We start from the raw sequence: 278,724 nt of genomic DNA, 5'->3' as shown, positions 1-278,724 counted from the left end.
CTTATCACAGGGTTTTCTCAGCAAGCTTCTTCAGAGAGGGTTTGCCATTGCCTTCCTCTGAGCCTGAGAGTATGTGCCTCACCCACTTTAGAGTTTGGAGGCCACATGCCATATATGTGTTGTTGCTATGTGCCTTCAAGTCATTTCCAACGTATGGCAATGTCAAGGTGACCCTATCATGGGGGTTTCTTGGCACGTTTCTTCTTTCAGAGGGGGTTTGCCATTGCCTTCCTCTGAGGGTGACAGAATATGACTTGTTTGGGTTTACATGACCAAGCTGGGATTTGAACTCTGGGCTCCAGAGTTGTAGTCCAATGCTCAGGCCACTGTGCCATGCTGGCCCCAACCATATATATTTAGAAGTGGTTTATTTTTCTATAAACAAGACAGTGGAAATAGAAATAATAAGTAAAGTCTTTTGAGAGGTGCCATTACAGAAGTGAGGCTGTGCCTTAGACCTATCAGTTCAGTTCAAGGCTGGGAATGAGTAGCTCCAAGCTGAAACCTGGCATGGATTCACCATCCCACTGACCTGGAGGGAACTGGCTTGAGGGGCTTCTCTGAGCCACGATGGCTCAGTCAGGACAAATAGAGGCTGCCTGTGCCAAAAATGCCTCCTCCACCAGCATTGCCTCCTCTTTTCTGAGCTGGCTAAATGGCAGTCCTCTTTGCCCAGGGCTGCAAATGGGCAGATGACTCTCACACCGGCCTTGAAGCAAAGTGCTGGTGCCACCCCTTTCCCCTCCGCCCTGTTTCCCTGAGGATGATGGGGAACATTTTGCTGCTGTTAGTACTTATCTATTGGAAATCAATGGCACACGCTCCCCGCTTCGCCTCCTCCTCCTCCTTTCCCCGGCGACAGCACATGGCCCCACATGCGCTGGAGCAGAGAAGGAGAGGCATGGGAATTAGAGAGCTGTCTCTGGCCTTCCTGGGTGGTCTGGGGAATGCAGCACATTTCTCAACACAGCTTGGGAAAGAATGGCCTTTCTGGACTACAAGATGGCTGGGGGTTTGGGGAGTTGCAACCTAAAAAGCAACGTCCTTCAAGGTCCAATTTTATATGCCCAAAAAGCACTCCTCACGCTTGAATTTACAGTTCCAAGCTCAAGATTTCAACGCTAATTTTTCCGAGCTCCAATTTTCAATGCAAGTGAGCAGTGTTTCTCCAAGAGCAGGTTTTCAATTCCAGACTCACGATTTCCAGGCTCAAGATTTTCAATTCCAAACTCAAAATTTCCAAGCTCAGATCTTCAGTTCCAGACTCAGCATTTCCAAAAATGAGATTTTCAATCCCAAACTCAGGATTTCCAAACGCAGATTTTGAATTTCCAATTTTGGATTTCCAAACTCAGATTTTAAATTCGAAACTTAGATTCCCTCTTACTCCTACCTACTAATCTCATAGACATTAAACTTGCATTAAGTCAGATATGAATGCATTTTCTATAGACGAGATCAGGTGTGTTCTGTATGGGTTCAGAAGTGACCCAAAGGATGGGGAAAGGGAACAAAAAGCAAAGCAAAGACAACCAGTGGGGTCTGCTAAGCAGATCCTCTATCTGCTGGGGAGCAAAGGATGTGTGTGGGTTGAGCCATTGAAAAAGAATCGCCGCAAAGGTGCCCCCTTATTTTTTGGGTCTGAGGGGTCCTGGGGAAATGGCATCATGGAGGAGGATCATGTTTGCCAGGAGAAGCTCTTGCCAATTGGTTTCAGCATCCATTGGGCTTGGATTTCCTTGTGGAGTGCCCTCGCCTGAGAGTTGGCACCGGGCACCATGCCTGTGTGTGGCCTTGGCACAAAAGATGAGCGAGAACTGATGATTTCCCAAGGTTTTGCGTCTGGGCATCTCTTCGACTGGGCACAGAATTGCCAGTCCGAGCGGCCGCAGTGCCATGAAGAGGGACTTCAGGGGCAAAAATGTGGGAGATGCAAGATTAGCATGAGGGTTGCTAGGAAAATTCCTTTTCCTAAAGTGATTCATCTCCTGGACTCTTGGGAGTGCTTAAGAATAAGAAGTGCTTAAGAACGGCAGCTGGCATTCGAGATCAAAGCTTGGCGTGTGGCATTATAAGTGCTGGGGATTCATGTTTACAGTTGTGGATGACCAAATGTGACCCCCCTCTCCAAAAAAAAAAAAAAAAGCAGATTTACACAGTGCTGTACATACAAACTAACAATGCAGGAAGGCAATGATAAACCTCCTCTGGCTAAATCTTGCCAAGAGAACACCATGATGCGTTCACCTTAGGGTTGTCATAGCTCAGAAACAACTTGAAGGCACACAACACACACATGCAAAGCTGTTTGCAGGGCCCACAGTTCAATTTGTACCACCGATCTCCACACATCCACATTGCCAGATACACAGATGTGTCTGTCTGGCAAACAGAAACCCTGTAGCTGTTGGGAAGTTGGAAGAATTTAGGTTACAGCGCTCCCGCTTTGCTGGTTTCCCACACTGGGGCTTGTTAAGATTTTAGCCGTGAATAATTCAGGGCTTTTTTGAGTGCCTTCCTCGCCTCTGTCTCCCAGCCGCCTCCGCATTTAGAGAGCTGGGAAGTGGGCTGGAAGTGTAGAGAGTGTGATGTTGGAGGGAGTGTGTCTGCAATGGGGGAAAAAGAGCAACAATTGTAGTTGTGGAAACATTTGGTGAGATTGAGCTTCGAATCCTGTGGGTGTCTCACGCATACGTCAGTTCCCCTTTGGAAACAGCTGGATATTCAAGTCCCATGCAAAAGGGTGGCATTCCAGGTTGCAGAAGCTGAGGTGCGCATGGGCATGCATTCCACAGGGATGCACATCGTGCATGTGTTTATGCATTCATTTGCACATCTAGTGTGTTCATTCATGTTGTGCAATTGTGCAATCAATTTTCACTACTGCTGCTCCATGCTTTGGTTCCAGGTGCCTTCTATGCCATCCCAGACAACCTTTAGGTTTAGTGATTTATTTGATTCTGGAAGAGGAGGATGAGAATCACTGTGGCATAGTGGTTTGGGTATTGGATGATGACTTTGGAGATCAGAGTTCAAATCTCTGCTTGGCCAGGGAAACTCACTGGGTGACACATGCTCTCAGCATCAAGGGAAGGCAATGGCAATGACAACCTCCTCTGAACAAATCTTGCCAAGAAAACCACACAATAGATTTACCTTAGAGTCACCATAAATCAGAAAGGACTTAGCAGCCATCAGGCTTGCATGGTGCCAATGCCAGTCTGGTACCTGGAGTGTGTGCCATCCAGTGGGTACCAGACTGCTGGCCATTAGGAGCAGGGGAATATCAGGGCCACTTATGGCCATCAACCAGAGCTATAGGCCAGGCTTCATCTTCCTTCCTCCAGACAAACAGGCCTTTGTTATTGACTCTGGCTGCTTCTTGCAAGGCCTTTTGTTTGCAGATACACAAAAGGGCTTTTTTTCTGATGCTGAAAATCTCAGGTTCTTGGTACCCATCCTTAGATGCCCAGGAAAAGAAGGAAGACCTGTTCCTTAAAAGACTCCTTTCTCCTGTTCTTTAAAAGACCCTCTCCTATCCAAGCTTCCATATCAGGAATGTTGCAGATGTGTGCATTCCTTGGTTCATGCATTGTTTTGCAAACACAAGAGTTGTGTAGCATGATTAATTTGGCACAATGAATTTTTTGCCAGTGTGGTATAGTGGTCTGAGCTTTGGACTATGACTTTTAAGAGTTTGAATCCCTGTTCAGCCATGAAACCTATTGAGTGATCCTGGGCAAGTCACACTCTCTCAGCCTCAGAGGAAATGCATGGCAAACCCCCTCTGAAGAAACTTGCCAAGAAAAACCAGTTGGAATTGACTTGAAAGCATAGAACAACAAAACCCAATGGAGATCTTGTCCCACCTTTGCAAACACAACCTCTGGCCTCGCTCCATCATCCCTGCAAACACCTTCTTCTGTTTTAACCCTATAAGGCTGGGAAGCCTTCAGAGCTGCAAATCCCAGATGCCCCAGCTGGCAGGTCCAATGGTCAAAGACTCTGGAAACTGTCATCCAAAGGATCACGCAGCTCTCAAGTTTCCCCAGCCCTGAAAAATATAAGCTGGACTGTGGGGATTGCTTTCAATCCTCAGAGGGAGTCATCAGGCAGACCCAGCAACATCAAGGTCTGCCTGAAGGAAGAGGCCCCTCCCTCCTCAACTGTCATCTCGGCCTCAGAGGGAGCCATCAGGCAGACCCAGCAACATCTTGGACTGCCTCAAGGAAGAGGCCCCTCCCTCCTCAACTGTCATCTCGGCCTCAGAGGGAGCCATCAGGCAGACCCAGCAACATCGGGGACTGCCTGAAGGAAGAGGCCCCTCCCTCCTCAACTGTCATCTCGGCCTCAGAGGGAGCCATCAGGCAGACCCAGCAACATCTTGGACTGCCTGAAGGAAGAGGCCCCTCCCTCCTCAACTGTCATCTCGGCCTCAGAGGGAGCCATCAGGCAGACCCAGCAACATCTTGGACTGCCTGAAGGAAGAGGCCCCTCCCTCCTCAACTGTCATCTCGGCCTCAGAGGGAGCCATCAGGCAGACCCAGCAACATCTTGGACTGCCTCAAGGAAGAGGCCCCTCCCTCCTCAACTGTCATCTCGGCCTCAGAGGGAGCCATCAGGCAGACCCAGCAACATCTTGGACTGCCTCAAGGAAGAGGCCCCTCCCTCCTCAACTGTCATCTCGGCCTCAGAGGGAGCCATCAGGCAGACCCAGCAACATCAAGGTCTGCCTGAAGGAAGAGGCCCCTCCCTCCTCAACTGTCATCTCGGCCTCAGAGGGAGCCATCAGGCAGACCCAGCAACATCTTGGACTGCCTCAAGGAAGAGGCCCCTCCCTCCTCAACTGTCATCTCGGCCTCAGAGGGAGCCATCAGGCAGACCCAGCAACATCGGGGACTGCCTGAAGGAAGAGGCCCCTCCCTCCTCAACTGTCATCTCGGCCTCAGAGGGAGCCATCAGGCAGACCCAGCAACATCTTGGACTGCCTGAAGGAAGAGGCCCCTCCCTCCTCAACTGTCATCTCGGCCTCAGAGGGAGCCATCAGGCAGACCCAGCAACATCTTGGACTGCCTGAAGGAAGAGGCCCCTCCCTCCTCAACTGTCATCTCGGCCTCAGAGGGAGCCATCAGGCAGACCCAGCAACATCGGGGACTGCCTGAAGGAAGAGGCCCCTCCCTCCTCAACTGTCATCTCGGCCTCAGAGGGAGCCATCAGGCAGACCCAGCAACATCTTGGACTGCCTGAAGGAAGAGGCCCCTCCCTCCTCAACTGTCATCTCGGCCTCAGAGGGAGCCATCAGGCAGACCCAGCAACATCTTGGACTGCCTGAAGGAAGAGGCCCCTCCCTCCTCAACTGTCATCTCGGCCTCAGAGGGAGCCATCAGGCAGACCCAGCAACATCGGGGACTGCCTGAAGGAAGAGGCCCCTCCCTCCTCAACTGTCATCTCGGCCTCAGAGGGAGCCATCAGGCAGACCCAGCAACATCTTGGACTGCCTGAAGGAAGAGGCCCCTCCCTCCTCAACTGTCATCTCGGCCTCAGAGGGAGCCATCAGGCAGACCCAGCAACATCGGGGACTGCCTGAAGGAAGAGGCCCCTCCCTCCTCAACTGTCATCTCGGCCTCAGAGGGAGCCATCAGGCAGACCCAGCAACATCTTGGACTGCCTGAAGGAAGAGGCCCCTCCCTCCTCAACTGTCATCTCGGCCTCAGAGGGAGCCATCAGGCAGACCCAGCAACATCTTGGACTGCCTGAAGGAAGAGGCCCCTCCCTCCTCAACTGTCATCTCGGCCTCAGAGGGAGCCATCAGGCAGACCCAGCAACATCTTGGACTGCCTGAAGGATGAGACTTCTCCCTCCTTTAACTGTATTTTTATTGTATTAACGATTTTACTGTACACCGCTATGATCATCGCGGAATAGCGGTCTATAAATAAAACATATTATTATTATTATTATTATTCATGCTGCAGAACGAATCCGGCCTCGTGGGAATTTTGCGCCGGTCACTCAGCAGAATTTGAAAAGATGAGTGGGGAAGAAAGAGCACATTTCTGGACAAGGTCAGCAAGAGAGAGGATAAAACCCAAACAGAACTCTTGTCACCCCCTTCTTCTATTGCAATGGACCTCTGCTCTTGTCATTGCATACATCGCAAGACTGGAAAGGGACCCTGATGGCCATCTAATCCAACCCTCTGCCAGGGCAGGAACAGGGTTTAAATAACACATTTTTAATTTTTTAGTTTAGTGCTGAAGCACCCTGAGCATCTAATTTCTGTTTACAAAACTCCAAAGACTGCATCGACACTGTAGATATAATGCAGTTTGACATCACTTTAATTGCCACGGCTCCATCCTACAGAACCTCTAGTTTTGTGAAGCACCAGAACTCTTTGGCAGAGAAGGCTCAAGACTTTGTAAAAACAACAAATCCCAGGATGCCACAGGATGGAGCGACAGCAGTTAAAGTGGTGTCAAGATGCATTATTTTTACAGTGTAGATGCACCCAAGCAAAGGAGTGTCCACCACTTTCTAAGGCTGTCTGTTCCAACCTCTACATCAAACCGCTTTTATCATCAGGAAGTTCTTACTGTCTCATCTGTTTTGTCTCTGACCTTTTCCACCGGATCTGGATGTCCCTCTGCTGCCTCCCACTCCTGTACCATCATCATCCCACCGCATCCTGGGGCTGCAAAGGCAGAACGGAGAATGAGGCAGGGAGCAGAAGGAAAATATATATATATATATATATATATATATGTGTGTGTGTGTGTGTGTGTGTGTGTGTGTGTGTGGAAGATGAGAGGAAGGCTCTAGAAATGGCTGCAAAGATAGCTGCACAAGGAGGGAAGCCAAAGAGTTGGAACCAAGGTGCAAACTGAACATGGTTGGTCCGGTGGTCCGGGACAGAAGTGGGCATTTTCCTGGTTTCTTATCTAAGACACAAGCAAAACCACCTTGAACATCCCATTTCCCCACGAATTTGGTGCAGCAATAAAAACACAGCTTCTTCACCCCATTACTTTCAAGGGAGACCCAGGCCCATCTTGGTTATAATATATATATTTAAAATCAATGCTGTTTTAATAAGGTTGCTTAGTTGTGGTTTAACGTCCTGATCATTGGGGTTTTGTTTTGGGTTTTGTTCTGTTTTTGCTTGATCTTGTTTAACTGTGTTGCAAACCACCTAGGGCTCCATGTCAGGAGAAAAGTGGGATAGAATATATCTAGATAGATAGATAGATAGATAGATAGATAGATAATAATTTGTTTTATTTATATACCGCTATTCCAAAGATCATAGCGGTGAACAGCAAGTAAGCTAATTAGCAAGTAAGCTAATTTGCCCCCAACAGTCTGGGTACTCATTTTAGCTCCCTCCTTGGAAGGATGCAAGCCTGAGTTGAGCTTGGGCCCTTTTGCTGGTCTTGAACTCCCAACCTTGTGGTTTTGAGTGAATGGCTGCAGTACAGGCATTTAACCACTGCGCCACCAGGGCTCCTAGACAGACAGACAGACAGACAGACAGCATTGTATAGTGGTTTGATCCGTTGGACTAGGACTTTGGAGACCAGGGTTTGAATCTCAACCTGGCCATGTAAACCCATTGGGTGATCTTGGGCAAGTCACATACTCTCAGCCCCAAAGGATGACAATGGCAAACCCCCTTTGCAGAAACTTGCCAATATAACCCCATAATAGGTTTGCCTTGGGGTCACTGTAAGTTGGAAATCACTTGAAAACATACAACTCTCTCAATAGCAATAGCATTTACATTTATATATTGCTTATCAGTGAACTCAGCACTCTCTAAGCAGTTTATTATCTGTAAGCCAATTTTCCCCAACAAACTGGGTATTCATTTTACCAACCTGCAAAAGGATGGAAGGCTAAGTCAACCTTGGAGCCCTGCAAGGACTGAACTCACAACCTTGTGGCTGCAGGACTACCATCTAACTACTGTGCCACCAGGGCTCCTTCATTCAACTATATCTATATCTATATGAAATATATTCCTATTTATATTCACATTCATATTATATATTTATATTCATGCAAAATAGATTCATATACAGTGGGCCCTTGGTATCAGTTGGGGTTTGGTTCCAGGGCCCCCCGTGGATACCAAAACCCGTGGATGCTCAAGTGCCATTAAATAAAACGGATAGTAAAATGATGTCCCTTATATAAAATGGCAAAATCAAGGTTTGCTTATTGGAATTTGTATATTTTAAAAATATATTTTCAGACCTTGGATGCTTGAATCTGTGGATAAAAAAATTGTGGATATGGAGGGCTCACTGTATTTATATTCGTTATATTCATATATATTCATTCTTATATGTGTGTGTGGGGGGGATACGTAAATCCATACCTGCTGGCTACCTGTTGGGCGTATTCTTGCATGAAGTGGCCCATCCCTTCTGTGCCCTCCTGCCCAGGCTCACCTCAATGCATGCCAACCTCTTGTGTGTTTCCAGAGCTGGCGAAAGAGGCCCCGAAGACGGAGCGTCCAGCCCCCCGGATTGTCCCCCTCCAGGGCTTCTTGGAGGAGCCCCCCAGCCCCACGGCGGAGGAGGCCGGAGGGATCCCAATCCCCACTTCAGGGCTGCTGCAGGTCGCAGAACGCCGGCGTGAGTACAACTGGGAGGGAAGGCCGTGAGTCCTGCCATGGGATGGGATAGGCACCCAGCCCAGCAATTGCCCCAGAGGCCAGAGTTTGGAGAGGTGTCTCCAATGTCTCCAAGGCCTGAGCTGGAGTTGCTAAGCCCCATTGAGCAGGACTGCAAAGATTTGGGAGCTCTAGTTCCACATTATGGATCACATGAGTCTGTTGGTGTCTTCCTTCCTCGGTTGGGACCCAACTGGCTTCCTTTGCCTCTTCCATCTTGTTTCCTCAGAGCCCCTGAGCAGCGTCTCTTCTCTGGAGGTCCATTTTGACCTGCTGGACCTGACTGAACTGACCGATATGTCGGACCAGGAGCTAGCCGAGGTCTTTGCGGACTCCGATGAGGAGAACGTTGCCAACGACTCCTCGGCTGGTAAGTGATATCGGGTTGCTTTTGCGTGCCTTCAAGCTATTTCTGATTTTTGATCGCCCTGTCATGGGGTTTTCTTGGCCAGTCTTGCCAAAATGGGTTTGCCCTGCTTTTGCCTTCCTCTGAGGCTGAGAGTGTGTGACTTGCCTAAGGTCAGCCAGTGGATTCCCATGGCCAAATAGGGATTTGAACCCTGGTCTCAAACCACTGCACCACAATGGCTCTCGTTACATCTTAGTGCAAATTAATTAGATCCCCCTTTACTTGCAAAGGGCTCTTGTAGCACCTTTGAGACTGAGAGAAAGAAAGAAATTGGTAGCATTACGTTTTCATAAACTTAAATTGACTTAAATCTATTAGGATGCACCTGAGGAAGTAGATTTGAATACAGTTCTGACGTGTTGTTACTCTTGTTGTTGTCTTTGTGTGTGACTTCAAGTTGTTTCCAACTTAGGCAACCCTGGGGTTTTCTTGGAAAGATTTGTTCAAAGGGTTTTTGCTTTTGTGAACCCAGAGAAGGCATAAAGGACCGAAACCACTTGACGTGAGATGCATCCTCTGTCCAGTGAGTTGAGAATATGAAGTGTTTCTTTAAGTTGCAATTTTAAAAAACTACACATATTGTGCCTTGCAGGACTCTGGAGCCTGTGATCTTTATCCAGGTGCCCTACATTACTTTTATTTTAGAGGAAGAGGCATGCATCTAATTCCCAGAATTAATTTCCTTCTGCAAACTCACCCTGCGTTTCACACTGAGAGAGAATCCCAAGGCAAATTGAGATCCTTGGTCCAGATTTGTTCCAGAAGAGTCTGGGAAGGAGATACAAGAGGAAAGCAAAGGCAAACCCTTATGGACAAATCTTGCCAAGAAGCCCCCCGTGATATCTTTGCCTTTGGGTTGTTGTAAGTCAGAAACAACTGAAAGGCACGTTGCTGAGTCCCCATATCAGGAGAAAAGCTGGATATAAATAAATACAATGAATGAATGGATGATGATGATGATGATGCCAAGCTCTGAGGGATGTGGGGGAAAGGGAAAGAGATTTAATTTCCCAGCTGTGTCATGACTCCCATGGAAAAAACGCAAGCGCTTTTGGCAGCTGCTTCTGAAAGGGAGACACATTGCCTTGGGGACTTTTCTGCCGGACAGTGTGGGAAACAGCACATTCTTCCTGCTGCCTTCCCTGAGGCTTGCTCTGGCTCTGCAATGATGCCCTCATTAGCTGCTTAAGAAGAGGCACAAAGCCAATGCTCCAAGGAAAGATTGTGCAGAGAGCACTGGAAGCGGGGTGAGAGGGGTGCGGAGGACGGGAAAAGAAAAAGAAGGGATGCACTCCTCCTCGGCAGTGGAGTCGGCAGCTGCATCCCGGTGACAGATGGAGTGGAAATGCAGATCAGCCTCTGCGATGAGAAAAAGTGTGAGTGGAATTAATGAGGAGGAAGGAGAAAGAAAGCAGGCAAAAGGGGGAAAGAAACCCCAAAATGAATGAAAGAGAGCCAGTGTGGCCTAGTGGTTTGAGCATCAGACTACGACTTTGGAGGTCAGGGTTCAGTTCCCGCCTCGGCCATGAAACCCATTGGTTGACCCTGGGCAAGTCACGGTCTCTGAGCCTCATGGGAAGGCAATGGCAAACCTCCTCTGAACAAATCTTGCCAAGAAAATAACCCACGACAGATTCACCGTAGGGTCAACCATATGTTGGAAACTACTTCAAGGCACACAATATCATCATAACCACCAACAAGGAAGGAGGGAAGGAAGGAGAGACAGAGAGGAGGAGGAGAAAAAGACGGAAGAAAAGAGAAAGAAAGGAAGACGAGCATTTGGGTAGGCAACAGGGAAGGAAGGAAGGAGAAAAGGGAGGGAAAGATAGAAGAAGGGAGGAGAAAGGAGATCTGGGGCAGGGTGTTGGCTTTACTGGTCATGGTCAGCCCCAGCAGACCCAGAAGGCAGCCGTTTCCCACCATCTTACTGGGAGACCCCCCATCTGAGGTATCCTCCGGTGCGGTCCATACCCCTTGCACCCCTCTATTGATGCCCCTGGAATGGGCAGTTGTACACAACAAAGGAACGTACAGAAAGGACCAAATCTTCTGCTGGTATGCTCTTTTTCTTTCTCTTCTCCCTAGGCCTTCACCCGCACTCGCATCCCAACCCCCGGGCAGGCTACCTGCGTTCGCCTTCCTGGACGAGGACAAAAGGAGATCAGGGCCGGGAGAAGAAGCACCTCAGCGACTCGGAGCTCCAGGGAGGCAAAGCAGATGCCTTCCTGACTCTGGGAAAGCCGGCAGAAGAATAGGGAGGACAAGAACAGGCCGGGAGCGAAACCAAGGTGCCAACACTCACTCTTGCACTAACCCAGGCAACTGGTGACCTTAAGAGACGCCCATTCCTCTTCTGCACACCTCCGCTGCTCCTCACACATAAGGATGTTTGCAAATCTTGCCTGTTGTGTACAGACAGTCTCATCACCATCACCACCTCCACCACATTTGTGTCCATTCCTGCATCCCTGAATTTCTGTTGCCAGTTCTGTTCCCTTGCAGATGCTAACATTTCTGGGATTGGGGGAGCTGGATGCAGCCCCATTTTGTCTTTTGGCACTTTTGAGCCCTTCTGAATGTGGTCAGCTATGGGGAACTTGAGGAAAGAGGAGCCTGCTTCAGCCCCAAACAATAGCGGAGAAACCTTCCTCAGCCGCGTGCCTTGAGCGATAGAGGGGCGACCCCCAGAAATCTCTCAGCCAGGCCAAGGAATCTCATCATACCAAAGGAACCAAGGCGGGGGGGACAACTTAAAAGTATTGTTTCTGTGACACTTCCAGGATCCTACACCACAAAGCAGGACTCCTGCCTACCAGGAAGACCTGCTAGGCCAAGGCAGATCCAGTCCTCATGTCTTTGAAAAGCACACTCTCTTCCCAGTGGCCTTATAACTTCCCACCTGCAGCTGTGGGGCTCTGGTCTAAGTACACCACACTGACACCGTCTCATCTCACCCATCGTCCATTAGAAGTGTCCCAAGGTATTGAGGAATAAATCCCCACTCTGGGACAACGTGGCAAGCAGGGCACAATGGGCAACCACAGTGGTGGCTCACTGGCTCACAGCCGCTTGCCAAACCTGCTGCTGAAGGCTGCGGAAAATGGTGACGCCAAGCCAAGTAATACAATGAGCAGCTAAGCACAACTCCAGTGCTTCCAGAAAGCTGTCCTGTGAAATGGGATGTTTGGCCTCCTTTGACCAAGTAGGGCCACTGCCCTGGGTTGCATGAAGGGGGCATCTTCCATGCTTCCAGAATAGGGCTTGTACATTCCTCAGAAGCAAAACCTTGGTCTCGGTGAGGTCCTTTCTTCTGCGCTCCTCTGATATCGAGATGCTGGAAAGGTGAAAGAAGGCTAGCAAGAGTGCTGGGATCTCCCCAGCCAAAGCCCCTTCTTTTTTCCATGCTTCCCCATCCTTCAGATCTGCTGAGGAAGCCCCTTTCATGTTCATCCAAATATTGGGGGAGCTCAGCTTGCCCTGCTCCTTTCCCTCCCTCCTTCCCTCCCTTGCTTTCTTCCTTCTGCACACACATCCATTCCCTCCATGGACCACTTTCTCTTCAGCTGCAATGGAGATGATCAACATCTGAGTACATTCGGGGATGGCCTCCATCAGCCAAACGGGTCTTCCCAACAGAGCTGGTTTTCTCCCCCATTTCTTCTCAGGATGGTACAGAAACAGCCATCTTTGCCACCTCCACCTGCCACTCTCCTCCTGCCCCATTTATTTTCCATTCCTCACTCTGCAACAATGTTCTACAAGTCTTATTTTGCCTTTAAAACAAAAGGATCCGGTAGCTCACTGTGGTTCTACTGAAGGAGAAAAGGAGATCCAAAGGCTGGCTACAGAAGACCATTCAGGGAAATGGGAAGCAAGGAGTGCAGCTTAGCCCTTTGACCAATGAGCCCCACTGCCTCTACAGTCCCCACAGCCCTCTGGCTGAGAAGGAACTGCTTACTACGCAAGGCCAACACCTCCCAAACCATGGCACAGTCCAACACTTTGGGGAGGCAATTGTTTCTTCTAATAGGGAGGTTGCCCAGAAAGCTATGTATGCCCCATTCGCATCCAGGTGGGAGGTAAAAGTTGGGTGCCTTGTGCCAAACTTTCCCAGAAGCTCCCTTCCTTTGCCATCTCAAACACCCAGAACTCTCCCTCTTTGGTAGCATAACGGCACTGGCATCTTTGGGTTGGGAGAAATTGTTAGGGGCCAAAGAGAGGCAGATTCATCCCCTTTTCCTCTCCTCTGGAAAATGCATGCTCTTTGAAAGCTCTCCAACACCTCCATTTTGAGGTTCCCATGATCCCTGCCAGGCCAGGAGATAATGTTCCAGCATCCACCATGGAGCATTGGTTGAAGCACTTTGTGCCGTTTGCTCATCCCGAGTGTCAGAGGCCGACAGATAAGCATCTGCTGATCAGGGCACAAATCCAGCAAGCCACCAGCTGAAGTGGAAACACTGGGCATCATGACGCCCAGATGACACCCGAGCCACCCACGGAGGGGGCTGGGGGCAAACAACAGCTGCTTCCCAAATTAATCCTTCTTGCTTCCACAGCCAGAAATTCAGCTGTTTCCAAGGATATGTCAAGTGCCACATCCTTCCAGTTTAGTTCTTCACTACCCAAGGTGCCGAAGCCCCCAACCTGCATCCTGAATCCCTGTGGGCCATCCAAGCTGGCTCTAAGAGGGACGAGGAACCATTAATCTAACCTGCCATGGCCACCGTGGGCTCCTCCTCCTCATTCCTCCATTACATTCAATGTACTCCTGACTGTATTTATCCAGAGATTTTGGGGGCTTTTTGCTAATGCACAATGAGAAGGGAGACAACGAAGGCGTGAATCACAGAAACTGTGTTGCTACCTCCTTGGAATCATCTGTCACCTTCTGGGCAGAGTGAACAAACTCACTGTAATGAAGCCCTGGGAAAACAAACTGTGCAACCTCTTGGCTGGAAGGGTCCCATTCTGGCTCAGGAGATGGAATAGGCCTAGTTTCATAAGGGATGGGGTGCAATCGACAGTGTGGGGGCTGTCACCACTGACTGTGGTTCAGCACATGGCCCTCTTGTTCCTGGGGTTGGGTTGTTGTTTTTATTCTTGGGCACGCTAGTCCATCTGGATTAGCACAATGGGCAGAACCCACTTGCCCTTCTTGCCTTGCAGATCTGGGCCTGATCTAGACTGTGCCAATGTTGCTCTGAATCAAATAGTAGCATTCCCCAGGTGGTCTTGGCAGCATTGTGTGTGTGTTTGTGTCTGTGTGCGCGCATGCGTGCTTGTGTGGGGGCTTTACTGTCAAACCCATGCCTGGACTCAGACACGTTGGCCTCTACATCTGTGGAGGAACAAACCTGGACAGAGAGAACAGAGCCCTGAGAGAACAGAGTCTCTTGAACCATTAAAACAAGACAACCATTGCTTCGGGGCTTTGTTGTTGTGAAACAACAGACAAAGAAACAAACACTGGCAGGCACAAAAAAATAGGGGTTTTAAAAGCAACAAATAAATGCTGTGACATTTCCAAGGCTGACAAATTCCTTTCCTTTGTCTTTGCATAGAAGGAACGCCTGCCAAGGCAGGAATCCACAGCACAGTTGGGTCCCAGTAGTTCTACCTAGAAACTGCAGTCCACAAATGTGCCTTTCCCCCCCTTTCCAAACAAGGAGTTTTGCTTCCCACTGGTAATGATGAGGTTGAACATGATGCTCTCCACCCAACTAGGTTTGGTTTAGCAAGATAATCCTCACGTGGAGGTCTCCTTTAATTCTTTTGGTCCTGACATGTCTCTCAGTTTAACCCAGATGTAGGTAAAGTTGGGGTGTCACCTCCACACCACTACCCCAAATACAGGTAAAGTTGATATGTCCCCCTCCATTGCTATTCCAGATATAAAGTTGGCATATCCACCCCAATACCTTCCCTTAATATTAGGAGCATTTAACATTTTGTTGGATATTGTCCTCTACACAGACCTTCAGAGTTTAAGCAATCTATGTACCAAAGAGAGACACTTCCTCTTCCTGCAAACAATGAGGTTCACTTTTGGGTGGGTGGGTGAAGGCTGTTTGAATGCTATGGACATTTTAAGAACAGGCTAGGTTTTCATACTATTGTACGAGACTAAATCTGTAGGTGTACAAATTTTTAAAAAGGAAGGGAGAAAGCCCTGTGTGAGACACAGAGAAAGAGCACTAACATGGCAGTAGATTCTTCTCTTCCTAACATGGGGGGACAAAATAGAAGAGCCATCTACACATGCTTGCAAGTCTGATCTTGGAAGCTAATCTAGGCCAGCCCTGGATGGGAGATTGCCAATACCAGGTGCTATAGGCTCCGTTTCAGAGGAAGGAACTGGCAAAACCACCTCTGAGAATCACTTGCTTAAGAAAACCCTGTGCAATTCATGGGGCCGCTGTAAATCAACTGGCAATTTGAAGGCGCACACACGCCAAGGGGGAGATGAAAGAGTAGGATGCATAGGAGTATCAAAAGAGTTGCAACAGCTTTGTCCAAAAAACCAGCTGCTAAATTCTATTAAGAGGTGCAGCAATAAGACCAAATTCTGCCTTGTAAGATATAACAACCTTAGGCATAGTTGCAGAAGATATTTCCAGCACAGACCAAAAACACAAAGAGCCCTGAATTTGGATTTCTCCAAAGAGGTCCTCTAAGCCAGCATTCTGTTCCCACAATGGTCACTGAGAAGTCGTTTAAGTATAGGAGCCCCTGGCTATGTGAGAACAAACCATATGGAAATGGGTACTACAATTCTTTGTAGGATACCCAAGGTGGAGGAACTGGGGTGAACACCTCCTCCTCAGCAGGTGTTGCCTTCTGGAAAAGAAAACAAAAGGGTCCAGGACTCCATTTGGTCTTTGAATGCAGCAAGGTATGACTTTCAAAAGGCCACCAGAATGCAGCTGAGTCAGTAGATGTTGTTCCTGAAGAGTCACTTTTCAGAAGCAATTTGGAGATTTTGCAGGTCAGATGCCTCAGAAGGGCCACGATCCAAGTAAGTAAGGGGGTGGGGGCAACCAAGATGGCAAAGGATCTAGAAAACAGGTCCTATAAGAAAGGGCACAGAGAGCTGTGTATGTTTAGTTTGAGAAAAGAAGACTGGAAGGTGGCAAAACTTGTTTTCTGCTGCTCCAAATATTAGAACATGAGCCAATGCTTCCAAATGGCAAGAAAAGATATTTCAGCTAAACATTAGCAAGAACTTTCTTGGAGACTCTCCTTTGAGGTCTTTAAACAGAGGCTGGATAGACATCTCTCAGGACAGTTTTAATGGTGGAGTGGATGGCCCTTACCATTACGATTCTATGTAATGTCAGAACAGGAATGGGACAAAGGGAGGGACAGGTCAATGCACGTATTTCATGGGGTGTGGGGATGGGATAGGCTTTACTAAGTTCAGGACAAGCTCTACCCTGTGGGCACTGGAAGGAAAAATACTAGTAGTCGTAATGCCCTTGGGAAGAATCCTGGGCAGAATGGTCACAACATAACAGTTGGATTGATTCCATCAAGGCTCCCTGACTTTGCAAGATCAGACTGGGGCTCTTGGAGGTCTCTCATTCAAAGGGTTGCTGTAAGCCGAAACTGACTTGACAGCACATAACAACAGCAAATGCTACTGGTAAGAATGTCTAAGTTCTTTGGTAGCTGAGTGAGGAGTGTGGACCCGTAAGGAGCGCTGAAAACCAGCATCTGAGGAAATGGGCCATGGTGTCTTCACCTCCTGGTTGAAGATCTCCTTAGGTTTGTCTTAAAATTGAATTATACCATTGACCCAAAGACAGATGATCCTGAGGTCAATGAGGTGGCTGAGGAGTTGATCTAAGGGGGAAAAGTGCTGGACATGCATCAACACCACATCCTGGCTGGCATTTTCAAGGCAAAAATCAGCAGAAAGTCAGGCTCAAAGGCATCCCAAAGAGCTCAGCTAGATTTCAGTACACACTGGATATAGGGTTCAAAAGCATTTGTCGTTCATTTCCTGGCCTGCTCTTGGGACACAAAGCCCCAGTTGCAGGGAAGGTGTTCAGACGCAAGAAATCACTGTGTGGGAATGAGCCAAGAGAAAGTCTGCTGATGCAGTGTGACTGGCTATGCTGCGATCTCCTGCTCCCAGGATCCTCTGGGCCATATCACGTCAAGAAGGGGAAGGGAGTAAAGGATTCTAGTAGCACCATTTCACCTAGCACCATGTTTGAGACAGCCCTTGTCCAATGGGGTCCTCTTCCCATCTGCATCCACCCCTAGCAAAAGAAGATACCCCTCAGAGTCACTACCGCCACCAAAGAGAAAATCCCCACAATTCTTAAAGATCTTGCTCACTCCTTTTCTTTGGTTCGGCTTCAGCAGGGCCTTCTCTTGAACCCTTTGGACTGTAGGCACAGTAGGAAGGCAGTCAGGCAGACCAGTGGGAAGAGAAAGCCAAAGTAGCCACAGTAAAGGCACTGAGCAGCATAAGGCAACCCACAGTCCCAGAAGAGGAGTGGTTGGCAGGAAAGAAGATGGCTTCTTCAGACTGGATCATCTTCCCAGAGTACAGGATCACAATACAAGATCAGAAAACCAGGATTGGGGAGGCCACTGCTTCAGAGGGTGTCTGCCATCTATTACAGGGAACGGCACCTGCTTTTCTCTGCTCTCCACTGCCTGTCCTTCATCCCATCACCAAAAGAGGCTTGCAAACAAAGGCCTTCAGATTGCCGCTTGGTGAAAAAGACACCCGACAGCTCAAGGAAGCAATCTGGTCCCATGGTTCTGTGGCAAAGGCCTGCCTTGACTTCTGATCCCATGGAAACATCATCCTATCAAGGCTCCCAGGGAGAGAGACATTTCACCTGAGGCTGATGTCTACAGAAAATACACCTGGTGCTCCACACCAATAAAGCGTGTGTTGGTATTTTTTCCACTACAAAGCCTTCTCCTGGCTCCTCTGTCCTTGGCCCTCTTCCTCTGCCTCTTCTTCCTCCTTCTGCTCCAGGTTCCAGTCCTGCAGTCCTTCGGGGAGGGAGGTGTCTTCCTCTAAGCTCCCAGTGCCCTCCACAAACTCCTCATAGGTGGATTTCTCTGCAAAGGGCCTTGGGCCAAGCAGCTCCACCATGTCTGCTTTCTCCAGCACTTCCTTCTCCAGGAGACGCTTTCCGACCTGCAGGGAAGGAGAAATCAGTTGCTCAATGAATGGAATATAAATAAAAAGAATAATTGTGATTGACTGCTGACTGCCGGCCTTCCAATGATCCACACAGGAGCATAGACTGGTTTGTTTGCTCCTGGAACCCTGGGAAAGGATAGCACAGGAGATCCTTGGATCATAGGGTCTTGAGGAGAAGCTAGATCTAGGAAGTGGGGGTGAAGATCATGCTTTTTCAAGAAATTCTTCTCATACAGAACTACATGACAGCCTTCAAGAGGACAATGGTTCATGGCCTCTGCCAGTGGTGGCATGTCAAACCCATCAAAGGCCAAACTTAATGCATGGTGGTTTTAGAACCACCTCTCTCAGCATCACTACCTTCATGTTAAAAAGTGGAAAGAGCTCCTTTGAGGCAGGGGTGGCTTTGGAAACTTTTGTGGCCTCCAGGACTGTTTTGGCAGCCCTTGATTCTTCTGGACTCCTCTTTTCCCCAGAAAAGTGTGAACTGCCTCTCTTGGAAGCTTCCCAGAGCAGCAATCCAGCTTCTAAATAGGTTGCAGGACCTCCTCACCTACTCATACTTTTTAAACATTAAAAAAAAATACCAATTTTTCTAAACCATTTAGAAAGGAAATCCTATCTGGGGAGAAAGTAGGAAGGGACAGTTCCCAAAAGACAGTCAAATTAATGAATGTATGTCCTTCATTGCTTCCAAGTGGTTTCTTGTTACAACTCTCCTTTTTGCCTGAGCGTCTGACCCATTTTCTCCTTGTCTGACTACAGAAGGCATGTGACCCGCACTTTGCAAAATGGAGCTACAGTTTAAGAGGCAGGACATGCCAAATGGAAATGTCCTCCTGGCCTGTCTGCTTTGTACCTTCTCCACTTGGTCGTGGCAACGTGTCAGCAGGGCCTGGGTCTTCTGGTGGGCCGTGGTGATCAAGGCCCGGACCTCCTCATCGATTAGCTCAGCCGTGGCTTCGCTGTAGGGCTTTTCAGGAGCAAGGTTGCCTGGCTGCGGGAGGTCAAAGGAGAGCTGGCCCAGCTTGTCACTCATCCCAAACTGCACAACCTAAGAAGGAAAGCAAAACCTCCCTCAGCCAGCAGCAGGATGAGAAACCTTTTAGTAGTGACCCATGGAGCCTGGCAGTGCTGGAGAATGGAAGAGGAGGAAGTTTTGGATGGGGCAAAGGGGCCTGGTGTAGGACTGGACAGTGTAACCCATGTAATGCATACAGCCCTGAAACCCCTTTCTAGACCCTAAAGCCCCTCACCAATGGCCCAAAGCCCCCTCCCAATATTTTTTTAAAAACTTTTTTGGTGTGATTTTCAGGCACTTTTTGCCTGAAAACCAGGAAGAGAATCCCTGAACATGTTTATGAAAACATGCACAAACACTGCCAGACCTGAATGGCAAAACAAAGCATCCCTGGATCCTCTGCCTAGTTGTGCCTTTCTGGTCGCTTATGGACAACCAGCAGGTCCCTCCTCCTGGCCCTTTACCTGGGCGTAGGCGCTCTGGGTCACCTTCTGGAGATCGTCCTGGGCACCGGTGGTGATCCGCCCAAAGAACAGCTGCTCGGCCACACGCCCTCCCAACATCATGCACATCCGGTCAAAGAGCTGCTCCCGGGTGTAGAGGAACTGCTCCCGGGGAAGGTACTGCGCATACCCCAAGCCCTTTCCTCGAGGGATGATGGAGACCTGCCAGACACAGGTAACCAAGGTAAGGAGAACAGCAACAGGTGTGCCATTCCTCTTCAGAGCAAAGGGGATGGAGAGCCTCAAAGGGAGTCTGGAAAGATTTCTCCACCCCCAAAAAGTTATTTTCTGTACTACAGTTCCCAGAATCCCTCCAGCCAGGGAGATTCTGGGAATTTCCCCCAAGTCAACACCACACTTGACAGTAAAAATGGCTAAACATTTACTGCATCATCTAGAGGCCAGCAAGTTTTGCCCAAGGGGGTAAGAGTGTGTCAACACTCTGACAAAAGCCAAATGCAGTTCTAGGATGCATCAACCAAACTCCCAAAATTCCCCAGCCATCGGTGGTCATCCCTGTGAAAGGGTCAGTAGCCAAGGGAAGGAGATACAATAGCAAGTACATTTCTATACTGCTTATCAGTGCATTTGCTAAGGTTTACAATGTGTAACGCTGCACCTTGAGCAAGGGGTCTGCATGCTCCAAGAACCACCCGACCACAGCGTGTCCCGCCTCATGGTAAGCCACAATTGTCTTCTCATTTGGCTGCAGGATTTGAGTCTTCTTTTCAAGCCCTGGAGAGAGCGCAGAGGAGAGTTTGTGCAAAGGCAGGAGAAAAAAGCCCTCTCTGCAACCAGAGAAGCCATACAAAACCTTTCCTTTCCAATGCCATGTACAGAAAGTCCTCTTTTCTAATTGCAGCATCTACTAATTCTGTCAGAGCATGGGGACATTACTTTTCCAGGACTGCAGCTCTCAGAAACCATGCTGGCAGTGGGCATCCTGGGGGCTGTAGTCCAGAACAGGAATCCCAACCTCTGACTAATACCAAATCTTTGCTTCAACAGAACAGCTCTGAGTCTCAGTTCTCAAATTCTTATAAACGCTCTGCAGATTCAGTGCATTTTTTCTCTTGCTTCTGGCATTTGTAGGATGGCCAGTGAATTCACCTTCATAAAGACAGAGGGAAACAACATTTGCACAGATTTAATAAGGGGTGCTAATAGGGTTGCCAAATTGGATCTTGAATGGGGTGCCTCTGTCTTAAATCCCCAACAAATCTTGGAGCAGGAAGAGGTACTACAAAGCTTTATCAAGCTAGATGAAGGTTCCTATCCCTCTTCACTTTTCAGGAACGAGGACAAAGCGGGGCACTTCGTCACTTCCCTTCCCTACTCTCCAACAGCGAGGAGACAGCCATATTGGGAGGGGATTGCTGCATCTGAAAACTGAGGCCGGAAAGTTGGGGTTTGAAAGACCTTGCAACAGGACAAGGTACTGTCAAGCAAGATGAAGTTACTTTGTCTTGCTTGACAGTAACTTGTCCTGCTTGCAAGGTCTGTTAAGGATTAAAGTTACACAAGATTCATCTTGAATGCAAACCTGGCTGCAAAGCCTCAACAACCCTACAGAAAATATCTGTGTCTCCCAACCCCTCCACCATTTCCTTTCACAAGCAACTTTTTCAAGCAAAGTGTCTGCAGCTGCAGAGGCCTGTTTGTGCCTCTTCTTCCCTCTGGGGAGTCTCTCTCTTGGGTGGTGAACTTCTCAAGGAACTGCAAGGGCTCCTCCACCAATACACAGCGTGACAGCTCTCTACTCGCTAGGGGAGGGCAAGTGAGGAGATGGCTGCTCCTTCTCAGGAAGGGAAGGCAGCACACTCCAGTCTCTCACTGCAAAGTCAAGGAGAAGAGGGTTCATCCCAGGCCAGCCCAAACACCCATCTATGTCAGTGTCCTATTTCCCCAATGTGACTGACCAGAGGTTTCTGGGAAAGCTACAAGCTGGGCATTAAGGGTACTGGAGTGAGGGGATAACCACAAAGCCATATTTACAGGAAAATATACCGGTAAACCAGCAGAAAAGTGTAAATGCAAGTACAACTTGACTTGCAGACAGGGCTTTTTTGGACTACAATTCCCAGGAGCTCCAAGCCAACCATTAGGAATTCACTGCCAGAGAGCTCTAGTGCTGTAGTTCACTAGATGGGGGATTCTGGGAGTTGTGCAAAAAAATACACTATTTCTAAGCCCTGCATGTTTCATGAAGCTCAAGGTTGAGGAACCTGACACCAGCCAGATATTGTTGGACTCCCATCAGTCCCTAGCCGTGATAGCCAGTTCTGATGGATGCGGGAGCTGCAGTCCAACCACATCTGGAGGGCGGCACCATCCCTAAAAACCCTTGTTTTGAATAAAGGCACAGGATCCAATATTTCCTTGCTCCCTCTGAGCAGGTCCAGGGAGGCGGGGGTCAGGCCAACTCACCCCCAATGACCCTCTCAATGGCCTGTTCAAAGTGCTTCTCATTCACGGTGGGGCTTGCATGTCGCGCAGCAATGAGGGCAGCCTCGTTGCACACGTTGGCAATATCGGCCCCTGCAGAGAGATAAAAGGGAAGGAACTGGTCAGTAGATGGGCCGGATCCCTGAAGGAATGGGAACTCAGCACCTCAAGAGCCATCTTCTCCCTTGCCGCTCTCGGCATAAATTCTCAAAACTTGAACATTTCTTCCCTTGGAGAAAGGGATCCTGGATTAACCTGACTACAACTCACTCTGAAAACTCTTTCCTAAGGCAAGTTGACTCCTTTTGCAACAGCAACCATTAAATGGAATTGCTGTGTTAAGAGAATCAAACACCACTGAATGTGATCAAAATATCACACCGTGTAGTTATAGCACTTTGGCACTGGCTGAAGTGCTATGGCGCCATCCTATTAAATCCCGGGATAGGTAGCTTTGTGAAGGACTTAAGAATTCTCTGCGGGGGAATTCTGGTGCTATAGTTCGGGAGGCTGCAGTAGAGAATTCCAATTACCTCATGAAACTACCAGTCCCAGGATTCCATGGGATGGAGCCATGCCAGTTGAGGGATATGGTGTGAAAGGTAACTGTGAGTCTTTTGGGGAGTAAGGCTGTTTTGATGGTCCCAAGAGATTGAAAAAATGTCCAGGAGGGCTTTTCAAATGCAGGAAGTGAATAAGGAGTCCCTTTTGGATCACTTCCTATTGTAACCAAAAAGAGAGGCTTCTCCAGAAATGTGGTGAAAATGGCCCATGGTCCCTAGAGGCATATGTGCAAAGTAATTGATTTTGGGGTGGGTGCAATGGTGATATCACAGCCTTCCATAGTCTCCTATTGGGTCAATGTGTTCTCTAAACAGTTGCCCATCCTAGTCTTATGGGTTTCCATCCACATGGCTTCATTCCCCCATCAACTAATAACACCAGCCCACCCTGCAGTGGGCATTTCACCAGTGCTGAGAAAAGTGGCTTTTTCTGGAAGACAACCCCCAGCATCTGCCAAGCTCTGAATTTCCCAATACATCTCACCTGTGAATCCTGGGGTCCAGGCAGCCATCTTCCTTGCCAGAGAGTCTCTGCTGATATCAGCTTCTAGTCTGAGAGGTCGGAGGTGGACTTTGAAGATGGATGCTCTGCCTTTGATGTCCGGTGGGCCTGGTTGGGGGAAAACAGAGCCAGGGAAGACATCCCCCACCAAAAGGTGGGTTAACATGACTACCAACTCTCAGTCTTCTTCTCACATGGTACTTGCCTATGAACACCAGTCAATCTTTCCTCACTTCAAAATCTTCTATAATGAGAAAGAAATACAAGGGGCAAAGGGCATTCCCAAAAGAAGGCAATCTCACTAGAGGTTTTGGGTGGTTGATCTCCAGCTCCTTTCTTGGGATATATGCATGTGTCACAGAATCACCCAGTTAAAAGAGACCACAAAGGGCCATCCATGCAAGAATACACAATTAAATCTCTCTGTGTGTGCAAGGCTGGGCTGGTTCCCTCCTTGTGGGATAAAGGCCTTTTTATTCCAGCAGACTTTGGGGAAGTGATTGTTTCGGTTTTTTAGTGTGCTGTACTACTTTTATTCTTTGCTTTTAAAACCATGTTTTAAATTGTTCTAATTCCACAGGCAGTATAATATTGTAGTTTGAGCTTCTTGAATAGTATTGGAGTTTGACTTTCTTGTATCTTTGTCTTGGGCCTGGTACAGACCTCCCAAAAAGGGAGGCCTGCCGGCGCCTTCCCCCCCCCCCCCACAGTAAAGCCGCAGACGCCAAACTGCACGGCTTCCCTGCGGAGAAAAAAGAACCCACGAAAAGCGGGTTCTTTTTGCGCTGCACTTGTGACACCCGAGTGCACCAATGGTGCACTCGTGTCGTCACAATGGCAGCATGACGTGCAGACGCTATGCGTCCGTCATGTCGCAATATACACAGGGCACCACCACTGTGACGGCGCCCCACCATACTAGGGTTAGGGACTGTGCGGTTGCCACGTGGTCCCTTAACCCTAGTACACAGCGCATTTGGTCCGTCTAGACTGGGCCTTGATGTGTTTTTACTTGTATTTCTTATTTTCTATGCTGCCCTTAATCCTAGTTTTGGCATTTAGGATATAAATAAAGAGATGGATAGATGGATAAACTGATAGATCAACGGACCAGTCAGGAGAGGACAGTGGCAGGAGAAGGGCATACCTCAGCATGGCCGTCTTTACATCATTAATGAAATAAATAAATAAATAGACAGATATCGCGAGACACATGTTGCCCCATAGTTTTGCAGCCCGAGGCCCCTTTTCCCAGTAATTCTTGAAAAGAATTTTGTTTGTTAAAACATGGGGAGTCATGGTTCAGGAAACGTGATTCTTCTTTCAGGGCTGATTTCCTTGTTTTGGCTGAGGGAGGGATTGTTTTCATTTCAATCAGAACTGGACTTCAGGCCACTTCTGGTTTCTGCAGGAGGGATGCTTCAGAGGGCTCCAGGCAGCGAAAATGAGTCCCTCAACCCTCTGGAGCTCCCCACCTCAGCAGACGGGATCCCAGTCGGGAGTGGGCCTTCAGGGAAATCTCAGAAATAAGGCACCAAATGAACAGTTCTATATCTTGTGTGGCTTCTTCCCAGCCTCTGACATTCAAAGGTACACTGCTCCTGAACATGGTGGTGTTATGGATGAGTTATGAGAAACAGGAACCAAAAAGGAAACCATAAGTAAAGACAGTAGCTGTTACCGATATAAATCTGCCGATCAAAGCGCCCCGGTCGCATCAATGCTGGGTCCAAGACATCAGGCCGGTTGGTGCCTGCGAGAACCACCACATTTGTACTGCTGTTGAACCCTGCAGAGGAAGTGGGCAAAAAATCAAAGTGGGAAAATATCAAAGAACGTTCCTTTTTGTGCTAAACCAGAATCTTGTGCTCAAAACGCATGTCCTCTCTGAAATCCTGCAAGTCTTCTCATGTCTGTCGGGAGCAAACTTATTTGGACTGAAATGTACTGTTTTCTAACAAAATGCAGAGTTTGGTTATGCAAACAGGATATCTAGTTAAACCTCTCTTAAGAATAGTTTTAGGAATCAACCTTGTTTGCAAATAGTCAGCATAAACAAGCTATTATTTATTCACAACCACTAACTAAGGATCTAATAGGAAAGTTTATTATATTCTGTTACTGAACAGGCGTTCTGCAGCATTGTCAGCTACAGAGTTGTAAACCATTTCTCCAGGTTGTGGTTACTTGTCTATATAATAATAATAATAATAATAATAATAATAATAATAATTATATCCTGCCTCTTCCTATAGAATCAAAGTGGCTTACAATTGTGATAAAATATAATACATTAATAAAATTCGAATATAAGAGTACAAAATATAACAATATAAAATAAAACCCATTAACCCTCCCACCAGCACAACAATTTAAAATTCCTTATAACAGTAAAATACATCTCATCATTAATATGCAATTTGTTTCACAAACACACACACAAACAGAAGGGAAACACACTCCCCCCAAACAAATCTACTACTTTTTGTTCCAGGTGATCTAACTTCTTGGAACAAAAAAAAGGGCCCATGACACTTTTTGGTGAATTGTGTTGCAATGAAGCAAAAGTGAGGAGCTCTGCTTTTCAGCCTGTTGGCTTCCTTCGGGGGAAATAATTTCTTTTCCCATTGGAAGGGCACAGTAAACTGATAGTCCAAAACCAGTAGCTTTCCCAAGTTCTGTTTCCAACCCACTTGGTGGGAACAGCTGCTATATTGGTTGTGATGGAATGCAAGGAGACAGAACATTGGTTACAAGAGGCTAAGAAGTTTTGGAAAGGGACTTGTGTCAGATGTCTAGGAAGCTGAGGTTGAAACCTCAGGCTCATTCTTGATGAAAAAGCCACCTTTTCACCCCCAAGAATCCTTCCCTCGCCCTGCCATCCCACCGAGAGGAGCTCTCTCACCATCCATCTCCACCAGAAGCTGGTTGAGGGTGTTTTCCTGCTCATTTTGGCCCCCAAACTGTCCATGGTTTCGTTTCCTCCCAACGGCATCGATCTCATCAATGAAAAGGATGCAGGGGGCATTCTTCCGGGCCAAAGCAAACATGTCCCTCACCTAAAAAGAAGAAGAAACACCAATTATCTCCAGTGATTTAGATTTTATCCAAGTATCTGGGAACCAGCGAGTTATTGGCTGGTATAATGTGGCACATTCCAAGCAGTGTCGCTTTTTGTGATCCTATTGATGGAGATTTCAATCAGGTATTTTGCCAGTCTCTTTGGAATTATTCCCAGAATACCTCACACTACTCTATCAACAGTTGTTTTCTTTCCCCAGAGATGCTGAATCTCAACGTGTAAGTCTCTATATTTCATATAGGGTGCTGGTGTGGTGCAGCGGTTCAAGTGCTAGACTACAATCTGGAGACTACGGTTCAAATTGCTGTTTGGCCATGGAAACCCACTGGATTTCCTTGGGCAAGACACACTCTCTCACCTTCGGTCCCCTCTGAACAAATCTTGCCAAGAAAGGTTCCCCTTAGGGTTTCCACACATCAGAAACAACCTGAAAGCACACACATGACAACATATTCCATAATCTTTTCCTCTCTATCTTCCATCTTTTTGTCTCCCGCCACCTTTTTCTCTCTCTTTTCTTCCTCATCATTGTTGTCACTGTTGTGGTGTTGTCATTGCTGTGATTATTACTCCTGCTAATGCTGTTGCGTTACCACTGCTATTAGTAAGTCTGCCAACCCTGAGGAGGTTTTGAAGGGTTCCCCAATCTCACCCTTGCTGGTCCAACTCCAACAAACATCTCCAGGAACTCTGAGCCATTCACGGTAATGAAAGGGACGTTGGCTTCTCCGGCAGTTGCTTTGGCCAAGAGAGTTTTGCCGGTGCCCGGGGGGCCTGTCAGCATTGCACCCTGAAAGACATGACAGAGGTGCCCATGTTCACCAGATGCTAGAATTAGAGATAACCCTGGTGACATGAATGCCTTTTGCTATTTTGAAATGACTGTAGGGGGAAACAGAGGTATTTTGGGCTTGCTGGGAGGAAATATTGTCCACCAGACACCAATAGTTGCTCATCCCTACTGAACACTATGCACAAATTGACACACCTCTACCATATTTCCTTTATCCACCTTTATTGGAGTGTTTTGATTGTGTCTTCCTGCATGGCAGAATGGGACTGGATTCGATGACACTTGGGGTCTCTTCCAAATCTAGGATTCTATTATTCTAATTTTTTTAAGCTTTCTTCATGCAGGGGATCTGCTCTGGCCACAGGATCACTTGGCTTACTCTTTTCTATGTCTTTTTATAGCTGTATAAAATCCTTTAATCTAACAGGGCTTGGGGCGTTCTTGGTTGACCAACCACCGCGCAAGGCATTGTCAGCCTCCATCTTCCTGTTTGATCACAAAGCCCTGCTCCTCCTACCATCTTAGCCCTCTGGACTCTACCTAGTGACCTGGCTCAGGATTATACCGCGGGGCACGTACCTTTGGGATCTTGGCCCCAAGCTCCTGGTACTGCTTGGGGTTCTTCAGGAAGTTGACAAACTCCATGATCTCCAGCTTGGCTTCCTCGCAGCCAGCCACGTCCTTGAACTGCACCTCAATGTTGCCCTTTGTGATCTTTGCTGTGGTCTCTGCCACGCTGAAGATCCCTCCTGGTCCTCGTCCCCTGCGCCCGCTTCTCATGGGCCCCCGTCTCAGAGAGAAGAGCAGGAAGCCAACCAGGAGCAAGGTGGGCACCATGCTCACCAGGAAGGAGCTGCAAGAAGAATCATAGAAGAATTGGAGGAGACCCCAAGGGAGAGAGCTCTTATAACTTTGAATGTTTGTGTAGCAGGGGGAATTTCAGCAGGCATGGCTTCCCATACAACCAGGTAACAAGCAACACTTCTTCTAAAGAACAATTAATGGTGCACGGCCCCTCTCCTGTTTTCACTCTGGCAATCCTAGCCACTTTCGATCCAGCCAGGCCCTTACTCACCCATCGCTCTCGGTGCTGTACACCACTGAGACCTGGTGGGCCATGTCGATCCCCAGCTCCTGTTGGGCAGCCTCCAGGTTTCGCTCAAAGGTATCCACACTGCCAATGTTGAACCAGACGTACTTCTGTGGCAATCAATGGCAGATGCTGAAGGAACAACTCCCATCTCTGTCCCCTGGCCTCCCTCTACATCTGACCCTCCTTACTGGCCTTCTGTAGGCAGGCAAAGCCTAAAGTTATTTATTTACAGTAGAGTCCCGATTATCCAACATAAACGTGCCGACAAATCGTTGGATAACTGAAAATGTTGGATAATCCAGAGGGGCCAAGAAGTTCTTCCCAATGACGGTGTGCCATTTGTGACAAAACCTCCTCCCCTCCCCTCTCTCCTTCCCTGCTTACCTCCTGACTCCTGCTTCCTCTGCGTGGCCCACGCCTCTCCTTGGCATGGCTTGGATTTCTTCAGCCCAAAGGGAGTCTGTGGACTCCCTTCGGGCTGAAGGAATTCAAGCTGTGCCGAGGAGAGGCGTGGGCCATCGGACGAGGCCTCTCCTCAGCGAGGTTTGGGTTTCCTCAGCCCCAAGGGAGTCCACAGACTTCCTTCGGGCTGAAGGAATCCAAGCCGTGTGGAGGAGAGGTCTGGGCACTTGCCCCAGGCATCTTCTCGGAGGCTTGGTTTACCTCAGCCCAAAATGACTCCATGGACTCCCTTCGGGCTGAGAAAAACTAAGCCGCCGCACCATTTTTCAGACTTGCCATGCTTCTTCATGAGCGCGCACGCACACTCACAAAGAACCATGAGACATCAGATAATCCGGAACGTCGGATAACCAAAGGACGGATAATCAAGACTCTACAGTATTTAATTTATATATCTCTCTCTGGCTTTGCTTTGCGAACGAAGATTCAGGAAGGACTCATCCCGCGCTTTGTACAAGCGCGTTGATGACTAAAAGTCCTGAACCGCCTGCATGCAGGGTTGGGTCTGCGGCTTCCAGTGCATCTTTACACCTGCCGTTTCGTCCCTCGCCTATCGTTACAGGGCTTTTTCGGAGATTGGATGTGTCCTTGGAGCCTGTGCAATGGATTTTTCTGGTGGAGGCAGTGTGCACAGACCTGGCCTCACCCTTTAAACAAGAGGTTCGTCTGCTAAGGCCTTGACAAGCATGGACGGTGGCAGCGAGGTCCTCGGGTCGTAGGTTTGGTTAGAGTTTCCTTCTCTTAGATGGTTAACCTTACAGGGTTAGACGAGCACCATCTGCCCGGGTTTGGGATTAGTTTTCCTTCTCCTAGGATGGTTGCCATAAGGCTAGAGAGCCCATCCTGCCCTTTGGCGCTCTTGGTCAGACCCTTCGGTTGTGACCTGTCTGGCATGGGAGGCCCCATAGGTGGCTATTATACCACCGCCAGCATAGCTCACAACTTCATTGGGGTACGCATGCCTCTCCCCCACGACAAGGGGGCATCAATGGAGAGGTTAATTTATATAACTTATATATAAATGTATAATTTATTTATATATATAATCTATAAATTAATTTTCTTCCACTACAGGACCTAAGTTATCCCAACATGCTTTTGAAAATAGAATTTTTAGGGGGTTCTTGTTTTTTAAAGGAAGAGCTTTTAAAAGATTGTTGAAATGTTTCATCTTTTAAAAAATACTTTTTATTATTTTTAATTATATTTAAATTGTCTTTGGGATTTATTTTTTTAAATGTCATTAATAGTTTAATAACAACAACAATAATAACAATAACAATAAATTTTATTTATAGCCTGACTCTACCAAAATGGATCGAGGCGGATTACAACAATAAAATACATCAACACTATATACAATACACACATAAATAAAAATTACACAATCCCCTTACCCCCCTGTTAAAAAAACTAAACAACAGCATTATAAAATACAGATTAAAATTAATTAAAATAGACATGATTAAAATGAGGCATCTTGGGGCAGACAAGGGCAAACCAGATCAATATAACAAGATGGTCAGTCAGGGAAGGTTGATTCCTCCCCTCCCCCCGATGTTTTAACTGCACTACATTTATTTCAATTTGTAAGTCAAGGTTTTGGGGAAAGGTGAGGTATAAACACACACTTTGACTTATAGTGACCCTATGAATGAAAGATCTCCAAGTCCCCCTATCCTCAAAAGCCCTGCTCTTGCAGATTCAGGACAGCCAGGGCTTCCTTAATGGAGTCATTCTATCTGGAACACAGTCTTCCTCTTTTCCTACTGCCTTTAGGGAATTTAGGCCATCTGCTACAGGAGAGGAAAAGACTACTGGAGTTCTGCAACATGCATGCAGTTTTCTTGCAAAGGTCCATCCATGTTTAGGCTTGACCACAAGGCCTGCCCACTGGCGTTTGTTTCCTTTCTCCCTCTCAACTTTCCCTCCTGGGGAATTCCTTACCTCTGAGGTGACACCAGAGACTGGGAACACTCGCACAAACTCCTTGTTCACCACTTCCAGCCGCTCTACCTTAAGAGATGCAGGGAGAGAATAAAACAAACATTTTCTTCTTTGGTGGATATTCTGTTGAATAATGCATTTATTTCTTTATTTGATATTTATCCTAATTTCCTCTCCAAACTGGAATGCCAGTAGAAATCCCAGGCCCCAGCTGCCCAGTAAAAGATAGTGTCTTGTGCTCTGCCTTACCACTCCTCTGGCCAGATAGTATTGCACAAAGTGCTTCCAGTTGATCTCTCTGCCTGGGTCTCGCCAGTAGAAATACAGGAAGCCAGAGGCAACGCCAGCCCCCATGACCAGCAGGTACCGGAAATCCTTATTATCCCATGGGAACTCTCCCTGGAATGGTTACAAACATATACTTTTAAATCAGAGGTGGGAACCATGAGGATCTGCACATAACTGTACATGTGAAAAAGACCTGAGACCTTAGTACATCACAAGCTAAACATGAGTCAACAATGCAATGAAGAAGCAAATTTTTTAAAAAAAATGCAATTCTAGGAATCTATAGGAATATAGTATCTAGATTAAAGGAAGTAATAGTACTCCTCCATTCTGCTTTGGTGAAACCTCACTTGGGGTAATCTTGTGCCCAGTTGTGGATACTGGGTACTGACAAGCTGGGATGTATCCAGAGAAGGGCGACCAAGATGCTACAAGCTCTGCAAACTATCAAGCCCTGTGAGGACCAGCTTAGGAAGCTGGACCTGCTTAGATTGGAGAAGAATGAGAGGTGACACGATGGCCATCTTTAAATACAAGAGTGTTATGCAGAAGATGGAGCATGCTTGTTTCCTGCTTCTCCAGAAACCAGAGCAGTGGATTCAAGTTGCAAAAAGAGAGTCCACCCAAACACTGTCTGCTTGACAGTGGAATGGATTACCTCAGAGGGTGATGGACTCATTGGAGGTCTTTAAACAGAGGTTGGCTGGATCACCTCTCAAAAGTGGGTTTCTGCATTGAAAGGTAAGGCTATGACTAGAAGTCTTAACTGTGTAAGACTAAAGTTTTAGTCTTTGGCTGTGTAATATTGCATGGCAGGGGTTTAGGCTAGATGGCCCTTTCAGCCCCTTCCAACTCTATGATTCTATGACTGCAAGTCCCAGCAGTACTAGCTAACAGCAGTACTAGTTAGTGGTGTGGAATGCTGACAGCTGCAATATCTGGAAACCTACACGATTCTCACCCCCCCCCCCCCCGGTTTTCAATGTTTATCTTAACCTTTCCTGATCTTGACCATCCCACATAGAAAAGAAGACCTTAAGATTACATAAAACAGCAGATGCAAACATTGCACACCTTCTGCATGCGACTCCACCACCCTGAATCGTCATCCTTCTTTCCACGGTTGTCTCCACCACCACTGCTCACCCCTGCATTTTTGGAGTGACCAGGATCTTTGGGCCCAAGAGGCTCTAGGGGAGAGGAAAAGTTAGGAATACCATAAGCCTGGTCTCTGAAAGACGCCACTTAATCACTAGGTGTTTGAACAGAAGACATGTTGCGACAGACAGAGAGAAACAGCAGGTCAGCAGAATGGAATGGGAAGAGATCTGTGGCAACAAACAGAAACCTGGGCTCAGCATACTCAAGAACACAGCCTCACAGCCTGAAAACCCCACAAAAAACTATGGATGCCAGCTGTGAAAGCCTTCAACTTCACAGATCATTAATTAAATAGACCCCCTCAGGCCTCGCCATTCAACAACAGAACAATACAGAGATTAATATGTAAATCACTTCCCCTCAACCAACCATATGTATACCCCACTCTCTTCCATGCCACCATTCTCTGAAGGTGCCAGCTGCAGATGCCAGCAAAACGTAAGGTGCAAAACGGGCCCCTGGACTGGCCCCAGCTGCCTGCCCTGGGTCCAGCCCCAGAGCTAGAGGCCCAGCAGTGGAAATGTCCAGAAACCTCAGTGTCTCACAACGAATTTCCTCTCAGGAAGAAAACAGAAAGCAGCAGAGCCTTTCTGGCGGAGTTACCTACCTTCCGGTGGCTTGGAGCAGAGCCATTGCTGGAGGGAAGTGATGCCTCTTGGGTGGACTCTCTGAAACCACTAGAACCAAGCACAAAGGGTAGCGTTAGGCCCAAAACACACTGCAGAAACAATCCAGTTTGAGTTCGCTTTAACTTCCCTGGCTCAGTATGGGACATACTGAAACAAATGACAGTACTTGATAGGGAATGACTGGGGAGTATTTGCCCATAGGGAATCACTGCAGAGTAGTTGCTCATAGAGAAACCAGACTTGCCCACAGAAAATCACTGAAGAATACTTGCTATGGACAAGTGTTTCCCAATGATTCCCTATGAGCAAATATTCTCCAATGCTCTGCTCCAACTCCCAGAATTCCATAGCCTTGAGCCAGAAAAGAGTGAAAGCGAAACCCAACTGGGTGATTTCTCCAGTGTGGATGCAGCCGTTATTCTGATTGGTTGTCTGCCATATTTTACTGAGTGTTAACATGTACGGATATGTATAATATTTCATTATTCTCGCAGAATGTATGCCATTGGCAGGTTTGTTTTGCCTGCTTTGATCGATGGTACTTACAGCGCTGTGTGTAAATTTACTGCGCTATATAAATAAAGCTTAATAATAATAATAATAATAGCAATTAATATTGGGCATAGGATGAAGTTTCTTCCTCTGCTGCTGCTTCATTGAGCAGCTTTAGAAAAGTCATCCTTTGAACCATCTAAATAATGCAGTTTGACACCCCTCTGAAGTTCTCCATCTCCATCCCATGGAATCCTGGGAAGTGTAGTTTTGCAAGGCCTTTTAGCCTTCTCCAGCGAGCTCCTGGAGCCTCAGAAAACTACAAGTCCCAGGATTCTCTCAGATGGAGCCATGGCGGTTAAAACTGTTGTCAAACTGCATTATTTCTACAGTGTAAACACACTCAAAGCAACTATTTCCAAGCTCTGCGAGTAGAGCCTTTCTCTTCTTGTGAGGAGCTCACAACAATCTTGCAAGGTAGTCCCCTTTCCCTAAAGAGCAGCTTTATCCAATCCCCAACTGCGACGTCACTATATGCAAACACCGCGTTTGCTGATTGGCCTGCCTAGCCATAGCCACTTCCGCGTTCTAGTCGTGGCCCCGCCCACTGAATACGGCCTATCGCTATCATGGGCAGCAGCAGAGGCGCACCCGAAACGTCATCACCGCGCGCCGCTCCTAACCCCCGGGTTTCTGAGGGAGCCCTCCGCTACGTTGTCGCAAAGCAGACAGCCGCCTCCGCCATTGCCGCCTCACCTGCTGGACCGGCGTCAGAGTCCGAACCCCACGGCAGCGGCTTTTCCGTAATAAGGCGGCCAAAGGAGGCGCCAAAGCAGCCGCCAGCCGCTGAGCCATAGTGCGCCTAACCCTTGGGATCAAATGCGCATGCGTCAAAACTTGGCCCCGCGCATGCGTGCTATGCTTTAGCCTATCACTTTCGGGTAGAAAATATTATGAAAGTACACACTGTGTGTAACAAGGAAAGCAACCCGGCTGGGAAGCATGGTCCGAGGATTTATAGTTCCGGGATTAAATTGGTCTCACCAAAGGCTTTTCCCAGCCCAAAATTGAGTGATGGTCTATGGATGGCCAGGATTTTGGGCCAGAGAGGGCTGGGGTCAGGACCCCCGACCTCTAGATAATGATTATATATTTATGTCAGCGGGATTTTTCTCCAAAAAATTGGGGCCCAAAGTGTCTTTTAAAAAGAAGTGATTAAAAAAAGGAAGAAATGGTACTGCAGCATTTGAAAGATAAACTCTATGCTCCTGTTAGGAAGATAGAGTGAGTGTAAATAGATAAGAAAGGAGTTTAAATGTCTCAGAAGCTCCAATCTGGTATGAGAACAGTAGGAATAAGAAAAATAAGCTCATATTTTGTTAAAAGGGTTTTATAAAATGACTGATCAAAAGAATTATGAAAACAAATAATAAGAATGATTTGAATGACGATAATTTTGATGAAAAGAATGATATAGTATTCAGTCAGTAGTACAACTGGAGACAAAATGAATAGTCACAATAAAGGAAAGGAAGTTTTTCGCTATTTGTTTAAGAATATATTAAAAAACACAATTAGCTGAAGATAATATATTGTAGTAATGGGGGATCCTTGGTCCTACAGATGGCTTGGACTATAATCCAGCATGGATCAGCCCAATAATCCAGCATGACCAAAGGACAGGGATTGTGGCAGTGAATGGCTCAGAATATCAAGAGCCCCAAAAGCTAGCTATTCAGCCTTGGAATATAGCTTAGGCAGACCTGATGTTTTTTTACTTGTATAGGTTCCTGTTTTTCTTTGCATCTCTCGGGCCAGTTCTAATTGTCCTTCACAACAAGTGGAAAGATCCTTGCTACTTTCCCTTTCCTTCTCAGACACAGATGCCGTGATTTCACCAAGAAATGCGAGAACGACATCAAAAAGTGGATGAACAAAGTATAATGCGGCACACAGACCTCATAAGTAATGCCTTCTGGTTCCTAAAACAGGTCAGTCCAACAGATAGGCTACTAGACCAGGTAGGTCTTTGTTCTTACCTCTCATGTTCTTACCTGCTTTAACATTGTTGTTAAACTCAAGCATAGCTCCCTATTGTAACTCTCAACAGGTAGCCTATTTAAAATCCAAGTCGGTTTTGAATGGTTGACACCAACAGCCAACTGTCTGTGTGGAGCTGAAACCCACACTTCTTTCATTGGACAATCCAGCATTGATTATAACTGAATTCTTGCATATCTATTCATCACCTAAGGAGTTGAATTTCTGACAGATTTATCACATACCCATAGAAGCGTTAGATTATTGAATAAAATCTGTTGCAAACAAAACTTTATAGGTATATTTGAAAGACTATGAATAAAGGACCTAGCAAAGTTACTGTATTTGTATGTTCCTGTCACCCAAAGCACTAAGTCAAAATGGAGACAAAAGGTCTAAGACCACTTCCACATCATCTTTGTGTGTGTATGTGTGCACGCAACCATGTGCAATAAATACATATTGAGTACACAACAGTACTCAATGCCACAGTACTCCAGTGGCTGCCCCCATCTTCCCAAAGCTTAACAATGGTGTAAAAGTTTAACCATGCTCTGAGAACAGTAAATAAATAAATACTGCACAGCTTGAAATTCTACTGCAAGATCCCCATCACTTAGACACCGGAAATCTTACATAAATTAGCTTCTATAAATTGGTCTTTTGCACCATTAAGTTATCATCCTCCAGATTTCTTTGGCCACTAAATGTCCTTGATAGCCCCAGAAGATGCTGTTCTGGAAGCCTTTCTGAGAAGAGGAAGAAGAAGAAGATGCAAGGCAGGCCCAGCAGAAAAAGCCTAAAATCACACCAAGACTTAACACACAGCTTTATTTAAAGTGATTTTAGTGCTTGTGATAATTTACTGTGGTTTACGTACCCTGCCATCTCTTCTCCATGGATGCCAGGGATGGTTCCAACTTTGCAATGTACACATTCCTTGGATTTGCCTCTAGTGAGCATCATGGAGAAGAGGAAAGGAACCCCTCTCTGCCCATCTCCATCACAGATGTACCTAAGTCAAAAAGGACTAACTTTTAGATGCCAGGTCACCCCAAGGCCAACCCATCTTAAATAATCTTCTTCACCAATGTTGTCTTTGGAAGGAAACCACAGTTGCACTTTCACTGTCACACGCCAGCACAGACTGGCAGTGTTAAAAAGCAGTCGCTGTGTGAAGCTGGCAGCTACATTCGTGCAATCGTGGTTAGGCAGTTCTTTCTCCAGGATTGTTCAGCTCAGCACAGATCTGCCAGGAGTAATTCCAAAGCCTTCTCACACCTCAGTTTTTCACCTGAGTCTTCTAATTCCAGGTATGGAGAGTTTGTTAGAGCCCAACACACACAAAATGGAGAAGTCTCAGCAGCTTTTCCAGTGAGAGAGGGGCTAGGAGCAAGGTTCGACACCTGCCCATCTGCCTCATTTTCCAGCTTTGAGTGGTCCGTTCCCAGCAATGTTCCTGTGAAAGGTTCCTCTCTCTTTGCCAAGTCCTTTGCAGGCAAGGATTGGCGAAGCCCAACCTAATGGGGAACACCAAGTGCTTTGATACCATTGTCTCTCTGTGTGTCTCTCTGCCCAGGAGACAAGGGAAGACAATGCTAGGCTTGCAGCTCTGTGCTGGGGTCCCTGAGCAGCGACTGCTTTCTCATACTGAGCCGAGCGCACTTGGGACACGTTGTTGAATTGTCATAGTAGCAGTCCCTGCGGGAGAAGACATAAGGACTTGTCAATTTTCTTATATCTTAGGGAGGAGAAGGCATTAGCCTGGTGACTAACTCTTTTGTGCCCCTGCATTTAGCAAGAGAGAAAACAAAAAGGAGTATCATTAGCTTCATTCTTTCTCCAAAAATAAACATGGGACTCTAGGCGACTTACAAATGAAAATGAGCAATGCAGTTAAAATGTACAAAAGGTTAACATTAAAATACAAGACAGAATCCCATTGGTGTCTTATGCAAGAGTACATTTGCTTACAAAAATGGCTGGATATTTTTTCCCCAATGAAGAACAGCCGTATTTTGTTCAAGGTTGCAGAAGCAGACTAGCGCAGGTGGTGCCTCTGCACATCTATGTGTATTGCACATAAATGCTCATGCAAACTGCACCTTGAGATGTACTGTGCATGACTGCACACTGTGTAAGCAGAAGTGCATTTGGTTGCAATTGAATAACAAGATGGCATTGCACAACTGCCTCAAAATTCCTTGAGTGTGGAGCTACCTTCCATCCCCTTGAGAATCTCAGCCATAATTACATTATGAATAAGGAGTGGGTAAAGTGCATCATTTGAAGCCTCCCACCCTGTTAAAAAATATCTGAGTGATTTTTTTTTTTTTTTTGCCAAGCCTACTGCAAAAAGAAGCAGGTTTCCTCCTAAGGCCTCTCTCCCAACATGCCTTTAAAACCTCCCAAAAATCTGAATGACTGAAATCGAAACCAAAAGTGACAATAACATTAAAGATGATTTCAAACACATAATGAAAATATATATATACTTATAAGCAGTTTAAAAGCAGTACAGCTAAAAAACTTTACAGCCCCCTATTACAATCCTGCTGCATGGATTTTAAAAACCTTAAAGTCTTTGCTTGTCGATGGAAGGAGAGCCAGGAGGCCACTCCAGCCTCCCTCAGAAGAGGGAACTTGGCAGGCTCCAGCACTTACCTATGGAAGACGGCTGAACAGTCTACGCACATGGAGGTATGGCTGTCGAAGGGGAAGAGCACGTCCCCCTCCTTGCAAAGCTCGCACACGAAACCTTTTGCTTGGCACCGCTGCAGGGAAAGGGGAAAGCCCCATGAATTTTCCATAGCACCAGAGATGTATGGCTTCACACATCCACAATTATCCCACAGAACAGGGGTCAGGACAGTGCATGCTGCATGAAGCCCCCCCCCCAGTCTTTCCTCCCAGTCCCTACAAGCCCAAAACCACTAGTGCAATTTCCCCCCAGGAGAAAAATAGTACAGGTTGAGCCTCCCTTATCTAATATCCCTTGGACTAGAAGCGTTTTAAATTTTGGATTTATTATTATTTTTATTTAGGAATAAAGTAGGTCCTTCATATCCACAGGGTTTCAATCCAGGACCTCCCTGTGGACACCCAAATCCATGGATGTTCAAGTGCCATTATATACAATGGGGTAGTAAAATGGCTTCCCTTACATAAAACGTCAAAATCAAGGGTTGCTTTTTTTTTTTTGGGGGGGGGGGTATTTTCAAGTCATGGATGGCTGAATCCATGGATGCAAAATCTGTGGGTACGGAGGGATTACTGTATTTGCACATTTGTACATCATGAGATATCTTGGGGATATCTCATGATGAGCCTAAACCCAGAACTCATTATGTTCGATATACACTTTACATACATAACTTGATGGTAATTTTATACAACATTTTAAAGAATAATTTGGTGCATGAGACAAAGTTGGTATACATTGAACTATCGGAAAGCAAAGGTGTTGCCATCTCAGCCACCCATAATAAAGGTTTAGTGCTTGGAGTGTTTTGAATTCTGGATAAGAGAGACTCAACCGGAATTTGTTTATCTGATATCCTGTCTTTCTCCCAGCATGGCGCCTCGGGCATCTTGCAACCTAAGATTAAATTGTCCACCTCTCCTCACCTCACAGTCCAGTTTGATATGTTTGGCAAAGAGTGTGTGGATCTCCGTCAGGGAGCAGCCCAGGCGCCCAGCGTTGACGTCAATCAGGTCTTGCAGCGAGTACATTTCATCATTCTCCACAAAGTGTTGCCGGTCCTGCAGCTGAAAGGGAGGACTGAATTGCTAGCTGACCCCGAAGGTTTGTGTGTGTGCACGCACATGCACACACATACATATATGGATGAAACAGGAGCAGCTGTGCAGAGGACAAGAGCGTGGCAATGCAAGGAGTCATGAGATTAGAAGATTCAGCAAGCCTATGTTGCCCTGCACAGGCTGGATTTGTTTGCTTTGCTCCACTTGCAAGGAAGCCTGAGTGCACAAAACAGGTTTTGGCAAAGTGTAGCCTTCCAGGTCTTGCTGGAATGCAACTCCCATCAGCCTCTAGCCATTATGGCCATGGGTGAAGATGCTGCATACTGGAGTCTCACAATATATGAAGTGCTGCGTTTTGCCCAAATTGGATATCAAACCCAGCTGTGGAAATGCACCCCCTATCCCCACCATTATACATGAGCTTCCCATCTGGAATTAAACCCAGCAACTGGCCTTCTCTCCTGACCTGGAGCAGCAGCCGGGCCTCCATGGCCTCTTTGCAAGTGATGAAGTACGGCTTCATGAGGAGGATGTCCTGGCGCAGCTTCTGCAGACGGAGGAGGACAGGAATCAGAAGGGCAGGCTCACTTGGAAAACCAGTGACCCAAAGGAAAGAGATCCCCTCCTCCGACACAGGCACATACCTTTTCCTTTGGGATAGCTGGGATAGCTACATGGATGGTGCCATATGGCAGATAGGGGAAGTGATACCCATGGGGCACATCTGGTCCCAGAAGTCTCCCTCTCCCGATTTCCAGCATGTGTTGTATGCCTTCAAGTCATTTCTGAGTTATGACGACCCTATCACAGGGTGCAGAGGGGCAGTTGTGCCATATTTTTGTCCCTTTCCAGGCTGCTTTAGGTCCAAGAGAAACTTTCTTCCAACAAGATGTAAATTTGCAGGTCAGTTCTTGTTGGAAAAAAGGCCTCTTCTAGTATAACATGGTCTAAATCTCTTGGACTTGCCCTCCTAAGGAACGTGGGGGGCATCTGGAGACAAAACAATTTCATTTCTTTCTGGAATCCACATGTCGCCTTCCAAGGTTCCTTTGGGGACTGAACATGACCCACGAACCACCAACAATAGCATACCCCAGCCATGTGATGACCCCAAAAACCTCGAAGGGCTTCTAGACTCAAGGTGCCCTAAACTACAACCACCCACCATGAGGGCTCACCCGGATCTCCACCAGCTCCTCCACGTAGTTGAAGAGAAGAGGGTTGATCTCACGCAGCTTGAGGACCGGCCGCGAAACCATCAGGGCAAGGTAGCGCATGCTGCACCGAGAGACCTGGAGATCACATTTCCCTCCATTATCAGGGAGAGCAGACAGCTAGAATCCACACATGGCACAAAAGGTCCCTTTTTGGATGGGGCGCAGAGGGCTTTCCCCTTGCCCTTGTGCTCCATCCAAAAACCTCCCACTGCCCCTGGAAGGGGACCTCATTGCTCCTTCTTACCAGAGGCAATGCAGACCATGAAAATCTGGCTGCACTAGGCTCTTGGGGGAAGGAAAAGGCAGGTGGTCTCAAATTGGGAGCACACCTGCATTTCTTCCCCCAAACAATCTGAGACCAGCTGCTTCTCCGTGGTCTGAATTGCTTCTGAATTTTGTCCCCTTCCTGCTGGTAAGTAACAGGGCAGCCTGGCGGTCAGTGGGAGGACACGCAACTGCATACATAGACCTCCATGGAAATGCCCCTGTAATAGGGAGGTCTACGCTGCATCCACACTGCAGAGTTAATGCACTTTGACACCACTCTAACTGCCATGACTCAATACTATGGAACTCTAGGAATTGTAGTTTGTTGCGGCACCAGAGCTCTCTGACAGAGGTGGCTAAATGTCTCACAAAATTACAATCTTCACTTACAAAATTACAATTTTCCCACTGCACTGAGCCTGTGGCAGTTAAAGTGGTGTCAAACTGGATTATCTCTGCAGTGCAGATGCAGCCTCAGAGAGATAGAAATGGGTAAGACCCATCCTGGCTCTCAACCATTGCTCAGCAGAGTTTTGCAAGACCAACACTTTGCGTAGCACTGAATTAGATGATGATGGGGACGGTGACGACAGCAACAACATTTCTACCCTCTGGTAATACCTTACGGGTTTCAAAATCCCAGTTGTGGATGACCCTGGCAGGGATGACGGCTTGGTCGTTCCAGTGACAGTTGGTGCAGTAATAAAGGCCTGTGTAGTCGCACTGGCGAGCCTCGCTTGGGACCCCCCCTGGAAGGCGGAAAAAGCAGGTTACACCAGGTAGACAAATGCAAATATTTAAAAGACAAAACCCAAACAATGGCAGGCTGGGTGCCATTTAAGCAGCTCTGATAATCAAGGGACAGGCCTTGATTTGCCCAAGGCAAGACTGCCTTCTCTGCACGAGAGTTGTAACCAGGTGTCTTTCTTTAGAGATACTTTAATGGGACATTTTGTGGTCCAAAACAGACATCTGTCCTGAGCTGGGCTTTAAGGTACTCCATGCTTCCCCTTCAGAGCCACATCTTTCTGTCTCAGAACTTAGGAAAGTTCCCTCTTTTTTGGACTACTGCACCCAGAATCCCCCAGCCAGCATAGATGTGGGGTGGCATCTGACCCCACCATGATTCATTCACATGGGGCAGCTGGATGGAGTTTTATTGCTCCCCGTGTCCTGGAAGTGGCAATTAACTGGTTTTTAAATTTTTATTTTAAATCAGGACTTCCCAAACTTTACTCTTCCAGCTGTTTTGGATTTCAACTCCCAGAAACTCCAGCCAAGAATTCTGGGAGAGGAATTAACTTAATTCATTTTGTTAATTTTACATATTAAATTTATTGGTATAATAAGGTAACTTTATATAATTATGACGTGCCAGTTTAATTTGTATTTGCATCAGTATAGTAGGAAAATTAGAAAAGATATGTATGAATTTGTTAGCTATGCTTTGAAAATAAATTAATAAAATAATACAAAATAAAAAAGAATTTTGGGAGAGGAAGTCCATGATGCCATGAACACCAAAGTCTGGGAACTGCTGCTTTAAATTGTCATCACAGTTTAAGTTGCTTCTTGTTTTAACCATGCTATAAGTTCCCTGGAGTTGGGAGAATGCAGAGATATTAAATAAAGACATTAATCCATTGAATAATTAATTAATTATTGGTAGGAATGCAAACTAAGTGAACGCAGCGCAGGTAGGTAGGTTCGCTTCGCTTCTCCCCATTCCCTCCAAGCATCTACCTTTGGAAGGACCATCTGAGAACATGGCAGGGACCCATGCAACTTCTGCCCTCTGGTTCCTGGGAGGTTTAGTGCCACGCATCCCCGAAACCCAACTTACGGAGGGAGATCGGCACCCGGCACTCGGCACAGCGGTAGTCTTGGCTGTCCAGCCCTGTCTCTGGGCAGATGCTGAGCTCGTACTCAGCTTGGTGGCTGACTTTGGACCTTACGCATGGCTTGGCAATGAGGTTCAGGCACTTGCTGTGGCAGCGATAAGAGCAACCTGGGAAGGAAGGAAAGGATGTCACATTGAGGATGGAGCAAGCTTGTTGGTGTGCAAGGCTTCCTTCTGTCCAAAGCCGATCCCCACAGCCTTAATGAGAACAGCCAAGCCCATCCAGAACTAAAGGAAGAGTCCCACCTTAAAGCCTTTATTAAGGTAAGCAAGGGGTGGTCTGCTTTGCTCTTCTCCCTGTCCACAATTAACCAGAGAAGGTCTAGATCTGACCAAGAAAGCCAATGGTTGCTGGTTGCACTGGGGAAAGGGAAGCAGGTGCGTCTCTCTTTCCCTTTCTCTGTCTCCTCACCTGTGCAGGTGTACCAGGTCTGAAGGAGCCCCCAGATGATGGTGCTGCACTTGTCACAGGTCTGCCTCACACTCCTGCTGCTCTTCTCCTTGTAGAAGCGATGCTCCAGGATTACTCGGATGTTGGGCTCATCCTCACTAGGGTCCTGCAATGTTCACAGGCAGAAAGAGAGAAGTTTGCAAGGCTCTCAATTGCTGAACCAAGAGATGCTTCTCCATTGCTGTGTAGCACCTGGGGCATCACTGACCATCCATAAAGCTTACTGTATATACTCATGTATTAGTCTAGAAATTTAGGTCAACAAATTGACCAAAACAAACCCCTGGAGTCAACTTATCCATGGGTCAATATAAATACTGTATCTTAACTCTTATTTAAAAGAAAGAACCATCTGGTGAAAAGCAGGAGTATAATCTGTCCTGGAAGTACTGATCCCCTCTACTTTCTCATCCATCCAGCATTAAGACTAAGCACAAAGAATTATGTCCACTGGAATTCTGTAAGTTCTTTGATATTGTTTTGCTTTGCTTTATCCTTTGATCCTTTGCTACATGCCCCTAAGTTTTACCCTTGACTTATGCATGGGTCATGGCGAAATCCATAATTTTGGCCCCAAAACTTGCCCCCGACTTATATATGAGGTTGACTATAGTTGAATATATACGGTATCTTATACCAGTAAGGTGCGTCAGTGTCCAACACCAAAAGAACCCCTGGAGAGGACTGGAACCACTCCAAATTTCTGCAGAAAAAACCCATCTGCCCATCCTTTTGCACCTTCAGCTCCTGGAGTTTGAGCCGCAGGTGAATGAGCCGCACCACCGCGTCCTTCTGCTTCTCCGAATTGTCCGGAAGGTCCAGGATCCGACGCTTGCACTCCTCAATGGCCTGGCGCAGCTGCTCAACGTCCGAAGCCAGGAAGAAGCCCTGGAGGGGAAACAGGGATTTCCTAAATGTCTTTTTTCTCCCATCCAAAGTATTCAAGGATGACTTACTTGGCCATGACTGGGCAAGAGCTATTAGCTTTAAAAATAAAACACAGGCTCATGGCAAAGATGGAAACTGCAAGAGAAATATATAGGTAGGCAGACAGATAAAATGTTGCCTGCATTTTTGAACAGTGGAGTGCAGCAATGGTTAGAGTTGCCCTGGAGGGCCTAGGTGTCCTCTTAGGTAAAAACATGGTGTTTTTGTTATTCACGGTTTCTCCATGTTCACAGGGGTCTTGTGCCCCTAACCCTAGTGAATATGGAGGGAGAAGTATATTATTATTATTATTATTATTATTATTATTATTATTATTATTTAGCCTCGTAGGTTTTTGTTTGCAAAAGATTTCTCCAAGTTTTCTCCCAACTCCCTTCAGCGTAGTTTAGGGTCAGTGAAACATGTCAGTCCCCACGACCGCAAAATGCCTCCCGCGCGCCTCCTTCGTTCTCACCACCGGACGCGAAAAGTGGTCCTCCGCCAGCCCCAGGTCCATGGTGCGCTCCGAACACGGGAAAGCAGGCTCCTCGGAGGACAATCCCAGCCTCAAGTCTACAAGGGGGAGAGAAAGAGGGATGAGGCCAGAGGTCGCAGGACGAGGACGTCCTTTCTGGGTCCCCCAACCTTCCCTTCCCAGGCCCCACAATGAGAGGTCACTCGGGGGTCCGGCATCCAGCCTTTGTATCTGTCCACAAAGGAAAGGGATCTTTTTTTGTTTTTTGCCCAATTATTTTTATTGTTTAAATCTCTATTAATACACTGTACATTAATACACGCTAATATCCATATACTCAAGCAATCGACAAACATCACAGTTACAGACACTCTCGTGTAACATTCTTATAACAAACCGTATTTCTATATTAAAACCGTATTTACTAACCTAAACAATATCATTTCGTCTTTTAAATTCAATGATCGATCAGGCCACTGGATCTTCCCTTTGTCAAATATGATGGAATGTGATTTGTTCCATGTTTTTATGTGAAAATGCAATAAATATTATTAAATACGGGGCCTTCCCTTTCTCTTTCCCCTTCTAACTTTCCTCTCTCTATCTCCTACCCTTTGCTACACCTTTTCGGTTCCTTTCTCTATTGTTGTTGTTGTTGTTATATGATTATTTCCCTCCTTGTCCACCTTGCCCTCCTTTATAATAATAATAATAATTATTATTATTATTATTATTATTAGTAGTAGTATTATGCCGTTTTTCTCCCAGAGCATCTCCCAAGGCATCTTCCAGACAGAGTCAATTGAAAAAACAAAACACAACAACTTCACAATAAAACAATTAAAACCAGTTGCATTAGAGTATAGACAATCATTTAAAAGACATACAAAAGCCACAAAAGATAAATAAAAGACTCTAATAAAAAGTGTCCCTGCTTAGAGATTAAAAGCCTGTCGGTGAAATGTAAGCAGCTAGTGGGGCACCGCCTTGGAGAGGGGATTTGGACTACAACTCCCAGCTGTGTTAGCTGGGGGATTCTGGGATCTGTGGTCCACAAGAGTCACATTCAAGAGAACTAATTTGAGCATGGACTCACCTGCTTTCTGTGGGAACTCGACTTCGCCCCCGGTCATCCTCTGGTCGGTAGGGCTTTGCAACGGGGCCTTGTCGAAGGGGTTGAGGTGGCCCTGTCGGAAGCGGGCCAACTTCTCATCATATTCCATAGCAGTCCCACCTGCAGGAGACACACTTTCAGGCATCCGGAGGAGTCCAGGTGACGCTCACCTGCAACAGGTGCACTCGCCTGGCGCATCCAGAGCCTCAGCCCAGGCACAAGCCACCGGAGATGGTGGAGGTAGACCTTTCCAACCTCCTCCTCACAGCTTTGTTTATGTCCCAGAAGGAAGAAAATCCAGTCCTGCAACCCCAGAGGGTGACCTAACAGCTCCTGACCGAGTCATGTCAGGTGCATCATTCGGCCTCGCTCCTTCCTGCGCAATGAGGTTACTACTCATCATGTGTTTTAATTGCTCTCGTGTCTTCAATGTTTTTGACTTGATGGGTGGTTTAAAGCTTTTTAAAAATGCATCTGAGGAAGTGGACTGAAGCCTACAAAAGCTCATGCTGCCAACTTCTTTCTTTCAGTGAGTCTCAAAGGTGCTGCTACATATTATTATTATTATTATTGCATCTAAATGCATCTGAGGTAATAGTCTAGGAAAGCTTGTGCTGCTAATTTATTTCCTTCAGTTACTCTCAAAGGTGCTACAAGATCTCTACAATTATATTATTGTAAAGCAGTTTACAATAACAAATTTAAAACAGAATCTCTAAGGGTGCATCTATAATATATTTGTATAATCCACAATTATATGATTGCATAGCAGTTTACAATAATACAAATATACAAATATACTATAGATGCACCCTCAGAGGTCCTGTTTTACATTTATATTATTGCAAACTGCTATACAATCATATAATTGTAGATTATTTAGCTGTATTATAGATGCACCCTTAGATGTTCTGCTTTACATTTGTATTATTGTAAACTGCTTTACAATATTATAATTGTCGATTATACAAATATACTATAGAACCTTATTGTAAACTGCTTTGTGTCTCAGATGGGCAGAAAGGCAGAAACAAGTAAATAAATAAAGCAAGGCCATACAATATTTGGAAAGTCCAGCGCATTTGTTTTGCAACCTCCGGCCTTCAGAGGCAGAAATGCCTTTGTTTGCAGGCAGAAGGTCAACAGGGAGAGCGTTTCTCTTTCGGTCACAGTCCTTGAGCAACTTTGTAAACAGCCTTTGCTCTATTTGGGAGAAGCCTTCAAGGCAGATTGATCCCTTCTGCCTCTTTCCACCCCTCAAAAAATGGCACCAAATATCAAACCTCTGGATTAAGGAAAGTTCGCATCAAGATCAATGGGTCCAAGAGGAAATCAAGCCTGAGCTTTTCCTAGAAGCCAAAATGGCTGACCTGAGGCTGTCATACTTTGGACAACGCAATTCATTGGGAAAATACAACTAATACACTCATTACCTACGGACTTATGGTGAGCCCATACATTTCTTAGGGCTTTCTTAGGCAAGGGAGACTCAGAGGAGGCTTTGTCAGTTCCTTCCTCTGAAGTACAAACTAATAGATTCTGGGATTCATAGGTGGTCTCCCATCCAGGTATTAACCAGGGATGACCCTGCTTAGCTTCCAAGATTGAAAGGGAATCTGATGCCGTGAGGTTATGTGCATTTATGTGCCTTCAAGTTGCCTATCCTCTTACGGCGACCCCATTCATTTCAAGGGGTTTTCTTAGGCAAGGAAGTGGTTTTCCCAGTTCCTTCCTCTGAAATAGAGCCTGGTATTCTTTGGCAGTCTCCCCTCCAGGTACTAACCAGGACTGACCCTGCTTAGCATCCAAGACCAAATGGGAATCTGGTACTTTTGAGGCATGTAGGCCTTGCAGAGATGCCCACTCAAGCCCTCCCTTCAAGGTGCTTTTTAATACAAAACCTGGCTTTTTAAAAAAAATGCTTTGCTTATGTCAGTTAATACTTAATAAATAATAATAATAATAATAATAATAATAATAAATGTTATTTAGATCCTGCCTCTCCATCGAAGCGGGTTACAAGTGTGCAAATATATCAACAAAAATACACAATACATACATAACCAAGAAGACAATATCATCCCCGGTGGCCCTAGCTTAAGACAAAAACAGCAGCATTATCCATTACAGATCCACATGAGTTAAAACTGACCTAATTGAAGAGAGGCATCTTGGGGCAGAGAGGGGCTTTCATGGGAGCATCTGTCAGGAGAGAGGCTGAGGATGCTCCAGTTCAGAGGAGAAACATTCCCTTTCAACCAGCTGTTTTGGACTTCAACTCCCAGAAGCCCCCAAATGGTCAGGAATTCTGGGAACTGGAGTCCAAAACATCTGGAAGTACACAGTTTGGGGGGGGGAGAATCACTGCTTTAGGCAACAACAACAACACCATCTGTGCCTCTTGGCAAAACTAACAAACCCATACCCCCCACCCATGGAAATGTGTCAGGAACTACAACTCCCAGGCTCCCTACGCAAGCCATCCCAAGGGTCTGTGGATGCTGGGTGTTGTCGTCTTCCCAACTGAGGTTGTCCAGGAGGAGGTCTGTCTGTCAAGCAAGCCTTCCAAGCTACATGGGATGCCCAAGGAGAGGAAGAGGGGACCCGGGGGGGGGGGTCTGTTCCTAGTGATCCCTAGGGAGGACCCCCACCCAGCCACCCAAAGGGGTCTCCTGGGCCCTCCTCTGAGCCCCCAGGAAGGGTCAGGGAGGGGAGAGGTGGGGAAGGGGCTCTGGGGGTCCTGCCCTGGGGTGCCTTACCTGCTCAGGGCCCATGGGGAGGGGAGGGGAGGGGAGGGAGGGGGACAGGGGCCGGGGGCCTGCCTCTGCCTTCCTGCCCCTCCGCTGGCCAGACTCAGGCAGCAACGCTTCCTCTCGGCTTCCTCCAACTGCTACATTGTCGCCAGGGCGCCCTCTGCTGCCCCCGCGCGGTCAGGAGGAGCACTGCAGGGAGAGAGGCCGAGGGAGGGAGGCCGCCAGAGGGCGCCCGAGGAGGACAGAGAGAGGCAGCCTTCCTTCCAGCAGCAGCAGCAATGCTTAGCTGGGAAGGATCAGACTAATAGCACTATGGCCATGCTATTATTCCATGAAAGCACAAGACTCCTTCAGCAGAAGGTGGCAAGTAGTGGGCCTCATCCCCTTCCTGCTCCTGCTGCCTTTCATTCAGCAGCAGCAGCAGCAGCAGCAACAACAACAACAGTTCTTCTTAATGCTTAGGTGGGAATAATAATACCACTAGCAGCATAGCCATACTATTATTATTCTGTGACACAGCCAGAGTCCTTTGGCAGAAGGGGTCAGAGGGGCGCATCCTCCTTCCTGCTTCTCTGCTCCTTCAGCAACAGTAGTTCTTCCTAAGCCTTAGGTGTTAAAAACACTACAAATAGCAGCATAGCCATACTCTTCTTCTATGAAACAACAAGGGTCCTTCAGCAGAAGGCGGCAAGGAGGCTCATCCTCCTTCCTGATGCTCTGCTTCTGCTGCCTTTCATACAACAACAGCAACAGCAACAACACTTAGGTGGAAATAATAATACTAATAGCAATATAGCCATACTATTATTCTCTGAAAGAACAAGAGTCCTTCATTAAAGGCTTGTTCCCAGATTGAGATAAGACAAGGGGGCGGGGGGGTCTTCCTCCTTCTCACTTACTTAGGTTGGGAACTATTGGGATGAATGACAAGTAATAAATGAATGAATGAACAGATCAAATTGAATGAATGCTGAGAGGTGACTGTTGCCTTCAAACCTGGATTGTGATGTTCTCCAGAACTTCTTAGCTAGACGGCTATTTGGCCTGATTCATCAAGTGTCACAGGAGGGAGATTTCTGGTCTGTCGCAAGGGGTGCTTGGATTGTGTTTTCTTGCATTGCAGAAGTGGGTTGGATGACCTTTGAGTCTCTGTGATTCTATGGAGCAGATTCATTGGTCCAGTAATTGGGAAGCCACCATTTTGATTGGAAAAAGACGCCTTGTTGGACTGACTACAGCTCCCAGAATCCCCCAGCCATACAGGCCAGTGGGGGAGAGGTTCTGGGAGTTGTGATCCAAAAGAGTGCCATTTTGCCCCATTGTGCCAAGGGGGGCTTTTGAGACTGTGAGGGGCAGCTAAGGGACAGAGAACATGGTTGGTGCATGGAGACGTCGAGAGGCACACATGGTCTTCTCATCTCCCAAAACTGTGTGGGTCTTAAAGTGGGAGGGAGGCTTCAGGTCTGGAAGGGGGCACTGCCAGACCCATCACAGCTTCAGGTTGCTCCATGGCTGGTTCTGCATGCACAGCCTTCTCCTGGCATGGTGCTCTGATGCATGATGTAGCCATTCCAGGTGCATGGAGCACCACAATTCACAAACACAAGACAACTTTCAGAGGCTGGGGTGTGCTTGAGAGACATCTTCCCTTGGAACTCCATCACTTTGCTGCTACCCTGATATCCCCATTTGTAAAGTCTAATAGCCAGCACAGAGTAGTGGTTTGAGCGTTGGACTGCAACTCTGGAGAACAAGGCTTGATCCCATCTCAGCCATGAAACCCTTCCTCCAAAAGATATCCTCCCCAGGCAGCATACCCTCTTTACTGAGGACCAAAACAACAAAATGCAGGCACCTGACTAACCTCTCCAATGGTTTTCTTTTTCTCCTGTTTGGTTTGTAACATCTTACCTGATGAAGCTGCCGCCCATGGAGCTTCAAAAGCTTGCCGCAAGTCTATTGTGCATTTCGGTTGGTCAATAAAAGGAATCACCAATGGATTTTTGTTTGGGTTTGTTAAATGGCCAACACAGCTACCTCTGAATGTTTTCTGTATTGTGAGATACCGCATTGTAGCTGCAGCAGCGGAACCATGAAGAGTGGCCTCTGGACTGGGACCTGCAATTTTTCTTCTTCTTCAATTTGGATTCAATGTGCACATTTTACCTCTTCATCACCAAAACGTTCCTGATGCACAAATATATAGACTTCTCAAGGAATCCCTTGTTCCTTTCCTACAAAGAAAGAGGCCTGCAACCACACTGGAATGGGGACAGATTGGGTTGCCAAAGAGGGGTCCCTCTTGAGATGCTAAGGAACTAAACGTTGATACCAAAATCCGTGGCTATTCAAGCCCTGTTAAATACAGTGGAGAATAAAATGGTGACCCTTATATAAAAATGGCAAAATCAAGGTTTACTTTTTGCAATTGGTATTTTATTTATATATATATGAATATTTTCATGCTATGGATAAAGAACCCATGGATATGAAGGGCTGGCTGTAGCTGCATGATAATTCACAATATATTGGCCCTTGGTAAACCTGCTGAGAGCCAGCATGGCAATGGTTTGAGTGCTGGACTATGACTATGGAGACCAGGGTTCGATTCCCCGCTCGGCCATGCAACCCTCTGAGTCACCTTAGGTGAGACACACTTTCTCAGCCTCAGGTGAAGGCAATGGCAAACCTCTCTCGGCCCTCGCTACAAGGGATGATGGGCGCTGCGGTCCAAAACTGCCTGGACAATCAGCCTTGCCAGCACTCCAGGACAAAGTCACTGGGGTTGAGTATCACAAGCCATTTTTGCAGGTCTCCATGTGTTGTTGCCAAGTGAATAAATAAGGAGGACAGGTTGCATACCTGCAACAGTATTTCTTTGAGTGGTCATCTGTGAATACACACAAATGGGTTATTTTCTGCGCCTGTGTAGCGCCGTTACGAAGTTTTCTGCGCAGACGCAGAATAACCCATTTTTGTGAATTCACAGATGACCACTCAAAGAAATATGGTTACAGGCAAGACGCCTGTCCTCCTTCTTTGTGGTCTCTGCAAATGCACACAAATGGCTTATACTGACCAGCTTCGGTCAGCGGAGGCGGGAGGGCCATGCCACACAAGAAAGGCACACTGACCCCAAACACAATGGCCATTTATGAAACCAGGCCTAAGGGCACACAAACATGGGGACAAAGAGTCCCGCTAATATGACAACTCTATGGAGTCAAATAGGAAATCCAATGCTGAGACGTAGTGGGAAAAGTCACCAATGGAGAGGAAACGTGGCCATTGGCAGAAAAACAGGCGTAACATTTTCTCCTCAGGAGTACAAAGGGACCTTGCCAAGTGCGCCAGCGAGGCGGACACCATTTTACAAACTCTCCTCACTAGTAAAAGGTGACTTTACCAAACGCGGCAGCAAAGGGGCAGCCGTTCAAAAACATTTTCCCTCAGGGAAAGAACAAAGGGACTTTGCCAAGGACTCCAATGGAAGCGATCAGGAAAAAACTCCTCAGAAAAAGAAAGGGCCTTGCTAAGCACAAAGGCCAGGCCAGCCGCCATTAAGGCAACTTCACCTCAGGATTTAAATTCACATTTAGGTAGGCGATTCCCTAAGAAATCACAGCGCTTCTTTTTTAAAATACAAACAACGATGTTAAAAAATGGCCACCAAAACGCAGTTTGGTCCTGTCAAATAGAAACGTAAGAGTCTGACAGGAAAATGAATCTCTGAAGAGTCCTTTGCTGCTTCTGCTGCTCCTGCTGCTGCTGCCATGTAAAAAAGGGAGGGAGGGTTTAGGCAGGAAGCCAGCCCAACGTCAAAGCAGTTTTTGCAGGTCTCTATGCGCTGCTGCCATGTGAATAAATAGACAGACAGACAGACAGAGGGTTCACAATAAAACCTAGTAGGGTTTGTCCATGGAGGGGATGGTGAGGGTTTCTGGTGTCTCAGAGGGGAAATGCAGAAAAACTGAATACTACACCATTTTGGGATAAACAATTTAATGGTTCCAGGGCTCTTCTGGAAACCAAGATCCATGGATGCTCAGGTCCCATTATATATAATAAAATGGTGTCCCTTACAGAAAATAGCAAAACCAAGGCTTGCTTTATGGAATATATGTCTGCCCTAAATTACTGAATGTTAACATGAATTAATATGTATTGTTTAATTATTAGTGTAGAAACCATAGGCAGATTTATCTTATCTATTTTAATTGTATGTACAGTGCTGTATAAATAAACTTAATAATAATAAGCAGGTTTTCTTGTCTGGCGTCCTGGGATCTTTGGATATAGGACGGGGAATGTTTAAACCAACATTTAAATAAATCAGTAAATAAACTATCCATGCTGAGCCCAATAATAACTCAATAGCAGCTGGTTAAGTCCCTTCTCAATACTCTGGAGAATCCCTTCTGGGTTTCAATCAGGATTTAAAATAATTATTCAAAGTGTTGAACCTATTTGGGGGGATAAAGTTGGAGAGCTCCACCAAAGTTTGGACTAAAAGCTGGAATTTTAGTCTAAAACTTTGGTGGAGCTGCCCAGCTTTATTTTCATGGAAGCTACAAGACATTGTGGTGGACAGTGCTCGAAAAATACTTGTATTAATTAATTAATACTTGTATTAATCCTCCGCATTTTGGCCCTTTGCCCATCATCCAGCCCGCCATTCCTTCCCAGCGTGAGAAACAGAGCAGCCCAAATGCTGGACAGCAATAGATTTATTAAGTATTCCAAAACATAAAAAGAGACACAGACCAGTAAAAAATGAAAACCAGGGCCCTCAAAAGTTATCAAAGTCGTCATCGTATGCGCTGACTCATACAGTGGCAAGAAGAAGAGAAGAACGGTCAACCCTCGTGATAATGAACACAATTCCATTGTTTCGCCAGGGCAGGTGTCGACTGAATCAAAACCAGTCCTTTTCCAAATGTCCGGTTGGGTTTATATGAATTGATTCCATCTCCTGAGAAATCAAAAAATGCAGAAACTAGGCCCACAATGAATGTGTAAGAGTCGAGGTCGGGTGCCAAAACCTGGCTGCATCAGTTCAGCTAAAGAGAAGAATTAGAATCAGGCGCTTCAGGAATCAGACAGGTCTGGAGGGGCGAGTTTGGATGGCTTCAGCCTCAAAGAAGAGTAGAAACTTTGTGAGTTGGGTTTTCTTTATACTGCTATGTGGAAACGAGGTAAACTACACCTCTGAGAAGCTCAAAAAAGCAGTTGTTGCTGCGCATCAGTCTAGGAATGGCTGGTCTTTCTTGCATGGCGGAAGGGGGTTGGATTGGATGGCGCTTGTGGTCGCTTCCAACTCTATGATCCTATGATGTCTTTCTGGAAGCAGCCCAGGGACTTATTATGTGTAAGGGTTGAACTGCAGACAGAACCATCTCTCAAGATTTGGGGCTATACCAATCTAGTATTAGACAGATAGCCCACTGATGGAGAAGGTTCAAGACCACAAGACACAACCATGAATGCTAGAGGAGATCAGAAGACTCTGTAGGACAATGTCTGGCCACCCCACCTGAAGCTGACCCCAAAGTATGACATTCAACAGGACAATGGCCTTAAATGGACAAAGCAGACCTACTATTTTCTGTGGAAACAGAAACTCAGTGTTTCAGACTTACTCAAACTTACTTACTCAAACACTGAACTTCAAGCCCATCTAGATGTTGTGGGAGGGTGGCATTGATGTGAGGAAGCCACAGGACGACTCCATTTCCTTGGAGTAAGGGTTGCTTGAAGGGATGCTACCAGGCATTGAATCTAAAGCTTCACATACTTTTTCATACAGAGATATTGACTTACAGATAAATAAATGTTGGGAGTGATGTTTCTTTAAATCTCTTGTTCATTATCTAGGACGATGGAACTAGATTAAAAGCTGGTTAACATCTTCAGCTGGAAATATGTGACGATCCTAATATTTTCTCACCACTGTATGATTTGGGAGGAGGGGGGAAATGGTTTAAATACTGAACTTTGAAGTTTTGGAACCCATGAATCAGAAGCAACTAGAAGCTGGTTGCCTAAGAACTCAGCAAATGAATAGCAAAGATGGAAGATGGCGACGGGCCGCAGGGCTGCGTCGGTGCTCCGGTCTCACCGGGAGAAGCCGGACGGCTCCCACCATTGTGGTCAGCCCTGGTGCATCACTTGCCCCCCTGAGCTTCCGATTCTTCTTCGTCATCTTCATACATCTCTCCTTCCTCCTCGGCCGTGGCGTCTTGGTACTGCTGGTACTCTGAGACCAGGTCGTTCATGTTGCTCTCGGCCTCGGTGAACTCCATCTCATCCATGCCTTCGCCAGTGTACCAGTGGAGGAAGGCCTTGCGGCGGAACATTGCCGTGAACTGTTCAGAGATGCGTTTGAAGAGCTCCTGGATGGCCGTGCTGTTGCCAATGAAGGTGGAGGACATCTTTAGCCCTCGAGGCGGGATATCGCAGACGGCCACCTTGACGTTGTTGGGGATCCACTCCACAAAGTAGCTGCTGTTCTTGCTCTGGATGGCCAGCATCTGCTCGTCCACCTCCTTCATGGACATGCGGCCCCTGAAGACAGTGGCCACGGTGAGGTAGCGGCCGTGGCGGGGGTCGCAGGCCGCCATCATGTTCTTGGCGTCAAACATCTGCTGGGTGAGCTCGGGCACTGTGAGGGCTCGATACTGCTGGCTCCCACGAGCTGTCAATGGGGCAAAACCGGGCATGAAGAAGTGGAGGCGAGGGAAGGGCACCATGTTGACGGCCAGCTTGCGCAGGTCGGCGTTGAGCTGTCCGGGGAACCTCAGGGAAGTAGTGACACCACTCATGGTGGCTGAGACGAGGTGGTTGAGGTCTCCGTAGGTAGGGGTGGCCAGCTTGAGAGTCCGGAAGCAGATGTCGTAGAGGGCTTCGTTGTCGATGCAGTAGGTCTCGTCTGTGTTCTCCACCAGCTGGTGGATGGAGAGGGTGGCGTTGTAGGGCTCCACCACCGTGTCGGACACTTTGGGGGAGGGCACCACGCTGAAAGTGTTCATGATCCGGTCTGGATATTCTTCACGGACTTTGCTAATAAGGAGGGTCCCCATGCCGGAGCCTGTACCTCCGCCCAGGGAGTGGGTCAGCTGGAAGCCCTGCAAGCAGTCGCAATTCTCACATTCTTTCCTCACTACATCCAGGACGGAATCCACCAGTTCGGCACCTTCGGTATAATGCCCCTTGGCCCAGTTGTTCCCAGCTCCGCTTTGCCCTGAGAAGGAAAAGACAGACGGACATGCTTTGGCTCAGCAACCAGTGAGACCCTGCTGTCATTGACCTGCCTTGCTGCCCACCCCAGAAAAGGAGGCAGTGGAGAAGGTGATGATGGGACCACTCATGCTCCTAAGTGACTGGAGACAATATTACGGAGCCATTTCACCAAAGGAGTTTTGGACATGGATGAAGAAATGATACAAAGAGATGGTTTGCGTGTTGGACTAGGACTCTGGGAGACCTGGGTTCAGGTCCTTGCTAGGCAATGGAAAATTCCTGGGTGACTTTGGGTAAGTCATATTCTCTCAGCCTGAAAAGAAAGCAGTGGTAATCCTCTGAATAAATCTGGCAAAAAAAATCTGTAATAGGGTCACCATAAAACACACCAAAAAACCACCTTGGACCCCTTGCTCAGAAAAAGGTGGGATGAGGATGATATAATAATAATAATAGGACCATGCATTAGCCAAGAATGGAAGATTCTTTGCCCTTTAAAGCACTCTCTCTTCTCAAATGTCTTCTACCCACCCACATGTTTTGGTCATTTCCTTGCCATTTGCTCTAAGATCCAAAACCCTCTAGCTGAAATTCTGTGAATTGTGAAGACAGCCATTTGCCATTTGCCATTTGCCTTGGGCAGAACTGGGTGCCTTTTTGGAGGGTCCCATCAGAAGCAAAGAAAGGGAAAGAGTCTGAGGTGGCAAGAGCCAGAGGGACCATACCAAAAATGAAGTTGTCCGGTCTGAAGAGGTGTCCGAAAGCGCCGGAACGGACGCTGTCCATGGTGCCAGGCTCCAGGTCCACCAAGATTGCACGAGGGACATATTTGTGAGCTGGAGGGACAAAGAAAGATTTACTCCTAATAAACTCAAGGGCTCAGCTTCTCAAGTCAACTGAGCTTCTTGGGGGACAGGCATTTTCCTCCCTAATATGCCAAGGACAGGCGTCCCCTTTGTGCCCATTCTTTCTTTCCTGGAAAATCACCAATCATGGATGCACAGACCAGCTGCACTTCTACGGTTATTGTCATTTTTAAAAACTATTTTACTCTATATCCAATGAGATAGAAAAATGGTGTCCCTTATATAAAATGGCAAAATCATGGTTTGCTTTTGGCATTTTTCAAAAACATATTTTCAAGCCATGGATGGTTGAATCTGTAAATGCAGAATCCATGGATGCAGAAGGTCGACTGTACATTGTTTCAAAGCACTAATTTTTTCATATGATAGTTCATTTGTTTTTAATATGTTTATAATTAGTTGTTGTTTTCCCCCCAGCTGTGAACAATTGTTTTAACTTACGATGTGAACCATCTTGGATCCTATGGCCTGTTACAGACAGCCAAAATAAAGCTGCTTCGAGTCACAGTGGAGGTATGGTGTTTCAATGATGCAAGAGTCCAGAAGCCACACCAAAGCCATGCTCCAGTCCTTAGGGCTGGAGCGTGGCTTTGGTGCGATTTCTGGACTCTTAGGACGCATGCATCATTGAAACACCATACCTCCACTGTGACTCGAAGCAGCTTTATTTTGTCTGTCTGTAACAGGCCTATGTTAGAAAAAAAGTGGGATATAAATTAAGTAAGTGAAACACTTAAATGTTGGAATACCACCTACAAATCCTAGGACTCCATAGGATGGAGCCATGACAATTAAAGCACTGTCAAACTGCATTAATTTTGCAGCTTGGCAGCAACCATAGAGAAATGTATAGAGGTCGCTTTGCCTGCCGCTTTTCTTGGGATGACTAAACTCTATTTCTAAATGCTCAGCAGAAGTTTTGAGTTCTAGAAATATAAGGAATGAAGGAAAATTTCATGGAGGGGGGCACAATTCTTAATTGCAGAGCCCTCATTTTTGCTGCCCAGCAGGAACTTCCGTCTACAATGGGGGTATCCCAGCCTTTGAAAAGGCACCCAGAACAACTTACAGGAGGCTTCATTGTAATAAACGCTGATCCTTTCCAGCTGCAAGTCGGAGTCACCCACGTAGTTCCCGCTGGGGTCTATACCGTGCTCATCGCTGATCACCTCCCAGAACTAAAGGAAGAGAAAGCGGAGGTGATCACAAAAAAGCAAATCATGATATATGTTATGTCTACATCTTATAGGCAACTGGAAAGCAGAAAAAGAGGTTTGAGCATGTCATTCCTGTTCTGTTTTGTACTTTCAGAAATGTATCCCAAATGCTTGAGACATCAGTGGAGAAGACATCAGGGGAAGGTGGCAGGAAAAGAGGAAGACCATAATACCATCCGCAACACAGCTGGACTGATGCCATCAAGGAAGCCACAATGGCAAAGGAGAAAATGTTTTGAAGCCACACAACCACCACCACCACCACAACAACAACAAACACTTGGCAGCTGGAGTAACTGAGGGTCATTTAGCAAGGGGCATCCTTCAAAGATCTCCTCCCCTTCCCCAAATGAGCCAGCTGGTCCAAAGAAAAAGGCAAACCCAAAACGCTTTGCTTTGCATGGTCTGTGCAGAGGAGGAGGCCGCCCCTTCTTCTCAGTGTGCTGGTTTTGGGACTTTGATGTGTCGCTCTGGGGAATCTGGCCATGGTCCTGAAACCACAACTTCCAGGTACCTGAACAGATACTTCTCTCCCCTGTTTCGTAAACTGCAAATGTTATACAGCAAGCAGGCAGTTGTTTCCAATGAAATTTGGTTTCAACTACTAAGAACATTGGAAACAAATTTGAAAAATATAAAAACAATAATTTAAAAACCAGAAAACAATACAAGTTAGAGCAGTTTGTTGTGCCCCTCCAAGTCATTTTTGATTTATGGCAAACCTATCACAGGGTTTTCATGGCAAGTTCCTTCAGAGGGGGGTTGTCAATGCCTCCCTCTGAGACTGAGAGCTTATGACTTACCCAAAATCACACAGTGGGTTTTTATGCTGAAGCAAGGATTCGAACCCTGATCTCCAGAGTAGTTGTCCAACACTGAAACCACTGCACCACACAAGCAGTATAGCACTCTATCAAAGGCTCTCTCTCTACACACACACACACACACACACACACACCAAGTCTTATGTAGCCTTTGTAGCCTTTAGAATAAGATACAGGGAAGGAGAGAGATTTGTGCAAAGTCATCTCGCAGGTGGACTGAGCATGCAACCTCCCATCACTGGTTTGTGGCGCATGCTTAAGAGGCCATTAGGCATGCACTGCAGCAAAAAGTGGTGCGCAGCTTGGAGATCCGGGAAGGGCAAGCGCTTGCGACTTCCAGCTTCTAGCCCTTTGTTGTTGTTAGCTCCCTTTGAATCAACCTCGACTCATAGCGACCCTGTGAGTGAGACGTCTCCAAGCCCCCCATTCTCTGCCTCTCTGCTTAGGTGCTGTAAATCCATTCCATCCATCCTCTCCTTCTACTGCCTTCCACCTTTCCTAGCATTACTGTCTTTTCTAATGATTCATGCCTTCTCATGATGTGATCAAAATACAACAGCTTTAATTTGGTCATCTTGGCTTCCAAGGAGATTTCTGGGTTGATCTCCTCAAGGACCCATTTGTTTGTCTTTTTGGCCATTCACAGTATCCTCTTCTCCATCACCACATCTCCAATAATTTTCTTCCTATCTGCTTTCTTCACCGTCTAACTCTCACATCCGTACATCGTTTGACAGGGAATATAATGGCTTGGACTATTCTACCTTGCATATCTTTAGCATCTTTTCCAGTCCCTTCATAACTGCACTTCCCATTTTTAGTCTTATTCTAATTTCTTGACTGCAGTCTCTGTTCTGATGAATGTTTGATCCAAGGAATAGCGACTCTTTTACTATTTCTATGTTCTCATTGTCTAGGTTGAATTTACATACATCCTCCATGGCCATTATTGCCTTGGAGCAAGCATTTCCCATAAGCAAGGATGAAACAGCATCCTGGCAAAGGACACAGGAGGACTTATGTGTGTGTTTGGTGAAGGTTTTAATGGCCAGAAGGAGCTGCTTTTTCAGCAGTGGTGCAGTATGGAGCAAAAAGTCTAGACTCAGCTCTAGGAAGCACTTCAGAACCTGTTTCTGGGCTGGAGAGAGGCAGATGAGACAAGCCCTTCTGTCCTAACCTCTCTCCAGCCATAGAGCTTTAATTCCCAGCGTTTGCTCCCTGTACTAAGAAGATAAATTGGAACTGATGGCAAGGTCAGGAAGACCAACTGCACATCAGCTGCAGGCTGCTGGGTTCATCCCTTGGAGTGCAAAGGGAGTCTCCTTTTTCAAGGGCATCGTTCAGTTGGAAAAAAGGGAATCGAACTGGAAATGGTGCTCCTGGCTCTCAGATCTGTGGCTGCATGGTTGCAAAATGGCAGGAGCACCTTGGAAATGGTCAGAGGGACTCTCTGTACTGGTTGAAGCTTCTTCTTGTTGTTATGTGCCTTCGTGGAAACTTCCTAGGGCAGTGGTTCCCAAACTGTGGACTTGTTTTGAACTTCATCTCCCAGAATCCCTGACAATTAGCCAAACTGGTAAGGGCTTCTGGGCTTTGAAGTCAAAAGCACCCAGAAGACCAATGTTTGGGGACTACCATCCTAGAGTAATCTTAGGAAAAGGTTTACCATGGCCTTCTTCTTCGTCTGAGAGTTTGACTTGCCTGGGATCGCCCAGTGGGTTTCCATGGCTGGAAAAGGAACACTGGTCTTCAAGAATCCTGGTCCAACATTCAATCTCTATACAACACTGAAGCATCCCAAGGTCCAAAATTTCAACCATATTCTGGGCCCAAGCCCTACAATGGTGCAGCAGAGGGAATGTTTGACTGGGACTGGACCATGAACATTGGTCATCAAATTCACCAGATGATATAATAAATATTAAATAATAATCCAAACACACACTGCCTTGAGCTCCTACAAAGCAACGGGAAAATGCAGATATAGCACAATGGGGCAGAGAAGAGAAATACTCTCTCTGTCTCTCTTTAATTCTAAATTAACCTTGGCCCAGTTCTGAGAAGGATTCAAAGGACTCCCCTCTTTCCACACGATGAAAGAAACTGCAGATCCCAAGGCAGGAATCAATCAAAGATTTTTGTCATGGGGCAAGCAGGCTTGCTTCAAAGGAGCCTTTTCCCCCAAATCAACACTCCTTTTTTTCCACGGATTTGGCACCCTTGGGCATGCGCTGCGGCCAAAGGGATGCGGGAGTTTAGCCAAGGGATTTAAAAAATGACTCTTTAAAACAGCAGCAACATAGATCCTTGTAACATATCCAGCGGTAGCTGCATTGGCCATATAGCATAGTACAACAACATCCCAAATCCACAGAACATGGATACCTTAATTCAAACAACCAAAATGCACAAAAAAACATGATGTAAGCTTTCAAAGCTTCTTCTTTGCTTGATGAAGAAGACAGTGAGTCATATATTTTGTGCATTTTGGTTGGCTCCATAAAGGTATCTGTGTTTTGTGAATTCTGGATGTTATAGTAAAGAACCTTGTGGCACTTAAAGACTAATACGTTTTATTTGGCTTCAGTCCTCATGGATTGTAGCTCCCTTCATCAGAGATGCCACAAGGCTTCTGGTTGTTGTTGCAATAGATTAACACAACTACAACCCTGAAGGAAAAATGTTTAAAGGGCTAAGGCTGCAGAAATAATCTACTTTAACACTACTTTAACAGCCATGGCTCAATGCTTTGGAATCCTGGGAACTGTAGTTTGTTGTGGCACCAGAGCTGAACAGCTCACAAAACTACAGTTCCAGGAAGTCTATTGCACTGAGCCATGGCAGTTAAAGTGTTGTCAAACCAGATCATTTCCACAGTGTGGATGCAGGCTAGGTCTTAAATTTCTCATCCAGGAATGTCTAGCGAGGCTTCTCTACAAAGACTGAGCTGCCCTGTCCTGCACTGAGCAGCTGGGCCAATTCCAGGACCTAGGAGTTTGCAATGAATTATTCACACACACACACTTAACACGCGCACATAGCAAATTAGTAGTGCGTCGTTTTAAAGAGGAACAAGAGAAGGTATTTCAAGAGGGCGGCAACCTCATGATTTCCTCGCCTCCCGTTCCAGTGGAAATGAAACCGAGGGCGATGAAATCTATCCTTCCTCCTTGAGGTTCTTGCAAGGCCCAGTTTGGAATTTGGCCTTTTCTGCTGCAGAGGTTTGGCAATTGTGTCGTTCCCCCTTGGTATACCCATACACACCCATGCGATAGACCTGCAAGACAAGAGGTCCCTGTGTGTGGTGTGCACCTGCAAACATCCTCAGCCCAAACCTAGGGGAGGCAGGAGGGGGTCTGGCTGCCTTCCAAGCCTCATTATTCGGCCCTTTTCCTTGCCCTGGATGAGTGGCAGGTGCTTCCTAGGCCCCCCTCTCCCTCCCCACAACCAACACAATGGCTGGAGCCTCCCTTTGGGGCGCTGGAAGGAGGAGGGGTTGCCCTTAGCCTCAGCTGTGCCCCTGATTTGATTCTGAGCCTGCCTCTGCACTACGCCACTTCGCCCCAGGGGGATAGATGGTGCCTTAAGTGCTACAATCGCACACTTGCACACTCATTGCGGACCTTCCAGCCTGCTTTTTAATTCAGAGCAGGCACAGATGTCCAGGTTAGGGAAGGCCAAATGGGGGGAGAGAAGAGGAAGCAGAGGGGGGAAATTGGGAGGATTAAGATGAGTCTTCTTTGTGGCATGGCAGACGCCTGCTGCGGGAACCCATCTCCCCCCAAACCCTCCATTGCGGGGGTCTCTCCACACAAACACACACACCCTTAGACTAAACAAACCACTAAGCAGACAGCCTTTTGTTGAATTGCCAGAGGAAGGAAACCCCTTGCTTTTTCCAAATGCATTTCAATAGATTCTCCATCTTTGGAGGTCTTTAAACAGAGGTTGGATGGACACCTTTCAGGAGTGCTTTAGTAGGGCATTCCTGCATGGCACAAGGAGGTTGAATTGGATGGACTTTTGTGGATCTTTCTAGCCCTTTCTATGATTCAGCTACATATAGTTGCATTTTTTGCACCAAGAAATGACTCCCAAGGTTGCAGAAATTGAGCCTGGCGCACAGCAGCAAACGGGCCCATTCATTTGGGCCTCAGAAACCACCTGAATTGTTCTTTGTCTGGAGGAATTGCTGGCTCTCCTCCGCTGGCACCAGGGTGATCAGATGTCATAACCACAAAGGAGGACAAGACACTGTAAAATGTAGGACGTTCAAGAAAAATGCAGGGCATTAGCAAATAAAAACTAAAAACACTCATACAAATATAAACTGATGCTACTCATTCAAGCTTAGAAAGAAGGGAATTCTGGAATTCTTCCTAGACAGAAGGTTGAAATGTAGGACATGTTCTGGAAAAGAAAGATGTCTGGTCACCCTGAATGGAGGACGTTTTGGAATTCCTCCTGGACAGAAGACTGAAAGAGAAGATATGTCTTGAGAAAGGAGAACATCTGGCCACCCTGAATGGAGGACATTTTGGAATTCCTCCTGGATAGAAGACTGGAATGCAGGACATGTCCTGGAAAAGGAGGACACCTGGTTGCCCACTGCGTTGGCCAAGCCTACTGGGAATGAGCAGCCTTGGCAGCAATAGAAAAACAGATGCTTTGTCCAAGGCTCTTCTTTTTCTGTTGGGGAGGAAGGATGTCCCAAGTTGCAAAAACCTTCTTGCACTGATGCTTCTCCTGCCCAGATGGAAAGAAAGCACCCAAACACCCGACCTTTGTGCCTATGGGGCTGGTGGGTGGGTGGGGTGGGCAAAGAAGGAAGGAGGACAAAGATGTCAGGCTGCACCCAGCACACACACACACACAGCCCTGGCAGAAGCAATATGGGGGTTTCCGTGCCCCCTGGAAGCCTGCAAAGGGGGAAGAAAGACCCATCGGTATCCTTGGAAGAAATCCAGGGCGATGGGGGCTGTAGTGACGTGAATCTGAAAAAGACAGGCACATCCTCCAAAAAGGAGGTGCATCCAGTGGGTTGGGGGGTGTCCTAGCCAAGGTCACAGCTGTCAGAGGGAAGGTCACAGCCAGGAAGAGGGAGGGTCCCCTTTGTTCTGGCAGGGCTGGGAGGGAGATTCCTCCTCTTGCTGGGTGGGGCACGGGGACCCAGAGAAAGAGAGACCCCTCCTCTTCTTTGTCTCCAGAGGAGACACCCAACCCATCCCAAGACCCAGAGACCCCAAGACTTTCGCTCTCCCCATGCCAAGGTCTTACTTCAGGTGGTCTAGGTGGGCTCATTGCCCAAGCTAAGGCCACCCTTGCCTTGGGATACAGGAGGGCGTGATGGTGCATCCCCCAATGTTGGTGCCAAGGGGAGATGCCGCAGGGAAGAGGGGGAACAGGAGGAAGGCTCTGCTTCGCGTCCTACCCAGGGGAAATGGGAAGAAGAGGAGGAAGAAGAAGAAGAAGAAGGGGCAGAGGAGCCCCACCCGGGGTCCAGCCGGGGGAGCCTATGCCCCACTGAGGCAAGGGAGGTCCTTTGGGGGGGGGGGTTGAGGCGGAGATTGCCCACCTGTCTCCGATCCCTTCAGGAATGCCTCTCCTTTGCAAAGGACCCCCCGCTTGCCCTCTCTTGGAAAAGGGCAATTGCAAAAGACCCTCTAAACCTGCCTTCTATTCCAAAAGAGCCTCCGCCTGCCCTCCTTTGGGGAAGGACCCCCAGCAAAAGACCCTCTTAAACCTACCCCCAATTGCAAAGGAGCCCCAGCCTTCCTTTCTTTGCAAAAGTCCCCCAGGCTTCCCTTTTCTGCAAAAGACCCTCATCCTGCCTGCTTTTGAAAAGGACCCCGTCCAGCCTGCCTGCCTGCCTGCTCTCCTTGGCTACCTTGGCTCCGATCTGGTTGCCGCACTGGCCCGCCTGGATGTGGACGATCTCCCTCATGGCTGCTGCTTCTGCTGCTGCTGCTGCTGCTGCTGGGGCTTTGGCTGAGGGTCTGGGGCGCGTCTGTGGGGCGAGGCGGCGGAGGCGGAGGCGAGTCCGGGCCGGGGCCGGGTTTTATGGCCAGCTGGGGCCGGGCGGTGACGTCACTGGGCCGCCTTAGCCAATCAGGAGCCGCCGCCGCCGCCAAAGACTGCAACATCCCTGCAGCAGCAGCAGCAGCAGCAGCAGCCTCCCTGGAGCATCCTTCGGGAGGACCCCTTTGGAGGACCACAAACGCCACCCTCGTCCTCGCCTCGCCTCCTTAACTTCGCCACTTGGGCATTTCATCCTCAGTGATTTGTATGGCTTTGCCCTCTTTTACCCCATTGTGTAATTGTAGCATCATTTTCTTGTTCATCCCTTTGCTCTCTCTCTCTCTCCTCGGTGTTGCTTCGACTGTTGCCGTAAGCAGGCCTTTAAAGGTTGTTTTAAATTGCTTTGCTTGGTAAAGCACTGCACAAAACCCACAGCGCTCCATGAAACAAATGCAATAATGAGGTAATGTTTTTTGGGGGGGCTTTGGGGGCTCTGTGGCCGCGTTCTAGAAGAGCTTATTCCTGACGTTTCACCGGCATCTTTCAGAGAAGCTGGCGAAACATCAGGAATAAACTCTTCTAGAACCACAGAGGCCTAAAACCCACAAAAAAACTATGGATGCCAGCCATGGAAGCCTTTGACTTGACAATAATATGCATCTGAGGAAGTAGACTGAAGTCTACGAAAGCTCCTGCTACCAATTTCTTTCTTTGAGTCTCAAATGTGCTACAAGATCTCTCTATGCACTGATTCCTCAGACTAACACAGTTACAGCTTTGAATCCTCATCATCCTCATCATCCTTTCCTCTTCCCTTCCGCAAGGGCTGGCTCTCCAAGGGACCCCTCAGCAAGTAATGTTTGGCATCATGGAATCCATCATGTCTCCTGAGCTAAAGTTTTCTCGATGCAAAACACGAAGGCTTCTTGAGAAAGTCAGTGTCCTCCACCTAAAAAGGAGCCTGTGGCTTCACAAAGGAAGGAGACACAATGCATTCCAAAGGAAGCCTCTTCGATCAGTTGCAAATGGACATTCAATGCCCGGGACATGGAGACTCTCCCAGGGACCCCACGGCCAAAGCCTGCAGAAAGCCCTCCCTACATCTGGACTAAGACCAGAAACAGCCAAATACAGGCCTAGGACTAACACCTTCTATTTTCTTTCCTCTTGTTTGCCTGATGAAGAAGCCAATGTGACTCTGAAAGCTTGCAACATGTAATGGTGCATTTCGGTTGGCCCAATAAAGGTATCGTTGTTTGGATGTTGCTGGATTTGCTGTATGGCCAGCATGGCTACCCCTAGATCAGTGGGTCCCAAAATCTAGTCTTCCAGATGTTTTGGACTTCAGCCGCCATAATTCTTGGCTGTTGGTCAAGCTGGCTTGGACTTCTGGGAGCTGAAGTCCAAAACACACAGGAGACCAAAGTTTGGGAAGCACCGCCAAATGATGCTTCCTGGCCTCCAGAGTCACAGTCCCACACTCAAACCATCATGCCATACTGTCCCCAGTTGTGAACAGGGATGGTGGGAAAAATAAAGCTTGGCTGCCTTCCTACCAGGTATCTGCACCACCACTGGATAGGAAAGGGTAGGGGTCTGGTTTACAAGCAAGAGTGCTCCTGAGCATAGATGGAGTCCATGGCACCAGAAGGTACCACCCAGTGCAGTAAGTCACACACTCATCTCTCACATCCACATGCCATTGACCTCCCCTTACCCTCGCAAAGCATGCAGAATCCTTAGTCATGTTCTTTTTAGTACTTGTGTGACTCACAATTTCCATCTCTCACTGAAGGCAATGGCCATTATTGTCATAGAATCATAGAGTTGGAAGAGACCACAAATGCCATCCGCTCCAACCCCCGGACATTAAGCCACTATCAACATTAAAAAGCATACCTTTAAATTACAATGTCAGTGTCGTGTCGCAAACTTTCGAAGCTTCGTTGGCTTCTTCATCCGCCAGAGATGTTAAAAACCATACAGGACAAAAGAAAAAGGGGAAAACAAATTAAGATGCTTTCAGTCCCAAGCCTCCATCTTGTCAAGATGTTTCTGTCCTCAGTTCAGAGGGTTCTGGAGGCTGAGGTCCAAAACACACTGCAGAAATAATCCAGTTTGAGGCCACTACAACTGCCCTGGCTCAGTGCTAGGGAATCCTAGGAACTGTTGTTTATTGTGGCACCAAAGCCCTCTGACAGAGAAGGCAAAATGTCTCACAAAACTACAATTCCCAGGGCAGGGAAAGTGGTCTCAAACTGGATTATTTCTGCAAGGTGTTTTTGGACCTGAGATCGAGTGTCTTGCCCAGTGGCTTTCCATGGCTGAGCAAAGGAGGTTTGAACCCTGGTCCTTATAACCTACGCTGGCTCTCAGGTATTGCGCTGGAGCCGTATTGCGCTGGGATCAAACTGGGACTGAAGGAAGGCCATTGGGAGGGAAAGATATCCCCAAAGATCTCTAGAACTGGGGAGTCTAGAAAGCAATGGGAGAAGATTCAGGCTGTTGTGCATTTGTGTTTTTGTAGTGGGTGTTTGTGTGCAAATCCCATGGAACAAAAGGCTCCTCCTAATCCCAGCTGTGCAGAGCAAGAGGAAGACACACAAACACACAGAGAGGGTCCTTTGCTTGCTTCTGCCTCTCCTTTGTTCCCAGCATCAGGAAGGGGCTCTTGATGGGGGGGAAAACCCTTCCTTTCCCCCTCCTCTTCTTCCCTCCCCTTTTTTTGGGGGGTGAGGAAGGCAGGGAGGGGTCCCACAGATCTGTTTCCTGCCATTTCTGCCCCCCCAAATATTCTTTTGTGTCTGGAGGGTTGCATTGCTGCACCCCAAGGAGGGTCAGGGACAAAGCTTTGTCCCCATGGGGCAGCTCCTGACCCCTGATCCTTGGCAGCAACAGAGGTCTGACTCTGGGTTTTTTTTTGGGGGGGGGGGACCAGGAAAGGACAGGATGAGGCCTTTGATTGACAGGCCAGACTGGAAGCAACACACACACAACCACACAGACTGCTCCATAGGGATAATTTCCCCAAACAATGTGGAGAAGGCCACTGGCAAACCCCCTCTGAACAAACCTTGCCAAGAAAACCCCAGGACAGCTTTGCCTTAGGGTTGCCATACATCTTAAAAGCACACAACAACAACGTTAGATATTAAGCATTCTCTACTATTAATATTTCAATCCTTTTTATTAGGGTTAAATATTTCCATTAAGTATACGCTGCTTGGAGTGTGTCTTCCCGCACGGCAGAACAAGGCTGGGCTTAGTTATTTTCTTTGGATGGCCCTTGGGGTCTCTTCCAGCCCTAGGGTTTTAGGATTCTCTCTCTTGCTCTCTCTCTTGCTCTCTTCCCACCACCTTTTTTTTTACTTTCATAAGATACAAACTGGGCACATGCCTTCAAGTCGGCTCAGACTTATGAAATAAATATCTATTATTATTATTATTATTATTATTATTATTATTATTCTGACTGCTGGACATCTACAAAAATGGGAATTTGGGATTGCAGCCTATAATATGATATGAATTGGGATTATGGGGTTGCTACGTCTAAAATTAAGTTGGCAGCCTCCAGTTTTGTGAAGGATCTCTCCCGACTTGGTTTTGGCTTTCTTTTGCTTTTTCTCTTCTGCCTGTAATTCCTGGCTTCTCTTTCCTCTTGCTTTTTGTTGTGATGCCCTTTGGCTGCAAACAGTGCATCTGGGATAAGCACTGAAGCTGTACTTGGGAACACAGAATGGCAAGATCTCCTACCAGAAAAAAAAGGTAGAAACCGAACTTGGAAGTTGTTGAAATGCAAAAAGCACCTCCCTGCTTCCTTCCCTCCCTGCTTTTTCACCAACAGCTGAATGGCAGAATGGGGCCAAGACACTGTTTCTCCTCTCCCCATAGAACCCCACCCAGGAGGCTCCTGCTTTTATCAAAGCGAGGAAGTGACGATCCTTTGCAAGGTATGCAGAGATCCTGCAACACCTTTGAGACTAACAGTGCAAAAGAAAGTACAGTAACCTCTAAAATCCACACAACAGTGATAGCTTTATGGGGCCAGCCAAAATGCACAAGGTAAATCTTTGTTCCTGCAGCACAAGACGTGGAAGTGCTGCAGGTGACAATAATGTCTGCCATTGCTCTTTGAGCCATTCTAATGGCAATGCCACCCCTTAAGGCCAATGCCAGTCTCTCTGGTCCCTCCCAGTCCCAGACCTCTGGAGTGACAGAATGACCAGCCAAAGGCTCCGAGGAAATGGAAAAACACTCTGAGCTCATCCTGGAAAGCAGCTGAGTTCCCAGAACGGTGGACTGCGCATGGTGCCTCCTGGGAGTCTGTCTGGCCAAAACCAGGCCCTTCTTGGCAGAAGCTAAGCTGGAAGGAGCAGAAATTGCAGAAGCACACAGCTAAAGCATCCCTAAGAGATGCCCATCCACCCTCCGAGGCAGTCTCTCCCACTCTCAAACTGCTCTTACAGTCCAGAAGCCCTTCCTAATGTTTAGGTGGGATATCTTTTCTTGCTATTTGACTCCATTGGTTCATGCTCTGTTCTCTGTATGACTGTTGTTGTTACTGTTGTGTGCCTTCAAGTCAGGTTCAACCTACGGCGACCCTAAAGGGACCCTGTCATGGGGTTTTCTTGGCATGATTTGTTCAGGGTCAGTTTGCCTTTGCTTTCCCAAGCTCACCCAGTGGGTTTCATGACTAAGCCAGGATTTGAACCTTGGTCCTAATCCAGCACTCAGACTACTACACCATTCTGGCCCTCATAACATACAGACCCTCAGATATTTAAAGATAGCTGTACCACTCCACCTCTGTCTTCTCTTCTCCAAGCTAAATATATCCAACTTGAATCCCATTGTGGGAGAAATTGTAACCCACAAAGGTGGGATCACAATCCTTGAAATAAACATAATAAATACATTCCTAAGACATTCTTTGACAGCCAGTGTTTAAGTGTTGGACTACGACTTTGGAGACCAGGGTTCGATTCCCAGCTCAGCCAATGAAACCCACTGAGTGACCTTGGACAAGTTACATCTTCTCAGCCTCAAGGAAGGCAATGGCAAACTTCCTCTGAACAAATCTTGCTAAGAAAACCCCAAGATAGGTTTGCCTGAGGGTCACCATAAGTCGAAAAATGACTCGAAGGCACACAACAGCAACAACAAAGACATTCTTCATAAGGCTTGGTTTCAAGCCTATTCCTGTCTGGAGGTGTCAGGATTCAAACATAGGACCTTCTAGAAGAAGACCTTCTAGAAGACCACCAAGCATGGGCTGGAGCACTGATGGCCAAAGCCATGGCCATTTCCCACCAGCAGAGGGTGCCAGGCTTTCAAACTAAACTGGGATGCGACACTGCAAGAAGAGCTCTCTCTCAAAGCCAAGCTGGTCTTTTTCTCTCTCTTCCAGCTGCAAGGCAGCAAGGAATTCTAAGGGCACCTTTGAAGTAAGCCAATTTATTATAACATTCACTCTTGTGGATTGCAGCCCACCTCCTTAATATTAGGCAATAACCCTAATATTAAGCACAATGCAAAATGTACAGTGCATGCACATGGTGGTATAGGAGTGTGGGATCAGAGCACAAAAGAGGATGCAAAAAAGGATGGCTATCAACATAAACGACGCATCTGCTAGCAGAGATGAGAGAAAGAGAGAAAGAATCCAGCAGCATCTTAAAGAGTGGTCTATTTTAGCCTGAGATTTTCTGGATTTCTGGTCATGGATTAAATTCACAAAAGGTCAGACTATCAGTTAAGTGCTGCTAAGTTCCTTCCCTCCACTGAAACAGACTAACATGGCCATCTATTTAAAAGCTTGCAGTTGATGACCTCTGAAGTCTTCAAATCTCATCAAGAATTATTATTATTATTATTATTATTATTATTATTATTATTATTAGCATTCCCATCTGTGCCTTGGTACATCTTTTAGCAAAGAAGTGTGTGGCTGACCAGAGCACGACTTTGTGTATGCAGTCATTGGGGTATTGGGTGGATTTCCAAAGAACCACAATGGAGAACAGAATGCCTCATACCCTCCAAATGTCCCAATTTGCCAGGGACAGTCCCATTTAATCCTCTACAACCCCACTTTTCCAGCTACTTTTAAAATATCCTGGTTCCTTTCTCATCATCCTACTTTCCTCCCTTTGTCCTCAGCTTGCTTCAACTGCTGCAACTTTGAATTCAAATTGCAAAAGTATTTTGCACTCAGTTAACTCAGTAGGAAGGAGAGGAGAAGAAGGCAGAGCCGTCTTGCCTTTCCCAGGTGGTTCAGGCAAAAACAAATTGCTATGGCATCTCCTAGCTTGTGTGTTCTTCGTCTGTAATAACTTTTGCCATCTTGGCCATACTCTAATGTTACTTTGCCACACATGTCCCAGTTTTCATGTTGGAAAGTATGAAGCCCTGGATTGCAAAAAGTCAGCATAAGGGCAGATTGGTGGCCTGGAATGTCAAGAGGATCAGAGAATGGCCATTGTAAACCCCCTCTGAAGAAACTTGCCAAGAAAAACGTATGAGTTCACCTTAAAGTTGAGCCATAAGTCAAAAGTGACTTGGAGGCACACAGTAACAACATTGTCCATGGAATATGGATGCATTTGCGAAGCACAGGCCATAAGCTGCTGTGCAGGATACATGTGAAGGGGAAGTGTGCATGCACAGGGAACATATCATTTGCTGTGCACTCAGATCACTGTCACCTGCTCTGGGTATCTCTCTTACCTCTAGGGAAGAGATCCTTTTTCCTATTCTGGCTTGCCATTTGGAAGACTGGAAGGACGTCATCCGGGACCAGACCTGGACAGCTGGGTGGGATGGGCGACGCTCAGTAACATTGCCTTCAGCATGACTCACTGCTGCAAAATGCAAGCAAAGCAGCCCTCCCTCAGGAGAGGACGGGTCCCCAACCATTAAAAACAATCCCAGCTACATCTTCATCCCCCAAAGACAATTCAAGTGTTTATGCGTGTCTGTGTTCATTTATGGCAGCCTCTTCTGAAACAGTGCTCTCCAAATGTTTCTGCCATCCTCTGGCCACATGGCCAGTGGTTGCAGGGGTTTAAGGGAGCTGCAGTCCAACATGTCAATTGGGAAGGACTCCATGCTTTCTTCCAAGGAGGCAACAACCATGTTGGGCAGAGATAGCTATGGCTGAAAGTTAGGAGTTGGGAGGTGAAGGACAGCTAGCTTCATCCTACTTGACTGAGATTTAGGGTACCTTCTCCTGTTCCAGGATCTGTTAAGGATTAATGCCCTGCCTGAGGTCCAGTCTGTGGGAACTGTAGTCCAACCCATTGGGAAGAGATACTCTGTGGCATATACCTAGAAGTCATACGCCTAGAACCTGTGTGTGTGCCCGGTTAAAGAGTGTAATGAAAGGTTAAGGACAGCATTCCACACCCAAAATTTTGTTCTTAGGTTGTGTAATGCAAATCTTTGCATGCATTGATTGAATGGCAACACTGTGCTCCTCCGTGAGCAAACAGAAACACAGCTGTCTGCCCAATGAATGCTCATCCGCATGCACAATGTGCAACGGCACTCTGCACACAACTCATAAAATCCCTTCCCTTGTCTCTGGAGCAGCAGGAAACAAGCTGGCTGCAAAATATCCCTTCAAAAATTTAAAGATGGCTCTTGTCTCACCTCTCAGCCTTTTATTCTCCAAGCTACACTCGGCTTCCTTGACCTCATACTCAATGTGGACATTTTACACTGGATAAAAATGCCAAAGTGCTTCTGTACGGAAACGTACGCATGCGTAAGACTCCAAGAGGATTCCAGTTCCTGAGTATAAGCACACATATATCTAGTATATAAAATAATACATATTATTTGACTCCTTAGTGAAAGAAGGCTTAAGTACATTGGAGAAAACAATGAAGAATCATGGAGAAATAAACAGGAAATTGTGATTGAGAAAGAAGAAGGAAAAACGGGGTATGAAGAGATAAAAATTTAATTAATGATATATTCTATATCTCTAAACATATTTTTAATTTAAATGAGATATTAATCCTCTTTGTGACTATTTGTGGGGGGGAGAGGGGAGCAAAAAGTACGTTATGAATTAAGGATCATATATTATGCAAAATTAACATACTAATTAATAAAATACTGTGCCAAATTAAGATGTGCAGATGAAAGAGACCCACTTTCTTCTGTCTCTCTCACCTCCTTCTTCTGCAGAATGGAAAAGACCAAAGAGATAGAATTTCTACACATAGTCCACAAATCGCAGCTTTATTATTATTGTAATACAGAAATGCTGTATGCTGAATGCAAACATACATACACTTTATTATCAGCACTTCTTTTTTTCTTTCTTTCTCCCAGAACGCAAGGCAGGTCAATGGGTCACACTTAATGTCTTCATCAATTTTGGGGAACAGGTTGGTCCATTTGGTGGTTGAGCCCAGACTTCTCCTTGAGCAATTCTTAGGGCCACCCCAAAACAATCACAGTCATTACCATGGCATTCATTGCTTGTCCTTTCACTTAAAATTCCCTTAACAATGAGGGGTTGGAGGCTTGATCTACATGGTCGCAATCCACTTTACACACACTGCTGTGGGCTTGCGCTGGGAAAACTGTTCTTCATGTATTGTTCGTGGGGCGTTCCAGTAGATCTTTATTTAAAACATTCATGTGGGGGAGATCTGTCTCCAAAAAGAGATCTGAAGAAATGGCATGGAGAGTTGTGGACTTGACATAAATTCAGTTTAGTGGTACAACAAAAGCCAAGAGGTAGATGCTGGGGATCGGGTCCAAGAAGGCATAGAGGAGCCCAGGTTTTATTCTGTCTTGGTCAGCTCTCCTTGCTATCTGGCCATTATCTCCTCTGTGCCTCTCTTTCAGGGATTCAGAGACATAGCCAGATAGCAAGGAGAGCTGACCAAGACAGCTCTCCTTGGTCTGGAAAACCAGCATGCAGAGGGGTCTTGTAGCACCTTTGAGGCTGAGTGAAAGAAGCTTTAACAGAAGCTTTCGTACATTTAGGTCTGCTTCCTCAGGTGTTCACTCCATGCATCTGAGGAAATAGAGCAAGTCTACGAAAGCTTATGCTACAACGTCTTTTGCACAGTTAGTCTCAAAGGTGCTACAAAGTTCCTCTTCCAGGGATGGGGCTTTGAAGGGGATGAGGGTATTGCTTCCTCAATAGGAATCCTACCCCGCTACTGAAATTTTCCTTCAGTCTCCCAATTTCTAGCATTGCAGAGAGTGAGAGACGCTGAAAATCATTCACACTCTTAAACTCATCTATATGCCTTATCTGCATTCCCTTGGTCACTGGACTGATGCTAAACTGATGCCTAAATTGTCTTTTGAAATGCATAACTGAAATTTTAAGTTGCCTCAATGTTCATGGACTGAAGGGCTGAAGGAATATTTATTTTAGGGGAGCAGCACTCTTATGAGGGGGCAGTGCCCTCATTCCCTCTGCCCCATAGGAACATCTCTGCTCTCTCCGATACTCCCCAGTGTCTCACATGCTGCAAAACACAGGTAAGGCTACATCTACACTGTAGAAATAACACTGTTTATTATTTGCTATGGCTCTGTCCTACAGAATTCTGGGAATTATAGTTTTGTGAGGCTTCAGCACTCTTTGGCAGAGAAAGTGAAAGACCTTGTAAAACTACAAACCCCAAGAGCTCATAGGATGGAACCACAGCACTTAAAGTGGTGTCAAACTGCATTGTTTCTACAGTGTAGATGCACCCTAAGATGCCTTTTCACATGATGGTGAATTCTAAAGTGCAAGAGCTCACTATGTTATATGGCATATGCACAAGGACACAGACACACTCAAAGGACCAGCAACGTATTTTGCAATACTCAAAGGATGTTGAATCAACATGACTGTAATCCTGTGTGCACATGTACCTGGGCAGAGTCAGCACCATCAGGGCTGGGGAGCCTTTCCTTCTGAATTGCATGGGTTTGGATTTGTAAAAACAACAACTACACCCCCGCTGGCCTGTAACTAAAGACCTTCAGACAGCTGAAATGCAACCTTGAGCTTCCGCATAAATGCCAGCCACCTGGCAAAGAAGTGAATGGAAACATCAGCCAAGGGGTAGGAAGCAACCTTCCTAATTCTGACATCCTCTATGCTAAGCTGTCAAGAAACCACAGTGCAACTCAAAGCCTTGTCCTCACCCCAATCTTTCATCAGCTACTTTGGTTCTCTGGCAGATGATGATGTTCCTGCCCAGGAGGCAAAAACTACCAGTCACTGCCACACAGTCCCCCACAGTATCCTCAGTATGTTACCACTGTTTTAAAAAGAAGATACAAAATCAATTTGTGGAAGAAGGCATGCCCATGTATATTAGCCAAAGTTGGCTATTTGGAGCCTTGCTGTGTGAAGAAGCCATGCCACTTAATACCAGGCTGAGGTGCAACAGCAGCAACAGAGCAAGAAGGAGGTCTACTACCTTTGAGTCCTGCATTGAGTTCCTCCTAGCAACTCGAGTCTGCCATGAGCAACAAGGAGCTGGGCTAAGTCCTGAGATACCAGTCAGTGAAAGAACAGTCTGTGGGTTTCCCATTTCTGGTCATGGGTGGGGTGGCTGTAGCTTCCACTGGCACCTCTCCTCCTCCACCTTTGCCTATATGTTCCTAATAGTACTCACTTAGAGATGCTGAACTCCAGGTCTCAGGTTCCTGAGAGAGGGCAATATGTCCAGGTTTGACTTGTTTGTCCTCAGGTGCTCAGCCTCTTCTCCTTCCTTCCTCTCTTCCCATCCCACCCTCCTTCCTTCCCCTCTTCCTTCTTCTTTTCCTTTACCAAAAGCAGAATACCACCTCTTTCAAAGTCCTCCTGAGCTCCTGACTCCGGAAGGCATAAATGATGGGGTCCACCACGGAGTTGCAAATGACAAGGATGAGGTAGAGGCTGAAGTAGCTGAAGTAACAGGTGCAGGTGGGGTGTGTGGGGCAGGTGAGGATGAGGATCAGATGGAGGAAGAAGGGCCCCCAGCAGACAAAGAAGACACCCAGCAAGATGGTGAGGGTGATGGCTCCCTTCATGCTGGTGAACTGAGGGGAGCTCTGTTTCCTCTGCATGCTGGAGATCCTCCGGGCATGCTGGCGTGCCAAGGCAAACATGTGGATGTAGAGCGCCATGATGAGGATGACCATGGAGAGGAAGAAGACCACCAGGCAGAGGATGACGGCCGTGCTGTCGTAGGCAATGAAGATGGCGCTGGAGATGCTGCTGACCAGCCAGACAGCCACGATGATCATCATTGCCCGCTGGAAGGTCATGATGTTGTGATAGCGCAAGGCGTAGAAAATGGTGATGTAGCGGTCAATGGCAATGATGCTGAGGAAAGAGAGTGAGGACATCAAGGAGCTGCAGATCAGCATGTCCATGACATTGTCCATCTGCTGCATGGTGGAGGACCTGACCACCAGCACCCCGTGGTCGATGAGGAGCATGAAGAAGGTCTCCACCACATTGCTGATGCTCACCAGCATGTCGGACACAGCCAGGCAGCAAATGAAGTAGTACATCGGGGAGTGCAGGTTCCGGTTCTTGACAATGGCAGCCACCACCAGCAAATTTTCCAGAAAACTCAGGGCGCCCAAGGTCAGAAAGAGTTCATTGGGGATCACCACCGGCCAGTCCGTCGAGCAAAAGGTCTTGTTGGTCACGTTGATGGGCAGGTCGCTAGCAAGGGTGGCATTGAGGGAACCTGGAGCTGGCCACAGGGGTGATGGAACCGTCATCTTCTGGATGACTTTGTGGAAGAGTTCCTGGGGAAAAACAAAGTCAAATTAAGTATCCACAAAGTTTGGAACAACGTTTGTTTAACCTCCCCTTCTCCAAATAGCTTTATGGGTGAGGGCAAGTGTACTTTTATCTTCTCCCAGAGACTCACCTGTGGGCTTGCTGAACTTCAAAGATCTATTGAGGAACTCCTCCTCTCCAAGGCTAAAGATTTGTTAGTCTTGAAATGAAACTTAATCTTGTTTGCTGTAGAATTGAGAGTTGAGGCATGCCGATTCAGCCGCACTGCATGCCTTGTTCCCAAGTGGGGCTCCCCTTTTACTCCCAATGACCCCCAAGTTCTGTCTCCTTGGTCTTTGTTCCTCTGGGGATGAGTTTCTTCCCTTCTTCTCCCCCTTTTCCCCCCACTCCTTTGGGTCTTCCTGCAGCCAGAAGGCCACAATGTCTTGGTGCTTCTCTTTGTCGTGAAGCGTTGCTCCTAACTCTTCCTTGGCTTCGCTCCTAATGACAGAGCCGCTTTATTTGTTTCTGCCCCAAAGTAATTGATTAGCAGGAGTTTACAGCAAAGAAAGAAGCCTTTCTCTCCCCTACTTTTAAAGAAATATCCAGTCAGCTCCTCCTTCACCAGAGGGGCGGAGAGGGATCCACATGATAGTGCGCCAGGCGATGGGCACTTTGACTGGCGGCGAGATGTTATGAAACAGCCCTTAAAGCCTGGCTGGGTTTTCTCCTGCATTAATGTCCTGGTGGTGTGATGCCCTCCCGCCCCATGCCAAGCGAGGGGATGGGGTGCCAATTACTCACCATCTTACTTGGGTCTTCGATAAGGAACAGCAGGACATGGACTCCGGGGTCAGAAAGAAATGTTTTATCCATGCTGTATCCAGACAAGGAGGTCCCCAAAATGGCTCCAGTCACACTCAATGGACTTTGTTGCTGACTTGTAGAGGATTTCTCCAGGTGTGGCTCACATCTCTGATTGGTCCATCTTGCAATAACAGATCTGCTAAAAACCTTTTCTGGAATCCTATATCGCCTTTCACTTAATGTAACTTTATGCATAGTTAGCTATGCAACAGAGGCACTAAGGAATTTGCTGTTGTTGTTGTGGTTGTTGTTAACTACCCTTGAGTCGATCTCAACTCATGACGACCCTGCAGATGAGATGCCTCCAAGACTCCCTATTTTCCACTGCTTTTCTTAGTTCTAGCAGATTCATACCCATTCACTAGAAATACTGTCAGTGAACTGTGAAGATGTATAACAGGACACAGATAAAAATGTCCAATGCACATTTGGTTCCATTGGTGACCAGATGTCCTAACCACAAAGGAGGACAAGGCACTGCAAAATGTAAGACATTACAAAATAAAAGCTTAAAAGACTAATATGAATGTAAATTTATGCTTCTTAGTCATGCTCCAAGTGGAGGACATTTTGAAATTCCTCCCGGACAGAAGGTTGAAATATAGGACATGTCCGATTTTGCTACGTAGTAAAGTAATAATGCTGGATATAGCCATTATAGAACTGCCCATTTCTAATTCCTTCAGACCTTAAGTTCACTTACCAAGATATAACTTCCAAACAGGATTCTCTCTTTGCCAAGTACAGATTCCAAAATTAGCAGCAACAAGAAATAGTAGGTCTTCCAAGCCATTTGGAATACCAAGGCGGAAGAGACCATATTTTGTTTAAAGTAGAGGACCATGACTGAGAAGTTTCCACTCGCAGTGTCTGCCAATCTATCCGTTTCAGTGAGCAAGGCCTTTGGCACAGATCTTAGTGCCTATGGATTGCTGTTGTTGTGTGCCTTCAAGTGGTTTCTAACCTATGGCAACCCTAAAGTGGACCTCTCATGGGGTTTTCTTGGCAAGATTTGTTCACTGGGGTTTGCCTTTGCCTTCCTCTTAGTTGCCTGAGGACGTCCAATAGGTTTCCATGTCCAAGTGAGTATTCGAATCCCGGTCTCCAGAATCATAGTCAAACAGTCAGACTGTTACACCATGCTGGCTCTTTTCTGGATCGGTCCATCTGGACACAGGCAGTCCTTCACATAAACAGAATCCAGGGCCATTTATCTTGAAAGGCAGCATATGAATCCCTCTCCAATCTATTATACATATAGATACATATGTTCGGCTGAGAGGTGGCATGATAGCCATCTTTAAATATCTGAAGGGATGTCAAGTAGATGATGGAATGAGCTTGTTTTCTATGCTCCAGAGACTAGGACATGGAGCCATGGATGCAAACTACAAGAAAAGAGATTTAACATAATGTTATGAAGAACCTCTTTACTGTAAGTGTTTGACAGCAGAATAGAGCGTCTTGGAGAGTGGTGGACACTCCACCTTTGGAGATCTTTAAACAGATTGGATAGGCAACTTTCAGAATTGTGTGTAGCTCTTGCAGTCCCTTCCAACTCTAAGATTCTACGATTCTCTATATTATACATGTATGCATTTATATTTATTTTCATTCCTGATATTTTGCCAGATTAGTCCATGATGTCTGCTTGGTCAATTGAAAGGTTTTCAATCAGTTATTCCAATGGATCAACCGACTGATCCTTACAGCCCCTAAAACACACACAAAGAAGCAACATTGATCACACAGCTGACTGTGCGGGGGTGTGAAGGAGGCGCACACAAGACACTCAGCTTTATGAAACTCATCCCTTGGGCTGTTGCTGTTGTTTTGCCTCTAAGCCAGCAAAGCAAAGTTTTCAGTTTTATCAATGAGGCCTTTGAAAGCCCAGCACAAGGAGGGGAACTTCAAAGTGTGAACGGAACAGCAGAAACGCCGGACTTTGGCCTGAATCCCAAGAGAGGCGGACATCGCAGCCGCCTTCTGTCCCAGTTGGCTCAACCCAGGAGATACGGGCCCAGGGAAACAACAAAGCCTCCAGCACTGGTAGCTGGGGACGATGGGCTGGGATGTTGCTCTCCGTCCCCACAAGCATGGAGCTATGGTTTGACTTGATCGGACAGCAGCTCAGGAGAGGGTTGCTTTGGCTTCTCCTGGATGTAGGGAGAGGAAGGGGAGCTCTGGTGACTCACAAAGGAGATCCAGATGGGCTGCTGGCATCTAGCCTTGTGAGGGGGATCCTTGAGGGAAGCCCTTTTCACCATCTTATCCCCCTCATAGGCTCATCTGGCGGTCTCAACCATGCAAAAGCCAAATCACAAAGCAGAAGCTTTCCCAGCCCGATGAAATCTCCCTTAAACAAATCAATTTTTTGGCAATGCATAATCTTCTATGTTAATCAGAGGACAAGACCCACTTTCCCAAATCATCCTCTCCCTCCCACCATCACTGCAGGCATTTTTTTTATTATTACAGTATTAAAATAATCTATATGATATACATGTACATATAAACTTATTTACATAAATACATAATAGAAACTCAATAAGGGAAGAAATACAAAGATTTAAATTCTACATTTCTCAATTCCTATAACCCATTCTTTCCATTTCTCCCTGTTAGCATATGTCTTCCCCCCCTCTTCCCCCCCACTGTATCTGATTTTAGTACTTTGCTTAGCATTTATTCCATTTTATTCCTCTATTCCTGGTCTTTACACAGAAACACACTCATTTCACATTTAAAGAAAGTAATCTTTTCTATCTTATATCACATCCCACGCAATAAATTAAAAGAAAATGAAGTAGATCAATAGTTACCAACTGTATATCTTTTAACTTTTGAGATTATAATAATAATTAGCTTATTACTCTTCACCTACTAGTCTACTTCATTTTTTCTTATCACTTTAACGCATCCCCCAAAATGAGAGAGGTATCGAGCATTGAAATTCCATCAGAGTTGTCAGTTTCCCCATTACAACAGATTACAGTCACCAAAAATATTAACATAGGCAATCTTGTTTTGGTAAGATAAGAACACTTAACCAATCTTATCTAGAGAGAAGGAATAGCTTATTAAAAATTATCTAGACCTCTTACTAGACTCTGCCATTTCCATACTTCCTTATACCTTATTTGACCAGCGGTTTTCACAATATTTTAGCAAAGGTTTCCACATCTTTTCATTTGTCCTTTCATAGTCATCATTATTTCTTAATGCCATTGTTAATTTATCAATTTCAATGACGTCTAAAGCCTTTTCCAACCAGTCATCGACTTTAATCTTCCCCGGTCTTTTCCAATTTTTGGCTACAACAATTCTAGCCGATGTAATTAGATATAGAATTAGTTTTTTTCTCTTTTCTTAATTCTTTCTGTTCCAACATATTCAAAAGAATGGTCTCCGGTTCTAAGTTTACGTTAATTTTATATATCTCCATTATTATCTTATTTATTTTTATCCAGAATGTTTTAATATAAGGGCACATCCACCACATATGAAAGAATGAGCCGTAATGTTCTTTACATCTCCAACATGTTCCAGATTTGTCTTTTTTCATTTTAGATAATCTTGAAGGAGGAAGGTACCATCTATGCAGCATTTTCATATAGTTTTCTTTTATATCCATGCAGCAAGTAAAATCCAAATTCTTGCCCCAGGAACTTTCCCAACTATCCATTCTACCATGCTGGCTTTAATAGTTTCCTCTTCTAACTGCAGGCATTTTTGGTGCCAACACAAGGAGAGCCTTCCCAGTGTTTGCTCCCAAGAGGCTGTGGAACTCCCTGCCACAGGATGTTCAACTGACCTGCATCTCAGCTCCCGATACCAGGAGACCGGGGTTGAAATCCACATTTCACCATGGAAACCCACTGGGTGACCTTGGTCACATCACACTCTCGGCCTCAGTGGAAGGAAATCTTGCCAGGAAAACTCTAGCAGAGGGTGTATTTGATGGTGGAATCTGCTTGACGGCACATAAGAACAAAAATGCTTTAAGAATGCCGTCAAAACTGGAACAGGGATAAGTTGCCCTTTCCATGGAAAGGCTTAAATAAAACCTCTGTGGCCATGCCCTTGTTTGACCTTCCTCATGAAAGCCACAGATCTCCCTTGAAGGAACAGGAACATAAACATATAGGTTTTGTACCACCAAAGTGGAAGGAGGGGGCAAAATCATCACATGCTCCACCCCAGAAAAGCATCAACCGCCTCACTGTGTTTTGGACCTTGAGGGCAAGACAGGCACCGGACTATTGAGGCCAGCCAAGGCTTCCCATCAAGCAGAACCGCCTTTTTTATGCCAAATGGAGTCCAACTCCCAGCAGAACTGCGCTTCACATGAGATGCATTAAGTGGCCATCTTCTCTGCCCTGGTCTTGATGGTCACTTTCAAAGGCAGGGCAAAGACAAAAGGTCCGGACGGTGAGGCACCACATTGGCATCTCCTGTACCACAAAACCCATCCTCACCGGCCGAACAGCAAAAAGATGAAGGAGGTGGATTTCCCAGGAGTAATTTCAAAGCTTAAAAGCAGGGGGAAACCAGATCAAGAGTATAGTAGGAGTTGTGAAAGAGGGTTTTCACCTTTCTCTTATGTGTTTCCCAAATTAAATTCCACCACTACCCAAGCTACAAAATGGATACCCTTCTCTTTTCTTTAGTCAAAGCAAAAACAAGTTGAAGACATGGATTTGAACAGGAAAACGAAGCAAGTAGGGGTTGAAACACTTCCTCCATTGGCACCATGACCCTGATCCAAATGTATCCCAAGCAGTGTCTCTAAAGCTCCCCAAAACATTCTGGGAATGTGTATCACATCTTACTGAGCTCAGGCCTAAAGCACTGATGCCGACGCCTGACACTGTCTCCTTCGCCTTAACCACCAAACTCTCTCTATGGGTGCATCTACACTGTAGAAATATTATGCTGTTTTAAACATTGTAGCTCCATCCTAGGGAATCCTGGGATTTGTAGTTATACCAGGTCTTTAGCCTTTTCTGCCAAAGACTGCTGGTGTATCACATAACTTACACATCCCAGGATTCTGTAGGATGGAGCCATACATTCAAATGTGGTCAAACTGCATTATTACAGTGTAGATGCATCCTAATTTAAAGATGTAGCTATGGAGGGGGGAGGATTTCTAGCATTACAGTTAGTTAAAGTTTCATTTCAGCTTTTAGAAATAGAGTTTAGGCATTCCAAGAAAAAAGAGCAAAAAGAAAGACCCAGTGAATGCAAACACGGCAAATAAAAAAGTTCTTGGTGTGAAGGATCTTCAGTGTCTCCCTCTCTGCAATACTAGACATTTGGGGACTGAAGGAAAGTTTATTGTGGGCATTATTCTTACTGGGGAGGTAATGCACTCTATCCTTTTCTCACCCCCAATAGCTACATCCCCTTTTAAATGCGTAACATTGTAGAGGAGTACAAGAACATGACAGATTCTTCAAAAACATCTTCCAACTAAGCTATGCAGTTTCAGTGGCAGAAGCCCTTCAGAAAAGGAAGGCTGATACTATAAAACCACTCACTCCAGATAAGAGGGCACTCTCCAAAATGCAAAAATAAATGAAAATCTCAGTATGATGGCAGAGGAATTAAAAATAGCACAGGCAGACTTAGATGACGGTTCTAGATCAAAATGACTCTCAAACTTTGTTCCTTCAGGTTTTCTGGCCAATCTTCCACAACCCTAGACAGCTTGGACAACGGTTAAAGATTCCAGATGAAGAACCACTGCTTTAGATGGCAACTTTGTACAAGAACATCTCTGATATTCTACTAGGGATAAGTATCATGTTGCTGGACTGCAGTTCTCAGCATCTTACACCACTGGCTATGTTGGCTGGGGCTGCTGGGAGCTGCAGTCCAGCAACATCTAGAGGACTACAGGATTCCTACTTGTGCAATTTTCAGAGGAAAAAGACTGTTCTAGAGCTCCAGTTTGACTTCTAACAAGAAGAAACATTACTTTTTGGGGACCGCTCATGCCAGAACCTTGGAAGGCAGGTGCAGACTGGACACTTCAGGGTGTTGTGGTCCCAGATGGCAACTCTTTCAAACTCTGCTTCCTCTTTGTCCAAGAATGGAACCTTTGCCCCTCTTTCTGATGCGTCATGTTTAAGTGTGTATAAGGTAGGCACCAAGAGGCCCTGATCGTCTGCTAATGAACCTTTATTTTATGGCAAGGAAGATCACATGGGGAGGGGGCAGAGAAGAGGCGAGCCCTAAGATGAGGGGCTCAGTCCCACTCTCCCGCATCCCCCTCAGGGTTGTCGTCTCGTGGCGGCTCCTGGAACTGGATGTTTGCCAGCATATCCCGCATGGCCGCCATGAGCCGATTCACGCCCTGGTTCAGATTCTGTCCAGCGCCTGGGCCTTCCTCTCCACCGGCTCCATTTTCTCCCTGAAACACAGTGTGGGATTTATTCTTTTAAAATTGGCAAAAAGTAGGGAGGAGAACAAAGACTAAGCCGCAGGACTAAGAACCCTAGTTCCCGCAGGTGGCGGTAGATCTAGAGAATAAATGTGGCCAGGAAACTGGTGCAAATGGTCAACTTGTTCCCCCCCAAAGTGGTTTTATAATAAAAACTGCCACCTCTTCTTCCTTCTGCTTTCTGCATCATAGCCTGAGAAAGCTGGACACTAGCCAGTGGCTTTGGGGATCAAGGGCCAGGAGAACCCAACCAGGCACTATGTCCTGACAAAGAAGAAGGGAAACCCAGAATGCTCAAAAGAGACTTCTCAGAATTTCCTGAGGGGAAAGGAGAAGGGAAACTGGATCTCTGGATGTCTGAAATCCACACCAATTACATGCAGGGCAGCTCTTTCTGACTCGTCCTACCTGCAAGTTGAAGTTTGGCAACAGAGAACGAAAGAAGAGGGATAAAGTGCTTTCGTTGGATGGGTGAGAGGACCTAGAAAGGAGAGCAGAGGGAGAGAAAGTCACAAATGGATTTGAAATTTTACTGTTTGTGATTTATTGCCTTTTGTACCCAGTTCCCCCTCTCCGCTCTCTGTGGCCAAGAAGGGGAGTGGCCTCTGCATTTTAGGAAAGACAAAACAATACCAGGAGTGTGAGTGACTACATTGGCTAAGTTAAAAGTGGGACCATGGCTTAGAGGAACAGTGTACAGCCTGCAGCAAGTCCAGACCTGTCCCCACCATTAAAAGAAGTTGCAGGGGATGAGAAAGACCCTGAAGGAAGGGCTGCTGTTAATCAAAGCAGATGATATTAACAGGTCAGAGGAACCCACATTCTGACTCCCTGGTCTCAGGCAACCTCTTTTATAGCTCTCAATATGAACCATGCTGAAAAGATAAGAGACATCTGGACCACAACCGTATGGGGTCATTTGTGGGATTAAAAGTTAGCAATGTTCAACCTTCTGTCCTTGGCTAGCACAGACAAAACTCAGTAACAGAAGCACACAGAGTGGGTGACAAAAGCAGAGAACATCTACCTTTCTGGCCTTGTGTAAGAAACGATGGAGTCCAGTGGTGGGAGAGGATCAAACCCCATGATAGGCAGGGAGGTCACTTCCTTGGGAAGGAAAAGGGGAGAGTCCATGGTCAAAGGTTAGGGTCTCCTTTTATGTTATAGCCTTTACCCTTCAAGCCAGCCAAAAGTGCTTCCAATGCAGCTTTCAAAAAGAAAATTGATAGTTTAAAGTGTATATCTGCCCAGGAATTGAGATCTGGGGGCAATTCACTGGGAGAGGACATGGGACACTACTTGCTCCAGCTGCAGTCCTCACCGGAGGCAATGCCGCTGTTGCTTCCCGGATCTCCGAAAGGATCACGTGGCGGTAGACGTTCCTGGGAGCATTCTGGTATCTCACTTTTCGCCTAAGGGAGAGAAAGGGAGCTAGACAGTGACCACTCTGGAGAAGGCTAGGACACGCAAGAGTCAGAGCCATGTCCCCTGACCTTCCTTTTAGCAAAGACCTCTGTAGAAGCAACCCAGACTTAGAGAACCAGTGGGATAGACAACTTGGCTAGCTTGGAAAAAGGAATGAGTATCCTCCCACAACAAATTACTTGGCATATATATGAAGTATCTTAAGAAAGTTAATTTTTGGAGTATGATATCCAGAATTCCCCCGCCAGCATGGCCACCGGGCATTGCTGTTCAAGAAAAGCAATGCACCCAAGCTCTGGCATTAATAGTGCAGCTTGCAATCACTCTGGCTGGGGGGGGGGGGGGATTCTGGAAACAGCAGTCCAAAAAGGTAACTTTCCTAAATTGTGAACCAAACCTCAAGCACAATCCCATCAACTGTTTTTTCCCCTGTCCTCAGTGGTAAATGTTTTCTTCCATTCCTTAGTGCATGGGAGTGAATAGCAGAAGTCAACAGGATATTATTATTATTATTATTATTATTATTATTATTATTATTATTATTACAAGCAGATCACAGTTGGGGGGTATTCAGTTATGTTGGTTCCCCCAATGTCAATCAAGCAGAGAAAATCCTACGCCAGGCTCACTTCTGTTCCGCCTCTTCCAGCGCTGGGTCCTTGGAGTCCACTCTCCTCAGCACTTCGTGAACGTTTGTCTCCAGCCAGGCCATGACAGATGGATCCTTCCAGAAGGAATGGGTTCTCCCAAGGTAGAGGGAGACCAGCTGGTTGAGAGCAGGAGGAGAACTGCGGGGAAAAGCCAGCATTTGTGACTGGCCGCTTAAAGGCAGCACTTTACCAGTTCTGGATTCTTCGTAATTGTTATATATAAATATCATATTTATTGGTACTGTGACTCCAACAGCAGCCATATCAGCAACAAATCTTCTGCCCTCAGTGTCAAACACCTTGACATATGACCCCCATCATTGAAATGACCTATCCCATATAGTCACTGCCATATTCACAAGTCTCACTAGGGCCCCAATTTGATACCAAGACAGTGCTGGCCTCTTTTCGAGCCCACTAATGCCTTGTTTCTCTCAAAATCCCTGAGTTCCTGCTATCCAAAAAGGCACTCCCCTGCCCTATGCTCCTGACCTTAACTGGGCCTCCAATCCGAAGTATGAGTGGGCGGCCACCATGGCATCCGGTTGCACACTGCAGCGATCCAGCAACGGCATCAGAACTGAAACAGGAATGACGTGAGAGAGCGAAATTTGTCAGATTTTGGGTTCAAGAGTGGAAGCACAGTGAATTAAAGACAGCAGTATAAGGACACACTTCCAGTCCAGATGTCTGCTTCCCTTTTAAGCAATCAGGCACTGAAGTAAACATAAACCTTAACATTTATAGCTGTCCTAGAAAATTTACTTAGCGTCAGCATACAACAATGCACAGCAAAACAGAGGAAGATATTGAAGGTATATTAGCTGATCATGAGAGAGCAGTTGTTAGGGAAAATTACCAAGCAACCATCAAGTAAAAACTATCCAAGTCGAAACTTTTAATTGGGGGGGGGGGGGGGGGAATTAAAATGTGAGAGGGAATTTTAAAAAGTGGCTGTGTGTTTAGAGGTGATGTGTTCCTCACAAAGCACCTCACTCAGAACCTGTTTGCGATAGGAAGGATCACAAGCAATGAGGCTTGGCCAAAGGGCCACAGTTCTGCTGCAAAGGCTGAAGAGTCCCCTTTCTGTCTTCCAATTTCAGGAAGGGGATTGTCGGTTGTGCCTAAACATCAGCAAATGTTTTCATTCCATTAAAAAAAACATGGAGAAATTAGAACTGTGAAGACTCATAAAAATGAAACACAAAGTCAGGCAAAGAAAGTGTTTTTCTCATTTTTTCCAAAGCCCTTCCTCCCAGGAAAAATGGAGGGGGGGGGGGGGAAGAATTACATATTACTTCTTTTAAAAGTGATGAATAATATGCTTAAGGCAAGATGTATGCCTAGTTATTGCCCAACAATCATTTCTAAAAACTACGTAAGAGAAAGATTTTTATGTAATATTATGGACAGTATCAGATGATTACAATCCCTAGTCTTGAAATCCTGACCTTAGTTTTATTACCAGAATGAGTGCATTATGTGTCCTTGCCACGATGGAGAACTAGTAGAGACAAAATAAAATTGTCTTTACTAATCTTGGTGGAATCTCCTGATTTTTATTGGATAGTTTTTGCCCACTCCTAAAACTGGGAGGGACAATGAAGGTTTCAGCCTGTCCTACCTGCAATGCTGTGGGGGACAAACATGGCCCACGTACCATTCTTAATTCTTCCTGAGCAGAAGCACCTGAAGACCAGTCAAAGACAGTCCAAGCCAGGAACAGGAATCGCATGCCTCTCCAGATGTTCTTGGACTATGATTCCCAGCATTCCTTACTGTTGGCTACTCTAACTGAGGCTACTGGTAGTTTAGTTCAACAACATCAAGTTTTACACCTGTATACCCATCTTTGAAGCTTTCACACCGCTACACTCACCACTAGGAAACATGATCAGCGCCTGCTGGATGAGGCTGGCTGCTCTTTCGTGAGCTTGGCTTAGCTCCACTTCAGGGACATCCTCCTGCTGGCTCAGAAAGAAATATGCCAATGGTACTGAGAAGGCAAAGTTTGGGAGCTGGGAGAGATTCCGATGACCCTAAGAGGAGACACAGGGTGAGGGTGGGGAGAGGGTGAGAAGCCATACAGAATCAAGCTCACAAACTGGCCTGTTTCTTGAGGGTTCTCCTATGGCTTATAGTTCCAGAGAATCTGAGAATGGTCAGGGGATGGGCATTGGAAGGACTTCCCAAATGGACAACAACAGGAACTTCACCAACCTTTGAGGGCTGGACTGGCACTGAGTGGCTGAGCACCGCTTTTGCACCACCTGAAAACTCTGACAGCTGTCGCCAGTCAGAGTTAACTGCATGAGGCTAGATAGATTCATACCTCCAACCCATTAGGAAACAGCTCTGTCTTCTCTATAAATTTCTTCTGTTCTTTGCCCTTACTGGCACCTGGACTTCCTTACTGTCTTTTTCCTCCCCTCTTCATCCTTTTGTTTTGTTCCTATTATGCTGCGAGCCAGGGCTGGGTGAAGAGTAGACCCCCAAGGGCATGGGGTACCTCCATCTATCGTCTATCATCATCTATCATCATACCAGTTTTGTCATGATGATGTGACTCAAGTTACCTTACAAACCAGTTATTAAAGCTAATGCAGATTAAAAACTGACAAAAAACATTGTGTGTGTGTGTGTTTATCTTTTCTGATCTAGCAAGATTCTCCTGATATCTTTGAAAATGGTAGACTGACATCTTCTCAGCCTGCTTCCACCAATATATTTTCTTTATCGCCCTAGGCATCAGGGATGGAAAGGGAAACAGAAAGAATCTTCAGGGAGGCTGAGCAGATATCATGCCTGCCATTTTCAACTGCGTTAAGAACATCTATTTATATGAGATCTAAAGTCTCTCTAGCACAGGTCCAGACCAACAAGATGTCTCCAAAAAGCCCCACGATGGATGGCAGCTCTTTCCCCTTGCTGCTCTCCACCATAAATGGAATTTGGAGACACAGTAACTCAATTGCTGCCTCAATACTTGCAGTCCAACTGCAAAACAGAAACCAAGCCTGGCTTGACTCCAGGATTAAGACTCCAGGAGCACAGAGTTCAGACCCCCTTGGTCAGGCATGGAAATGCACTGGGTGACCTTGGACAAGTCACATTCTTCTCTCCACCTCAGAGCAAGGCCATGCTTGCAAGAATCCTGCCAAGAAAACCCCAAGAGAGGTCACCACAAACTGGAGTGGACGTGAAGGTATGTAACAACAGTTTAAGAGATAAACAGTCCCACCAACCAGGGCAAATAAGAAGTTCTGATCATGCTCACAATAGCTTCTCCAAGTGTGAAGTCGAACGCTTTCATGGCTGGCATCCATAGTTTTTTGTGGGTTTTTCGTGCTATGTGGCCATGTTCTAGAAGAGTTTCTTCCTGATGTTTCGCCAGCCACAGATGCTGGCGAAACATCAGGAAGAAACTCTTCTAGAACATGGCCACACAGCATGAAAAACCCACAAAAAGCTTCCCCAAGGATTCAGGAGTGGGCAACCTCAGGTGGTTGGGGGCCACATTCTACCCAGCTGAAACAGCTACAAGTGAAGCAGGGAGAAGGTCACTCTTGACTTTGCATAAAATAAAGGGGATAAATTGCTAAAAATTGGAGTTGGAGCAGTGTCTTGTTTTAGTAGAAAAGTACACACACACACACTGAAAAGTTTCTGGAGGCATAATTTTCCTATTGTGTGAGCAAAAAATATTTTAGGGTGATGGAAGGGGCTCCAATGAGACACAGAAACAGCCCTGGGGGCACGTAGGATCCCTACCCCAATTTATGGTCTGATACAGGGAGTTTGAAATGCTATTTGTTTCTGGGGAGTCAGCAAGACTGGATTGGACCCTCCAGCACAACCCAGCATACCCAAACTGCCCAGACCTCATGTGGCTTGCCCCCTTGACCCTTTGCCCATCTCCTGCCAGGGCTCCCCACTGGCAGCTCACCTCCCACTCGCAGAACAAGCGGGTCAGGAAGGTGTACTCTCTCGCTCGGAGAGACAGCAAATCGATGATCAGCAGCATGCACAGCGGGTCATTCTCTGGATCAAGACTTCGGTGACCGAGGGGGGGGGGGGAGGTTGGGGAAGAAAAATAAATTTAACAAGAAATAAGTAAGGCTTGTTACAAAACTGATGAACAGAGAAAAGTGCATGAGACTTTTTGCTTGCCTCAGGCCTGGCCAACAACATGCGCACATTTTTTCTGTGCCGAGGGGCTGATTCAGTCAAAAGATCACCGTAAAAGAAATTAACTATCTCTTGGAAAAATATTTTTTAAAAAAATCCTTTAGCTGCACAACGTAGAGCTTGGCAATGTACGAAATACATAACCCTGACCAATAGAGACAAGGGGGACGGGTGTGTTGGCCACTTCTACCCCCATGCTTTCCCCTGGGCCCAAAAGACATACAGAGTCCAGAACTGGTTGCTTTACCTCAGAGTAAGTTTGCAGAACTCCAGGGCAGTGCGAGGACAACCTCTCCTCTCCAGGAAAACCATGTGCTTGAAGAGAGCCAGATAAAAGGCTCTGCAAGGGGCACCAAAGAAAGAAACAACTCACTGTTAATGTTTTAGACATAAAGAAAGGAGGCATAAACTGGGGATCCCCACAAAAACCTAAGATTAAGTAGGTGGCTGTGAAGCATAGTACAAGTGGTCTGAACTTGTATCTTGGCTTCTGGAAAGAAACATATCCTAGGAGCTTGGAAAAGCTTTGCTGGCTGGTTGTTCTAGGAGTTGTAGTCTAAAAAATGAACTTTTCCAGGCTGTGCTCAAAATAGGAGCTCAAGCAACTTTTACCTTCAGGCTAGAAGCTTCCAGGAGCTATGTTCCCCAAAAGTAACTTTTCCAAGCTCTCATGCTGAGGGAGGACTTCTTTCTTGGCCTCCTTGTGGTTTTGGTGACTGAGGAATTCACCTCAGACTGATGTTTTCAGCCCCCCAAAGTAACTTTTCCAAGCTCTGCCCAACATGAAAACTCTGTGTTCCTCTCCTTCATTTGCTGGTACCAGAGAGGCCATTTTGAAAATTATGGTCCAAAACAGTAACTTTCTCAAGTTCTGCTCAACCTGAGAGCTCCAGATATTACCTTCCCCTTTGGAAAATGAAAGATTCTGGGAGTTGTAGTCTGAAATAGTAACTTTTCCATGCTCTGCTCAGCACCAGAACCTCAGCGACTACTCTCCTTTTCACCTTTACTTGCTAATGAATTCTGGGAGTTGTAGTTTGTTTACTATATTTATATCCCATCTTTCTCCCAAATGGGATTCAAAAAAGTAATTTTACCATGCTCTTTTCAGTACACCTTTCCCTATACTCAGGAAGTGGAGTTCTCTCTCTCTTGTAAGAAAGTGTACACTTTTTTGTGCATTCTTTATTTTCAAAGTAGCTACAGCTACTACCCTCCACTCAATTGTTGTTGGCTGGGGGATACTGGGGGTTGAAGTCTGAAACATTAACATTTCCAAGTTCAGCTCTGTTCTGGAGCTCCAGGTGTAGCCAGGCTTGCTTCCCCAAGACAACTGACGGGGGGCTTTTACCTGTTCTCCGGCCTCCGGTAGTCCAGCTGGCAGGTCCCACTGGTGAGGCTGAACATAGGGTGGAAGGCGCATTCCAGGATGTGGAGAGCCCTCTCTGGAAAAGAAGGTGCCAGAAGGAAGCCTCGCTGAGTCCCCACCCAGAGCCTTTGATGCACTTAGCATCTTTATAAAGTAACATTTCTGCCTAAAGGAACCCGAGGTGACGTATTAACTTTAAACACATATCACAAGACAAGGCAAGAAATAGAGATTTAATTTAGGGGGGAAAGGGAACCCTCCAAAAGTTAAGATCAACACCATTAGCTGCTTTCTCTGCAATCACACTGCTTTTCTCAGACAGCCCACCAGTTTGCTAGACCGAGGGAGCCCTGAGGGAAGAATCCTAGGGAGGTTTGGCCTGGCCAGTGAATGCCAGTGCATAAGAGGGCCTTACTTTCTCCCTTGTAGCCCCAGAGGCAGAACACAAACCACACCTCAGCAGATGTATGACTTATTTACTGAAATACTTCTAACCCATCTATCAATGAAAACTATTTTCATCAACATTAAAGCCACATTCTATTACAACAGGGGTGGGAATCATGCGGTCCTCTAGCAATGATGGCTGCACTGCAACTCCCAGCATTCTTCACCACTGGCTAGTAGGGCTGATGGGAGTGGCACTCCAACAACGCTTGAAAAGTTGTTTGATTCTCAACCCTACATTACAGGCTAGACAGAAGGAAGGAAAAAAGGTCTTCCGCTGTCAACTGAGAGTCAGTGGGGAAACTTGCTGAAATTAACAAGGTACAGAACTCCAAAGACAAGATGCCACAACAGAGCAGGCCCTCCCTTGTGCTGTCACTTAAGGCTGGCTGGAGAGAAGGAAGTTTGGATGGGACTTCACAATCCAAACTCAGGTCCCTAGGAAAGAGTCTCTTTTTCTAAAACTATTTTCTTTCTCTTTCAGGTCCAGCAGGTGCTCTCAGTCACCTCCCTGTTACAAGCATGGATCTGTCTGGGCTCCCAACTCCTTTGGAGGAGATCCATAATGCAAGGAGAAGATCACACAAGCAGTGCCTGGTGGCAGTGGGTATCAACCTTAGTGGGACCTTGCCTCTTACCAACCAGGTCTCTGGCCATCTCCTGGTCTTCCTGCATCCGACACACATCGCTGAGCTGCAGGAGCGAGTCCACGTGCGAAGGGTTCATCTGCAGCAAAAGCTGTCAGCAGAGAAAACAAAGCTGGTGAGAGCTTCCTGAGGCCTCCCTACCCTCCTACTCTGGCTTGCAGAAAAACTTTTTTTTTTGAGAGGGATTTTGAGGAGGCAGGAAAGTGCAAGGTAGGGAGAGAAAAGGCACAGAGGACTGGCACATTTCTGGGAGTGCTGCATAGAAGTCACACCTTCCTTGCATTCCTTTCACCTACGCATGTAGCGGAAGAAGTATTCAGAGAAACTCAAATTCACCAGTCAGAAGCAAGTAGCAAAAGGAGGTCTGGTTAGCTGCTGTTGTGCTTTAATCTCCTGAATAACTTTCCAGCCTTTCTTTTCAGAGAGTGACTGAGTGTTAAGAAAAATAAGTGCTGGTGACCTGTAGTTCCCTCTTCCCACCTGGTTTTTAAGGTCTGGCCTTCAGCTGCCATACATCTTTCCTTCCAATACTCCTTTCCGTAATGTAGGAGTATGGCAAGGTATGGCCCACCATTCTCGTTTTGTTCACTGCCTTGGGAGCCCATGTGGGCTGGGAGGCAATAGTGAAATACCGTAAAACAAATGCGGCCCCTTGAACAGATGTGAAAAATTCTTTATAAAGGCTGCCTTCCCAGCATTTCAACCCTAAAATCTACCTTCTTTGGCACCCTGTACAACTAATGCAGCTCACAGGCCTTCCGTCTATCATTTGTGTATCTCTATCTTGTGTTTCCTTTGTTGCCACTAGTTTAAGAGAAGTCTGTCACACGGTTGTTTCCGTGCATTTTTCATTGATCCAGATAAAGAACATCTCATAAAAAGAACAAGCTACATAACACACACGTTATAAAAGAAAGCAATTGTTCGCTAGAGACAAACCATCTGTGAACTTTAAACATTTGCTTTTAAAATGCTCTCAACTAGCCTGAGGCCAACACTTGGTGGAGCTTAATACAGTCATGTCAAATTTGCAGAAATTTCCTCTGATTACATGCAGATTTTATGACCCTGTTCCCTCACCCTTTCAATCACCTACATATCCAAAGATCTCAAAAGCTGACATGCACTTTGGTAAATTTTTGGTGGGCTCAGAAAGGGCACTCCCACAATATAGATTGCAACGTATGTGTTATGGCCAACATAGTATTCCCCCACCCCACTCCTGTGTTTACAGATAGTACCAACTGCAGTCCTTCAAGCAGGAGGGGGATAAGATTGTTCACCAGCTCCACTGTTTTCCTGGCTTGCCACCAAAGGACAACCAAAGGCTGAACTCAATAGACATTTAGTCTGACCATGACCTGTGGTGCTATCCAGCTCTCATTGCTGTGATGGCGTGTCTCATCCCAATTGACCAAGCTGGAAAGTTTCTATAACTGCCCGTCCTGACTTGGCTTGTGGGTTTGTTTGGCAAGCCAAAAATAGCCTTAGTCAGTAGCAGATTCCACGCCCGGGCTTCCAGAGAGTGAGGAGTAGGCCAAGCATGAGGCTGGTTGGGACAAAGGCTGCTCTATCTGACAAACACTTTCAAAGCACCACTTTTGCCCTTATCAGAAAGTAGGAGGGAGAAGGGAGGGTCGGGGTCTCTCCAAAACGTCAATGTCCCGATTATGCTAATATTAGGCAACGAACATCTTCTGTCGTTTGCCTGCTTTTGTGTGTGCCAGCAAAGTTGATGCTTGGCTTAACCCATTTGGACATGCTCAATCAAAGCCTCAAAGCAGTGTCTGTTCTGCTAAGTACCAAGAAAAATTAGGCATTTCTTCCTTCAAAGCAGGAGAAAGTTTATAAATAGCCACAGTAGCCTGTGCGAATGCTGATTTTTAAGATACATGGTGCTTTTCCCCACCCCGCACAGCCTACACTCCCCACTAAGGGTGATGTCAATACAGGAAAGGGGTACTTAGCTAGAGGCTCCCCTCGTAGAACAGAGCCTGGAGAAGTTACTTTTTTGGACTAACTCCCAGCATCTCCCAGCCAATGGCAGCATGACCACTTTCCTAAGTCATTTTTATAGGACATTTTTTGAACCATTTGGTTAGGAATGTTTCATGTTTTGTGCCATTCTTATCCATCCAGTGTCTTTTCTACCAGCTTTCTCCAAACTCTGAGATGGGTCCCTTCAGCCCTGCAACACCAAAAGCCACAAGTGTTTTATGACCTCTGGGTTAACATCAGTGCCATGGGAATTCTGTCTCCCCACTGAGCCAAAAATAAAATAAAATGTAATTGTTGCTCTCTGCTTTTCAGTCTACTCTGACTCATGCTGACCCTATCCTAGAATTTTCTTGGCAAAATTTGTTCAGAGGGGTGGCCACTAGCTTCCTCTGAAGCTGAGAGAGTGTGACTTGTCCAAGGTCACCCAGTGGGTTCCATGGCTGAGCAGGGATTTGAACCCTGGACTGCACAGGCCACCACTCAAACCATACTGGCTCGCCTCTGAGCAACAAAACAAGTTTTTATCCAGGAAGCCCAGAGTACGTTTGTTCTGCATCAACAAACATTCCCCCCCATCCTGAAATGCAAGTTCATTTTAGAAGAAAATATAGTGCCTGTTAAAACTATCTAATTCATTGCCTTGGGATGTTATGATGACTCCAACATAAATAGCTTTTGGAAAAACAGCTACATGAAAACATGGGTGGAGGCATTATTTGTGAGTATTTAAGATCCGCATGATCAAAGAGAACTGCAGCAAATATTGGCATTCACTTTCCTCCTCTGCCACACCCAAAGTCCCAAACTCTGATTTATAGAAAAATGTCTGAAGCTGCCCTGCATGGTCATTAAGTGGTGAGCAGGCAGTATCACAGAAGCATCTGGCTGTGTCCTCATAGCCGGATGTGAAATTATGACATCAGTACAAAGAACTATCAGGTCCTCTGGAAACACAGCCAGATGGGCCTGAGATCTTGCCTGCTCACCACAAAAGCACAGAATGGGTGTGTGGGGTGACCTTAAAGGCTTTTCAGTAAATTCAAGGGCATATGGCTTAGCCAAGCAGAGCCAAACAGGATTGCAGCCAGTATGCCCTGCTAACTAAACCACTGGTCTGGCTCTCCTTGAGGATCATGGAGACCAAGGCTTAACTAGAGAGAAAGCAGCTGTAAGTGTTGTTGGTGGCATATAACCCTTGCACCAGGTCCTCAAGAACCTACCACAAGATTGTTGGGGTCCATGGACTCCACGGCATCCAAGAACTTGAACTGTACTTGCTGGTATTCTCGGTGGTGCTCAAAGGCAAAGTGCTGTATCCCCCGCTTGGTCTCCAGCAGTGCCATAGAAATACCTAGATAACAAGGGGAGAAAAAAAGTGCCATGGAAACTAGAAGATGATGGCCATCATTCCCTGCTTGTCACAGGGATTCCTGCTGCTTTGCAATCCATATCTTGAAAACAAAGGTGATGATCTAGGTGGGTAAGCTCCTGCTTCCAGGAAACCCCCCCTCCCTGCACTGGGCCATCTACCCAAAGGGAAAGCAGAGTATCGGGAAGAAATCCACTTCCTGATTTATTATTCAAATACAGACTAAGCACACTTCTTTTTAAACAGTTTAAAAACTAAATACAGGACATGCCAGAGCAGCCACTCCGGATATTAAGAACCAAAGACTATATAAAACAATGTAGTCTTAGCTACCTCTTACATACCCAAGAGGGGTAAGGTCGGAGCTAAACTTGGGCACCACTACAGAAAATGTCCTGTTCTGTGTACACATCAACCTAGCATCTTGAAGTGGTTGGACAAGCAACATGCAAGGGCCTCTGCTCAGGAGCTCACATTTCAGGCAGGCTTGTAACTCAGACTTTGAAGCCAAATGAGGTAGCATAGCACTTGTGGGACCTGGGCAGACCACTCACCTGTTTTGCTGTGGCGTGGCCAAGTGCTCTTTGGAACTGTGAGCCAGGTGCTGCGGATGTGCTGCCGCTGCCGCTGCCGTGGCCTGGAAAAGAAAAAGAAAGTGGGGTAAAAACATCTCAAAAGCTGCACTCATATACCTCCATCCTATTCTTTATGCTCAGCATGGATGGAGCAGTCCTGGCTGGCCTAAAACCAGCATTGGCAGCAATCAGGCTTCCAAAGAGAATACAATCCATAATTGCGTATCACATCTGAGAAGGCCCTCTCCTGCATTCTCCCACAGTGTACTGACCTCACTGGTGGGACACAGAAGGCCCCCAAAGGAGACCTCAACCCTTGGGAAGGCACTCTCGCAAGTATGGGGGTCCCAAGTCCTTTAAGGCTTAATTTGTCCGTGAGAGGACATCAGAGGTGGAAAAGTTACTTGTCTGGACTACAACCTCCAGAATCCCTTGACCAGCATAGCTATTGGTCCTGCTGGTTGAGACATTTTGGGGGTTGTAGTCCTCAAAAACCTCTTCTTCCAGCTGTGGAGAAAATAACATTCAAAAGCAGAGCTCAAAATGCGTGCAAAAAAGACAGCCCACACACATCCAAGACTCCTACCAATTCAGGATAAGAATTGACATGTGAAAGCTGGAGAAGAGGCAAGAGAGGAATGGTCTTTAATACGGCACTTTCACTGACTTTTCATACCAAATCCTGCTCCCATGAGAATGTGTCGCGTCCCTCTTGCTTTCTTGGACTTGTGTGGCACTATTCTGTCTTTAGCTTTCTTTGAGAAATTCTGACTGGGCATACTGTACTCAAAAGAGCTATGCAATCATGGTTCAAAGCCACCACAGTCTGCTTATTTTAACCACATTCGAATGACCTATAAGGATGAATGCACATCCAGGACTCTCATGTTCACAGCCTGGCAAAAGGGCCACAAGCGTAAATGTAAAAAAAAAACAGAACAAAAAACAGGGCCTATTTCTAAGGAGATACTGATGCTTTTGTATTAAAAAGATTCCCTTTCAGTGCTTAGTGACTTCCTAGCTCTCTGCCATGTCTCTCTCCTAGCTCAAAGATGGCCTAGCTTTCATAGGGCGGAAAAATGAAATGCACAGATATAGGATGGGGGACACCTGGCTGAACAAGACTACATGTGAAAGGGATCTAGGAGTCCAAGTAGACCATAAGTTGAACATAAGTCAACAGTGCGATGCGGCAGCTAACAAGGCCAATGCGATTTTAGGCTGCATCAATAGAAGTATAGTGTCTAGATCAAAGGAAGTAATAGTGCCACTATATTCTGCTTTGGTCAGGCCCCACCTGGAATATTGTGTCCAGTTCTGGGCACCACAATTCAGAAAGGACATTGAGAAAGTGCAGCGTGCCCAAAGGAGGACCACCAAAATGGTGAAGGGTTTGGAAACCATGCCCTATGAGGAACGACTTAGGGAGCTGGGGATGTTTAGCCTGGAGAACAGAAGGTTAAGCGGTGATATGATAGCCCTGTTTAAATATTTGAAGGGATGTCATGTTGAGGAGGGAGCAAGCTTGTTTTCTGCTGCTCCAGAGACTAGGACCCGGAGCAATGGATGCAAGCTACAGGAAAAGAGATTCCACCTCAACATTAGGAGGAACTTCCTGACAGTAAGGGCTGTTCGACAGTGGAACAAATTCCCTCAGAGTGTAGTGGAGTCTCCTTCCTTAGAGGTCTTCAAGCAGAGGCTGAATCATAGAATCGTAGAGCTGGAAGAGACCGCAAGGGCCATCCAGCCATCTGTTGGGGATACTTTGATTGTGATTTCCTGCATGGCAGGGGGTTGGACTGGATGGCCATTGCGGTCTCTTCCAACTCTATGATTCTATGATTCACAATTCTTCAGTCTTAGCAATGTGCTGAAATGTGCGTTTTCACAGCACAATAGCAAGGCAGTTTTGGTTTCCCACCTATCTTGCTTTCCAAGCTTGAACCCACCTGTGATCTCCAAGAACTGCTCGGGCCCCAAAATATCTCTTCAGCTCAGTTTCTGGATTCAAGTTCCTGGAAAAGTTGTAATACAAATCCATCTTATTATTTATTTATTAACAATACATTATTTACAAAAGTGCCACCAGCACACTTGAAGGAAGGAGACTGGCTCTCAAGCCCGAGGCACTTACAGGATAAAGCAGGGGTGGGCAGAGTAGAGCTGCTCAGGTGTTGTTGAACATCATCTCCCAGCAGCCCTACTAGTCAGTATAACCAATACTGAGAATGCTGGGAGTTGCAGTCCAACAACACTTTGTGGCAGCACAAAGTGCTGTTGTGGTCAACAGAAGAAGTGGGGAGGGGAGAGGGCAGTGGGGCAGACAGAGGACAAGCATATTTTTTGAGCTATGTGCCTTAAAAGTATTGGCTGCCTCTTTGAACTGCTTTATTGTATTTTGACTGCCTATTACACTTATCAGAGAACCTTCTCCCAGTGGCTTCTCTCAGTCTGTGGAACTCCCCTAGGGAGGCTGAAATGGCGGCCTCCTTGTTGCCACTTCTGTCAGTTTTGTTGATTTTGTTCAATTTTGTTGATTTTTACCTTTTGTCTTTTAACTGATTTTTAAATAGTGTCAATGCAATATACTGAATCAGCATCCAGCTATCTTCGTGAGCACAGGCGAAGTGGTTTTTGAATGGGATGGCGCAAAAGAACTGACTAGTGCAATAAGAGCCATCTTACCTGTGCTCTACATACAGCAGAGGCCGGCTGTCTGTGAACACTCTGCTTTGGCTCTGGCATGATGGTCCATCAGAATTCTCAATTCTCACTAGGATGCTCTCGATGTCTTCTGCATCCTCTTCCTCTCCAGGGCACTGTGTCAAAACACAGAAACTAGCACAAAAGAACCCTATTTTGTCACATTCAGTCCACACTAAAGGAGCTTAACTAAACTGGGCCAGGACCAGCTGCTGAACCATGTCCTTTCCCAGGTCTCATCATTTCAACCATTCAGCAGCTCTCTTTGTTTCTTCCACTGCAGGAACCTGCAGTGAATGGAGCATAAACTTTCTCCTGTTTCGAGAGTTGGTGTTAGTCGAATGGTTCTCAGGAATGGGACACTGCTCTAGCGCTCCTCTTTACCTATGTATGGCCTTTCCTTCTTTTCTCTTTCCCAAAAGCACAGCCCTTCCTTCTCCATATCTAAACCCCAAACCTGGTGCAAACTTACTGGAGTCTCACCCGATGCATTCTTCTTGTTCTTTTTTTTCTTCTTTTTCTTGCGCGATTTATTATTTGGAATAGGCTTTAAAAAAATCAAAATGAACAGCACCAATGATGCATATGGGTTGCAACATCTAGTCAAAAGGACAGCATTAGCAGTACTATAAACAATATATAATTAGGCCCAAAAAACCTAATTTAAAATACATTACACTACAAGGGGAACAAGTATAGTATGGTTGGAAGTACTCCAGAGCTCTGTCTCCACCCCGTGGCATAACAATGAAACAACAAGAAGTGGATGGCACTTCCATCCCTGAAAAGATGTCTTCTGGATCCTTTCAGGGATGCATCTGCACCTGAATGCAAAAAAATTTCTAGGCAGGGCTCACAACTGAATCCACCTCATACTTTTATAGTTCATTCCCCAGGGACATGACTAAACAGCATCCCTTTTAAACATCTAAAGTAGAGCTTCCCACTCTTTTGAGTGCCTGTATGTTATTGGACTACAACTGCTCGGCTCTCTCAATGTTGGCCATGCAAGTTCAACAACATTCCGGGGTTTATGGCCTAAGGCACCCTTTGCCAAACTAGCATCCGTGTGTGTAATTATAATTCCTATCATTTCCAACCACAATGGCCAGATTCTGCTGCCTGGGGACGGTGGCAGTTGCATTCCAATGCATCTGAAGGATGCTAGGTTGGGGAAAGCCAGTCCATCTATTGTACTGTTGCTCAGAGCTTTTGTCAGTCACAGCTATCGTGAAAATGTGTTAATTTTTCTCTCATTGTCAGCTGCCTTTGGAGCCACTGTCAGACAGAAAAGAGTGATAAATAGATTTTAAATTTGAAAAACAGCAACACAAAAAATAAAGATTTACAAGCTGAGAATTCTTGGTAAGTTCATCCTTGGGAGCAGACCAAAAGCACTATTCAATATCCAATTGTAAAAGACAACAATCTGTACCGTTATCCTAATCTTTAACCCCCTCCACCCCAAAACTGAAGAGAAAAGAAGCAATCTTCATAATTACAGATAATGGTGCAAACATTAAAGTCTGTTCATTCCTTGACTCTCACATTCTTCTACACATATGTACGGTCTTTGTTTGTTTTGGCAACTGGATGCAACATTGCAGCATGTCTAAGAACCTGAGATCAGTTCCAAGGAATCCGAGGCATGTCTGGCTTGCTATCTCCAGAACAGAGTCTGCACAAACACACTCACACTATATCACAGAATCATAGAGCTGAAAGAGACCCCAATGGCCATCCAGCCCAGTCCCCTTCAGCCATGCAGGAAGACATCATCCAAGACAGATAGCCATCCAGCCTCTGCTTAAAAACCTCCTAAGGAGGAGCCTCCATCACACTCTGAGGGAGTGTGTATGAAGGAGAACTAAGAAGAGCTCTCAACCTTTTTAGGGACATTCAGTGCCCTATTCACACTGTTGTGTCTCCTAACAGGGTATTTTTATATGCAACATACTCACTGTTTGGTCCAACTGCTCATTCTCTCCTCCTCCTCCTCTCTGCTTGTCACTCTCCAGATTTCCAGGTTCCTCCTCTTGGTTCTCTCTGTCACCTTCCTCTTGCAATCTGCAGCCATCTTTCTCCTCTTTGGACGCTAGATCATCTTCTAGTTCTGCGTTGGTTATCTGTGCAAGTTTTTAAAAAATCAACAAAGTCCAGCACATAGGGCAGGTTTCTCAACCATTTGCTGGCATAAACGCAAAGACTGCATTAGATAAATAAGGCAAATATATGGATCCATTCATCCAACAGAGGGAAAGGCCATTGCTCACAGACAGGCAAGTCATGTTTGGCACATAGGACAGGGGTAGGAATTGTGGGACTCTCCAGCTACTCTTGCGCTGTGCAGCCTTCATCAGCCTTAAGCCTTCTATACAGTAGAAATAATGCAGTTATAATGCAGTTGGAGCCACAGCTCCAACCTAAAGAATCCTGGGATTTGTAGTTTGGTGGGGACACCAGTCCTCTTTGGCAGAGAAGGCTGAAGATACTGTACAACTACAGATCCCAGGATTCTGTAGGATGGAGCTGCAGCACTCAAAAACTGTGTCAAACTACATTGTTTAGTCTGTTTTTAACACAAGTATATTTCATGTGATTTTATATTATATTTTTATATTGTGTATATTTCACGTGATTTCTGTTTTAGAACTGGGAATGGGGGTGGGGGTGGTAGGTCTAGGGTTTGATTTTTTAACTCTATTGTAATTTGTTGTATTTTATTGTTGTAACCTGCCCAGATTCTTCATGATTGGGCGGGCTAGAAATAAATCTATTATTATTATTATTATTATTCTATATAGACATTTTAATTTTTGAATTTTATAATACTTTTAAAGGGTTTTTTTTAATCTGTGAGCCGCCTTGAGTCCCTCCAGGAAGAAAGGCGGGATAGAAATGCAATGAATACATAAATGAACTCAGTAGACTGACACCCCTCTGACTGCCTTGGCTCCATCCTACAGAACCCTGGGATGTGTACCATACATACTCAGCTATAAGCCGACCTCATGTATAAGTCGAGGGCAGGTTTGGATTTGGATATGACCCATGGATATAAGTTGAGGGTAAAACCTAGGATCTAAAGGATGAAGCAAAGCAAAACAATGTCAAAGACCTTCTGAAGTTCCAGCAGACATAATTCTCTTAAGGCTGGATGGATGAGAGAGTCGAGGGGATTGGTGCTTCACATATTATGCTCTTGCTTTTCACCAGGAGATGGTTCCTTCTTTTAAATAAGAATTAAGATACAGTATTTACATAAGCCGACTCAGCTTTTTAGGGTTGACTTATCAACCCTAAATTTCTAGACTTATACGTGAGTATATACAGTGGTTTTATTGCAGATACTTCAGGGAAGACAATCCAGTGAGACCAGAAGTGAATGGAAGTTCAGCAGTTTTTATTAGCTGCCTTTTGGTTTCAGAGGAATATTTTCCCAAAGTCTGAAGCCCCGAACATAGATGTATTTTTATACATGCATTTGGTGGTCCCTATGCAGAGTACCATGCATCTGTGGACAAGTTTCCATAGGGACCCCCAAATGCAGTGTCTGAAGACGGATCAAGGAACAGGAGAGACACTGCAGCCAGAAAAACCAGCCGTCGCAGAACATGTTAGAAACCATCCTGGGCATAAAATGCTGTTTGAAAAGACTGACATTCTGGACCAGGGCAACAACTGTCAGGTCCGTATGCCCAGGGAAGCCACTGGACTCCACAAACCCCTGGACAACAACTCCGACAGGAAAGAAGAAACCCTGAAAGTGAACAAGGTTTGGCTCCCAGTCCTGAAAAAGACCAAAAGCAAGCCCCAGCAAATGCAAAGGAAAAGCACCCAGGGTTAATGGGGTTTCCATCCCAGCAGACCATGGATCATTACGTCAATAGACACTCTATAGGCCTTGCCATTCAGCTGCAGAACAACACACAGGTTCACATGGCTTCCTCTCAACCAACAGTATATAGACCCCACTCTCTTCCATGCCAGCGTTCTCTGAAGTTGCCAAAGCCACAGCTACTGGCAAAACCTCAAGAATAAACCTTTCCAGAAATTGGCCTCAGAGCCTGAAACCCCCCCAAAGCTATGGCTGCCGGCCATGAAAGCCTCCGGCTTCAGAGGACGGAGGAGGCTCATGGCCAGAAGCTGCGTTTTGTCAGGCTGGAGTTCTGCGGAAAGAGGGTCCTGAATCCTGTAGGAAATGCTTTGGGGCTTTGTTGACAGAGTTTACGTCCCCTGGGCTTGACAAGGCTTCTTCTTCCGGAACCAGAACTGCACCGAAGTCCCGGGGCCTTGGGGCTTGGGGCTCTGGGGCGTGCTCTTGGAGAGCGCCTTCCTGGCGTTTCTCAGCATCTGTGGCTGCCATCTTCAGAAGGGAGAACAAGGCCTTTCTCCGAAGAGGCCAGAGCCACAGCTGCTGAGAAACGCCAGGCATGAACTCTTCCAGAACGGCCTCAGAGCCCGAAAGGCCCGCAACAAAGCCATAGACCTTCGGTTCACAGAAAGAGGCGGCTCCCTCAGGGCAGAGGCGGCCCTCACCAGCTCGAAGAGGTTGGCCACCCGCCGACTCTGAGGCAGAGACGACGCCTCCTCCTCCTCCTCTCCTTCTTCTCCATCGGTCCCCCTCCGAGGCGAAGGCAGCGGCCTCGGTTCCTCCTCCGGCAGCGCCTGGCCCTTCGACGCCCCTCTCAGGCGCCTCAGAGCCCGACGCGACATCGCTCACGTCTTTGTATCCGCCCGAGACGCCAAAGGCAGCGGACCGGAAGCCGGCTGGAGGACCCGAGAGAGAGCAGGAAAAGAGGGAAAAGACCTCTCTATCTCTCTCTCTCTGTGGCGACCACTTCCGGTCTGTTGTCTCGGCGCATGCGCGCTGCGGAACCAAAGCCACGGCCTTCAGCGGCCCTGAAACCGTCCTCATTTGGCGCCTGCGCACTTGCGCGAACTAAGACCCTTCTATTTCTCCCCCGCAGTGCGCATGCGCAGAAGCAACTTGGGCTTGCTTCTATATCTGTATGTACAGATCTTATATTGGATCATTTAAACTTTATCATATATATATATATATATACACACACACACACACAGAGACATCCAGTCTCTCTCTCTCTCTCTCTCCCTATATATATATATATATATATATGTATTTCCAAACTTTTGCGTTTATATATTTTTAAACTGTATGCTTTAAATTTTAAAAAAATATATAAACATAAAAGCTGGGAGATATATATATATATATATATATAGAGAGAGAGAGAGAGAGAGAATTTTTGTTTTTAATTTCATAGAGTGTTAAATCTTTTATTTATACCTTTATTACAGGTTGGATCTCCTTTATCCAAAATGCTCAAGACCTCTCTCTCATATATATATATATATATATATATATATATATATATATATATAGTCTTTGAATGTATTTTTAATATTTGTAATATTTATTGTTTTTAATTTCATAGATTTTGTTTTTTAAATCTTTTCTTTATACTTTTATTACGGGTTGGACCTCCCTTATCCAAAATGCTTAAGACCTATATATATTACACACATATATGCAGTCTTTGAAGGTATTGCTAATATTTGCAATGTTTAATCTTTTAGTGGAGGCAGCATTTCTCAGACAACCTTGCAGCAATCCAGGCCCCAGGGCCTGACTCTGCCCTCCTTGCCCTCCTTTTTTCTTCCCAGCCTTTCAGAAAGAATCAAGTAAGCCTTTTTATGAAGAGAAAGAGAGTCAGCAGCTCAGGTTCACTTTACATCTTTATTTACAATCCTTTACAGTACAGGCTGCATATAAAACACTGGCTGCCTGCAGGAGGAGGATGGCGCAGAGGATGTGTAAGAAAGAGCGGGAGGCAAGGAGACCTCCTTCCTTCCTTCCTTCCTTCCTTCCTTCCTTCCTTCCTTCCTTCCATTTAATCCAGCAATGAATTATTTTGGAAACAGTGAGAGGCCCCATAAGGCATGGTAAAGTTTGGAGGTATTTCAGGCAGTGAAATGTTGGGCAAGCGGATTGGCACAAAGAGCAACGCGGGTAGCGGCAAAAGAGCATTGCCAGTTCATACAACCCGATTCCCTGCCTGTTCCTCAGCCCAAAGGAAGACCTTGCTTTGAAAAATGACCTGCACAACCTTGACCAGAGCTTGGAAAAGATAATACCTTTCAGACCTGATTTTTATTTGGGTTTCTTTGCAGCTTCCAGGATCTGAAGAGATCTCTCTTCCAACCTCTGATCTGATGTTGTAATGTTTTAATATACATTGAGTCTCTCTTATCTAAAATGCTTGGGACAGAAGTGGTTTGGATTTTGGAGTACCTCTATTTGCATAGAGATACCTCTTGAGGATGGGACCCAAGTCTAAACACTAAATTCATTTATGTTTGCTATATTCCTTATACCTTATGAATGCCGTTTTATACAGTATTTTAAAATAATTTTGTGCGTGAAACAAAGTTTGTGTATGCTGAACCAGTCCCCCAATGAATAAAGTTTTGGGTTTGGGAGTATTTTGGATGTTGGGGTTCTGGGTAAGAGAGACACATCTTGTATCACTCCTTCCTCCTACAGGATCCTGGGATTTCAATACTAACTTATGAAGCTCTGAGTGCCAGAATACCATAGGATGGGACCATAGCAGTTAAAGTGGCATGAAAGGACTATAATTGTGCAATATGAAAAAGATTATAGTCCAACCCACCCCCTAAAAGTCCAAAGGTTCTGCACCCCATTCCCTTCCAACCTTTCCCAGAGTCTGAGGTCTCTGCATCATGTGCAGATGTTCCCACATGGACTCAACATTTAATTTCCACATTGCTTATTTGCATGCCCCAGCTGTGGACCTGTAGGTATAGGCTGCACATGTGTTATAAAGCATCTATTGCATTTAACCGTGTGTGTTTAGCAATGTGCAATTTGCAAATATTTTAATATACAAGATATTGGGGTGTTATATATACAAAGCTTAGGGAGGCGGTTTATTCCCACAAAGCAAGGAATGAAGACAGGCCCCAAGGCTGGCGGAAGATTAACAGCCAATGGTGATACTCTGTTGTTCCTTTACTTCTCTGAACCCAGTAAATGGTTCATTGTTAAAGGTTGTGGAAGACTACAAGCCATTAAGGAGTTTGGGACTTATTCTGTGCAAGAAACGTATGCAGGGTAGTTCTTGAACAGAAAACAGCATTTTCTGCACAGAAAACAACACAGAAGTAGTACTGAACTGCAAAAATTCTACATTCTTGACAACTTTCCTGCAGCAAAGAGGAAAACTGTACAATTATTTATTCTTCCCTGCCAGAGGATATATTTGTTTTCTCATGCCTTGGGTATATGAAGACTTTTTTTGTCTCCCTTGCAGAGGGACATTTAGCCTGCTTTCTGCCCTGCTCTCCTCCACGGTTGTCAACTCTGGCAAAAGTAAAGACTGGAAGATGATGGGAGGAAATGTTTCCTGGCAGTAGGGTCCCTCTTCCATCTGCTGGGGAACAGTTGGACCTGCCTCTGTTGGTCTAAATGTGCTAATTTGGAGTTCCTTTGCAAAGTTAAACCTTCAAAGAGTATGCCATTTTTCAAGGAAACTTTCCAGAAGGGAACCGTAGTATTTAAAATCTCAGGGTCTGGCAGAGGAATCTCAGGGTGAGAGCACTGTCCTGGAAAGTGCATGCCTACATATTTCCCCCATTTGTTATAGTCGTGTTTTTTTGAGTGGCACACTCTGCAAAATATGGTTGATGCTTAAGACATCCTGCCTAATGACATCACTGGGGCTGGCCCTTATGACATCACCAGGCCTCTCCCTTTCCCTTATGACATCACAAGGTCTCAGGTGTTGGACCTGAAATCTCAGGGCAGCCATTAATCCTGACTTGTCAATCCTAGCTGCCCAGCTTCCACTTGTTGTGTGCCTTTGAGTCATTTCTGACTTTAACCACCCTGTCATAAGGTTGTCTTGGCAGGATTTGTCCAGAGGGAGTGTGCCTTTGCCTTCCTCTGAGGCTGAGAGAGTGTGACTTTGCCCATGGTCACCCAGTGGGCTTCTATGGCCAAGCTAGGATTTGAACTCTGGTCTCCAGAGTCATAGTCCTACATTCAAACCACTGCGCCACGCTGGCTCTCATCAGCTTCCACTACAAAATCTCCAATCAGTTATGAATTAGGGAAGAAACTGATGAAATTACCTTTGGAGATTATAGGGAACAACAGCAGAGCTTGGAAATGTTAGTTTTGGAAGACTACAACCCACAACTTGGAGATGTCGTTTTTTTAGACTGCAACTGTCTGTATTCCATTGGCCATGCTGGCCAGGGGATACTTGCAGATGCTGTCCAAAAAATAACTTGTCCCCAATTGCAGCCTATTACTCCACCTTTGCGGTTCCCTGCTCCAGGAGACCCAACATACAGGAATGGTTCACTTTTCATTTAAATGCTTACAAAATAAATGAGGTATTTTATTACATGTTGTACCGTACACATAAAAGAGCATCCTTAATTTGCAGAGGGCAAGGCGGGTGGGTGGAACCTCCCTCTCAAATCTTAACCAAACTGTAAATGTCTAACCAGGTTTTAAAAAGCACATCCGTCTGCCAGGAGAAAGGCAGATAAAGAGGGGACACCCAAAAGGGAAAAGAGAGGGGGGGGGGAGAAAAGGCAGACCCTCAAAAAATTAAATAGAATTGGCAAGCAAAGGCATGACTTCTTTGGATATCTCAAGAGGACAAGCCTTGGCAGAGCTTCATTTGCAGGGCACAGAAAAATTGCTTTGGGGGGCACTACAAATCCCAGACTCCCCCAACTAGTTATGAACATAGATGTGGGGAATCTGGCTAGGGGAATTATGGCAGCTATAGTATGCTCTGGCTAGTCCATCTGGGAAGGAAGAGGAAATAAGCTAGGCACGTTTAGGGTAAGGTTTGCTTTCTTGGGTTCTTTTCTACATCGCACAATTCAAGCACTTCGGTCCCAACTTTAACTGCTGAGGCTGCATCCTACCAAATGCTGAGAGTTGTAATCTGGGGGAGGCACTTGCAGAGAATTCCTAGCATCCTTTCCCAAACTATAAATCCCAAGCTTCTATCGGATGAAGCCATGGCCGTTAAAGTAGAGTCAAAGTGCTAGAAATGTGTCGTGTGAAAGATATTTCGTCCCCTTAGTGGCTGGTTCTGTTCCCTTGTCTAAAATGCGGTGGGGTCTTCTCCTTACCTTGTTCCCTTTTTCTTGCTTGCTTGAAATCCAAAGAGAGTGGGCAATGGGGTGGGCACGAGGGAGGGCGAATTTGCTTTTTCTCTGAGTAAATGCAGCCTGTGAGTGGATCCAGCAATGGATCCGTAGGTAATAAATACAGAGTGTCTACAGTATGTATATATGTACACCGACATACACGCAGATGCAGGCAGGAGGCATTCGTAGAAGGCAAAAGGGCGTGGGAAACGGGGATGCTGGATGTCGTAGTAGTAAGCCGAGAGGTTGGTGATCTACTGTGAGGAGTCCAGGCAAGGCTAGCAGGGCTTCCTCTGCCCCCCGAAGATAATGTGGAGACTCCCATCTCTGGTGCCTTGGAGGCAGAAGGAAAACCATCTGCAAAAGGCCAGGTGTGGATAGGGAGATGTGTTGCTCCAGATCTGGCACCGGGGTCTAGCTGGAAGGGATGTAGAGGGATTGCGTCTTGCGGCTCCTCCGGCACGGTGTGGTGTTCAAGATGTCCACGCTCTTCCGGCTGGAGCTGACCACATCCGTGACAAACCCGGAGCAGTCGGAGCAAACGTCCTTGAGCACTGAACCATGGGCGTAAATGTAGGGGAACTCTTCCTCCACGCTCCGCCAGCAGGTGCCCTGCAAGGAGCTGAAAGGCAACCGGTGAAGATATAGGGAGTACATCCTAGGCAAGGAGGGAGGCAAGACTCTCCTTTTCTGGAGTACAATTCTCCCCAAAACCTCCCACCCACCCGCAGCCAGCAGGAGGGAGGGGATGATGGAACAGAGCACCCCTTACTGGAAAGTCTCTTTTTTCCGAAATGGGGGTGCCTTGGGTCCTAAAGAGCCTGGCAGGGTCTCAAAACCCAGGGCGTAGACAGGGATATGGGCAAGTTTCTTCGAAGGCATCTTGATCTGAAAATACAGAAGAAAAGAATATGTACAGAGATTTTGCAGCACCTTTGGGACTAACTGAAAGATTTTGGCAGCATGAGCTTTCATAGACGTAAGGAAAATAGTGGTTTTCTACACAGGAAATCTGTTTTCTGTGCAGAAAACAGGTTTCTTTTTGAACAAACAAATGTGTTTTTCTCTAGAGAGTAATTCCTGTGTAATACTTTGAGACTACTAATATCAGGAGAAAAATGCACAAAATTTTTGCCAGTCTGTTATTCTTCCTGATGGTAGTTTCCCAACTGCTGGGAAATGTACTTTTTGACCTGAAAATGAATCATTATGAATATTCAAACCCCTAGTCTTGTTCAACTGCAAGCCCCAGTGTTCCTCACTCTTGGCTATGTAGGCTGCTGGTGCTTGCAGGTCAACACTATGTATAGGGTTGCATCATTCCCACTCCTGTTGTAGACCTCTGGAAAGGAAAGGTGCCCCATAGGAGAAGGGTGAAGCTGCTGGTTTAATGGTGGGCTGGCATGGCTTCCTTATGCCCTTTTGGGGAGCATATTTGTGGCAGGCAAGAAAGAAGAGGGATGCCTCTTACCTTCAGACTGCAGGAGGCACAGACAGACCTAAAAGGAAAAGAAGCAAAGAGGATTTGGGAGGGAAAGATGGAGTCACCCCACTCCAACCGGCATCTGTCAATCCATACCATGCCATGCACAGCCCCCCAACTCACCTCTTGCAGAAGAGGCAAGTGGGAGGCCAGGAGAACAGAGCAAACTTTGTCCGGCAGCAGCAACAGATCTAAGGAGGAAGGAAAAAAGAAACATCAGAGCATCAAAGACACCTCTTTCTCAACGGAAGACTTAAAAGCCATTGTTGTTTATATATATATATATACAGTATAAATTGGAGTTCCTGGGTTCTGGATACCCAGCTAATTTTCCTTCCTTTTAAATTCAGACATGGTGCAGCGGTTTGAGCGTTGGACATGACTCTAGAGAACAGGATTAGAACTCTGGCTCAGCCACATAAACCCACTGGGTAGCCTTCAGCCAGTCACGCTCTCTCAGGGGAAGGCAATGGGAAGCCTCTTCTGAACAAATCTTGCCCATAAAAACCCATGATAGGGTTGTGAATTCCAATGTCCGGTGTGTCTTACCATATATAAACTAGTAAAATAAGATTCCCAGGGTGGTTGCAATAAGTCAGAAATCACTTGAAGGCACACAACAGCAGCAACCATTTTCTGGTAGAGGCCAGAATAAAAATTGCAAGGATACTGATGTGTGTAAATGTATTTTTAAAGGACTTCCTCCTTTAAAAATTAATAATAATAATGAATATAATAATGTCTGGGTTTTATGTAGTGGAGAAACATCCACTTATGAACCTTTTGCATGGGAAAACAAACCACCAAGAACAATTTTAAAACACTCTGGGAGCTCTTCTCCTACCAAGATCCCATTTCCTCCCCTTTAACCACCTCTGGTCCTGGTGGAAGACTCACCTTCCCTTTCTTCAGGCTGCTGTAGAGCTCCTTGCTGTGCAAAAACTTCTCCATCTCGGCTTTGACCAGCACTCGCCGCACGTTGATCATCTCCTCCACGGTAAGCGCCAGGCTCTCAACCGGGTGGCTGAACTCTTGCTGCAGAGGAAAGAATTTAGATGGGGGCTTTTTTTGGGGGGGAAGCTGCCTTGTGCCAGGTTGGTAGGGTTGGGGGGATCCCCAGAGGTCATCCAATACACCCCACCAATGCAGGGACTTATTTGGATGGTGAAAATAATCCTGGTAGAATCTGGGTTGAATCTTTGGTGTTCAGATGCATTTCGAATGCGAAAAAACCTACTTAACCCAGGATAATCAATCTCTGGTTTTTTTCTGAGTTTTCCTAAATGATTTGCATCATCGGTTGTGTGAATAACTGATGATGCAAACAGACCCAGGATAGACCCTGCATGCCTTGAATGTGTTTTGAGTACACCCACATTTATCCATCTTTATTTGCAGTACTGACATGCGAGCAACTGAACTCGTAGATATGCAGAGATGCAGTTTCAAATAAAAAAAATAGTGCGGACAACAAAATGCATGAGTGAGATTATTCACATAGTTGTGCTAAAAAACCAATAACGTCTGAATGACCCCTGAGACAACCTTCCCACCTGGCAGAAGCGGCATGCCAGGCTCTCAAACAGAGGCTGGGCAGCAGGTATGAAAATGAAAAGGGGAATGGCTTCTTGCCCAACCTCAGGAATTGATGGAGGGAGGAACAATCCTTGACCACCACACGCCACAGCAGGCCAGGTCACTTACCAGCCACAGGTATTTCAAGCTGGCCTCTGATTTTTCATCCACAGTGCCAAGGGAGCCCTGTTTAGCCGGGAAAGGACTGGCACCATAAGGGACCTGGTGGTAGCTGGCTGGGACTGAACCTGGTGGGGAACAGGACATTGGCAGGGAATGGTCAGCACCATCTTGGGCACACCTTGGAAAAGACGCCATGCAAGGAAATGTCATTCACATGTGAGGAATTGTGTTGGAGGCACACAACAACAACAACAAAATGGTGGGGAAGTGCACAACAAACTCACATAACAAGCAGGAACAAAGCTACTTTCATATAAGTTGAGCCTCCCTTATCTGAAATGCTTGGGACCAGAAATGTTGCAAATTTTGGAAATACCTGTATTTGCATATATCTATGCAATGAGATATCTTGCAGATGGGACCCAAGTCTAAATGCAGAATTCATTTATACTTCACATATACCTGATGCAACATAGTCTGAATGTAACTTTATAGACAAATACTTTTAATAATTTTGTATATGGAACAAAGTTTGTGTATCTTGAACCATCAGAAAGCAATGGTGTCACACTCTCAGTGACCCATGAAAAAAGTTTTGGGTTTTGGAGTGTTTCAGATTTCCAAATTCCAGATAAGAGAGGCTTAACTTGTAATGTAACATTTCCCCCAGTGCTTCAAAAAGTTACTTTAAGAGAGAATTTTATAATCATTTTGAGAGAAATGCTTCAATTATTTACAGTGGATCCTTGATAACTGCTGGGATTTGGTTCCAATTGTTAGGGGTTAAAAATCCAGCACACTGAGAAATGCTTAGATGTGTGTGTGGCCATGAGCATCCAGCACCAGAAGGACAAGGCTGATTAGCCACAGCTGATGCTCATAGGCACAAGGTCACTCTGCTTGACTACGTGCAGCAAAGCCTGGATGATGAAACATGTGTCTGCGTGGACAGGAGGACACTGCGGTGCTGGACAGAAAGTGGCTGAGTTTGGGAGACCGCATGGTCTGGAGTGTATATAAATTCAAGGGCTTCCAGTAATTGCTTGTGGGTTTGAGTAGGAGTTGGTATTCATCTGTATAGTAGCATTGGGGATTTGTGGTTAGCACTCTGTAAATAAAGATAGCACTTTCGGGAGCCTGGCTTCTCTGGCTGTTTATTCAGCTGGAGCCGGAGCAGCAGTGATTGCTGCAGAGTTCCCGAGATCCCTGTAATTCCTTCACTTCTGGAAGACATCCAGGGCCTGTCATCTTCACTCAGGATGTGAACCACATTTCTGCAAATTTGTCAACTACTCTGCTATATTCCAGACTTGGTTCATAAGCCCAGCAGTTTTTCTGCCAATAGTTATTGGGCTCAGCGGTTACTGAGACCAGGACCTCCCATGGACACCAAAGTCCTTGCATACTCCAGTCTCATTAAATACAATTTAAGTAAAATAGTGTTATATATAAAAAGCAAACAGATATATATATATTTTCAAGCCACGGACAGTTGAATCTGTGGATAAAGAATCTGTGAATACAGAGGGCCAACTGCATTTATTTATTTTCTTGCCATCAATCCCAAATATTCGTTTCGACCACTAGCCAGGCTGGTCAAAGGGATGGAGGTGGGTAAACAGGGAACTTTTCTCCAAAAAAGTAACTTTTCTGAGCTCTGCCATGATCTTATATATCTGAGGCGGGGAAAGCAGATGCCAGGAATAAAAACCTAGCACAGAGACTTTTCATTACTCAAACGAGAAAAAAGCAGCTTTATTCCACTCTTTAATTCTTTGGCAATTGACGTCTGTCTGTCAAGGGAGGACAAAATATTGAGAGAAGATACAAGCAAGGGAATGGGCCCTGGGGTCATGCCCACCAAAGTCTGGTTATGTTAAGAGGATTTTAAGATTTTAACAGGAAAAAGGGGGCTGTGGAAGGGAGGTAGACTTGCCCAGGTTCTCCATGCTGGTCCATGCAGGGGTCAGGGTACCTGAGCGGGGTCTCGGTTCAGACCCATTGTCTCCCAAGTACTCCAAATCAGGCTGACTGGTCCCACTTTCATTCTGAAACTGGGCCAGGTCCTGCTCTGAGAAGGAGCGGTCACGCTTCAGAGGCATGTTTGGCCTGGGTTCTTGCATGGCCTCTGAGCTGGGAGAGTCTTCCTCCTGCAGACAAAGAGAGAGAAATGGGGATTCAACACATCTTTAGAAATTCCAGGATTTAGCAAGCGTTTCCTTTCAGGGAGTCAGTCGATGCCAACTCCCCGTGTCAGTGGTGTGGGGAATCCATTCTGTGTTTAGACTTGGGTCCCATAGTGGTTTTAGTGCTGGACTACAGTACACAAAACAGCAACAACTATTGATGACTCAAATATGGAAGGAATGTAAAAATACTAACATTAGAAGAATGGTTATTAAAGTTATTAGATATAGCAGAATTAGACAAATTGACATGTCTCATGAGAAGTGAAATACGTAAAGGATAAATAAAATACATAAGTGATCAATGGGGTATATTGATAAAAATGGATATGAAGAATTATCAAATATGATAAGTGGTTATATATATATATATATATATATATATATATAATTTAGCATAATAAGCATTTATCATTAGTTTTTTGTGGGTTTTTCGGTCTCTGTGGCCATGTTCTAGAAGAGTTTCCTCCTGACGTTTGGCCAGCATCTGTGGCTGGCATCTTCAGAGAATGCTTGCCTGGAAAGGACTTGGCTATATATATTGTGTGATCTGGAAAGGCAGGAGTGATTTGCATGTATATTTTTTGTTACTAATGGCAGTCCACAAGAGGATTAATGTCTGCTTGATAGTGCTTATCATCTGCTGGGAGAGTTCTCATTTGCATTTGTTGAGTCTTGATCCTGCTATCTTTCAGGACTGGTAGCCAAACCTTGTTTACTTTAAGGGTTTCCTCTTTCCTGTTGGAGTTGTCCAGGTGTTTGTGGATTTCAATGGCTTCCCTGTGCATCCTGACATGGTAGTGGTTGGCATGGTCCAGAACTTCAGTGGTTTCAAACAGTATTTTATGCCCAGGATGGTTTGTGGCATGTTCTGCTACTGCTGATTTTTCTGGCTGGCCCAGTCTGCAGTGTCTCTCGTGTTCCTTGATTCTTGTTTGCACACGGCGTTTGGTAGTCCCTATGGAGACTTGTCCGCAGCTGCATGGTATGCGCTAAACTCCTACGGCTGTGAGAGGGTCTCTCTGGTCCTTGGCTGAGCAAAGCATTTGCTGGATTTTCTTCGTCAGTTCCATATACCCCACTCAGTACTATGCCAGCCTTCTCTGAAGATGCCAGCCACAGATGCTGGCAAAACGTCAAGAACAAACTCTTCTAGAACATGGCCACATAGCCCAAAAAAGCCACAAAAAACTATGGATGCCAGCCATGAAAGCCTTTGACTTCACATAAGCATTAATCCTTTGTATTAGTAGAATTAGATTGTTTTTGTTTCCTATATTTAATAAGATAAGAACAGTTTGGTAAAAAAAGGAAATGTAGTTTTAACATGGGGTTCTTCTAGTATGGGAAGTTAGAAATAGGCAGAAGCAGACTATGTATAGGAAAAGGCATAGATATTATAAAGTTTAAAAGCAACATGTATATGTGGAAATATGTCTATATGTTTATGCATATGTTTATATGTAAAATTTAAAAAATTAATTAAAAACAACAACAGTAACTAATCATCTTGAATCCTGTGATGGAAGAAAGGCAGAATATAAATACTGGTTGAATCTCCCTTATCTGAAATGCTTGGGACTAAAGGTGTTTAGTTTTGTTTTTTGGAATATTTCAGGTTTGGGAATTCTGGATAAAGGAGACTTAACCTGCTTATAAAGTCCTTGGGACACATCTTGCCCATGAGTCCAACTCTTCCCAAAAATCTCTTCCTACCCATCAAGGAATCCCCTTTCTCCTGAAAACCCAAAGGCCAAACCCTTCTTACTTCAGAGGTAAGCATCTCCTCCATCTCTGCTAATGTGGGAGCCTTCAGCAAGACCCGGGGCCTCTGGCGTTGCGTTGGGGTGCTGGAGTCTGAAACGGAGAGGTTGATGCAAGAGGTGGACTTGGCGTTACTTGTACAAGCCTTCACTAGGCAGGGGACGGAGCCGAATCCTGGAAGAACAACAAGAGGAAGGCATCGGAGAAATTGGCTGAAGCAGCAGGACAACTCCACCTTTGCACCTTCTTTCTAACAAGGAACAGGGTGGGTTGGAAAATCTGACACAGAAGATTTCATCCCAGCATTCCAGAGCAAGGTGTCATGGCAGCTGAAGGGGAATCATAGCACCATAATTCTGGAGTGTGAAAGGGCCCCAAGTCAATCTACAGCTCTCCTCTAGCAATCCCAACCAAAGCTTGGAAAATTCCTATTCAGGATGACAACTCCTGCTGTCTGGGGGATTCTGGGAGTTGTCTTCTAAATAAAGGAGGGGGAGGGATTTCCCCAAATTTGGTTGTGATATGAGTTGCTAACCTAAGGGAATGCCTTACTTGCTTCAACTATTTCTGAAACACCCTGCACTGTCCAGGGACCTGGGTTGGGATTTTGGAAACACTCCTCAAACCTTTCAATTTGACTTTTGAAATTTTACTGTTTCCTGACTCGGCCGCTCTTCAACCCCACTGGCTTCCCCCGTTGATCTCCCTGTGGCCATACTCACCTTTCTGATTCTGGTACCGCTCCTCAACAGGCCGAAGCTTCCGCTCCTGCTTGATCTCCTCCAAAATCTTCTCATGGAGCGTCTGCTGCTTCTGGGGCATCGGCCGGAGCCTCCGTTCTGAAGCCTGCAAGGGAGGAAGGAAGGAAAGACAGGTAGGAGGGAAGGAAGGTTGCAAAGTCAGTCTATCACCGCCACAGAGACTACATAGCTCATTTAAAGAACTGCATCCTCCCATAGGAACCTGCCTGGGTTTTGAAGTGCTTACAGGATCCTCCTTCTCTCTGTCCTACAACCTCTGCAGGCACATTTGGCAAGGATATAAACAATGAGAAGCCAGCATGGTGTAGCGGTTTGAGTGTTGGACTACGACTCTGGAGACCAGGGTTTGATTCCCAGCTTGGCCATGGAAACCCACTGGGCAAGCCATGCTCTCTCAGTTTCAGGAGAAGGCAACGTCAAACCTCCTCTGAACAAATCTTGCCAAGAAAACTGCATCATAGGGTTGTCTTAAGTCGGAAATGACTTCAAGGCACACAACAACAACAACAGTTACAATAATGCCTAATAAGGCAGAAGGCAGTAGGAAAAGAGGAAAACAACATTCAAGGTGGAGGAACTCTATCAAAGTTAGCCACAGCCTTGGATCTACAAGACCTGAACAGAGCTGCTGATAACAGGGTGACCTGAAGGTCCCTCATTCATGGGGTCACTGTAAGTCAAAGTCAACTTGCTGGGAGTTAACAAGTGTGACACCACTATGCAAAGGGATTGTGTAGCACCTGTGAGACTGGGTGAAAAGCATACATATTTCAGACGAACACAGCTGTGTCTCTGAATTCTACCTCTGTGGAAAGCACCAAATTCAGCCGGACAGAGTGGAAACCCATCAGCCTTGCCAAGAAGACATCAAGACACTTGCCCAGGTACATTTTAAACCAGGGAAAGCCCCAGGTGCTACAAGATCCCTTGCATACTGATATACCAATAGAGAGGAGCTACCTTCCTGGGATGTCTACTGGGAGGGCAGAAAGTCAGGGATGACCCTTACCTGTCTCAGGGGTGGCCGGGATCTTATGAAATCAAGGATGAGCTCATGAGCGTTCTTCTTCACCTTGGGAGGAATGTCACCATCCACCTGGTGGATAACACACACAAACAGAAAAGGAAAGGTTAGAAGCACTCATTTATTTTTTGCTTGACTCTCTGCCCCTTTGCCATTGTGCCCCTTCCAAGTCCATTTATTGAGGGGAAAGATTATTTAGAACAACAGTTGGCTTTGTAAGTCCTGCTATTATCAAATGGTACCCACTTCCTAAGCATCCCACTATGCTCCTAAACCTCCCCAACCCCCCCTTTAAAAAAAAGGCATGATTTTTGGGCAATCTCCCCCCATAAAAAAACCATTCAGCGAGCTACCCCAAAATGCATGGAAAACACACAAAAATACCCCCATACCTCTACAAGCACCTCAGAACCCAGACCTACCTTCCAAAAATCTCAATTTTTCTCTACAGTCCCTTTCAAAATGGTGATTTTTGAGAACAGCACGATCCCAATCCCAAGATGGTGGGGGACTGCACAGTTCCCCACTGGAACCTCCATCCCCTGTCAGCCACTGCTCCCATGGATGTCGGCACTCACCATGACCTTGCGGAGCTTATAGTTTCGTGCCCGGATGTCCTGCATCAGCATTTCAAAGGGAGTCAGCTGGTATTCAGTGGGCAAGGGGTTGAACTGCTTCTCCTGCACCTTCTTCAGCTTGATCCCATTCCGGAGCTCCCTCATGAGCTGGACCCAGAGCCGAGCCTGCAACAGGCATCCTAGGGATTAGGGGTGTGTTGGATGATAGCCCTGTATACTCTGATTCAAATCCCCACTGAACCATGAAGTTCACTTTGGGCCAACTCCCTTTGCCCTGCCTGCTTTATAGGGCTGTTGTGATAAAGGACCACCAAGTACAGTTCCACTTTAAGGCCCACTCCAGACCACCACATAGCTAGATTCAACCTTTAGGTGTTTCTTTAAGCCAGCCCTTCTCTAAATCTGTGCCCTCCAAGTATGAATCAAACTACCATCCCCACCATTGCAAAGCCAACAAAGGTGGTGTGCAGTGATGGAGAGTTGTAGTTTCCTATACCCAGGTTGACCAAACTACAAAGGAAGACAAGGCAACACAAAATGTAGGTGACTGAAGAAAAATGTCAGATTCCCAAATAAAAGCTAAAAACCCTCAGAGAAATATACATTCATTTCATATGATTTATTTACAGATTATATTATATAAACTGTATTGTTTTATATATTCAACTGAGGATGTTTTTTGCAATTCCTCCCAGACCCCTTGAGCATAAGATTGAAATGTAGGGCATGGTCAAGAAAAAGAGGACCTCTGGTCACCCTGGGCATCACCCAACAGGACCAAGCTAAGCTATACCAGTTGGACTGGGCATGACTTGGACTGAACTGACTTTGCTGCTTCAACCTTCTTGCAGATGAGCTATCTTGGGCTCTTCCTGTATTTCCTTTCTGGGGGTCTGGTCTTGATGGAGACCAAACAGGACACTAGTCCTGTACCAGTTATCCCTGTGACCCCATCCTGGCGGCATTCCCAAGTCTGTACCCAATCTGTGTTCCTCAGGTTGTCCAGGTCTGCCACCGACCGGTCCTGCAGTTCCTCATCTTCCTCCTTCAGCTTCGTCAGCATCTGCACCCACAACCACCAAGAGAAGAGGACACAGGTTAGCCTATTTGTGCGATTCGCACTAGTCTCTTCTTGGCCTTGTCTCCTTTCCTGCCCTCCTTTGAGCCACCTTTCCTGCCTAACAGATTTCAACCACCTTGGATTTGTCCCAACCCTACATTCCAGATGCTACAACATTTCTGGTCTCTAAAGCTTCCTGAAGAAGTTGTAATTTATTTATTTTTAATTAACTTACATTCAGTCTACCTCATTTGCAGAGGTTTGTGGGTGCTCCTCTTTCCGTTAAGGCGCCTCACACAAAAATCCTGATTTCCACCACAATCGTTATCATTTATCCGCAAAGGGAGAGTCCTCTTCCAGTCATGGAGAGACTCAATATGGAATGGTTTCAAGCAGATTTTTGTGAGCATGGGAATATGAAGGAGAGCCAACATGGTATACTGTAACTGAGAACTTAAAATGTGGATTGTTTTAATATGTGTACATTTTATTTGTCCTTTTAAACTGGTGTGTGTTTTAACTAAGGTCTTTTTAACTTATGTTGTTTGTCCATAAGAAAATGATGATGATGATGATGATGATGATGATGATGATGATGATGATGATGATGATGTTGTGACCAGAGTTCAATCTTTACTCAGTCATGGAAACCAGCAGGGTGACTTTGGGAAAGTCACACACTCTCAGCTTCAGAGGAAGGAAAATTCAAACCTTCACTGAAGAAATCTTAATAGCCAGCATGGTGTAGCGGTCTAAGTATTGGACTAGAAATCTATAAGAAACAGGATTCAAATCCCCGCTCAGATGTGGAAACCTACCTTGGGCAACTCACACTCTCTCAGCTTCAAAGTCATGATAAATCTGGTCAAGAGAACCCTGGAAGAGGTGGTCATGAGTTGGAACTGCCTTGAAGGCACATACCACACAAACACACACATGGGAACAGAAACAAGGGATCCCTACTCAGTTTCCTGGCTGGGCTCTGTTTTTGTAGAGAAAACAAGACTTTCCCCTGGATAAACATTTGCTTAGACAGAAAGATCCTAATATAAGTCCAGCAAGGTCCTTCCCAAGTGACAAAGGCTAAGCTCAAGGGGACACCATATGTGCCAAAGGTCCAGGTAGGTGGCATCAGCCTGGCTGCTTTTCTTTGTTCCTCCCACACCAGGCAGGTGCTCCTTGGTAAAGCATGGCCCTGAGGAGGACCTTTGGAAGGGGAAGGAAGATAAAATCCTGCCCTGCACATTCCCGGAAACTAAAACCACCTGCAGATTTTGTGAGGTCAGCCCAGTATTGACACAACAGGGATGGGCTGCAACTGAACATCCGCTAAATTGCACGTGAGAAACCAGGATCTATTTGCAAATTGGAGCAGGTACCCAGGATGTGGGATGTTGCCCATTCAGTAGTGCCCTCATCCCCTCCTTTTCCCTGAAATGAATTCCTTCTGCAGAAGGCGTGCTTGCTTTCCTCAAATGAGCCCCATCCCAAGTGGCAAAATACCACTCCTCCTAGAAGCAAGAAGTTTGAGTGACTCAGAAGTTATTCAGACAGTGCTTCTTTTAGTGCAGCAATACAAATAATCTCACTCACGCATTCCAGGTTTATTATTCACACTATGGAACTGCATCTATGCACATATCTGTGAGTTCGGTTGCTCACATGTGCCAGCACTTGAATAAACATGGAATTGATAATGTGGATGTATTTGAAGCATGTTCAAAGCATGCAAAGTTTAATCCCAGTTTATCTCAGGTCTATTCACATTGGTAATTGATATAGACAAAAATGTGAATCTTTATGAAAATTCAGAAAAATACCCAAGACCGATTATCCCGGGTTAAGTAGCTTTTTTGGCAGCTTCCCCCAAAAGCTTAATTGGATGCATTCAAAACACATGTGCTCAACACAGATTCAACCCACATTCTACCAGGATTATTTTTAGTGTATGAATAACCACCCCTCAGACTACACTGAAGGCATTCTCCATCTGCACTGGATAGCATGTCCCATAATCCCCAATGATGATGATGACGACAAAGAAGATAGTTAATAAAAGCAACAGAAGCAATAATGATGATGGCGGAGGAGGACCACATTGGCACATTAACCAAGCATGCATTCCTCTGAGGACCAAGCCCATGCTAAAGGAATGCCACAGGTGCCCAACTGGACGCTACAAGTATCCTGGCATGCCCCCCCCCCCCGGACCCTTTTCATCCCATGCTCAGAAGCCACCCACCTCCTTGGTCTCCTGGATCTTGGCCAGGAAGGCCTTCAGCTCCACTGTCTCAAGGAACAGAGCTCGGCAGACCGCCTGGTAATGGGACTCAGCTTCCTGGGGCTGGGTGAGCCGTGATGCACAGAGGCGCATGGCCTGGCTGAAAGTGCGCACAGCCCGCAGGGTCCCTTCTGCCACAGCTTCCTCCTCCTCGTCCTGCCCTCCATAGCCTTCATCCGCTGTGCCGCAGCCGCTGTCCTCTGAGTCACTGTTAGCCATCAAGTCAATGAGGTGCTCCAGTTCAGGGCTGAGTTCCCTCTCTTCATTTTCATCCAGGCCCCAATCCAAGGCTCGGTAGATTGCAAAGCCCAGTGACTGCACCATCTGCAAGGAGAACAAGTCATCGGTTTGGCGTTTAGGCAAAGAATGTGAGGGAATCACATCCAAACAGGCCACTATCAAACCCAGCATGTTCCTCCCAGCACAGCCCTGCCAGCAACCCCAGCAGGTGGACCAATGGGCAACTACCCACACCAGGGGTGGACAACTGAACAGGGGCCAGAGGGCCACTTTTCCAGTCTGTACCTTGGAACAGCTCAGCATGGCCATCATTTTGCCATATTTCTGCATAACTTTTTGATTTATTTTGTGTTTTGGGGGGCTTTGAAGGGGCTCAAGGGAAGCAAGCCATTGTGTTTGGGGCACATTTTGGGTCGGCAAAAAATTGTCCAAAAATTGTCCTTAAAATTATTTAGTCTGGAGGCTTTCAGGAGCTGCCCTTGAGGTCCCAAGGGCTGCCTACAGCCTCTGGGTCACAATTTGCCAACCTTTATACTGTTTCTGTCTTACATTCTGGAGGAACAAACCCACCAAAAGGGACCTCTTGCCTTTGATACTGGAGGTGGTGACACATGGTCATCCTGACTAATAGCCACGATGGAGCTGTTCTCCATGAATGTACGCAGTCCACCCCAAGATGCAGCCATCACTACACCTTGTGGCATTGAGTTCCACGGCTGTGCCATTTTATGACTCCTGAATCCCCCACTATTCAGACTTCAGTGGATGTGACAGCTTCACCTTGGTTGCTGCTGTTATTGTTGTTGTGTGCCTTCAAGTTGTTTCCATCTTATGGTGACTCTAAGGCAGGGGTTCCCAACCTTTTTGACTCGCGGAGCCCTTATTTCTATGGCGGAGCCCCTAAGAGACCCACTCTATGTCTTACAAGCTAATGGTATTTAGGGGTATATATAGGAATATATTTTTATTCTTTAATTTCATTCAGTTTTTATTTCTTTCATTTTCTTGGAGCTGCCGCAGAGCACCTGGGAAGTGCACATGAAGCCCTAAGGATTCCTCAGCGCACAGGTTGGGAATCCCTGCCCTAAAAGAGGGGTTTTTTTTGCAAGTTTCTTCAGAGGGGTTTGCCATTGCCATCCTCTGAGGCTGAGAAAGTGTGACCAAGGTCACCCAGTGGGGTTCACCTTCGGGTCGCCGTAAGTTGGATGTGACTGGAAGACAGACAACAAATAAGGATATGGATGGGCCTTGTGTGTCTCTCTCCATGGCCTCCTTCCCAAATGAGTCTGAATGTTCTCTGTCCCACCACATCTCCATTACGAAGAATGGTGGGGAACGTGAGCCACCCAAGGGAATATTTGGAAATGCCAGCCAACAGCCTCCAGGCGAAAAACAGACACTGTAGTGTTTGCTTCCCATTCTTCCTCCTGTGGGAAAGTGGGTGCTTTAAAGGCTGGTGGTGGACTGAAGAATGAGAAGCCAGATGCACTCTGCAGAGGGAACAGAAAGCCTCTCTCTTGACAAACTGGGATGGAGGCAGAGATGCTGGGATGCACTGGGAAGTAGGGACCCCAGGTCCCTAACCAACAGGGATGTCCTGATTAATGGGGTGCCAATGGTGGGATCCTTAGGTTAGAATAATCATGCCCTCCTGTAGTTTGTGACACAGTGGAAAGGAGAAGCCAGGCATAGACACACATTCTAGACTTTAGGAGAGCGGATTTCTGTAAACTTAGGGAAATACTGGGGGTGATCCTCTGGTCAGGAATATTAAAAGAGAAGGAGTTCAGGATGGATGGGAGTTTCTCAAAAGAGAGATACTGGAGGCACAATTTCAATCTGTTCCAAGGAGGAGCAAAAATGGGAGGTGTTTTAAGCAAACAGGATGGATGGCTAAGGAACTTTCCACTGAGCTAACTTTTAAAGGGGCATGTATAAGAAATAGAAAAGGGGGAAATCACCAAAAAGGAATTCAAACAAATAGCTAGTCAGAAAAGCTAAAGCACAGAATGAACTCAGCCTTGGTAGAGAAGTTAAGGGATTCTGATTGTGTTGTTTTTATTGTTCTTTATCCTCTTTTTCATTTTTGGCCAGCTGCTTTACACTCATTCTGACACTTGTCTTGATGCCAAACCAGTCTAGTCTCCCCAACAACCATTTTGTGACTTCTGCTATTTTATACCATTAAATCTGGGATGTTCAGCAAATGCATTTTCCTCCATTAACAAGGGGTTTAAGTATTTGTGAATTATTAATAGCTCTCCCATCAACTGATTAGCTGCCAAGGCGACAGACACCCAGGAGAGGCTGCTGAGAGAGGCAGGTGTGCAATGATCCATCAGGACTGAGACTCCTGATTCAAATCAAGCAGAACATCAATGGGGTAAATCAGTTTATGTCTATGTCTGAGTCAGTTTATTCTACTCTTGAACAGCTCTTACCATTAGGAAGTTCTTCCTAAGGTTTAGGTGGAATTACCTATAGTTCCTATAGGTGGAAGCCATTGCTCTATGTCCAAGTCTCTGGAGCAGCAGAAAACGGACTTGCTCCAGTCACAACATGACATCCCTTCAAATATTTAAACATGGCTACCATTTCACCTCTTAACCTTCTCTTCTCCAGGCCAAACGTATCCAGCTCCTTAAACTGCTCCTCATAGGGCTTTATGGTTTCTGGACCATTCACCAATTTAGCCACCCTCCTCTGGACACATTTCCAGCTGGTCCACATCCTTCTTAAATTGTGGTGCCCAGATATGGACACAATATTCCAGGTGAGCCCTGACCAAAGCAGAATTTGCTTCCATTGGTCTAGACACTATACTTAGAATCATAGAATCGTAGAGTTGGAAGGGACCACAAGGACCTTCCACTCCAACCCCCTTCTGCCATGCAGGAACTCTCAATCAAAGCATCCCCGACAGATGGCCATCCAGCCTCCATTTAAAGGCCTCCAAGGAGGTCCGTTTAAAGATCTCTAAGGAAGGAGCTACTTCTATTGATTCAGCCTAGAATCACATTGGCTTTCTTAGCTGTCGCATCACACTGCTGACTGATGTTCAACTTATGGTCTACTGAGACTTTTAGACCCATTTCGCATGTTCTGCCGTCAAGCCAGGTGTCCCCCATCCTATACATTTCATTTTTACTGCCCAAGTGATGTATTCTACATTTGTCCATGTTGAAATTTATTTTGTAAGTCTTGGTCCGGCTTTCTAATCTGTTACTTCTTCAGTGTACCTCTGAAGGATGGTTGCTGCTGAAGAAGTGCTGAATTAATGCAGGAATGAGCTATTGGCTTCACGCTTCCCATAGATGCCCTGGCCTGGAAGAATCTGTTTTGCCACTGTATGAAAGTAATGCTGGACTGATTTTAGTATGATCCATCATTTGGAAAAGTCCCTTTTTGGACTAAATTCTGATGATTCTGGCAAATATAGTCCAAAGAAGCTTTCCAGAATCTCTGGATCCAGAAAGATGAGATGTTTTAGCAGACTAAGCTTTTCACATTGCGAAGCATCTTTCTTATGTTTTTTTTAAAAAGTTTATTTTATCTATTTCTTGTCTTTCTGCCAGGGCTAAGATTCAAAGTGGTTTGTAATGTAATTTAAATACTTCCAATAAAAACATGGCAATTATATGCACTGAAATTATGTGTACTGAAATACGCATTCAGTTACATTAGCCATAAAGCACCAATTAGCACAAGTGAAGAACTCCACACAGTAAAATATTAAGAAGTCCAGCACATTCTTTTGAAGACCTCTGATCTGAACAGACATTTGGTTGCTGAAGGCAAAAACCTATGCTGTTTGTTTCTGCTGATCTTGCACCTCGCTGGAGGAGATTTGACCTTTTTCATCCATCAGCTGGACAGAGGAAAAGACACGTATGCTGCCCAGAAGGATTTTTGGGAAGCTGGCGGAGGGATGAAAGAGGCCACAGGAGGGGCTGAGGAGACCCAACATTGTTCATGAGACCTTCAGAAACTCATCAGAAACTCACTTGCGCTTCTGCAGACGGCGTCAAAGTCAATGGGAGTTCTGCAAAGCAAAAGGCACAGTGTTAATATTCCTGTCTCTTGGAACTTGCTGAATTATTTTTATTATTACTACAGGTTGGGTATCTTTATCCTAAATGCCTGGGATCAGAAGTGTTTTGGATTTTGATTTCTTTTACAGAGTTTGGAATACAGTGGGCTCTCGCCATTCATTGCGGTTGACCACAGAAGTGCACTGGAGGACCTACGGATACCTAGAGAAGTGTTCTCTCTAGGTCCTCCAGCACAACTTTTAGTGGATGTTAACCATAAAGGAACTAGAGATTCCTAAAGAGAACATATTAATCAAATCCACAAATGCATTTGCATATATGTGATAACAAGATATCTTGGAGATGGGACACGAGTCTAAACATGAACTTCATTGTTTCACATCCACCTTATTCACATGGCTTGAAGGTAATTTTACACACAATGTTTTTAATAATGTTGGTTCCATTTGTTTTGCATCCTCCCGCTGCCCTCACACAAAACACTGGCTTTCATATTTGAAAGTCAAAATATTGCCCTGAATGTGGACTTTTGTTCTGGGACATCAACAGTCAAAGGACATGCTGCGTAAACCACCTTGTATACTACTCATTTCCTTCCTGCTTTGATAGACCCAACATGCAAAGTTGCAGGTATGACAAAAGCAAACATTAAACTCAAGGCCTCCTAGCATCATTCAGATTCAAAAACTCCCTGCAAGAAGAAAGCTAGAAGCATCAAGGGAAAGAGAAGCGAACAATATCCTTGAGACTCTATCTTTCTTGCAGCAAAATCTTTCTTTAAAAGTGCTATGTCCTTCCCAGGCCCCCAAAATGACAAATCAATTCCAGGGCAAATTACAAGAAGTAATACATAACATCCTCACTGACACATCAGTAATCTTAACAGAAAATATCAATAAAGTTATCAGCAAATTACATGGTTTAAGAAACACCAAGCTGATGCGGGAAGCAAATGTATCCCTTCAGATGTTGTTGAACTGCAACTCCCAGTTGCCATCGCCAGCATAGCCAGAAGCAAGGAATGATGGGACTTACAGTTCATGGACATTTGGAGGGTTGCATGATTCTCTCTTGTGGTTTGGAGAGATGCAAAATTAAGTGGTTGGAATTTGCAAAGAGAAGAAAAGGGCACAAACTAGATACATCTTTAAGTGGCCTCTGCCAGTTGCTTGCATCAGCTAAAATTCATCTTATGGTTTATTAATTCCATACTGTCAGGTTTGAATCCTTGCTCGGCCATGAAAACCCATGGGGTGACCTTGGCTAAGTCACACTCTCTCAGCCTCAGGGGAAGGCAATGGCAACCTCCCTCCCCCCCCCCTTTGAAGAAACATGCCAAGAAAACCCTACAATAGGTTTGCCTTAGGGTCGCCATAAGCCAGAAATTACTTGAAGGCACACAACACACGCTGTACCTTTCTCCCATAACCAAAGCCCAAAGCAGCTCACCAAAGGATGGTTGAAAAAACCAGATACACCTAAAGGCACAGTAAATGGTAATAGGAATATACAATTAGGTGCAATTGTATACAGATGAATGAATACTAATCATATTAAAAGAACCACATTTAAAACACTTTAGAAGCATGTTGGGAGCAGGGAAGAGAAAACCTTTTCTTCAGCAGCAGCCCCTTGACCAAAAAAACCACAACAGTTTTCCCTCCTCTCCTTCTTCTTCTCCTTTGCAAACATTGGGCAATTGTGGGACAACCAAGAGCCTTATTCTACCTTGATGATGGAGTACAATGCAAGCTTTTGACAAGACCACTTTTGATAGAGCTCTTTCCAAAGTAATCCTTGTCAGATGGGAACTGACCCTCCAAGGGCTGGTCAGACAGGGAAAGGCAGTTTGGTCATGCTGCCAGGATGAACCCAGGCAATGTGATTAAGGATGTCGAATTAAGGACTGGGAGTCTTTGCTTGGAGGCAGGGATAAAGCAGAAGGAAAGCCATGCCTCCTGTATCCCATCTCCGCCTCTGCCTCCTGCCCTTGCCACCCCTTGGAGGACACTTTGCCAGACACCCATGGCCCCAAGGGAATGATGCTCTGGCCTTATTTCCTGCCATTTACCCAATCAATGGACCACTTAAAGGCTGCCCCATTGAGAAGAGGTCAGAGCAACCAACCCACAGCAGTGCAATAAATGGGGGCCTCTCCCTTTGTGGGGGAAGAAGCAGAGGCAGATGGAGAGCCATCTGGCACAGATGCTCTCTGGTACAGATTGCAAGTGGTTTGGTTTAAGTGGCTTACAAGACCAGCTGTTCGGCAGTAGCAGCTTCTATGTTGTAGGACAGACAGTGAAATGTCAACTGGCCCAAAGAATTGTAGCCAAATTGTTAAGTCAGTTGGCTGTAGGAAGCAAACAATTCCTTCGTTGCAACAGCTCCAGTTGGTTATTTCTGGGCACAAAAATGTTGATGATGACTATAGAGCCATATACAGGTTGAGTCTCCCTTACGCAAAATATTCCAGCATCCAAAACTTTTTCCCTGAGTGGCTGAGACAGCAACACTTACCTTTCTGATGGTTCCATGTGCGCAAACTTTGCTTCCCGCACAAAATTATGAAAAATGTTTGTATATAAAATTACCTTCAGAGTATAAGGTGTGTACAAAATAGAAATGAATGTCATGTTTACACTTGGGTCCCATCTCAAAGATAACTCATTATGTATATGCAAATATTCCAAAATCCCAAATACTTTGGTCCAAGCTTTTCAGATAAGGGAGACTGAACCTGTATTGATCTGAAGTCAAAAGGAGAAAAAGGGAGAAGGAGAGAGAAACCAGGAGACTTCAAAAGCAGCTGAAATGGGAGGGCAAAGGCGAAATCGGGACTGTTCCTGCCATATTGGGAGAGTTGGAAGATATGTGGATGTGTTTATTCTGGAAATTTGGGCTGTTTCATCTTATTCTTTCAGCCAAAGAAAAGGCATGCTATCTTCAGTCTAGTTTTTATTCACCTAAAACTCAGCTAGCCTTTGCTTGGGGTGCTTGAATCCAATTGCAACAAATCCAGTAAGAAATATTTCTCATGTTCTTGGTTGTATACTGACAGATTGCAGACTGTGCTGTGGACTCTTGGTGGATATTGATTTAGTATATTGATTAAAAAATGCAAAAACCAGCCATCCTATCCTTGTTATCCCTGCCTAAGTGGTGCCACGTTTCAGTTTGAGAATCAGAGAAGGAGTCCACTTTCTCTGGGGACAGTTACATACCTCCCAATCAATACACTCAAGACTTTGGCAAAAGAGATGCAACATCATTAGGCAAAAGAGTCACTTAATGCAAGCATACTGATTTGGGTTCTCAGATGCAGAGGTTGGGGAAATGTTACTTTTGGGGGACTACAGTTCCCAAATTTTGCACTTCAAACACTATAGGCTGGCTGGGGGAATCTGGGAGTTGTAGTCCCCCAAAAGGAATTTCCCCAAACTGCTCAAAGGTTTAGTCCATTTATCCACCATCATAAAGCGAAAGCAAAGAGGCAAGACTTTCTGTTGCAGCCACATCAGCACAGCTCAGTTCAGTTCAGTAAACTCCCTGCCAAGACATCTCACACCACGTCTCACAGCGATTGCTCAGCAGAACTTGTTAAAATGCAACTGCAAAGCGACAGAGCAGCCGCCTCCATCCTCTTAAATTTTCCGCCCTGTGAACTTGGCACTGAGCTGAATGGAGGCCCTCCTCTCCCAGTGTTCAGTATCTCACAATTCACAACCAGTGATAAGAACATAGGAAGGTGCTCTTCTACCAAACAAAACCTTTGGTCCATCTTGTAACCCTGTATTGTCAACTGACTGACAGTAGCTACAACTTCTCAGGATCACAGGCAGGATCCCGTTTGCTCTACCTGGACATGATGAAAAGTCAACTTGAGGTCTTCCACATAGGAGTCTGCCCTTATACCGAGTGAAATCCTTGGTCCACTTATCCTAGTATTCTCAACTCTAGCATTGTCTCTCCAGAATTTCAGGCAGAATTGTTCCCCAGCCCTACCTGCAGGTTCCTAGGACTACCTGATGGCCACCTATTTAAGAGCAAACCAAGCCTGACTCGGCTTCACCTCCCAAAAAATCAGCTAAGATCAGGTGCAGTCAAACAACATCTGGAGGGCCACAGCTGAACATCCTTGGTTGTTATTGTTATTGTTGTTGCCTGCCTTCAAGCTGTTTTTGACTTATGGCACCCCTAAAGTGAAACGATCACAGGGTTTTCTTGACAAGATTTGTTCAGAGGGAGTTTACCCTGGCCTTTCTCTGAGAGAGTGTGACCTGCCCAATGTCACCCATGGCTGACCAGGGATTCGAACCCTGGTCTTAGTCCAGCACCAAAACCACTACACTGCACTGGCTCTAGGAAAGCAAATTGCAGAAATAATCCATTTTGTAGTTTGTTGTGGCACCAGAGCTCTCAGAGAGAGAAGGCTAACTGTCTTCAGAACTACAAAACCCACAGTTTAATAGCATTGAGCCATGGCAGTTTAAGCGGAGTCAAACTGGATTACTTCTGCAGTGTGGATGCAGCCTTAGCATGTTTTGAAAAGCCTATTTTAAATCTCCAGCATGGTACCTTTCCAAAAACACTTCCAAAATTGCAAGAGGCAAAGAGGCAGAGGTCTGTGCTGTTGTTTTTAGACGGTGCTGGGAAGAGAGCCCTTCTCTACTGCGGCTAAGAAACCCTGCTTTATATGGCTGCTGCTGTTTCCTGTTAATGTTCCTTCAGGGACCATTGCACTGGCGCAACATCTTGGCCCGCTCCCCATTCAGACATTAGTGCTGGCCTGCAGGCAGTGGTGCTTCTGGGCTAGAATGATTGAAATGCACCAGGAGGAGAGTCACCTTGGCTTTGCATCCTTGGCTGGAGGTCAAGAAGCCAGCCAGGCTTGAGCACCAGGTGTCAACCATTAAAGCTGGCTTGTGTGCATCCCAGAACCAGGTGAGCTGGTTTTGTTTCTCTCCAAACACCCTTTGTGGTGCTTTTGAGTAAATATTATCACAGACAAGCTGCCATCCGGTATTGCCTTCTCTTGCAAATGTTCCTATGAACAAGGACACAGACAAAAATGGCACCAAGGGAACCGATTCAACTTTGTGCTTCTTTGTGTTGTGTCTGTTGTGTCGGCTGCTGCAGATGTTTTGCTTTTGAAAACACTCCATTTGATTTTGTCCCTCTCTGTGTTTCTTATTTGTGTGGATTTTCCAATTTAGAACATCAAAGCAGCAGAGGAGAAAACATACTAAAAACCAATTACCTCTGCTGTGCCGTTCTCTCTGTGTTGCATTCTCTGGGGATTACTAGGAGAGGGTTGGGTTTTTTAAATACCATTAGAAAGTGGCTAAATGCATCTGCAGGGAAGTAGAGAAGAGAAAAAGACTCAGGGTACCGAAAAAGATGACTTTATTACTGCAATTAGCCCAATACGTTTCAGCCTAGTAATACTTAATGACATTATTGGGGCTAATAGAATTCAAAAATCAAAACATTTCACATGCATCTTGATGTAACCTATCTATACACACACACAAAACTGATGCTGCAAATTGTAACTCATCTCCTGTTATAATGTTTGTCGTTTATGTATTATCCTTTTTTCTTTTTCTTTTATTAGGCCTTGAAGAAGGCCATTAAATATTATTAGACTGAAATGCATTGGGCTAATTGCAAGAATCAAATCATCTTTTTCAGCGGACTCTCTCTCCCCTCTGCATCTCTCCTTTTTAAAATGCATTTCCAAACAACAAAACGTGGCCACGGACTTGAACAACAGTCGCCAACCAAGCACTTACAAGAGCTGAAAATTAAACATTCACACTTGGGGGGGGGGGGGGAGTCAAAAAGCAAGCCAACTTTCAAAAAACATGAAAACCAGTTCAAAAGAAACTGTTCAAAATAGCCACCAGTGTCATAACAACAGTAAATAAAAGTCCAGCATATTATAAAAGGTCTGTTTCCTTCTAAAATACACACACACACGCTAATTCTCAAAAGCCTGCCAGAACAAGGGTCCAAAACACACTGCAGAAACAATCCAGATTGAGACTGCTTTTAACTACCCTGGGTCAATGCTAGAGAATTCTGGGAACTGTAGTTTTGTGAGACACTTAGCCTTCTCTGCCAGAGAGCTCTGGTCCCACAATAAACTACACTTCCCTGGATTCCTTAGCACTGATCCAGGGCAGTTAAAATGGTCTCAGACAGGATTATTTCGGCAGTGTGTTTTGGACCAAGGAGGTTTTCACCTGCCTGCAGAAAGACAGTAAGGATGGTGCTGGTCTAACCAGTCTTGAAGGGACTCTCAGAGACTGGAAGGCCCTTCTCCCATGTTTCCATCTCTGAGAGAGGAAGGATAGAGAGAAGGCCTTCTCCAGGAGACTGCAAAACATGAGTTGGCTCATAGTGGGGAGAATACAGTGAGTGGATTTTCATAGCCAAGTGGGGATTCATACCCTGGTCTTCCAGTGTCCTAATCCAACACTCAAAGCACTACTCCACACTGACTCTTTGTAGCACACATCCATAATGGCAAGAGATTTTTTCTGGGCCATTGGGATTCATGTGATGCATGAAGGGATCTAAAGGTGGCGATGGGAACATGCCTGGCTCTACATGAGGATCAAGGTTGCAGCCAGGTTAAGCCAGGTAAGAACTAAAGATGACAAAAAACACACAAGGTGGCACCAGATCTAACTTGCCCTCAATCCTTGGACAACAACAACAAAAAGGCTTGCTACTGTTTGCAGAGAAGCAGATGCTTCAGTTGCATGAAGGTTTGTCTTGACCTACAAGTCTGGGTGTGACAGCAAACTCGACACCATGCCAGCCTACTGTCAACAAGCCTCCGGGTTGTATTTGAACTGGGCTGAGAGTGTAAACAGTCCCGCAGAAGAGATAAGCAATTACAAACACACCCAAATGAGAGTTTTGCATGCATATCCTTTTCCTAATGTCTTTTAGTTGCAAATTTCTGGAGTTTTAGGGAAGGATGGAGACAATTCCCCGGCTATCCCTGTCTAACATTGTTCTCCAAGTCAACAGAAACAAGCTACTGCAACATATTATATGTGGAGTTGCTTCTCAAGATGCTTTGGAAGCAGCCGTTTAGTCCAGTAAGTTCTTATAAGTAAAGACCTTCATAATTTGGGAGTGGATAGTTGGAGGACCACTGGGCTCCATATGGGCCTTAAGGGTCGGCTTGCTGGTTATCAAAGAGTGCGCAAAGCCTTCTTGAAAATTTCACAGAACTATAAATCCTAAGATTCCATACCATTGAACATTGGCAGTTAAAGTGGTATCAAACTGCTTTATTTTTGCAGTGTAGATGCAGCCTGGGACCCCAAAAACTGGGTTCCACCCTAGGAACTGAGGATTCCTAATCCCATAATAAATATTGATAAATGACTGATACACCTGTCTTGCACAGGTGCATAATGTATTCAAGCCAAGCAGCATGAATGATGCCCAGCTTGCCATTCTTTATAGGGTGGCACATGAGACACCCAGTTGCACCAAAGCAATGCCGTAAAGTGTAATGACACACATCAGAAGCATTCCACAGAGGTGAAGTGTGTGTCCTTGCTGGAAACTTTGACCTCTGCACTCATGCAATAAAGATAATCCAGGACTCATTAGAAGCCCAGGAGTCCCACCCAGAACACTGGGGCAAAGGGCAGTTTCAACTCGGGACTTGCGTGAGAGCAAGCGGGTGTGATGTGGGGCAGAGGGAATGGGTTTCCTCCAAACTTTCACCTCCCCAAAAATAGTTTGCTACAAGGAACTGCCCACAATATGTGGATACCTTTGTGACCTTCACACAGAGGCACAATGATCATTCCCCCGTTGAAGAAAACAGTGGAGCTTTGAAAGCTTGCAACATATATTCTGTGCATTTTAGTTGGCCAGTAAAGGTAGCACCGTTTTGTGGGTTTGGGATGTTATTGTACTTCCCTACACCTGTTAGACAGCAGAGCTGGGAAGGGGGGCAATTGAAGATTACAACCCTAACTGGGGATTCTGGAAGCTGTAGTCCAAAAATGTTTCTCTTCCCAGCTCTTAAAAGTTGCAGTCCAAAATGCAACCCTTCTCATTAGATAGATAGACAGATAGATAGATAGATAGATAGATAGATAGATAGATAGATAGATAGATATCAGTTTGCATTTAAAGCACATTTCCAAAGCCAAAGTTGACAACAAATAGGTACTCTACTAGATTCATACAGGAGCAGAGAATCCCTTAACCAAGGCTACCTTTAAGCCTCACAACTAGAGCAGATGTTGCCTCTGTTTCCTAAATTTAATTTGCAGAGGATTCTCTTCTAAATATGCAGAACAGAAGAAAAGGAAAAATGCAAGGTAAGGAAAAACGAAACCCCCAAAGCCCAGGCTCCTACAAAACAGCAGCTCCTCAGAAGCCACTGCATTTTATTTATCTCCTCTCTGCCATTTCCTTCTTCCCTTTAGCAGAAAAAAATCTTTTCTATTATTCATGTACACCGATCTCAGCCTTCCAAAGAGAAATGCATTAAGCAAGAAATACGTAGGGCTCTTCCCTGAACTACAAATATATATATGCCGTTTTCTTTTCAAAGTTCGGAAGCACCTAGTTTTTTTCCCAATCTTCTCACTCAAATCTCCAGAATACAACTGAGAAAACCCACAGCCAAGCAGTAATCTTGTGTGCAAAAGAACAGCACCGCATTTATGTTAGTGAACAGTTTCTACGGATTATTTTGGGGAATGTACTGCATTTTGTTGCCTTTAATGGTTGATCACTGTCCCAAGTGGTGCAGAAACACTAAAAGGGAGGGATGTGCATCTTTAACATATATCTATATCTTAGAATTAATTCTAAGACACGAGGTGCTTATGTTGCTAAAGCAAGGTATTATTATCTCAGCATTCAGCATACATTTGCTGCATGAATCCAGCTTAGACTCAGAAGGGAGAGGTGGTTTTTAAAAACCTTCTGAAGGGATGCCATGTAGAAGATGGAGAAAGCTTTTTCCCCCAGCTCCAGCGATTGGAGCAAGGACCAATGGATGGAAATGACAAGAAAAGACATTTCATCTAAAGAACTTCTTAACAGCAAGAGCCGTTCGACAGATGAACAGACTGCCTCAAAAGGCGGTAGACTCTCCATCACTGGAAGTCTTGAAGCAAAGGTTGGAGGAGGGACATTTCCCTGCAATTCTGTATTGCTGAATGCCGGGGGGTTGGACTATATGACCCTTGTGGTCCCTTCTGGCTCTAGGATTCTATGATCCTGACCCCCATCGTCTGAAAATGAAATAAAATTAAAAATGATCCCCCTTTACATGCCCCTTAGCATTCTGCTTCCTTTATGGAAGAACCTGGCAGGCTTCATTAGTACATGGCATGATTCTTAATGGAGGTTTAAATCAAGAGGGGACCCTAAGGAACACGTTGATCCTTTGCAAAATTATGACTTACAAAGAGAGATTTTGGCAAAGAGAGAAAGTGGAAGAAGTGGAAGCTTGGCAATTCATCATGGGAGAGGGGTGTCTTTCTTTTGTCTGCTCATTGGCATGCCATTAAAATCACCCCAATGCCAACTAGCAAACAGGCCCCTCTGGAAAGGACAGGGGGGTCACACCGGACTGGAAACAAAAACACCCATCTCCCAGTTATTTGTTGACAAATAAACAGTCTATATTTGAGGATTTTAAAGAGGTGGTCAACAAGAGTCAGACACACAAGGGCTAGAACCCTCTTGGTTGGTCCTGAACAGAGTAGACCTATTGAATTAATTGCTGAATGGCAACACATAGGTAAACCCGTTTCATCCAAGGGATTTATTCTTGCCAGGAGATAACAGCAGGATTTTGTCTAACATCCGCAACAGAGAGAAAGAGAACAAGTCCAGCAGGGCATTTGCTGCTCTGTAGGAAGTGGATGGCAGACACTGGGGCTAATGAAGAGAAATGACTGCAATAATAATAATAATAATAACAACAACAATAGGCAATTGCAGGGAAAATATTGCAACACAGGAAATAATAATAATTATAATAACAGGCTATTGCAGGGAAGAGATTGCAATAATATGCAATAGGAATAACAATAATGTGCTATTGCAGGGAAGAGATAGCAATACAGGAAATAAATAATAATAATGTACTATTGCAGGGAAGAGATAGCAATAATGGACAATGATAATAATGTGCCATTGCAGAGAAGAGATTGCAGTATAGGAAATAATAATAATCCTGGGTTATTGCAGAAAGAGATTGCAATAATATGTAATAGGAATAATAATAATGATGATAGGCAAGTGCAGGGAAGAGATTGTAATAATAGGCAATGAATGCTAACCCTATTACTAATAACCATGAGCTATTGCAGGGAAGATATTGCAATGACGTCTGATGAGGAGGAGGAGGAGGATTGTAGAGAGACCTTGCAGCCCCTCTGAGACTCACTGAAAGAAAGCAACTGGCAGCCTGAGCTTTCCTAGACTGAAGTCTACTTCCTCAGGTGCATTTGGTGAGGAGGAGGAGGAGGATGTGGTTGTTGTGTGCCTTGAGTCGTTCCCAGAAGCTAAGGCCACCCTTCTCCCGGGCTTTTCATGGCCATCCTCTGGCCATCCTGTGAGGCTGAGAGGGTGTGACTTGCCCAGGGTAGCCCCTGCCTTTCCCTTGGGAGCCCAGGAGAAAGCGAACTCACCCGCCAGGCCATACTCCCCTCGGGCCGAGACGGTGCCGTCCTTGTGGAGGAAGAGGTCTGCAGGGTCCCGGAGGCGTCCGGCGGGGCCCCATCTCCCCAGGGCTCCTTGTTCCCGGGGCTCCCCTGCTGCTGCTGCTGCTGCTGCTGCTGCTGCTGCTGCTCCTTCAGCCCTGGGAGCCCCGATCCCCCGGCAGCACTGGAAGCAGAGGGCCCAGGCTTGCTCCTCGTTGACCGGCTGCTCGTAGGCCTTCAGCACCTCTTCCAGGGACAGCGCCCCGAAGGGGGGCCCCGGCTGCTGGGCTGCGGAGGAGGAGGAAGAGGAGGAGGAGGAGGAGGCTTCTTCCCGCGGGGGGCTGGGGGCTCCTCCTGAGGCCGGGGCTGCCCGTCGGGCCATGGCCAGGGAAGGGCCGGCGGCATCGTCACCGCAGGGGAGCCATGGCAGCAGGCCTGGAAGAGAAGGAGAGGAGGAAGCAGGGCAGGCTCAGCACCCCCCCCCAAAAAAAAACAAGGCACGCCTGGCTCCGCACCCAGAAGAAGAGGAGGAAGGTTTACCGGGGGTCCAGGAGGAGGAGAAGGGGATGCTGAAAGACCCAAGGCACGCCTGGCTCAAGCCTCTCTGGGTCCAGCCCAGAAAAGGAGGAGGAGGAGGAGGAGGACTTACTGGGAGGCCAGGAGGAGGGCTGCTGCTGGGCTGATGATGCTGGAGCCCCTGGCCTGCTTTGTCCGGCCTCTCTGCCCAGCAGCCCAGAAGAGGAGCCAGCGGAGGAGGGCGAAGGCTTGCTGGGAGGCCAAGAGGGAGAGAAGGCCAGGACTGGGATGATGCTGGAGCCCCTGGGCGCCTTCCTCTGGCTGGGTCCAGCAGCCCCGAAGAGGAGGAAGAAGGAAAGGACTGGGCTGATGGTGGAGCCGCGGGCCCGCTTTGTCCGGCCTCTCTGTCCCCAGCAGCCCAGGAGAGGAGTGCCCACCAGCCGAGGGCAGGCAGCCAGGCAGGCAGCAGAGCTCCGCTGCCTCGGGCCAGGAAGCAAGGCAGGAGGGGCGCTCGGGAAGCCTACCCACCTGCCTTCCCTCCCTCCCTCCCGCCCCAGAGGAGGAAGGACCAGGGGTGGCTTCCAAGCTCCAGAGTCAGTCTCCTTACTTGCCAGGAGCCTCTGAGCATGTGCAGAGGGCGGCTGGGAGGCAAAAGGCAGGACTGGGTCCAGATAGAGGGGTATCTGAGCAGCGCCAAAGGCCCCTGAGCGCATGCAGAGAGAGGCTGAGATGCTGCAAGAGGGAAACAGGGCTGCAGCGCCTCTGGGCATGTGCAGAGGGGCTTAGAAGCAATGGCTAGCAGGCAAACCCAGAGGGGTTTCCGAGCAGCCAAAGGGATTGCAGGGCCTCTGAGCACATGCAGAGGGGCTTGAAAGCAATGGCAGACAACTGGAAGAGCAGGGCCTCTGAGTGCACGCAGAGAGCCTTACATGCAACAAGGGGGGAACAGGGCTGCAGTGCCTCTGAGCACACGCAGAGGGGCTTGAAAGCAAGGAGAAACAGGACTTCAAGGCCCCTGAGCTCAACCAGAGTGGTCTCTAAGCAGCCAAAGGGAACGCAGAGCCTCTGAGCACATGCAGAGTGGTTTAAAATCAACGGCAAACAGGACTGAATTGCATACTCTGGTCTTGTTGGATGGTGTGTCCCCTTCTCTTACCAGAGAGGCCAACAGGAGACAGGCCAAGGCAAGCAAAGCGGTGGAATAGCCACAAGCCAGACCCTGGCCAAGTATGGCTGCCTCATCCTCCAGCCTCCTCCTTTAACCCCTTTGAGAAGCATCCCACAAGAGAGCACTCTGGCCAGAAATGGCCTTTTCGCTTTCTACATCCAGGCCCTGCAAGTACAACTACTAGACCCTTTTGTTTTGGGTTGGCAACACTAAAAACAAAGGATTTATACATGGGGGGGGGGGGGAGAGGATGCAGCATTTAAACATTTAAAATAGTCAATACTTTTCTTTCCTAGTTGCACAGCAACTGAAATCTGGGCATTACCCACAATTTGGGAATCACTGCAGTACTGCTAACTGGTTGCTCTGTTCAAAAAGCATTTTGAATAGCCTTAGAATAGCAGGGATGACAAATGGCTGAAAGGAAGGACCGCCTCAAGAGAAACTGAACCCAGAAAGCATTAAAAGTAAAAGGATCCTGGGATCGAGGGTCAAAGCATTTGTCTGTACTAGGCAGCAGCCAAAACCAGATTTCCCAAAACAGAAGAGTTTGTTTTCAGTTTCAAATAAAGGACACATTTTAAAGCCCTGGTTCGCAGCCCTAGGAAAGGTTTGATTAATATCTGAACCCTCTACATAAATAAGGTCATATTTGAAGATGAAGAAGTCTAACTTCTCATTTTTGAACCCCAAATTGAACCACATACAGTCATCTCTCCTTTTCCATGGGTTCTGTATCCATTCAAGCATCCACAGCTTGTGTGTATATATATATATATATATATATATATATATATACACACACACACACACACACACACACACACACACACACACACACATTTGCAAATAGCAAAGCTTGATTTTGCCATTTTATATAAGGGACACCATTTTACCATCCATTGTATATAATCTTGACTTGAGCATCCATGGATTTTGGTATCCATGGGGAATCCAGCGGATACCAAGGACCCACTGCAATGATGATGATGATGATGATGATGATGATGATGATGATGATGATAATACCCCGCTGTATATAATGGGACTTGAGCATCCATAGATTTTGGTATCGACGGGGGGGGGGGGGAGGACGAAACCCCAGCAGATACCAAGGGAACCACTGTATAATACTGCGGGTGAACAAACCGAACGTTAAAAAATAAGCTTTTAATTTGGTTTGCACAAATGATGCAGCCGAGTTTCCTGCATTTAACTTGGTGCATAAAATGCAACTCTAAATTGAGCAATGAGTTTCTAATTCATTCAGAAAAATATGAGAGAAGGCTACAAGCCGCTCTTGGTCCCTGAAATCCCACCTCGCAGCCCAGGTTGGGAAGCCTGTTCTAAAGCATGGAGAAAGAATGCGCTGCCACCAAAAACTGCAGTAAAAACTGGCATCCTGAATAGCATCATCACACATACCTAGAGAGCCTTCCATTAAAGCCTTGCTAGTCTGTACAAACCCACCGCAATCTCTGGGCTGGGCTTTCATCCCATTCCAGGTGAAGCAGGCCTTGGATGTGCAAACTCAGTCCAGCTGCTTAGCAGTGATGGGCAATGAAGGAGAGCACAACTTTTAAAGAAACAACACAACAAGGTGATGGGGGTTGTGTTGGACCTTAGCTGCCATAATCTTGAAGGGTCTTGAGCATGGCTTTGGCCCAAAGCAGGGTCCAACTCTTCTTCCCTTAGCAATGCCACCATCCTTTGGCCCACATTCCTTGCCAGCCCCATCATTGTTTGCAATGGCCAAATATTTACAAGCCCTTATCCTCTCCTCTCGCCTTTCTTTTGATAGCATTGCTTTGGCAACCGACACACAACACATTTGCTCACCTCTCTATGAGTCAAAGCCAGGGATCCCAGGACACTCCCGGCCATCTTCTTCCTCATGAGAAGGACTGAATTTGAGTATACGTCAAGTGGGAACGACCCCTTGCTTAGAAAGCCACAAGAATCATGGTTTGCTCCTCCAGGAAACCGTGGTTTCTGTGGCCTTCTTTTTAGCTTAAAGTTCTTCGTTGCCAGGAATTAAGCCCAAGGCTTCATTGTGAAAAGAGGCGGCCCAATAACTCTTCATTGGAAAACACACACACACACACACATATAAATGTTAATAGAAAGTGGTGAATTATAGTCTGGCGATATACAAATATCTCTATATGTATATACTGTATACTGAGTGAATTATAGTCTGGTGATGGACTAAAATTATAGTGATAGTATAATAATAATAATAATAATAATAATAATAATAGGATTTATTTATATGCCGCCCAATCACTGGGAATATCACTAGAATATAATATACATTATATGTGTGTGTGTGTGTGTGTGTGTATGTTAGTATATCACCAGACTATAATCTGCTCAGCATATATAGTTTATTTATTTAATTTCTATCCCGCCTTTCTCCCTGAAGGGACCCAAAGTGGCTCACATTAACGATTTATAAAACATATTGCAATAAAAAAATATTAAAACATCAGCTGAAAACAATTTAAATTACAAATATTAATTAATTTATATAATGATATTAATATATCACCAGACTATACTATTCATCATATATTAGTATATCACCAGACTATAATTCACTCAGTATATATATATATATATATATATATATTACCAGACTATTTTTTTATATATATATGATGTCAGTATATCACAAGAGTATAATTCACTCATATTAGTATATCACCAGACTACAATATACATCATATATATATATATATATATATATATGATATTAGTAAATCTCCAGACTATAATTCACTCAGTGTGTGTATATATGTGTGTGTGTATAGTTATATTAATATATCACCAGACTATACTTCACAAGCCTGTATTACACTCATTTTCCTATTATACAGTAGGCAGTGTGTTTTCAAGGGAAGCCTGGCTGGGGCCTATCTTTCTCCTCATAAGGCAGCAGCCTTAGGCTTTGACTCCTGACTAAGGAAGGAGGACATATAAAAGGAGCGCTCCAGCTGACAAACAAAATGGCGGCCTGAGGGCTGCTTCCGATTGGCCAGGAGTCTGAGGCGCCGACCAATGGGGGCCCAGGGCGCGCGGTTCGTTGCTGCTGGAGCCTGGCGGTGGGAGCGGACGGAGTGGCGCTGCTGAGGGGCCTTCATGGCCGGAAGGGACGCGGAGGGTCCGAGGGGGCGCCTCTCCGCCCTCCTGGGTAGGGCCAGGGCCCTCTGCCCACGCTCAGGGGCACTCTCGCTGGGAGGGAGGGGAGTGGCACTCTGGGCATGCTCAGAGGCCCCCTGGATGGACATAGAGCCCCGATAAAGGATGTGAGAATCTTATGACGATACTGATGCACTCTGTGCATACTCAGAGGCCCCCTTGATGGGCGTGAAGTCTGTATAAGGGGCATAACACTTCTGGTGTGGGGAGAGGTGATCTTTCTGCGCTCTGTGCATGCTCAGGGGCTCCCTTATAAAGGATATGAGATGCTGCTGCACTCTGGGCATGCTCAGAGGCCCCTTTAATGGGCATGAAGTCTGTATAAGGGGCATAACACTCGTCTGGGGGAGGGAAGTGATTCTGCACTTTGTGCATGCTCAGAGAGCCCCTTACTGGGCATGAAGTCTGTGTAAGGGATGTGACATTTTTCTGAGGGGGGGAGAGACTATGGTTCTGTGCTCTGTGCATGCTCAGAGGCTCCCTTAATGAACCCCCTTTTTTGTGCTTAGCAGGAAGATCTAAGAAGCAGAAATGTGGATGCCGAAATGGACAGAAGCTGCAGGAAAAAGCGCTGCGTATTTTGAGCTGCCATCAGAATTTGGGTGACCTCTTGCAAGAGGTAAGAGATGGGACAGCTTTCTTCATTCATGCTTTGCTTCCGCAGGAATCCATCCCTGGGTTTGTGCTTCTGGTTTGGATTATGAGGACCCAGCTGCGCATCTTTATTTATGTTATCATTTATTAACGTTATTTACGTCCAGCCTCTTATCTGTAAAGATCTCATGACAATGTACAGTAACACCAACCAGACCGGTTACAATAACAATGACTTTAAAAGGTTAAAAACCACGTTGAATAATTTAGCAAGTTAAGAGACAGGTTAAATCTGGTTAAAATAGTTTAAAATAATATGAAACCATGTTCACTTGTCCCTCCGTATTCACTAGGGTTGGGGCACAAGACCCCCATGAATGTGGGGAAACCGCAGATAGCAAAAACGCCATGTTTTTACCTGAGAGGATGCCTCTCTAGGAATCTCTAGGTCCTTCAGGGCAGGTCTATGGCCAACGTCCGACAGACACTGACCATAGAACTGCTTCAGAGGAGCTACAAAGGCCTAGTAGAGTATCCTCTCTAGGATATCTTTCAGTGCAACTTTTGGTTAAAGTTGACCATAGAGTTTCACTGGAGGACCTAGATATTCCTAGAGAGAACATAGTAATCAAATCCATGAATAATCAAAGCCGCAAATATCAAAGCCGCAACTATGGAGGGATGAGTGTATATGTACCCTGGGAAGTTCATACTCTTTCAGCCTCAGGGGAAGGCAATGGCAACCCCCCTCTGAAGAAATTTGCTAAGGAAAACATGGTAAAGTCCCCTTGGGGTCCCCATAAGTCGGAAATGACTTGAAGGCACACAACAACAAATATGTAGGCCTAATCACCTTGAAGACACCCTGATTTTGGAAACAAAGCAGGTTTGTTCCTGGTTAGTACTTGGATGGGAGACTGCCAATGAATACCAGTTACTGTAGACTCTGCTTTTCAGAGGAAGGAACTGGCAAAAAACACCCTTGAGGATTCCTTGCCTAAGAAAACCCTATGAGATTTGCCATCCTATGCTGCCTTATCCCGAAAATAATGTTTGAACACAGAGTGCTTTTTGCCATGTCAACTCTAGGCTTGTAGTAATACCTATTCCCCTTTTCCAAGCTTTGTATTTGAATTAGAAATGTACAGATATCTAGGCCAAATATTTCTTCCCTGTCTGTGGCATGTTTCCCCCCTTAAGACATTCAGTGAGACTGTCTTCATTTCAGAGAAGTAATGCATTTCTTTATGTACTGTAAGATGTTTGCAGTGTTAGTACTGTAATACCAAAATGTTTTAAGATCGCCAATAGGCTGGATCTGGAACAGACTGAGTGGAGGGGAGAGTGTTTGTTGCATACATACCAATAAAAACAATCTGATCACCTCTCTGATCCTCCCTTTTCTTTTTATCTTCACCAGGTAGGAAGTCCTGTAGGTAAGAAGGCATTAGTTCCTAGTAATTCAGGCACAGATGGCAGAGAAACTTCAGTTCCAGACCTCTTTGTAGGTGAGTGAAGGAGAACCTGTTTTGCTTGAAAGAATGGCTAAAACAAGTCAAGTCAACCTGTTCAGTCAGATAAGAATATTCAACTGATTGTGTCTATCTTGTCCGATGCTGCTGCCCTAAAATATTGGCAGCAGCTCCCTATGATTTGGAGCTAGGATCCTTCCTGGCCCTTCAGCCTGAGGGGTTTTTTTGGTTTTTTTTTGCTGAAAATGCTGGTAAATAAATTTGGCTGATCCTAACAGAGACAATGCTCTCTGTACATTTTCCCTGAAATTACCCACCGCCTTACTCCACCCAGCTTGCTATTCCCTAGTGAAATTTGGGAAACTATCTTGAAGCCGGGGTAGGGATCATGCAGCCCTCTTGATATTGTTGGACTGCACCTCCCAGCAGCCCTAAGCCAGCAGAGCCAGTGGTGGTGGATACTTGGATTTATACTCTCACCATATATCTGGAGGTTTGCATGATTTCTAACTCTACTTTTCTCCCTGGTTGCAACTTTGGGTGTGTTTATCCTAGGGAAGAGAAGGTTAAGAGGTGACATGATAGATAGACATATTTAAATATTTGAAAGGATGTCATATGGAAGAAGGAGCAAGCTTGTCTTCTGCTACTCCAGAGACTAGGACACTGGGTAATGGGATCCAGCTATAGGGGAAGAGATTCCATCTAAACATTAGGAAGAACTCCCTGAGGGTAAGAGCTGTTTGACAGTGGAAGGTGTTTTTGCCTTGGAGGGTGGTGGCGTCTTCTTTTTCAGAAGTTTTCAAACAGAGGCAAGATGGTCATCCATCAGGAGTGCATGGCAGCAGCTGGGACTGGATGACCCTTGAGGTCTCTTCCAACTATTATTCTGATCTTTGGCTTTTGTATTACATTGAGAACAGCTTGTGTTCATACCTGTGTCTCTTTTTTTGCACCCTAGTCACAGCTTTGCAGGATCAGGCCGCTGCCCTGGGGGTGCCGGTGGGCATTCTCTCAGCCCAGACAGCTGCTAGAAATGTGGAGAAGATCTCTGCAGAGTCTGGCCACGCCATGCTGCTGAAAGGAGAGCAAAGAGTAAGAGGTGGTTGTGTCATGTTGCAGTTGCTGAGTGTAGCTGTACTTAGATGGTTTAAAAGGCAGGCAATTAATTGGGAAAAAGATGTTTCTTACAATGTACTGTCTGACTTTCCAACCCTAACTTCACTTTTCTCCTTTTCAACTACAGAAAAAGTTGTCTTGCTTGCTCCACACCTTGAAGGACTTATCTACACAGAATGCTTTCAGCCATTTGCAGTTTGCTCAAGAAATGTGGAAAATGCAGGTAAGATGGGTGAAGTTCTTGAAAAGAAAGCGCACACCTACAAAGATTGGTCTGGAGAGCAGTTAATTTAATAACTGGATTTTGCCGCTTAATCCATGGATGCTAAAAGGCAGTTTTTAACTCCAGTGGAGAAATACAGGTTCTTTGGGTTCTTCCTCTGATGTCTGAAAATATCTGCAAACCAATAGCAAATGATGGAGAACAGGTTTATGAAGCGTGACACTGTACTTGTGAAGGATGTAATGGTTAAGTTGTATGATGTGAACTTTTAGCTTGTGTCCCTTGTAGCTTTTGTATACCACTTTGAATCTCAAGGCTGGGAAGAAAGCTGGAGATGCTGTACATAAAATAATAGTAATCACAATCTTGGCATGATTCATGCTCTTACTGCAGCATTATTTTCTCCTCAGAGTCCACTTCCCCTGGACGTCGCATGGCAACTGCACAGAGAAGGCCTTGTTAGCTTGGAAGAGCTGCTGGAAAAGTATGTCAGGTCTTAGCCCCTTACATGCATTTCTGGCTTGACCTTACATTTGCCAGACATTTGGACTCTTTTTTTACTGCAGCAGTTTGTATTTTGTGCTTGGAAGATAAAGATGCTCTTGACTGCCATGCACAGGCTGTGCATCATAGCATCTTAAAGGAGATTTGCCGTTCCCGAAGAAAAGCTGCTTTGAGAGTCAGCCTCCCCTTTTCACAACCCTGAAAGAAAACCAAATCCTGATGACAGATTGTCAGTGGCAAATTAGTGCATCAAAGGCAGGGTTTGACAAAGTTATGACTTTTTGGGATTACAGCTTCCAGAATCCCCCAGGCACCAGGGCAATTGGCTGGGGGATACTGGGAAATGTAGACCAAAAAGTAACTGCCCAGTGGAAAAGAGCAAGGGAGGCCAACTGCTGTGTCTTGTGTCTTCTTAGCAATCCAGATGCCCCCACTTTGGTGGACTGGTTGTGCAACAGCCTCCGTCTTCTGTGCCACCACTTAGAAAGTCCTTCTCTGGAAACAGAGCCACTGGGGACCATCCTGACAGGTAACCTTGGCATCTGAACACAACACATTTTCTGAGCCTGGCAGGTCCCACCTTTGGTGAGGATTAGCACAAAGGGTCTTGGACTCTAAAGAGCAGCAGCCAAATAGCCAAACAACTGCTGATTTTCTCTCTCTGAGCTAATGTTCGGAATATTCTAGGGCTTGCTTTTTCTGCCAGCATAATATTCTGGCATATCGAAGCACTGACAATAAATTTGGCTTTAATTTGTAGACTTTGCAGCTGTCTTCCTACGTCATAGATTTCAGAAGATGTATGAGCCTGTAAAGAAGTTGGAATTGCAGAATCTGTCCAAAGTAAGGATGGAATAATGTTGCCAAGGATTGCTACTGTTCATAAAACAGAGTTTCTACCAATGTAGGGATGAATGAATGAATAGAATAAGAGTCCCTGCAACAGGTCTTTGGTTCAGTCTGTAAGGAGCGTTGGGTTGGGAGGAGAGACCAAAACCCTGCCCCAAACCCTGGGAAGCTTCTGCCAGTCAGGATGGACACTGCTAAGCTACAGTATATGGAGCAATGGGGTAACTTTGTTAAAGCAGCCCTATATGCTCTTTGGTTTAAAAAGCTTGCAAACATTGTAGGGTTGGACTACAATTCCCAGACCCTCCCCAGCCCATCTGGCAAGGCTAGCCAGGGGATTTGGAGAACTGGAGTCCACAGAAGTAATTTCTTTTAGCTCTGATCCTAGCTTGTATGGAACAAAACAAAGGAGCAATCTTGAGTCATCAGCTGTGAATTTGTGGGTCTTTGACTCTTCCTAAAAACCCAGGGAGTTAAAAATTAATTATAACTTTTGTGTTCTCTCTGTGTTGTTGTTGTTTTTGTTGAATAGATTTGCTGTGATGTCCTTGAGAGAATGCTGGCATGTAAGTTTTAGATGCGGAAAGCAATTGCATTGGGATCTAAATTACAGTGGCAATTTTTTACATTCTCGGATGTGTTGTGTACATAATTAGTTTTTCAATTGCCTCTATATTTGTAGGATAGAAATTAGGATAAGGAGCTGTAATGTGAAACAGGAGCAGCTTGGACAATATTCTGTGCAGAGTGTAGAAACTGTGTTTTGTATTGCAGCTTCCAGAATACATAGCAACCTGATTGATGTCTATATTGATTCTGGATTCTGGAAGCTGTATCCAAAAAAGTAGTTTTCCCAGGCTTTGATTACGTAGATGACACAAACACATTTTAACTCCAATATAGTATTTGCTGGAGTCAACAACAAAATGGAAATCTATAAAGTATGCTTCTATATGATTTTCAGTAGCGCACCCAAAATGTATCCCCATGCTACCCCAACAAAGGCTCACCATGGGACAGTTGTCCTCATGCTGCTTGTCACATCTCTCAGCATGCCGTACCATTGGCATGTTTGGGTCCCATGAATCTTCAGACTCCGTGCCAATAGCTTTCGTCATGCACTGCCATGCTCATGTGCAGCTGGGATTCACTACAGCGGCACTTGTTCAGCACTAAATCATCCTTGTAGCTTGCACCCCAGTTACATCTGCAGTCTCAATATTAGGGCATTCTTTCAACATGAAAATTGCGCATCCCAAAATCTGTAAAGTGGTTCAAGGTCAGGGTTAATTGTTTCCCTCTCGTTGCCTCTTACAAAAATGCTCATAATGGTTCCAGCAGTTGATGAATTGTTTCTTTTCCCTCCTTCTCTTAATGAGGTCAGCTCTTTAAAAGGATGACCACAATTTTCCTCTGCGCTTGAGTGTTTTCCCAAATGGCTTCTTCTGAATGGGTTTAACCTTATTCTACCTGGCTTTCTTTGACCTCCTGAAGATGCTTTCAGAGACTTAGGTGCTATACAGACTGCCCAAAAAGGGTGGTCTGCCGGTGCCTTGGTTTGCTGCGTGAGGGAGCCGTAGCAGACAAACCGTGTGGCTCCCTCACGCAGCAAAAAGAACCCGCAAAAAGTGGGTTCTTTCTGCAGTGCAATTGTGATGCCGCAGTGCGCCAATGGTGCACTCGCGGCGTCACAATGACACTGGGATGTGCGGACTCTAGGCATCCGTCACGTCAAAATGGCGGCGCCCATGTAGACAGGGCACCACCATTTTGACACCGCCAGTACGTACTAGGGTTAAAGAGCACCTGCATGGTGCGCACTCCCTAACCCTAGTACCGCTGCCGCCACGCCACATTTTGCCCGTCTGTAAGGGGCCTCTGTCTTTTTCTTTTCTGTTTAGGGGTGCTTGATTCTGTATCCAAAGAGAAGCAGGAAGATGCTTCCACCCTGAAGGCTGTGAAACGCTGGTGAGCATCTCTCCTTTTCTAGCAGTTTTTGCAAAGGATTGTGTGGTGTGCATTTTTCTGAAAGTGATAAAATGATAAGGGGAACACAGCCTGACCCTGAAAGCAGACAGGTGTTTTTGTTGTTTTAGCTGCATTTTTAAATAAAAATAAAATAAAAGCCAGTTTAAAACCCCCCCACATACACAATGATAAACCCACTCCATACCAGACAAGAGATATATACAAAACCTGTCCCTGCATCAAGACATTGTGTCAAGAAATAACATAATGACTCAAACAATACTACAGGTGTAATAGCTCAAGACAAAATGTCATTCCAGAAGACAATACGGGATCGGAGAGACATCTTTGTTTTGGTTGACACATGCAATAAAGTGAAACCAATCACTATTAAAATTTATTGTCTTCCTGAAGGTCATTTGTAGGATGTTTATTTTGACATTTCAATTGCTCCATAAGCATGAGGGCCCAATTCTTTCCCACCAATTGTCTGTAATGAATAGGTTATACAAATCCTTCCATTTATAAGTCATCTGCAATCTCACAGCCAAACAGAGGATTTGGCAAAAGATAAGAACAAGCACTTTTATCCTGACTTTCCACTAACAACAGAGAGTGCTCAAGGCAGCTAACACTACCATTAAAAGGATTTAAACATTAAAGCCATCACTTATTTGAATCAATAAACACTGGGACAGTTTAACAGGCCAGTTGGAAGAGATTGGAAAATCCCATCCCTGGACTGTGAACTTTGTTGGGCTACAATCTCAGAAGCCCTAGCCAGCATAGCCAATAGCAGGCATGCTGGGAGATGAAGTCCAACAATATCTGGAGGGCTCCATTATTCCCACCTGTGCCCTAGACACCTTTTTGAAATTAACGGGCTTTTTCACAGCAGTCCCTATTTTTCACCTCCAGCTTTTTCTGCAAGGATTCATTACATTCCTAGCTGCAAATTAAGGGAGGCAGTTTCTTTCTTTGTTCTTTCCCCTGAGATTGCTATTTCTAGACCCATTTGGTACAGTTCCTGGAAACGTGATATGCTTAAATCTTTTCCTGATTCTAGTTTTTCTTTTGAGTTGCATCTCTCACTCTTCTTTGCTTTTGTGCTGCAGATTACCATTTGATATATCGGTGTATTTTTTTTTGGGCAAACATTGTTAAAAAATTATAAATATTTATATACATTTTGACAGTCTTCCCACTGAATGGCAGTTCAGCAAGAAGACTGGAGTCATTAAACAGTAATCCCCGTGTGGTGAGTCATTGTTCTTGAGCACTAAGAGCTTTTCTTTGCTGCCTTTCACTTATAGGCTCTGTGTATTCACTGTGACGGCATACCAAGGCACAATACACCCTGAGTCTCTGCGGGAGTTCTTCAGTCACACTTTGGCCCAGGTTCTTACCTACAACCCTCAGCTAAAAGGTAGGAGTTCCAGAATCAGGAAAAAAGTTCACTGGGCCACACATAAGCCCCTCAGCTGCCTGCTGAGGGGGCCAAACTAGGATTTCTCTTGGCTTACCCTGATTGGGAGTGCATGCACAAGCTACTGTAGATACATAAAAGCCTCACACAGAGATAATCCCCACTGCAGAATTAATACAGTTTGACGCTGGTGTAACTGCCATGGGATGGGGTTTGTCATTTTACAAGATAGCTAACCTTCTCTGTCATAGAGCTCCAGTGCCACAACAAACTACAAATCCCAGGATTCCATAGGATGGCGGTGTCAAAGTGCATTAATTCTGCAAGTGTGGCGGCAGGTTTATTAGCTCTTAAACTGATTGATCCGGATGCCCCAAATACCCTTGCTGCATTGTGTATTATTCATAGTTAACATAACTGCTCTTCATTGGTTTTAGGTGGAATTGTTAGCTCAGAGGGGCCATCCCCTTTTGACTTCTCTGGAGGAAGGTGATAAAAATGGGGATCCACCCACAGGCTTTCCGATTCACAAACCTGGTCTGGAAGCCCCGTGATGGGAGCTCTTTTGCTTTCTCTTGTAGCATGCCCTGCATAAAGATAGCCCTGCTGTTCTTTATGGGGAGTGTGAACTCTCTACCTTCTCACACTGCCTCATGTTTTCACTCTCCTTGACTTAGTTCTTCATCGGAAGGCCTGTACATGAGGTCTTTGGGTTATTGTTGCACGAGAAATCATTGACTGCCCTACTCTGTTAGGCAAAAGCAAGAGAATGGTTGATTATTTTTATGTGTCAGCAGCACTGGTCTTACTGTTCTGTAAAATCACTTTTCTTTTTCTTTCCATTTTCGCCAAGCACAGTTTCTGATGCCATCTGCCTGCAGAAAGAATGGAGCTTTGCAAGGACCAACACAGTGCTTACCTTGCTCTACCGTAAAGTAGGTCTTCCTTAATGGGGTGGGAATAGGACTATTTTAGCGCAGTCCCTTTCTCTGACTTTTTAAAAACTTTCCTAAAAATGACTTAATTCCTGGAACTACCTTCACTTCTCAGTCCCCATAAAATAATCTGGAATGTTTAGGCAGAGCAGGTTTAGGTTGAAACCTGCTTTCTGGCATAGGAAGTCTAGGCAACAGCAGTAGAAATGGAGAGCAGGAAGCCCCACAAAAAAGTTTTCTTGTGCCAAGAAGCCTGTAAAACGGAGTGAGGGGTTACAGGTGGAAGTAAAAGGGACGTAAGCAAGTATCTTTTATTTTGGTGTTATGTTTTTGTTTTTAATTAAAAGCAAGAAGGGAGAACCATTTAAATCTCTGCTGATAAATCTTATTATGTCATCATGGACATTGGGGTGGGAATCTTGCAGCTTTCCAGGTGATGTTGGATGGCAACTCCTAGCACCTTGAGTCAGTGCCCCACTGCATCATCCAACCAAATATATCAGAAGATTCAGAAGAGACTTTTACATATTTTCAGTAGCAAACCGTCAGATGACTGTTGGGTGATTTTCCAGCATCCTTGGGTTGTTTTCTTTCTCCTCCTAGCTCTTTGTGCTGTTCAAGGCGGAGGAGCTGATCCACCATTTGCAGCAAGTCCTGGAGGCAAGCGAAGTGAACTGGCATCACATCCTCTCCTGTGTTTCCACACTGTTAATCTGTCATTCTGAAGCAGAACCGTTGATTAAAGGTAGATAACGGAGCCTAGAGGAGGCGGCTGGGCTGGAGGTTGGTAGTCTTGTCCCTTCCTTGCTAAAAAGCCAAAAGCAACAGATGGGGAAAATAAAATGGCTGGTAGCATGTGACCCAGGAACAAGTCGCAGAGAATATTGACTTTTCTACCAAGTGTTCCCAGTTTGAATATGCTGCTTTTGCCAAATCTTGCAGTGTCTTGGAAATTTTTAAAATTCAGTCCTCATGACATTATTGCTATTGTCAAGTGGAGAACCAGTATGGTGCAGCAGTTTAAGCAACTCTGGAGACCAGGGTTCGATTCCCTGCTCAGCCATGGAAACTTACTGGGTGATCTTGGGCGAGTCACACACAGCCCTAGAAAACCTAGTGATAGTTTCTCCATTGGATTGCCATAAATTGGAAACAACTTGAAGGCACACAACAACAACAAAAACATTTTTAAGTGACATGGGATTGGGAGGGCAAGGTTGGTTTTTGTCTCTAATATTTGCAGTCTGAGCTTCTTCCCATTCTCCTCTTGTTGTAGCTGTTTTGTTTTCACTTGCGTTGTAAACCCCACTTTGGCTTCCCTATTGCCAGAAAGGTGGAGTATAAATGAAATATATGAGTCAATACATAAAATAAAGGTGGGGCATAAATTGAGCACACAATTATTACCAACTAAATCTGCCAATGGAATTCTTGCTGGGCTATTTTTCTAGACTTCCTGGGCCAACTGCTGAAGAACGCTTTTCAGAACTATGACTTGGAAAACATGATGACGGCCTTCTTGATCGCCCGCCAGGCAGCCCTGGAAGGACCTGCAATATTTATGCCTTACTCAGAGTGGTTTAAGGTAAGAGCTCCCCTGCCTAAATCATACAGTTAGTTCCAACTAGTGTAGATGCACTGAATCCATGGGAATTTGGCAAGCTCAGTTGGTCTCCTATTCCTGGGGCAGCGGCTATTGCTTGGCTGGGATACCAACAAAGACTCCCAAATTCCATCTGCCTGGCAACAGAAGCCCAGCTCACTAGATCAGTGCATCACAAGCGGATACTCTAAAGTTTTCTCTAACCATGTTGGAGGCAGGAAGAGCCTCTTCTTGCATTGCTCTCTCTTTCCCAGGTTGCCTTTGGGAGTGCCAGCGGCTTCCACAGCAGCACTAAGAAGGCCTTGATCTTCCTCTTCAAGTTCCTGTCAGAGTTGGTGCCTTTTGAAGCCCCCCAGTACTTGAAGGTGAGGAGAAATTACTCGCCTTGCAAAGGTGGGCTGGTGCCAATCCATGGACCCCCACTTTGAGTACCACTGGCGTAAAGGGCTCTGTAGGGTGCATCCCACACACCCATCAAAGTGGTATCAAACTGTATTAATTGTGCAATGTAGATGCAGCCCCACCCTACAAAAGTATGGAGCTGCAGTGCAGTTTGTGTAAACTAAATCCAGCTGTGTGGTGGAACTAATGAAAAGTCATAGGAAATGGTTTCAAGCTGGACAAGTGGCCCAATGGTGCCAGCTGGCAGAGGCTCCTCCAGGTTTTGGCTAGCTTTAAAGGATTAAAACCTGGAATGGATCCACTGCTCCACTTACTTGGGAGACATGGTAGGACAGCAGTGGTGAGCTCTTCCTTCTCTACAGTCCACTTGAACTAGACAACCATCCGTTTTCCTGAGTGATGGAAACAGCCTCTCATTCCTTGAGCAGCTGTTCTGGTATACCACATGTGCTCCAATTTTTTCCTTTGTGGATCAACGAACAACTGCACACCTTAGGGCATCTTACATTTCTGATTCTATAATTCTGTTTTAATGCACCTTGGGAGAAAAGCAGGCTGTGGAGAAAACAAGCCACATCCTGAAGCCATCAGCTGACTGTTGTTTTCATGTCTTCTCTAGGTGCACATCATGCATCCGCCATTTGTGCCATCCAAGTACCGCCCGTTGCTCCTGGAATACATTGCTTTAGCCAAAACCCGTCTGACCGATTTCAAGGTCAGTGGAGGAAGCCTGGTTCTTTTTTCCAGTTTCCAAAAAGAGAGAAAGAATTGCCAGAGTCCGTCTTTCCAACTGGTATTTGCATCCTTATGCAAGATGCTGGACTACAGCCCCAGAATCCCTAGTCGGCATGGAATTTGGCCATGGCTGGGGGTTCTGGGGGCTATAGTCCAAAAAAGGTACCTTTTCTTAAGCTCTGATGATCTTCTCACTTCTGTTCAGGGACCCACAGGTTCCGGAGCTGGGTCCCATCTCCCATGGAGATCTCACATCCTCAAACTCTGCTTCTCTTTTTCTCAATATCGTTTCAGGTTTCTATAGAAGACATGGGTCTCTATGAGGATTTATCTTCTCCAAAGGAAGCTGTCCAGGTATCTGAGAACCAGACCTTGCCACACCTTCAGACCCTTCTGGATTGTTTGTTATGGAGACAAAAGTTCTAACTTAAAATGCTCAGCACGGATAACAGAGCTAACTATGCAAGTTTAATTTAATTTCCACGAGAGGAATGTATATGCATTCCTGCTTCGAGGAGATCAAACCGAGCTAGTTATTTATTCACCTGGTTCTACATCTCTTTCTGCATTCTGGTCAGGGATGTTCAGAGTGGCTCACTTTTTGTGGAAACGCAGCCTAACAAACTGTGCTTTGGAGTGTTGTTTTTAAAGTGTAGGAGGGTGAACTGCTGACTCCTGCATGTCAGGTTCTGAATCAAGTGATTTACTTTGTCCCTGGTGCAAGGTGTTTTTTTCATCCTTGTACATCATTGTTGCAGCTTGTTAATAGCACAAAATAGATTTGGGTTGGTCCCTGCTTGATTTTGCTGTTTGTATCATGCTAGAATCTTTTCTGCTAGAACCAAAACTGCATCCGTTTCCTAAAATCTGCTTCTTCACATTGGGAGCACCTCCTAATGAATTTCCTGATGAAATTAGGAAGATAGAGATCCACACATTTTTCTGATACAACTTTCTTTCTTTTGGTGGTCTTACTGTTTTCATGCTTTTCTGTCATTGTTCCCATCACCAAAATGTTCTGAACCATTAGTGCCTCCTGTAGTTTGGCGAGACAGTTGTGAAGCCAAAAGAACATGCTAGAATGATTAAAACATTCTCTCTTCTCTTTGTGGTGTGAATGTGCATCAGCCACACCATCAGGCAATTCAGGATGTGGAAAAGGCTGTACAGATATTTGAAAACACTGGGAAGATCCCAGCAACTGTGATGGAAGCTAGGTATGATCTCCTTTAATCTTCCTGTTTTATACATTCATTTTGACACCCACTTCATTGTTGCTCCTGGTATCAGGAATTGCCAGCTAATAGTCTAGAACAACAGGAACATTGTTTGGATATGTTGACAAATTTCATGAACAACCCATACAGAAAGACCTCAAATTGAAATTTTGTTTTGAGGAAGCTGTTTTGAATGGCAGTTCATGCTGCCCCTGCCTTGGATGAAGGAGAGGGCATTTCTTTCTTTTTGGACACCTACATGTCTGTTACTTCCCTTTCCCTGTGGTGAAATTCACCTATAACAAAATAAATGAAAGGGATAATATGTGCTTGGTTGCTGAAATAAATATTTTGGGTTGTGTTTTTCCTTTCTTTTAAAAAATGACTCTTGGCCAATGCTTTGGTTTTTAGCTGTGATTAAATTTCACTTAACTTCCATCTGCTTTCTTGTTTCAGTATTTTCAGACAGTCCTACTATACTACACGCTTTATTCCTGCTTTGCTTGTACCACGTGTGGTTAGTATCCTTACATTTGTTTTGGTTTTAAGCGAGAAATTTTGGTGACAAAAGTAATTGCAGTTGCTTTCCTGTTTCACTTAGTCATACATATATTTATTCATTCATATATATATATATATATATATATATATATATTCACACTCAGAATAAGAGTGCAGAGTGAAAAGCATCTTATTTAAATCTACTGTGTCAAAACTGATACTTAAACACGTTGTTAAAATATTGCAGCTTCCTGAAACGCCTGACTCCCGCATGGCTTTGATAGACTCTCTCAAAAGGTAAGAGTGGATTGTGAAAAGGGCTGGAATGCCTCCATCTTTTTCTTACATGTTCAGGTTTTTCTTCTGCTGTTACCTGTGAGGCTACTTTGTTCTCAGTTTATCACAATGTCTTCTGGATTGTTTCAGTGCCTACCAGGAGTAAAACCTGTTGATGTTATGGTCCCACCACTCTCCCAAACTTGCCTCTCTCTTCTTCTGGCATGTTCTTGGCCCCAGGTTTCCTCTTGTATTCCTCAGTAATATGAGTACAATTCAAAATGCTCCAAAATCCTAAACCTTTGAGCGCCGACATGCCACTTAGGGTGCTCCTGATCATCTGTACTGTATTGTTTTTCCCCAGTGAGAATGGAGAGAAATGTGAGGATCTGTGAAATGGTGGGAGGTGTGGATTCGTGCCAAGCGCTATGCTTGGATTCCCACCATTTCACAGATCCTCATGTCTCTCCAGCCTCACAGATACAATACATACTACTCCACTTGTATTCCAAAATCCCACATATTCCAAAAGCCAAAAAAATTGGATCTCCGAAACACCTCTGGTCCCAAGCATTTTGGATAAAGGATTCAGCCTGTCACAGTAACAGAAATAACTATGGGAGGGGGGCTGCAGGATTTATATTTGCAGCACAAGAATTGGCACTTCAAACAAATAGCATCAAGTCCAAAATTGTGGGGATAGGGGTTTTGAAAAAGATAATTTGTACTGTAAATTGTAGCCTAGAAGAATACTATTTCCAGGCTTTGCTTTAGTCTATTTTAGTGTAAAAATGTGTGTGTCTACTAAAACAGGGTTGAAAAAATTCCTCCAAACATGTATGCCACTTATATAGAAGAATGCCAAGCTGCTAAAGAAAAACTCTTACAAGGTGAGATGAATCCTTTTGTCTACTAAGTAGTATAACTTCAAAACTTGGTATACTTTTCTTTTCCCAAGGTACTGGCCTGTTTCTCTTGCGAACCCTGAAATGTGTTGCAGTACTACATGAAAAGAGGAGTACAGTCACTCCTCAGTTAACCTTGACAATGATGTACTTTCTTATAAAGTCTTTATGCCTGCACAACCCTCCTTTTCTTCTTCATCCTCCATTTGGCTGGAAAGTTCTGTAGTAGCATCAGCATTGGGAGGATTTTGAAGGAAAGGTGGCAAAATACTTTTGTTGCTGGGTTGTAGCACTGTGTCCGCAGTAAATAATGCAACAAAACGAAGTGAAATGGGTCTGATATGCTCTGAAATGAGCTGCTACTACCTTAGAGGAGCTCTACTGTTCTTTCTCCTTAAATGCAAAGATGGAGGTTTACCATGGAGTCTTGAACCTCCAGCAATGGGCTGGAGTGGGATGAAACAGAAACCCAGCTCACTGATTTGTGACCTGGAGGAAATGGTTTGGTGGACACTGACCCCCAGCGGTGGCTCTGGTCAAGGACAGAATCATCCCTAAAATAAAATCGAATCAGTGGCTTCCTTTTGTCCTTTAAATGCAACTGGGTTGATATTGATGGGGTTGCTTTGCTGTCTGTTCAGTGCTGCCTGGGGCATTGCGTCTGTGAATCAGGAGTGACAAAACCCAGCTGCTAAATTGGCCTGGAAACGTAGGATGTACTCAAGTGGCTTAATATTGTTTTCTGTCTGGAGGCAAATTTGGTCAATTGCTTGAACTGTCATCTAGTCTTTAGGATGGATGAATGAACGAATGAATAAAATAAACTAGACGGAGAAAGAAGCTGCTGTGGACAGTGGATATTCTGTAGTCTTTAATGGGTGGGAATCAGGTGGCCCAATGGCCATTTGTTACCTTTGGGGTCACCATGGCTCTTCAGCACACACACACCCCCGCCCAAAATGGGGTTTTAGTCAAAAATGGCTTCTTAGGATGTAGTCTTGACCTGTTTTGTGCCCTCTGATTCCCAATGGGTGCCCATTCTTGGTCTGTACTTTGACTGTAAGCATCCCATTGTATCCTAGACCAATGGTTCCCAAATGTGGTTGCTCTCACTACTCTCCTCCAAACTCCAAACAACATGGACAGTGGGGAGGGATTCTGGGAACAGTAGTCCAATAACATCTCAGGACTTATAGGTTGTGAAGCAGCCACCTAAGCCATTGCTTTTGCAAATGCTCCCTTGGGATCACACCATCAAATTGGGCCGACTTTTAAGTTGAGAAGGTCTCTGTTGCAGCCTGGGCTGAAATACACACCTTTCTTTTTCTGGGGGGACTGCTTTGCATAGGCAAAGTCCCAGCTTCCATCCCTGGGATCTCCTGTTTAGAGGGTCAATAGCAGCAGGTTTTAGGGAAAAGACTGCTTGAGACTGGTGACTGCCAGTCAGAGTAGATACTACCAGGTGAGATGAGCTAGTAGCCTGACCTGTTCTAAAGGCAGCTTCCTTTTGTCTGCAGAGGAATCGGCTGAGATGGAGACAAGTGATCAGAAAGAGCCCTTGGAGTTGCTCAGGGCTGAACTTGAAGCGCTCAGACTGCTGATTACAGATCAACACAAACAGGAGGGTAGGAGAAGGCAAACAGGCTGCCTCTGTGTGTGTGTGTGTGTGTGTGTGTGTGTGTGTGTGTGTGTGTGTGTAAGAGAGAGAGAGAGCGAGCGCACACCTTCAAGTCGCCTGTCAACTAATCACAACCTCATTAATTTCTCATAGGGTTTTCTTTGGTAAGGAATTCTCAGACGTGGTTTTGCCAGTTCCTTCCTTTGAAATGCAGCCCACAGCATCTGTTACCCATTGATGGTCTCCCATCCTGCTTAGCATCCAAGAATAGACAGGATCTGGTGCCTTTAGGGTATTTAGGCCAACAGGCTGCCTGCAGGAGAGAAAATGAAAACAGAAGAACCCATTTGCTCAGCAATGGAGGAGGATATCTTGACGCAGGGCCTGTAGAAACCAATTTATATGTTCAGTGTAGAAGAAAACCTTGCCTGAGAGTACAGGTTGATCCTCAGCTCCACCAGCTTCTTGGTTGGCAGGTTTCTTCTGTCCAGTTGAGGATTTATTTTGAAGTGAATGGAAGTGGAAGAGAACTGAGCGTATTCAACAAACATCTCATCTTACAAGTGGGAAGACTTTTAACTGCCAGCAACTAAGCATTTCAGTTTTGTAGAACTAGGGTGGAGCGTATGGCATGCAGATGCTGAGAAACCACCAATGGTGATGCCATGGGGAAGGAGGGAGTGTGGGTGGGCATTGGGGGAAGCATAGGGGGCCAAACTGGAACCTCAGGAGGGCCAGATTCAAACCCCAGAGCTCTAGTGTGCTTCCTCCAGTGTACTGGGTGGCAGAATAACTTGTCCATGAATTTTAAAAAAACAATTAATTAAGGAACCTTAGCCGTTGTATAGACTGTTCTGTTTTCTGATACTTCTGACCTACATGTGCCTCTTTTCAGTTGGTTCTTCTTTCCTGGCACTTTTTGTTGCAGAGCTGCCTGCTCAGATAGCTCACATCTCAGAGAAACTGGCAGGTGTTCTGGGACACATGAAGGATGAGGATGAAGCTGCTTCCATGAACCTTAGAATCCAACTGAACCTTTCCATTCCTGAAGTTCAACGGCAGCATCAAGAGGTGTGTGTGTGTGTGTGTGTGTGTGTATATATATATATATATATATATATATATATATATAAAGAGAGAGAGAGAGAGAGAGAGGGGGGGGTGAAATTGGGGGAGGCTTTTCTTTAAAAATTCCTTAGAAGAGAGCCATCATGGTGTAGCCATTTGAGCTTGGAGTTTGACCCTGGAGATCAGGGTTTGATTCCCCCATTTGAATGTAAAAACCCACTGGGTGACCTTGGGCAAGTCACACTTTCTCAGCTTCAAAGGATGGCAGTGGCAAACCCTCTCTGAAAAAACTTGCCAAGAAAACCCTATGATAGGTTCACCTTAGATCACCATAAGTTAAAAAAAATGACTTGGAAACACACAGCAACAAGAACAAGTTGGGGTACCTTTGACCCTAAGCTACATCTCGTGGTCTGTCAGGATCCATGCTCCTTCCTTGTAGGATGTGTTACTTAGGCTCTTTACAGACAGACCAAAATAAAGCTTCTTCAGGTCACTTTGGAGGTATGGTGTTTCAATGAAGCATGCATCCTAAGAGTCTGGAAGCTGCACCAAAGCTGCACTGCAGTCCTTAGGACAGGATCATGGCTTTGGTGCCATTTCCGGACTCTTAGGACGCATGTATCTTTTAAACAGCATACCTCCAAAGTGACTCAAAGCAGCTTTATTTTGGCCTGTCTTGCACAGAACTACCGTTGCAATGCCCCGGCGTAGTAAGTGAGCAGCCTGTTTCTCACTTTCTCACTCTGTCTCTCACTTGTGCTCTTTCTCTTTTCTAGGTAGTTGATCTTCTGCTAACATCATTTTGCAAGAATGTCATGTCTGTTTCCTACTTCCTCCCTCCAGAGAGGTAAAGTAGCACATTATAAGTGCATGCAGCCCAGGCAATGTGGCTAGATCACCCATAAAGCCATTGATCACTCAGGCAGCAATATGATGGTGCGGTTTGTGTTTCCTTGCAGGCAGGGAGCTTGGGCCTCCCTATTGGTCAAAATGATTTGTGGGCACCGCCAGATCTTGCCATCCTTGCTGAGCCGCCTTTGCCAACTTATTTATCATCAGGTGGGTTCCTCAGAATGACCAAACATTACGAGGCTCTTCTTGAGGGTAAGAGCTGTTTGAAAGTCAGAAATTTGTGGACTCTTTTTCTTTGGGGGCTTGTAAAGAGAAGCATTATCTTTGCTCTTTCTCTCAGGATGAGAGCCTCTGCCCCTATGTGTCAGTTTTTAGTACTGTGTCCCATTTTGGGTACTACAAGTTAAGAAGGATATAAAAAAACTGGAATATTTTTGGAGGAGGGTGACCAAGATGGTCAAAGGTCTGGAAACCAAGCCTTATGAGGAACAGCTGATGGAACTATGTATGTTTAGGTTGAAGAAGCCAAGACTGAGATTTGGCATGATAGCATCTTTAAATATTTGAAGGGATTCCATATAGAAGATGGAGCAAGCTTGTTCTCTGGTTCTCCAGAAACTAGGGCACAGAGCAATGGATTCACACTACAAAAGTGAGATTCTGTCTAAACTTTAGGATGAACATCCTGATGGTAAGAGTAGTTCAGTGGTGGCAGTCTACCAAGGAAGATGGACACTTCTTCATTGGATGTTTTCATATTAGTCAAACAGCCACCTCCCAGGGATGGTTTAGCTGCATTTCAAGCAGATTTGACTAGAAGAGTCTTGAGCGTCCTTCCAAGTCTGTGATTCTGTATCTGAAGCTCACAATCTGTTGAAGAACAGGAATCATAGCTGCTACTTCTCCTCTTGCAAGGGTAGAGGTCTGTTTGGGACCCTGGGACAGTGGCACATTTCTAGCCTTTGAAAATGTCAAGGTTTCACTCAGGAGCTTAAACAAAAGTATCTGACGGAGGTATGTTGTGTTTGGCTCTTGCAGGGCTCTTCTCTAAGCGATGCTCACATCATAGGTCTGGCTGTCTTTGCAGTACACTTAAATGAAGCCAAGTTGTTCATTCCTGCAATTGACATTTGCTCTTCGCTGGTCCCTTTCTCCACCGCCGTAAGGGAACTTTCTGTTACTGAACTCTGGGATTATTTTTTGGTGTGTCAGACAGGAGAGTCTTTCATCTTCTGCATGAAGTAAGCATCTTCTTCTCTCAAAAGCACTGTATAATGGGCCTTCCCTTTAGTCTCTTGCCTTCAAAACTACTAGGGCCTAGATATGGGATGGAATTATTTTGCCCTCCAGATGTTGTTGAATTATAAGGATGCTGGGAATTGAAACACCTGAAGCGGGAGTGGTTGCAACTAGCCTAAATCCCGTTACTAGTCCCTGCTAGAGTAAACCCTTGACTAGCTGAATGTTCAATCAGCGTTTGTGCAAAGCGCATTGATTCAGTGGGTCTTCTGTAGTTGGATCTAACAACTGGATTTAGGCAAGTGATTTTCAGCCTTTGTTCCTCTAGGTGTTGGAATCATAGAGCCTTAGAGTGGGAATAATTAGGAAAGCAGATGAGAAGTAATGATTAGAACCAGGGAGAACTGGGTTTGGACGTAAAGCTCTCTGGGTGAGTTTTGGCCAGTTGCGCTTTCTCAACCTGATGTCTCTCACACAGGGCGGTTATGGGACAAAATCGATCAGTGAGAATAGCAGTGCAATGAGTCCTATTTGAAAAGAACAAATTAAATAACACTTTTCCTCCCTGTTTGTAGGTTTTGTACTGCTACACTTTCTTACTTTTTATGCAAATTTGCTTCCCTTCCCCATGACCACTTATGCACCTTGCTTCATCCTGGATTTGTAAAAAAGGTAATTTTTTTGGTTTTTATGGGTACTGCGGTTATTTTGCATTTGGCCAAATTCCAGCACCAGGCCTCTTCCCACCCTACTCCATTTCTGACCTCCAATGCGTGTCCTAGAGTCTGCCTGGCTGATGATTCAGACGCCTTTTGTTCGTGTGAAGCACGATCAGTCTGCTTTTCCCAAAAGCAGCTTTGAAACTTTTGTTCCTGGTTCAGGATTATTATTTTTTAAATGTTCCAGCGCTTTTTAAAAAACATATCACTGCTGATTTATCTCCTGGGGGTCTTTTGTTTGAGAGAGGTCATGTCAGCAAACCTGTAAATCTGCAAGGATTTGTGGATTTGTACCCAAGCTTGGATAGAAAGGAAAGAAAGGATGCAAAAGATTTAAAAAACAAAACCAGCAGGAATTCTTGTAGCAAAAGCAAGGACAGAATGGCACATCTGGTGCCAGCACCATATAAAATGACTGTAGATCCATCAGTGCCCAGCTAGCTTGGGAATTCTGTACCTGAGGAAGCAGCTCTCTGTATATATTCCTGTATGAGAACAGGAATATAGTCTGCTGGAACCTTGCTGCATTTCCCACTAGTCTTCACTTGGTTTTGCCTTCCTTAGGTTTTATGGTCATTTTTAGACCTTTTCTCTTTTGGACTGTGCAGTGCTGTTCAGTCTTTGAATGCCTTGTTTTTCTGTTTTGCAGCTTCAGTATGTTGTGCCACGACTTTGTGTAGAAGCCCGAGATACTGGCTGGGAAGGAAACACAGATGACCTTCCATGGAAAACCCTATCCCACCTCAACTTCTGCTACTCAAAAGCTGCCCTCTGCTTGTGGAAGCAACCACATTTCAAAGAACTGTTACAGGAAAAAGTGTTCCAGGTAAATACTGTGTGCGTGTCTCAGTCATCCCCTTCCCACTTCCATTTTCTCCTCTCCCATAAAAAAAGTCATTTGTTGATGTAATAATAATAATAATAACAACAGCAGCAATGTTTATTTGTAACAGCCTTTTCAACAAAGAGCGGAACATCAACATATACAATCAAGGATGAAGGCCACATGGCAGAATTAATGCAGTTTGACACTGCTTTAACTGCTAGGGGTCCATACTATGCAAATCTGGGGTTTGTAGTTTGTTGTGGCACCAGAGCTCTCTGACAGAGAAGGCTAAATATCTCACAAATGTACAAATCCCAGGATTCTATAACATTGTGCCATGGCAGTTAAAGCAGTGTCCTAGAATCATAGTCTTCAGTGCAGGTCCAGATGAGGATAGCTAAACGTATTACTATAAATATACATGAAATGAAATCCCCAACATCCCACAGGTCACTGTCCATCTCAGCAACATCTGGCACAACTCAGCAGCTTAATCAGGTGAATCAGACAGGAAGGTCTTCAACCCCTTATAAAAATGGACGCGATCCTCCTGTCTCCTCCAATAAGGCCCTGTCTCCTGTGTTCCAACAAGAGTGGATAGAGAAAAGGACCTTTAGGGACATAGAGGGCCCAACCTTAGCTTTTCAGTCTGTTGCTTAGAACTAGATCAGGTGACCAAATGGGAGGAAGAGACTACAGTATTGTAGGTAGAGGTGTGAAGCATGCAACTCTGCAGACCAGCTTCCCCAGTCAGCTTAGCCACTGGTGTGGAATGCTGGGAGCCACAGTCCAGCAACTTCTGGGGAGCTGCATGATTCCCACCCCTGGTCTAAGGAGGGGTGAGGATTTTCTGGTTACTTCTTTGTCTCATATGCCAAATCTTTCTGCCTTCCTTCTAGCTGGCTCTCCAAGAGTGGCTGCTGATGGAGCTGGGAATCCATCCTGATGAAGACATTCTTTCTGCTGCTGAGAGGTGAGGGACCACAGAGCCTAACAAATCTGCCCCACTATCTAATGCTCTCCTGTCAGAAGATGTATAAATGTGTCTGGAGCTGGTTAGGTCACCATGCACTCTCTCAGCCTCAGAGGAAAGCAAAGATGGCAAACCCCTCTGAACAAATCTTGCCAAGAAAATCCTGCAATAGGGTCACCTTAGGGCTGTCATAAGTCAGAAATAACTTGCATGTCTTGGCTTCCAGCCCTACATAAGATTACACACTCTCTATTCCCTCCCGCCCTGCCCCCCATTCTTGCTTTTTGACAAAAAGTGTAGCTTTCGCCGCTTCTGTTTCCTGTTTGCAGGCAGGAATTCCATTACTGGGCTTTGTATCAGCACTACCTTCCTCTGCCTGCCACTGCTGGAGGCTGTGATGGAGACTTGCAGATGGCGTGTGCTGTTCTTATTGACACCATCTTGGATTTCTGCCAGAGGTACGCAGCTGCCTAGGTGGTTTCCCACGCATCAAAGTCTTGACTAAATATTTCTACAGATGTCTTTGTGTGAAAAGAGAAGCAAACCACCTAATGCCTCTGGAAGTAAAATTTTGGCTTGTTTTTTCACCCACAACTGAGTAGCTGGTATACCTCTGGAAGACTTGGAAAGATTTACATTGGGGATTCCTCCCACCTTCCCACTCCCAGAATCCATTTTACTAAATGTTTGGGATTATCAGTTATATATATATTCATTCAGTTGAATCCATCATTGATTGGAGTGAGTCTAAGCAAAGATCATTGTACAGTTGACATCCATGTGGCTGTGGCATATTTTTTATGTTCCCAATATATCGTGACTTCCCAATTTAATGTCACCATAAATTCAGAGACTTAACACTCCTGCCTTTTTTTTTTAAATCTAGGTCTGAGTTGGGCAAGTGCAACCATCCAAATAACCCCAAATTTTCCATATCACAGAGAAGAGGAAACCCAGAAATCTACAGCAGATTACAGGTGGGTCAAATCTGCATGTTGTGGTTTCTTTGGATTTTGGATTTTAAGATGGAGGCAAGGATAGGCAGCCCTGTTCGTAGCAAAAGACTGGCAGCCTCGTGCCTTTTCAGAGACATCTCTCGAGGGCTCTATTCCAGTGGTAGCTGGTGCCAAAGGCAGAAGATGTGGGGCCAAAAAGACCAACATTTTTTATCGCCAAGTTCTTAACTGCAAGCAATACTGCCTTACTGTTGTCATGTGCCTTGGAGTCTTTTCTGATTTATGGTGCCCCTGAGGCGAACACGGTTTTCTTGGCAAAGTTTGTTCAGAGGGGGTTTGCCTTGCAGCTTTTTGGAATGGCAGAGAAAAATCCCTAGTTGCACCAGAAGGAGGAATGACAGAGTACCCTTGTTGGGTCCAGCTGCCATTTGGTGCCTCTCTTGCAGTACTAGCTCCATCCACAGATCATTATGGCTTGCTTAAGTTTGGCCTATTGTGCAAGTTGTCAAAAGACCAGGGGGTGAATAATGAACATACGAACATGCCAATAACAGGGAGGCATTACTAGTCATCACCACCACCATCTTGATCTTGGATTTCCTGCTGCGAGGAGATAGATAAGGCTGAGAAGGGCCAGCTCCTGCCAGCACAAATTAAGCAACCTCTGTTGTCTTGACTGCAGGAGATGCTGCTGGAACTGGAGTTGGAGCGCAGGAGAGCCTCGCCTGCCATCTGTGGCAAAGAGGAACATTTCCTTTTCCAGATTTTCCAGGAGAGGCTCAAAGCCCTGGGGAATGGGACTGCAGTGAGAGAAAAGATGCACCGGCAGCAGGAGCTGATCCTTCAAACAAGGTGAAGGCTCACAGGCCACCAGCAAGCCAAAGCGACTCTGAGGATCATTAGAAGCATGACGATGTAATAAAGGCCGACAGGTTGCAACACTTGCCTTCCTGTGTCCTGCTGGTCTTATGCTTTCAGGGGAGGAGAGTATTAGGTTAGATTAAAATCACAGAGATGGAAAGGATCCCAAAGGCCCTCTAATCCAACCCCCTTCTATGCAGGAATACTGAGCTAAAGCATCTCTGATGGGTGGATATCCAATCTCTTTTCCAAGACCTCCGAAGAAAGGATGTCTGACAGCTGCTGAGGAGGTCCCTTCCACTCCCTGGTTATCAGGAAGTTCTTCCTGATATTTAGTTGGAATTTCCTTTCTTATAATTTGAAACCACTGGTTTGAGTTTTACCCAAAACACGCTCCATCTTCCAAGTGACAACAGCTCTTCAGAAATTTGAAGGTGGCTATTTCATATCCCCTCTCAGTCTTCTCTTCTGCAAGCTCAACATACCTATCCCTCTTGGGGCTTGGTTTCAAGACCTCCTGTCGTCTTGGTCAACTGCCGAAATGCTTCTTGGCATCCTTCATAAATTTGGGAGTAATCCACTTGCAGAGCTAGGCTCTGTTTTTGCCTGTTGAGGTTGCCACTGGAAGCTTGGGAACTCATTAAATTCTGTAGCAAGCTAAACATGCTTCAGTTAAGTTCCACTGCCATACAATTCTATTCTGAAAGCTGATTGGGTTTTGCTTTTTTAATGTCGTTGTCGTTGTTCTTCAGGATTCTCTTGGGTCTCCCTCCATCAATACTCATTGCAACACGGCGGAAAGGAAAGGAAGTTGTTCTGGACTGTAAAGATTTCTTCTGTTTCATAAACACAGAGCTGGTGCGTACCATTTCCTAAAAGGCAGCTGTAATCTTGCTAACAGCCCTGGGGCTTTGCATTTTGCAATCTGGGAAAGCTGGGAGTGTTGAAAAGGGATTTGTTTAAGCACCTTCAGGATTTAAAACAGACTTGTGTTATTTGAATGCATCTATGAGGTCATTTTCCTGATTTTTATTTTTATTTTTTTACAAAAGGAGATGGCTCTCCTCCTTTTTAGGCTAATGTTTTGGGTTATTTCAGCTTGGGAAAGGGGGTTCTGCTCCTCTTCCTGTGATATCATTCTGATTATTTAAGTTTGCCTTAGGAGTTTATTACCCCATTTTCTTAAGAATATTTTTCCTCATTCACCCCCTTTCCTTATCAACAGGCTTTTTCTTTTTTTGATGTCTTTACAGAAGAATATCTGCTCCAGAGGCAGTACACTCTCTTACCACCTCACTGCTCACTTCTTCAGGGTAACTGCTAACGTATTTCATGGCATCTGCAGTCAAAACTGGCTGCCAGGCCACCTAATATATTGAGAAAAGTCCAAGAGAAACCATTGAGGGTGAGGGTGTGTGAAAGAGTCCTGTGGATACTGTGCAACAACTGAGAGGAAGAACATGTCATAAGAAAGTAGAAGAGACACTGGTAGACATTTCTGGCATACCAGACAAATGAGAGTTTTAAGGATTTGGGCTGTGAGCATGGAAAAGTTAAGCTGTAATGTGAGTAGAAATGGCACCTGCAGAGTCCACAAAGTGTCCTTGGCAGGTGATGCCATCTTGCCTTTGTAAGCGGCTCTGAAGTGCTTTGGGAAATTCCTTGGCTCTGTCTTGCAATGTGGTTCTGTTGTTACTGTGAGAAGCATGAAGTCTTAGTGCCCAAATGGACTACCAACATTTGCTCTTGCTGTCCTTCCAGGGCCTGCTGAGCGCTAGTTTGGAGTGTAGCAAACCGGCTCGGGAGGTGACTGCCATTTTCACACTCTGTCAAGCCAGGTGTCCCATAATCCTGTGTTCTGCTGCAGTAAGTAATCTCTACTCTTCATTTTAACGTTTTAAAATGCTTCTCAGAAGTATTTCTTGGCCTATAACATAATGTGAGTGCTGTCAGTGTGCAGAGAAGCCATAAGCTTCCTTCTCTTGGAGATGGCTGAGTTGCACTGTGTTTTTTTAAAAAAACTTCTGTACTGTACATTGCTTTAGGTGTGTTTTGTTTTAATCTATATTGCAAGCTGCCATGTGTGCCATATTGGGAGAAGGGCAATGCAGGGCTTTAAAGGTAATAACCAACACTTTGTACTTTGCCTGGAAGTTAATTGGCAGCCAGTGGAGTGATTTAATATTGATGTGATATGGTCACTTCTAGATGCACCAGTAACTCATCTGGCCACCATGTTTTAAGCCAGTTGAAGATTCCAAACTTGTTAGAGAGGTAGCCCAATGTACAATGCATTGCAGAAGTCCAGCCTTGAGATTGCTAGCAAATGCTCTACCATCTTCAGAAAAAAAGAAAGAGAAATCAGAGTGGGAAGGCTGGTGGGAGGCTTCAGAGGCCACTAAAGTGAGATCCAGAAGCTGTGTTTTACACACCCTTGACATCTACGAACACAGCTTTGTCAAAATGGCTGACTTGTGCAATCTTGGCTCCCTGTGTGAAGCGCTGGTGGTCGAGGCTGGAGCCTGTGCTCTGCTCAGAATGGAAGCGACTCTTTGACACTCCCCTGGCGCAGGGATTGCAAAGCCTCAGGGAACTGCAAGCTTCTGTCAACAGGTAAGTCCCCCAAAGCCCAGGCATGTGAAACTTGTGTGTTCACATGGATCTCCCTTCCAGTTTAACATTTTAGAAAATCAATTTTTCAAAATTAGGGCTTCCAGCTACTTCCAACTGTTTGTCTGGGCATTTTGGCTTACCCTGTGGCCTCTTGAAGGGTCCCAGGGGCAGAAAACCAGCCTCTAGGCCGACCAGAGTAGGGAGGTATACACCAGGGCAGGCAACTGCTGTAGGCAGGCAGACAGTTGGGCTGCACCTTCCATCATCCTTCACTGTGGACTCAGGTTGATGGGATTTGTAGGCTAAAATGATCTGGCGTATTGCATTTGCCCAGCCATGATACACACTTGGCCAGGATAGTCACCCAAGGAAGTTTGGAGGTAGCAGCTATGTACATTTAACCCAGTATTCTTAATGCTGGCAGCATCTCCCCCAAGTTTCAGACCTTTTCCCAACACCTGGAGATGCCAGGATTTGAAAAGCATGTACTCTACCACTAAACCATGGCCCGGCCCCGTAAGAAGTGGTCACTGTGTTGCCTTTCCTCCTAGCTTCCTTTCATCAGAGTCCTCTTCCCTGGTTGCTGACATACCCTGGCTTTCCGCTGCTTTCCTGCATTTCACTGTTCAACAGCAAATGGTGTCTGAAAAGTTGGGAGAGGTGTTGGAAAGGCTGGGACCTGGAACAGAACAAGTAAGAGACCATATCCAGCTATTCCCCTCATCTCCAGATGCTCCAACAACACCAACAACCAATTTTCAGGGGAGGTGTTTTCAGCTTGAGTTACATGCAACCATAAGAGAGGTGTACATATGTGTCTATAACAACATAAAGGGAATTTTTGATCTGCTGCCCTAAAGTAGTCTTGTGGGTGGATTGATCCCTAGTTTCTAAGTCAGTTGCTTTAGTGGTGTGTGTTTTTACATAGGTCCTGGTGTCCCTCCTCTTCTTCTTGGTTATGGATTTCATCTCAACAAGAGTAGCACCACAAGTGAGTACCCTTTTCAAGCTCACTGGCTGCATTAGAAAAATAAGACACTTTGATGTCCTTAGTTTCATGCTTATTTAGCATTTACATATATCGACTAAGATGCTTTTATCGATAATAATGAAAATCTGGATATGTGTGTGCCTTATAGCTACAAACCTGTGAACCTATAGACCTGAAACTTGGTATGCATACTAAGGGAAGACCCAGAGGTATTCAGTTCTTGGTTATTTTTTTTCTAGAAGCAATTCTAATTTTAACTAAATTTTAACCACAGTGAATTTGAAGTCTGCCATACCATTTTCAGTCACTAAATAGCAGATTTTCCTAACTAAGACATAGGTTTGCAGTTGATATAGTTTGAAGTCATGAATGATGAAGTCAGAGGGACCAGATACACAACTGCCTCTCCTCTCTTCTCCTAAGGTTTGGAACAGACAGACACCTCCTCAGTTTATGGAGCTGTAGGGGTACCCCATCTTGTTTTTTTTAGGGGGGGTTGAATCACTTTGGGAACCATAGTGGCTCCCAGAGAGATTTGCCACCATCCATTACTTTATTCAGACAGACCCAAATCTGCAACTCCGAGAGATGTAACATTTTGTGAAGGTTTTGGCAAATCAAAGTAAGGGTTATTCCAACCCATGCAAAGCTAGGTGCTTTTGCTAGTTTGCTTATATATTATTTATACATGTCTGCATGTAAGATAATACAGACTTAATTTGTTTACCCTCACTATATCCTCAAAGGAAGCCTGTGGAGAAGGTGACTGACTCATGGAAACCTGGTTTTTATGGTTAGGTGAACTGAAGGTTCAGGATAGTTCTGAGTAGCCCTTTTGGGATGTCTCTATCAGGAAGCCAGTAGAAAAGATGCACGTGAATTTTTTATTAATTTGCAGGAAGGAGTAGATGCTCAAAAGGCTATTGACTGGGGTGCCAAGGTGCTTCAGCGTTTGCAGGAACAAGGCATCTGCTGGCTGTCGGTCTTCAGTTTAACAGGGCCAGGTATGTGTGTGTGTGTGAATGCTTAACCATCTGATTACAATTCACAGTGTACCACTGACAGCAACACTGAAATAAGCATTTGGTGACTTCTGTTGTCTCTTCTGGTGTTGCAGCCCAGAGCCCTGATCAGATCCTGTGCGGTGCTGTGTCAGATCAGCATTTGAAGCTATTGCCCATTGCCTTCTATAGGTAAATTGCAGAGCTGCATTCTGTGTGCATAATAAACGTACTTTGTGGGGAAAACCCCTGGCAGTGGGAAGTTGTCAAGAGAAGGATATTGTCATGCCAATCTTTTGAAACAGTTCTGCACTTGCTTCACTGAGGTCTGTTATATTTTCCTCACAAATCCCCAGCAACAAATGGGAGAGACAAGGAAAGAGCCTTTTTCCGCTCTGTATTTTGTGAGTCATTGTGGTGTAGTGATTCCAGTGTTGGACCAGTACTCCAAGAGACCACTGAAGTCCCCCAACTTGTACCCTTCTCCATCCTTACCCTTTTCCTTTTGAAATCCTAATTTCCCCTGAAGATGCCTGGTCGCACTGTAGAACTTTCCTCTGTTCCCCATTGTTCCAATACTCAGTTTGGACTTTGTACTCAACAGAAGGAGGCAAGAGATCAGGTGCAACTCTGCCAGGCTCACTTTCTCGCTCTCTTCCCATGCGCTTTCTCCTCTAGTCTCCTCTTCACCTTTGACTCAGACCACCTAACCAGAGAGCCACAGTTCCTGCATGTGGCTGTTGACATGTATGCCCAGTTGCTGCAGCTTTTCATGGACGGGACAACAGAGGTGGGACCAAGCCTGAGAGAGCAAAGGCCATGTGCTAGGGACCCCGTGAGTGCATTTTCTTCTTACAATGGGGCTGGGAAACCTTTGGCCCTCTAGACATACTGGACTACAGCCCCACCTTTGCTGGTTGGGGCTCTGGGGAATTTGGGGAGGCTAAAACATCTGGAGGGGCAAAGCTGCTTTCCCACCCGTGTTTTGCAAGGCTGCACCAAACCATATCTCCTTCCTTTCACCCTATTTTTACCTGTCCAGAAAATGTATTTACCTGTTGGGATGACTTGCATGACTCATTATTAGGACAGTGTCCCGCTCTTATCTCAAGGAACCTGGAACAGTTTATGGCTCAGCAACACAGCTCTCACTGTGTGTGTAAAAGAGCAGGGAAAACTGCAGCTACATACTTAAAGGAAAAGTCAGCCTTGACTTTATGTGTCTTGAGAACAGAGCGCATGAGGTTTTTCCTTCTTAGTAGAAGACCTTATGGGAGTTGATGCCTAAATAAAGCCGTTTCAGAAGATTTAACTGAGGGTTGGGGCAGGGAATTATCCACCTCATCTAACTTGAGAAAGCATTTAAAATAGAGATTTTATGGGTAAATGGCTCTAACTGCAAGTGTAGGTCAGTACTAGTGTAAACTGCCCAGAGAGGCAGCTGATGAGAAACCCTGTTCTTTGTTCCTTGAGAAAAGCTAAGTTGGATATTTCTTAGGACTGTTTGCCTCAGATACCCCCGTTTCAGTCTCCCTTCCCCATCTAGGCTCCTTTCTCAATTCCACTGCCTAGTTGGCTGGGATGATGAGAGTTGTAGTCTGGGATATCCAGAGAGCCCCAAGTAGGTAAGGGGCTGGATGAAACTGGAAGAGACCAAAATGTAGCTCTCCAACACTTACTGGGCTGCAACTCCTATCATTACTCACTTTTGGCTCTGTTATGGCTGCTGGGAATTGCAGTTTGACAAAATCTAGAACACTTTGGTCATGCTTGGATCTGATGATCCGGGGCTTTGTGTATCCCTTTCTGTTCCTGCAATTCTTTAAGTGGGGACCAGCTACAACATTACTTGAACCTGGTTTTGTTTTCTCCAGGAGGAGTCCTTGGTTCTGATCAGGGGAGCGCGCCAGTTCCTGCTCCGTGCCATCCCCCAGTGCCCCCAGGGAAGCTTTTCCAACCTCCAACAGGTGGGTGAGCCTCTTTTTTGCCAGCTTAAGACTTCCGAAAAGTGGAAGCAGCCTGGTCATGTGGTCCCTGTCTAGAGGCTGCATCATCACTGCAGAAATCATTCAGTTTGACGCTGCTTTAACTGCCATGACTCAATGCTGTTCCTCACTGAAGAAGGAAAGAGATAGAATCTGGTCTTGGTCTGCACTGTGTTTGGAGAGTTTCCCTAGCCTTTCTGTCTGTGATCTATTCTGGTTCCCTTCTTGGGAGCTTTAGTCCCAAGAAGGGATCTTTACTATGCTTGTTTGGTTGCAGACATGTTAGCAGCTAACTTCTGACCTCCTCCTCTCTTTTTCTTAGTTATTGGACCTCTGTGCAACTCTGGATCCAGAGATCAAGGCTGCCTTGGTGGATTTCAGCACAGAGGGAGATCTGCTTGATGAAGAACCACTTCTCTTTTGATGGCTGAAATCCAGCCTGGGTTGGAGCAGGAGGGAAAACACAGAGATCTTCACACAGCTGGTGTGGATGGGTGGATGGAAAACAGCAAGCATGTCACCCAGGTTTTCCTCTGTCCAAAGTCCCCTGTAAATAATTTATTACAAGCATAACCATGATTTTTGTCACAATAAAAACTAGGTTACAAATGCTCTGTTTTATGATTTTGCTTGTAGATTGGCTTTGGGATTTAGTTTTCTGGGTGATTTAAGTAGGGAGCAGTCCATCATCTTAACAGAGTCACCTGGAAGGGTAGCCTGCCTGTGTACCTTTTTAACAGGTCAAGATACTTTTCTGACCTTGATCCCCCTCCTCCTTACCTTGTTCCATTAGCAAAGACAGGCACCATTCCGTACAACACCATTGCGGTGCTGGACGCAAGCAGAGACAGAGTAAGCAAAACAGTTGTCACAGCAGTGGGAAGCTTCTCACGAGTGGCAAGCAGATGTTGATTTCCTCACCCCATTAAGTCCCTCTTGTGTGTGTGTGTGTGAATCCGTTAAAAACATGTTTAAAAATCCCATTCTGGGTGGGATGATGCAAGGCCCAGATTGGTGGCTGCATTCCCGGCGTCTCTCAGGTTGGCTCCTGCTGCGATGGCTGCAACACCCTGAGTTCCACTTTTACTGGCTGGCTGTTGCCAGTCCCCGGGGCCACGTCTGGCAGCGGTGGGGTTGGCACCCCTGCCTGCTCAGGCTCAGCCGCCTTGGCTTTGTCCAGAGTTTGGGTCAAGGGGTGCACCATGGACATGTGGACATTGAGGTTGTGGGCCTTCTCGAAACGCTTCCCGCATTGGTCGCAGGCAAACTCCAGCTCCGCTTCGGCTTTGTGTTTGGTCATGTGGTACTTGAGGGACGCCCGCTGACGGCACTGGAAGCCACAAATCTCGCACCTGGAATGGGGGAAATGGAAAGTGAGGAGAGAAGGAGATGCACCCTTTTGCTTCTGCAGACACATCACAACACGTTCCTCTGGCTCAGCTTCCAAAGGGTAAGTAATAACTTATAAAGATAAGTGACAACTATCTGGGCATGTTCTGCTTGGTGGAGAGAAGACTGAGGGGTGGCATGATGGCCCTCTTTTAAATATCTCAAGGGCTGCCACAGATGTTATATTTTATGTTGGTGGTGGGTTGGGGATTGTGAAATGTTATGATTGACTGTTTTATGCAAATTCCAGTCTGCTGTCTGCCTGCGCCTGCTATACGTATAGCATATAGCAGGTAACCTGGCTGCACACTTACTGGAGAGGTTTTGCTCCTGAGTGGCGCATCTGGTGCACGGAGAGGTGTTTCCGCTGCTTGAACGTTTGGCCACATTCATCACAGATGTAGTTCCGTACCTCTGCAACCAGAGAAAGGAGGGTGAAAAAGTGGGATAGTTGTAGTGCAATGGAAACTCGAGTAGTTACAGCAGCTGGGTATTTTTACATTGGTGATGAAAAGACTGGGAGAAGGGATACGATATTGGTTGTTACTGCGTGCCTTCAAGTCAGTTTCATGTGTACGATGGGGTACATTTGATTTCTGCTGCTCCAAAAGGTAAGACCTTCAAGTCAGAAGGAAGGAGATTTTGACTAAAATCCTTGGAGGCCTTTAAACAGCGGTTGGATGGTCATCTTTCAGGGTTGCTGTAGCGGATTCCAACACTGGCATTGAACTAGATGGCCACGCGGGTACTTTCCAACTCTGTGATTCTATTTTGTGATTTATTATATTTTTTAACCTTGGCTTCAAAGTTTACCAGGCATTACTGAGCAGGGTTTTGGATCAGTAGTGATTTAAATTCGATCCAAAAATCTAAGAATCAACAAGATACCATTGGCTAATGTGACATGTTAAAAGCAGTGCCAATTTTTGTACTTTTTGCTAACGTGATGCTATCTGTGGCTACATCACAGATGTAGTTCCGTACCTCTGCAAGTCAGTGCCCTGCCTTCCTTTATGAAGCCCCTTTTGTCGAGGCACAAGCCCACCTGTGTGAATGAGCTTCACGTGGCGCTGAAGGTACCGGTCAATCATGAAGACCTTGTTGCACCCTGGATGTGGGCAGGGTCTTTCCCGGACCTCTTCATGGTGCTCCTTGATGTGTTTCTATGCCAGAGAAAAGAGGAAACCTCGGAGATCAGTCTACACCCTGCAGCCTTCCTCTCCCTTTCTAGTTTTATTCCCTTGCCTGGCCTGGTAGAAATTTAAAGTGGCAACTACAATCTGGGGTACAGCAATTGTATAGTTAAGACTGCGATCTTGCTGATCAGCCTAACTACCCCAGCGCAGGTAATTACATCTATCAAATGCCCAAAACAGTGCAACAAATCCGTCAGCCTCCTTGCTGTTCCCAAACCTGCCTGATGTTGGTGGAATGGGTTATTGCATGGCATGATGCACCAATAGGAGGAACGGCTTTGGACTCAGGAAGGGGAAAGTTGTGTCCTTTTAATCAAATCTGCAGTGAATCTCGTATTTGTGTCAGGAAGCTTTTAGTCTTTAAGAACAAGGGTGACTTTCTCCATCAAAAGCTCCCCAAACCAGGATTGTCAACCAATTAAAATATCAAGTAACCATCTTCTTTGGACTGGTTGATTTTATTTGTTTCTCTTCCACGTTTAATGAGTGCCACCAGCCCTTACTGGAAAGGAAGAGGGAAATCTTAATACCTCCCCATAAAATCTGAACCATCATGGCCCTGAAAATAAGTCCAGCTGAGGGGCTGGCTATTTACCTACCTTCATGCCATCCGCCCCTCGATAGACGGCCGTACAGCCCTGGTAAGGACACTTGTAAATGGGGGGCAGCTCTTCCCTGGAAAAGAAGAAAACGGAAGAGGTCACTCAATGGGAGAGTGGCTCTGTCTCTTCCTTGCTGCAAGTGTTTGGCGCTCTACCTTTCACACTTGATCTTCTTTTTCCAGCCAGGTTTGGGCCCTGGTTTCTTCCGTATTTTGGGCTCTTCCATCTTTGTGCCTTTGCTTTCAGATTTTCTGTTGTTGGACACCCTGGGAGAGGAAAGGGGAAGACACCCATGGAGCTCTTGTTGCCTGAGATGCAGGAGATCCAGGAACAGAGTGATGAAATTCATTGGGTGACTATGAGCCAGACCTCTCTCTTTCTCAGCCTGACCTACCCCACAGGGCTCTTGTGAGGATAAATGTACAGAAGGTGAGAGTTGCAATCCAGCAACATCTGGAAGGCCACACGCACAAGTCTGCGTCATGCGGAGGTTAGAACAATGGACTTGCTAGAGATAAGTTCTCATCTCAAGCCACAAAAGGTCTGGGTGTCCTTTCTCTCTCTGGCTAAACTACCTCAAAGAATTGTTGTGAGGCTAATTTGTGAGTGGACTAGAGTCATGTAGGCCACTTTGAGTTCCCTGGGGAAAAGGTTATAGAGGTAATTAACACATAAATATAAAGGAATGTGACAATGTGAGGAATTTGGAAAGGGCCAGGAGTTATGTTGGCCATCTCTCCTTCCAAGTGCTTGTGAACTTCTGCATGAAGAGAAGAGGGACAGAAGGCTGTACAACTCCAAGAGAAAGCTACAGCTCCTGTTTTGATGCTGGACACCCAGAGGGACATCGCTTGGTAGAGAATAAAAACCCTCACCTCTTCTCTGAGCAAGGCTGAAAGGAGTCATCTGAAGACCGCTCCCTCCTGTCGTTCTCGTCCTCGTCGCTCAAGGAGTCTCTGGGAAAGCAAAGAGACTCTTGACTAAAGCAGAAGGCAAGCGAAGGGGCAGCATTAAGACAGTAACATATAATTTAAAAAGAGCATACTTTTGCACTGTTCTTTTTTAATCACTTGGTACAATGGTGTTGTAAAATGGTCTCCCTTATATCAAATGACAAAATCAAAGTTTGCTTTTTGGAATTAAAAAACATTTTTTCAAGCCATGTGTGGTTGAATCTGTGAATCAATGAATACAGAGGGACAACTGTTCTTAAAATGACACTCCCTTGACAAGCTTGTAGTAAAGGTCCACCCCAATGTGCCTGTAGGGCCACTGCCCCAAGCCCTCCTCCCCATACGAGCCCAACATGACCTTCGGGAGGAATGGGTCCCCTCTATGGTTATATTCATGCTGGTAAATACAATATTTCAAACCCACTCTTCTCTCACCCCTCAGAAAGGTCACTGAACTCGTCTTTTACCCGCTCATCCAGGGCTGCAGGCAGAACCAGCGTCTCGCTCAGATGCCCTAAGGAAAGGGAGAACGGGGCAGGTTACAAATGGAGGACAGTCACCCACCCAAAGAGCGTCTCTTCTGTAACACCTGGGTTCAAGGATTCAGACATGAGCTTTGCCAAGTAAGGGGGAGCCTGCTCCATCAACCTGGTGGTCTCTTAGGACCTTGGTTGAGGAAATATTCATTGCAAGGAGGGGGAAGGAAGCTTAGAATCATAGAGCTGGAAGAGACCCCAAGGGCCCTGATCCAGTCCAACCCCCTTTGCCCATGCAGGAATACACAGTCAAAGCACCCCCTATAATGGCCATCCTGCCTCCGTTTAAAAACCTCCAAAGAAGGAGACCCCACCACCATCCAAGGCAGGAGCATCTTCTACTGTCAGACATTTCTTACTTCCTAATGTTTAGGTGGAATCTCTTTTCCTGTATTTTGAATCCACTGCTCTGCTTCCTAGTCTCTGGAGCAGCAGAAAACAAGTTTGCTCCACCCTCAACAGGAGATCCCTCCAAATATTCAAACAGGGCTATCATATCACCTCTTAACCATCTCTTCTCCAGGCTAAACATACCCAGAAGCTCCCTAAGTCTCTCCTCATAAAGCATGGTTTCCAGACCCTTCATCCTTCTGGCCACCCTCCCCTGGATATATTCCCCCTTCTCCATGGCCTTTTTGAACTGTAGTGCCCAGAACTGGACACAATGTCCTTTGTCAGGCCTGACCAAAGCAGAAAAGAGTGGGACTAGGGACTTCCCTCAATCTAGACACTATACCTCTGTCGATGCAACCAAGAATCATGTCGGCTTTCTTAACTGCAGCGATAGGGAAATTACTTTCTGAAAGCAATTCTGGATCTGCGCAGCTGCCAGGGGTTGGGCTCCCCACAACCTCTTACCAGGACTACCATTGATAGGATGGGCCAACTGGGGCAGGTTTTCCTCTTGCAAGGGGGTCCTGGGTGTCTCTTGCCACGAGTTCAAATCCTGGCTCTTGGGGAGCTGGTTTTCTACGCTCAGTGCTGGCAAAGCAGTCCCGCTGTTTGCAGGTGGCTGGCAGGCGTCTGTCCTCACTGGGCCATGCTGTGGTGGCAGTGGTACTGAGGCCACCCTATTGCTCTCAGCATCCACCCCATTGCCAGTCATATGCTGGCAGGTGTCCTTGTTCAGGTCCTGCTTGGCAGACAAGGTGTCCCCCGCCAACGGGCTGCTGCAGTCCGCATCGGTGCTCATGGTGTAGGTGTGGCCCTCCCCGCAGCCCCAGACGGCTCGGAGGATCCCGCAATACCCGGAGGACAACACGCTCTGCAGGGTCGGCGTGATCCGGCAGCTCCCGGCGTGGTTGTGAGTCCACAGCACCAGGTTGTGGAGGCACTGGGGGCTGGAGGCGATCAGGTCTGCAAGACAAAGGAGGAAATTAGAATGGCTGCCCCACACGGATGGGCACAAAGCGCACCCCACAGGCCATATGTCGACCCTAAGTACTGCTTCTGTGGACCTTCTACCAAGAATTAGATCATTTTCTGAGCTGACTTCAAGGCAATTCTTTGCTCTGAAAAGGCCACAAATGCCTTCCAAAATCAGGTGAGATAATACAGGAAAGTCAATATGCTGTAGCAGTTTCACTGCTGGACTAGGACTCCAGGAAACCCAGGTTTGAATCCCTGTTCAGCCATGGACGCCTTGGGCAAGTCACACTCTCTCAGCCTCAGAGGCAAGGCAAGAGCTGAATAAATCCTGCCAAGAAAAGCCTACGATAGGAGAGCCATAAATCAGTCAGCTGGAAGGTGTGTAACAAGGAAAATGGTGGAGACAGTACAACTTGCAATGTCACCTGGAATAACATGCTGGCAGAGACCAGCGTTACATCACTGGAGGGAATGTCCTCTGATTCAAAGTTAGAACAGTGCGGACATGTTAATTTTTGTTGTTGTTAAATGGTGAAAAATAATTCACAATGGATCTGGATCTGGCTGTTTTTACAGCGGTTTGAGCGTTGGACTATGACTGGAGACCAGAGTTTGATTCTCACCTCGACCATAAAACCTACTGGATTACTTTGGACAAGTCATACTCTCTGAACCTCAGGGGAAGGCCATGGCAAACTTCCTCTGACCAAATCTTGCCAAGAAAACCCCATGATAGGTGCACCTTAGGGTCACCATAAGTCAGAAATGACTTCATGGCACAGAACAACAACAACACAACCGTTGTTGTATTTCAGAATTCATTAAGCAGCATTTGGGAGTTGAAGCTTCGGGACTCTTCACTTGTCCCAGGGCTACTGTGTGGGAACCCAAGATCTCCAACGATCAGAAGGGCAGGCAAAGCACTCCTGGCTTTTGGTGTAAGCAACATGGCAGCCGCTGCGTCAACACGGATAAAACTGAGCCATGGCAGAGCAAGTTGACTTACCCCAGCAGGGAGCATTTCCTTCGGCATCAGGCAGAGGAGACTGGACAACATTGTTCCTGAGCATGAAAGAGAAGGCAGCACAGATCAGGCACCTCGCAGGGAAGACAGACGGAGATCAGACGCTGCTGCTCTTAATCTAAAACCAGAACTTTGGCAAACTTTGTTGGTTGTTGTAACATGCCAAACAAGTCAAAGCTTTTCTAGAGCATTTTGGCCATGCAAACAACACTGTGCAAGTTATTAGGCCACAAAATACTAGTGGAAATGATCTGCAATACAACTGGAAATGATGATCTTTGCCACCCTGACAAACAGTAGCCACTTTGCAAGCATTTGCTTGGCTACCGGCATCTGGGCCATCTTGCTTTCCGCAGGTATGTGTGTGTTTACCTGCCAACCCTGCTGCCTGAGTGGCGCAAGCATCTCAACCTACCTGCCTCGGGTCTTGAGGTGCCCCGTGGGCGAGAGGTTCACCTTCTGGATGAAAGCCTTGAGGATGCTGTGGCACTTGTAGAACTGGGCATGGCACTTCTTGCAGACGGACTGCGGGAGGGACGGGTCCGGCCGGGCCACCACCCCTACCAGCCGCTGGAAATCGGCGAAGAAGATGCGGTCCAGGCGCCGCTGCTTCTTGGAGCTGCCGTCCATCGTGGGGGCCTTTCCGAAGGCGTTCCTCAGGCTCCGGGAGGAGAACTTCCCATGGCAAAGGCGGCAGTAGCCTGTGCTTAAGCCCCGGCCAATGCCTGCAAGAGGGACAAAGAGGGCAGGAAGGTCAGAATTCACCATTGTGCCAGGCAAAAGGCACCTGAAAGCTGTGCGGAAGAGAAGCACTTTTAAAGCTGTGGCTCTCAAACTTTGGTCGTCTGAAGTTTTTTGGACTGCATATCCCAGAATTCCTGATTGCTGGGGCATCTGGGCACTGAAGTCCAAAACATCTGGAGGACCAAAGTTTGGGAACCGCTGTTCTAAAGGAAGGCTTTATTCCAGTTGGAAAAGGAGAGACGTTCTCCGATGTCGTTGTGGAACAAATGCTGATAAGCCGTGCCATTGTTGTTGTTATTAAAAGGGCTTTATTGATCTTGCTGGCGCTGAGTTCAAGGCAGAGGCTCTGTCTGCAGAAAGAGAGGGATAGGAAAACCAGCTCTTCCCGAAATGCATCAGCAAGATCAATAAAGCCTTTCTAATAACAGACTGGCTTATCAATGTCAGTTCCATAAAGACACTGGAGCGCATTTCCCCTTTTCCAGCCGATCATGGCCTTTCCTTCCCCTCAACTCTCTCTTTATTCAGGGAGACCAGATGTCCTCAGCTCAGAGGAGGACAAGGCACCACAAAATGGAGGACATGGTGGCCATCTCTCAGGGGTATTTTGAATGGCAGAAGAAGTGGGTTGGACTGGATAGCCTTTGAGATCTCTTCCATCTCTAGGGCCCTATGATCCTTGGATGGGGTCTCACTAAAGGTCAGGGTTGGACTGTATGGCCCTTAGTAGTCCCTTGCAGCTCTGGGGCCCTATGTATCCCTGCAGGGCAGAAGAAGGAAGGGGCTTGGACTGTCTGGCCCTTGGAATCCCTTCCAAACCCAGGATCCCATGCATTCCTGCCTGGCAGATGGGGCTTGGACTATAGGCCCTTACTAGTCCCTTCCATGTATTCCTGCAGAGCAGAAGAAGGGGCTCCCTTCCCAATCTGTGACCCCAACTGGGGCGAAAGAGGGAGAGATCTAGGGACCCTTGGAAGGGATCTTTGGAAGGAGTCTAAGGCCGACCGGGGCCTTCCTCCGCCTCACCCTGGGGCTCCTCCGGCGGCGGGGCCTCCTCCTCCTCCTGGGCCTCCAGGGCGGCGGGGCCTCCTCCTCCTCTTCCCCGGCAGCGGCGGCTCCTCGGTGCCTGCGGGGCTGCTGCGGGGGCCGGCAGGAACCGCCCGCGACGATCCCGCTTCATGGCCGCGTCCGTCCGCACCGAGGCCGCCGAGGGCCACCTCTGGCTCCGCGCCGCGAAGCCTCCTCCGCCTCCTGGGCCTTGTCCGGCAGCGACCCCTGGCGGCAGGAGGAGGAAGAGGCGGTAGTGACAGCCGGGCCCAGGCAGCCAATCAGAACGCAGGGAGGAAGAGAGGCCCTGGCATCCCTTCGGCTTCACTTGCCCGGTGTCCGTCGCTCCTATTGGTCCGGGCTTTTAGTGCGTCGCCCTATACGTTCCGTCCGGAAACCGCTGCGGAGCGGGAAGGTTCCGGCGCAGCCATGGCGTCGGCTGGCCCTTCTTGCTCGGCCTCCTCGGCGCTGGAGCCCTCCGTAAAGCCGCTCCAGGGGGCCATGAAGCTGGCCAAGGGGGCCCTGGAGCTGGACGCCGGAGACAGGCCTCGGGTGAGGAAGAGGAAGGGTCGGGGGGCTCAGTTTGTGTCTGTGAACGTGTGAATGCAACTCCCGTGTCAGCTCCCGTGTCAGAGGACCCCCTTGGCCCCCCAAGCCTCTCCCTGTCCTCCATGAATGGGGTCTTTTCCCATCTCTGGGTCCAAAGGGACCCAAAAAGGGGGTCTCCAAAATTTTTCCTGGGGGGTGTTTTAAAAAATATATTCAATAATAATAATAATAATAATAATAATAATAATAATAATAATAATAATAATAATAATAATAATTTATTTTATTGTTAATTAATTAATTATTCGTTTTATTTTATTAAACATTTTATTTCTAAAATAACATTATAACCTGCATACGATGATATTTAAAAATGCCTTTTACATAACATCCCACATACAACAAGTAGTAAATCGCGTTACTTGTCCAGTCTTTACTACCTGTATCTAAATCTTATTCATATCAAGCCATTTAATATTAACTAAACCAGTAATTCTTTAAAAACCCACACACATAAAATTATTAATATCTTCATTAATTAATTAATTATTATTATTATTCCCTTCCTTTCGTCACATACTATTCATAATTCCACAAAGGTATAATAATACTATTAATTTATCAGTTGTTATTATTATTATTATTATTTAGAGAAACCAATTTTATTATTTTCCCTGTTTTAATCATTGTTTTTAACTGTTGTCTGATAATTAAACGTACAATTAAACATAAAAGGCTTCTTGATCTTCCTTCAGACCCTGTTCTTTGGAATATTGATTAAATTCACTCCATTTACATCATGGTTATGTTTCCCTTCTCACACAGTTTTTAGTACCACAGTTTTAATATTGCCCCAGATGGAAACATCTCTATCCGTAAGCCTTTTTGTAGCCATATCAACCTGTTTACTAGCCCTACAAGTCTTACAGCCGATGCATGTAACCGTTCTGTATTTTCTTACTCATTTGCATCCTACAAATAGATTTGGAGACCCCCTTTTTCTAGGCAAAAAGGGGGTCAGCCACACTTTGGTCCTCATCCAAGGTGTACTTAGTCCAAGGGGTGCAAAGTGAAGGAAAGGCTCCCCGAAATGAGAATTATGGCTCCCTCAATCCAATGAAATTTCCCTCCTGGCCCTGAATCCATTGGACTTGTTGTTGTTGTTTTTGGTTGTTGTTGTTGTTGTTGTGTGTCCCCAAGCCATTTTGACTTATGGCTTGACCCTAAGGCGAACCTATCATGGGGTTTTCTTGGCAAGTTTCTTCAGGGGCTTCATAGAATCATAGAGTTGGTGAAGAGAGCCCAAGAAGGGCCCTGATCCAGAAGAACCCCCTTCTTCTGCCATGCAGGAACTCTCCATCAAAGCATCCTCATTGACAGATGGCCATCCAGCTTCTGTTCAAAGACCTCCAAAGAAGGAGACTCCACCACTCTCCGATGGAGCAATGTCTTCCACTGTCAAACAGCTTCTTCCTAATGTTTCAGTCCTACATATTTGGGTTGCATCCCTCTTCATCAGATGCAGAATTAGTGAACTGTTCTCCATGAAAGTGTTCATGCCAAGTAAAGTTATTAGCCTTAAAGGATGTCAAGCGTGTTCTTGCTGCTGTTTTATAGATACCCTTCCCCAGTATTCTTAGAACCCTAGAGTTGGAAGAGACCCCAAGAAGGGCCCTGATCCAGCCCAACCCCCTTCTTCTGCCATGCAGGAACTCTCCATCAAAGCATCCCCATTGACAGATGGCCATCCAGCCTCTGTTTAATGATCTCCAAAGAAGGAGACTTCATCACTTTCTGAGGGAGAGAATTCCACCATCTAGATCTCACCATCGTGACGTCCCTCCTAATATTTAGGTGGAATCTCTTTTCCTGTAGCTTGCATCCATTGTTCTGAATCCTATTCTCTGGAGCAGCAGAAAACAAGCTTGCTCCATGCTCAGCATGACACTCCTTCATATACTTAAGCAGGGCTATCATATCACCTCTTGACTGTCTCTTCTCCAGACTTGGTAAGATTGGACTGTCTGAGTGGGTTTTTTCTTTGGTCTCTTTCTGGTTGGCAGGAAGCCTATGTGGAATACCTCAAGAGCATCAACTACATTTCCCAGGCCCTTTTGGACGAAGCCATGGCCGCCAAAGGTAAGTTGTGGTCCTCCTTTGGCAACCAGCTAAACTGGCCCTATGGCCCTGTGGCTGTTAAACCTTCAGGACCTGCACAGAATGCCCTGCTATGTGGGATGAAGAAAACATATATGTAGTGTTTTTTTATTGCTCCGCTCAGGACCAGAAGATGCTGTGTAAAGCAGGAGAGACCCTTCTTGTGTTCAACTCACTTTCAACGTTGACTTTTTGGCATTTGAATTTGTAAGCCTCCTTAGTTTCAGCCTTAGGGGGGAAAGTGGGGTATTGAGGGTATTGATATAAGTTAATTCTCTGAAGATGCCGGCCACAGATGCTGGCGAAACGTCAGGAACAAACTCTTCTAGAACGTGGCCACAGAGCCCCCAAAACCCACACAAAACTATACTCTCCTTAATCATCATGTGGGTTTCTTTGGGCAATGGGATTCCCCAGAGAGCATAGCAGCCCTCCCACAGGAGAAAAACAAAAGCAGAAGTGTCTCAAAGCCCACTTTCTAATCATAATAGTAATCCCCCAAGAAAATCACCCCGCCTCTAGTTTCGTGGTCTCGCTATTGTATTTAATTCTTAATCTGATTTTATGTTGGCTGACTGTTTAATTCTGTTTTAAGATTGGGAGGATAGGAGGGATAGGGGGCTGTATTTCTGTGGCTTTATGTTTATATGTATTTTATTGTTACTGTTTATGCTGTGACCTGCCTTGATCCACTGGAAAAGGCAGGCTAAAATAAATTATTATTATTACTATTATTATTATTATTATTATTATTATTACATTTTGGAGCTGGGGCAGGAGCAGGGAACTTATCAAAAATAGGTTTTTACTGGGAGAAATCTGGGGGCTGGAACACATGATTCTCCCCCTTCCTGGGGTGCCATTGAGACCCAAGAAGAGACGTGGGCCTTTGGCTTGCTTTCCCTACCCAGATGAGTTTCTTTCCTTCTTGGTGGCAGTTTCTCCTCCTTTTGCCGGAGGCAGCCTGGCTCAGACAAAACTGGTAGGATTTCACAGCTGTAATAGATCCCAAGTTCCTGTGTTCTCTGAGAAGAGCCCTTGTTCAGTTGCCATTAGCTGAAAAGGCGTTCCCTGGGGCAGCAGTTTCTGTGCTTCTCTGCTGAACAGTATTTGGAAAAGGGACCTGGAGCAGAGAATGGTTTTACTTTTGCCCTTGGAAAAACTCTTATGGGGGAGATTATGGGAGACATGGTCCAAAACTAACCTTTACCTCCAGGCCTGTAGGTTTCCCCATCAAGGCCAGTAGGTTTGGCTTCAGCTTGCACTTGGACGGAGATACTACTCTCTCTTTCCCCTTCTCCTCTAGTGGATGGAAGTGACGTGATGCCAGACACTCCTAAAATGCTGAAGGTGGCTGAGCAATGCCTGGAAAGAGCCAAGAGCAGCATCACCAAAATTGGTGAGCATGCCTTGTTTGTTAGGTGCTCTTCTGTCCTGGGAACAGGGAGGATGGCCAGGTGGGGTACAGTTCATTCCTGGTTACTCTGCTGTCTGTCAAACCCCAGAAATGAGGCAGGGTTCAGTTATGCACACTCACGTTCCTATATAAGTACATATGCCCCAATACTATGGGCAATAGAAAGGTAGGAGCATTCTTCACAGTGGCCATGGCAACCTTGGGAAAGTTATTTTTGGAGACTAAAACTTTCAGAACCACAAAGAGAGCATTTTCTGGGAGACTTTTCAAAACATTTCGGATGTAAATGCTATAAAGCAAGGGTCCAGATCAGGGGTAGGCAATCTTTTTGAGCCGGGGGCTGGGTTGCTGTCACTCAGACAACTGGGGGGCCGAAGCCAAAAAATAAATAATTAAATAATTAAAAAATTAAATATATAAGTAAACCAGGACAAATGTAGGACAAAATTTTCAAATGGAAGACACTTTTTTTTAAAAAATGGAGGACACGTGAAAAAATTTGCTGATTTTTTAAAAAAATGTTAATATAAATGCATGTTTCTGAGGCTTCTATAGACAATTGCTCCCCAAAGGCCCTGGCGGCAATCGGCGGCAGGACTGGGCTGGGGCCGGTCCCAAGGCCTCGCCGGGCCGCATCCGGCCTGTGGGCCGCAGGTTGCCTACCCCTGGTCCAGATCATGCCTCCTTCCATATCTTGGTATTGAATCTAAAGGAATCCACAGAAGAGACGGGAGAGACATCTCAAGATGGATGATGACAGTTGTTTTGTTAATATATTAAAATATAATATAGTTGGCCTACACATTTTGTGAGGGTTATGACCCTTTCCTCAAAAGTAGAGAAATTGGAATATAAGCCTGCCTTTATTTTTAACCCAAGAGAACACTTTTCTAGGCATCTGTAGGTCCTCCTGTGCAACTCTGTGATTAATGTCTGCTAGAAGTTGGCCATAGAATCGTGCTGCAGGATCTACAGATACCTGGAGAGCACCTAGTTTTTTGGTGGCGGGGCAAATAATCAAATCCACAAATGCTTAACTTGCAAATGTGGAGGATCGACTGTATAGATTGGGTCTAATTTTCTTCTCATCTGAAAAAATGAGTCCTGTAACCCTGTGGAGTCTTGTCATTCCAGGCCATGCTTTATATGCATCCGCCTCCTCTGGATCATGAGTTTGGGCAAGCCAGTTCCCTTGACCAGGCAGACAGACATTGTCAGCTGACCTGTTACTCTTTGACCACAGACAAACATTGTCCAGGAAGGGAGCTGGCTCCTTGCCACGATTCTTTTATGACCGTGTTCTTTGTTAGGAAGGTCGGCTTGCCCTGCAAACACCTTTGGGGACAAATCCAGGGGCACTGCAGACCATCCTGACCCTGCAGCCAGCTCCATACAGGGACAAAGGGGACTCCATTTTGCTCGGTGCAGGAACTAGGGAGCCACCGTAGGGACACTGCTCAAGATGCTCAGAAAATGGTTTTGTTAGCCCAGAAGCACAATGTGTTTTGGCCTGTGTATGCTCTTCATAATGCTTAGAAAAGAGGGAGACCACATTACCTGTGTATTGATTCCATCAAGAAAGCCACAGCTGCTGCATGGAGTTTCTAAGACCTTGGAGTTCTCTCATTCATAGGGTTGCCATAAGTCAAAGTTGACTTGACAGTAAATAACAAGTACTTGTAAGGCCTTCTTCAACAGCTCTGTAAAACCATAGATTTTATGCAATATAAATATAAAAATATATATGAACTATAAATATGAATATAGGCTTCATAGCTATACTCCTGGTTTATCCACACTGCACAATTTATAGCACATTGATGCTCTTTTAAACAGCCATATATGCATTCTATGGAATCCTGGGGTTTTGTCAGGGGATTCTGGGGAGCTGCTGGGGATTATAAGAGCTGAAGTTTTTGATAAGTATTTCAGAATTCATTGTTAGAGAGCTATACTCTTGCAGAGACGTACCATACCAAAGAAGCTCTGTTAGATGAAGCTGGGGCAGTTAAAGTGCTATGAAAGTGCTACAACTGTGCAGTTTGGATGACCTCACTGCATATCTTTCTCTCTTCTCTCTCCATTCTCCTCTCCAGGTAAAGCAAAGACAAAACTGGCTGCAGAGAGAATTTTGGGGCCTGCTCCAGTCTCCCGACATCGCAGGGTCTTCTCAGATGAAGGTGGGAAGCTGTCGCCTTTCCTTCCTCCTGAGATGTTTCAAAAGCTGCAAATCACTGAAGTTCAGAGTGCCAAGAAGTGAGTAGTGTATCCTTTGGGTGGGGGGCAGTCAGTCTGCTCTGGGGCTTTGTATCATAGCCCATATACGGCTCCCCCCCCCCCCAAAAAAAAAAAAGCAGGCTCCTAACAACCCCAGTCTCCCCTTGAAAAGAAATCACTGGCCCAATTTTCTAGCTTTTTTTTCTCTCCAAAAAACTTTGCAGAGCTCCCCCACCTCACCTTCACCAAATGTGGATAAACACCTCCAGGCCCACACAGAAACCCCCCCAAAGCATCACTTTGGGAAAGGCTAGGGTGAAGGCATAGATATCTGGGAGGGCAGATTACGGGAGGATGCAGGGCTGGGGTGTTCAGAGGCTGAGAAAGGGGCCTCTGTGCCCCACACAGTTGGTCACCCCAAATGAGAAGGTATCCAAGGTGCTGAACTTTGGATTGCTTTTTACAGTTTGGACTAAAATTCTGACTAGATCCCCAGCCCTGGTGACATGAGATTCCTAGCTGCCGTTGCTGCTGACACTGATTTGTGCCATGATGCCAGTGTGTGAGGGATGAGGTGGGGTGCAGCCCCTGTACAAAATACATTTCCTTCTTGTACAGGGAGCTCACCCCGCTGGAAGAAGCGTCGCTGCAGAACCAGAAGCTGAGGGCAACCTACGAGGCCCGCCTGGCCAGGCTCAACCCCAGCCAGGCCATGCAGAAGACATCCCTGGCAAGTGGGGTTTGGCTGGGAAAAGTGGGCTTTCCATGGTGGAAGGGCAGGGTGGGTGGGATGCAGGGACTGGGCACCTTACTTATATAGTATGCAGCAGATCTCAGAATCCCCAGCATCACTTTTGGAAGCATAATGCCCAGAGTGCCCCAATCCATGTGTTTCTTTGGGAAAGAATATTCATTTAAAGGGGGATGCCTTGAGAGTGTTACTGCAGCTCCCATAATCCCCAGCAGTATGCCTGGGTGGGTGATTTGGGGGGCTGTATATCGAGAAAAGTAACTCTTTCAAGTCTGAATAGGAATCTCCAGGGCCATTCCTTTCTAGCCCTAAAACATGGGGGCACATGTGACATTGTGTAGCTTCTTTTCTGGGCAAACTCCCGAATCGCCCATTCAGTTTGTTTCCTATAGTAAGATCAATACCCTAACAATCTGTGGCTGATTGGTTATTGTTAATTATTGTTAATTATTTAATTATTTGGTCATTTTAATAACTGATAATTTAATTGTATTTTATTATTTCTGATGGGAGGATTAGGGAGGGGTAGGGTTAGAATGTTATAATATTGTATTGATATTGTATTTTATTGGTCTATTTTAATGTAAGCCACTTCGATTGTTCAGAGGAGCAGGATAGATAGAATTATTATTATTATTATTATTATTATTATTATTATTTACTGTTACAACTTTGAAGAGAAGCTGAGGCCAGAGGTGTGCATCTTCTCTGTTTACGTTAAGCAGTGGCTTGTATTTCTCACAGCAGTGGGGCAGTGCATCCATTTCAGGGATTCTGGCTAGCTTTAAAAGCACTCTCTGATTGCTGGACTCATATTGGGTTAAGATTTGACACCTTGGGACCCTCCTTTAAAACCTGAGTTAAACCGTAGTGGATTTTGAGCAGTTGCCTAAAGTCTGGCCTCTCTCCCACAGACCCTTTCCCTGCAGCGCCAAATGATGGAGAACTTGGTTATTGCCAAAGCAAGGGAAGAGACAGTATCCTTTTCTGATTCTTGTGGTGTGGCATGGTGCAGAAAAGATGCCCATGGTCCAGTCACACACACTCTTCCTCAGTCTCTCTGTTTTGTTGGCCTGCTTCACAGGGTTGTTATGAGGATAAAAGGAGGAAAGGCATGTTGGCCATCCTGAGCTCATGGAAGACTAGGCAGAATATTCATGTAACTAATACATCTATTTATTATTTAATAAAGGCATTTATTTATCACGTCTTGACCCAAGATTATGCACATTAGGCAAAAAAAAAAACCTTTAAAAACATTAATGTGATAACTAAAAACCAGTTTAAACACTCCAGACCTCTCTTTGAAAATTAAATGGTGTTGGAGTTCAAAAAGCAGCTTTCCCCCAACCCCTCCATCTCTGCTCCAAGAGACAGAAAGATAATAAAATCAATCCTTTCCTTCGTTCTCCTGTTTGAAAGCATCACAAAGGTGAGAAGCATCAACTGGTCTGGTCCTTTGGAGCCTTCCAAGGAGCCACAGCTTTGCTGCCAAAGTTCTCCCTCCAGTCTTAGTATCCCAGGGCTGTATCTAGGAGCATGGAGCCGCAGGGAAATGCTTTGCCTGCAAGACGTCTGGTCTAACTAGGATGACAATATATGTGTCCATGCATCTTCTGAGGCTCTCAAGAAGAATGTTGACAGACCAGAAGGCCTCCCAAGGAGACTTTCTGCACAGAGAGAAAGTAGATTGTGAAAGGAAGGGAAGGCTGGAGAAGGCACTTGCATGGTTTCACCTGTCAAAGGAAAAACTCTCTGACCCAAAGGTGCATTGAGGAGTCCAGATGGACTTTGGAAGAGCAGTTAGCAAAAGCACTCTTTGTTGTTTTTAATTATCTTATTCATGCATTAGCTTCATGATTCCACTTTCCCCTCCAAAATGGAAAGATTTGGAGTGGCTCACAACAAAAATGCACCAAGTGCAATTAAAGACTGATAAATTCAGATATAAAGAGACAACTGGATTCCAAGCATTTTGTGAAACAAGGAAAAACGCACATTGAAATGCATCCAGGAGGAAGTGTAAGTACCAATACTGTTAAAAGTCCCTTCCTTAGCAGCCAGTTGGTTGCCAGAGGTGTTACGGCAGCCATCTGCAGTTGAAAGGAGATTTGTCTTGTTTTCTGGCCTGGAGTAACTCACCTGTATCTCAGTCACTACTTGTTTGGGTGTCCATGAAGTTGGACACCACGAAGTTGGCTGGAGACTGGGCTGGCCCTCCAAACCTCCCCCCCACCACACACAACACTCAAAATTGTGGCTCCCTCCCCCCCCCCCCCTCAGCTGACCTGAGCCGTTGGAGTTTGCCCCAGATCCCTCTGTGTTTACCTGGAGCCTGTGACACCTTGTTGCCGAAAGAGCCTGACATCCTGATCACTTCTGTGGCTGTGGCCTCTTTGTTGGGCCAGTTGCGGAGATGGGGGGCAGTGGGAGCATGGTGGCTGTCAGGACCTTAACTCAGCTGCGCCCCAGCTCCAGCGGAAGATGGAGGAACGCCGTCTGCGGCTGCAAGAAGCTGCCAACAGGCAAGTAAGCTCTGCCTTGGCAGGAGTTGTGGGTTTGGGTTCATTTGCACCCCTTGGTCTCCTGACCCTACAGGCCCCATGGCTCGGGGGAGAGGAAGGGTTAGCCCTCTAGCCCTAGCTGGGGACTTTCATGTCCCCAAGTGTGAGATTTTGCTTCAGGTTTTCATCCAAAATATTTTAATGCTAAGCTTCAATCCTATGGATGGCTTTCTTAAAGATCAAACTAAAAACTAGGTTTAGTAACCTCCTTCCCACACAAACACTCAGCAAGGCAGAGGAAGGAAGCATAAGGCACACTGCAGTCAGTGGCTTCTATGGCGGGTTGGGGGAAGGATAGTGAATCCGCTTTGGATCCTAGTCTGTAGTTTAAAAGACAAAGGTTTATCACCTGCAAGATATGTTCAATACCTTGATTAGTTTGTTTAGATTTCAGACTAGCCCCCAGCCCCATGTGCAAGTCCTTAGAAACTGCTGGCTGCCTGCACCTTCCCTAATCTCTGTGTGTTTCTGTGTGTTGTTGCATCACTCAGGAGGTTCTCCAGCAACGCAGTGCTGACTCCAGAAGAGCAGGAACAGAGAGCTATCTATGCAGCCATCTTGGAGTATGAGCAGGATCATGTAAGTGAAGGACTTGGGTGTGGGGGTTTGGATACCCCAAGAACGTGCGGCAGAGTTCTTGCACCAGGATTGTTCTTCCCAGTGATGCTGGCCCTTTCCTTTTGCACTTTTCCCCACAGGACTGGCCGAGATCCTGGAAAATGCAGCTGAAGAAGAGCCCCAACGACCTCTCCCTGGTGCCCAAACTCATCTCCCACCTCCTCAGGTAAGGCACACGTGGCTGGCACCTCACAGTCTTGTGATTTGCATTCTGAAGCAGAACAAGGATGCAGGGTTGGGACCAGGAGCAAGCTGAGGGGAAGGGAGGAGATGTGATCCCACTCAGCAACACCTTCTGCTGGACCTGTTGAAAGAGAGCTAGGAGCCACCTAGACCTGGGAGCTGGAGATCTCCTCACCTGACCTTGGCAGAGTTTCTTGAATTACAACCTTCAGAATCCCCAGCCACTTCCAGTTTAGATTTTCCTCCCTCTTTTTGGGAGGAGAGGGGCAAGTCTAGCCCTCCACCATACTGTGGGTACTGGAATCACCAGAGGGCTGCATTCCTCTCAAAGGCCTGAGGTTCCCCACTCTTGTACTAAAGGGAAGAGGGAATTCTTCCACACCATGGTTCACCAGCTTGTCCTCTTTTCCTCTCCCCTCCTCCTCTCCTTCCAGCTTTTCCGAGCACCCCATCTGCCAGCTGCTGAAGAAACTCCAGTGTTCGGTCTACAGCCGGGTCTACCCGCTGGTGAGCCAGAGCGCAGCCGACTTCCGGGTGTCCGGGAAGGTCACTCGTGGCCTCTCGCTCTCCTCTTCACTGGACAGGGAGGCTTTCCTCTCCCCAGCCTCTGAAGGACGGAGGTTGCGGTCCTCCCAAAGCCTTCACTCCATGTTCTCCGTCCAGGAGAACAACAAGCTCAACCTCCGCCACAGCCTTTCCAGCACTCCTTTCATCGAGGACCAGACCTTGAGCGGACCAGAACGGAGTGGCCCTTCGGGGCTGGGTCTCCCAGAGGAAGAGGCTGCCCGTACCCTGCCTGACCGGGAGAGCTCCTTCGAGGACCTGGAGCAGTTCTTGTCTGCTTCTGAGAGGTGGCCTGTCCGCCCCTTGCGAGAGTCTCCCAGCGGGAAGAAGGCCTCCCAGCAGGACCACCTCAAGGCCGCCGTGAAGGACATTCACAACTCTATTGGTGAGGGTCGCACGCTTTTAGCTTTATGGCACTGGTTGTAAAGTATAAGCCACCTTGACTCCCAATATGGGGGAAAGGTTGGGGTATAAACATACCAAACACACAACCAGTTGCTCTTTGGTTGTGCTGGTTTATAACTCCCATCAGTCGGCAATGCAGACTGGGGATGATGAAAGTTGTCTCCCATAGCATCTGTGGAGAGCAAGGCAAAGTCTCCTGTCTTCTGAACACCAGAGGGCAGCCCTGCATCTCCATCTTTCTGTTTTTCTGTACAGTGTTTATGCAAGCTCTTTTTCATTTTTCTTGCAAAGCCTTCTTGCAAAGTATTTGCTAGATAAGAAGTCTGCCAGGACCTCCACTCCACTGGGCATCTTCCATTTAGTCCCCAATTCCTTCCTCACCTGTGGAAGGAAGGTGTAGGGAAAAATGGCTGTGTACCAACAAAGGTCTCTTTCACACAACACAATTGCAGCACTTTGATATCACTTTAACTGCCACGGCTGCATCCTGTGGAATCCTGGGATATGTAGTATGGGGAGGCACTATTTGAGAATTCTAAACACTCTCTAAACTGCAAATCCCAGGACTCCGCAGGATGGGACTGTGGCAGTTAAAGTGGAATCAAAGGGCTAGAATTGTATTGTGTGAAAAAGACCCAAGAAACTACTTTATTTCCTAGGATGTAAGAGCTGGAAAATATCCCTAGAGGTCATCTGGTCTTAACACCTGGCAATGCCAGAATCCTCAGCTAAAGTAGGCCTGCCAGTAAACCATCCCATGGTTGAAGTTTTGACTAAAGTTTGACCCAAATGTTGATTTCCTTACCTTTCCTTCCTTCCCCCAAACTGGGTTCGTGGAAGAGGCCCAGGGTGCCAACCGCTCTTGGCGTCTCTCTCAAGCCTTCAATCCTTTGTCTCCCCCAGACAGGCTGCTGTCCCTAACGCTGCTGGCTTTTGAAGGCCTCAACACAGCAGCTGCGAAGGACCAGTGTGTGGCGCGCCTGGAAGAAGCTTTCTTTGCACCACTTTGGGCTCCGCTCGTGGCCGTGTACAGGTGAGCGTTGCCCAATTCCAGGGCTCTTCAAGATATTACAGGGTTACAAAGGGTGGCTTCTTTTCAAGAAAAATGCTGCTCAGGGGACTAGGATCTTCACCAGTCTCAGGGCTTGGGCCCTCTTCTCTGCTCCTTGGGGCAAGGGAGAAGAATATCAGCTCTGAGTCTCCCTTATTCCAAAATCTGAAATGCACCAAAATCATGGGTGGCTGAGTTAGTGATACCTTTGCTTTCTGAGGGCCTTTGTTTTGTGCACAAAAAATTCTTGGAAATATTGTGTATAAAATTACCTTCAGGCTGTGTATATTAGGTATATATGAAACATAAATCGATTTCATGTTTAGGCTTGGCTCCCATCTCCAAGATAGTGCATTATGTGTATACAAATATTCCAAAATCTGAAAAAATCCATAATCCAAAACTACTTTTGATCCCAAGCATTTCGGATAAAGGAGACTAGCCCTGTATCTATTTTCCTCATTTGTTAGACCTAGTCTTTTTAAAACTTTGATGGCTTATTCTGTGCAAACCTGGTGGATGCTTAATGTAGCCTACCCACCTTTCTTCCTGTGCCATCACAAGGGATTCTCTCTAAGTCTCAGATTTTCGCCCCCAAATCTTAGAGGTTTGGATAATCCTGTCTTGGCAACCCTGAAGGAGGATAATCTGGCCCTGGATCTCCTCATAAAGGCATATCTGTGTAACGAACATGTCCCTGCTCCAGCTGGCCCATGGAGCTCTGGGAAGGAAAATGTCCATGCCTGCTGCTGCGTTTTTCCAATTCTTCAGTCTTTCCCCTCTTCCTTGACTCTCTTTGTTTCTGCCCCATGGTGCATTTAGGAACGTCTACAAAACTCGGGAAGCAGCTCTTTCCAGGAGCATGGAGCTACACAGGAACATCCCCCCTTCGGACCTCGGCATCTCCTCCAAACTCCTGGCCCAGGGCAGCTCGGCCAAGCGCCCTGGGTCCTACCCCTACAGCGCTGCCGTCCAGGAGCTGATGCTCATTCCTCTTGGCAGCTGCCCCCAGAAGAAACTGGAGTGCATTGGTGAGGCAGAGGGCAGGTTGGGAGCCTTGGGGTGAGAAGGACGTGGGGCTACCAGCCATCTTGCAGCAAATCTTGGGAGCAAGAGCATTGTGCCATGGGGGGGGGGAGGGCCACATCCCAGTTCTGGTGGGCCACGGCAAAAGTAGGGGAGCCAAAGTATGAGCCTTATTTGGCTGAAAGGTCTTATTGCCTATAAGGAGAGGGGTTTGAAACTTCTACATGAGGGGGAACATGCAGAAAAGCTCGGAAACTATCATGGGAAAGGAGCTGTGGCTATTGGAAGCAGGGCTGTGGAACCAGTACATCAGACCTCTTGTTCTACTCTTTGGTTCTTTATCCATGGCAAACGTATGTTACAGCCGGCCCTCCACATCCACAGATTCAGCTGCCCACAGCTTGAAAATATTTTTAAAAATACAAATTCCAAAAAGCAAACCTTGGTTTTGTTATTTTATATAAGAGGCACCATTTAATTATGCCATTGTATTTAATGAGACTTGAGCATCCATGGAATTTAGTATCCATGGGGCATCCTGGAACCAAACCCCAGCGGATATCAAAGACCTACTGTAATTAATAGTCAGCCCTCCGTATCCACTCTGTTCTACCGACTCCACCCAAAGTTGCTTCCGAATCTGACTCCACAGCCCTGATTTTTAAAAACCCACAGGGGCCCCATTTACAGGAGACAGTGAAGCTGGATTCAGCCCCAGGTCCTATTTTTCTGCATCCATGCTCCCTCTGTGTATGTATGTATGTTGTTCATCTCCTCTTCTTCCTTTTTCTGCTCTGCAGTGCGGACTTTGCGCATCATCTGCGAGTGTGCAGAGGAATACTGTGGGAGTAGCGAGGGCAAGTCCCAGCCAGCGGCCGCAGCCATGTGAGTAGCATGACCCAAGGCCTGGCAAATGGTGGGTCCACATGAAGGTGGGAGAGACTCACTCTCTGGTTGGTACATGGGCTATGAGAGGGCTCTGCCCCACATTTCTATCCCAGGTCCCATGAGGAATGGTTGAGGGACTTGGGTATGTTTAGCCTTGAGAATAATGAGAGGAGGTGTGGTAGCCATCTTCAGATATCTTAAGGTATAGTAGCCACCTTTATCAATTTGAAAATTAGGAAGATAGATAATTCAAATATAGAAGGAAGGAGATTCTGACTAACTGCTTGGACAGGGTTGATCAACTAAGGGAGAGGCAATTCCCACCTCAATTCCCACCCTCAACACATCTGTAGGCTGCACCTTGCCACAGCAAGCCTAAATACCTCTTCTCCCTTGTGTGACAGAAGGCAAACCCACAGAAGCCCCACATGAACCCATTGGATCATGCTTACTGGCCCCAGGCCCTCCGGCGCACAAACACACAATTGGCAAAAGAGGGGAGGCGTACCGGCTTTGACAGGATCTCTTGTGACAGCGAGGGGACCCCCTGCCAGGCTGGGCCAGAGTGCCGGCTCTCCGTGTCTGACTCTTTGAGGGTCTTGCCCATTCAGGCGCTGGGGATCTGTCACAGAGACTTAGCTGGTCGGTAGCAGAAAGGGTTGGCGGAGGAAGAGGAGAGCGGAGATGGCGCCCCTGCCAGCCAGCAGGGAGTGGGGGGCTGTCAAAGGAATTAGGCTGGTTGAGGCAAGACAGGAATGTCACTGCAGGGCTGGGGCCTGTGGCAAGGCAAGGCAGCAGTGCCCTGAATTTGGAGAGGCAAAGCTCCTGCCCATGGGAGGCTGAGGGATTTGGGTGCGGAGGGAGATTGAGCAAGTGGCATTCCCCTTCTGGACTGTTTCTTTTAGTCTCTTTCTGCACGCCAAGGCCGGGAGATCTTGGTTTGCCATTCCCTCCCTCCTCTCTGCCTAGCATCAGAATCCCTGCTTTGGACTGCTGGGTTTTGAGGGTTTTTGGGGTGGATGAGGAGAGAGGGAAGGGGCTTGGCATCTGGGCAACAAGTGGCTGCCCTGCCTCTGGGAATGCCAAGCAGAGAAAGCATGGCCTAAGACAGGCGTAGGCAACCTGCGGCCCGCGGGCCGGATGCAGCCCGGCAAGGCCTTGGGACCGGCCCCAGCTCGGTCCTGCCGCCGATTGCCGCCGAGGCCTTTGGCCTCTTGCGCACAGGGGCAAGGGGGCAATTGTCTATAGAAGCCTCAGATATGTGCATTTATATTAACATTTTTTTAAAAAATCAGCAAATTTTTTTGTGTGTCCTCCACTTTTTTAAAAAAAGTGTCCACCATTTGAAAATGTTGTCCTACATTTGTCCTGGTTTATTTATTTATTTAATTTTTAATTTTTTTTTAATTATTTATTTTTTGGCTTCAGCCCCCTAGTTGTCTGAGGGACAGCAACCCGGCCCCCGGCTCAAAAAGATTGCCTACCCCTGGCCTAAGAGGATTCCTTATAAGCATGCAGTGGTTCCCTTGCACTTTCTTGAGCAATGGGGCAGGTTTGCTCAGGTCTCCCCTCCTCTCCTTCTTGCTAACTTCCACCCCATGCCTTTGCCCATGTCACCTTTTACTCTTGATCCATGCCAAGGGGAGTGCCAAGGTAAAAGCAAGGGAACTTTTCCTGCAGAGAGAAAGGCAGAGCAATTTCAGCTCCCTTCCCCATATCACTGGCCTTGCAATCTAGGGATTCTGGGAGCTGTAATCCAAAAAAGGTAGCTTTTTCAAGAGATAGTCATGGTGATGCCTTTCTCCTGCTCCTTGCAGCGGTGCTGACGACCTCCTTCCCATCCTGTCCTACGTGGTCCTGAAGAGCAACCTTCCCCAGCTGGTCTCGGAGTGTGCTGCTTTGGAGGAGTTCATCCACGAAGGGTAGGTGCGGGACCTTTCTTGCACAGCCTCTCTGGAGGCACAACTACAGGTAGACCTCAGTTAACAAAGTCAATCTCTTCCTGGGCATTACTTCTTTAACCAAAAATATTGATCCTAGAGGCAGAAATAACAGGGAAAGTATAGTGACAAGTGCCTTCTTGTTATATGCCTTCAAGTTGTTTCCGATGTATACTGACCCTATCATGGGGTCTTCCTGGAGTTTTCTACCACTGCCTTCCTCTGAGGCTGAGAGAGTGCAGGTTGCCCAAGGTCACCCAGTGGGTTTTGATGGCTGAGCGAGGATTTGAACCCTGGTCTCTATAGAGTCATAGCCCAAAGCTCCAAACCACTAGGCCACACTGGCTCTATGGATAAGTACCTAGACTGCAAGAAAGTTCAACATGTTTCAGAAAACTTTTTATTCACAACAAACAATATGCTCACATGAAATGAAACAACCAGGTTAGGTAAGCCTTGCATCACTCAGCAAAGATATTTTGAACCCTTGTAGGGTCAATGTGAAGGCTTCTTCCAAAATGCATCTACGGATGACCTTTTCTTTTAAGGGGTTGAGGGCAGATGCTCAAGATCATAGGGAGAGCTCACCACAGAGGCAGGATGAGGATCTGTGGTGTTTCAGGTTTTTAGGTGCAAATTTTTGACAAAGGCAGCAACAACTACAAGGAGCTGCTTTTCTGTCCTCTCTGATGCTTCCATTTAGCCTGACTGCTTTGTGACGACATTGAAGTCATTGCAGCTTCTGCATTAGGAACATTTTGAGACTCTGCCATTGAAGGATCAAACAGTTAGGCTGACTTCTTGGCCTTCAGCTTTGATGGGTTCATTATATCCCTTCCTGCTTTCGTTGGGTATCCAGCTGGGGGCCTTCGGTTGAGGGCCTCTCGCACGTCTGCCCACCCTCCCAGTTCTGTCTGCCTGCCTTGGTCCATGGGGTGCGAGGCCCACTGCTTCCATCACTGCCGTCTCGGGCTGTCAGCTCCAATTATACACGGCCTGCTAACTGCTGAGCCGAAGCAAGACGTGGTCAGCATGTGGGCAAGATGTAATCCAACAGGACACTTGCGTGGGGACAGCGGTCAGGCTCTGGAAGGGACCAGCGTTTCCTTTGCTGCAAGTAGGGAGGAAAGAGTATTCATTGATACTCGTTTCCCGGCTGATAAAAAGTGTTTCCTCACACTTGAGAAGCCTTTTTGGGAAGAATAACACAGTGGAGAGAATTCTGTGCAGTCTTCACCTTGTATTCACATGTCCGGTCATGTTTAGGGAAACTATTCTGAGTGGAAATACATGTATGGGGAGCGTTTTTGTATAAGAATTGTGGAGGAGGGTTGCATTAAAAGGCACCGTTTTCAGACAGCCGTATGTCATTTTTTTTTGTTCAGGATTGTGGTTTTTCATGCAAGGTGTTATTAAACCTAGCAAACATTAATCTTACACAAAAGAGATATAGCCAGATGGCTTTTTGTGCAAGATTGCTGTTTTAAACAGCAATTTTGAAAAACTAATCCGTGGGTCATATAGGTTATAACCAGCACTTTAAATTGTGCCTCTGAACAGAGTGGCAGCCGGTGGAGCTGTTGGACAGGGGAACTGTACATTCCCAATTATTATTATTATTATTATTATTATTATTATTATTATTATTATCCCAAGGGAAGAGTCACGTATTTAAGCTGGAGAGAAAAAACATAATGAGACAAAACCAGGAAAGAATAGAATAAAAAAGTGGAGGCTGCAAAAAGAGAAGTATCAGAGAGGAGGTATTCTGCTCTGTTTTCAGTCATGTCTTCTTTGACACTATTGTGTCACCCCTGAAGGGAGTTAAAGCTTTTCGGGCTATTCCTGTTTCTTATCTGATTGTCTTTGCTTTCTCCTGTCTTCTGTCTTGAGAGGCAGAGGATGGAGACAAAGGCCATTGAGTTCAACCATCACTCCACTTATTTGCACACTCCTATCCTGTGACTTTGCTGCCAGCAAAGGTCAGCTAGTGAGTTTCCACAGCTGAGCAGGGATTTGAATCTTGGTCTCACGAAGGCCTAGTGTCTAATGTCCAAACCACTGCACCACGCTGGCTCTGGCAGTAAATAATAAGGATGTTTCTTCCTTATTGTCAAGTGTGTGAAATGATTTCATACTGTCATAAATGAATGGCTTGATATTTCATTGTTTGCCTGTTTTGTGTGTGTGTGCGCTAATAGAACTGTTGGTGTGTTTTAAAAGCTTTTTGTAACGATCTGCCATTTAGTTGTGCCTTGTTTTAACCTTCTTGGCTCATGTGTGAGAAGGAAGATGGTAAATGAGTGGAGATGTCCCATGCTGATGTTGCAGCTGCCAGCCTTGGAGCTTTTCAATCCAAGAGCATCCTCTCAAGAGTCGCCTGCCCACTGTCTCTTTTTGGGGTGCCAATGCCAAAGGGGACACCCCCACCTCATTTCTTTTCTTTGTCTCTATCTCTTTCCCTCCTTTCCTTGCAGGTACCTGATAGGAGAGGAGGGCTATTGCTTGACGTCGCTGCAGAGCGCCATCTCCTACGTGGAATCCCTCCACCGTCCTGTCCTGGAGAAGTAGCCGAGGCCTTCCCCTCGCCCTGCTCAGGTTGCCCAATGGACTGCCATTGCTCCCCGTCTCCTCCACGCTGCCTCCCTTCTGCCTCACTGCTCCCATGCAACAGATGGAGGCAGATGTTTGCCGTAGGGCAAACCTCACCACCGCCACTCCCATGCATCTTGAACTGAAACTTGCTGACACAGCCACTGATCTCTCCCTCCTTCCTTCCCAGCCCTAGACTTTGTGCAATATTTGGGGAGGGAGGGGGGGACTGCCTTGCAGCCCTTGTGTTAACCAGAAAAGCCCTTGCAAGTCTGCCCACTCTGCCCCCAACTTAAGCATAGCAGGGTGAGGTTGGTTTTTGCAGTTTGGGTTCCAAGGTGTGCATCATCTAAACCCATCTTTGCTGCTGAGTCCTTGCCGTCTGTCGCTTCTGCACCACTGAGCATGAAGCAAAAGGGGTAGAGAAGCGGAAGGGCTGGAGCCATTTCGTCTTCCTCGCTTCACTTAGGGGGGGGATCTGTAGCCTCTTCTCTCTTGCACGACCCCCACTGCTGCCATCACATCCACTGGAAAACAAGCAGCCGTGACTGTCCTTCCCTTGCAACCTTGTTCTTAGTGAGCCTTGACCAGAGAGCAGTTCAGGGATAGGACTTGGGGGGCAGCTGACCCCAGGGTCTCCTGGCGTGCCCCCTTTCCTCCTCTGCATGAGCCCTCTCCCCTTACGTTGCTGCTTCACTACACGGGTCTCCTGCTCTTGCTGCTGGGTGGGATTGTCCCCTCTTTGGCTCAGGACCTGGTGTTTTGACTGTCAGGAAAGGGAGGGAACTGTAGTGTGTACGCATTTGAGTGTGCGCATGTGTACATGCGTGCATGTTCTGCACTGGATAAAGAAATAAGAGCCTTGACCAGTGGACTGTGTGTCCACTCCCCACTCCATCCTGGTGTCCTCACTGTAAGTTTTAGAGCCCATTTGCAAAAAAACCCCCAATTGAAGCAAACTCCAATGGCTAACGGTGAATGAAGGGACCTAGAAATGAAGGGAAAAGTAAGTGTGTGTGTGTGTGTGTGTGAGAGAGAGAGAGAGAGAGAGAATTGAGAATGCTCAGAATTTATATAGTTTACTGAAAATTAAAATTGCCATTGGAGCCAGAGAGGAGCAGAGAAACCAAGCTGTGCATTATTGATAGGAAGGTCTGTAGTTGGATTTGCACAAAGCTGGCAGGTCTGCCTTGGAGGCACGGTTGAGCTGGATTTGATCCAACTGGATTTGATTTGAATCTCTGCTTTAAAAAGGAGTATGAGGTATGAGATGCCTCTGGAGCCTGCCTGGGACCAAGTGGGTCCTGACCTCCCTCCCAGCTTGGAGGAGGCTTCTGTTAAGACGATGAGCACTGAAATAATTTACAAAGCATCCATTCGGATCTGCTACTGCAGTTAGCACTTTGTACTGCCTTGTCCTGAAATGTGCTCCTTTGTGTCTGACCATCTGTTGACCCTTGGGACCTGTTAAAATACTTGTGGTCCCACCTGCTCTCCGGCTTCACTCCTGCGGGCCTTCTGTAATAAATACCTTTGTTTTTTGCCTGCTCACCAACTTTGTCATTCTTTGAATGGTATGATGCAATTGTTGGAATGATGCAGTGGTGCAGTTGTTTTTTGGGGGGGATGATGGGATTGTTGGAAGGACATGCGTGCCCTTCTCTGCTTTTCTTACCCCCTTCCCAGTTGGCCTCACATTCAGGGTCTGTTTGCTGGACAGAAGCAAATTTTATCTCACTTAACAGTGTGATGCAGCGGCTAAAAAATGGCCAATATGATCCTACGTAAGCTAGCCTAGTAAAATCTGTATAGTACAAAATCACACGCAGACTGGTTGACTCCAATAATGGGATGAACAACTGGAGAGAGCAGGTGGGAAGAATAGAAAAACACACCAGATAGCATTTAAGGTTTATTAAATATACGAAAATGTTTATTAAAAGCTGCAGGAGACTATGACGATTGCCCCAAAGCAGGAACTGTGTTATGGCAAGGACATGCAAAGCTGTTGGCATCTGGAAAGGTCCTTCCTTTTGAGCCAAATGGGCCACAGGCCATTCCCAAGGGCACAGCCCCTCTTCTGTATGGCCACTAAAGGTATGGGAACCCCTTTTAGATTTACCTCTGGTCACTGCTTGACCGTCTCCCTCTGTCCACTAAATGGCCATGGTGGGAGGCAGCACCAAATGAGAAGGGTAAGCACACAAGGAGAGAGGAGAAAGTGGACTTGCACCAGGATCTGGGCCCTTATCTAGCATTCCTGTGTTTTACCAACACTGCAAAGAGATGGCCCCATTAGTGCCTCGTGAAAGGATCCATCTTCCACTAGTCCAGCATAAGGATCTGACTAAGGTAAGATGCCCCCGGCCCACCCCTTGGCAACCCACCCCAAGGCAACATGAAGCCCCCTTTTCCTACCTAGCTTGAGAGAGCCCACAGAGGATCAGGACAAGAGGGGTCAACGGAAGGGAAGGGTCACAGCTGGTGGATCCTCAGATCTTCCCCTCCAGTGCCAGGGTCTTCAGGTCGGCTGGCGAGACGGCGCTCAGCACTGTGTGGGAGACGGCTCTCTTCTCCACCAAGGAGGCCACTGCTTTGCCCACCTCCAAGTGGCTCACGTAGCCTGGGCCCAGGCGCTCCGGAGTGGTCACTCCCATGTTGATCTTCACCTGTGGAAGCAAGGAAGGTGATTTGGAATAGGGGCATGGGAGAAAGGGCAGGTCTCCAGCCACACCAAGCATCTCTTGGCTGGAAACCTGGAGTGTACTCCTGACAAGGGCTTCTTCTTGTTGTTGTTGTTAACTGTGGCTGGAATCCTGTTTGTGACTTACGCATACAGTGGGCCCTAGGTATCCACTGCAGTTTGGTTCCAGGACTACTTGTGGATACCAAAATCTGTGGATACTCAAGTCCCATTCAATGCAATGCCACAGTAAAATCGTGTTCCTTGTATAAAATGGCAAAATCAAGGTTTGCTTTTTGGGGTTTTAATATATATATATAGTTTCCAGCCAAGGATAGGTGAATGTGTGGATGCAGACTCTCTCTTTCTCTCTCTCCAGTTCAAGATGTTGAAACAGAGCTGGACACATGGCGCCATGATGGTGTGTTGCTCACAGAGGTGTTCTCTTTCCCAAACTCCCACAGAAGATGCTCAGCATCCCACTATTTAAAGGGGACCGAGAGGGGAAAGGTCCTCTAGGAAGCCCCAGAGTACAGAGAAAGTGGGTCTGGTTGGATTGGAAGCAATGAAGGCAGTTCTGCTCCCTCCATCCCACCCCAGTGTCCATCACCGCCTTGGACTGACCTCGTTCAGCTTGCAGGGGACGTCTGGGTACTCCTCCCTCACTATGAGGGAAAATGCCAGGGCTCCGGCAGCCCCCAGGGTTAGGAATCCTGTGCCAGGCATCAGGAGACGCTCACCAGCCCCTCCTGGAAGAGAGAAGATCAAATGGGCCGCAATGGAGATGCCACCTGGGCCAGGACTTAGCATGTACACCAGGGCCATAATTCTGACAGCATCTTATGCATTTGTAAATGCCCCTATGGAAGCAGTGAGGCTTTTGCTAATCTAGTGCCAAGCATCTGCCTTCAGCCCAAGGTTATGGAGGCAGAATTGTGCTCTCTGTGCTGCTGTGCTTGCAGTGCACAGGTAGGTGAGTGCACAGCTGTACCTTTTGGTCTAAATCTAATTGTGCATCATTGTCATTTAGCACCAGGGCTGCACAGTCAGCACATCACTTTGCATGAACTGCAGTCCTTGTGCTGAATGGCAACAATGCACAACTGGATTTATACCAAAAGGCACACCTACCTGCGCACTGCAAGCACAGCAACACTGAGAGCATAATTCTGCCTCCATGGCCTTGGGCCAAAGGCAGATGCTTGGCCCTAGATAAAAAAAAGCCCCACCGCTTCCACAGGAGCATTTACACATGCATAAGATGCTGTCAGAAGAACGTGAAGACCATAGAAGCTATCCAAAAGTGAAACAGACTTCCCCAAAGGGTAGTGGACTCCCCATCTTTGGATGATGGATGGGCATCTTTTGGGAGTGCTTTAGCTTTAGTGTTCCTGCATGGCAAAGTGTAGTACTACATGGCCCCTGGGGGGCCCTTCAAACTCTCTGAGCTGCTGTGTAAATGGACTCTGCTCTGACAAGGTTTCTCACCTGTAATGAAGGTGTAGGACCCATTGGGATTGTCCTTGACCAGAGGAAAGAATGCCTTCCAGGCAGTGAAGGTGCTGAGGAGGAGCGTGTCCAAGACCTACAAGAGAGGCATTGTGTGGCATATTGTCTGGCAAACATCTCCTGGCTTACTACAGCAAATCTCTTCTTCCCTCCCAGCCCAATCCATTGCAAGGAGGAAGCCCAGAAAGGTTTGGGAACCGCTCAATTTAATCAAGGAATGAGGACACCTTCTCTTTTTTGGTCTCTGGAGTTTATCACACAAAGGAATTTATCCCATGAATATCCTGGAAAAGCCACATAATTACACAAAACAATTTCGCACAACGTCGCACAAAACCCGTTGTTAAAGTGGTTGCAAAGAAGCACTAACACATCTTTTTACTTTTGGGATTTCCACAACAACACGTTTCTGATATCGCTTCATTTGTGCAATTGCGTGCGATAAACATTTGCACAATTAGTCATCATTTCCGCTTCATTTGTGGGATGAATGCGCTTTAATCTCTCTTTAATGCTGAAATCAGCCTCAGTGTGATAAACTCCATGATTAAAAGCGTGGGGTCCCTTTTCCAGTGCAAACGCAGCCAAGAGTGGCAAAAGGGCAGGAATAAAATTGTTGGGGTGGTGGGTGGAGATTCCCAGCACGGCAGCCCCCCAAAACCCTTCCCGAGGACCCCTCCGTTCCCATGCTCACCCGGTGCAGCTCTTTGAGGGACTGAGAAAGCGGGGGTCCTCCTTGCCACCAGCTGAAGCCCAGCGAGGAGACAATGTCCGTCACCTTCCCCACGGCCTTCAGGAGAGCTCCCTTGGCATCCTCGGCCCCTTCCTCCGACCCTGGAAGGAAAGAGAGGGCAGATATCCATCAAAGGCTTGCATCCGTGCTGCAAAAATAACCCATTTTGACACCGCTTTAACTGCCATGGCTCCATGGTACGGATCCCTGGGATGCGTAGTTTGGTGGTACACCAATTTAATACAGTCATCCTTCCACGTCCACAGATTCTGCATTCATAGATTCAACCATCCATGGCTTAAAAATATTCCCACCCCCAAAAAATCCCCAAAGCAATTTGATATTGCCGTTTTATATAAGGAACGCCATTCTACTTCTCCATGGTCTATAATGGGACTTGAACGTTCAGTTTTTAGTATCTGCTGCAGATGCCAAAAACAAACCGCAGTGGATACCGAGGGCCCATTTATTAAAAAGAAAAAGAATGGCAGGGAAAGAAATGCAGAAAATTAAAATTATTGAAAACCATACGAAGTCGGGGGAAATCGTTAGGTCCCAATGACTTTACAGCTGCATTTTCTTTACTGTTTCTGCATCTTTGCAGGAAAATAACATTTCTGGAACCGCGATGCAAACCCAGCCGTCTTTCCAAAGGTTGGCTAGTGAAATTGTTCTCAGATTTCCCATAAGCCCTTCCTTACCTACATCCCCAACGAGCGCATGGAGGCGATCGCAGGCTGAAGGTGGCAAAAACTGCCTCAGTTTCTCCAATCGGCTTTCATCCCGGGAAATTACGGCAACTTGGAAACCTGTATAGATGACACACAAAATCAGAGCTGTGGGTGTGATCTGACCCATGTCCGAACAATTGTGGGTCCGCCAGACTCTGGTGCAACTTGATTTGGGTGTTAGATCCGATTCTGAGCCCCGAGTTCAAGTCTGGGACACATCACTGGATAATCAGAGAGACAAGAGCACCTCTGGGCATGCGCAGAGTACATTTTCACAAAGGCACAAAGAAACCCTCCCTCCTTTTTCTAGCCATCTTCAATGCAAAGTCGTTTTGGGATCCGGCGGCACTCTTTCTAGAAATCAGTCGGTGAAATCAGTCGGTGAAAACTGACTTCTAAGGAGACCTTGGAAGTAATACATTACAAATAATTTATCTCCCTGAAATAAATTACCTTTTTTAAAAATTCTGCTGGTGGAACAAAATTTAACTTCAAAAGCAATGTAGCGGATAAGAGCAAAGTTGGCTTTTGGTGACGCAATTCTCATTTTCCTTTTAAATGTACATTTACCCAAAATCTGAAGGCATTTTGTCAGGAACTCCTGCGTTTTTAGGACCTTCTAGCACCAACCTTAATGATATATATCTATTTTTAGAGTAATGAAGAAGGAACAAGCCACGCAACCGAGACCAGATCAAGAGTTACCTTTTATGAATTACCTTTAATATATATATCTATCTCTCTCTCTCTCTCTCTGTGGGTGGAACAAATGTTAATTTAAAAAGCAGCTTAGAAGATGAGCACAATGTTCATTTTTCCACGACTCCCACTTTTCTTTTAAATGTACGTTTAACCAACATTTGAAGGCATTTTGCCTGGAATTTACCCATTTTTACAATATCCCCGTATCAACCTTCCTTAATATATATATATAGTAATGGAAAAGGTACAAGCCGCACACCAAGATGAAGAGTTACATTTCTCAACATCGCAATCAATAAACAACAAAAACTGTTTTCGTCGCAACAGGAATAACATTTCAAAAACATTCAGCCTCTGATGTCAGAATCTGGTGCATTGAATCCTAGGGCCATGTGCTTAGTGCAATTTGGTGTTCACAACCGTGGACGACTGTGTATTTACCCCATGGGTGTGCATTCACACTTGCGCACATGTGTTGTTTGGAAAACCAGAAAACCTATACCTTCAATGGTTGTGCAAAGAGGGAATTTCAGCCGGTGTTGCTTTACTTGTGACATAAATGTCGCACTTTCTGCTTTTCGCACGGCCGTGAAAGGTATGAGAGCCATCTCCGGTTTTCACCATAGTCCTGGTTTTTTGGCTCAAATCGTTACAAATAATATATTTGTTTAATTTTGCAAGTATGTCAAAAGCATCTTCATTGCAAAGTTAGCAGGCAATTATATCCTCTATAAATATAAAACATAACCTGCCCCTTAAAGGTTTCCACTAAGTGACTTCCTTCTCCACTAATCTACTCATCATCTCCGTTCCCGATTTTAAATTTAATGTATGCTTTACAACACGGTCCTCCAGAACATTTCCTATCTTTAAACAGTAATTTAATCCCTTCGCTCACATGATATACATACCCTCATCAAAGTCCCCTTGCTCATCTATCCTATTTACCCTTATCAATGTTCCCTGGTCTTACAACCACTTCGTTCTGCAGTGTTCCATAATTCTGTCAGTAATTTCCATCATTGGAAACCATTCTCTCTCAATTACATCCATATCCTTATGATTTAAATGGGAAGTCAGTTTATCTGTTTCTATCCTTTCCAAGGGTTTTAATAACCATCTATCATCTTCTATCTCAGGCATTTCCCATCTTTTCCAATATCATCCTATTATCGTTCCGGCCGTCGATATTAAACGTAATAAAACTCGCCGATTGTTTCTTTTTCAAAGTCGGGGAGGAACTTGGTTTAACGAATATATTTCCGGCCTCATTTTGTATTTTCATCTGTAGCGTCTTTTCAATTGATACGCAGATTTGTTCCCAATATTTTTCCAGCTTTGGACGGCACCGTCGTACATGGCGTTATAATATAAAGAATAGTTTGGCAGCGTGAATCTTACCTTTTTCCAGCAGCGCTTTGACAATCCCCGAACCGACGGTGCCAGCGCCGCCCAAGACCACCACGACTCGGTCCGAGGCAGACATCCTAGGAAAGAAAGGAAGGAAGGATGAAAGAAAGAAGGGAAAGACAGAGAGACCTTGCTGGAAGACAGGCCCCCAGGAAGGATGCCAAGTGGCTCTGCCGCTCCCATGCCAGGGAATAAATAGATGGAGACCCCAGCAGCCCCACCTCCAAGCCCACCCCCCAAGTCCCATCTCTCCACCTCCGGATTCCTTCTCTCCAGATGTGCAAAAAGGAAGAAGGAAAAGGAGAGGAAGCAATAGGGTGTTATTTCGGCTTCCCCAAAGGGCAAGGGCAGCCAGACCTGTTCCAAACCCTTTGCCCCTGAAACCCCCCAAATCTTGCAAAGTCTTGAGCCAAATGTTCAGCAGAGCCCTATGAGAGCGTCTATGGCCTCAGTGTGGTCTGCACTGCAGGGATGGTGCAGTTTGGTACCACTTTCTGGGTTGGCTTTTTGTGGGGGCTTTTGGGCGATGTGGCCGCCTTCTAGAAGAGTCTGTTTCTGATGTTTCACTGAAAAGGAGTTTACAAAGAGGTATGAAAGTGCATTTAAAGCGCCCTGCTAAATGGCGAGTAACTGCGCAAAGCATTTGTCACCCGCAATGGCGCAAATAAAGCCATGCGTCGGAAATGCATTGCCGCTGAAACTCCAAAAGTGAAAAGATGCACGTTGATGCTTCTTTGTGACCACTTTCACGGCGGGTTTTGTGCGTTATGTTTAATCCCGCCATTTCCTGGGATATTCACGAGATAAACCCCAATCTCCTTCGTGCCACAGACTCCTACAATTTGTTTGGCCTTATTCCACATGCTTCTATCAAATCCCAGGTTTCCTCTATTGCATAATCCTGCCTCTCCTCTAAGAACGGTGCGTCCAGAAGGGAAGCTGTCCATACGGATCATCTCCCTCAGTTTGACGAACGAACGCTTCTTCCATGTCAGGTCTCTCAGCATCTTCCCCAACATTGCATTGGATGATGCAGAGGGAATAGGGATGGGAGCCGCATCTGCATCTGGAGGCAGGGCCTGGCTCTCCGTTTCTGGGCCTCTTCCTCCGTCGGAGAGACTTCATTGGGATGAGCGTTCATTAAGGCAGCCATCTTGGGGGAAAAGGGCTTTCAGGGTTAGGTGCTTGGCTTGTGTCTGTCTAAGGCCTCTCCCACACTATCCTTTCATAGCTGTCTCTCTCTCTCTCTCTCTCTCTGTTTTTAATATCTATCTATATCAGTTTTCATAGCTATCTATATATGTTTTTCATATCTATTTCTATTGGTTTTCATATCTATATCTGTATACACACACACACGTCTGTTTTAATATCTATATCGGATTTCATATCTATATATCTGTTTTCATACCTATGTATATATCTTCTTATCTATGTAGCTATCTCTGTTTTCATACCTGTCTATATAACTATATGTTTTCATATCTATCTATCTATCTATCTATCTATTGATCTATATCAGTTGTCATAGCTATCTGTTTTCGTGGCTTATCTATGTTTCCATATATGTCTGTGTGTTTGTTTTCATATCTCTCTATCTACCCACCGACCTATCTATCTGTTTTCCTATCTATCTATTGATCCATCTACATCGGTTTTCATATCTATCTATTTTCACACGCACACACATATCTCTCTGTTTTCATATCTATGTTTTCATCTATCTATCTATCTATCTATCTATCTATCTATCTATCTATCTATCCATCCATCCATCCATCCATCCATCCATCCATCCATCCCCCCCAGAGCTCTGTCTGTCAGAGCAGACTAAACACCTCACAAAACTACAGATCCCAGGATTCCCCATGACATTTAAAAGCGGCCCGAAAGCGGATTATCCTGGTGCCGTGCGCAAAGGCAAGCCCTGCGGGAGAAAGGGTTAACCTGCCCCGCCCGCCTCTGTCTCCAGGGCTGACGTCACGTGCTGCTGGGAGAGTGGGCGGGGTCAAGGGGAGCCGGAAGTGGCTGCAGGGCGGGGCGGGGCGGCAGTTTGAATCCCCGCCCACCGTCCTCCTCTCCGGAAGAGAGTCAGTCGGAGGGAGCAGCTCCTGCCTGGAGCCCGGGCTCTCTCTGTCTCTCTCTCTCTCTGGGGAGGGTCTGGGCCCCGGGCGGGGAGCCTGGCCAGGAAGAGGGCCTTCCGCTGGCCCTGTCCTGGGCCAGGCGCGGGGGCTGGGCCTGCCTTCCGTCTCTGCCGCCAAGTCCAGGGCAAGGCCGCCCGGTCGGCAGCGCCGGTGAGCCTTGCTGGCTGGGCTCCTCCTGCTCCTGCTCCTGGCCGCCGGTCCCTCTGCTGGCTTCCTTGGGGAGCTCGTCGTCTTCCCGGTCTTCCTGGTGGAAAGGCCTTCAGAGTCCCGTCTTGGGCGGCGGCCTTGAGGGCCTTTCTGGCCCAGGAGGGGCCTCTCCAGGGAGGGAGGGAGAGGCTCCTGGGAGGCCGAGGAGGGGGCCAGGGACCGGGGGGGGGGGTCCAGGATGGCACCGCTTGAGCTTCCGTCATGGCTCCCTGCTGCCATGGACTCTTGGGATTTGTAGCTTTCAGGAGCCGTTTAGCCCTCTCTGTCAGACGCCGCAACTACAAACCCCAGCGTTCCACGACAGGAGCCAAGGGCAGTTAAAGCGGCATCAAACTGGGTTATTTCTTCAGTGCGGATGCAAACTGAGTCCTTCCTCAGAAGATGTTTACGTCAGATAAATCCAGGTCGATAAAGCAAAGTGCAGCCGCTCTGTTCATGCTCAGAGGCACTGCCTTCCAACTTCTGAGCTGAGCTAAGGACCCAGGCTGCATCCGGAGAACACTTCATTCCCGCTTCCAAGAGGGGTTGAAAAGGCACAGAGCAGGGCCCCAGCCTCCTTTCTCTGGACTTCTGAAACCCAAAACCCATGATCTGGTTGCCAACTTGCAAAGGTCCTTCTTGCCCCTGGGATTGAGCAGGCCTTCTTCCCAAATGGGAAGCAAATAGGGGCAGAAGACAGTCGCCATGCATGCAGGGAAACCCTTCTTCTTGGCAGTCTGTATTATTAATTCATTTGTAGGATTAATCGATTTATGGATCCAGCAATGGAGAGAGGAGAAGCTAAACAAGGCTCGCCTCCGTGAACAGAATAAAGCTTGAGATGAACAAGCGAAGGCTCTGGAGATGCAACTTGGCAGAGAAACCCAAAGAAGCTGCATTTGGATGGTAACTGATTCGACAATGGCCTGATAGAGACAGCTGTTTCAGCGATGCATGCGTCTCTCTCAGGACACAGGCATCATGCGTAACATAATATAGGCCAAGAATGGTTTCTTCTCTGATCCTTAGACCTGGAATCCAAACTGAAGAGGCCTTCAAACCTAAACAAAGCCAGACACAGTCCTGGGAGCCACCCAAAAGAAAAGGGATCGTGGTGGATGTGGGAACAGGTGGACACATTTTACATTTCAATAATAATAATAATAATAGTTTATTTATACCTCCCACGGATCAAGGAGGGATTACAACCTTAAAAGACACTCAGTACAATTTACAGTCAATACGACAATAAAATACTAACACTGAATTTACCCAGAATTCCTTTTAGTTCTCTAAAAATTACAAATCCGTCCAGTCCGACCCTTTCTTCTGCCATGCAGGAACTCTCCATCAAAGCACCCCCATTGACAGGTGGACATCCAGCCTCTGCTTAAAGGCCAAATATCATTTTAAATCCATTCTCTCCTTTTCAGGAAATGCCAAGGATGGAATAAATTCAACACAAACAGCTGCCCTTCCTGCAAGACACCCAGATCATGCCTTCCACCGGCAGGTGAGCAATGCCTCTGTTGGACTGGAGGGCCCTCGCAGTCTCTTCCAACTCTGCCGTTCTATGAGCCTCTCCCTTGTCTTTCAGATCTGACAGAAATCCAGTGTGGCTTGGAGACCTCCCAGAAGAGATCCATTCAAATTCATATTTCTTAGGATGCAAACACATCCATGGGGCAAAATGCTCTCCACCAACACCCCCCCCCCCCAACTCAATGCTATTAAAAGCACTCCTCTTCCATTAATTGCTTCTCGTTCTTTCCTAACTGCCCTTCCAGTTCATAGCCTTCTTCTGATTTCTTCAGTCTCTGTTCCAATGAATGGTTGATCCAAGGTATGGGAAATCTTGGACTATTCTGATTCCCTCATAAGCTGGAAACTGTCCCACAGGCAACGAAAGCCTGGACTATTTGCTTTGTATGCTCTGGCTACAAAGTCCATCTGGAAAGGAAGAGGAAATAAGCCGGGCACATTTGGGGCAAGGCTTGCGTTCTTGGGTTCTTTTCTACACCGCACAAGGCAAGCACACTGAGGGCAGTTAAAGCAGTCTGAAACTGGATAGTTTCTGCAGTGTGTTTTGGACCTTGGCTTTATGTGCTATAGCAATCTGAAATCTTTGCTGCTAGGACTCAGTGTGTGTGTGTGTATATACACACACACACACATATACAAATATCTATATATAGTATGTGTATACACACGCACACACAGTATAGCTATATGCGCGTGTGTATACTTCTTAGGTCCAAAACACAGTGCAGAAATGACCCAGTTTGAGACCACTTTAATGGCCTTGGCTCAGTGCTATGGGATCCTGAGAGCTGTGGCTTGATTTTGGCACCAAGGCTCTCTGATAACGGAGGCAAGAGCTCCCAAAACTACAGTTCCCAGGATTTCCTAACATTGAGCCAGGGCCTTTAAAGCGGTGTCAAACTGGATTATTTCCGCCGTGTGGATTGGACCTCTGTCTCCTGAACCAATGCTGCATCCTCCTAAGACCTTGCGAGGCATTGATCCGCTTTGGGCCATAAATCCCAATAAATTCATTAATAAATTCATCATTGATCCTTCTTCCCCAGGAGGCTTTGTGGCATTTTCTTGGCTCAGCGCAGACATTGGGAGAAGGCCCAGAACTGTGCTAACTCTGGAGGTCAATCGAGGTGGGACTCATGCTGCGGCCTGCAAACTGTTCTTGGACTACACCTCCCAGCATTCTTCTACTTTGGCGATGCTGGGACAAGGCTGCTGAGACCTGCAGTCCAACATCTAGGGGGCTTATTCCAGAAACAAAGCCAGAGGTTCAACAGCAGGAACCTACTTGTAATGCCTGCTTAGAAGTCAGGTCTTTCGACTTTAATGGGGTTTTAGGCTGCAGAAATAATCCAGCTTGACGCCGCTTTAACTGCTACGCTGCAATGCTATGGGATTCTGGGATTTGTAGTTTTGTGAGGCATTCAGCCATCTGACAACAGAGCTCTGGTGCTGCAGCAAACTACAAATCCCAGAATTCCATAGCATGGAACCATGGCAGTTAAAGCGGTGTCATCTGGATTATTTCTGCAGTGAGGATGCAGCCTTTTTAAATTTAATTGGCACACTTTTCACTATATGCATCACAAACACACATATATCCTTTTGAGACCAGGATGGATTAAAGTGGTATCAAACTGGGTTATTTCTGCAGTGCAGATGCAGCCTAACAACTTTGCTCTGGTGCCACAACAAACTACAATTCCCATAAGTCCATAGCACCGAGTCACAGCAATTAAAGCGGTGTCAAAGTGCATTATTTCTGCATTTTGGATGCAGAAGGTAGTGGAGTTGCCACATTTTATTTCAATGTTACGCTGAGATTATAAAACAGGAGTCAGTCTGAGGGTAGGAAAAAGCTACACTAACAATACACAAACACACACACAATGCATATATACAACATTCCCTGCTTTTTGCTATAAACCGAGCTGCAACTCTTAAAGTTTGCAAGTATATATAAGTATATATGTATAAGTATAATGTGTGTGTGTATACACACAAACACAAAACAAATGCACCCTGCAGAACTATATAACTTTGTATAAATAATTAAGATATAAAATTTGCAAAAGAAATATATGTATGTATGTGTGTGTGTGTGTGTGTGTGTATAAAACACATTACAAATGGGGAGGGGTGTATTCCCCACAATTCCATGCCCCCAAATACACACACGTATAATATGTGTATAGTATACACATATAATATAGTATACAATTACATATGGCTGTGTATATTTCATATGTGCATATAAAACAAATGCACCCTTTAGAGTTATAGCAGTGTGTATACACACACACACACACTATATATATATATATATATATATATATATATTCACTGACACACACACACACACACACATATCTAGCTATCTATCTAGCTATAAAGCTAGCTAGATATCAAACAAAGGCAGCCTGCAGAACCAGAGCAGCGCATAAAGCTAAAGCAGAAGTTGGGCAAATGCTCAGTGCATCCAGGCTTTTCGAAAAAGGGACGCGGCGCCTTTAAGAGGGCGGGGCCTCCTTCGCGGGAAAAAGCAGCGGAAAGGGCGGAGCTTGGAGCCCAGACCCGGGAAAGTCGACGGATAGAACGTTGGGCTGCTGCTGAGCGTTCCATCGGATGGAACGTTGGGGCGCTGAGCGTTCGATGGCGGCGCCTTGGCGGAGCCACGTGGCGGAGAGCAAGAGGCAGCTGAGAGTCACGCAGTTCTTCCCGAAGAGCAGAAGGGCCCCGTTGGGCTCCAAGGAAGCCAAGGGCCAGCATGGCCCTCATCCGCCCCAGAAGGAGCAGCAGCTGCCGCCGCCGCCGCCGCCGCCGCCGTCCCTCCTGGCCTCGCCTCGCACCCCGGCCGCCTCGGAGCCTCCGGGAGTGGGAGCCTCGGCCGGCAGCAGGAAGAGGCCCCGGCCCCAGCAAGGCCAGCTCCAAGCCGGCGCCAGGGCCAGGAAGAGGCTGCTCATGGCCCCGGAGACGGTGAGCCTCACTCAGTCAGCCACGGACTGGTTCCTTCCCCCTCCTTTGTCCCTTCTTTCTAAGCCGCCTTCCTCCCAGGCTGGGCTCCAGGCGGCTTTCCAAATGGAAGGGCAAGAGCTGGCCCTCTGCAGCCCCGGCTTCTTGATCTATGACAGGCTTCATGTAATAAGACACAATGGGGCTTGAAGAACCGTGGATGTGGCAATAGTAAGAATACCCCATTGCGCCTAATGGGAGCTGAGCATCCATGGAGGTGGGTCCAGAGGGAGCCCTGGAGCCCAACCCCTTCAGGAGCTATGGGCCCACTCTTATACTACTACTACTCCCACTACTACTCTTCCGTCATTGCGCATAATGGGACAGGAGCAGCCATGGATTTGGGCATCCATAAGAGCTCCTGGGATGCCAAGCCCCCCCCCCCCCCGATGTATGCGGCTATTCCACAATCTGAAGGAGCCCCAAACCTTTCAGACCAAGGAATGTGCCAAAGGAGGCCCTCTAGCGCAGCCTCAGCTGTTGCTCCTGCAGCAGGTATTTGGGGCTAGATGTGACTCCTGAGGTTCCTCAGCCCATGTTTCTCTTCCAGGCCTCTGAACCCGCAGTCGCCGCCGCCGCCGCTGTGCCTCTTGGGCCCCACAGCCCTTCCAGCCTGGATAAGAAGGCAAAGGAGTTGGCGAACGTGGGTCTCTCACCAGCCCTGAAGCCGGAGATGGAAGAACAAAATGGCGTGGCAGCATCAGAGGACAAGGCCAGCCTCAGAGGAGGAGGAGGAAGGAATAGTGACACGCTTGGAAAAGTTAGTTTGGGGGGATGACAACTCCCAGAATGCCCCAGGTGCCAGGGCTGGGTGGCATTGGCACCAGTGGCTGCCTTTGTAATGATAACCATGAAATCTCAGTCTCTATAACCCTGGTCTTATGAGCTTTGAAGTTGGTAGAAAGAGATGCTCAAGTATTTGATCATTAAATAAATTGATATGAAAATAATGCTTTACTATAAAGTAAACTACGACGTAAAAAGGTTGAAAGAAGAGTTTCCTATGAAGGTGAGAGAATAGCATATAGAAATGTACACAGCTTAAAAACAAGAACAGATATGTCTATAGAACAGAGGAAAAGAAAGGAAAGTATGAGGAAATGCTGTAAAGGAAGTTGCAACTCTGTACATTAATAATGGAAGGGTTTTGGAGGGAAGGGAATGGAAAGGAAATATCGAGAGGATAAGAATATTTTATTGTATGTCTTAATAAAGATTGTTTTCCAAATTAAAAATGAATGCTGTTGGTCGTGCCATTCCTTTAGGTGTTTAAATATGGCTTGGGCAAGTCACACTCTCTCAGCCTCAGGATGGCAATGGCAACCCCCTCTGAACATATCTCTTTCTCCACACTTTCCTAACAGGAGACATCCAAAGAGGAGCTGGTGGAGCTGAAAGGCCGCTTAGAGAAGATCCGCGCTTTGGCGCAGAAAGTGCGTTTGCCGGCGGGCTCCTCGGGGACGGATGGCGACGTAAAGAGCCGCCTCAACCGGGCTCGGCTCCTGGAATCCAAGATCCGGGAGAAGAGAGGATCCAGACAGGAGAAAGAGGGAAATCTGCGCAAGGAGGATCCGGAGCCAAAAGCAGAGGCCAGGTGCGTATTGGGAGACGGGGGCTTTAAGGCAGTCTGGACCCAAGAAGTATATATGTGCACAAGCCGCGCAAGGGGCAGCACACACACACACTGCCGCACACATGAGCCCCATTCAAATGAGTGGGGCTTGAGCATAAGCAGAATTCGCCTTACGCGGGGGGGGGGGGGGGGTCTCGAATGGATCCCCCATGTAAGGCAAGGGTCCACTGTATAGGGCTTTATGGGACATAACCAGCACTTTGAATTGTGCCCAGAAATGGAAAGTATAAGTAGAGTTTTACACCTCAGTTGTGCTTGTGCTGAATGACAACACTGCAATATATATATACGAAAATGAATATACAACCACACATCTGTGTGCCTCTCCCTGTGCATGCCTGTGCGCAGCTGCAAACACAACTCCGCTGCATGCACAACTCTGCATCTGGCACCTTGAACCAAGTGCAGATGTTCTTGTCATTGTGTGCCTTCAAATAGCAACCCTATCCTGGGTTTTTCTTGGCCCGATTTCTTCAGAGGAGGGTTTGCCATTGCCTTCCCCTGAAGCTGGCTGAGAGAGTGTGACTTGCCCAGGGTCTCCTGGAGTTTTATGGCGGAGCTGGGAATCGAACCCTGTTCTCCAGGATTGTAGTCCAGCCTTCAGACCACTTAGCCACACTCATCCAACATTATTGTCCAACTGCTTCTGTAGGCAAGCTTTCGACCCCCAACAAATTTCTAGCACTAATCTTTAATCCATTTTTCTCTCCCCCCTAAAAACCAGTGAGAAGGTACCAGCCTACCAGCGCTTCCATGCTCTCTCCGAGGACATCCCCCCAGGCTTGGCGCTGCCCTACAAGTACAGGGTGCTGGCCGAGATGTTCCGCAGCATGGACACCATTGTGGGGATGCTCTTCAACCGCTCGGAGACGGCCACCTTTGCCAAGGTCAAGCAAGGGGTCCAGGACATGATGCGCAAGTGAGTGGGCTCTTCTTCCAAGGAAGTATTGTGGGGCAGCGATGACTGTGATCTCTGTGTGTGGGGGGTAAAGAAATACAGTGGGCCCTTGGTATCTTTTGGGGCTTGGTTCCAGGATCTCTCATGGATACAAAAATCCATGGATGCCCAAGTCCCATTACATACAATAGAGGATGATGCTGATGATGTTGTTACTACTATTACAGTAGGCCCTTGGTTATTTGCTAGGGTTTGGTTTAAGGACCCCCCATGGATACCAAAATCCATGGATGCTCAAGTCCCGTTATATACAATAGGGTTTCCAATTTATGGTGACCCTAAGGCAAACCTATCATGGGTTTTTCTTGGCAAGTTTCATCTGAGGGGGTTTGTTGTTAGTATCCTCTGAGGCCCAATGGGTTTACATTTAGACCCAGGATTTAAACCCTGATCTCTAGAGTCATAGTCCAGCTCTCAAACCACTGCACCAAGCTGACTCTCCAAACAGTATTATTAACAGTGTGTGAGATATATATATATATATATATATGTAAAACACACACACACACACATGTGTTTGTGTGTATATGTAACTTGTATTTTGCATATTTATAGTGTTTTAACTTGGAATGTTTTAGATTTGTAAGCCGCCTTGAGTCCCTGTATTGGGAGGAAGGTGGGGTATAAACAAACATAACAACAACAACAAGAATAATATAGATTCACTTGTGATCCTGCCTTTCCTCCCCAAACTGGGACTCAAATTAAAAACAAACCCAGAGAAAAAGACAAAACTGGTAATATCACGCTGTAGTCCAACAAACTATAATTGAATCCTGGAAAATACAATTTCCTTTATGTGGGGTTTAAAGGGCAGTTTTCCAAGGGGGGTGTCTTTAAAAATTGATTTCTGGCTGTTAATTCTTCCTTCTCCTCCTCCTCCGTATCTATAGGCAATTTGAGGAGCGGAACGTGGGTCAGATCAAAACGGTGTACCCAAACTCATACATCCTCCGCCAAGAGAAGAACATACCCACCTTTGGCAGCGGTGGCCAGAAGCGAAGTGACTACCAACTCACCTTTGAGCCAGTCCTGGAGGCCGGTACGTTGGGGGCAAGGGGACGGTTGCAGGCTGCTTGCTATGCCAGGACAGATTTCCCCAAACTGGGCCCTCCAGGCTGAGCAGGAGAGTGGCTGGCCCCAGGTTGTGTGGGTTGCTTCGGAGTCCCCACGGCTGGATTTGCATGCCTAAGGTGTCACATCTGGATTTCAGGTGAGAAACTGTCAGCTTCGCACCTGATGGAGCGCCGGAAGACATTCAGCCGGAACCTGATTAATATTGTCAAAAGTCACCACAAGGTTGGTCCGTCTGTCCCCCTTTTTCTGGGTCTTCTGGTGGTTTTAATCTGAAAAATTAAAAATGAACCGTGAATTTATCATTTATTTGACTTCAGATATTTTTATGGTTGCATCTATACCGCACAATTAATTCCAGCAGACCTACCAGTCAATTTGAAATCATGGCTTTTTAAAATGTGTATATTTTAAAGATATGTACTCCTATGAGTGTACCTTAATGGTTTTATAGTATTGTATTTTAATTGTTGGTGTTACCTTTTTGTCGTTGTCTTTTCTAGTTTAACATGTTGTACCCTGCCTCAAGCCTTGAAGCCAGGAGGGAAAGATATTATTATTACTATTACTATTATTGCACTAAGGGCATCTCTCACATAGAGCAACACTGCATGACATTGCATCCCTTCTGATTATGGCAGGATGCAGCCCACTTGGGAGTGCACTTTGTGGGCATGAAACATGGTGCCCACCATTGGCGCAGTTGCCAATTCCTCCTGTAAAAAAACCAGTAAATGTGAAGATAAGCATTATAATGTCGTTTCCTTGGTCATCCCCTTGTAGGTTTTCTTGGCCTCTCTCGACCCTCCGATGGTGGTGCCGGAGCACAAGCTGACCAGGTGGCACCCCCGGTTCAACGTGGACGATGTGCCCGACGTTGTGCCCGCTGAGCTGCCACAGGCTCCGCAGGTGGACAGAATCACCAGCGCGCAGGAGGTGCTTGCAAAGGCGCGGAGCATGATGACGCCAAAGGTAGAGCCAGGTGGTGGAAACCAGAGTTTGGGAGAAGGTCTTTTGGCTGCAGGGACTGGATTCCAATTTGGGAAAGGGCTTGGTAGCAGGAAGCCTCCCTTCCAGAAGTAGGCAGAGCTGCAGGACCAGGCAGTAAAATCCCAGGCTGCAAAGCAGATCTCAGTTTATAACAACAGCTTTTCAAGCTGCAAACCAGAACTCAATTCCATATAATAATAATAAATAATAATAATAACAGTTTATTTATACCTCCCGCCTCTCCCACGGATCGAGGCGGGATTACAACCTTAAAAGACACTTAGTACAATTTAGAATCAATACAACAAAATACTAACACTGAATTTACCAAGAATTCCTATTAGTTCTCTAAAAATTACAATTCGTCCATTAGCCAACAATCAGAGTCAAGGAAGAGCAGTCGTCATAACCTTTTTATATGGAATAAATCCGCTGGAAGAGATCCATTTTGAGTGCCTTCTTCAAGGCCTCTAAGGTAGTAATGAGACGGATCTCTTCCGGTGGGTCATTCCATAATCTTGGGGCCGTGGCAGTGAATGCCTTACGTGAAGTTGTCATTAGCCTGGTATTATAATATTCTAGTAAGATGTTCTGAGAGTGTGGGGCGGATTATGTAGGGAGAAGCGCTCCCGCAAGTAACTCCGGCCTGAGCCATGTAGGGCTTTAAAGGTAATAACCAAGACCTTGTATTGCACCTGGAAGCTAATTGACAGCCAGTGAAGAGATTTCAGTATTGGTGTTCTATGGTCAAACCTAGATGTTCCGGTGGCCAATCTGGCTGCTGCATTTTGAACCAGTTGAAGCTTCCGAATTTGGTACAAGGGTAGCCCAAAGTAGAGCGCATTGCAGAAATCTAACCGAGAGATTACCAGTGCAAGTACCACTGCTTCAAGGTCCTTTCGGTCCAGGTAGGGACGCAGTTGGTGTATCAACCGAAGCTGATACCAAGCACTCTTGGCCGTCGCATCTATTTGGGATGTCAATTGTAAGGACGGATCCAGGAGTACTCCCAAACTGCGAACCCCGTCCTTTAGGGGAAGTGTGACCCCATCCAGGACTGGGTGACAAAACTCCATCCCTGGTCTTGCAGTACCTATCGCGAGTACCTCCGTTTTCTCTGGATTCAGTCTGAGCTTGTTTTTCCTCATCCAGCCCATTACCGATCCAAGACAGGCATCCAGAGGAGAGATGCCATCCCTAGTCACTGCAATAGTCGGGGACACAGAGAAATAAATTTGGGTGTCATCAGCGTACATATGATGCAAACCAGAGCTCAGTTCAGTTGAATGACTTTCCAAGCTGCAACCCAGAGCTCAGACTCATGGATGACTCCCATGGTAGTAAACCGGAGCTCAAATCAATACAATCCACAGCTTGGTTTCATGGAAGATTCCTGTGCTAGCAAACCAGAGCTCAGCCCATGCAGTGATTTTCCAGGCTGCAGACCAGACCACCTCATTCTCATGGATGACTTTCTAGGCTGCAAACCAGAGCTTGGTCTCATGGAAGATTCTCAAGGTAGCAAACCAGAGCTCAGTTCAATACAGTGACTTTCCAGGTGCAAACCAGAGCTCAGGTCCTGGGATGGACCCCCAGCCTTACACAACCTCACAGGCTCCAGATCAGGACTTGGTTTCACACAGGAGTTTCCTGGGCTGCAAAGAACAACTCAGGCCATTGTATTTAATAGGACTTTGAGCATCCACGGATTTTCGTATCCCCGAGGGGTTCTGGAACCAAGCGGATACCAAGGACCCTCTGCAGTTTCATCTATGACTTTGTGATGTCTTTTCTGGGTTTTTTTCCTGCATAAGAAGCCCCTGACCTTGGCTGTTTCTCTGATTTCCAGATGGAGAAGGCCTTGGCTAACCTGGCCTTGAGGGCAGCGGAGGAGTCCAGCCTGTCCACTCCGGAGTCCCCCCGTCCGCCCCCTTCTGCCCCACCAGACACCCCCACCGGCCTAAAAGGGGTCTCGCAGTCCTTACTAGAGAGGGTGAGAACAATAATAATACAAGATTTACTTGGTTCCCGCCTTTCTATCAGAGATCATCGGCGGCGCTTTCACTGCCTCCCATAGATTGTGAACAGAATGTGGGACAAGGGAGGATGCAACTTCCTTGGACTGCACCTTTGGGGGGGGTCGTGTCTTTATTTTATTTCATTTCTAAGCATCATCTTATTTAAATAGATGATTTTAATTGTATTTACCTTTTTACTGTGAAGCTGTTCAGATGTTTTTATCTTGTGAGTCGCCTTGGATCCCTTCTAGGAGAAAGGCAGCACTGAAATTACATATATATGTATGTATATCACTTTCATGAGGTTTTCTACACCTTGAACAGCTCCTATAAAATTCAAATTAAAGCCTGATGTGGATTTGATTCTTGCCCACTTCAGCTCTCTCACCCCAAATATTTCATACTTTTAAATTTGTATTCTTTTTTAATTGCCTGTTTGCAGCTTTGAGTCCTTTTATCGGGAGAAAGGCAGGATATAAAACAAATAAAAATCCTAACAACTCGGTCATCTCTTTCTCAGGTCAGAGCCAAGGAAGCCCAGAAGCTGCAGGCCCTGATGACACGAAACCCACAGCAGGAGCATCGCCTGGGGATGATGGGTCGGTTGTCGGAAATGGCGCGGGTCCTGCGCAACGTCTTCGTGGCGGAGAAGAAGCCGGCGCTGGCCATGGAGGTGGCCTGCCAGCGGATGATAGACAGCTACCGCTCTCTCATGACACACGGTAAGAGGCAGGCGAAGCGGTGGCTGGGAGCTGGGTGAAAGGTTTGGATTGGGGCGAGCCAAGAGACAAGCAGCCCTTCAGGAAGCTTCTCTGGGGAAATATTGGGGTTTTAGTGAAGTGCTAAATCAGTGCAGGAGGAAGCTGTAGACATGCTGCTCGGGGCCATTTTTATGACTGCCATTAAAGAAAAACTAGCTGAACAGTTTGGAAATTGACCCAGAAATTGACTGCTGGGGCTCTGTGATTCAGATCTGAGAATCCCACCTTTGTCTCTGTAGGCGAAATGGAGACGCACCTCCGTTTGCTCTCGGAGCTGCTGCCGGCCTGGGTCAGCGTCCTCTCCATTCGGAAAGACGTGTACCTCAAGCTGGACAAAAACGTTGACCTCAACATTGTCATGGAGAAACTGGCCAAAAGGATGAAGGAAGAGGAGACGCTTTGAATTGGAAGTAACAATTCCCCAGCAGTTAAGACTTGCAAAGAGCAGCATGGTCACCAGATCCTCCCAGATGAGTTTTACCCAAAGAGGTTTCAGGGTTTTTTTCCTTTCCGCTTTAATGTAGATGCAGCAATAAAGGTAAAAACGGGAATACTCACCTTTCTGTCTGAATGCTCCTGTTGTTTTTACTGCTGGCTGCTTTCTCCTTCCTTTTGGTCAGCTGTAAACTTTCAAACTGACCGCTAGAGGACAGTGCTGCCATGTGCCCAGAAATTCAACTTGCTTGCAGTTGCCATTCCTGTTAGAGATCCAAACCTCTTCCTCTCCTCTGGTTTTTACATTTTTAAATATTTTTGGAATGATCTTCCTCTGACTGAGCTTTTTTTTTGGGGGGGGGCTGAATTTGGGGGACAAGCAAAGAGAATGGGTGCCTCTGCAAGAGCACAAAAAATGTATGTTCTTAAAAAAAGTGATGCAATTTCCCATTATCAGAGCAGAATGCAAAGGGTGGGGTAGGCTTTTCCAGGAACTGGAACCCGCTCCCTCTGCATTTTTCTCTTTTAAAGTTTGCAAGTGATGGGGATAAATACATTCTTTCTTTTTTAAAAAGGGTCCATTCTGAAGTGTGAAAAGATAGTATGAACTTAGGCATTAAATGTTTTCTGGACTGGCATGTACTGGAGAGGGCTTCTTGTTCTAGCAAAGTCATTACTTATTTTCCAGGCTTCTTGTTATATCACAGGAGTTACCTATTTTCTTTGCTTGCCTTTGGCAAAAGGCATGCAGAACCTATGACTTGGAGTACCAACGTGGAAGGCTGACTACTTGCATTCCTAAAAGTGGGTTGGGATTGCCACTCCCATTAGCCCTTGTGCATCTAGCCAGTGGTGGTGGATGCTGGGAGGTGCAGCACAATGGCATTTTCTGGGCTGTATGGTTCCCACCCTGTAATTTATATTCCTAGTTCAGTGAGAGGAGGGAGGCACCCAATTTTCCGGGGCCATTTTTCCTTGCCATTGGTTAGGGCTGATGGGAGTTGTGGTCCAAGAACACATAAAGAACAGCGGAGTCTAGTTTTAGGGAATTAGAAAGATCAACCACTTCTGTAATAAAGCCAGCATGCAAAAGAGATGAATAAATTAGAACAAAAATTGTGCATTTCATAAGCATGGATTACTTCCACCCTTGTGCTCCGAGCCTCCAGATGATGCTTGACTGCATCTCCCATCATTCCTCTCCATTCATCAGAGCTGCTGTCTGACATCACCTGGAGAGTTGTCTGATTAAAACTCCCTTTACATAAGCTTCCCTGTAGCCATTGCAACGTATACAGAATTTCACTTTGAGCAAAGGCCTCAACCTTTGATCTGCCAGATTTTGCTGGTGGACTTCCAAGACCAGCGTCTCTGGTTGGAGGCTCTGGGTTATTCAGAGAAAGTACTTTGACATTCACAACCAGGGTGTAATTGCACCGTAATTTGCTGATCTCTGAACATGCGTATCATTCAGTGCCAAATGCAGAAATTATTATAATAGCCTGTGATAATGGATAAGTGCAATTCGTAGCTTGGAAGTATTAGGCCTGGTTTCTGTTCATTCCCTCTGCATTAGATCCATTGAATCAATGGGACCAACCAATATGTTGAGTCAATGATGTGTGCTTGTATCTTTTTTATTTTAAAAATATAAACTTGGAAATAAATGAACTCTTCTGTGTTTGATTTACATACATAGCAAAGCCCAGACACGCTTAAGTCCATGATTAATTGACGAACTAGCTCCCGTTAAATGAGAGCGATGGTGAATTGGAAAAAAGAGGAGGTTTGGGTGATTCCATGTTTGGATGATTCAAGAAAAGCAGAAATAATATGATGAAATCTGGCAGGATGCGGCTGAAGTGTATGAGACTTCATGCCGATGATGACAGAATTGTGGTTTGGGAATGCTGCTTTTTGGACTGCGGCGCCCCAAATCTCCCAGGTTATCACAGCCACCGGCCGAACTGGCTGGGGAGTCTGCAAAATGCAGGCCAGAAAAGGTAGCTTTTTCTACCTGCTGATTTTAACTGAAGCGTGGAGCTGCCGATCTCCCAGGCGTCCTTCAGTCGTACTTCAGGAGTGAATAGAAGGGGAACGGCTTGAGGGCTTCGGCCCCTTTGAGGAACGTCAGCTCGATGAGCACAATGCAGTCCAGGATCTGGGCCTGAAGCTTGGACATCAGCTCACAGGCAGCACGCATCGTCCCTGGGTCAAAGAGGAGAAAAGACAACCTGTTAACAGAGGCTACAAATATAACATCCTCCTTCCACTGATCTTGCTGCCATCACAGCCATTTTGGGACACTATTGCCTTTTGAGTCATTTCCAACCTTAAGACTACTATCATAGCAAGATTTGTTCAGAGGATGGTTGCAAACATTGCCTTCTTCCAAGGCTGAAAGAATATGACTTGCCCAAGGTCAAATATAAGAATACCCCAGAATCCATTCCACTATTTGCTAACAAATATTACTTATTGTATGCTTTCAAGTCATTTCTGTTTTCTGTTTTCTTTTTTTTGCAAAGTTTGTTCAGAGGTGGCTGAGAGAGTGTGACTTGCCTATGGTCACCCAGAGGGTTTAATGGCCGAGCTCAGAATAAAACCCTGGTCTCCAGAGTCATAGGCCAATGTTCAAACCACTATGCCATGCTGGCTCCACAATAATAGACTAGGGTTAAGTATATCAACTGTAGAAGCATCAATATCGACAACAAGAAAGCTGTAATGTGTTCAACCATCAGAACAAGAGCAACAAAATTGGGAAACTCAACCTATCTATGGAAAGGAAAGTGCAGTACAATATGGAAATTGGACTCCTCAAAATAGACATTTTCACTTCACCATGCTATGGTTTTCTGTCCCTTCCTGGCTGTGGAGACATATTTGGCCAAGCTCAGATGCCACATCCGAGAAAAGCCTGTGACTCATTCTTCCTCTTTCTACAAGATTTTCAAATTACCCAATTTATTTATTTTTCCTTCTGGAGGAATTTCCAAATGTCGCTACACAGGGCTGCGCATAACTTCGCAAGCTGCAAAGGACTGGATGGGAGACTGTCGGGGAATATCAGACTCTATTTCAGATGAAAGAACTGGCAAAGCCACCTCTGGGGAGTCCTTGCCTAAGAAAACCCCATGAAATGTATGGGCTTGCTGTAAGACCACAGATGTGTATATGCACACCCATGTACTGTGATGGTTTTGGGTCACCCCCTTAGGTTTGCTAGGATGACTAAAGGAGCCATAGTTGGATCCTCTAGCTTTGAAAATATATAATGCAGAAAGCTGGGAATTGGCGAAAGGAGCCACTGGTCATCCTGGGCATCACAACACACAACGGGCAGCAACTGTACAAGACTCTTACCTCCTGTGGCCAGAAGGTCGTCGATCAGGATCACCTTCTGGCCTGGCTTGACCGCATCACTCTGGACCTCAAGCTCTGCCTACAGGAGACAAGACACGCAGGAATGTCAAAATCTTGCCACATACATCTTGTGCATTTTGGTTGGCCCAATAAAGGTATGGTTGTTCTGCGGATTTTGGGTGTGACTGTACTTTGCTATATGGCCAACACAGCTACCTCTGGATATGTTCCCGGGGATTTAGAGAGTTTGCTTCACTTTCTTAAGGTGGAGACTCCCCCTCTGGAGGTTTTTAAACAGAGGCTGGATGGCCATCTGTGGGGGATGCTTTGATTGTGACTTCCTGCATGGCAAAATGGGGTTGGATTGGGTGGTCCTTGGGGTCTCTTCCAACTCTATGATTCTTCTCCTTGCACCAGCCCACGAATAAACAGAATTACCTTGCCATATTCGAGAGTGTAGGAGACAGACTCCGTGGGACCCGGGAGTTTGCCTTTTTTCCGGATTAGCACAAATCCGACTCCTAACCTCTGTGCCAAAGACGGTCCAAAAAGGAAGCCCCGGGAATCGAGACCTAGAAGAAGCAGAGCAAATAAGGAAGTCTGTTCTCAAGGGGAGGAAAGCCAGACTTTGGCACCATTGCTGCCAACCAGAGTTGATAACAGTGAACTAGATTGCCCCCCAAATCAAAATGTTGTCCCTTTAAATGAGGGAGCCAGTGTGGCATAGTGGTTTGAATTTTGGACTATGGCTCTGGAGACCAGGGTTTGATTCCCAGCTCAGTCATGAAACCCACTGGGTCACCTTGGGCAAGTCACACTCTCTCAACCTCAAGGGAAGGCAATGACAAACCTCTGAACAACTCTTGACAAGAAAACCCCATGAAAGGATCACCTTTGTAATGAAGGCACACAATACACACATACATATATAAGCAGAAATGGCCTGAAGACCAATTCAGTGGTTGTGGCCATGCTGCAAAATGAATGCAGTCTGACACCGCTTTAACTGCTCCAGCTCCGTCCTACGAAAACCCAGGGTTTGCATTTTGTTGTGGCACCAGAGCTCTCTGACAGAGAAGGCTCACAAAGCTACAAATCCCAGGATTCCATAGCACTGAGCTGTGGCAGTTAAAGCAGCGTCACAGTGCATTGATGCTACAATGCGGACGCAGCCCAAGCATGCAAACACGGCAGATTAGAAGAGTTCTAGGTGTAAAACATTTTCAATCTCTCTCTGGAGTGCTAGAAATTTGGGGAATGAAGGAAAATTTCATGGGGGGAGAATGCTCATTTGGAGGGGCAATGCCTTCCCTTTGTCTCCTGATGATGATATTGATGAGGATGAGGATGGAGGACGACCCATTGACTCACCTGCAATGTAATCGAATTTCGGGTGGGAGGCCTTGACGTGGGCTTCCAGGAGATCGATGGCCGCCTTAAAGGCGAGAGGGTCCTTCAAGAGAGGGGTGATGTCTCTAGAAAAAGGGGGGAAAGGTTTCATAAAGACGGAAGTGTGCCACTAGACAAACACCGCTGTCAAATAATGTATGTTCCCTTCTCGCTCCCCTAAGGCAATGTGAAGTCCAAGGCTTTCAAGGCCAGCATCCATAGGGTTTGGGGGGTTTGGGGCCATGTTCTAGAAGTTTGTTTCTGACATTTTGCCAGCATCTGTGGCTTTGGCATCTTCTGAGAACATCTGAACATCTGACACCTCTGGAGAGGAAACATCAGGAATGAACCCTTCCAGAACATGGCCACAGCTCTGCGCTCCGACGGTGTTTATAGCTTCTGCTGCATTAAAAAGGCAAAGAAATAAAAACAGCTCTTCTTCTTCTTCCCGGTTCAAAGCAGGGTTTAAGCTGATCCAATTTTGACTTAAAACCATGTATTGCTCTTCTTCACCGACTCCCCTCCCCACCACTTTGCTCCCATTTCTACCTTGCAGGCACATGGGAGGAAAAGCCCTCTGCTCATGCTCAGGAGCACTCTTGTGGGGAGGGCTGGCTTTTGCACATGCTCAGGAGCAGTTTTCAGAGTCTTAAAAGGGAGGGGGAACTGTTTTTTGAGGTCTTAAAAGAGGGGAACGGCCTCTGCACATGCTCAGGAGCACTTTGGGAGGAAGTTCTCAAAAGTGGGGGGGGGGAAATTGCCCTCTGCACATGGTCAGGGGCACTTTTGGAAGATGCTAAAAGGTGGGGTTGCCCTCTGCACATGCTCAGGGACATTTCTGGAAGGCCCTAAGGGACTGCATCACAAGTTTTAGGGCCTTCCAAAAGAGGGTTCCTGAGCATGTGCAGAGGGCATTCCTTCTCTGGTCCCACTTACCGGAAAAGCACCCCTGGAGAGGGGAAGTCTGGGAAATCCCGGACCCTTTCCCGGACCAGGCGCCTCTTCTCCTCCTCTTGCTGCTGCTTTGTGCTCATGGTTGCATCAAGAAGCCCAGAAGCGCGCATGCGCCAGAGAGACCCAAAGGGAGAAACCATTTGAGCCAGATGGAGAGGGGAAGCACTCAGGAAGTCCCTGGAATGGACCATTGCTCCTGGCTGGGAGGGGCGCTGGGACTGGCTTAAGGCCAATGGGGATGTTTTAAGAGCCGCTTAATTCTTGCCTAGAAGAGGTCAGGAAAAGCTATGGAAGGCACCCAAAAGGCCTGGAGCTGCCCCTGCATCTGACAGTCCTGATAAGAAAAGGCTCCTGTTAGAGCAGAACATGGAGAAGCAGAGTGGTTCCCAATTGCCAAAGTGGTCAGGGAAGGCTGCCCTTTATCATCCTGTTTGTTCAACCTATAGGCACATATAGACAAAAATAGACAGAAGCCCAAATATAGTATTTTTATCATAATATAATTCAGATTATAAGGTGCTTGTAGGAAGCACAGGATCCTTCCTGAATCTGATTTTGGGTGCAATATAAGGGAGAAAGTGGCTCCAGGGAAGGGGAGCACCGAGGTGGGATCATAAAACACCTAAGGTAAGGAAGGTACTAGGGCATGGAAGAGGGAGGAATGGAGATAGGAGGAAGAAACATCAACAATCTGAGATATAACGATGATAATAATAATAATAATAACAATAACCCATTTATATATATCCCGCCTCTTCCCGTAGGATCAATATGGTGACAACGCCATAATCCTAGCAGAGAAAGAACCTCAAAGACGTGGAACAAATGCCAAGGAAGGTCAAAGAAGGAAGCGCAAAGGCAAGGCTTAATGTTGGACATAAAGGGAACCAAAATAATGACCACAAAGAACTTTATACGTTCAGACTAGACAAAGTCTGACTACATTTTGTGAGACATTTAGCCTTCTCTGTCAGAGAGCTTCTGGTGGTAGAATAAACTACAATTCCCAGAATTCCCTAGCACTGAGCCAGGGCAGTACTTAAAGCGCTCTCAAACTCCATTATTTCTGCAGTTTTGGACCTTAAAAAGCTGCATAAAACAGAGCAACAAAGATGATGATGATGATGATGATGGTGATCCCAAAGGTCACCGCAGGAAGGATGTTTCTACAGCTGTCCCTGTGAAGATGAGCATTTCCCCCAAGACAAATGATCCCCTCGGCTACCAGGAAAGGCATTTTCTTTCCCCAGCAGCTGCCCAGGCCTTAGCAACCGGAGAAACACACTTTAAGCAGAGGCTTGGTCAGTGCTTCTGTCCCAAGGGAGGCAAAGGGTCCAGAGAAGGAGGGACGGGAGTCAATGCCTTCATCTTTATGCTGCTAGGAATTAGGAATAGGGCTGTTTCGTCAGTTTTTCCTTGCATCCCTTCCCTTTTTCACAGGAGAGGACAACAACCTTTATTGTGCAGACAATAAAAGAGCCAAATAGTTGCCCCTTTGGATCTCGGCTCTCCGCATTTCCCAGATGTCCTAAGGACAACAAAGCACTGCAAAATGTAGGGCGTTCAAGAAAGATTTCGGACATCGCTGCCGCCGTTTCATTCGACGCAGATGTTCAGAAAAACACACATGGCAGCAGGTCAGGTATTACATTGGCCTTCATTTCTTACAACTCTGCAATACAATCACATTACAAACCCAACAGCAGCATCTTACCAAAGTTAGAGAAATATGCCGTAATTTTAGACAGACACACACAGAGACACTCTTCCAGTTACCACCAAAAGTAGTTGCTCCTTCATAAGCTTTGGCACTTCATAGAAATGTACAGTTGAAACCATTTGGGATCATAATCATGAAAGGAATGTTACAACGATGGAGGCTCTCATTTGCAGAGCTTGGAAGAGTGATTTTTTGGACTGCAACTCCCAGAATTCCCCAACCAACACATCCAGAGGACCTCTGCCAAGCTTGGCTTTGTGTTCTCTCTCCATCTTCCTCAGTGCTCCTCAATGCTTTTGACAGAGGCCAGAATTGAGCATTAGCAGAATTGAATCTTGGTCCGAAGCCATGTTGCAAGTCACCTTGTCACCCCCAATCCCTGGGAGAAAATGACCCAGGCTCCCCAAAAGCAGCTTTGCTGTGGTTTTTCTCATTTCTGTTGCTGTTGTTGTGTGCTTTCAAGTCATTTCTGGCTTACAGTGACCCTAAAGCAACCCTATAATGGGGTTTTCTTGGCAAGATTTGTTCAGTGGAGGGTTGCCATTGCCTTCCTCTGAGGCTGAGAGAGTGTTGCATCCTTGGATGATCTGAGAGAGGTTATTCAGTGGGTTTCTATGGTTAAGTGACGATCTTGACTCTGGTCTCCAGAGTTGTAGACCAACACTTAAATTGCTACAAAACACTGGCTCTTCTGAAGTGTCCTCTTTACCAAATTTAAGCAAGAATGGACATCTGCTGGAACTGCTTAATACTAATACATCAGCCCTTAATGTTTGTAGGTGACACAAAAAAGTGTGTCACCAGATCCTGAGCCTACCTCCTTTTGATTCTCAGCTCAACCCATTTGGGGCCATTTAGGAAGGGAGATGTAACAGCCATGAATGTGTGAGAATTCGTTTCTCAACAAACATACGGTGGGTGAAAAGTAAGGCAGTCTCTTCTTCAGCTCCGATATTTGATCTAGACTTAGGTCACTACGTCTTGATTCCACCTCTCTGGAGAGGCTTGCGTTTGCAAAAGATTATTGCTATAACCCTGAGGAAAAGAGGAGGGAAAGCCCTGTAGAGAAGAGAAGTCCTTCTGGGCCCTCTTCTTCCTGACAAAATATGATCATCAGATGCGGAAGCAGTAGCCGCGGCCAAATCTCCCGCCGACAGGAGGCAGCAGCAGCAGCTTTACAGCAGGTCAGGTGTGTGAAGATCAGGAGATGCTCAGTGAGGCCAAAAGCACTTCTTGGGATCAGAGCTCGGAGGGTCCAAACACTTCCCAATTTTCTCACAGCCTGGAGGAGCCCAATTCTGTTACAAAAAGAAGGAGAGAAAGACGAGAAAGTCAGTCCAGGGCTGTTCGAGGTCATTTTGAAGCTGGGATGGAAGATGGTGTGTTGCCTGATACCAGGTCAGCTTGGAAAAGCTCCCCAGCGTGCCGGCTGGAGTATTTTGCAAGTTGTCACCCCAAGAAAAGGAATTTTTCCAGGCTCTGGGGCTCATGACCATTGGTCTATCAAGACCACTGGGGTCGATTCTGAAGGGCAGGGGCTTTCATGATGTAAATTATAACCTGTACGAGAAATAACCAGGCCACAGTCATTCATGTGCTAATAATCTCCTGAATTGTAATGTGCTGTACATGGGGCAGCCCTCGGAGATGATTCTGAAGCTGCATGTAGTCCATTCATATGAAAAGGATATAAATACAAAGACCAGAAGGGAACTGTTTAAAATATCCCATACACAATATCAATTTGAAGTCAGAGGCACCTCTATGAATTCATCACAAAAATATGTGCCTGGTTTGGTGAATCTCATTTCCCAGCATTATTCTTTTCTTCTTTATTGCCAAAGGTGAGCTTTTTGCATGTCATCCGCAGACATCCGGGAAAAAGAAAAGAAAATGTACCCAATCTGATATACACAGAGACATCCCATTCTCTGCCCACCTTTCTTCCCTTCTGCATCATATCTGCTGCCAGGCTCCAGGCAAGGAGTCTTGGTAATTACTTTTCAATTTTCCCTTCCTTTTGGCAACACTAGAATACTTTAGGTGTCCTATTGAGGATGACTGCTTATTTCTGCTAGGAAAAAAGGGACATTCCAGCATAGCTGCAGCCCTGTAGGATGACTGTCCACTGCATGACAGAAGTGGCACTGGGATCTGAATGTTAAGAGCCTGTTCAGAGAGAGTGGGCAACCTTGGCTTCTTGGCAACAGGGTCAGCCATCATCTTCTCCTGTCCCCATTCCTCCCTACTCCCCCCTTTCCAACTCTGCATTTATTCCGGAGCTGTCTTGCTATTCCCTCTTCTGGTATCATGATAAGTGAGCAAACCTTTGTATAGCAGACAGGAAGAAAGAAACAGCCCTAGACTTTGAAAGACTCTGTAATTATTTTGCACAGACATATTTGCGGAGATTACCCAAAGAGCTCGGGAGAAGACAGGCGTCTCAGAAGGCCAAGGGTGAGGCAGATAAGAACATTTGTGTTTTAATGAGCAGTTTGATGGATTAGCCCGACAATTGATGGATTAGGAGGCATTTACACGGTGACACCCAAGAGGGGGGACCGAGTGCCTCTCCCACCGCCGCCTCCGTGGTTCGCTTGGAATTATTCTGCCCTCGCTCAAGTTTTGTAGAGGAGAGCCAATGTCAAGTGCAAAGAGAGGACACTTCCCCTCTCTTCACTCAACCAGACCGTGGCTTTGGTGACCGGTCAAGATCCAGACAACCATTCTGTCTGAGACGTCCCCAAAGGGGCTTTCTCACCCAGCTTCATCTCTGGGAGCGACATGGGATGTGACATGGGAATGGGAAAAAAGAATGTGTCCATTAATATATTCCTGAGGGTTTTTGTTGTTGTTGTTAACTGCCTTTAAGTTGACTTCAACTCATGCTGACCCTGTGAATGAGAGACGCCCAAGACACACTATACTCAACTGTCCTGCTCAGGTCCTGCAGGCATAAGTCCAACCATCTGGCATGTGGTCTTCCTCTCTTTCTGCTTCCCTCTACCTTTCCTAGCATTATTTAGTGAGTCATGCCTTCTCATCATATGGCCAAAGTATCACAGCCTCAATGTAGCCAACTTGGCCTCCAATGAGGCTTGATTGACTCTAGGATCTATTTGTTTGCCTTTTTGGCCATCCATGGTATCCTCAGCACTCTTCTCCAGCACCACATCTCAAATGAGTCTGATTTTCTTCCTATCTGCTTTCTTCACTATCCAGCTTTCATATCTATCTATCCATCCATCCATAGAAATGGGAAATACAATGACATGGACAATCCTAACTTTAGTACTCAATTATATATGTTGACAATTCAGGCTCTTGTCAACTTGCATCATAGCTGCCCTTCCCATTCCTAGTCTTCTGATTTCTTGACTGCAGTTTCCTTCTGATCAATGACTAATCCAATGTATGGGAAATCTTTAACTATTTTGATTTCTTCACTGACCACATCGAACATTGATGCTAGTGGGAGAGAAATGGCAAAGGTGCATTCCTGCAGTATACGCGCACCAACCTTGACTTCAGGGACGATATTGGCTGGTTATGACCTACAAAGCCCTACATGGCTTAGGTCCAGGACATTTAAAAGACTGTGCCTGCACTCCTGCACTCAAAAGGCAGAGAGTGAAAGATTCTGCATGCAAAATTATTCTACATCTCCTCTTTTGCTTGTTAGCTGCCACAGCCTCTATTCCTTGGCCATTTAAAAGCCTATGGAGAGTTGGGGGGAGAGGATTGGAGAAGGCCCTGGCTATGTCCTCATGGCCAGACACACAACAATAATATCATCCATCAAGATTTGCCAGGATACTCTGGAGCAATGGTTCCCAAACTTTGGTCACCCAGATGTTTTGGACTTCAGCTCCCAGAATTCCTGACAGTTGGCCAAACTGGCTGGGGCTTCTGGGAGTTGATGTCCAAAATACCTGGAGGAGCAAAGTTTGGGAACCATCATAAGTCACTAACACAATGCCATTGTAAGTCACTAACACATTGCATCTCCCCATATGAGTTAGGACAACAAACAATAGGCTGGAGCTGCTGTCTAAAAAAAGTACCTTTCCCAAGCTCTGCCCGGTTCAGTATTCTGTACAGCACCAAGCACCCTCTTGGCGTAACATCCATCACGTCTTTCAAAGAGCAGCCAAACACCACATCCGCTTCCCCCCTCGGCTTCTCTCTTTCTCTCAATCTCTCTCTCTCTCCCAAGCCCACCCACCCATGGGAGAATCCGGCTGTCAACTATTAAAGGTCACTCCTGCCTGCTCAGTGCTGCTTGGGTTATTTTTATCTGCTTTGTTTAGCCAGGGAACCCTGGAGGGAAGGGGAGAGTTTGGGAATCTGCAAAAGAGGCGGCCAGCCAGGGTTGCACGTTCCTGATCGCCAACGCCAGGTGGCAATAGTGATCCAATGATAAGACTGAGCGATGTTCTGCAAGCCTTGGGATCCATGAACTGGAGGGCCACCAAGGCAACCTAAGAACGATTAGTAGGGCTTTTGGGTGGGAGGGTGAAATATCTATTTCTCTTTTCCAAAATTGAAAGGGATAAACAGAGGATACACCAGGCGTGCTGTTCTGTCCTGGCTACATTTTTCCAGGAATGTCGATGGAAGTCTCATAAGCCTAAGCCTTTTTCTGTCCTGAAATTACTGCTGGTTAAAGGGGCACTTTGCATACTGACTAACAAGGCTATAACTTTGACTTCTACCACCATGTAGTTAAAATGAAATAGCAAGGTTAAAATATAGGACTAGAATTCGTCATATATTTTATCATAGATAATAAACATTTCTACATGTTCAATACTCAGAAGTTTACCACAGCAAGGGTTGGATGTATTATTACTTGCCCAAGACAAATTATTATTTACTCAAGAGCACCAGGGGAAAATGTCAGAAGCCACCCTGTATGCAGTCATGCCAATGGTCCATCTTGTTCAACATTACGGACATACCTCAGTTAACAAAGTCTCCGATAGTGAAGTATCTGTTTAGGAAGGCTTATTTTACACCTGCCTATTTTACTACAGTCCTGTGTGCCTACCTACAACTCAACCAACAAGCTCAGCCCTTCTCTTAACAGACCTGAAAAGAGAAAGGAAGGCAGAGAGAAGTGCTTGGGCCCAAAACAGGCCTTTCCATGTCGTGGTACTTCTCCTTCTCACAAATGAAGTGGCGACTCAGTAGACACATAGACAACTGTCACCCTGATGTCTAACTTGTAGCATCAATCTTCACAAAGGGAAGGATGATGGCCACTTTTCCCCAGCATCTCTTGACATAAAGGGAGATATTTAAGCTTTACAGAATGCAGCAGAAGCCAAGGATTTTAAAGTCTGTTTACGTGTTAATCCCCCTTACCATGACCGCCTTGTCGCAGACGTTTAGCTGAGGCTGTCCAGGTAGCATTGTCTCTTTGTGCTGCTCCACGACTGGGAAGATTCTTCCCATCACAGCTTGGTACTCCGCGCTTGAAAAGCTGAAATGCCAGAAAAGGAGCTATTTCAGAGATGTGAATGCAGGGAATGCAAAGATACCTGCTGTGGCAAACAGGAGAGCCTAAGATGATGTCTTACAGGCAGATTACACAATTTCTTTGTCCATCCCAGTGTTATCTGTTTTGGACTAGGTTCAAATCCCTCCTCAAACCCCTTGGCAACTTTGGGCAAATCACCCTCTGAGCCTCAGAGGAAAGCAAGGGCAAACCTCCTCCTCTGAGTAACTCTTGCATAGAAAACCCCAGGACAGGTTCACCTTAGGGTTGCTGTAATACAGAAAATGACTTGCAGGCACACAACAACAAAACATTATTACTCTTATTCTGTTCCTCCATAGTTCAAAAGCAATAAACAGATAGACAAAGAACATGTCAATGTTTTAGGGTTCAATTGCATGGCTGATTCCGTTTTTATGAGCTTTTTTTGGATAGTGTCATCATCCCAAATTGATGTGTTTGTTTGTTGGCTTATCTGTTGCACTAGCCTGACTCTATGAATATTACAGCTTGTATCAGGAGTGCAACACTTTTGTGGGGAAAGAAATGTGGCTTCAGCAACTTCAAGGAAAATCCATTTAAAATGCAGGGAGCGCTATGTGATTTGTGCAGGAGGAGCCCATGAAAATATTCACCTAGTTTGATTCCAGTCTATATGAAGACCTCATGTAACTGAGCCCTTCTTCCCATGGCCCCTGTGCAGTTTTTCCTACAAGAGTTTTTCCGACAAGACTCTCACCCGAAGCCCATTAAAGTGGAGGGCTAGGAACTGCCACCCGCCACCCGATCATCCCGACCCCCAGCAACCCACCCCTTAACTCTTTTGTCAGGATTATAAAGTTCAGCAGGTATTTGTTTAAGTGGCTTAACGTTCCCTTTCACCGAGGTATTACCTCAAGTACTTCTTAAACGGAGGATTAATACCCCATGATCTCATTTTGCCCATCATATTAAGAGTCACTTAGGAAACAAAAGCACTGCAAATTGCTTTTGGAGATAAAATGGAAACAAGGCCGCACTGGACTGACCCCCGGCCCTCTCTCTCTGCCTGTGGTCCAAGCTGCTGAAGCCTCTGGGATGCTCTGGAGCGCTTTCTTCTCCAAAATCAATCACATGTGAGACCCCAGCACATGCCAGCCGTTTCCAGTAAGTCCTATAAATATCACAGATCTGCTTGGCTGCCTTTCAGGGACACAAAGAGAAAGAGAGAGATTGAATGTTATGAGCAAGCGAGCCTAAGGGTGGAGCGGGACCTTGCCTTGGCTCAGGGTGGCGCAGCGGAAGGATGCTTGCGAGGAGAAGATGTTCAGGCTTGCTATGTGGTCTTGCATGGATAACTCCATGTCCACAACCATGAACTGAAGGCAGATGTTGTATATCAGCCAAAATCAGTTCAACTGCTTCTGAACCTAGGGATAATTACGACACCAATGAGAGCCATCATGGTGTAGTGGCTTGAGTGTTGGATGACAACTGTGGAGACCAGGGTTCAATTCCCAGCTCGGTTGTGAAACTCACTGGGTGACTGTGAGCAAGTCACACTCTCTCAGCCTCAGAGGAAAGCAATGGCAAACCTCCTCTGAATAAATCTCGTCAAGAAAACCCCATGGTAGCTCTGCCTTAGGGTCGCCATAAGAAACGGAAATTTTTACAAAAAGGAACTTTTTTTTGGCCAGGCTGTAGTGGCGAATGAGCGAGTTCTGCACCCCCAAAACATTTTCCCATTGTAAGTGTTAATTTGCTCTGCTTAGAATCTAACCAATAATTCAGAATGCTGATTGACTAGGAGGCAAGTGATTATTAAGCCAGCTTCTGGGACATAAATGCAGTGACTTTCTGTGGTTTGGGTTTGGGGCAATAACAACGTGCCCAGAAAGATTCTCTCTGCTATAAAATATCTTGCAGGTTTCTCTGAGGTTCCCTGATGCCTGATGAAGATATGTTTACATTCAGAGGGTTTAAGGCAGAGGTTGGATGGTCACCTTATGGGAATGTGTTAGCTGCGGATCCCTGCATGACAGTTGGTCAGATTAGATGGCTCTGTGATCCTTTCCAACCCTACGGCTCTATGAAAAGCCATGAGCCAGTAGCAAAAATCCCAGAGCTCTTGACCAAACCTGCCACTTTCCCGATGGGCAGCTTTGAAGCAGTAATAGGCCATGGAAGGCCAAAGTGCCTGACCTCAGGGATCACAAGGAGAGCACTTGATGCACCAGACTGCCTGCTCTGCAAAGCAAAACACTGACAGCTGGGAATTGTTCTTACCTCCCTTTTATCCAAAGTGGGGAGGGAAACCACAGCGAGGGAATTAATAACGGGATTCTGGTGATATTTTCATGCCAGCAACGGTGCCACTATGTGTCTGTACAGGTGTCTCGAGCACCTATTGTCTAAGCAAACTGACAAAACTGCTCTGGCCCTGGAGGACACCCTAAATTTATATTCCATTTTGCTGCGCCTGCCAAAGGGAGGGTGGGAATTGCAGTGGAAGAATGAGAGGGGGAAGTGGGTCGGGGTGAGCAGGTGGTGTTGTGCGGCGTTTGTGCCAAGAGATTCCCCCTGTGGCCGCGGAATTATTCCATGCTCTGAGGAAGGAGCAGAGTGGACAGAGTCCAGGGTCATTACACTAATTGACACTTTACCTCCAGGAAGGCCCCCCGAGAGCCAATCAGGGATGGATTGGAGGCACGGAGGCCCAGGCCCAGGTGTGGCGTGTATTTAGTTCATTTAGCGTAATTGTGCTCTGGCAATCTGGGCTCCTCGCCCTCACCACTTCAAGCGAATCCGGACGTAACGTGCTGCATTGTTAACCCCGCTGTGGCCTGCGGCGAGGACCCAGCTTGCGGGTGGAAGGCAGGAAAGAAGGAACTGGTGTTAATGTATTGCCTCCATCCTTGGCCTATTACTGAGCCATTAATCTCCCAGCTCTCATGCTGCCTTTCCAGACTCACAGAGCTATCTCTGGTTACTAGATCAAGTTGGTGACGATCCCAGCTGTAAAACAGCTTCTTTCTCGCAACATATAGTGGCCAACACTCTGTTAGCAGTATACACACGGCCCAAACCACACTGCACATGCAGGGTGAATTATGCACCATTGTGCAAAGGATGTATTCTGCTGACAGTGGCGGAAGTGGAGTTTTGCATACAGTAAAATCGTGTGTTGTGTTTGAGCATTATGTATTGCTCACTGGCACCCAGTTATGGATGTGCGTTGAGCAATTTTGCTATTCTGCATGGAGGTTGCATAGTGCTAGAGTAGCATATCGCTGCATGGAGATACTTAGACTACATTAATTATATTATATCAATTAAATTATATTAATTATGTTATGGTACATAACTATAGCAAGTTTGGAAGCTTCAGTTAGTTTAAAACCTGGTGGCCAGATTGGTCACTGCTACATCTAAGAGTGATCATGTCACACCAATATTAAAATCACTCCACTGGCTGCCAGTTAGTAAATACAAAGCTTTTGTTATACCTTTAAAGCCCTACATGACTTGGGTCCAGATTACTTACAAGATCAACCACCCCTGTCTAATCCATTCCATACACTCAGGTCCTGTGGGCAACACCTATCTCAGTCAGCCAAAACTAGGCTTACTGTTACTCAGAAGCCATTTTCTTTGGCCGCTCCCAGATTGTGGAATGACCTGCCTGAACAGATTCGTCAGCTGGAGACATTGTCTGCATTTAAAACAGCAATAAAGACCAACTCTTCCTGTAGATCTATCATCTTTTAATGATGATGATGGTGGTGGTGATGATGATGATATTTATTTACATGGGGCCTTCCCCCCAAAATTAGGACTCGAGGTGGCTTACAACAATACAACTAAAAATATACAAAAAGGTGAATGTTAAAATAGGATTAAACTATCAAAATGATTTAAAACCACACTTGAAAAGATGAACTACTATTAAAAAGATAAAAGCCCTTTAAAACAATGTAAAGCACTGATTAATTGATTTTAATATATAATGGCTTTATATGTAAATAAATAAATAAATATGTTCTTTTAACTGATGTCATGCATATAATTTGTTGTTGTTCTCCAACTCGATCCATAGGGAGACATGTTTAAAAAATCCTCCAACTTATCTTTTTCCCTCCTCCTCCTCCTCCTGATATCCATATGTTCTTACAAGGACATGCACTGGATCAATGGGAAGCTACAGATAAGAATCTGCAACACCCAAAGGAAAATAAAAAGAAACGACAGAAGACCAACATTTGTGATGGAGAGCATCCCTACTAAAAGGTGCATTCCTCCCTGCCCCCATGCGCAGAATCACTTTTTATTACTTAGTTTGCAGAAGGATTGGGTCTCTGGCCGTTCCTTGTCCCGCTGTCAAATCATCTCTAGGCAGGAAAACTGCTTCCTCTTCCTTTGAAAAGCACTGAAGTGGGGACTCCCAACAGGCAGACTGCCATTGGGGATAATTAAGCAAATTAAAAAAAGAAAGAACCCAGCACCCGCCATGTGAGTAACATCATCCCCACAAATGAGGATAATTTAATTACAATGCAAAAGAGGAGACCTACTTTCCCAGAGACGTCCAATGTGACCAGAGATGTGAGGGTGATGTAAACATTAGCAAGCTTCTTAAATGAACCTTCATGAGTTATTAAAGGAAGAACGTCTTTTCTATTAGGGCCCGCATATTAAAACATGGCTGTTTTCCATAATCATGTCATATTCTCACCATAAAATTCAATCAAGACAACAGCTTTTGTCTGCAAGGGAGCCAAGAAGAGGAATGGCTGCAGATGAAAACACTGGGATGCAGCTGAAGCTGGAAAATCTGGTTTTCAAAAGGGATGCTTAAACAACAAGGGATGCAAAACCTTATGAAGAGAGAGGTTCTGGATAGAGGTCAAACAGCATGGACTAAAAAAGAGAAAAGGTCTACTCTAAACCATCAGCCTGGATAGTGTGTGTCTTTCATCGGTCAGAACAGGAAATGCACAAAGTCAAAATGCTGACAGTCTCCAACTTTTGGTCTTTTGGAAATTAAGATTCCAGATCTCAAGATCCATAAGATTAAAAATATCTGGGTAACAAGGAAGGGTGAGCCTTCTATACTCAATGCTGGCACTGTTCTGGGAGAGAGTAATGATGCAAACAATTGTTTATGCAAATCTCTTGGTCTGATATGATGGACTTAGAGAGGCAGCACGGTGCAAAGGTTAAAGCGTGTGGGAAGTGTGTGGTTCACCAGATGTTGTTGGCCTGCAATGCTAAACAGGCCTAACCAAAATAGCTGATGATCAGAGATGCTGGGACTTGTAGTCCAGCCAAATCTGGACTGAATAAACTTTGGATCCAACTCAAGTTTAGTTCAGCTCACTGGCAAAGAGTCGCAAGATCAGTGACAAATGGTGTAACACACATGTTTCAGAAAACTAATGAGAAGGAATGGAAAGAACCAGCCCTCAAGGCAAGAAAAGAGAAAACTGGTATCACCCTATATATGTCCCAGAGGCTCTGGAAACAGATGAAAACCCCTCAATATCCATGATTTTTCACATCTTATCTTTCCTGGATCAATTAGTTTGTGGCCTAACTTGGACGAAAAGCTTATAAAAGAATGTTCCAAAGCAAGCTGGAGCATGACAAACTTCTGCTAGGGAAGAAACCAATCCTCTGGATAGAGGAGCTCAGCTTCCTTTTCAAGAGAGAAGGAGCAGAGGCAGAAACAAGGCACTGCAAACTCCCTGGCAGGATTTCACCTTCTGGCTCTAGTTTGCCCAACGGCTGTAGGTTTGTGGCTGAGTGGAGCAGAGCTTGAAAACCTGTCCATAGGAATCTTCTACTTGCCTTTCTTCCAGATGCTGCTTCACTTTTGAGCCCACAGAAATTGTAGAATGAAGCAGATTCTCAGAATGCCACAGCTGGTTTAAAGACAGTGGTCCAAAACACATTGCAGAAATAATCCAGTTTGAGACTGCTTTAACTGCCCTGGGAACTGTAGTTTTGTGAGACATTTAGCCTTTAGAGCATTTCCTAGCCCTGAGCCAGGGCAGTTAATGCGGTCTCAACCTGGATTATCTCTGCAGTGTGTTTTGGACCTTTGTTAGCAGTTACAACATCTACTTTACTTGTGTAGGCTTTACACAAATTACCTTCAAGTAGCTCTTCACTCACAATTCATCTCCACACTGCCCACCTCTGCAGTTAATGCAACGCAGACGAACAACACTTGAGCTACAGAACTGACTACAGAAAGGACTCATTAGCAACAAAAACCAGGATGATGGGGAAAACATTATCTCTGGGGTGCTCATTCATTGCAGGGGAAGAAATAGTACTTCTTCTCTCTTTCCCTCCCCAGTCAAAAACACTTAACTTGTGATGTTGGACCATGATTCGCGAGAGCGAGCAATGGAGCGGGTACATGTCCTCTGCCATTTAAAAGGAAGCATACTTATGATTTTATGCTGCCAATCTGTTTTTGGGTATACTTCAAAGTGATGGTTACGATCTACCATCCCTACACAGCTTAGGGTCAGGTTATGTGACAGAACAATTCCCTCCTCCATGGGTCCAACCAGGCCCTGAGATCCTCAGGAGAGGGCCGTCTTTCAATCCCACCACCATCACAATCAGCATCAGAGGTGTCAAAGGCTTTCATGGCGAGCACCCATAGTTTTTTGTGGGTTTTCTGGGCTATGTGGCCATGTTCTAGAAGTGTATGTTCCTAACATTTCACCAGCATCTGTGGCTGGCATCTTCAGAGAATGAACAAACTCTTCTAGAACATGGCCACATGTTTCAGGGAAAACAATGCCCAGAATCCCACAACCTACTGGATAGGGGATTCTGGGTACTACAGTCCAAAAAGTTACTTTACTCCATTGGTCCTCACTTTTATTCCAAGCCACTTTAGTTGTTAAAATGTGTCTGTACTGTTAATTAATGATGAACAGATAGGTGATACTCTACAAAACAAACACTTGTACATCTGTTCCCACAAAAGGAGATGAGAAACCAGTTGAAAGGCACATGTTTCACTGACTCGTTTGCTGAACTCTCTCCTTTGAGAGACCTCAAGTACCTATCTCTGCATTTCCAACTACATGCTTTCCTCACCTGATTGGAAATTTTTCTCCGGGGTCCTTTCCCAGGTGGAACAGCAGGGGAAGTTTGGAGTGCTCCTCTTGATCGTGGGTTGTTACTCCAGAAATGTTCTGTCCTGGACAGAAATCAATGCCCTGAAAGACAAGAGCTGTTTAGAAAATTTAGATAACAAGAACTGGGGGAGAAGACAGACAAAGAGCGAAAGAGACAGGCTGACCCTGTGGGCTGTAGGAGGCCAGAGAGGACATCAGTCCCATTTTCCAGTGATGGAGGGGCAATTCTACCCCAATGAGATTTTCCTTCAATCCCCAAATTTCCTACATTGCAGAGAGTAAGTCATTGAAAATCATTCACACCTACAAGTTTTCTATTTTCTGCTTCACATTTCCTTGGTCACTTTGCCACTGTTCTTTGGATGCCTAAACTGCCTTTCTAAATGTTCAACTAAAGTGTTCAGTTAGTGCAATGCCATTTGGGAACTGGATAAAAATTTCACTGGAGGGGAAGAATTCTGACGTCAAGGGGCAAAGCCTTCATCTTGCCCTCCTCCCTCCATACCTACACTGCTGTCTACCAAAATCTAGCCTTAATGATTTTTAAAAATTGATACATCTGGGAGCAAATTAACCCAGGCGCATACGGTCATAAGCTAGTCAAGTCCTACTGTATTAATAATGCTAATGGTCTGAAAAGGTCTTGCTGCAGTCATTTTTCTCTGTTATTGAATCGTGTCCAAAATCTCTGTTCTCAAACAATTCAATCGGCCAGAGTTCCTTTTTAAAGAGAGTCTACAAGCTTCTGTTATTAGCACTGTGTTAACCCCCCCCTGCAAACACACACACACACAGTATGTTGGTTCTTGAGAAAATAGCACAAGACAGGTGGCTAAAACAAAAAGGAGAAAAAAGAAAGACAAAAGGAATAAAAGAAATTGGGGGGGGGGGATTGCATTACATCCTGATGAAACCCTGACTGCAAAGAGGGAAGGTCATCCCATCATGGCAATTGTGCTTGTCCTTTAATGATATTTTAGATCTTGTTCAGACAACTACCTCTGCCAGTTTGGACTGGCTGGCAGCACCCACACGATGATGCAAATGCACTCTCTAAAGCCTAGATGGGCACAACCTAGAGAAGCAGGAAATATTGTCTAGGGTGGCATGGTGTAGCAGTTTGAGCATGTTGGACTTTGACTCTGGAGATCAGGGTTCAAATCCCACTCAGCTACAGAAACCCACTAGGTGAACATGGGTAAGTCACACAATCTTAGCCTCAGAAAACCCTGCAAGAGGCTTGTCTTGGGGTCACCATAAGTCAGAAACAACTTGAAGGCGCCCAACAACAACAATAAACCTCTCCAGGAGTACAGCAGTCACTGGGAATCTCCCCAAACCAAGGGATCTTTGCATTTGTTTCTTAACCCCAATGATTTTTTTAACTTCAGAGGGTAATGGAGTCCCCTTCTTTGGAGGTTTCTAAACAGAGGCTGGATGGCCATCTGTCAATGGGGATGCTTTGATTGAGAGTTCCTGCATGGCAGAATAGGGTTGGACTGGATGGCCCTTGAGGTCCCTTCCAACTCTATGATTCTATGATTCTACTGGTAGTCACATCTTAGAAGCCTTGGAGAACCCACAGCTTTCCTTTTCCCTTTTATCGCCAGGTTCTCAGTCAGCCTTATTTACAAAACCCTCTCTTTACCAGATCCCGCTGAATGCCAAGGCCAGCATGGCCAAAGAAACAGGAATGTAAGGACGGGCAAGAGGCACAGCTACAGTGTCTATAAACAGACACCAGCACATACACCAAACAAGCCCTGAGCTAAAAGGCTCCTCTGCAGACACAGGAGGGGGATTTGATTGGCAAACCATTTTCTAAAAATATCCTGTGTGTCTTTAATGGAGAGGCTGGTCAGTGGAGCAGTTAATATTCTGCTTTTCAATAAAGTAAGAAAGGTTAGAAGCCCATGAAATCCCATTTACCTGCACAGAGCTATAGATTCCTGAAGCAGTCGCTGGAAAAAAGAAAGAGAGAGAGACTTGTTTGATAAGCTGCAGCAGGCAACCTATAATGGATTTTAAATGGATGTGAAGGTGACTGACCTATTCACCTTCTGAGGCTGGAGACCTGGGAGACTGAGCAAGGCTGCTTTGCCTTTGCGGAAAGTGGAATTTCAAAACCACGTTTTAAAAAAAAGAGAACGCTCTGATGAGGACAAGAGCTAATCAGAGCCAGGACGCAACATACAAGTTGTAATTTGGATGCAAATCAAAAAGGCTGTTTAATTAAGAGCCTGCTAATTAGTACAGCACTCCTCGAGTGCAAATGTTTCCGTCGGAGGAATGAATCCATTCTCTGGGTATTGGCTTCCAGGCTGCTCTATTTACAGAGCACTCTTCGCGTCTCCCTTTAATGCAGGCTTGTAATGAGGAGCTGAACTCACCGCCCAGGGCAAGTGGAAGATGGCTTGTAGTAGTCGCAGATCCATCAACTTCACGTATGAGTTGTGAGCACAGATGGAGTCACACTTCCAGCTAAGGAAAGATAGCAACACACTATGGTGGCATCTGCATCTCTGCGGGGCTCCCCTTTACAACCTGGCAGCAAGGTAGACCACTCAGTGCAGCAGGTAGCATTATTGTCTCAATAACTTTTCCCAACAGAGACACCATGCAGTCATCGCTCCTTTCTTGCAAAGACAAAATGCAGAAAGTTTGGAGAGCTGTGCTCTTCAGCCTGATAATTTGGCAGCTTTAAGCCCTTTACCCTTCACCGCTGCATTTGAAAATGAGATAGTCAAAGAGTGGATATGCCCCACTTTTTGAATGCCTGTTCTGCATCAGTAGCTATGGCAGGGATGCTAATCTGGGAAAAAGTAAGACTGGCGATTACTTTGCACAAACATGTCACAGAACTGCAGGACTACAGAAGGGCACCCAAAGGCCAAACGGCCAATTTTACAAGTTTGTTTGGGTTCTGGAATTCCTGCCTGGGTGAAAATGGATCTTGGACAGGATGGCTAACCCTCCAGAGCTTTGGTTCTGTGCCCTGTGGCTGTCCAGCCCGCAGATCAATTTCCCAAGCAAATGGGCCACAGATGCTCAGCTGGCACAAACATGAGGCCAAAGTGGCAGACGGGTGCCAGCTGGCTCTTTGCTAGGCTAGGGAAACCACTCTGTAAGTGTGTGTGCGTGCGTGAATGTTGACAAACTGCCTTTGGCAATCTATCTCCTGGGCACCATGGGTTACGCTATCTGCCTGGCCAACACAGGGCATCTGCCTGCCTCTCTCTTGCTCTCTCAATTCTTTCTGAAGCTTCTTCATTTCAACTGAGAGAACACAGAACCACAGGAACGAAAAAAACAGAGTGGCTGAGCAAGGGATGCCAAGTACAGAGTTTAGGATAAGTTATCCCCCCTTTTGGATTACATCTCCCAGAATCCCCTCATCCATCATGGCCATAGGCTGAATCACCCCACATGGCAAAGTTCTCTCTTCCTCTTTTGGACTACAACCCCCAAATGCCTGCAGGGCAAAGGTAGGACTTAAGTGCCTCTGGGGAGTTCTTATGTCTTCAGAGATTAACAGCTCAAGCTTTCTTGGTTGCAAGGAGAAGGGAAACATACTCCTCCCATGCTCAGAAGCACCTTTATAGAATTTTGTGGGCTACACTTCACAGACTCCAAGATGGTAAAAGGTCTGGACTACCAAGTACTAAGAGGAATGGCTTACAGAGCTAGCTATGTATGCCAATAAATACCTGAAATGAGATTATGTAGAATAATGGTCTTTGGTCCTCCAGAGGTTTGGACTACCAGAATCTCTGAGCATGGCTTAGGCTGGTTGGGGTTTCTGCAATCTGAAGCCCAAAACACAAGAAGACAAAGACTGAGAAACACTGGTGTAGAAAACCAAGCAAGCTTCTTTTTTGCTGTTCCAGAAATTGGGGATGCATCTGCACTGCATAAATAATGCACTTTGATACCACTTAAACTGCCATGGCTCAATGCTATGCAATCCTGGGATTTGCAGTTTGTTGTGGCACCAGAGCTCTCTGACAGAGAAGACTAAATAGCTCACAGAATGACCAATCGCAGAATGCCATAGCATTGAGGATCTGGGATGCCCAACAAGGAGTCCTGATATAGAAGCAAAAGGGATGCATAGTTTGGAAGTGTTGAGGTGATGTTTACTACAGCTATTCTGTCTCAGCCAGCAGCTGCCGCTTCAGCCCTGTTGAACAAAAAATCTCTCACATGTTAACTGTCTGGAAATGGGCAGAAGAAAGCAGAAAGCGGGGGGGGGGGGGGGGAGGAAAAAGACAGTGTGTGGGGGGCAATCAGAAAGTCTGCATCGGCTCTTGAGCAGAAGCGATCGATGGCTAACCCACATGCTCAGAGGACCACAATCAAATGTCATTATTTGTGAGGTTCTACTTGGCTTCACATCGGGTGCCCCTCCTCTGGCGGAGAGGGGGCTATCGATTACTTCGTGGGAGTACGAGAAGGGCAATCCGGAGAGAAAGAGAACGGCAGCATGAAAAGGCCCTTTGGCATTTGCTAGTAAAATAAGAAAGGCTGCTCCTATAAACACAGTCGCAAATTCCTTAAAAAAATCACAGGGGCCTTTATATTTTTGAAAACAGAAAGCTAGGAAGATACTGAGATGGTGGCAAATGGGGGAGACGTGGAAGTTATGAATTATAGAATCATAGAATCATAATTGGAAGAGACCCCAAGAAGGGTCATCTAGTCCAACCCCATTCTGCCATGCAGGAACTCTCAATCAAAGCATACCCAACAGATGGTCATCCAGCCTCTGTTTAAAGACCTCCAAAGGAGTGTCTTCCACTGTCGAACAGCCTTTACTGTCAGGAAATTCCTCCTAATGGTGAACTGGAATCTCTTTTCCTGCAGTTTGCATCCACTGTTCCACGTTCTAGTCTCTGGAGCAGCAGAAAACAAGCTTCCTCCCTCCTCAATATGGCATCCCTTCAAATACTTAAACAGGGCTATCATCTCACCTCCTAACCTTCTCTTCGACAGACTAAACATCCCCAGCTCCTTAAGTCGTGAGCTAATATGGGATCCATCCAACCAGCTTTGAAAGGTGCAGCCAGGTACTTCTAAACCAACATGGGATATGGAGTCATAAGTCTTAATCCCCCAAGCTTTCAAGAGCTGTCAGTTCTTGGGCCACTTTCTATAAGCGTCATCAGCGCAACTCACAGTTTGTCTGCATAGCCTGGAAAAAAAGTGATCATTTATTCTGGCCCAGATAATAAACATGTCTTCCAAAAAACACAGCACCTTGAATTTTGATGTTATTTATGAGCCTCCATGCCTCCCACCCACACTCTACACACTGAACACCCCTTCTGCTCAACATAACCCATTCATCAGCTTCTGAGTGTGATGACAATTTGAAACTGCATAGACAAGGGCCACTTGTAAATCAGAACAGCTCTTTTATAGCTTCTGGATGGTGGCTAAGTAAATATCCCTCACCCAGGTCTCCTGCACAACTCACAGCTGCAAAGCAACACCGCCAGGTTCTCATCAGCCCATACGGATTTCCCGTGGAGTGGATTTACATTTCTTCTTTTGGCACTTTTGAGGAAAACAGGTGCTTAAGAACATTCATATTCATCATCAAGCAAGAGGAAAAAAGCAAAGGTGTTTTCTTTGGAAAACGGATTTGGGCAGGGAAGGGGAGAAATCAAAATAAAGAAAACCAGCTTATGGCAACTGGGGGGGGGGAGTGGGTGACAATGGGGCGCATCTATTTTACCCCGTCACTGGGGCATCAACTCTCACCAGAGACAATAATGCAAATGACGAAGAATCATAGAATTGGAAGAGACCACAAGAGTCATCCAGTTCAGCCATGCAGGAAGACAGATGGTCATCCAGCCTCTGCTAAAAACCTCCAAAGGAGACTCCTCCAAACTCTGAGGCAGCATATCCCACCGTCAAACAGCTGAAGAAATTCTTCCTAAAGTTTAGGAAAAATCTCTTTTCTTGTCGTTTGAACTCATTGCTCCACATCCTAAACTCTGGAGCAGCAGAAAACAAACTTGCTCCATCCTCAGTATGACATCCCTTCAAATGTTTAAGCATGGCTATCATGTCATCCCTTCTCTTCTCCAGGCTAGACATACCCAGTTCCCTAAGCTGCTCCTCATAGGACTTGGTGGCTTCCAACCCTTCCACCGTTTTGGTTGCCCTCCTCTGGACACGCTCCAGCTTGTCAACATCTTTTTTGATCTGTAGTGCCCAGAAATGGACACAGGGTTCCAGGAGAGGTCCGATCAATACACCAATAAATAATTTTAATACCACTGAATGCCCCAGAAATACACTCATATTCTCATCATAGTTCTGAATTGAGACACATGGAGCCTGGATGCAGTTCCAGCTCCCAAGAAGCTGGCAGCAACTGTTGAACTCCCCTGAGTGGAGTCCAGCCAGACATCCAAATCCAAGAGCAGATTATGAGCCACGGAGGAGACCCAACAATTACCCATATCAAAAGCTCCTCCCGTGAGCCAAAGCTCCAGCGGATGGCAATCGATGCTTGCTTTGCTGATGTTTAGGATTTCTGATGTCACTTAAATTTATGCATTAGGCCTCCCACTTTGCAGTGAAACCAACAAGCTAACTCCCAGACACGCTATCAATAATATTGATAAGAAAACTGGAAGCAACACAAAGGAGAGCGTGTAGCAACTTAAAACCATGGGAGCATTTTAAATATTTGCCATCAAAGGCATCATGATATTCAGCCTCCCAATAATCATTACTATTATTTGGTACAAAAGCCAGCTAGGGCTATAATTAACATCTAAGTGCCAGGAGAAGAATTGGAACAAAATTCAACCCCAGCGCATGCTGCGTGTTGTTAATGGCTGTTCCGTCCACTAATTCTGTGCGCCAATTTTACCCGCATCAACCACCAATGACACGGGCGGCAGGAAAGCAAATGAATTTTTAATCATCTCTCTGATGTACAGTATAATTGTTGACTTTTATCAACTAGCAGTTAAACAAGGAATTGGAATGGAATAAACATCCCTTAATTGCATGTCTCTCCATGCTCACAGGAGGATTACCTTGGAAATGAGGAACCAGTCCCTATTATCACAGCATCACACACATAGGTAGATGTGTAACACAAGACTCAGGTCAAAGGGCAGTGCTTCCCCTTTGGTTCCAACTTCAGATTCTGTGTTAGATACTAAACATGCAGAAGAGAAATCCTGGGTGCAGGTGCAGTGGCTGAAGGCTTCGGAAGATGCTTGAATGGATGCGTCGTTTCCAGACTTGGGGGCAGGGGGGAAAATCTCATCTTCCCCAGAATCGCTTCCTTGTGGTGCCAGTTTCTGCACATCACTCCAAGGCTCAAGGCATGAGGGTTTTGCTTCTCGCACCCCCATCGCCTTGAATCATCAGGTAAGATCAAAACTGCATTTCACATCCCTGTCCCTCTATATATATTTCTAGTCCTCTGATCTGACTTTAGCTGCTAGATCTCTCTGGCCACCAGGTTAGGCCCAGGCTAAAACCACATTCTCTTCTGACACAAACTGACAGAGCTCACCTAACAGCTCAGTGGAACAGTACACAACATTTTCTATTTCAATCCATGATTAAAACAACACTGGGAGGAGAAACACTGGCATCCTCCAGATGTTCTGGACTACAACTCCCATATCTTGTCTGGTCCTTCAAAAACTGCCAGTGGACAATAGAGTTGGGGCAGCAACTTTCACTTAACAGTCATGGCTGTTAAGAGCTCCAAGTGGCATGTACAGAAAGGATAGGCCTTCTAAGCATCATTTTGGAAGGTAAACTGTCTAATCCACAATCCACTTCACACTATGTTGTGCTGAAATAAATGAAAGACAGGGTTTTGTTGAGCCAAATTTAATTTCTGGATGATGATGGGAGTATTTCAATGGATATACTTCCACATAAGCAGGGTGGAAAACCTGTGGATCTCCAGACATGGGACTACAACACCCATCATTCTTGTCCACAAGGATGCAAAAGGAAGGAAGGAAGGTTTGTTTTTCAATTACCTGGCTGAATTGCTCCCAGGAATTGCTCCAGGTCCAGTAATGGGCTTTATAAAGCCCAATTCGTACTGCCATCATCTCGTTGCCACGGTAATAAAATATTGGCCTGTTGGAGGGAGGGAGGGAGGGAGACAGAGGGAAGAACAAAAAGAGATGTGCCGCTACATGAGAAATGTAAGGTGTCCAAACAAGCGTCCCCCCCAGCCCCCCTCCTGCCACCTTTATTGGCAGCCGCAGAGATAAGGGAGACAAACACTTTTAACGGAGCCTGGCTGGCAACTCAGCTATCAGTCAGGAGCAGGTTGCCTTCTAATAGCCTCCGCCGCAAGGTTTTCAATTAGCATTTTTTAAAGCGTCCATCAAGGCGGGAGAGAACCTGCCTCGCGCAAGCAAGAATGAAAGGTTAGGCAAGCCGTCTTGCCAAGCGATTGTTAATCCTTGAACTACCAGACCATGTAATTTTCACACAGAGTCTGATGACTTAAAATGCTCCAAAAGGAGGGAAAGGCACCTATGCAAGGAAGAGGCAAAAGATCCAAGAGGCCAGATCTCCAGCATCTAAGTGACAGGAGGCCAGGCTGCACAAACCTGCTTTGAATGTTGGCAAGCCGATCGCAGCATTGGGAGTGTTGTGTAGGACAGGGCAAATAAATACCAGCCGTTTGGAGGCGCACACACAGACACAAGAAGTTGCTATTAACTTCTGCCTCTCAGTTCATTCCAAAGGTGCTACAAGATCCCTTTGCATACAGACACAAATATACACACGCTAATTGTGCCGGTGTGGTCCCCAAAACTGAAGGCAAACAGAAAATTAAGACCCCGGACTACCTACTGATGTGTGTAAAAGGTGCAAGAGAGAATTTAACCATTCTGGCACTGTAGTAGTACTCAAAGAGACAGCCATGTTAGTCTGTTCTAACATTAAAAGATATAAGAGAATCCCTCAGTTCCTCGGAGACTGCCCGGGAAGAAGAAATTTCTCTGAAGATGCCAGCCAGAGATGCCAGCAAAACGTCAGGAATAAACTCTTCTAGAACATGGCCACAGAGCCCAAAAAAACCCACAAAAAACTATGGATGCCGGCCGTGAAAGCCTTCGACTTCACATTAGACATTTCTAGCTTTTCACAAGCTTTCTGGCCGCTTCATCAGGTGCCACAGAGGCATCCGATCAAGTGGACTGCGCCCAACCAAAGCTTCTGTTAGAAACGTCCTCTGCCCAGTTTGTCTCAAAGCTTCTGCTGGACTCTTTTATGTTTCTTTTCCATTCTGACACCAACACCCAGATGTTTTCAGTGCGCACAATGTGGATCAGCTGCTAACTGCAAGAAGACGCACAGTGGGGTGTTGAATAGCATCCAGCAATGTAAATAAGCCTCACAGGAGGTCTGAATTAATTCACAATTTCAGGAGGCTTCCCAGAAAATGAAGAGCCGACACAGTTTGCCTTTCCTTCCATGCCCTCCCGCATCAGGGGTTCATTGCCTGTTTTCTATATAGGGCAGATAGGACCTACTTAAAGAGGACCTCATGTAATCCTCCCGTTACCCCTTGGTTGCTTTTTTAAGCAAATGTTTCACAGTCTTTCATCTTACTTAGCTCTGCTCCTGATCCTTAACCTCCTTCATTAAGAAACCATTTACTTCATCTTATTTTTAACCGGATTTGCTTATCATTATCTGCTTTTTGGCTAAATCCTTTGATTTTGGAGTAGTGGTTCTTCCTTATCTTGGCAATACTCACCTACTTGACAATCCCTTAAAGAAGAGATGGGTACATGTATGAGGGTAAGGGGGGGGGGGACATTAGTCCTCAAGACCTTAGAGCACCACACTCCCCCACTGCAAAACAAATTGCCCCCAAATGTCCTCTAGTGGTCAATGAAGCAAATTTAGCTACAAATAGGAAAAGAGCCTTTCCTGTTGCAGCATCCTAGTTGTGGAATGTCCTCCCCTCAGAAACCCAATTGGTACCAATGCTGGTATTGTTCTGGTGCCAATTAAAGCATGGGTTTTTACTAAAGTCTTTGGGGCCGGATGGATTTTATCCAAGTCTGCATACAAACAAGGTTCTGAATTTTCTGCTGTGGTTAATTTGATTTCAACCATCTTGTTTTAAGACATCGAATAGTTTGATATGTTTTCAGTCTGTTTAAATTTCTTACTGTTTACATTGCTCTGAACTGTTCAGATTGTTTTATTGTACCTCTGAGTTCCTTGGATATAGGGTCAAAGACAAGTACTTTAATTAATTCATGGATTAGCTAGCAAGTACTAGTTCTATGCAGGGACATTTTTTTAAACAAACTGCAGAAAATACAACCGGGGGGTGGGGGGGGGGGGGAGAGCCCATGGAGCCTGGCTATGATGCCAAGGCAAGAATTGGTTTTGCAAGGCTTGGGCCATCCTCAACAGGCTGACAGATATCACTCCCAGTGTGAGGTTCTTCCACACCCCTAGTGTGAATTAGGCCTGGTGCATGAATTAAAGCCTGATTCAAACCTGCATTGTGAAGGGCCTGGGCTATTGTATGTCCCTACCAATGTAGAAAAAGGCAGGTGATTTTATATTTCTGAACGCCAGGAATAAAACGTACAAAAGCCCCAGACCTCAGACACTTGCTTCTCAATGCCTCCCGCTCCGACCCATTCCTAAAATAATAGGCTCTAAAGATAACCAGCCAATAAGTGGAGGAGTCAAGGGGTGGGAAGCGGCGGGTGTGCTCCTCATGGCTCACCTGTCAATTAACTTGCCTTGCAGGATGACAGGCGAAAGGTCGATGCCGTCGATCTGTCTATCACTGGGAGGCGGCAGCCCTGCCAGTGCGAGGCTGGTAGTGAAGAGATCCATCACACTCGCCAGTTGATGACTCACCTGCAATTGACAAGGCAAGAGCATTTGCACACAGGCAGGAGTGAGTGTGTGCGCGCGTGCACACACACACATTGCCCCAGCACAGAAACTGCCAGTGGAGGAGCTTTTGCTTCTAACCTTATGGAGCAGAAGCAACCTTGGGCTGATCCTGGATCCTGATCTTTGCAAAGTCAGGGGGAAAGCTCTTATTTGGGAATGCAGGCAGCTGCTTGAGACCAAACTACTAGACCAAACTACCATCCTACTAGCTCAGCATCATCTATGCCAGAGGCGGTCAACTGCATGGGGGCCAGGGGCCAATTTCCCCCCAGTAAGATGCATTCACCCCCCACCCACAGCAAGTCCAAACATCTCTGCAGCCCCACATTGTTTTCCTCTGCAGACTTTCTCAAGATGACAACAGGAAATGACGTTACACCACGTCCTCTCAAGATTTTGAGAATTTGCATAGGAAAATAGAGGTATTTCGGGACAGTACAGGGTTGTGGGGTGGGATGTTGCTATTTTTCCCATCTTTTCATGCGTTGAGGGGCATGGTATGGGGTCAAGAATTGTCTGGAAAAGTGCCATTTAAAAAAAAAAGAGGGGGCAGAGGGCCACAAAAATGAGGTTCAGAGACCATATGCAGCCTGTGGGCCACATTGTATTCATCCTTGGTCTACACCAAGGGAAGCTGCAAGGGACCATTTGTATCTCCTCCCCATCCTCCTGGCAGGCTGTACTCCAATGAAAGTCAGACAGGAAAGAACCAACATTTTCAGCCATTTTTCTACAGAATCCTCCTCTATAGCATCTACAACTCCTGAAACCTCCCAGAATGCAGGGGCTTAAGGAAGCTTTTAAAGGGCCTGAGAAGTCTGCAGTCTGCCCACCCACTCCAGTATAAGTGCATTGGCCTCAGCACTCCAGGCATCCTCCCCAACCTGTTATGGAGAAGCTGAGGACTGAACCTGGCAGAACCTTTTGCATGCAAAGAGAGTAGGGCCATTTGGAAACAGAGTTTTGGTTTTCTGCAGCCAGATCAACCAAATGCCCAAACCTCTTTGGGAGAGGAACGCTGATCCTTCCACCGCCATGGAGAACCTGACAGCTAAAGAAACCAAGGAAGGAGGAGAATCAGTAGCTGCACCTCTGCCAACCTCCTGTACAAAAACTCTAGTGTAGATATGAGACTTTGGGGTGCCGCTACTAAGCAAATACTGGTCTAAAAGGAGGCTTTCCCCCCCCAAACATGGATCTTAAGGCACTCTAAGTTCTCTAAGTCATAGTGTAGAGTTAGTAGTGGGGTAGAATGGAATAAGGTCACTTTTAACAGAACAGAACATTTGGGTAAACTCAAGAAGTCTTTGATTCCTGCAGAATATTAGCAACAACAAAAAGAAAAGCCAGGCCAATGTGCAGCTGCTGGTGACATCCTTGTTCTTGCCCTTTTCATTACTGAAACAGGGCCTGAAGTAATATGGCTCACTGTAAAAGGGCCAATTACATCCCTGGTCTTGCACGCCATTCACTCTGTAAAGGAGAGAAAACTTCTGAAAAGAAATTAAACGTCAATGTTACAGCCACTTGGATTTATCTGTGGCACCACATTGGAGAGGAGAAATAGGGGGTTTGGGGGGAGGTTACTATTTTTATATAAACTTTGAAGTATTTTCAGAGGAGAAATGGAGGGGAATTTAGCATTTCCTTGTGTCAACAGCACTCTTTCATTCTACTTACCATTCGCACTGCAAAAACTGGTGTGTGTGTGTGTGTGTGTATTCCAGAGAGTAACAGCCCAGTGAAAAATAAATAATGAAAAACAGAGGAGCAAGATCAGATATTTTCCGTATCAGCAAGGAACAGCCGGTATTACGCACGTTAAGAAGAGGATGGAGACATATATATATATATATATATATATATATGAATAAACCCTTGGCATACACAGAATGTCTTTAAGAAAATGAAATCCATTTTGCTTTGGGCCACATCGCAAGAAGAAATAGCCAGCGCCGGCGTTATCAGTGCTTTCAAGCTCCAACTCTGAATCAAAGGCGACAATTAATAAAGTTGCCCCCGCCAGGAATGGAAAGGAGGAAAGCTAAATATTTGAAACTGGGTGAACAAATGTCAGGGTGTTTTTAAATAAAATCCTTTTACATTTATCACAGCAAGCAGACCTGATATCCCTGTCTAATTCAATTTCAATTTGTGCCCTGTGGGAGATAGTGAAGAAAAGGTTGCAGTGCTGTCTTTGGGTTGATATGTTCTTTTCTCCTTCAGGGAGCAGAACCAGGGAGGTGGGAAGAGGGGAATTTGGAGGTGGGAGAGATGGTGGAAGGGAAGGAGGAGGCATGGAGCAAAAGAAGGACCCGAAGGAACAGCAGACTACAAGTCTCCGTCAGTTGTATCCTTCTAGAAGACAGGCTCAGCGTGTGAAAACGGCTATAAAGTTCACTCTCTGGTTATGAATTCATTTGGAGTCTACACTTGAAATCTTCCGCTTTTTAAAAATTATTTTTGAAGAGGTAAGGGGAAGAGAGCAGAATCCTATGAAAACTACAGAAAGCATCCAGAGAATAACTCTGGTTGAGAAAATGTCCCCCACAGGACTGAAGCACCAAATTCCAGTGTCGCCTGTTCCAATTCTGCTGTATTCTTTTGCTCAAAGTTTTAAATGTTTGCTTCACTTCGACCAAGCAGATATATTAAGAACAAATGCATTCACTTTAGAATCTGGACGTGGACACTGATTTTCAACGAACCTTAACTTCTATTGGAAAGAGGAGCAAATTTTCTTAAACCCATGGATCTATGTGACGCCAAGTGTCCTTAAACCACATTGAATCACAGGCTTTTCCCACAAAGCCTTTGGCACAACCCTCCTTGTGATCGGCTTCTAGACTGCAATCCCCTTTGGACCAGCAACCTGTCTTCTCGCTCTCTGTAAAGCTTGTGGGTCAACACAGATGGGCTCAGTGTTAAAATAATAATGGCCAAAGAAAAGAAAGCAAGGAGAACAATTTTGCCTGGGTCATGTAACAGAACAGCTGGAGGAGTTTGAAGGAGAGAGAGAGAAGAAAGAGAGAAGAAAATGACACACTAGACTAGCTTCTGCTTTGCATGCAGGAGCTCCCAGGTTCAATCCCAGCCTCTCCAAGTAGGGCTGAAGAGATAACTTACCTGAAATTATAGAGAGTCACTGTTCAAAGACTTTGGGCTAGAGGAACCTATGGTGTGACTCTATAAAACAGTCACTTCCAATATTCCTAGGGGAAGGAACAGATGCCCCACTTCAAAGAAGGAAGACCCCGGCCCCAGGAAACAGCTTCCAGTCATGCCACTGTCCAGTACCAATCTATAGATGCTGCCAGCAGTTACTCGTTCATAAAATAGAAAGCGAGCCCACATAATGTCGTGGCTTGAATGTTGGGCTAGGACTTTGAGAGTCCTAGCTTACAGTTGTAAACCGCTTAGACACTGTTAGTTCAGTATGAGGCGGTATAGAAATGAAGCGGTTTGTTTCTTTGAGAGGCCAGGGTTGCTCAGCCATGGAAATGCATTGGGTGACCTTGTGCAAGTCATACTCTCTCAGCTTCAGAGGAATGCAAAGGCAAATTCCTTCTGAACAAGTCTTACCAAGAAATCCCTGACATAGGTTTGCCTTAGAGTTACCACAAGTTGGAAATAACTTCAAGGCACACAGCAGCACAAATAGAAATCCAATAAAGCAAGGCAAACATACAGCTGAAATCTCTAAATGTGTTCCACTGAAACTGGAGGAGGGGAGAAAAGGTTGCAATAAAGAGACAAGAAACCCGAGAGAGAGAAAAACAATGTAGAAAGAATTTTTTTTAAATGCAAGCAAGAAAAGACAGCATGCACAGGAGCAGAGGTTTAAGACGCAATAGTAGCACTTTGTGGAAGGCAGAAGAAACCCAAAGCAGCTCTTAATTTCTCACCTGCAGCAAGAGGACTGTAGGGCATCGGAAGTCTTGAAAGCAAGGAGGAAAAGAGGGATCATCTTCCAGTGTTTTGTGTTTACTTGACAACAAGGGCCACCACCACAATTCACAGGGCACAGAGTGGGATACAGGTTTTGTCTCTAAAGGTGTGTGAATTCCCTCCGCTCAGTCACCCAAAAGGAAGGGGACTGCCCACCATTGCTGAAAGGACCAAGGAGATGGGACACCAAAAGGAAAATGGGCTGCTAATACTGTGAACCCTGAATTTTGCCAACTGATAATTACAATGGCTGTGTTTCCGCCACCTGCTACAGACAGCCGATCTGGGCTTGCAAAGGAGTCACAAGGGAAAGTCCAGAGAGAAACCAATGCTGCTACATTTGGTTGAATGTGATAAAGGAAAAATCACCCCCTTCTCTTATGCTGGATTTCAGCTATAGTGCAGCAGCCCTCCCTTTAACCATGTGCCATTTGTACAACACCATCTTCCCTATTTTAATTAAAATCCTTGAAAGGCAATTTAAATTAGAAGTTAAATGTTTTCTTTGTCCAAGTACACAAAGGATTCCTACAGAGCCCAGTGCCGGAATAGCCACTTCTCTCTGGAATGAAGACATCCGCAAAGAGGAGAAAACACCCCTTTATTTACTAAGATGCCAATTTCCAGCAGACATTGATTGTGTTTGCTGCTAATGAGCAGAGGGAGCACTTCCTGCACACAGAGGGATCCGCCACCTGAGGAGAGCTACCTGCTGGTTAGCACACAGCTGAGAATCACTCCTTTCCACAGGCAAGCATGGATACAAGACTATGTCCCAGATGAGTAACTCTCTTTCAAGGGAACAATGGCCGAAGCACAAAATTCCACATCGAAATCCCAACCTGCTGCTGCCCGGATCAGGTTGGACGCTTTAAGATGGCACATTCGGATGGCTTCACTGGGGAAGGGTGGCTTAATGTACGGCTTCAGTTATGAGCCTAACTCGACTCAGGCAGAAATGGCCTCTTTTCCCCACAAAGAGCTATCAACTGATAGCAAGGTCATGGAGGAGGAAGAGAAAGGAGGAAAGTGCACACTCCTTTGCAGACGTGTGAGGATTTTGCTGCATGTAATTCTTACTTTTAACAGGGAGGGCTAGGATGCGGAAAGAAATTGGAAGATAAGGCAACTTGCAGTGCATCTACACTGCAGAAATAATGTAAAGTCAAAGGCTTTCACAGCCAGCATCCATAGTTTTGGTGGGGTTTTTTGGGCTATGAGGCCATGTTCTAGAAGAGTTTATTCCTGACATTTCATCAGTAACTGCTGGCGAAACGTCAGGAATAAACTCTTCTAGAACACAGCCTCACAGCCCCAAAAACCCACCAAAAACTATAGAAATAATATAGTTTGACACCATTTACGCTGCATTGCCTTTTGCCAAACAGGAATAATCTGATGACCGCTACTCTCTCAAGCCATTTCACTTTTCTTTTCTTGTACTGTAAAGTCCCTAGTGTCTCACCAATCTACAAACCCCAGGATTCCTAGCTTTAGTCACAATCAACTCCTTATGGGCTATGCTATTTCTCCCACCAGGCTATCTCCTTCCTTCCAAAATAACCAATGCCTGTTCCCCCAGATGTGGTGTCAAAATCCTGCAAAACCTTCCGTTTGACTGCCCCCATTAATATCAAAGACACAAACCAACCAGTGTTCTGTTTCCTCTTACACACCTTTCATGAGAAGCCCTCACCCAGAATGTATGAAAGCTCTAACCCCAAACCTGCTAGGATTTGGGTTTTTTAAAAAAAAACCATATTGTAAAATAGACATTTGAGACTCTCACCTGTCCAGCAGGTATATGTCCTGGCCACCAGGCAATTGCTGGCTCTCTCATGCCACCTTCAAAGGTAGTTTGCTTGCCACAGAGGAAAGGGCCATTGCTACCGGCTAGGGGAAGAAAAAGAAAACAGTAATTCTAAAAGGTTTGTGGAGAGGAAAGCTAGCACACGAAGTCCAGAAAAATCTAAGGGTGCAACAAATCCATTCCAAAAGAATAGCATCAGTTTACGTTTTGTTTACCTCCTTTACACAACATCAAAGTTTATAACTTTGTTTATAAAGCATCTTTAGGCGCCCAATCTAAACATCAGCAGTAGCGCACTGACCTGTCTTACTGCTGTGAAGCCATTAAAACTTTATCATTATAGCACATCCCTAAGGTTTCTTTGCTTCTTAATTCTGGATTTAGAGTTGCCTAGCTTTTAGTCAAAATGTTTTAAGTCTCTTCCAATGACTTGTCTTTCAGTCTGCAACATACTCTACTAGACATAAGAGGCTCACTATCTCAGGTATGTAAGAAGACAGGACAACAATAATTATTCCTATCATCCGAATCCTCAGTATTCTATACTTTCCCCAAACTGGGATTCAAGGCAGGTTACAAATGGAAAAAAAACAACCACAAGGCAGTTTAAAAAAATACAAACTGACATTAAAACAGAATTACTGTATATACTCATGTATAAGTCTAGAAATTTTGGCCAAAAAAGTAACTCAAAAACACGGGCCACCCTATCCATGGCTCAATGTAAGTCCTGTACTTGAATGGTCACCTCCTTTCTCTGAGCAGAGAGACAAAAGGCAAACACTTTGTCCATCCTGGGAACACCTAAAAAGAAGCACCAACCATCTCTAGCGTCGCATGAATCCAGACATTAGGGTGAGCACAAACAGCTATGCCTGCCAGAATTTTGTAAATTCGTTGGCATCCTTTTCCTTTGCTTCATCTTTTACATCGTTTGTTACATATCCCTAGGTTTTACCCTTGACTTATCCACAGGTCATACCAAAATCATCAATTTTGGCCCCCTAACTTGCCCTCAACTTATACATGAGGTCAACTTATAGTCGAGTATATACGGTAAACTGTTAACAACATTAAAAACAATATCCAACACACAATTGAAATAGTCAAAAGAGGTTAAAAACAGTACCATTAAAACAGTCCATTACACTTTTTAAAGGTCTTTGCCTGCTGATAAAAGGACACTAAAGAGGGGGCAAACACCTGACTGTGAGTTCCAGAACTTATGTGCAGCTAGTGAGAAGACTCTATGCCACATTCTTACTAATGGTTCCTGTGAAGGCGATGGGACTGAAAGAAGGACTTTTCCTTTTCTCTCTCCTTCCCTTTATAGGTGGGAAAAGGAAGGTGAGAAATAGTGACTGGCTGATGGCTATCAAGGGATGAAGAACCTTTTTCCCATTAAGGCTGCATCCCTTCAGGGATAAATTGGGGTGGGGAGAGATGCGCCTAGGAAACGGGAGCCCACTTTCTCATACAACTGAATGAAACGAGGCCCCCAACTCCATACAGAGGTTCGGTTATGTGACATCCAAAATAATTGCCAAGAAAGCATATCAAATGTTTGCTCCAATCCATTTACACCAGCATTAACTGTGTGACTTGTGAATATCAAGGAGGGACACGTTGGTTCGTGACAGGCAAACTTTCCTGTCTCTCTGCACTAAAGTTCTCACTGGAAAGAAGTGTAATGTTTTAAGGCAGCAGCTGGTTAGCACTGGGCCTCGCTTCGCTGTTGAACTGTCGAAAAGGCAGGAATTGCCCAAGGCCAGAAACAGCGCTGGTGAGGTGACTAGGATTAGAAATCGTGTGCTTCTTTCAGCCCCATAACAAGCCTGAGCGCTGCCTAGTCCTGAGATGGGACTGAAGAAAATACAAGGGGCGAGTGATAATTCACAGTGACTATGCCCAAAGGAAATGAAAAGGAAAAACCCGTGAAATGAAACAAAACCTGAAAATGGAAGGGAATGGTCATCTTAGCAGTTTTTCAGAAAAGTTTAACGGGCTTGCTTGCAATGCCAATTGAATTTATTGGGAAACGCTACAGAGAAGTCACAGATCTAGGGCTCATATTAGCTAGGATGTCAACAGGGTACTTTTCCTTCCTTACAGGCTTAGAAACAATCGATGCATCTAACATCACCAGGGCAAGTGTGGAAATGCAGACCTCCTCCACACTGCTGCAAAAAGTAAAAACAAGGGGAACCTTCTGGAAACTGTCTTTGCAAACAAAAAGACCTTCCTGGTTAGTAGTACAATTTAACCAAGCTTCAGATTCTCCAATGCAGACCTAACAACTTCCGCACCAAGGAAACTGACCTTGTTCAGGAGCTGACACGAGAGCAGCACCGTTGTCAGATGTGAAAAACACAAAGGTGTTCTCGCTCATACCCAGCTTTTGAAGGTGACTCAAGATCTTTCCAACGCTGTTGTCAATTTCTCGCACTGCATCGCCATACCTGAGAAGCAGGGAAAATAAATGATAAAACAGCGCAGGAGAGAGTATGTGTGTGTATTTCTGTAATACAAATCAGTAATATTTATTTCTGTTGTGAAAGCTGGACAGAGAAGAAAGCTGAGAGGAAGAAAACCAACTCATCTGAAATGTGGTGCTGAAGGCAAGTTGTACAAATACCTTGGTCTGCTAAAAAGACAAATGAACGTGTCTTAGAACAAATCAAGCATGAACAAATCAGACTTGTATGGGGGCAAAAGGCGAAAAAAGGTTCCTGAAAATTGTTTCCAAGTTTTTTAGAATAAGAAATGGGTGGCCTGTGGGTTTGGGGATGCCTTCTGAGGGCACACTCAAAGGTCCCAAGGCCTGCATGCTCTTTGCCCACCTCTGCTATAACCCTTGAGTGAATGGACTGTGCCTGGCTTCTTAATTTGGGTCTGCCTCAGACCTGGGTTTGTCTCTCCCTCCTGGCCCCACCGAAATATACCAGAGTCTTATCCTTCTTTCCGTAAGAGTTTTATTTCAGATTTTAAGAGGTGTTTATCTTCAGCCTAGGCTGGATCCTCTCAACCACCTGTTGTTCTTTTACACTAAGTACACAGACATACGGGCATGTCCTTGTAAATTCAAGGTCTCTATTGTTTCAGAGCAATCCACCTACCTCTTGAATCTTTCTCTAGTGCAATGGAGTGGGGGAGTGATAACACTTCAGCAATAAAAGCGACTTACCGCCCGCGTTGGCTAGTGCCCAAGAATTCCCTGGAGGCATACACGGGTGCGTGAGTGGCATCGATTGCCCAGTAAAGAAAGAACGGCTGCTGCTTGGCTTGCTGTGTGCTAATGAAATCAAGGGCTTCCTGGAATGGCAAGAGAAGCAACTTCAGGGACAGCCACCACTGGCCCAAAGAAACAAGCAGCTGCAGAAAGGGCTTGTAGGTTTATAAAACTCTTTATCGGGATAAATATTACCTGTAAGTACATCTGAGTTAAGTTGGCTTCTCCCGTTCTGTGATCAATTTTTATGTCTTCGTAATACCTAAAAGGTAAAACCAGAGCTGGGGAAAGAACAAGTGTGTGGCAATGGGAGCAACAGGTACTTTGCTCCTGCCCCCATTGCTTCTGTATCCCCTGAGAAAACAGAAATAATAAGTGATATGTAGGCAGAAGACAAAATTTGCCTCAAAGACAGCAGTGTACATTTATTTCTCTCACTGAGGGTTGTCTTTTCCCATAGAGTTTAGTGTTAGTATAGATGTTGTATTAATGTGTAGTAGGATTTCCCCTCCCTTACATAGACCTAGCAGTGAAACACAAAGCAACTCAAATCTTGCCACACAGCAGGCAATTGGAGGCACTTTTACAAAAACATGTTCCTATCTTTACAGAGAAACCTCAGTTAACAAAGCCTCTGGCAGTGAAGCTCCATTTTAGTCTTTCTATACCTATCCACTCTCCTTTTCCTTACTCCTCCTCTGTCTAGTTGTAAGGGGTTTTTTTAGCAGCATTGGCACTGGGAGGAGAGTGAAGGGAGGCTGGAAAAACATAGACTTTGGGAGCTGAGTCTGAGTAAATAATGTAAACAATAAACAAAGTTTGATGTGGGAAAGAGCAAGATTCTGCTGTAGTTGAGCCTTCTGTAGCCATGTGTACCTGCCTGCAACAGGCAAGGTAAACAGCAGCTGCCTCCAGAATCCCTCGCTGACATGTCTGAAGAGCAACACAGGAGAAAAGGGGAGAGCAAATACGTCTGCCCCATGAGCTACCCTCAGTATATTTTTAAGAAGCATAGTTCTATATATCTGGCCATCAAAAAAAGAAGCACCTGGAGAAAGAAAAAGCCATCTGTGGATGCATTTTGGGAAAAGGTTTCAAGTGGTCTCTAGAAAGTCCAAAAAGTTTTCTTCACTTATGTAAGGGTCAGTTTTGAATAAAGTTTGCTGATAAAGGTGAGCTGCTCTTCTCTTTAGTAGTGTGCAAATCAATCCTTATAAGCCATTTTTGCCTCTGGTGCCAAATTTTCTGTTAAAAGTAGTAACACATCTGCTGAGGGATCCATAGGGAGGGATTCATAGGGAGGTGGACGTTTGTTTCTATTTGGGAGTGGGGTTTGAGGAAATAAAAAGCAGTCTTGAGAGGGATTGTCTCAGGAGTAAATCAAGAGGGGGATTTCAACCAGAGGAAGTGGAAGGGAGGCAGGGCTCATGTTTCCTAGCTTCCAAATGATTAACTTTGCAACCTGGCAGTTGTTAATGGAGCTCTCATTCATAATTCACTGCAATCTCAGTGGGTACATGTAAGCTCTCTGAGTTGTGTCAGTGAGGCGGGATTTTCATCAGCTCACCTCGGATGCCTGGTACGTCCCAGTGAGTGTTAAGGTGTGCAGGAATTTCTGGGGAAAATGGCCCCAAGGACACCTAGGAGCTGAAAGGACCCCCCCCCCCTCCCTCTGCTCATCACTAACCCAGACCTCTTCCAGGAAGGAAAGGAAAACACCAGCATTGCACACTCAACCAAAAGAAGGGCAGCTAAGAGTAACGGAACCCCAAGTCCTCAGTTACAGGAGAGCTTAAAAAGAGCCCAGTAAAAGCAGAAGGAAGCAAAACACGGTGAAGATGGGGTAGGGGAGTGGAGGAGGGAGGGTAGGAAAGAAAAAGTGGCTACCTGCCAATCATGTCCCAATCCCGATAAACTGGGATGTTTGGAGCCGTTCTGTTATCGTAAGGTCCGAAGTGGCAGTTGGGGGACCCAAACCATTCGTCAAATCCGTGCCTCAAGGGATGGAACTGGGGCTGATGGCCAAGGTGCCTAGAAAAGATTAACAGAAGGAAGAAAAAAACCTGGGAGGGGGAATAAAAATAGCAGCCTGGAAAGGATTCAATCGGCTCATCAACACTGTTTAAAAATGATGATGCAGTAAGGAAGTGGACAAATGCAACAGCCCCTGGTTAAATTATGTTCATTTGCCTCTTTGCTCTTAGTGGCTTCTCACTCCCTGAAGTCCAAAGCACTCTTGTTTACTGTATTTATTAATTAGATTTATATCCTGCCCATCTTGCCAAAATGGAACTGAAGGCAGCACCTGATGTGGCTGTTTCCTGTCTGTGGAATCCATGAATGAGGTGACAATATGATCTTCCATTCCTGAAAAGTAAATGGATAATACTATACGTCTTGTCCCATGCGCAACACCAAGGAGGGAGTTGGTACCTATTGGTCAGGACCACAGTATTCAACATAGTTTCTTGTCTTGCATTATAAGAGGGGTTGGAGGGGAGGCACTGTCCACAGTCATCTAGCTATAACTGTCAATTCCAACTGGCACCAGAAAGATTTCAGGCAGGATTCTTTCCTAGTCCTACTTGGAAGATATCAATTATTGAACCTGAGGTCTTCTGTACAGAAATGTGTACACACAGAATCTTGGAGGTGGAATACCACTAGCCCAGGATTGTCAACTCTGACTGGCAGCAGGAGCAGCTCTCTGAGCTTTCAGGCCAGATTCTTCCCTCGCCCAATCTGAACATCCCTGGTACACCCTCCTATTTCCCCAGCCAAGTACTAGCCAGACTTCTCCCTGCCTCCCTTCTGAAAACAGACGAGGTCCAGAACATAGGAAGCTGCCATATGCAGCATCTACCAAGCCCAGCAATATGAAACTGGAATGGCAACAGAGGCTTTCCAGGGTGTCTTCTAGCAAAGTTTCCTTCCTAAACCTAACTGGAGAGATCCCTGGTTATTACCAGGGCATCTCCCATCCCAGTATCAGCCAGGCCTCACTCTGCTCATTTCCAAAACCAGATGAGTGTGTTCAGGGTTGGATGGTGGATAAAGGGCTATGTGGAAGCCAAATGGTTCCCCACCTCTGACAGTACACACATGTAACCCACGTATGACAGAACTCACATTTCTATGTGTGCTCAGCACAAAGGAACACAAGCAGCTCCATGCAACCTGCACCATGCCGGCTGGTCTTGTACTCACCGACCGCACTCTCCTCTTTGTTTGGGGAGAGGAGGAGAGCAAGGGGAAGGTGTGCGAAGCACGGGGCATGCTGCAATGCCTCCTCCAGCATCGCAAACACGGCAGGAGACTTCTGGCCCTGAAATCAGGTTGATACAAGATGGGCTGCCTCTGTCCAACTGGCTGCTCCTTCTGCAAGCGCAGACTTAATTAGCTTCTCGCTAGGGCTCTGAGGTTGTTCAAGACTCACTGCTTTCCAGCTAACTCCCTGGAACCAATCTGTGGCAGGGCTGTTTATTTTCTTTCCCCAGGTGTATGAATTTGCATGTATTAGCACTCAGTTGCATCCCTTTGTCTGAGGCCTACTGAGCTTTATCCCGCTCCCTCCCCATAGTCTGGTGGTTGGATTGGTGGAAATAAATAATTCACAGCTCTAGGCCCATTTGCTTTCTTCTCTAGGTCTGCTCTGCATTTCTGGTGGCAACAGACTTGACAATATGATAAGATATTTACCAGCCTGCTTGCAAATCCTCCTGAAATACACAGGTCCTGCTCTCAGTCTGAAGAGTACTGTGATGTCTGTTTTTATTCAGCCCCTTTGTTCAATCAATAACCAATGTCACACACACACACCCCTGCTCCTTTTTCTTTAAAAAATCTCTTGTGAGGTTGGCATGGTCAGGCAAGGCTAGTTGAGAGAATGCAACCAGCCAAGAACACCCAGGAAGTTCCATGACTAAGTCAGGAATTGTCTTCTAGACTCCTATAAACTACGCTACCACAGCGTTTCAATCTATTCCTTAAACCAATTCCAAAAACTACTAATGCATATGTTGCATTTATTAGCTATGTTGTACTGGACTGTCAAAAAAAGCCAGTGTGGTGTAGTGCTTTGAGTGTTGGACTAGGACTCTGGCAGACCAGGATTCGAACTTAGCCATGGAAACCCACTGGATGACCTTGGGCAAGTCCCAGTCTCTCAGCCTAAGAAGATGGTTTGCACAGCCCCTTAATTCATGGGAATCACCAGCTGCCCCTGGACTACAGGCCCTATCTCCCCTCAGCCTGCTGTTTGGAGCACATCCCTGAGAAGGATATCCCCCATCCCCAGTGAATTCTTAGTGTGGTGTTACAATGCATCCTAATCTAACCATTCCCAAATTGAAAAGTGCCCTATGGGTAAAGGAAACCCCCAGAGATGGCTGTGCAATTGTGGGTGCTTAGGTAGCAAAACTGGGAGATGTAGAAAGTGAGACCTAAATATGAGTCCTAGGCCTGTTACAGACAGCCAAAATAAAGCTGCTTCGAGTCACTTTGGAGTTATGGTATTTCAATGATACATGCGTCCTAAGAGTCCAAAGGCCGCACCAAAGCCACGCTCCAGTCCTAAGGACTGGAGTGCAGCTTTGGTGAAGCTTCCAGACTCTTAGGACTCATGCATCATTGAAATACCATACCTCCAAAGTGACTCGAAGCAGCTTTATTTTGGCTGTCTGTAACAGGCGCTAGACTCCTGAAAATATTTCACTGGAAGAATCGCCTGGGTGGGTGGTGGAGTATGGATCCTCCCCAATTTCTTTCTCAGCAGTAAATCTGTACACCAACTAGAATACACAGGGGAGCAAAAGGAAGAGAGCAGTCACCTCTGTCTACGCTTTCTGTCTTATGTTTTTTCTCCTTCCAAAGTGGCTCAGAAATCACGCTCGCTTCTGCAGCAGCTGCTGTGAGCCTTTTCTTAACAACCCTGATTTATATAAAAGAACTGTTTTCGGTGGCCTTGCCATTTCCCTTGTTAACACCTGCGCCTGCAGCACCACGGAGGGTTGTCATCAATTTCAATGATCCAACTCTTAGCTCTTTTAAAAGAGCTCCTGGGATGCAGCACAGGCAGATTGTGGGTCAATATTTGTTCACTAGCTCTCCATTTACCCTCTGCCCATCTAGATTATGCTCTGATGCCAGAAGAGGGCCAGCATCAGTCTTTTTTTCTTTCTTTTTTTCCGTTTCTTTTGAGAAGGAAGGAAATCTCTAAAGCTACCCAAACAGGAGCAAAAAGGAGAAGCTGACAGTTGAGTAGTGTCCCTACAGGGCCAAAGGCAGAGCTTGGAAAGTTACTTTCTTGGACAATAGCTTCCTGAATCTCCCAGTCAGCCTGGATACTGGCTAGCTGGGGCATTCTGGGGATTGAAGTGCAAAAAAGAAACTTTTCCATGCACTAGTCATAGAGAACTGCGAGAGGCATCAGCAGGACAGCTTTGTAATTTGTGACACAAGTATGCGCAACACATTTAATCTCTGTTTTATATAGACTGTTGTTGCTTTCATCCTGGCTCTGAATCACAGAACACGAAATCACAGAGTTGGAAGGGACCTGATAGGCCACTAAGTTGAACCCTCTGCTCAATGCAAGAACTCCAACTAGATCATCCCCAGCAGGTAGCTGTCTAGTCTCTTTTTAGAGACATCCCAAGAAAGAGACTCCAGCACCTCTCTAGGTCACTGATTCCATTGCCGAAAATCTTCTACCATCAAGAAGTTTCTTCTCATGTTTCACTGAAATTTACCCTCCTGAAACTTCAAAGTGTTAGACCTGGTCCCACCTTCTGGGGCATCAGAGAACAGGCCTGGACTCTCCTCTGTGTGACAGCCCTTTTGAAGTATTTAAAGAGTGCCATTATGTCACCCTTCTCTTCATCAAGCTAAACTTGTCCAGTTCACTGAAATTAATCACAGCAGTGGTAAGAGAGATTCTCTATCTGGATTTCTCAAGACAGGAATCACAGACTCAACCAACTTGCTCAAACTCTCATTCTTCCACATATAACCCCTGCCCCCCGCCCCTTGTCACACACACAAAAGAAGTCCAAAAGAAACTTTACCATTTGCCAACTATCTTATTGACATAGCCTGCTTTCTTCAGCAGTTCCGGAAGGAGCAGTTCAGAATCTGGGATGCCCCCCGTTATATCCTGGGGGGTATAGGCTGTATGAAGACAAGAAGACATCAGACAGGTTAGCAACCAGGTTGCAGGAGTTTTCCACACTAACCGGATTCATCAGCTGTACTCAGCACTGAGCTAGCCTGAGGCTGTTTTAAGATATGAGCAAGATTTTGGAACTTCAGGCAAGGAAAGGAAGGGAAGGTACAGTGTGGATTAGTGCAATGCAGGCTAAGCTGTGCCAAACATAACTAGAGTGCATTTCTAGCGGGTGTAGCTAAGTTTCTGTGTAGTTAGTGCATAAAATTATATTCTCTCTCAGAAAATAGGTCTCATTAATTCTCTACAACTAGAAAAGAGGAGAGCTAACCACCTGTTAAATTTTTGTGATGAGGGGCAAGGGAAAAACCAGTCCCCCAAACTCCCTGACTCTCCGACACCAAGAGGCAGGCTGGTCCACTGGCTCCCACATAAACAACTTTACAGCACTTTATAAATAAAGGTTAATAATAATAATAATAACTGGAGAAAATATGGATTTGGCTTTGTTGGGCTGTGGAGAGTAAAATTAAAAGCCCTGAAGAACATCTGAGAAGGAGGTCAGTCTGAGTTATAAGCAGGGTGGGAGATGGGGCACTTCAGGAGGTTTCAACACAAACAAATGGAGAAGGCATGACAAACCACACATAATGCAGGGATAATTTTTTGGATGGATTTCTGAGAAAATCCTCTTTAAACAAACCCGCTGGATTCCCCAGAAGACTCTTTTGCTGATCAAAAAAATAAAATATAAACTAAAAATAGGTGTACTGCTTCTCCTGGATCCCCCTGGGCAAGGCAATTCCTCTTTCAAACAGGCAACAGAGCTCCCCTGTCGCTGCTTAAGACTTTAAAAATACTCATTTTTCAGAACCAGAAGCAGACATCTGGTGAAATACAGCCTGTGCTCTCCTGTTTCGTTTTGGCATTTCTGGCAATCCATGGAGCCCCCACTGGGCCCTGGGGCACAGAATTACACCCCCGGGGGCATTGTCCACCCCTGCCCTATAGATTCCTCAGCCCAGTCACTCAATGAATATACAACAAGGATGAGAATTCTCTGGCCCTGGGCCTGAATCCATCTCTCCTGCAAAGCCAATCCAACCCTCTGAGGCCCTCCAGATTGGCTTTTCTAAGGGATTTCCCCTCCTTTAATGCTGAAGCATCTCTCAGAAAGAGCTTTATAGTCCAAAGTGCTCTGGTATTTTGAGTCCCATCCTGTTTTATTTCCCCCCAGAACACAGCCTTCTAAGAACGTCTCTGGATACTGAGTTTTGCCCATAGGGTGAAAGAAATTCCTCACTCTCTTTCTACAAATCCCAAACCCAATCCCAGACATTCTTTATTCACAGCAGGCAGCAGGTCTAGGATAGAATTTTGCCTCAGCCTAAAAAGCCACAAAACATCAAAGAAGACAGTAGTAAGTTTGCCCTCTGTATCCACAGATTCTTTATCCATGGATTCAACCATCCACAGCTTGAAAAAAATCAAGAAATATATAAATTCCCAAAAGCAAACCTTGTTTTGCCATTTTTTATAAGGGATACCATGTTACTATCCTATTATATGTAATGGGATGAGCATCCATGGATTTTGGTCTCTACGGGGGGGGGGGGGGGGGCCTGGAACCAAACACCAGCAGATACCAAGGGCCCACTGCACTGGACAAGATAGAAGGCCTGTCTAAAGACTTTGCATACAGCTATCTAAAGAAATTTCTTCAAATCATCTCAATGGCATGTCCTTTTCCATTTAAACGAAGGGCATCAGGATCTAGCCTGAGACCGTGATCTGATTTTAAATGCTGTATGCATTCTTCTGTTGTTTGCTTGCACTTCTAATATACAAGCAACTCTCCTCTGTCACCGAAGAGACAAACACCCACGCTTGCCAGTATGCAGCATGCATCAATCCGGAGTTGTAAATGCATGCTCTAAAACATATGGTCTCCTACAGCATCTGCCATTTTGGAACAAACAACACTAACAACAACCAGATTGGCCTCAAATCAGCTCAATCTGCCACCTCCTGACAGGAGCGCCGGAGCAAAGCTCTTGCTGTGGACAGCTTGGCAATAGTGCCCTCCAGATGCCCTTGCCTGGCTCAGGAGGAGGAGGAACTTTTTTTTATAAGAGTGGGTTTCAAACAGACTGTTAACCTACATATAATAGCATGCAATTCTTCCTCCTCTCCCTTTTGCTGAATGTCAGTTAACCCATCTGATACATCAACTTTTTTTAAGCAGTAAAAGGGAAAAAAGATATTAAAAAGCTGAGCACCAGAATTTGCACCGTAGCAAAAACATTTGGAGATTCTTCAGGAGATGCAGATCTCGGCACCTGAGCTTGGAGAAGGAGATTTCCAGCCCCCCTCCAGAGAATTAAGGGCCTATGGTGAGGTGAACTGTTGCTAAATAAGGAGGGAATTCCTCCAACAATGAGCTCATGTACCTTCTACCACCAGAACCCTTTGTAATGGAGGAGAACGTACCATTTCTGGCATGGGCATTTGTGGTGTAGAAGCCGTTCCTGATGGGGAGACGACCCGTTAGAAGGGCTGCTCTGGCTGCAGAGAAAAAAGCAAAAGACACAATGGCAGCATGTGTGTATGGATCAGATATACAGCTTCAGCCATTGAATTCAGCCCCAATTCTGGCACTTGAGCAGATACGATCACTGCAATCCTGACTGCCCCACTCCCCATTTTCTTTTCCTAGGACTGTTGAGTACTTGGAGTATCCTGGAGAAAGAACTATCAGTTGTGCAACGAAACCGAGTGACGGGAATATTTTGTGATGCAATTCTGGTTCCATTAACCTGAGCATTTTAACTACAGAGTTCCTATTGTCTCCTGTTAAGCTACTGAGTAACAGAGAATGCTTAGGGATATGGGAAACTGCTTTATACAGAATCAGACCAGTAGGCCTTCTGTTCCAGTACTCTCAACTTTCACTGGCAGCAGCAGAGAAATCTCCAAGATATCCCAGTTCTACCTTGAGATCCCAACATTGCCTGGTGGCCTCTTATGATTAGCCTCTGAGCCTGACCTTGCTCAACTTCAGAAAATTGAAAGAGGAATGCAAAAGTCTTTCTAATACTGAGTCAGACCATTGCTCAGTACTGTCTACTCTGACTGGTGCCAACAGCCATCTAGGCTAGGGTTTCTTTTAGGCAGGAGTCTTCTTCTGCTCTATCTGGCGATCACTGCCATTCCCAGATAGTTTGTCATCCAAGTTTTAACCAGATCTGACACTGCTTAGTTTCCAAAATCAGACAAGGTTGGATATGTTCAACACCTAACCACTGACATGTCACCATCTAACTCCCAAGGTGCAGCAATGAAGAAAGAGCAGGCACTGCCCTCCTGACCTCCAGTATAAGTATGCTGGTGGGATGTTCAGTCTCTGCCTTAATTTACCATAGGCTTTGTAACCTTGGTCATTAAACAACTTGCCTCCTGTGACCTCACATCAGAGGCACAATGTGAAACAAGCCCAGCTTCCCACTCCTTGCCAATGCTGCTTCTGCACAGCCCTGACATTTACTCACATGGAGAACAGAGTGGGTTGGCAGTGTAGAAGCTCGGGAAGAGCATCCCTTCTGCTGCCATCTGGTCTAAATTTGGAGTTTCTTTGGAAGGGTGACCAAACACACCTAAGTCACCCCAACCCATCTGAAGGAACAAGAGAAATAAACATCAGTCAGTATTTATAACCATATTTTGTCAAAGTTTTAATAAAACAAATAAATAGACTCACACTCTCTCAGATGATGGCAATAGCAACCCCCCTCGGAGCAACCCATGCCAAGAAAAACCCAGGATACATTCTCCTTAGGGTCGCTAGAAGTCGGAAACTACCTGAAGGAAGGCATGCAACAACAACAACATTCCAACCTCCCCAACCATATGAGATTTGGCTCATATGGGGAGATACAGGCTTTCACATAGCCTGAGCCTAAACCATATACCCTTCACATTTGTGGCTTTGATTTCGAAGAGTTGATTATTTGCAGCTTTGATTAATATATTCCCTCTAGGAATCTCTAGGTCCTCCAGCGCAACTCTGCCAGAAGTTGACCACAGAGTTGTTCTGGAGGGACTAGAGATTACTAGAGAAAACACTTCTCTAGCCATTTGTAGGTCCTCCAGTATGATTCTATGATCCGCTTCTGGCAGATATTGACCACAGAGTTGCACTGGAGGATCTAGAGGTGTTATCTCAGGTTCAGAAAATAGTGGTTTTGAATTTGCAGTTCTTCCATATTTATGGGGGTCTTGTGCCCCTAACTCCAGCGAAGGTGGAGGGCCCAATGTAGTCTCTTTTGACCTCTTTCCCATGAGCAGTTTTGCAGTTTCCTCTTTGAAACCCGCATATGCAACATCTAAAGCCAATTAATTCTGAGGGCAAATTACACACCACATGATGGATGAAGCCATTTTGTGGTCGTTGTGTGAATCCCACCTGAATGGGGCAAAATCAAGGGAACCTCCAACTGCTTGAGAAAATGGCCCCGTGCCTCGCTTGTCTTCGCTGGCGCCTGCGGCTAAATCGCTCCCTGATCTGCCTCAATTGAAACTTATATTGAATGTAATGAGAAGGGGAGGGATGAGGCTTTTTGGGGGTACAGAGAAATGCTTAAATCAACAGGAGCCCCTTTTTAAAGGGGAAAAAATTACACGACAATTTCCAGGCAACTAAAACAGGGTGCGAAGAGTAATAGCCCACAAACTAAAAGGAAATGCAAGAGATGTATTAGGAAACGTTTTCCGCAAAACGCAGTCAGCTGAGCGATGGAATTAATTTCCCTAAAAATGGCTGATGACGAATCACAGCAAGAAGAGTTGCTCATAAATGGATCCCGGTCTGAATTCTAGCAGCAAGTCTACATGCTATGCCTTTTCCTGAAACAAGCTGGGTAAACCAGGGACAACCGCTGGGTGAGAAATATTACTACTAGTACTAATAACAGTAGTAATAATTCTTAGCATTTATGGAGCTTTTTTACCCCCCAAGTGTTCAAAGTATGGCTACCCAGAAAATGTAGGTCAGTATTGTTCTTCAGATGGGAGGTTGGGAGACAGTGGGCAACCTAATTCTACTATAAGAGCGTCCCAAACCAAACCAAACTTCTGGCACTGCAAAAATTAAGCAACAGTTTAATCACAGAATTGAAAGAAACGTCAGGGCCATCCAGTCCAACCCTATTCTGCCATGCAGGAACTCACAGTGGCAGTCCTCCCTGTGACAGACGGCCACCCAGCCTCTGTTTAAAGACCTCCAAAGAAGGAGACTCAGCATCTTCCACTGTCAAACAGCCCTGACTGTCAGGAAGTGCTGCCCAAGGTTGAGCTGGAATCTCTTTTCCTGGAGCTTGCATCCACTGCTCCATTGGGTCCTGTTCTCTGGAGCAGCAGAAAACAAGCTTGCTCCTTCCTCAACTTGACACTCCTCCAGATACTTAAACATGGCTATCATATCACCTCTTAACCTTCTCTTCCTCAAGCTAAACATACCAAGCTCCCTAAGTGGCTCTTCATAAGGCTTCATGGTTCCCAGACCCTTCACCATTTTGGTGGAATCTCCTTTCCTCTCTTTTGAACCCGTTGCTCCATGTCCTATTCTCTGCAGCAGCAGCAAACAAGCTTGTTCCCTCCTCAATATTGACATCCCTCCAAATACTTAAACAGGGCTACTATATCACTTCTTAACCCTCTTTTCTCCAGGAGAAACAGACCCAGCTCCCTAAGTGGCTCTTCATAAGGCTTCATGGTTCCCAGACCCTTCACCATTTTGGTGATTCTGTGACTTAAATAAAAACCACACAGCTCTCAACCAAGGGCCACTATATATATATATATATATATATATATATATGCGCCACTCTCTTCCAGGCCAGCCTTCTCTGAAGATGGCAGCCAGAGATGCTGAAGAAACGCCGGGGATAAACCCTTCTGAAACATGGCCACAAAGCCTGAAAGACCCACCAAAAACTGTCCCAACTTCTAGGGTCTCACTCTTTTTCCTTTCCTTGTATCTTTTTCCTATCCAGCCTAGATATAGATGTGTATGTGTTCATAGATATACGCCTAGGCAGAGGCGGCTTATAAATAAATACTATTATTATTATTATTATTATATATGTATATGTGTGTGTGTTTATATATATGTGTGTGTATATGTTTATGTGCGTATATATATGTGTGTGTGTGTTTATATATATGTATATGTGTGTGTCTGTTTATATATATATATGCTTACATGTGTTTATATATATTTGTATGTATGTATATGCGTGTGTTTACATATATGTGTTTATGTGTGTATATATAAGTATATGTGTGTGTGTTTATATATGTATATATGTGTGTGTTTACATATCTATGTGTGTGTGTTTATGTGTGTATTTATATATATGTATGTATATGTGTGTGTTTACATATATATGTATAAGTATATATGTGTGTGTGTTTATGTATATGTATATACATGTGTTTACTTATATGTGTGTATGTTTATGTGTGTATTTACATATAAGTATATGTGGTGCTTATATATACATATATACATATATATATATATATATATAATAGACACGTAGAGAGAGAAAGCGAGACCCGGAAATGTGGGGAAACTGGTTCCTTTTTTGGACTACAGCCCCCATCGTCCCCAGCAAGCCCTTCCGCCCTCCTTCCTCACATCGTCCATGAGCAGCAAGATGAAGCTGGGGCTCCCGCTTGAGGCGCCATTGGCAGTTGCCGCCCTCAGGCTTGAAAGCGCGACTAGGCCGCAGCAGAGGCCCAGCAGGAGCCTCCCCGTCGCCATGGCAACCGCGGCCCCCTCCTCCGAGTCCCGCCGCCGGAGACCCTTCGGAAAAGAACGGCGGTGGCGTCGGGTCACGTGAGCAGCGCAGGGCAGCAGAGGCGCGCTCATTGGCTCCCGCCTCGTCACGTGGGCGGAAGGAAGGGCAAAGGAAGCCAAGATGGCGGTCTGCATCGCCGTGATCGCCAAGGAGGTGAGGGACCTTCGGCCGCATCGCCGCTGGAGGAGGGTCACCCGCTTCAACTGGCTGTCTGGCTCAAGGCTATGGAATTCTGGGAGCTGGGTCTGTTGTGGGGCCCAGAGCTGAAGGATGGAGGCAGAGGGCTGAAAAGGGGGCCGAACTGCGTTGAATCCGCAGCGCAGATGCACAGCTTCCCCAGAACTAAGAGGCCCCTGAATGAAGGCGGGAAGAGCACCGGCTCCGCTTCGACTTTAGACTGAGAGAGAGATAGCAGAGCATGCAGAGAGATCTTGGGGCACCTTTGGCTTCCCTAGGCTTCAAAGGCATCTGAGGAAGGAGACTGAAGCCTAGCCAAGCTCCTCATGCTGCCAACTTCTTTCTTTCACTGGGTCTCAAAGGTGCCGCAAGATCTCTCTGCAAACTGATTCTACTGACTAACACAGCTGTATCTTTGAATTCTACCTCCGTGGCTATCTATCTATCTATCTATCTATATATATATATATATGGCCCCTGGCTGGAGGCTTCAGATCTGTTGTGGGACTGCAAATGCCAGCATTCCTCCTCAGTGGCTGCTGGGAATTGCAGTGGGATGCTGTCCGGAGGGCCCTGTGGTTCCCAGCCCATTGGGGGGCTTCTGAATTACAGCTGGTCAGGACAGGCCCCGCTTGGGCCAGCCTTGGAGGAGGGGGAGTTAATGCTTGTGGTGTCCTTGTTTTTCCAGAACTATCCGCTGTACATCAAGAGCGTCCCGACGGAGAACGAGCTGAAGTTCCACTACACGGTGCACACCTCCCTCGACGTGGTGGACGAGAAGATTTCGGCCATGGGCAAGGCCCTGGTGGACCAGAGGGAGCTCTACCTGGGGCTCTTGTACCCCACCGAGGACTACAAAGTGTATCCTCAAAGAGGGCGGAGAGGATTTCTTATTACAGTCCACCTTCCCTTACGCGGGGGATCCGGTCCTTTACGTACTTTTCCCACGTAAAGGAAAAAACGCAGATCCTCAAGCCCCATTCAAATGAATGGGGCTCGTGCCCACGGAGGCGTGACTGGCAGGGTGCATGCCGCATGAGCACACGCCATTGTTTCCTTCTGGCGCACGCCTCCCTCACTTCCAGAATATGCTGGACTCCACATAAAACGCGCCTGTATATAATGCAGACACACTGTACTTATGAATCATTTTCATTTATTTACAGTATTTATACCCCACTCTTCAGCCAAAAGGCTGTCAGAGCGGCTTACGTTGTTTTAAATGAGACATTTCCCTGCCCTCAGGCTTACAGTCTAAAAAGAGAAGACACAAAAGGAGAAGGCAATGGAAGTGGGGAGGAGGACAGTCCAGCAAAGCTTCTCTCCCTCTGAGGCCTGGACCGAGGCAGAAGGACTGAGGGAGGGCCGTCTTCTTCTCAGGCAAGGCCCAATGGAGTTGGGCTGCCCATCTCTCCCTCTCCCTAAGATTATTCCTTAGGATCACTCCTTGCTGCCCTGGCAGACTACTCCAGACAAATGTTGTTGTTATGGATCGAGTCTCCTTTATCTGGAATCCCAAAATGGTCCAAAGCCCAAACTTTGTCTTAATGGGTGGTGGAGATACTGGCACCTTTGCTTTTATGGTTCAGTGTACACAAACTTTGTTTCATGCAGAAAACATTGTATATAAAATTACCTCCAGGTTATAAGATGTATATGGATATATATAAATGAATTTCATGTTTAGACTTAGGTTCCACTCCCAAGACGTTTTGTGATGTACTGGTTTCCCTCTTCATGGTCAGCAGGTCTGGACTCATTGTTGGCCCTTCTTATACACGGATTTTTTATTCACAGATTCAAGCATCCACGGTTTGAAAAGGTTCCAAAAAAGGATAAATTTCAAATATTTTTTATAAGGGACATCATTTTGCTATGTCATATTTCATGGGACTTGAGCATACGCAGGTTTTGTTATACACGGGGGATCAAACCCCAGCGGATAACAAGGGTCCACTGTATATGCAGATATTCCAAGATCCTAAAGAAATCCCAAATACTTCTGGTCCCAAGTAATTTGGATAAAGGAGACTCAGTCTCTATCTGGAATTCCACTCCTGAAGAGGCGATGCTCAACCTGCATTAGAGTGGAATTGGCAGATTTGTCTGTGGCCATTACCAGGACTCAGAGTAAATATGTCTTTTCCATGAAGGAAAGACAGAGGTTGAATCCTCTCGCATCTAGAAGAAAACAGATCTGAAATACTGGAAAGATGATGGCAGTTAAGTATAACCAGGGCTAGGAAACATGGAGTTCTCCAGATGATTTTGGACTGCAGTTCTTATCAGTCCCAGATTGATGGGAAATTTAGTCTTGCCACATCTGGAGGACCACAGGTTTTCTAGTCATTGGGTAGACAGTGCTCAGCTAAATGGTTGTGCTTGCTTCCTGTGTTTCCACCACACTTTTCCTTGACTGAACAAGCAGATACGGCTACGTGACCAATTCCAAGGTGAAGTTTGTGATGGTGGTGGATTCTTCCAACACAGCGCTAAGAGACAATGAAATCCGAAGCGTAAGTCCAGGACAACCCCTCTCTGGGTGGGCCTCTGCTCATTCTGATTCCCCAGTTCCTATTGCGTTCAAATGAGACTGTTTCTCTTTCCAGATGTTCAGGAAGCTGCATAATTCTTATACAGACGTCATGTGCAACCCCTTTTATAACCCCGGGGACCAGATCCAATCCAGGTGAGTCCACAGTGGGAGAAGGTGGGTGGCTTCTGGAGAGAGGGGACATGTCTTATGTGCTGCCCAAATATTGGGGTTCTTTCCACTACATGCATCTGGGGAAGTAGACTGAAGTCTATGAAAGCTTGTGCTGCCAACTTCTTTATTTCCATTAGTCTCAAAGGTGCGACAAGATCTCTCTCCATACTGATTCTAAAGACTAACATGGCTATATCTTTTAATTTCTCTTGATGTATTTGCCTGGTTCCTTCTGTATTATCCTCGCTGTGGCAAGTCGAGTCTGTCCTGATCCCTGGGTTTTTTTAAATAGTATTTGATGTGGGTTTTTTAATGATAACTGGTATTCTCTGCTTTTAAAGAGAATGTTGTTTTATGGCTGTTTAGTTTTAAGCTTTAAACTGTTAGATCAAGTGCCTTAAAACCTCATAAGCTGCATTCACTCAAAAGGTGGAGCTGATGCAAACGCTAGTTATCCTAAAAAGCCATCTAATACTAATAGGAGTTTACTGACACCTCTTAACATTTTATGATGAGTAAAGTCCCACCTACTTTTGCCTCTGGAGAGAGTGCTGTTGTTATGGTTCTTAAGCTTTTCCAAGCTATGACATAAGAGTGGGACGTATTCTCTCATAATGTTAACTAGGTGGTTTCTTTGGACTGGTTTTTTGCTCCGACACATTTGCTGCTTCCCTCAGCCTGTCTCTGCATCTCTCTTAGGGCCTTTGACAACATGGTGACTTCCATGATGGTTCAGGTTTGCTGAAGCTTCCATCTAGAACACTGCCCATCGCTGTACATATTTATTATGTCCTGTATATAATGTGTTGTTGCTGTCTCAAGTCATGCTGTGTAAAATAAATCCTCTTCACAGTCAGCTGGTCTGGACTCATTGCTTACCAAGGTAAAGAGAGGGAAGTTGGTGCTATAATGAGGCATTTTCCACACAAAATGGTTATGTGCCTTCAAATTGACTCTTGACTATCCTATCAGAGTGTTTTCTTGGCCAGGTTTGCCATTGCCTTCCTCTGAGGCTGAGAGAATGTGACTTGCCCAAGCTCACCCAGTTGGTTTCCCTGGATGAGCAGAGACTTGAACTCTGGTCTCCAGTCGTACTCCAGCACACAAACCCCTACCCAAACTGGCCCAGCCATCTAAGACATCCCCAAGATTTTAGGGCCAGTCTCATTGCAAATTTTCCTAAAGACATGCCTCACCTGGAATCAGGTGTCCAGTTTTGGGCACCACAATTCAAGAGGGATTGTGACAAGTTGGAGCAGATCTAGGGAAGGGCGACCAAAATAGTGGAAGGTCTGGAAACATTCCTATGGGAAGCAGCTTAGGTATATTTAGCTTGGAGAAGAGACGGTTAAGGGGTGAGAGCCCTGCTTAAACATTTAAAGGGATTTCCTGTTGAGGATGGAGCAAGCTTGTTTT

At 45.9% G+C, this 278,724-nt stretch overlaps 15 protein-coding genes and 2 long non-coding RNA genes across 38 annotated transcripts in view; 6 read left to right on the top strand and 11 right to left on the bottom strand.

Annotated features, from left to right (window-relative positions):
• LOC149305845 (dysbindin domain-containing protein 1-like) overlaps positions 1–14,267 on the top strand; it is a 19,797-nt gene extending 5,530 nt beyond the window's left edge. For 2 of the 3 annotated variants that reach the window (XM_089539475.1, XM_089539476.1), the window contains exons 2-4: positions 8,487–8,639; positions 8,907–9,047; positions 11,175–14,267. In XM_089539475.1, coding sequence (XP_089395601.1) covers positions 8,487–8,639; positions 8,907–9,047; positions 11,175–11,344 — 464 coding nt within the window. In that variant the 3' untranslated portion in view covers positions 11,345–14,267. Of the gene's footprint in view, positions 1–8,365; positions 8,640–8,906; positions 9,048–11,174 lie in introns of those variants that run through there. The other variant, XM_089539474.1, reaches the window with a different exon arrangement.
• A 321-nt stretch (positions 14,268–14,588) lies between these two features.
• Positions 14,589–34,097, bottom strand: LOC149305844 (mitochondrial inner membrane m-AAA protease component AFG3L1-like). Of its 2 annotated transcripts, none has more exons than XM_089539472.1 (16): positions 33,999–34,097; positions 32,729–32,798; positions 32,035–32,150; positions 30,922–31,071; positions 30,673–30,741; positions 28,246–28,370; positions 27,750–28,023; positions 27,030–27,167; positions 26,201–26,354; positions 24,977–25,084; positions 23,278–23,403; positions 22,213–22,323; positions 20,405–20,520; positions 19,747–19,947; positions 19,121–19,315; positions 14,589–18,255 (listed from the first exon to the last, which is right to left on the bottom strand). In XM_089539472.1, exons 1-16 carry the CDS (start codon positions 34,095–34,097, stop codon positions 18,019–18,021), a joined length of 2,289 nt encoding a protein of 762 aa, XP_089395598.1. In that variant the 3' UTR covers positions 14,589–18,018. The 2 variants fall into 2 exon arrangements, with proteins under 2 accessions (XP_089395598.1, XP_089395599.1); XM_089539473.1 differs by having other exon boundaries at positions 28,246–28,367.
• Positions 34,098–36,094: 1,997 nt separating this feature from the next.
• On the bottom strand, positions 36,095–48,284 carry LOC149305843 (differentially expressed in FDCP 8 homolog). Of its 3 annotated transcripts, XM_089539808.1 has the most exons (13): positions 48,155–48,284; positions 47,548–47,726; positions 45,378–45,515; positions 44,282–44,379; positions 43,618–43,767; positions 42,841–42,985; positions 42,372–42,536; positions 41,150–41,277; positions 40,223–40,336; positions 39,511–39,591; positions 38,910–39,050; positions 37,947–38,056; positions 36,095–36,983 (listed from the first exon to the last, which is right to left on the bottom strand). In XM_089539808.1, exons 3-13 carry the CDS (start codon positions 45,502–45,504, stop codon positions 36,881–36,883), a joined length of 1,362 nt encoding a protein of 453 aa, XP_089395934.1. In that variant the 5' UTR covers positions 45,505–45,515; positions 47,548–47,726; positions 48,155–48,284; the 3' UTR covers positions 36,095–36,880. The 3 variants fall into 3 exon arrangements, with proteins under 3 accessions (XP_089395934.1, XP_089395935.1, XP_089395936.1); XM_089539809.1 differs by lacking the exon at positions 47,548–47,726; XM_089539810.1 differs by lacking the exons at positions 40,223–40,336; positions 48,155–48,284 and having other exon boundaries at positions 47,548–48,092.
• Positions 48,285–52,860: 4,576 nt separating this feature from the next.
• Positions 52,861–64,263, bottom strand: LOC149305842 (tubulin beta-3 chain-like). The gene is made up of 4 exons (XM_089539782.1): positions 64,182–64,263; positions 57,323–57,431; positions 56,113–56,223; positions 52,861–55,388 (listed from the first exon to the last, which is right to left on the bottom strand). Exons 1-4 carry the CDS (start codon positions 64,236–64,238, stop codon positions 54,313–54,315), a joined length of 1,353 nt encoding a protein of 450 aa, XP_089395908.1. The 5' UTR covers positions 64,239–64,263; the 3' UTR covers positions 52,861–54,312.
• A 10,841-nt stretch (positions 64,264–75,104) lies between these two features.
• On the bottom strand, positions 75,105–77,373 carry LOC149305841 (melanocyte-stimulating hormone receptor-like). Its single transcript, XM_089539783.1, has one exon. It carries the CDS (start codon positions 76,055–76,057, stop codon positions 75,110–75,112), a length of 948 nt encoding a protein of 315 aa, XP_089395909.1. The 5' UTR covers positions 76,058–77,373; the 3' UTR covers positions 75,105–75,109.
• A 5,722-nt stretch (positions 77,374–83,095) lies between these two features.
• LOC149305840 (ribosome quality control complex subunit TCF25-like) lies at positions 83,096–103,540 on the bottom strand. 2 transcript variants are annotated; one of them, XM_089539780.1, is made up of 18 exons: positions 103,284–103,535; positions 100,706–100,870; positions 99,217–99,291; positions 98,727–98,860; positions 97,991–98,056; positions 96,021–96,103; positions 95,318–95,448; positions 92,091–92,190; positions 90,988–91,081; positions 89,884–89,976; positions 89,395–89,500; positions 87,328–87,487; positions 85,941–86,028; positions 85,428–85,586; positions 84,695–84,785; positions 84,401–84,480; positions 83,782–83,854; positions 83,096–83,343 (listed from the first exon to the last, which is right to left on the bottom strand). In XM_089539780.1, exons 1-18 carry the CDS (start codon positions 103,458–103,460, stop codon positions 83,179–83,181), a joined length of 2,040 nt encoding a protein of 679 aa, XP_089395906.1. In that variant the 5' UTR covers positions 103,461–103,535; the 3' UTR covers positions 83,096–83,178. The 2 variants fall into 2 exon arrangements, with proteins under 2 accessions (XP_089395906.1, XP_089395907.1); XM_089539781.1 differs by lacking the exon at positions 99,217–99,291 and having other exon boundaries at positions 103,284–103,540.
• A 3,630-nt stretch (positions 103,541–107,170) lies between these two features.
• SPIRE2 (spire type actin nucleation factor 2) lies at positions 107,171–139,608 on the bottom strand. Of its 4 annotated transcripts, none has more exons than XM_089539653.1 (16): positions 139,314–139,608; positions 135,779–136,225; positions 125,043–125,080; positions 120,760–121,122; positions 118,437–118,520; positions 117,458–117,622; positions 116,865–116,951; positions 115,817–115,940; positions 115,099–115,268; positions 113,081–113,294; positions 111,151–111,269; positions 110,344–110,481; positions 109,570–109,637; positions 109,435–109,462; positions 108,736–108,851; positions 107,171–108,585 (listed from the first exon to the last, which is right to left on the bottom strand). In XM_089539653.1, exons 2-16 carry the CDS (start codon positions 136,170–136,172, stop codon positions 108,378–108,380), a joined length of 2,316 nt encoding a protein of 771 aa, XP_089395779.1. In that variant the 5' UTR covers positions 136,173–136,225; positions 139,314–139,608; the 3' UTR covers positions 107,171–108,377. The 4 variants fall into 4 exon arrangements, with proteins under 4 accessions (XP_089395779.1, XP_089395780.1, XP_089395782.1 ...); XM_089539654.1 differs by lacking the exon at positions 139,314–139,608 and adding an exon at positions 136,331–136,349; XM_089539656.1 differs by lacking the exon at positions 135,779–136,225.
• Positions 139,609–140,581: 973 nt separating this feature from the next.
• Positions 140,582–171,572, top strand: FANCA (FA complementation group A). 6 transcript variants are annotated; one of them, XM_089539555.1, is made up of 43 exons: positions 140,582–140,667; positions 141,185–141,294; positions 142,690–142,777; positions 143,703–143,836; positions 143,988–144,083; positions 144,494–144,567; positions 145,004–145,116; positions 145,348–145,430; positions 145,969–146,002; positions 147,338–147,404; positions 148,718–148,830; positions 149,689–149,765; positions 150,369–150,510; positions 151,217–151,350; positions 151,623–151,733; positions 152,390–152,485; positions 152,800–152,859; positions 153,634–153,722; positions 154,179–154,239; positions 154,471–154,520; positions 155,313–155,389; positions 156,922–157,029; positions 157,951–158,093; positions 158,870–158,940; positions 159,053–159,152; positions 159,984–160,186; positions 160,760–160,856; positions 161,553–161,729; positions 162,629–162,702; positions 163,032–163,160; positions 163,589–163,679; positions 164,341–164,510; positions 165,272–165,377; positions 165,773–165,832; positions 166,281–166,385; positions 167,020–167,132; positions 167,684–167,825; positions 168,061–168,123; positions 169,022–169,127; positions 169,241–169,316; positions 169,803–169,959; positions 170,999–171,091; positions 171,432–171,572. In XM_089539555.1, exons 1-43 carry the CDS (start codon positions 140,616–140,618, stop codon positions 171,531–171,533), a joined length of 4,347 nt encoding a protein of 1,448 aa, XP_089395681.1. In that variant the 5' UTR covers positions 140,582–140,615; the 3' UTR covers positions 171,534–171,572. The 6 variants fall into 6 exon arrangements, with proteins under 6 accessions (XP_089395681.1, XP_089395679.1, XP_089395683.1 ...); XM_089539553.1 differs by having other exon boundaries at positions 157,918–158,093; XM_089539554.1 differs by having other exon boundaries at positions 140,616–140,667; positions 141,188–141,294; positions 157,918–158,093.
• Positions 171,573–171,645: 73 nt separating this feature from the next.
• ZNF276 (zinc finger protein 276) lies at positions 171,646–180,180 on the bottom strand. Its single transcript, XM_089539559.1, has 11 exons — positions 179,948–180,180; positions 178,593–178,902; positions 178,160–178,215; positions 176,644–177,141; positions 175,685–175,763; positions 175,172–175,252; positions 174,452–174,562; positions 174,294–174,369; positions 173,544–173,661; positions 172,813–172,912; positions 171,646–172,461 (listed from the first exon to the last, which is right to left on the bottom strand). Exons 1-11 carry the CDS (start codon positions 180,099–180,101, stop codon positions 172,146–172,148), a joined length of 1,899 nt encoding a protein of 632 aa, XP_089395685.1. The 5' UTR covers positions 180,102–180,180; the 3' UTR covers positions 171,646–172,145.
• A 207-nt stretch (positions 180,181–180,387) lies between these two features.
• Positions 180,388–200,429, top strand: VPS9D1 (VPS9 domain containing 1). 3 transcript variants are annotated; one of them, XM_089540878.1, is made up of 16 exons: positions 180,388–180,520; positions 182,581–182,656; positions 183,981–184,073; positions 186,188–186,347; positions 186,927–187,038; positions 187,974–188,036; positions 189,532–189,584; positions 190,115–190,202; positions 190,322–190,407; positions 190,859–190,931; positions 191,088–191,373; positions 192,297–192,426; positions 193,267–193,475; positions 194,271–194,355; positions 196,176–196,280; positions 198,776–200,429. In XM_089540878.1, exons 1-16 carry the CDS (start codon positions 180,398–180,400, stop codon positions 198,867–198,869), a joined length of 1,836 nt encoding a protein of 611 aa, XP_089397004.1. In that variant the 5' UTR covers positions 180,388–180,397; the 3' UTR covers positions 198,870–200,429. The 3 variants fall into 3 exon arrangements, with proteins under 3 accessions (XP_089397004.1, XP_089397003.1, XP_089397005.1); XM_089540877.1 differs by having other exon boundaries at positions 190,859–191,373; XM_089540879.1 differs by lacking the exons at positions 180,388–180,520; positions 182,581–182,656 and adding an exon at positions 182,802–182,881 and having other exon boundaries at positions 190,859–191,373.
• A 365-nt stretch (positions 200,430–200,794) lies between these two features.
• On the bottom strand, positions 200,795–215,963 carry LOC149305834 (peroxisomal trans-2-enoyl-CoA reductase-like). Of its 2 annotated transcripts, XM_089540498.1 has the most exons (7): positions 215,916–215,963; positions 206,650–206,735; positions 204,517–204,624; positions 203,777–203,916; positions 203,062–203,158; positions 202,198–202,322; positions 200,795–201,559 (listed from the first exon to the last, which is right to left on the bottom strand). In XM_089540498.1, the coding sequence occupies exons 1-7, from the start codon at positions 215,942–215,944 to the stop codon at positions 201,383–201,385; spliced, it is 762 nt and encodes a 253-aa protein (XP_089396624.1). In that variant the 5' UTR covers positions 215,945–215,963; the 3' UTR covers positions 200,795–201,382. The 2 variants fall into 2 exon arrangements, with proteins under 2 accessions (XP_089396624.1, XP_089396625.1); XM_089540499.1 differs by lacking the exon at positions 202,198–202,322.
• LOC149305835 (uncharacterized) lies at positions 208,781–210,742 on the top strand. Its single transcript, XR_016282490.1, has 5 exons — positions 208,781–208,952; positions 209,749–209,894; positions 210,018–210,118; positions 210,422–210,501; positions 210,586–210,742. It is a non-coding gene; the product is annotated as an uncharacterized LOC149305835 (long non-coding RNA).
• On the top strand, positions 213,116–223,075 carry LOC149305833 (DNA replication factor Cdt1-like). 2 transcript variants are annotated; one of them, XM_089540492.1, is made up of 10 exons: positions 213,116–213,503; positions 214,090–214,299; positions 214,904–215,133; positions 215,897–216,091; positions 217,024–217,172; positions 217,344–217,429; positions 217,988–218,176; positions 220,044–220,187; positions 220,733–220,934; positions 221,213–223,075. In XM_089540492.1, the coding sequence occupies exons 1-10, from the start codon at positions 213,153–213,155 to the stop codon at positions 221,374–221,376; spliced, it is 1,920 nt and encodes a 639-aa protein (XP_089396618.1). In that variant the 5' UTR covers positions 213,116–213,152; the 3' UTR covers positions 221,377–223,075. The 2 variants fall into 2 exon arrangements, with proteins under 2 accessions (XP_089396618.1, XP_089396621.1); XM_089540495.1 differs by lacking the exon at positions 220,044–220,187.
• LOC149305832 (adenine phosphoribosyltransferase-like) lies at positions 223,015–227,207 on the bottom strand. Its single transcript, XM_089540500.1, has 5 exons — positions 227,100–227,207; positions 226,146–226,249; positions 225,213–225,346; positions 224,775–224,853; positions 223,015–223,616 (listed from the first exon to the last, which is right to left on the bottom strand). Exons 1-5 carry the CDS (start codon positions 227,195–227,197, stop codon positions 223,474–223,476), a joined length of 558 nt encoding a protein of 185 aa, XP_089396626.1. The 5' UTR covers positions 227,198–227,207; the 3' UTR covers positions 223,015–223,473.
• A 1,897-nt stretch (positions 227,208–229,104) lies between these two features.
• On the bottom strand, positions 229,105–274,453 carry LOC149305830 (N-acetylgalactosamine-6-sulfatase-like). 3 transcript variants are annotated; one of them, XM_089540496.1, is made up of 14 exons: positions 274,262–274,451; positions 271,113–271,236; positions 270,055–270,129; positions 267,467–267,569; positions 263,289–263,432; positions 261,597–261,663; positions 261,357–261,484; positions 260,492–260,631; positions 258,152–258,255; positions 252,239–252,375; positions 249,504–249,606; positions 241,436–241,557; positions 234,205–234,322; positions 229,105–230,135 (listed from the first exon to the last, which is right to left on the bottom strand). In XM_089540496.1, exons 1-14 carry the CDS (start codon positions 274,385–274,387, stop codon positions 230,049–230,051), a joined length of 1,578 nt encoding a protein of 525 aa, XP_089396622.1. In that variant the 5' UTR covers positions 274,388–274,451; the 3' UTR covers positions 229,105–230,048. The 3 variants fall into 3 exon arrangements, 2 of the variants coding, with proteins under 2 accessions (XP_089396622.1, XP_089396623.1); XR_016282499.1 differs by lacking the exon at positions 229,105–230,135 and adding an exon at positions 235,366–235,519 and having other exon boundaries at positions 234,236–234,322; positions 274,262–274,453; XM_089540497.1 differs by lacking the exons at positions 229,105–230,135; positions 234,205–234,322 and adding an exon at positions 243,406–243,437 and having other exon boundaries at positions 241,440–241,557; positions 274,262–274,453.
• On the bottom strand, positions 243,761–246,744 carry LOC149305831 (uncharacterized). The gene is made up of 3 exons (XR_016282500.1): positions 246,447–246,744; positions 245,184–245,282; positions 243,761–243,957 (listed from the first exon to the last, which is right to left on the bottom strand). It is a non-coding gene; the product is annotated as an uncharacterized LOC149305831 (long non-coding RNA).
• Positions 274,454–274,490: 37 nt separating the features above from the next.
• Positions 274,491–278,164, top strand: LOC149305829 (trafficking protein particle complex subunit 2-like protein). 2 transcript variants are annotated; one of them, XM_089540503.1, is made up of 5 exons: positions 274,491–274,577; positions 275,290–275,462; positions 277,030–277,117; positions 277,211–277,290; positions 278,008–278,164. In XM_089540503.1, the coding sequence occupies exons 1-5, from the start codon at positions 274,545–274,547 to the stop codon at positions 278,051–278,053; spliced, it is 420 nt and encodes a 139-aa protein (XP_089396629.1). In that variant the 5' UTR covers positions 274,491–274,544; the 3' UTR covers positions 278,054–278,164. The 2 variants fall into 2 exon arrangements, with proteins under 2 accessions (XP_089396629.1, XP_089396627.1); XM_089540501.1 differs by lacking the exon at positions 274,491–274,577 and adding an exon at positions 274,586–274,963.
• The last annotated feature ends 560 nt before the right edge of the window (positions 278,165–278,724 follow it).

Source organism: Sceloporus occidentalis, unplaced genomic scaffold (genome assembly GCF_023333645.1).
Source record: "Sceloporus occidentalis isolate IW3139 unplaced genomic scaffold, rSceOcc1.0.p SCAF_10, whole genome shotgun sequence".
Classification (NCBI taxonomy): Eukaryota; Metazoa; Chordata; class Lepidosauria; order Squamata; family Phrynosomatidae; genus Sceloporus; species Sceloporus occidentalis.
This window is presented reverse-complemented; position numbering and strand designations above follow the sequence as displayed.

Excerpts from the sequence above, each read along its gene's own strand:
- VPS9D1 (XM_089540877.1), top strand. The coding sequence starts at position 180,398 with ATGGCGTCGGCTGGCCCTTCTTGCTCGGCCTCCTCGGCGCTGGAGCCC. Across the intron at positions 191,374-192,296 it reads GGACATTCACAACTCTATTG|ACAGGCTGCTGTCCCTAACG; the intron begins GTGAGGGTCGCA and ends TGTCTCCCCCAG. Across the intron at positions 193,476-194,270 it reads GAAGAAACTGGAGTGCATTG|TGCGGACTTTGCGCATCATC; the intron begins GTGAGGCAGAGG and ends TCTGCTCTGCAG.
- LOC149305843 (XM_089539808.1), bottom strand. The coding sequence starts at position 45,504 with ATGGAATATGATGAGAAGTTGGCCCGCTTCCGACAGGGCCACCTCAAC. Across the intron at positions 44,380-45,377 it reads CGAGTTCCCACAGAAAGCAG|ACTTGAGGCTGGGATTGTCC; the intron begins GTGAGTCCATGC and ends TCCCCCTTGTAG. Across the intron at positions 38,057-38,909 it reads ATATCAAACTGGACTGTGAG|CGGTGCCAAGCAAAAGGTTT; the intron begins GTGAGGAGAGGT and ends CTTTCCCTGCAG.
- LOC149305833 (XM_089540492.1), top strand. The coding sequence starts at position 213,153 with ATGGAACGTTGGGGCGCTGAGCGTTCGATGGCGGCGCCTTGGCGGAGC. Across the intron at positions 215,134-215,896 it reads GAGCCAAAAGCAGAGGCCAG|TGAGAAGGTACCAGCCTACC; the intron begins GTGCGTATTGGG and ends CCTAAAAACCAG. Across the intron at positions 216,092-217,023 it reads GTCCAGGACATGATGCGCAA|GCAATTTGAGGAGCGGAACG; the intron begins GTGAGTGGGCTC and ends CCGTATCTATAG.
- LOC149305834 (XM_089540498.1), bottom strand. The coding sequence starts at position 215,944 with ATGTCCTCGGAGAGAGCATGGAAGCGCTG. Across the intron at positions 204,625-206,649 it reads CAAAGCGCTGCTGGAAAAAG|GTTTCCAAGTTGCCGTAATT; the intron begins GTAAGATTCACG and ends TCATCTATACAG. Across the intron at positions 203,917-204,516 it reads TGCGCTCGTTGGGGATGTAG|GGTCGGAGGAAGGGGCCGAG; the intron begins GTAAGGAAGGGC and ends CTTTCCTTCCAG.
- LOC149305841 (XM_089539783.1), bottom strand. The coding sequence starts at position 76,057 with ATGACGGTTCCATCACCCCTGTGGCCAGCTCCAGGTTCCCTCAATGCC.
- LOC149305840 (XM_089539780.1), bottom strand. The coding sequence starts at position 103,460 with ATGTCGCGTCGGGCTCTGAGGCGCCTGAGAGGGGCGTCGAAGGGCCAG. Across the intron at positions 85,587-85,940 it reads GGATTGGAGGCCCAGTTAAG|TTCTCCTCCTGCTCTCAACC; the intron begins GTCAGGAGCATA and ends TTTTCCCCGCAG. Across the intron at positions 83,855-84,400 it reads TCTTACACAAGGCCAGAAAG|GTCCTCTCACCCATCCAACG; the intron begins GTAGATGTTCTC and ends TCTCCTTTCTAG.
- LOC149305842 (XM_089539782.1), bottom strand. The coding sequence starts at position 64,238 with ATGAGGGAGATCGTCCACATCCAGGCGGGCCAGTGCGGCAACCAGATC. Across the intron at positions 57,432-64,181 it reads GCAACCAGATCGGAGCCAAG|TTCTGGGAGGTGATCAGCGA; the intron begins GTAGCCAAGGAG and ends CTCTTCCTTTAG. Across the intron at positions 56,224-57,322 it reads TTATTACAATGAAGCCTCCT|CTCACAAATATGTCCCTCGT; the intron begins GTAAGTTGTTCT and ends TTGTCCCTCCAG.
- LOC149305832 (XM_089540500.1), bottom strand. The coding sequence starts at position 227,197 with ATGAGCACAAAGCAGCAGCAAGAGGAGGAGAAGAGGCGCCTGGTCCGG. Across the intron at positions 225,347-226,145 it reads GAAATTCGATTACATTGCAG|GTCTCGATTCCCGGGGCTTC; the intron begins GTGAGTCAATGG and ends TGCTTCTTCTAG. Across the intron at positions 223,617-224,774 it reads CGACCTTCTGGCCACAGGAG|GGACGATGCGTGCTGCCTGT; the intron begins GTAAGAGTCTTG and ends TCTTTGACCCAG.
- SPIRE2 (XM_089539653.1), bottom strand. The coding sequence starts at position 136,172 with ATGGCCCGACGGGCAGCCCCGGCCTCAGGAGGAGCCCCCAGCCCCCCG. Across the intron at positions 125,081-135,778 it reads AGGGGAGTATGGCCTGGCGG|AACTCCCATTGACTTTGACG; the intron begins GTGAGTTCGCTT and ends TTTGCTTTGCAG. Across the intron at positions 110,482-111,150 it reads GCTTGAAATACCTGTGGCTG|CAAGAGTTCAGCCACCCGGT; the intron begins GTAAGTGACCTG and ends TTTCCTCTGCAG.
- ZNF276 (XM_089539559.1), bottom strand. The coding sequence starts at position 180,101 with ATGAAGCGGGATCGTCGCGGGCGGTTCCTGCCGGCCCCCGCAGCAGCC. Across the intron at positions 178,903-179,947 it reads GCCGCCGGAGGAGCCCCAGG|GCATTGGCCGGGGCTTAAGC; the intron begins GTGAGGCGGAGG and ends TCCCTCTTGCAG. Across the intron at positions 174,563-175,171 it reads CAGCCTTGCTCAGAGAAGAG|GGTGTCCAACAACAGAAAAT; the intron begins GTGAGGGTTTTT and ends TTCCTCTCCCAG.
- LOC149305829 (XM_089540501.1), top strand. The coding sequence starts at position 274,928 with ATGCTGCCAACTTCTTTCTTTCACTGGGTCTCAAAG. Across the intron at positions 274,964-275,289 it reads TCTTTCACTGGGTCTCAAAG|AACTATCCGCTGTACATCAA; the intron begins GTGCCGCAAGAT and ends TTGTTTTTCCAG. Across the intron at positions 277,118-277,210 it reads GAGACAATGAAATCCGAAGC|ATGTTCAGGAAGCTGCATAA; the intron begins GTAAGTCCAGGA and ends TTCTCTTTCCAG.
- LOC149305830 (XM_089540496.1), bottom strand. The coding sequence starts at position 274,387 with ATGGCGACGGGGAGGCTCCTGCTGGGCCTCTGCTGCGGCCTAGTCGCG. Across the intron at positions 267,570-270,054 it reads AAATGCCCATGCCAGAAATG|CCTATACCCCCCAGGATATA; the intron begins GTACGTTCTCCT and ends GTCTTCATACAG. Across the intron at positions 230,136-234,204 it reads TCTGCGACAAGGCGGTCATG|AATTGGGCTCCTCCAGGCTG; the intron begins GTAAGGGGGATT and ends TTTTTGTAACAG.
- LOC149305844 (XM_089539472.1), bottom strand. The coding sequence starts at position 34,097 with ATGGCTCAGCGGCTGGCGGCTGCTTTGGCGCCTCCTTTGGCCGCCTTA. Across the intron at positions 30,742-30,921 it reads ACTATCTGGCCAGAGGAGTG|GTAGAGCGGCTGGAAGTGGT; the intron begins GTAAGGCAGAGC and ends GCATCTCTTAAG. Across the intron at positions 27,168-27,749 it reads TTGGGGCCAAGATCCCAAAG|GGTGCAATGCTGACAGGCCC; the intron begins GTACGTGCCCCG and ends CATGTCTTTCAG.
- FANCA (XM_089539553.1), top strand. The coding sequence starts at position 140,616 with ATGGCCGGAAGGGACGCGGAGGGTCCGAGGGGGCGCCTCTCCGCCCTC. Across the intron at positions 151,351-151,622 it reads CTTACTCAGAGTGGTTTAAG|GTTGCCTTTGGGAGTGCCAG; the intron begins GTAAGAGCTCCC and ends TCTCTTTCCCAG. Across the intron at positions 167,133-167,683 it reads CTGCAAGCTTCTGTCAACAG|CTTCCTTTCATCAGAGTCCT; the intron begins GTAAGTCCCCCA and ends CTTTCCTCCTAG.